General features: G+C 40.0%; 2 protein-coding genes and 1 non-coding gene across 4 annotated transcripts; 2 read left to right on the forward strand and 1 right to left on the reverse strand.

The window, feature by feature from the left end:
* Window positions 1-30,093: 30,093 nt before the first annotated feature.
* RRP15 (ribosomal RNA processing 15 homolog) lies at window positions 30,094-76,347 on the forward strand. The gene is made up of 5 exons (XM_033197108.1): window positions 30,094-30,280; window positions 47,010-47,284; window positions 50,049-50,146; window positions 52,458-52,659; window positions 75,723-76,347. Exons 1-5 carry the CDS (start codon window positions 30,142-30,144, stop codon window positions 75,864-75,866), a joined length of 858 nt encoding a protein of 285 aa, XP_033052999.1. The 5' UTR covers window positions 30,094-30,141; the 3' UTR covers window positions 75,867-76,347.
* Window positions 76,348-90,083: 13,736 nt separating this feature from the next.
* TGFB2 (transforming growth factor beta 2) lies at window positions 90,084-188,459 on the forward strand. Of its 2 annotated transcripts, XM_033196633.1 has the most exons (8): window positions 90,084-91,932; window positions 107,762-107,845; window positions 149,777-149,940; window positions 177,562-177,694; window positions 177,818-177,928; window positions 179,453-179,630; window positions 181,140-181,293; window positions 185,039-188,459. In XM_033196633.1, the coding sequence occupies exons 1-8, from the start codon at window positions 91,587-91,589 to the stop codon at window positions 185,195-185,197; spliced, it is 1,329 nt and encodes a 442-aa protein (XP_033052524.1). In that variant the 5' UTR covers window positions 90,084-91,586; the 3' UTR covers window positions 185,198-188,459. The 2 variants fall into 2 exon arrangements, with proteins under 2 accessions (XP_033052524.1, XP_033052525.1); XM_033196634.1 differs by lacking the exon at window positions 107,762-107,845 and having other exon boundaries at window positions 185,039-188,442.
* A 99,343-nt stretch (window positions 188,460-287,802) lies between these two features.
* LOC117076911 lies at window positions 287,803-288,012 on the reverse strand. The gene has a single exon (XR_004434532.1). It is a non-coding gene; the product is annotated as a small nucleolar RNA U3 (small nucleolar RNA).
* Between the last annotated feature and the right edge of the window lie 346 nt (window positions 288,013-288,358).

Genomic DNA, 288,358 nt, shown 5'->3' on the forward strand with positions numbered 1-288,358 from the left:
AGCCGAGATCATGCCACTGCACTCCAGCCTGGCAAAAGAGCGAGACTCCGTCTCAAAAAGAAAAAAGAAAAAAAAAAAAAAGGATTTCCAAGAGCTCAGGAGCTTTAGGATGTGCTTTATAAATAGTGTGCAATATCTCACTGACCCCAAAGCCTGATTATCCTGGGAAGGAGGCTGCGAGGAAGGCCCAAATCTTGCAAGGATTTCAGTTCATGGTAATGCAGGTGGGAGAGAGTGGGAAGGAATAGCCAGGTTACCATAACAGAGATCCAATTTTTCCTTTTTTTTTTTTTTTTTGAGATGGGGGGTCTCACTCTGTCACTCAAGCTGGAGGGTAGTGGCACAATCTCGGCTCCCTGCAGCCTCTGCCTCCTGGGCTCGAGTGATCCTCCCACCTCAGCCTCTCAAGTAGCTGGGACTACAGGCATGCACCACCACGCTAGGCTAATTTTTGTATTTGGGTAGAGATGGAGTTTTACCCTGTTGCCCAGGCTGAGAGATCTAAATTTTAAATGGTATTTTCAGCCTATGCCTGTCTTAGGTTTTGGTTGTCATGTATATCAAGAGGTTTGCTATTTGACATACAATAATATAGACAGGAAAATTCCTTTAATCATTCATAGAAGTTGGTCTCAGCCTAGATATTATTTTGAATGTTACTGGAGCTATTGAGAATTGTATTCAAGTTGTTCAAATGATTATGTATATCTCCAGGGAAACCTACGAGTTAATTCATTATAAGAGAGGAAGAAATATTTCATCTCCTCCTGCCGCTCATGATGTTTCTGTTTCATATCAGATCTAGTATTGAAACACTGTAGGTAATAGTAATAACCACCATTCCCTGCCTACCCGCTCTGTGCACTGTGCATACCAGGGTTTCTCAGCTTCTACACTACCCACACTTGGACCAGATAACTCTCTGTCGTGGGGCCTGTCTTGTGTATTATAGGGTTTTAGCAGCATCCCTGGCCTCTACCCACCAATAACACTCCCTCCCTAGTTGTGATAACAAAAATATCACTAGATTTTGCCACTGTCCCCTGGCAGGAGGTAGGGAGGTAAAAATTATTCCAAGTTGAGAACCATAGGTGTATTTGACACTTTATTTGTTTACCTATCTATTCTCATTGCAATCTTGCATGGCAGGAATTATTATTCCTGTTTTTAAAATGAGAAAGTTGACATTCATAGAAGGACTTAAGATTTAAACCTGGGCTTTTTAATCTTTATTGTCTTCACTATACCTGTACTATATTGTCCCCACCTTTAAATGTTTATGTGCTCTGAATTTTCTAAAAGATTTAACACTAATTCCAGACACACGCTCATGATACAGATATAGAAGTGTATAATCACGCTGAGTTTGTGAAGGGCAGTGGGTCCAGTCCAGATTGTCTTGTGGGGTTGCTCTGCCCTCCCGGGGCTGCCACTAAGTTACTCTCCTACCTTGTGACAGCCTCGCGACCGTTTTTAGATAACAAGTGAAAAAAATCTGAATCATTGGCTGACTTTGGTTGTTTTCTGATTTTCAAGCAAAGGGAAGGGGCGTTCTTGAAAAATGCCCCTGCTTTTTCTTTGAATTAAGTAAAATTTTAATTGACACTTTAAAGTTTTAATTTGAGATCGTGAGCTGGGTCTTTATTTCGACATTTGGCTCCTGGGAGCACTATCACCATTACCAGAACATTGAGTGAGTTTTCTTTTTCTAAATCCACCCTGATGACATGTGTTGAGATTTCTGCCAGTTATAAGCAGGAGGCCTTGAGTTAGTTTCTTAACCTTTCTTTGCCTGTTTTCTCTTGTAGTAAACAAGTGCTTCAGCAATGATCTCTGAAATCTTTTCTGGCATTTCTTTTCTGCAGCTGCTATTGGATTTTCCTTCTATAAAACTCAGACTTCTTTTCTTAGCCTCAATATGGATGAGGGTTACAATCTATTTTAAAGATTTGTTTTTGGAAACTTTCTGTCCATTGAACTGCTATTTGAATGTCGAGAGAAAGTTTCTAGGAATATCCCTCTTGCAAATAACTTTTCAAGTGGACAGTTAGAATCCATAATGAACACAAGGAATAAAAGAATTCCACAATTTAAAAGAATTAGAGGCCAGGCGCTGTGGCTCATACCTGTAATCCCAGCACTTTGGGAGGCCAAGGCAGGCAGATCACTGATCTCAGGAGTTTGAGACCAGCCTGGCCAAAATTGCAAAACTCTGTCTCTACTAAAAATACAAAAAAATTTAAAAAATAGCCTGGCATAGTGGCAAGTGCCTGTAGTCCCAGCTGCTCAGGAGGCTGAGGTGGGAGGATTGTTTGAGCTTGGGCAGCAGAGGTTGCAGTAAGCCATGATTGCACCACTGCCCTCCAGCCTGGGTGACAGAATGAGAATCTGTCTCAAAAAAAAAAAAAAAATCAGGTCATGACCATCCTAACAAACATACCAGGAACACATTTCCCACTTAGGATACCACAAATAGTAAAAGTTTACTGGGTACTCACTGTTATGCTCAGTTCTCATTTCCCTTTACTTGATCTTCTTAGTGATCTCATCTACCACCATGTCTACCCTTGTTTTGTCACAGCAAATCTCTCTTCTGAGCCTCAGACCTATACAAACCATTGCATATTGGAAATCATTTTCACATTTGTTCCACCTTCTTGGTACCTAATGCAGTAAGTTCCAAACCGTTCTTTCCACCCACCCACTCTCTAATTCTAATCCTCTTCCAAGATTTTCTACCTAAGTGAAGAGCACTACAATTTCTCCAGTTTTCTGGAAGACTCTGAGGGCAGAAAAAGGACAATGAAATTTGAAAACAGGTGAACACCAGAGCTGGATGCAGTGGCACATGCATGTAATCCCAGCCACTAGGGAGCCTTCAGATGGGAGGATCCCTTGAGGTTAGGAGTTCAAGAACAGCCTGGGCAACAGAGTGAGACCCCATCTCTGAAAATGTAAAATAAACTAAGAAATAAAAATAATGTAAAACTTTAAAAGATAAGAAAAGAGTAAATACAAAAGACAAAGAAACAGAGGGTAGGAAAATAAGCAAGAGGTTGTTATAATTGACCAGGCACAATGGGACAAACATTTGGAATAGGGAATGGGCATGACCACTTTATAAATAAATGAATGAATAGGTGGATGGCTGTGTAATTTGTATGCAGTGGTACATAGTTGTACATTATATGCTTGCATGTAACTTGTATGTGGTTCATTAACAAAAATAGGAAGAAGAGACTTTGAAGGGAATAACACTGATAGACTAACTCTGAAGTCACCTAAAATGCATGGCATCATTAATTCTTATTTTTTTGTTACCATGGTCATAGAAAGGGCATGCCCGCTTTTATTAAAAGGGTGTCAGGAGATGTAAAATCTGAAAGCTGTAAGTATTTCAAACTAATTGTGACTTGGCTCAATATGATCCCGGGCAAGGAATGACAGTGAAACGCCTAATTTTTCAGTGTAGGCTTTTCTTTCTTTCTTTCTTTTTTTTTTTTTTTGAGACGGAGTCTCGCTCTATCGCCCAGGCTGGAGTGCAGTGGCCGGATCTCAGCTCACTGCAAGCTCCGCCTCCCGGGTTTACGCCATTCTCCTGCCTCAGCCTCCCGAGTAGCTGGGACTACAGGCGCCCGCCACCTCGCCCGGCTAGTTTTTTGTATTTTTTAGTAGAGACGGGGTTTCACGGTGTTAGCCAGGATGGTCTCAATCTCCTGACCTTGTGATCCACCCGTCTCGGCCTCCCAAAGTGCTGGGATTACAGGCTTGAGCCACCGCGCCCGGCCCAGTGTAGGCTTTTCACTTGGTGTCATTCCTTGGAAAAGGCTAGTAACTTATTCTTCCCTTACAGCATTTGTAATGACTTTATCAACAGCCTTCACGCATCATTTTCAGTTCCTTTTCTGTACCAAGACATGTGATGACATTTCCAAAAAGGTGATGTCAACATGTTAATAATTTGCCTGATAAACACATATATTCTGTGTCAGTAAATCACTAGACATGAACTTTAATTACATGTGGTACTTAGTAGTGGTGGGACTAGAACTCAGTGCTCCTGACCCAACTTATTTCCACCATCTTTGCTGTTTCCCGAATGAGGTTTCCCAGACCTAGTAAAATTACCAGAAGCCTTTGTATCTCTCATATAAAATAGTTCTCGAGATCAATAAGAGTTCTGTGTCTAGAGCAGTCTCAGAGATAGATTATGGGTTTTAGTCCATCAATGGAAAAAACAGAAGTGTACCTGCACTACTCCTATTTTGATTTATTTGTTTTGTCTTTAGAAGAAAAAATGAGTATGAAAATATATGTTCTTTCTGAAAATTTTTCCCCTAGCATTTCCTTTTGTATTTCTCAGGCAAATTTGGCTGCCATCTTAATGGCAATATAAGGTACCATGACCTTTTTCCACCCACCCGTTACTCAGTTTTTCACCATCTAGAATTTAGTGCATCTTTGGTGAAACCTGACAGGTACATGGAGGGTGAGTAGGGAGAGATTGGAGGAAGGTAGGAGGGCTAAGAAAACAACTATATAATTTACAATCCTCATTCCCATAAAAGCACAGCAAGCAGGTAAGGTCGAGTGTGCTGTCAGAGTAGCACCAGCCAGGCCTCCAAAAGCTACAGGACGCTATTTCATTATCCCACAACCTGCACTGCAGTGCACCAATGTCCCATTCTAGGGCCATAGCTAATCTGCTATGACAGAAGAGGAAAACAATAACCAGGAACTCGAATGCAAATGATAGAACTAGCATTGCCTGGTAGCCAGCATTCATCTGGAGAACAGTAGTGACAAGTTAGGATAACTAGAACTTATGGCCAGACTCCGTAACTTCGTAGCTGTTACCACAGTGCTTCATCAGTGCTAAGTGCATGGACTTTGAGTCCAGATTCTGATTCTGTCATTTGTGAGCTAGATATCCTTAACCTTCCTAAGTTTCAGCTTCCTTGCCAGGTGATTAAAATGAAGCCAACCCCTTAGAGTTGTTGAGAGAAATGACAACAATAAAAAAAGTATTCACATCAAATGCATAATACAGAGTTTGGCACATGTTAAGCACACACTAAAAATTGGCTGTTATGATTATGACAGATACCTCATCAGTGTATCTGTGGTGCCAGGCTAATTTTTTGGATTTGCCTACATACCTTTTTGGCTATCTGCCTTTAGCTACTAGAGACTTTCCTCAACTTCTATAAGATAGTGTATTAGTCCACTTCATACTGCAGATAAAGATGTACCTGACACTGGGTAATTTATAAAGAAAAAGAAGTTAATGGACTCACGGTTCCACATAGCTGAGGAGGCCTCACAATTATGGCAGAAGGCGAAAGGCACGTCTTACCTGGTAGCAGGCAAGAGAGAGAAATGAGAGTCAAGTGAAAGGCGAAACCCCTGATCAAACCATCAAATCTCGTGAGACTTATTCACTACTATGACAACAGTATGGGGGAAACCGTCCCATGATTCAATTACCTCCCACCAGATCCCTCTCACAACACTTGGGAATTATGGGAGCTACAATTCAAGATAAGATTTGGGTTGGACACAGCAAAACCATATCAGACCGATCAACTTGGCAAGACACAATAATTAAAAACTCATGCCTTGATCACAACACCACAATTATCAGAATACCCGAGGAGACAATTACAAATGTGTTCTGGAAAAGAGAGATGAACAAAATGTTCCTACTGTGCATCACACAGCCTGTATCCATTTCTTATAGTTAGTTCTTATCCTTCCCTTGACATAGCTCACCACAGAATAGCATAAAAAGCACAATGAGAATACAACTATAGAAAAATAATCTCATGTGCTATTTTGCCATTTACAAAACACAATGCCACTTACAGCAGTTCACAAATGCTATCTTACAATAAAGAGTTCCATTAACATTAGGGAAACTGAATGTCTCATTCAGAAAGGCCTTTGTATCAATGACTCCTTTTGTTAGTGGACAGGGAAATGAAGCGGGAAGCAGTGAGCGCTTGCTCTTAACATTTTAGATTTGAAAAGAAAATGATCTATGGGGATGTTTTTGATCTACAGTGAAATGTAATATTCTGTTCAGGAGTCGACATAGTATCACTGCATTGAGCAGGGCAGGTGGGGACAGAGAGGCCCCTGCATATTTTTTGCTTGTTACTTCTCTCATCAACTGGAAATGTGACAGTGTTAGTAGCAAACCTTCTATCCAGTGTATAAAAACCAGGCACTTAGGCATTTTTGAGTGATAATTCAATAGGATTAAATTACACTCATGTGACAACTCAACCTCACTAATGAGGTACATTTCAGTAAACTGTTGACAGAACTGTCTGAAAGGTTCCTTTAATTTACCAACATGTAACAACATGGGAAAAGCATTAGTCAACTAGATGAAGATGAATAAGCAGTGAGGTCTAGGGGTATTTTACATTAATACCCGACAACCAGAAAGAGTTTTTGTCACCTGCTCTATTTAGCCCAAGGCAGGCAGAAAATAACTGGTACCTGTTAGTGTGATTGACTTACCAAAGCAATGAAAGGAATTAACCTGAAGAGGTCTGGGTGGAAAATATGTCAGAAAAATTTCTTTTCCTTTCAGTTAGCAGGAAGCATGTTTCTTGCAAAGTGGGTGATGGTTGCAATGAAGTTGAAAGAATGCTTCAAATCTTTCCAGATGGCAACACCAACACTTTCAAGTCTTTGAGTGTGTCCTGATAGATTTTAAAAATCTGTCTATATGTATGTCTACCATGTGTTGATTAAGACTAATGCAGAGTTACCCTTGCCCAACTAAACAATTTATTCCAAGCCAAAAAAAGAAAGAAAATATAAGGAAGGCAGAAGAGCAATAAATAGGAGACAAGGAAACCTGCCTCACTGAAGCACTGAATGCTTATTGAAAAGTAGCTCAAGCTAAGATTATACTGGCTAATAAGAAGAGGGCTATGAAAGTGTTTGCATGCTTTGAAAAGTGTTCTGAAACTAATGCTTCTATAATGTCTGGCAAGCAATATGGCTAAAGGAAAAAGCAGATTAACTCTATGTGGATGAATACGGTAATGGTTAGGGGGCACTATGGATTCCCAAATGGATATTTAGGTCCCAGGATTTACTGGTCTCAATAGTTATTTTCCATACCTAACTTTTCTAAAAAATGAGAATTTACAGATGTACTTGCAAGAGAAAGTGTGTCACAAAGAAAAGGTGGGGACAAAGCTGAGACTATTATCTTACTGCATCTGTTGGTCATAAATTACTCTAAACGACTGTGCATTTAAGAAGAATTAGCACTTTGAGTATCAAACATAGTAGAATGGAATGTTGGTTTAGCTAATCCAGACTATTAGCTAATTCATAAACCACATCTATGTGCCTTTGAAAGCAGAATAAGGTTTATAGGGTTTCTTTGCAACAAGTTACCTTTCTCATTTCACCTTAATATGGCTATTGTTCTAGTGAGTTTGCATATCCAGAACATACAGTGATTTGTTAGAGACCACTGGCAGACAGAGTAGCAGGGAGATGATGGGAAGACCTGGTGAGAAAGAAAAAGAACCTTTACAGTTTCAGTTGAGCCAGTTGAAACTGTGCATGGGAGCAAAGGAAAGAAAATTATTCAGTGCTATTTTCAACACATTCATGTATAAAATTCGCAGCTGGACCATGAGTAAGAGAAAAGTTCTGCCAACAGACAAGCTCTAGTAGGTCTGAAAATACTGACAAGTGCTTGCATAACAGAATGGGAAGTACTACAAGAGAGCCAGCTAATTTCAGAGATGAGAGAATGCTTCTCCAGCCCACCTGGCAGAGCTTTTTCTGTTACCAGCTCCCAGGTACTATAGTATCTCTGCCTCTCTGAACATTGTTTCCAATCTTGATGGGAATTATAATGACAATAATCACTAACATTTGTCCCATGCTCTATTATTCATAAAGAACTTTCATCATCTTATTTGTTCCTGAAGTAAGTAGGGACAGTAATTTTTAATAACACTTGACAGACATTTTCATAACACTTGACTTCAGTGACTGCCCTACTGAAGGTACAAAACACCCAAGTCTTCTAATTCCAAATCCAAGTGCTTTTTTTTCACTGTGCCAAATTATCTCTAAATGTCAATCCTTGGAACATCTAGAGGCAAAGTTGCAGACTTTGAGAAGGGCTGGTCCAATCCAAGTGAGAATCAAATATCCCAGAAAGCAATTGATTACAGTGGTCCTCACAGAGGATTCTAGGAGAGACTTCAGCTTTGTATAGTCAGGCTAGGCATCAGGGAGACAACTGATGTGAAACTTGATTGTATCTCTCCTTTACATTTGTTTAAAAAAATAAATAAAGGAAGGAAGAGGAAATCCCAAAGTATTAAAGGCCAAAAATCTTTTTTAATACATTCACTTTATGGGAAAATACAAAATTAATAATAAAGTAAACTGGCAACAGAGAAAGAAATAATTAGGAATTTATACCTTTAAAATATTTCAGTATAAGGTCTCATTTGAAAATACTCACTTGAACAATAATACTCTTTTCTCCTAACAATGTGTATACAGTAGTGGCTAACCTTTGTGTTAAATCTACTTATAAGACTATTCCAGTGTTAGGTCAAATTGATTGTTCTGGTTCTCACTATGACCAATTAACACTCAATTGTCAGGTAAGAGTTTGACGAGAATAATTTAAAAATTAGAAATAAACAAACGTTATCTAAGATTAACTCAGCTGTCTAATCAACTATTTGGACAGTTTTAATAACGTTAATAGCTGATACTAGTTAAGAATTGTTAACCGCTTACTATGAGACAGAAATTGCATTTACAAGCATTATGTAACTTCATCTCTCTATGAGTCTATGAATATCGGTGCTGTTATTAGCCACACAGAGATGAGAAAAGATGACTGAGAGCCTGGACAACTTGCCTGCTTCGCACGAGTTAGTAACTAGTAGAGCCAACATTTGAATCTAGATATGTTTTATTCCAGAGTCCTCACCACACTGGCTGGACTTTACCTTAGCTAGATCCTGTTTCTCAGCTAGTTTTCTAATGTTCTGCCCTATTCCTAATTTTCCTAATATTTCATTTGTTCTGCTCTGTTCTGGTGATCTAACCCAAACATAGCTTAGTTTAGAAAGATGGGATGAAGTTTAAGCAATAGGGAGCAAATGGAGTAGATATTAATAGAAAAGCCTACTTTCTTTTTGATACCGGAGGTTAGCACCAAGCTGAGTAGCCAGAGAATGGCTATGAATAAGATGAAGAGTGAATTTTTTAAAAAATAAGGAATTCATCTTCCTAATATACTTAAATTTGCATATAAAGATATATTACAAAGATTTTAATAATGTTTATAATATGAAAGGATAAAAAATATAAATGACTATCAAGAGGAGTATATAAACTATGACAAATACATAAAATGGAATGTTGTGTAACTATTAAAATAAATGAAATGGATGCATTTGTGCTAATATAAATCAATCACCAAGACATAGTGTTAAGTGAACAGAGTGCTGCGTAGGTTATGTCTAGTATGTTACCAAATAGTATTTTTTTTTTTTTTGAGACGGAGTCTCGCTCTGTCACCCAGGCTGTAGTGCAGCGGCCAGATCTTGGCTTACCGCAAGCTCCGCTTCCCGCGTTCACGCCATTCTCCTGCCTCAGCCTCCAGAGTAGCTAGGACCACAGGCACCCACCACCACGCACGGCTAGTTTTTTGTATTTTTGGTAGAGACGAGGTTTCACCGTGTTAGCCAGGATGGTCTTGATCTCCTGACCTCGTGATCCGCCAGCCTCGGCCTCCCAAAGTGCTGGGATTACAGGCATTAGCCACCGCGCCTGGCCCCCAAAATATTTTTTTAAAAGATAGACATATAAACTAATATAGAATAGACTATCAGTGTTATTAATTGTTTCTGGAAAGGGTAACTAAATCAAATAAAATAATTATTTGTGTTTTTCTAATGATTTTTTACCATATGCATGAATTACTTAAAAGTATTTTAACATTAATAAAAATTGATAGATGCTCAATCAACGTTCATTGACCTCAACAGTGATTAGAACACATGAGCCATGTGAATCTAGAAGCACTAGACTTGGAATCAGACGTCAATTTTAAATTTGACTCTGTCACCACTAGCTGGATTTCTTTGTATAAGATCTGAATCTTTTAGTTTCAATTTCTTCTTGAGGGAAATTGGCATACTAATATCTACCCCACAACTCACAAGTTATCAAGGATCGGATGAGGTAATATAAGGATTCTCTAAAGTGTAGAAATGTTATTGTTGTTATTTATTGGTGAGGCATGCTCTGGTTCATGAAGTCAGAAATGGAAGAGTCAACATATACAGTTAGATTTGATACATCAAGCAAATCAACCAAATTTATGTCAAATATCCACCTCACGTGAACCATATTCCTATTCTATTAACATCAGCTGTGAAGACATTTTTCATCTCCTAAAGGGGAAAATATTGATTTGAAAACATACTTACGTCAATCTTTGTGATAGAAGGTAAACCACACAGGGGCCCTGGGGAGAGAGAGAGAGAGAAACAGCATTGTTCCTCAGAAGAAGAAGAGAAAGAGGAGAGAAGAAAGGATGACAACTAGAGTAGTCAAAGATCAGGGGCTCAGCAATGTGACCCCACCACCTCACTTGTCAATAAAACCCCAAAAAGGTGGAGGTGGGTAGATTTTGAACAAAGCCAGTAAAAGGGCTAAGCACTACAGAGAGCCTCTCAAAAAAAAGGAGAATTCGAGTGAGATGAAGAGAAAAGCATAAGGAAGTAAAAATGCAGAGCCTTTGGGGAATAAAAGGAGGAGTTTTGTAATGCCACTGACAAGGATTGAGATCCAGGCCAGACTGACTTTAGAAGTCTAAGGGGCAGGGGCCCCAGCTGACTTCAGGGTGACATACTATTTCCCCAAATAGGTACTTGGCCATCAAAGTTCAATACACCATAATGTTGGTCTGCAGTTGCAGAATACAACTCCCGGATAGCCAGCCCAGTGGATTGATTATCCACAATCCGCAGGAATATTCGTAGGTGAAGTGCAAATTGCTTTCCTTGGTGCTTGACCCTTCCAAACCATAATGATAATTGCTCTTATGTTGCAAGCTGGGCTTATGAACAACTTCAGGGTTAGTGCCCTCCCCTCCAGTAAGGCTACCAAGTAGTGTGGACTGTATACATCTGATTGTGACAAATTACTAGTTTACGTGCTCATCAGTGCACAGTGGTAGGTATTTTGTAACGTCACCAAAGCAGAAAACAACACTCCTCTCTCCTCCAAATAATAAAATAAAATCTGCTTCTATATATTTTTGGTAGGAAATAAAATAGGTTCAATTTTAATCACATAAGCAGTAAATCAAATATCAAATTTAAAACAATGAACTACAAAGAGCCTCCTCGAAGTCATTTAGCATTGATAAATTAGTAATGTATTATTAAATTATTCATATCTTTTTTCCTTTGGACTATAATGATATACTCTACAGAGCACTGATAATTTACTTAGGCTGAGTCCATTCATTTAATTATGCTGCTAAACTTGGTAGGCCAATTGGTCATCATGAGAGTTTCCAGGCAAGCTAATCACAAATATATAGAACATGGCCCTTATTGTCCCCAGCGGCTAAGTGCTAAAATGCTATTTAGTGCTCAGAAGGTTAATGTCCTGCTTATGTAAATTGTCCAATTTAACATTCAGCAGCAGTATCATAAATTCTGGCTCCAGGATTTCATTAAACGTATGTTCAAACTAGTTGACCTTAAAGGTTAACAAGCACAAGTTAAACAGGACAATTATTTAACTCACTTCTTATCAAGAGACTGAAGCGTACTCGCCATTTAATAGCTCTGCATACTTCACAATTAGAATTCTTATAAGGCCTCTGATAAAACTGCAGGTCATGAATTTTCATAAGGATGTCAGATAATAACTATTTATCTGCACTTGTTTTTCTTTCTTATAAACTTAAACTTTGATCTTAACATTCAATTAGAAATAATTCCACAGAGAAAGACTAGGTGACTCAAAGAGCTAGTATTCACTTTCTTTTGGGGCTGCATGAAGATTTAAAACATGTTATCTGCATTGTCATTGATGGAAATTAATATAAAAGTCAGAGGCTCACTATCAAGTGCACGAGACTCAAGTGGGATATTTGAACCAACACTGAGTCACAACATTGCTTACTGTTTTTGGACATTAGACTAAACATTTGATTCTTTTCTTAAAAGTCTCCATGAGTTCCTATTGATCTGCTGGAGAAAATCTATTCTTCTTTGCATTTATTTTACTATGAGTTTTAATTTGATGTGAAAGAAAGATGATATGAGACATCCTTTTCCTCTCCAGTCTTGTTTTTTCTCCTTGTTCTCTTTGGGCATTGTGAAATATGAGCAAAATCTGGGAGTGATTGCCACAGCCTTGCTACCTACAGCTCAGGTGAGGCATTGAGAGAAATCTGGGGGCTGGCTGACATTTCCAGACACTTTTCACTGCAGCAGGATCAAGCAACAGCTTTGGGGATACATTAAATTGATAACCATGCATCAACGATATCAATAGTTGAAAGCCACTGAACACCAGGAAAGGCACAGGAAGCATTATCTCCTTGCAGGTTCAATTGTTCATAATACATGCTATTTGGAAGATAAAGCCGCAGATAAGAGCAAACAGGATTTTATTAATAAACCATGAGCTGAATTTCTGTTAGGAGCTGAAATTGAGCAAACTATGTCGTAATTGCCTATAGGTACATTTATTGGGTGCATAGTAACTTTTAAAATTTGGTAATGATTGTTAAAAATAATTAAATTTAATAAAAGGAAAAGAATAGTGGGGGGGAGAGAGAGAGAGAGAGAGAGAGAGAGAGAGAAAGGAGAGAGAGAGAGAGAGAGAGAGAGAGAGAGAGAGAGAGAGAGAGAGAGAAAGAATAATACCTATCCTTGGCCCAGTTCCTTATTCTGCACTCCTTATTGCCCCCAGAGGTTACTTATTGTTAGGAGCTGTTTAAAGAAATAATATAAGGAAGAAATATTTTCTAGCATGAAAAAATGTGACAGTGTTTTATACCATCTTGTGTTGCTCTTCATCCAAACTTCATCTTTTGAATATTGGCTTCAAATCCTGCCTGAAAGGGGACATAAATAAAGTGAAATGGCTAATGGACTAAAAACACTTATGATCAGGTTTTCATAACTAACATTATTGATAGCTTCTCTCACACATGTACTCGCACATAGTGCAATATCCATTTCTAAAATAAGATTTAGAGCCCTATTTGCAATAAAAAGGCTAGCGCATGCAAATAAAGAATGCCAAAGTGAGGCTTAGGGATGGTATTTCCCTAGAGAGGGAGAAAAGACCCTCCTTCTAAAGCAGAGCATCAGAGTTGACCACAGAGAAGGCACAGAATATTTTTTCAGATTTCAGACTTAGCTATGCTTTTTTGTATGTGCTCTGGAAGGGTCCTAAAGAGCGCAGAGTTGTTTCTTTCCTTTGGAAATTACTACTTTGTTTCTACTTAATAGCATTAGTTTTTGAATTTGCTAGTGTAAATAGATTCCTACTTCTGTGCATTAAATACAATAACAAATAGTGTCATGCAGGAAATGTGACACAATACAAATAAGGAGGCTGGCAAGATGGAAATATTTTCATGGGATCTAGTGTTTCCTATTACCAATTTGAATGTGGTTTTCCTTCTTCTGATCTCTATTATAGCAAAGACAGTAGAAGAAATGCTTTTTCAATGCCTAGAAATTCATTTGGGGAAAAAATAATTTTTATAAATTACTTTATCTTTAAAATATTTTAGCTGTAATTGCAATAAGAAGATGCTAACAAAGTAGAAAGCATTGCATCTGTTTTTTGCTATTTTAATATTTGGGGAAATAATTTTCTTTCATTTTAGGTTCTGTTTTTCCCATGTCAGCAGAAATTTTTTTCTTCAAAATCTGGACTTTAAAAAGTTATTCTATAAACAATTAAATGTAGATTACATGGTAAACAGTAAATTATGTTGTTACTAAATTAATTTCAAAGAGCATAGAATTTGTGGGATTGATATACATAGCCAGTCATGTTTATAGCTTCTATCACGGTAGGATACCCCCCTTCAATTATGATCAAAAAGTTCTAGCTCATCACTTAATAAGCTATAACCATTGGCCAGGAAGTTTACTCCTTTGTTCTACCAATAAATACTGACCATCCAGTACATTCTGGACTCTGCAGTGAAAAAAATTAAATAACTCAAACATGAAACCTTCACTCAAGAAATTTTATTCTACTTAACTAACTTCTCCAAAGCTCAGTTGCTCCTTCTATTAATATAGGGCTATAAAACATCTAATTTGTGAGGAGCATATGAGGTACGAGGAATGCATGAGATAATTCATGTGAAGGAATTGTAAGGTCCAATAAATTAGCTAATATTTCTACTGGATTATAAATTCTTTTAAGAGTTAGAGCAGTTTCCCATTTACTTTTGTATCCCCTGCACTTTGCACAATGCTCAGCATTTAGTAGACACTTCATAAATATTGGTTGCATAATTATGAACAACAAACATAGACCAAATTAGGCACTACCTCATCCTACTCTTCTTCTTACATTTGGTACAGTGCTTTTAACAATACCACACAATGTGAGAGCATATTCCTCTTCCCCTTACCTGACACAATCCCTACACATAGAGGCTACTTGAAATTTATTTGATTAAAAAGTCTGTTGGTTAATTATCATTGAAAATAGAAAACTTAAGCACTGAGGAGAAGTGCAGCAAGATGGCAGAGTAAGACCCTCCAGCAATAATCCTCCCACAGAAACATCAATTTGAAAGATTATTTACACACAAAAATGCCTCCATAAGAGCTAAGGAACACAGGTGAGAGATCAAAGTACCTTGTTATGATGCACTGAAGAGGATAGGAAAAGACAGGTTTATATTACCTGTTTCACCCTTTCCCTAACCCCAAGCAGCACAATGTAGAGAGAGATTCTGTATGCTTGGGGAAAAGAGAGGGAAGTTAGTAGAGGACTTGTCTCTGTACCCCACAGCTCCAGGGTTCAGGCTTGCATGGTGGACTTGATCTCTAGTCTGCATTGCTGCCAGGCTGATATCAGTGGCCCTGGGCTTCAGGCAGCCCTCAATGACAGGCACCCTTCAGTGGCTCTGGGCTTCTTGCAGCACCATGCTAGCCACAATTGCCTAGGGCTTCTAGTGTGCCCCAGTGCCACCCCTGCTATGGAGCTTTCCCAGACAAAGCCAGTCTGCAAAGACTAGAATAAATGGCTACTTCTTCAAACATGCAGATATTGATGCGTGACTACAAAGATTGAGAACAATCAGGGGTATATAACACCCAAGTGCTAAGTTTTACTGGCTTAAAAAATAATAATAAAAAGAACAATAATAAAAAGAAACATGCTATCACCAAATGGAAAAAAATAAGGTACAAATGACCAACCCTAAAGAAATGGAGATGTATAAACTACCTGACAAAGGATTCAAAATAACTGTTTTAAGGAAGCTGAGCAAACCTCAAGAAAATACAGAGAAACCCTAATACAGGTGCAGAATTGAATGTGAATTTAGAATGAGAAAATAAATCACAATTTATTGGACTCTTGGGGAAAAAAAAAAAGAAAATACATAGAAACAATTAACAAAATGAGGAAAACAATGTGACCAGAATTAGAAATGTAAAGAGAAATTAAAATAATACTTGTTAAAAATAAAACAGAAATCCTGGAGCTGAAAATACAATAAAGAAAATGAAAAATGCAATAGACAACGTAAACAAGATAATTGATCAGGCAGAAGAAAACTCAAGCACTTAACCAGGTCCACGTGGACCCCTTTGGAACTGGTCTACACTACAGCCTATTCCATTGGCTAGCTGCCAATACTGAAGATTTTAAATATGCAGTCTTAGTCCTACCCAGGATTTAAGACAATCCTAACAATGCGTGTAAGCATATAAGAGGCTAGTTGGACATTAGCAAAGATTTCCCTGAGGAAGGGACTTTTACGGTAGCATTTAGATGATGAGTAGGAAGAATTGTAGGGAGAAAGCACATCCTTCAAAGAAAATAACATGTACAAAGGATGATAAATGGAAGAGAAGATAACAAATTTGTGAAACTAAAATAAATCCAGCATGTCCAAAGTATAAGTTAGGAGGAGAGTGGTCTGGGTTTCTCAACTGCCTCACCATTGATAGTTGTGGCCAGATAATTTTTTGTTGTGGGGGTGGGGTCAGTCTCCTACTTTGTAGGGTGTTTTGCAGCATACCCACTAGGTGGCAATAACACACCTAATGTGACAATGAAAAATGTCTCAGATAATGACCCTCTGGAGGAAAACTCTGGGGTTGAAACACTGAGCTATTATTAGGCCATTGCAGAATCATGCAGGCCACATAGGGTTTGAAGAGGAATGTATAGGAGATTACTATGATCTGACTTGCATTAAAAATGATTCCCTATATCCCTGAGAGCATGCAGAGAGACAGCTTAGAGTTCATTCCAGAATCCACTGGAGGAATGAGGACGTTTGGACTGAGGTAGTGGTAGGAGGATGGAGAAAAGCTGATGGATTTGAGAGGTATTAGGTAGTAGAATGCAAGTAGCATTAATAATCTTTATGACCATTTTCACTGTTTTATCTGATCTGTTCTGCTGGGTCTTCCTCAAGCTTTGAGCTGGGCTTCAGGTTGTGCTATAACTTCTGATTTCAATTGATTACATCTTTTTTTTCAGACTCAGGAAACTTCTTTGCTTATTTCTTGCAGAGGATAATTTTTAACTCTGCACTTTTTATTAAGGTTGACCGTGGACTGTGTGTGATCTGAAAAACATTTTTTGCATTTTCTCTTGAAGTGAAACCCAGGCTAAATGTGTCCCTTTTGGTTATACCTATTTTTCCTGAGAGCAGGATTACCAGAAGCTTGTCAAAGCAGTTCCTATCATTCTGCTAATCTTTATTTGACAAGAAAAACTTAGGGAGGAATCTCAAATTTAAAGGAAAAATCATCATTGTTGAGTCTTCCAGAGTCTGAGCATCTGCTGAAGTTGAAAGAATAGTCTTTTGGTTATCTCACAGAAAAAATCAACAATAGTCAGAATATATGTATTGCTCTATTTAGTGGGTTGCAGTACAATTTTATTATGCCCACCCTCACACAGTACAAGGCCTTTTCCATTAGTAAAAGAAGGAACAAAAGGTCATAGCTTCCCTGCAACTTTTATCCACTAATTAGAGAGACCTTTTACTAGAGAACATAATTGGGCCATTACTAAATTTCTCAGTAAAGTAAAAAATACACTATTTCATTCTTGTTGGTTGTCTTGTGAGTGAGACACAGATCATCAATGGATGTTCAAAAATTAGTAAGAATATTACTGATGGGTTTTCTAAATGTGAGATTCCAGCCCCAGGGATTCTATTAGTATTCTTTGTATTTAAAAGTCTATTGGCTAGGTAAACATTTGGAAGCTGCTTCTTATCCAAAGCCATTCCAAATATATAATTTTACAATAGTGAATCATATTAAATGTCAAGTGCAGAAATAATATTGGCACTGAGACAAAAATCTTGCATTTAGCAAGAACACTGAGGTTTCCTTAAAGCCAACAATGTTTCATAAACAACATAAAGAGACTCCCTCATAAACAGATGTGAGTAGACACATATAGTAACAAAATCAGTGGTACCCATTACAACCAAGTCTTGTAGGTATATATCTGGATCAGCATATCCGAATCCAGCCTCTGAGAGCCAATTGCTTCACAGAGACATCTTCTTTGAGGTGAAGCTTGCTCTAAATTCTATTGCAAATGTCAACATTCTTCTTCCATTTTATCCTGTACAATGCCAAGGTCCTAGTGCAATGAGTTTCATGAAGTCAACACCCAATTGTGTCTAGTTTCTTTCTTAAGAAAATTAAATTTTAGGTTTTCTACTTTCATTTGAATAACTTTATCTTAAATGGCAAAATGACCAAAGATTTTTTTTTAAAAAATTAGGCAATGTGCTCTAGCTTACTTTGAAAGTATTTGTTGTATAATAGCTGGGCACAGTGACTCATGCCTGTAATCCCAGCACTTTGGGGGGTCAAGGTGAGAGAATCACTTGAGCCCAGGAGTTCGAGACCAGTCTGAGCAATATAGCAAGATACCATCTCTACAAAAAAATTAAAAATTAAAAAAGTATTTATTGTAATAATGCCCATTTTTCATGTGTTGTAATAATGCCTATAATGAGTCTTGATGAAACACATGACTATCGCCATTTTTCTTTTCTTTTTTTTTTGAGACAGAGTCTCACTCTTTTGCCCAGACTGGGGTGCAGTGGCATAATCTCTGTTCACTGCAACCTCTGCCTCCTGGGTTCAAATGATTCTCATGCCTCAGCCTCCCGAGTAACTGGGGTTACAGGAAGGCACCACCATGCCCGGCTAATTTTTATATTTTTAGTAGAGACGGGTTTTGCCATGTTGACCAGGCTGGTCTCGAACTCTCAGTCTCAGGTGGTCCACCCGCCTCGGCCTCCTAAAGTGCTGGGATTATAGGCATGAGCCACCTCATCCATCCTGTATTTTGCTTGAGGAAAGTTCTTCCTATCAATACCACAACAACTCCTCAAGGTAGTGAAGTTCAAGAAACTGGAAAGTTAATATGTCAGTAGAGGTTGGAAGAAAGTCTGAAAAGGCTAAACTTGTTAGCCACGAAGAGGCAACATGGTGCAGAGGAAAGAGCTCAGACATATGAGTTAGACATGTGAGTGCTGGACAGTTCCTCCTAGGTGGCCTTGGGCATATTTGTCTCAACCCACCTGAGTCTCTTATTAATATATAGCTAAAGACGTCTCAGACATTAAAATTCTATACTTATAAGAAAGAAATCCACAAGATTACATATTTTCTTTTGGTATTCTCTGACTTTAGTATGGTCATAAGAGGGAACAAAAAAATAAATTCCCTTGTTAAGAATAAACAAGTTTGTCTTTTGGTGATTAATTCCCTAATCTCTTTCTCACCTCAGGAGCTGCTTAACTAGATGCACTGCACGTTGTGATCCTTTTCTGTTCAGGTCCAGGATTATTCTGAAAATAGAAATGTTTTTCTCTTACTCCTAGGCAGCAAGTGTTCAGATCAAGCCTGGGAAGCTAAACAAATTTCTGAATTGTCAAAACTTCACATTTCCTGTCACTACCCATCTGTGAATCAGAAATTCCGCCAACAGAATACCTACTTTCTTAGACAAAGAAGGCTGAGGGCTGAGTGGTGCATTGTGCTTCTTGTTGAGTTCATATTTGATCCCATTAAGTGTAGCCAATACTCACAAATTAGGTAAGAAAAAAAACTGAAAAAAATCTGTAGGGTAATATAGCATTAGTCCTCTGTGCTTACCATCCTCTCCAGGTACTGAGAGAAAATCATACTTTAGTTTGGGCCATAGTGCAGTAAAAGGGAAGAAAATCTAATGACAGAAGTCCTCATCCTTATATCGTGGTATAATGGACATTGGAGACCCAGAAGCAGGGAGAAGAGCAGGCGTGATGGTTCATGCCTGTAATGCCAGCACTGTGGGATGCCAAGGGGGTAAACCACTTGAGCTCAGGAGTTCGAAACCAACCTGAGCAGCATAACAAAAGGCCTCCTATCTATTATTATTATTATTATTGTTGTTGTTGTTAGAAGAAGAAGAAGAGAAGCTGAGAGGGTGAGAGAGAGGTGAGGGATAAAAAAAAAATCACCTATTGGGTGAGGTCTGATGGCTCACACCTGTAATCCCAGCACTGTGGAGGCCGAGGTGGGCAGATTGCTTGAGCCCAGGAGTTCAGGACCAGCCTGGACAATATGGCAAAACTCTGTCTCCACAAAAAATATGAAGACATTAGCCAGGCATGGTGGCATGCACCTGTAGTCCCAGCTACTGGGGGGCTGAGATGAGAGGATGACTTGAGCCTGGGAAGCAGAGGTTGCAATGAGTCAAGATCATACTACTGCACTTCAGCCTGGGTGACAGTGTGAGACCCTGTCTCACATATTTTTTTTTGTCACCAAAAAAAGAGGAAAAAAAAGGAAAGAAAGAAAGAGTAAAAGATGAAAGAAAGAAAGAAAGAAAGAAGAAAGAGAGAGAAAGAAAGAAAGAGAGAGAAAGAAAGAAAGAAAAGGATCACTTGTTGGGTACAATGTTCACTATTGGGTTGACATTAAAAGCCCAAACTTCACCACTATATAATTCATCAGTGTAACAAAAAATTACTTGTACCCCTAAAGCTATTGAAACATAAAATAAAATAAAAATTCTCATGTCACAATATTTAGGATATAAGTAGTATACCACAATTATGATCCATGTTATATTTAAATATAAATAAATGTAAAGTTTTTTTCTCCATAAGCAACTTTTTCAAAATTCTTATAATGAAAATTTATTATTTTATTGTAAAAAAAAATAAATAAATAAAGTCCGGGAACCATAGCTCACACCTGTAATCCCAGCACTTCAGGAGGCTGAGGCAGGTGAATCACTTGAGGCCAGGAGTTCAAGACCAGCCTGCCCAACATAGCGACATCCTGTCTCTACTAAAAATACAAAAAAAAATTAGCCGAGCATGGTGGCACACACCTGTAATCCCAGTTACTCAGGGTCTGAGGCAGGAGAATCACTTGAATCCAGGAGGCAGAGGTTTCAATGAGCCAAGATTGTGCCACTGCACTCCAGCCTGGGTGACAGAGTGAGAAAAAGAAAACAATTATCTTAGTTTGTCTCAAGCTCATCTGTGGTTGGGCTCTGTGTCCTCACCTAGAATAGTGTCTGGCATATAAAAGGTACCCAACAATTTCTTTTTATTGAAAGATATTAACAAGTACATAAGATGATTTCAAATCCCAGTAATGCTGTAAAGATTCCTTATAATAACTATGGTTCTCAACACTTGCCTGAACTAAATATTTCCTGCAAGAGGAGTCTGGATAATAATTTGGAGATATGAATTTGTATTTTGCTCTCTAACCCCTCCATCCTTTTCAGTTTTAAGTAGATAACTAGGCCTTTGTATTTCCCTGACCTCGTGACTTGTGCAGAGTTGTAAATGAGCTGTCTGAAATCTGGTACTCTTCAAGTTTTTGTAAAATCATAAACTCACTGTAAGAGATTATGTGTTTGAGAGGTTTTGAAAGAGAGAAGAATGCCTTTAAGAGTGACAAAGGAGAGGAGAGAAATTTCCTGTGGACTGAGAACAGGGAGAGGGGGGTTACTCCAAGGCTGCAACACAGGGAGGCCAAGAATGTGTGGAAAAGTGCCACCCCCAAGTCATCACACCATCTTTCTCAGGTGAGATGGCCTGGCCCATAGGCTACCATAGGATTTCATAGTTGCTTCAAGACCTCATATCTCCCAAAGAAAGATGTTCAACTGTATCTGAATTTTGACCACGTTCCACTAACTGATGATGAGATGAACTCCATCATTATTGCATTGTATTAGTCAGGGTTCTCTAGAGGGACAGAACTACTGGAATAGATATATGTATATAAAGGGGAGTTTACTAAGTATTAACTCACATGATCACAAGGTCCCACAATAGGCCATCTGCAGACTGAGGAGCAAGGAGAGCCAGTCAGAGTTTCAAAACTGAAGCACTTGGAGTCTGATGTTCCAGGGCAGGAAGCACCCAGCACAGGAGAAAGATGTAGATTGGGAGGATAGGCCTGTCTCTCTTTTCACATTTTTCTGCCTGCTTATATTCTAGCCATGCTGGCAGCTGATTAGATAGTGCCTACTCACATTAAGGGTAAGTCTGTCTTTCCCAGCCCACTGACTCAAACGTTAATCCCCTTTGGCAACACCCTCACAGACACACCCAGGATCAATACTTTGTATCCTTCAATCCAATCAAGTTGACACTCAGTATTACCATCACATGCATCTCCCAGTTTCCGTAAATCACCACTTGAAGTCTCCTAGGTCATCCATTTTCACCTAGACACTTGTCCTCTGCTGCTTGGAAAAATCTCTAATGTGATCCAATATTTCTACTCTCTGTCCTTGCAAACTCATCTACTATTTCCTACATCAACCAAAATCTTCCATCGGCAAATTCCCAACCTCTTCTTTCAGAAATCCTTCCACATCCTTGTTCAACTGGAACTTGGTTGGCCTTAGAGCTCTTTCACAGGTAGGCTGTTTTTTCTTTTACTGCCACACCTAAGATAGATCAACTATTCTTCATGTTTCTCTTTGCCAATCTTCTCCTCTTTGAAAACCAAGGCTTCTCTGAAGTGTCTAATCCATATTTGTCTTATAGTATCATCCTTCAGTCTCAGCACCTATTCATTAGGAATACTAGCACCTGTTGTCCACTTCGAAGACTTCGGCATTCATGTAGACTTATGGTCCTCACCCTCACTGTACATTAGAATAAGCTGGGGTTTTTTGTTTTTTTGTTTGTTTTTGTTTTTTTAAATACCAGTGCTGATACTCTATCCTCAGAGATTTAGACGTGGTTATTCATGAATAGGACTTGACTCTCAGTAGGAAGCAGATCTTCTCCCTGACCCATCCCCATTCTGTTCCACAGAAGCACTCTAATTTCCCTGCCCAGAAGTATTCAGGGAGAATAGACAATTGATTTTCAATTCACTGCCTAATAGAAGCAGGTAGTGCTTTGATGCTTTGATTACCCTGCCAGGTGATGTAAAAGACTGAATGGGTAGCAGTCTTCCATGCCTTGCTCTGCCAGGTGGCGCTCTGATTCCCTCACCAAGATAGTGTCAGTAGAGCCCAGCAAATAGCTGAGCCTCCACCCCACCTGGCAGCAAAAAGGCTTAGTATCACTTGGGCCTTGCACAACAAAGCTTGTGTCAGATCACCATGTCTTTGCTCCTTGGAGTCAGTATGGTCCAATAGGAAGCTGAGCTTACCTCTCTACTCGGAAGCATTTGGTGGTATGAGTCAGTGTTCTAATTGCTAGGGTGGTATTAGCAAAGTCCAGTGGGTAAATGAGGACACACAGCTTCTTGGCTCCTATGTTACACCTTAACAGGGGGACTGTCTGCTAACGAAAGAAAATTAAATAGGATCCAGAATCTCATAATATGACATCCAAAATTTTTAACAGGGTTTAGAGTCATCATATCTAAGCAGTCCAAAATACAATTTAGAAAATCACCTGGCTGGGTGCAGTAGCTCACACCTGTAATCCTAGCAATTTGGGAGGCTGAAGCAGGAAGATAGTTTGAGCTCAGGAGTTTGACACCAGCCTGGGCAACATAGTGAGACCTTGTCTCTACAAAAAAATTTTAAAATTAGCCAAATGTGGTGGTATGAACCTGTGGTCACAGCTACTTGGGAGGCTGAGGTAGGAGGATCACTTGAGCCTAGGAGTTTGATGCTGCAGGTGACCTCTGATTGTACCACTGCACTCCAGCCTGAGCAACAGAGAGAGATCCTGTCTCAAAAAAAAAAAAAAAATTGTTTTAAATTACTCATTGTCTTAGTCTGTTTTGTTCTGTTTAACAGAATACCTGAGACTGGGGGATTTATAATAAACAGAAATTTATTGGCTCACAGTTTTGGAGACTGGGAAGTCCAAGATTCAGAGGCCAGCATCTGGCAATGGTCTTCTTGCTGTGTCATCACATAGCAGAAGGCAAGAGGGAAAGAAAGGGTGACAGAGAGCGCAAGAGGGAACTAAACTTATTCTTTTATAAGGATCTCATGCCCATGATAATGGCATTAATCCATTCGTGAGGGCAGTTTCCCCATGACTCGAAAACCTCCCGTCAGGCCCCTTCTCCCAACACTGCCACATTGAGGATCAAGTTTCCAAAACATGAACTTTGGTGGACACATTCAAACCATAAAACTTGTCATAGCACAAATGAGTGAAACCACAATTTGAATGAAAAGAGGCAGTCCATAGACTCCAACACCAAAAACCAGATGTTGGATCATCTGATAAAAACTTTTAAAAGAGGCATTATAAAAATGCTTAAACAAGTATTTATGATTTTTTGAAACAAATGAAAAAATAGAAAAATCTCAGCAAAGAAATAGAAGTTACAGAGAGAGAGAGAGAGAGAGAGAGAGAGAGAGAGAGAGAGAAATGGAAATTATAGAACTAAAAAATACAATAGCCAAATAAAATCCCAAGAAATTGCCTGGATGGGTTCAATAATAGAGTAGAAGTAACAGAAGATGAATCATTGAACTTGAAAAAAAAGGAGCGAAAGGGAAGGAGATTGAAAAAAATAATTCAAGAAAATAGTGGCTGAAAACTTTCCAAACGTGGTGAAAGACTTAGATCCGCAGATTCAAGAAGGTGAGCAAACCCTAGTAAGGATAAACCCATAGGAATCAACTCCAAGAGACATCACAGTTAAATTCGAAAAACTAAAGACAAAAAAATTGTTTAATCTTAAAATCAGCCAGAGAGAAATTACTCATTCTATATACAGGAACATCAATTCAAATAACAGCAAGTGTCTCATTTCAAACCATCAAGGCCAAAAGGTAATGGCACAACACTTTTTAATAACTGAAGAAAAAGAACTGTCAGCTGTAAATTCTGTTTCCGATGAAAACATCCTTTAGAAATGAGGGGGGAATAAAGACATTTTCAGAATAAAAACTTAGAGAAACTGTTTCTAGCAAGTCCTCTTTTAAAGAACGGCTAGAGGAAGTTCTCTAAACAGAAAGAAAATTGTAACACAAGAAAGCCTGAAATTTTAGAAAGGGAAGAACATTGGAATGGCTAAAATAGGAGTAAATATATTAGACTATCCTCAGGAGTTTCTTAAATCATATTTTATCATTGAAGTACAATTTTTTAAAATATTATATGATGTGGTACTCAATGAGTATAAAGGAAATACTTAAGACAATTATACTTAAAAAGTGTGGCAGGTAAAGAAACCTAAGTGGAAGTAAGGTTTCTACATTTCACTCCAAGTGGTAAAGCTTCAATATCAGTGGACAGGGAAGTTATGTGTGTCTGTTATAATACCTTGAGCAAGCACTAAGAAAACTATATAATATGATATATCCAAAGTACTATAAAAAAGTCAGGAGGGAATCCCAAAACATTTTAAAGTAACCCACAGAAAGGTAAGAAAAGAGAAACAGAAAAAAATAAGAAACAAAGAAAACAAATAATAAAATGGCAAATTTACACCTTTGCATATCAATAGTTATTTTTTAAATTTCTTTGAGACAGGATCTCACTCTGTTGCCCAAGCTGGAGTACAGTGGTATGATCATAATTCACTGCAACTTTGAATTCCTGTGCTCAGGCAATCCTTCTGCTTCAGCCTCTCAAGTAGCCAGGAATACAGGCATGTGCCTCAATACCTGGCTAATTTTTAAATTTTTTGTAGAGATGGGGTCTCACTATGTTGTCCAGATTGGAATCAAACTTCTGACCTCAAGTGATCCTCCTACTTTGGCCTCCCAAAGTGCTGGGATTACAGGCATAAGCCACGGCATCCAGTCAATAGTTACTTTAAATACAAATTGTCTAAATAAACCTATTTTAAAAACAGAGATTAAGTAGGTTTAAAAACGTGATTCAATAATATGCTGGCTACAAAAATCTCACTTCAAATACTTCATAGGCAGGTTGAAAATAAAAGGAAGGAAAGAGGTATACCATGTAAATATTTTTGAAAAAACCCAAAGGAGCTTTATTAATATCAGGTAAAGTGACTTCAGAACAAAGAAAATCACTAGATATAAAGAAAAGTATTATGTAATGATAAAATAATTAATTCACCTGGAAGATATAACAATCTTAAATGTGTCTACACCAAACAATAGAGACTCAAAATAAATAAAGGCTGGGTGCAGTGGCTCACACCTGCAATGCCAGCACTTTGGGAGACTGAAGGTGGCAGATCACTTGAGCTCAGGTGTTCGAGACCAGCCTGGGCAACATGAAGAAAACCCATCTCTACCAAATAATAATAATAATAATTAGCCGAGTGTGGTGGCACATGCCTGTAGTCCAAGCTATTTGGGAGACTGAGGTGGGAGGATCGCTTGAGCCTGGAAGGCGGAGGTTGCAGTGAACTGAGATTGCATCACTGCACTCCAGCCTAGGTGACAGAGTGAGACCCTGTTTCAAAAAAGAAGAAAGGAAGGAAGGAAGGAAGGAAAGAAGGAAGGAAGGAAGGAAGAAAGGAAGGAAAATAAATGAAGCAAAAACTGATAGAACTGAAATCATGGCTCAGGACATCTCACTCTTTCTGATCCAAAATATATCCTCATCTGTAAAATGAGGATATTAAGAATCTATATATATTTCCTGTATATAGTAAGTACTCAGTAAATGGAGCACTGACAATCTTAGCTTCTGATGGCTATTGAGAAGTGTTACAAAATGGTCTAGCCCACCCGATCTGCTTTACTCACGAAAAGCCTCTCCTCTCACCATTGCAGCAGCTAATGATTTAGGCTGCAGCTCATCAGAAAACTCAGGGCTGCTCTAGCCAGGAGCTTCGTGGGACTCCACAAAGTTGAGTTTCTGGTTCCTGGCATAGCCAAGCGAAAACAGGGCTCTATATACCCATCAGGAGATATAAGCGCCCAGCAGACTGCCAGGGTTAGCAGTGTAGTCTCTGATCATGACAACGTGGACTTCAGAGAGTATCATGTCTGCGAAATAAGGCCACCTACCACTCATAAGCTTCTGAGATAGATGAGGTCATCCCCCTGTTACAGGAGAAGAAACAGAGATTCAGAGAGATTCAAAGAATTACGTAATTCAGGAGAAGGGACTGAAAGCCTGATGCAACTCTAGGTCTGAGTTTTTAGCGAAACCATAGAGGTTGACAAAAAGAGAGGAGCTGGGCATTAGATGTTGTGCTTACTTCAGGACATCTGGCAAAGCCTGGAGCCATTCATTTTATTCAATACATGACTATTGAGCACCACCCCATCCCCTAAGAAAAGCTAGGCAACTATTTATAGGTGTCCCATATCAAGAGGCTTTTCTTTGCACATCTGGTTCATTATATTGTTGGAAACTGAAGTTTTTATTTATTGTTTAGCCCTTCTACCATAACTTTCTTTCCCATTATTCTACCAGACATGTGACAAATTCCCTAACAATCTTCACTTAAATAAAATCTCATGGACATACCCCTATCCTCACCTAGCTTGGTCTCACAATAGCATTTAACAAAATCTTTGCTTCCTTTTGAAACTTATTCTCTGGCTTCCCTCATTCCATAATTTTTTCTGCTCTTTATGTGCATTTTCATATATTGTCTCCTCTACTTCTAAATATTGGAGTTCCTACTAACTGGATTTTGGCTTCTTTTTCTTATTCTTCCTGTAAAACTTCATCCCTTTTCTCAGCTTTAAAAACCGCCAATATGGAAGTGTCATCTTTTATACCTATTATCTCTAGCCCTGGTCTCTCCCTTGGGATCCAATTACTTAATCAATATCTTTACTTAGATGTTTCTATAGACTATATGTTTATGTCCCTCCTAAATTCATATGTGGAAATCCTAACTCTCAATGTGATGGTATTTGGAGGTGGGGCTGTTGGTAGGCAGAGCCCTTACAACTTGAATAAGTGCCCTTATAAAAGAGACCCCAGAGAGCTTCCTCACCCCTTGTGTTATGTGAAGACACAGCAAGAAGACAGCTATCTATAAACCAGGAATTGAGCCCTCCCCAGACACTTTGATCTTAGACTTCTCAGCATTCAGAATCGTGGGAAAAACAAAAAATGGCTGTTGTTTATAAGCCACCTAGTCTATGGCATACAGAAAACCACATACTGCATATTCTCACTCATAAGTGGGAGCTGAACAATGAGAACATATGGACACAGGGAGGGGAACAGCACACACCAGGGGCAATTGGAGATGGGTGGGGGTGACAGGAGGGGGAGCATTAGGACAAATAGCTAATGCATGCAGTGCTTAAAACCTAGATGACGGGTTGAAAGGTGCTGCAAACAACCATGGCACATGTATACTTATGTAACAAACCTACACGTTCTGGACTTGTATCCCAGAATGTAAAGTAAAATTTTAAAAAAGAAAAAACAGAAAGAAAAAAGGAAATTTTTGTTGCCTATTCTGACTGTATGCTGAGCACTAAAGCACAACCCTCTGAATAGGCAGTGCAACTCAGTGGTTGAGCAGACTCTGCAGTGGAGTGCTTGGGTCTGAATGTGATTCTGCCATGTACTGGTTGTGTGATGGTCAGCAGTTATTTACTCTGTGCCTCTGTTTCCTCATCTATAAAATGGAAAAAATAATAGTACTTAACTCATTAGTTTATTGTGAAGACTAAATAAGCTAACATAGGTATCTCCAACTTAACAGCAGTAATAAATTTCTGAAAATCAGACTTCTAGATAAAAACCTGGATCCTATTTTATATTATTTTAAAGGAAGAAAAATGTGAATGTGTAACAAATCTGCCATTCCTCCCCTCCATGCAATTTCTTAAACTGCAACTAAACACACAAAAATTTCTATATATACATAAACTCACATTAACATGTTAAATGCACAAAACATCACTTCTTGATCACTAAATAACACTAGTATTAATGCAGGAACTTTGTGCTTAATATGCAGGAACACGTTTTCCATTGAATCACTGCAACCATTTTTTTTTTTTTTCACTTTGCTTCGCTCTCTACAACTTTCTCCAATGCATTCCCAACTTTATTTGGAACTCCTCGTTCCAATTTACATTTAGCCCTAGGCAAAAGCAAGCGTTAGCTATGAAAGACAGCAAAAAATAGGTTCCAGACCAGGACACAGTGGCAATGAAAGGATCACACTGAGCAGGAGGGTGAGTGCTTCTGGGCATCAGCAGCATCCTAAAGGGCATCTCTAAAGTGCACCCCTTTTCATTTTTTCAAGAGTCAGGGTCTCACTCTGTCACCCAGGCTGGAATGCAGTAGTGCAATCATGGCTCACTGCAGCCTCGAACTCCTAGACTCAAGCGATCTTCAGACTTAGAGAAGCCAGGATTACAGGCTGGAGCCACCATACCTGCCATCTCGGTTCACTGCAACCTTTGCCCCTCCTCGCACCCTCCCTGCCCCTCTAGGTTCAAGTGATTCTCACCTCAGCCTCCTGAGTAGCTGGGTAGCTGGGACTACAGATGCGCACCACCATGCCCGGCGAATTTTTGTATTTTTAGTAGAGACGAGGTTTCACCATGTTGTCCAGTCTGGTCTCTTAACTCCTGGCCTCAAGTGATCCTCCCGCCTCGGCTTCCCAAAGTGCTGTAATTACAGGCATGAGTCACCACGCCCGGTCAATAATTGCACTTTTTAAAGGTTTACGCCAGTAACTGGGACTATAGGCACTCGCCACTGCGTCCGACTAATTTTTGTATTTTTAGTAGAGATTGGGTTTCACCATGTTGGCCAGGCGGGTCTCAAACTCCTGAACTCGAGCGATCCGCTTATCTCAGCCTCCCAAAGTGCTGGGATTACAGGTGTGAGCCACTGCCCCGGCGAGATCCTCTCCCTCTTAGAAAACAAAAAAATTCAAAACCAAATTTTAAAATGTTGTATTGAGTTTTGAGGATGTGAATACATATTTATTTCCTACACAAACATCTACTGGAATATGCAGTGCGGCTGGATTCCTTAACACCCGCCCCAGGGAAAGAAAGTGAGTCTATTCGGTTTGCAAGAAAGGTCTCGCGTGTTATCTTGGGTGGGGGGATAGATCGTATTCTAATTATCACCCCCCAGTGGATCTGTCCCGCGTCCTAGCTGCTGCTGCGTTCAGGGGGCCCGTAAGAGACACCTGAGGAGGACACTAAACCAACATTAAGGCAGCAGACAAAGAAAGCGGCAGAGGCGAGGAAATCAAAGTGGACCGCGCGGGGCTGGCGGAGGAGTCGGCTGAGGTCATTCAGCCACTGATTTTCGTCCTGGAACCGACTTCGCGTAAACACACCGGGCTATTCAGAGCTCTCTCCAAGTCACATTCTGAGGCTCCGCCCCCGGAACTCCGGGCTAGACGACCCCGCCCCGGAACCTTGTGTCACCGGCACTGAATGCAGAAGTTCCTCTGGTTGCCACCGGACGCAACTGTCAGGTGACGCTTCCGGCGCGGAAAAATGGCAGCCGCCGCTGCGGACTCACGTGTGAGTGAGGAAGAAAATCCGAAAAAGACCCCAAAGAAGAAGATGAAAATGGTAACCGGAGCCGTAGCGTCAGTGCTGGAAGACGAGGTCACAGATACTTCTGATAGCGAAGGTAATGTGGTAGGGCTGAGCTTTGGTGTCCGGGAGGAAAGGCCTGGCTGAGTTCGTGTCAAGCAGCCCTTGCGACTGCATTTGCTGCTAGCCACCTGGGTTTTATCTTGGCATCACTTCAGAGGGGCGACTTTGGCTTAGTGAGGAGGCTTGGGGAAGTCGTGTTCAGAGAAGGAACGCTGTCAACTGTAATTTTGAGTTTCCACATTCTTTTACTAGGTATTTTCAGGGTCACCATTATTAATTATAATAAAACGGGTGGAACACCTGCAGCTACCGAGAAACTTAGAGTAGCAAAGGGTGAAAGGAAGAGGGTACTTGAAAACAGGAGAAGAATGGGTCTCATAGGGTGTAAGAAGCAAAAGGTTAAAAGAGGTAAGAGGAAGAAGGGGGTGTACTTGACTTTTCTTATGCGGTAGATGTGTGCGTATTTTAGAAACTAAATAATAGTGAATGAATGAAGAGTTTGGTGGTTAAGGTCGACTAAAAACTGGTAGCATTTGATAACTATGTCTCTCAGAGACGCTTGATAATGAAAGGAAGGAACGATGTGTTTTGAGGTTTTCAACCATGCTGTGTCTGTTGCTCCTCTTTACCATCATTCTTGGCACCAAGTTTTTAGGTGACAAGGAATTGCAGATAATCCCTGACTTCCTACTGCCCAGTTACTGCTCCTTTGTACTAGCTGGTACCCCAAAAACAGACAGAGCTATTCTTCTATAACGTATTTCTAATTACATCCGCTGTCTGCTTGAGATGATCCAGTGGCTTCCCATCTCACTATATAATATCCAAGATCCTTAGGCTGTATGATTTGGGCCAGGTTGTCTGTCATAGACCAATCTGCCCCTCACAAACCACTAATTGTAATCTTGCCATACCGGTATGCTTGTGTTTGTTTAACACCTTAAACATGCTCCCACACCCTGGTTTCTTCACTGGTTGGCTCCACTGCCTAGAATAGGTTTCAAATGCTTGGCATGTCTCTCCTTCACCAGCCTCTGATCCAGTGCCTTACCAGAGAGACTTGTCCCTGACTACCCTATCTAACGTACCACCACTACTCTTCTTCCTGTCTTCCTTTCTTCACTTTTTGACTTACTGCCCTGCTTTATTTTTTCTCAACCCTGCCCAAACCATTTGATGTATGTATTTGCTGTGTTATCTTTCCTAGTTGGAATGTAAGTTCCATAAAAGTAAAGACTACTGTATCCCCAGTTCCTATTGCCTTGTGGGTCCTTCACAGGTATTTAAGTAAATTAATGAATTAAGCTGGACTTCGAGGACCAAGAAGAAAGTGTCATATGCTACTGCAATTCCTAGGTAATTAGAGTCTTCATCTCCTGGCACACTGTTAAGGAAAACAAACTATTTGTTGAGCCGAAATTAGAACTTCTGGTTCTGATATTTTTTGAACTCATTAGACTGGTTCAAACAGTTTTGTTCAAGAAGGGAAGTACTATATTTGGAAAAAAATGTCAGTACTGCTTACAAATTGGATTTTTCTTTTTCTTTTTGTGACAGTGTCTTGCTTTGTCACCCAGGCTCACTGCAACCTTGACCTCCTCCCCCATCGCCCTCCAAAGCGATCCTCTTGCTTCAGCTCCCTAAGGTAGATAGGACTACAGGCGCATACCACTGTACCTGGCTAATTTTTTTGTAGAGATGGGGTTTTGCCGTGTTGCCCAGGCTGGCCTTGAACTCCTGGATTCAAGTGATCCACCCATCTCTGCCTCCCAAAGTGCTGAGATTACAGGTGTGAGCCAGCACACCTGGCCAAATTGGATTTTTCTGTTCAAGTACTGGATAATTCCAAGTTGGAACTGTTCTGTCTTTTCAGCATATTATTATAAATGCTGATTATGTTTTAAGGTTCTTTTGCTATTATAGATCATCTATGTTATGGGTTAAGAAGGTTTTTGACTAATATGGAAACCTAATTTATCCAATTCAATTCAATGAACAATTGCTGTGTTCCCTTAGGTTCCAATCACCCTCTAGGTGTTGAGGATACAAAGGATGAATACATTTCTGCATTAAAATTTCAGTTTTAGGAAAGACATTAAACACAGGACTGTAATATAGTGTATTAGGTATAATTAAAAGATAGTTTTCAAGATCATGGTTCAATTTTGGAAAGGTAAGGATGGAGACAGAGGAATCCATATCCTCTGGAACCCAGCCTAGGTGTTGCTTACTTGTATCTTACATGTATTACTGATAATATACTATGCTATCATTATGTTTTAACATATCTCTCTCGTTACAGAGATAAGTTCCCCAAATGTCAAAGTATGTCTTGTTTATTTTCACAGGGTCTTCTTTGCATATTTTAGTATTCGGTAAATTGTTTTGTTGAATAAATGTAAAAGGTGGCCTTCTATCTAGGCTTTAGAAGGATGAATAGTTTTCCTGGCCTGGGAGTATAGAGGGCAGTTTTCTCAGACATAAAAGCTTATACAGTGGCATGCGGTCTCTTAAAATTCATGGCCTATTTCAGACAAAGTAACATTCTGTTATGGCTCTAGCTGTTCAGAGAAGTGACTAGAAGTAAAATGGGTAGCAATAGTTAAAAGTAGATTATAAAGGGTCTTGTGTATTTGTAGGCAGCAGGGAGCTACTGAGAATTTTTAAGCAAGATGGTGACAGACATTTATAAATATTACTGCCAGATGTATGGTAACTGCCAAAGAGTGCCAGGACAGTTTGTAGGCAATGGCAAAACTCCATGTTAGGATCTGCACTAGGACAGGACAGTGAAGACAGAGAGGGCCCCACTTGAAATATTTTTCAGCAAGAGAGTATTCAATTTTTCAAACAGGCAACTTTCATATAAGCTTGTAGCACCATAAGTTTTGGTCATACTACACTGTTAGAGGAATTGGATAATAAGAATAGTTATACTTTTGGAGCTTTCCTATGTGCCTGGTTTTGTTCTGGGTTCCTTATATATATCAGCTCAGAGAATTCTGAAAACTGTATGAGATAGATGCTACTATTATCCTCATGTTACATTTAAAAACCTGAGGCAGAGAGGTTTATAACTTGCTCACTTCTGTACATAAGCAGATAAGCAAGTTGATAAATGATACAACAGTTATTGAAGTTTGACTGTACAGCTTATGCTCTTGACCACTACCTTAATATGTTTGAGGAACCAGGAGGACATAGATAATAAAAAAAAACTATTTGGAGAGTGAAAGGGCAGGGACTTTGAATCTAAAGAAAGAAAGGATTGGGAACAAGGAGATTTTGGTATAGAGACAAACTTTTCTCCCTCCCACTCAGGAAGATTTCATCACCAAGGGATATTTTTGTGTTCAGATTTCTATTGTACTTCCAGTGTTTATAACCAGAGTATTCTTTCCTTCCTTCCTTTCTCCTAAAGTTCATATGTTATTTCTGGAAACAAATTCCCATGTTCACTCAATTGTATCAGAGGCACCTATGTTGGTACTACCTTTCAGAGTAACTTTGTGCTAGTTATTTACTATTATCTGCCTCAATTTCCTCATCTACAAAACGAAGATAATAATAATATCTACTTTAGAATTGTTGTAATGATTAAATAAGTTTATATATGTTAAGCATTTAATATTTGGCACATGGTACCCACTCATAAATATTAGCGATGACGATGATGTCTCTTCTGACCTAAAAAAACTGCTAGTCCCATCTCTTTTTGCCAAATAAGTTTTCCCACCTTTGGTAACGTGGTATTTGTAAGCTGGAACTCTCCCAAGAAAAGAGGTTTGAATTACTCTAGTAACCCTGTAAGGTAGCTGATGGCATTTCTATTTTACAGACAAGAAAAGAAGCTTGGAAATAGTGCTTCCAGTATTTACCTCTATAGGTGCAGGATGTTATCTGTTAATCCACTGGTTTTACTCCATAGGCTAACCATTAGATCATATATTTTTGGTAAAATTCAAGATCAGTGATAATGATGTCGATAACAATTGATTGTGTCTGCTTGGTTGTGCCATAGACACATTTTCTTTGTCAAAGCTGCTTCTGTCTCTAAGAAAGATACTGCCATCTACTCCCATCCAAGCTGGAAACACAAGTGTCATCCTTTACTCTTCCTGTTGCTTCCATATCTATTTGGTTTAATTAATCCATTTATTCTGTTGCCATTACTTTAGTTCTTGCCTGCATCTCTGTCTCTCTCTCTTTATTTATTTATTTTTTTTGAGATGGAGTTTCGCTCTTATCGCTCAGGCTGGAGTGCAATGGTGTGATCTCAGCTCACCCCAACCTCCACGTCCCGGGTTCAAGCGATTCTCCTGCCTCACCCTCCACAGTAGCTGGGATTACAGGCATGCACCACCACACTCAGCTAATTTTGTATTTTTAGTAGAGATAGGGTTTCTCCATGTTGGTCAGGCTGGTCTTGAACTCCCGACCTCAGGTGATCCACCCACCTCGGCCTCCCAAAGGGCTGGGATTACAGGCGTAAGCCACTGTGCTCGGCCTTGCCTGCATCTCTTCTGTTTATGCTAGTTCATAGGGGACCTATTTGTTGGGCCTGTCACTGTAGCCCTACTCCCTTCAGTCTTTTAGGCAATTGCTTCTTAAACCATCAGTGTTGAAGGACCATTCTGGTTTTTGTTTTTTAATCTCCAATCTGTCATAGATAGGTGTTTAAAAAAAAAACAATGAAAAAGAATAACTGGAAACATGACCACATTGTTGCACATCATGGTAATATCAAATTACTATAAAAGTTTATAAATGCTTACTCTCAATTTATGAATTCACAGTTGATTCTAGTTACAATAATGTTCAGTAAAGTTGCAGGAAACCCTGAATCCCTGAATTAGTGAACCATTGCTTTTAGGGGAAGTACAGTTGTAGGCTCCTGTGAGTCTCTGGTCAGAACATTTTTGTCGTTTTTGTCAATACATAACCTTGTCTTATGTGGGGGTTTTTTCTTTTTTTTTTTTGAAATGAGATCTGGCTCTACTACCCAGGCTGCTGGAGTACAGTGGTGCAATCTTGGCTCACTGCAACCTCTGCGTCTTTGGCCCAAGCCATCCTCCCACCGCAGCCTCCAGATTAGCTGGGACTATAGGCGTGCACTACCCACACCTGTCTAATTTTTGTATTTTTGGAAGAGATGGGGTTTTGCCATATTGCCCAAGCTGATCTTGAACTCATGAGCTCAATTGATCTACCTGCCTTGGCCTCCCAAAGTGCTGGGAATACAGGTATGAGCCGCCACACACAGCCTTATGTGTGTTTTTGTTTAAAGACAAAGAAGAGCTCCACTTGGAATGTTTTTCAGAAAGAAAGCATTTGATTTTCCTTGGCCACACGTCGGGGCACACATCTGTAATCTCAGCACTTTGGAGGCTGAGGTGGGAGGACTGCTTGGGCCCAGGAGTCTGAGACCAGCCTAGGCAACATAGTGAGACCCTGTCGCTACAAAAAAATGGAAAAAACTAGCTGGATGTGGGCGGTATGTGCCTGTGGTCTCAGCTACATGAGAGGCTGAGGTGGGAGGGTTGCTTAAGCCTGGGAGTTCGAGACTGCAGTGAGCTGTGACTGTGCCACTGTACTCCAGCCTGGGTGACACAGCATGACCCTGTCTCAAAAAATAAAAACTTTAGACTAGGCTTGGTGGCTCACACCTGTAATCCCAGCACTTTGGGAGGCCAAGGTGATCAGATCACTTAAAGTCAGGAATTTGAGACCAGCCTGGCTAACATGGCAAAACCCCATCTCTACCAAAAAAAAAATATACAAAAAGTTAGCCCAATATGGTGGTGCATGCCTGTATTACCACCTACTTGTGAGGCTAAGGCATGAGAATCACTTGAACCTGGGAGGCAGAGGTTGCAGTGGGCCAAGATACTGACAGAGTGAGACTTTGTCTCAAAAATGAATAAATAAATTTTAGAAACAAAACTCTGAGATTAAAGAAAAAGGAAAAAAAAAAAAGAGAGAAATCATTGAATTTTCCTTTTTTTTTTTTCCCGAAGACGAAGTCTCACTCTTTCGCTAGGCTGGAGTGCAGTGGCGCCATCTCAGTTCACTGCAATCTCCGCCTCCCAGGTTCAAGAGATTCTCCTGCCTCAGCCTTCCGAGTAGCTGGGACTACAGGCACATGCCACCACACCCAGCTCATTTTTGTATTTGTAGTAGAGATGGGGTTTCAACATGTTGGCCAGGATATTCTCCATCTCTTGACCTCATGATCCACCCACCTTGGCCTCCCGAAGTACTAGGATTACAGGCGTGAGCCACCATGCCCGGCGCCCCCTCCCCTTTTTTTTTTTTTTAAGACAAAGTCTGGGTCTGTTGCCTAGGCTGGAGTGCAGTGGCATAATCAGGACTCACTGCAGTCTTGACCTCCCAGGCTCAAGCAATCCTCCCACTTCAGCCTCCCAAGTAGCTAGGACCACAAGTGTGTGCCATCATGCCCAGCTAATTTTTTATTTTTTGTAGAGATGGGTCTCACTATGTTGCCCAGGCTGTTCTCAAACTCCTGGGCTCAAGTGATCCTCCTGCCTTGGCCTCCCAAAGAGTAATAATTCCAATTCATGCCTTGGAATTATAGGCATGAGCCACTGCACCCAGCCTTCAGCTTTTCAAACAGCGAACTTTAATGTAAACTCATAGCACCATACATTTTGGGCATACTATACTGTTAGAGGAAGTGGATAATAATAATTATATTTAATGTACTTTGTTGATTCATTAACATTTGAACTCATGGCCAATAACGTGCCTGAACAAAGCTTATTCAACAAATATTTTCTCTGAAAGGCACATTGCATCCTTGTGCTTAGGGACACTGCACAACCCTTCAGCATTATGCTTGGGGGCCATTTTAAACATTGCTGTAGCCAAGAAAAAGCACAGAAATGGAAATATGTGGCACTAAATAGTCTATAGGAAGAACACCAGTTTACAATGAGAAAGTTGAAACAAGGCAGAGTGTCTCCTTCTTCAACCTCAGCTAGGAGTGTGCATGTAGGGAGACTCCAACCCTTCACTGCTCTAAGCATGTCTGTGAATGACTGCAAAAGTGCCATGAGTATTGACTTGGGGTTACAAATACATTTTACTGAGTTGGTGAATTCTCAAATACAGAATCCACAAATAACAGCGATTGGCTGACTGAATCTCCTTGTGAACTGGCAACAGTCTGCATACCCAACCTATGTGATCTGACCACTGCTTGCCTCTCAGGCTCACATCTTATCATTCCCTAGATGACTAGGGTCATAGCATTCTGAACTGGTTTCTGGAATACAGTCTGCTCTCTGTCTTTCTAGTTGTGCTTATGGTACTCTACTGGCATACTCTTTTTGTTCTTTACTTTCTCTTAACCAGCTTTTCTCTATCCTTTAGGTTTCAACTTAAATGTCTCTTCCACTTTGTCTTTTACAACTTATCCTATCTCTGCAATACAGATAAATAATAAAGGGTCATTTATTTTACTTATTATTTTAAAACCATTTTTTTCTTATTATTGTTTAGAGACAGGGTCTTGGTATGTTGCTCACGCTGGTGTCCAGTGTGGCATGATCATAGCTCGCTATAACCTCCAATTCCCATGCTCAAGCAATCCTCCTGCCTCAGCCTTCCAATAACTGGGACCATAGGTGCACACCACCACGCCTGGTTAAAGAGTTCTTTATTTAATAAATTTAGTAATATAGGTCTTTTGGTTAAAGATGGGACATTTCTTGTTTGGTTCAACTCAGAATTTGTTATTTAATATAAGAAATTTCTTTTTTCCTCTCATGAAATTAAATGTTTCTGTAAAGGTGATCCATGGAGATGGATTTTCTAGACAGGTAGTTATATACATGTGGTCTTGGTTAAACTATTCAGTTATCAAAAACTTTTAGATGATAGTACTGAGAAACTATAAAGGCAGAGGCTTCAGACCTATGAGGAATCAGTGTGTAAATTATAGATATATTTAAAGAGTACTGGCTTGTTTTATCAGCCAGTACTGAATCAGACACTTATCTTTGATTTTTACCTGGATTATAAAAATTGGTAAGAATGTGCCCTATATTGACATTTGAAAAACTTCCTTTAGTAAGATGCTACTTGAGTTTCATGGAGAACACACAGATATAACCCATATGTTGTTTGAATTTTATTTTTCTGGCTTTAATTTCTTTTGACATATTATATAAGAAAGATAGAATAGTGTGCTTTCATTAGAACAAAACTCAAAACTCAAGTATTGTTAGACTGCAGAAGTTTCTTAAGTTCTGTGGGGACAGAGACCTTGTCGCTGTGATGACAGCTATATCTCAATTTGGCATAGAGCCTGATTCATGGTGTAGTACTCGATATCCATTTATTCACTGAATAAATTGGAAATTTGTGTTAACATGTTTTTTTAATACTCTTCTCATATACTAGATTATCGTGGAGGTAAAATTAGCAGTTATGTATCAACTTGAATAATAGCAAAATGACTCAGATTGAATTTTTGTTGAATTGCAGTACTGTCAGTACAATTTGAAATTTGATCATAGTAAAATTGAAGGGGATCATGAGTTAGGGATATACAGCAGGTGAATGTGGAAAAAACACCACTCAGTGTGCTTTTCTCTGTTTTCTCACTCAACCACTCAGCAGCAACAATCATCACAGAAGACTTCTGTGATTAAATGTGTATGGATTCCTTCCCACACCCTAAGCAAGTAATCAGTTCTGCAGTGGATACCAGTTGTTTGCTCTCCAATTCATCTCAACATTATCTACCTGGAGGTAGTGTCAGACCCCACAGACTGAGGACTCAACTTCATAAGACTGCCCAGACCCTTCAGATACCAGTCCTAAATCCAGACCTCTGGAACCTCCGTCCAACTGACTTAAAATTGAGGTTCCCACAATCTTCCCGTTGGGTTTGATTAATTTTCTAGAGCAACTCACAGAACTCAGGGAAACACTTAAGTTTATGGGTTTATTGTAAAGCATATTACAAAGGATACAGATGAACAGATGCATAGGGTGAAGTATAGATTGAAGGAGTGTGGAGTTTCCATGCCCTCCCTGGGTGTGCTGCCCTGCAGGAACCTCCAGGAGTTCAGCTATCCAGAAGCTCTCTGAACCCTGTTTTCTTGAACATTTTATGGAGACCTCGTTACATAAGCATGGTTGATTAAATCATTGAGGTGATCCGTTTAACTTTCAGCTTCACTCCCTTCCCAGAGGTTGGAGAATGGAGCTGAAAGTCCCAAACCTCTAATCCTGTCTTGGTGCATCTGTCTTGGTGACCAACCCTGATCCTGAATCTGCTTTGGGACTACCAGCCCTCAATTATTAGCATACAAAAAGACACTCCTTTGGAGATTCCAAGGATTTTAGGAGTTGACCAAATATATATTTCACAGTATCACAGAAGGTAAAGTGCTACAGTCTGCATTTTAAGTAATATGTAAATGACAAGTGTTATAGAGGGGAGGGTGATGCCCCTACCTGAGTTATTCGTGAACTACTCAGATTTATTGACCTGATAACTTGTTGGAAGTTTAGATACAATATATACTTGGTTCTTAAGCTTGTAGTCTTTAAAAAAAAAAAAAACCCAAGACAGAAAAACAGCATCCCTAGTCAGTAAATCACCTCAGGTGAAAAAATGAGAACAGTGGTTGATGATACCAAGTATGATAAAGGGTGAGATGATAGCCTCTACCTCTGGTTATCCTTGAGCTACTCAGATTTATGGAAGTTCAGATGCAATTCTTACTAGATTCTTAAGCTTGTAGTCTTGGGACAGGGTGTGGCAGAAGCTTCTGTTGCCTGTAAATCAACCCAGGTTAAAAGAAAGAAGCCTTGATTGTTACTCGGGCCATGATCTAATTGACTCCTCCCTCATAGAATGTGCCCATATGGCCATAAAATAATAAGGAGGATCATTTCAGGTTTTCCAGGCAGCTAAAAAACCTGAATTGTTCTGGTTACGTATGTGAAAAACGGCCATCTACTTACAACACAAGACTTGATAACAATTCAGATTAGAAGGTCCTAGGAGATATCCCTTCATTTTTGATAAACTACAATGCTGTATTTAAGATATAATAACCTAGCAGATAAATGTGCTTTTCATCAAACTGTAGCTTATAGCCTCCTTTATCATTTAAGTTACTTAAAATAGCAAAGGAACATGCCTAAGAAATGAAGTATATCATAGTCCTACTTGAGTGGTTTAGCAATTTATAAGACAGGCTCAGGAAACAGACTACTTCCAGAGTCTATCTGTTTTGGCTTGCCCAATAGCACATGTAATCACATCTGACAGTGTTTCCCATGGTAGCACTATCATTTTATTTTTAGTTATTTTTATGGAAACCTGGGATGACTTCATTTTTTTCAAAGGTAGCTTTTTTTTTTTTTGAAGTTTTAAAGCATCAATTTTGAATATTCCAAATTTAGTAATTGGCAGGAAGGACCATGTGGCATGAGCAGAACAGATGATTTACAGCTGAATGGGGAGCAGTAGTTTTATAGAGCCTTGAATAAGTAGGGGGATATGTATACTTAGGTAAATCAGAAGGAGGACAGGGAGTAGACTGTTCACCTTTACTGAGGCTTAGATAGAAATTTTTTAAATTCAAACTTCATTAAACGATGTTTTAAAATATTTAATGAGTAGCTACATTAGTTCAGTACACATTAGTCCAAATTGAATCTCTGATACAAAACTTTGTAGTGTCTCACAAGTTGACAGCCCCGTTAGCTTTGCCTTTTTGGCTTTGGGCATGTTTTTAACTTTTCTAAGCTTCAGAATCATCACCTGTGTAAATACAATAATAAAAGCAACTCATAGAAATGTTGCAAAATGAGCTGGATGTGGTTGCTTACTCCTGAATCCCAGCACTTTGGAAAGCTGAGGTGGGATGATCATTTGAGCCCAGGAGTTTAAGACCAGCCTGGGCAATATAGTGAGACTTCATCTCTACAAAAAATTAGCTGAGCGTGGTGGTGTATGCCTATAGTCCCAGCTACTTGGGAGGCTGAAAGGAGAGGATTGCGTGAACCTGGGAGATAGGCTGCAGTGAGCTAAGACTGTGCCACTGTACTCCAGTCTGGGCTCCAAAGTGAGACCTTGTCTCAAAAAAAGAAAAGAAGTGTTGTGAAATGATAATACATAAAAAGTGCTTTATAAATAGTGCCTAGCTCTAACTACTTGTTAGCTAGTTAGTATTACCATTATTTTACAGTACTTTGAAAAGGTTGTAGCACAGAGACATTGGCCACTCGTGAAATAAGTGAAAGGTGGCCTGCATGATTCCCTGGCATACGAGTTATAAACTATAACAAGACTTAGGCAGCAGTTTTATAACTGAAGTCACATTTATTTTCCCTCTTTTCTTGACATCCAGTTTTAAGCTTTTGAGATCCTCTCTTCTCTGTGTGTCCTCTGATTACTGATTATCATTTATTTAGTGCCTACTATTGTGCCAGGTCTGTACTAAGCGCTTTTCATGAGTTATCTTGTTTAATCGTCATAGCAGCCCAGTGAAGTAGTTACTGTGTTTATCCCTATTTTACTGATAAAGAAACTGAGACACAGAAGGGTTAGGTCACTTGCCCAAAACTATGCTATTAGAAAGTACTGGAATCAGAACATCACACCCCAAGTCTAATTGGATAATCTGAGCTCTTAACCCCTATGCTATAACTCTCTAGTCATCTAAAGCTTCTCATTTAACACCTCACATGAATTCCAGATTCCCAATACCAGAGGCATTTCTTCCTTGTTTCTTTCTCCTTCTCCACCACAGCCACATAAAAATTCCCATTATGTGTGCCTGTGAGTGTATTTCTGCATGTGCGTGTGGTGTATAATCAGCATTTAAGGGGTGCTTACTAAGAGGTAGGCACTCAAAGAACTTTATATATTTTAATTATGAAAACCCAATGAAGTACCATTTTATTCCTATTTTTACAGATGAGGAAACTCAGGCAGAAGACTTAATGTCAGAAAAGCCACTTAGATTTGTGTCTGGAGTTGAAATTGAATCCTGGTAGCCTTACTTCATTGTCCCCTACTAACTGTCCTCAATCATGTTTTTACCAGGAGTTCTGTTTGACTTAGGGCAAATTTTAAAGGTGTGAAAGGTTGACCAATAGGCCTACCACTTTCAGATGGTATTTACATTTTAAAAGAAAAACTGTAATAGAGAATGTTTTTAAAAGTAGGGACTTAAGATAAGTGCTAAGAGAGAAAAAATTCCAGCTATTTGGCCTTTTATTGGAAGCACACACCTGGAGTATGAACTTTTAAACTACTTGGTTTTAATCTTGGAATTGATGTGTATTGCATTTCTTGGATCATACATCACATTTTTATGAAATCCCAATCTTTCTTTATGCCCAATTTTTTTTACCATCCAATTCTCAAATCTTTGTTTCAGCCAGTCTTAACTTCGTGTCATTTTGTAAATATTTCATCATCTTTCACATTCCCGTTCCTTTGAACATGCTGATTTCTTCTGTCTGGAGTGCCAATAATAATATGATTACAATAGTAATTTTAATTTTCATACAGAGCACTGACTCAAATCTAGGATGTGTTTGGTTCTAGGTTCAGTGATCTTGCTATCTGATCAACTGGCTTGGGTTATGGAATCTTACTTCCTTGGCTTCCTCCTTTCTTTTTTCATTCAAATTATTGCTTTGCTCTTTAAGAAACAACTTGAATATCATCTGTCATCTTTGTAAAACTTTCTGTAAGCCATCCCAGATATCCCTGATCACCCTTTCCTCATTGTTTTTCTTTTAGAACTCCTACAAATTCTATTGCAATTTAGCTATGTAATTTATCCACCCTGCTAAACTCCTGAGTTCTTCAAGGAGAGAAATCTAGATTTAGATTTTTCCTTTGTTCTTTCTTGCCCATCACTCATGAGTGCTCAGTGAATGTCGAGGGACTGTGAGTCTTCTTAAAACTTTATCCCAGGCTATGGAAAATGGCTCACTTTCCTGCCTGCAGCTAACCATTCATATCTGGGGTCAGGGAACAGATGGCAAGTTTGAAAGGGAGCTGCAGGTTTGGAGAAAAAGGCAGCAGGAGGTAAGAAATGCCTTATGACTACCTCAGTACGTCAGAGATTTAGCCCTGCTTTGTTCATTATGGTGGCCTCTAGCCACATGTGATTTAAATTTAAGGTAATTAAAGAAAATAAAAATTCAGTTCTTCAGTTGTGCTAGCCACATTTGAAGTGCTCAATAGGCTCTTGTGGCTAGTGGCTACTGAGCAGCTTTGATAGAGAACACTACCATGATTGGAACTTGTAGTCATTACTTCAATAAGCATCCTTCGTAGTCCTTTAATTTCTAGATTTTTATAGTAGAATGCAAAATTAATGTTTAAGGCAACACACAGGACTTCAAAGGCATTTTTTACTTGTCTGTTGATTTCTGTCTATGCCCTTAGATACCTGGATATATCTGCTTCTGCTGTTATAGATCAGTGCATGGAAAATTTTTTAAAAACCTCATTTGATTAGGATATAATAATATTTTGAGCCAGTTCTATTTTCTGATTTGCATAGTGATAATCTTTGAAATCCTAGAAGTAAATCCTGTTTTTTTAGTTGGGAGACCTCATTACTTTGCATTTTTAATTTGTTTATATTAAATGTCATCATTTTCGTTGTCAGTGAATACCTGATTAAAAACTTCTGAGATAGAGCTTCTTTAAGAAAATAATAAAATAAAAACCATGACTTAAGGGAATTCTTCTAGATTTTTTTTTTTTTAAATTGGTGGGGTGAGTGTAGGTTGTATAAAATGGTGCTATAAACTTTTCATGGATTTATTGTGTGTTCATATTATGCATGTTGTGGTAGTCAAGCTGGGAAAGAAATGCACCAAAGAACATAGCCATGGTTTTGAAGTGGAGAATGGGAGTGGGTTACATCATCAGAAAGTGTTTTGGCTTGCTTTGGCTGCCTTTACGGTACCATTGAAAAACATGAAATCTGCGGCAGTTTGTGTGTGAATACATCAGGACAAAACACTGGATGTCAAACACTAGATGTCAGTGTTGCAGTTTTGACATGTTCCCAGGAGTTTGTCATGATTTTTCTGCTTTTAATCACCAAGATATTTTTTATTGACCCAAACTTTTAAGCCATCTTGCCTCCTTACATTTAGTTGAATACTCACTACAGGAAGGACCTTTTCTAAGAATTATTTTGTTATTAGTTTCTGTGTAATGCTACTGACTCTGAAGAGTAAAACATATATAATATTAAAATAATATAGCTTTCAGCTAACTATATTCTCCAGACTTTATTTTCCAGTGTACTTTCCAGGGTACACTGGTCCTAGGAGATGCTTCTTGGGGAAAACTTTTGTGGCCCTGGAATAAAAAAATTCAGTCTTCTATTGAATTGGTTAATAGTACTGCCAGCTTTTAATTTAGATACCTTTTTTTTTTAGTGTTATGGGCAATAATAAGACTCTTATATATCAACTATATTTGTATGTTAAAGCCCAGAGTCACAAATGTGTTCATATTTCTTAAATTGACCCAGTGTATAAGATACAGAAAAAGCTTCAAATTAAATGTTTTCATTAATTTTTTTCTCTTTATTAAGAAATATGCAGCTCTATTAGCATAATAATTGCAAGTGATTTCTTGTTTTTAACATTTTCTTTTACACTGTTGGCACTTTATGTTTTAAGATCATGCTTTTAAAAATTGTGAAATGTTATTTTTCTTTGTTATGTAATGTTCAGTTAATTTTTTGAAGATACTTTTGTTTTACTCATGCTCGAGATTCGTTTTTATATAGGCATGTTTTTATTTCCTACTTTCTAATTTGTTATAAATTTTTACTTGAAATGTATTAATGTTTTACATCATTATTTGTTTCATGAATTTTCAGCACTGAAAAAATAAAGATATTATGCCAAAATAATGCACAAATTGCAAGTATTGTAATCACTTGCTAAAAGTCAGGTCTTTTTATGGCTTAAAGTCAAGAGAGTAGAGGGGATCACTCAGAAGGTAATACTTGACTATGCACTCTCTTCCATTTACTTTGGTCATAATAGTAAGCTGATATAAAAAGGCTGAGAGGATGTTTAAAGGCAAATTATGAACATTTTATTGAAATTATTTAAAGAAAAAATTAAGCCTCAGAGTTGAAGAATAGATAATTTTGAAGCAACAGCAAGACTCAATCAATAGACTTCTCAGAAGGTAGAAGCAGCAGTTATGGTTCTGATGCTTGGCTTTGGTAAGGGTAAATGGACCTAGGGCAGCCTCACTGAAATGCTGCAATGCTTCTGGCATATGGATTGCTTTCTAATCCTCTGCATTTAAGTGAAGGTTTTGATTTGGGTGGGTGAAACAGAATTGAGTAAAGTAAGGAGCAGCAGGAAACCTGCTTATGCCTTGGCCTTTTTCTTCTATTGTTACTTTAAATAGTATTTGATCTTAATGCAAGTATATCAATATTTTAAAAAGTAATTAAACTACTAATATTGTTACATTTGTAGAGGTACTTTGATAGGAAAAGTTTCAGGTAATGGCATTTTCCATAATAATCCTTTGAGATTCAACTAGTTTTGGAGTCATCCAAAGAAAGCGCAGTTGTTTACCCAAAGACGCTAAATGGCAGCTGTTTGCATATTACCGAGTTTTCTTTTGTCGACTTCTCAGACTTCTTTGTTAGTTCTTCTTCTGCTAATTAAAAACCACTCCAAGTTACTAACCTATTGGATGATTGTCTTCTTCGAAGTATTTCCTAGTAAGTTCTGTAGGTTTCTGAAGAACAGAAGCTTTCCGGAGGGCTCTGGATCATAGAGATGCATGCATGCTGTGTTGGGTGCTTGTGATCTTGCTGTTAAAGTGCATTTAATTTAAGAAATTGAGAAATGCTGAAAGTTTAAATTACCCAGAGCTGCTCAGCAAGTTGATCTGCAAGCCAAGCCACCTTCTGGACTATTGTTTCTGCTAATCCTCCTCATCCATTTGAATTTTAAATGATGAATTCATTTGCTGGTAACCTGTAGGTGCTTCTTTTTTTTGGTAGTTCTGCATGATAAAATTCAATGGTACATTTACACATTTGTATCTTCAACTCAGAACTTGGTATTTTCATTCAGTCACTCAGCGTTGCAGTTCAATCTAGTGTCTTGGGCATGTTGTTAGATAATTTTTTTCCCAAAAATGTTAAAATGCCCAGTTTTCTAATGTTATATGCAAATTCTTTCATATGAAGCTGATTTTAAGTTTTAGGCTTTTTTTTCTGCACACAAATTCAGAATTTTAAGTATCTGGGACAAATCTCTTAGAAGATTTATTCTGATAATACTGTACCATTTTCTTATTAAAGTTTTCTGTTATTTGTTTTAATAGCCTTCATTAGCCCCTTCCATTAGTTTAGTGACACAATTAGGGTTCATGTACTTGATATACCTTGCACCAGCTCCATGTCAGCAGTCACCATTTTGACAACAGGGATGTGGCAGAGGCTGTTGGATTTGTTCCTGCTGCGTGGGTCCTGGGTTTGGAAGCCGCTGTGATATCCCCTGTCTATGTGGCTGGGCTGGGTCTCTGGGAGCTGATGGCAATGGGAAAGATGGTCCTATTGCTCTTCATCATTACTGTAGCTGTGGGACTCAGAAAAGTACCCCCCTTGCAAAAATGGGGACAGGCAGAGCACCAGGAAGGGTTCCGGGGCCTTGGCAGCCTCTGCCTAGGATATTAAAATTTAATTTGCTTTTACTCTTAGGTTCTGTAGGAAGCTGTGGATCGGAAAAGGACCGCTTTTATTCTGATGATGATGCAGTAGAAGCTGACAGTGAGGGTGATGCTGAGCTCTGTGACAAACAAAATGAGAATGACGGAGAATCAAGTGTTGGGACTAATACGGGCTGGGCAGATGCCATGGCTAAAGTCCTCAACAAGAAAACTCCTGAAAGTAAACCTACTATTCTGGTCAAAAATAAGAAGCTGGAAAAGGAAAAAGAAAAGTTAAAGCAAGAAAGACTAGAGAAAATAAAACAGGTGTGTTTCACCAGTTGTCTTGTAGATTAGATTGTCTAGGCTAGCTCTAATCTTGACCGAACTGTTTCTTGCAGTGTTTGTCCAATTAACATTCCAGTTTTTAGCTTGCTTTTTATGTGAAGGTGGATAACTAAGGTTATGTTTAGGAATTTAGTCTAAATTATTCCATTGAGCATGTTCACTTTTTAATCATCTATGCAAAAGCAAAGTAATAGAAATGTAAATGCCGAGGAAACATCTTTTTAAAATCAAGTAATTATACACATGGTAGTGATTCCTGAGCCTATTTTATTTGTTTTAGCTGTCTGCATGCTAACTTTATTAGGTTATGAACTAAGAAGCATGTTAGTTACTTTTTTTTTTTTTTTGGCCAAAACTTTTTTTTTTGAGTCAGAGTCTTGCTCTGTCTCCCAGGCTGGATGGAGTGCAGTGGCCGGATCTCAGCTCACTGCAAGCTCCGCCTCCCGGGTTCATGCCATTCTCCTGCCTCAGCCTCCCGAGTGGCTGGGACTACAGGCGCCCGCCACCACGCCCGGCTAATTTTTTTTTTTTGTATTTTTAGTAGAGACGGGGTTTCACCGTGTTAGACAGGATGGTCTCGATGTCCTGACCTCGTGATCCACCCGTCTCGGCCTCCCAAAGTGCTGGGATTACAGGCTTGAGCCACCGCGCCCGGCCGCCAAAACTTATTTAACAATACGAATCTGTGAAGATGTCATAACTCAAGGATTGGTTGTAGTTCTGAAAATTGATTATTTCAGTGTTGTGATACAAATCAGTGTTGGATAAATTTGAATTTATTACGCTTTTGTTGAACTACTGATGACAGATGTTAGACTAGGTATAATCTATTAATTAAAGGTCAAAAGTTGTACATAAATTTGTTGTGTATTATAAAAGCTAAAAATCCATGATAAGGTTTTCATATCACCTGCACTTGATGATCTCCGTCTAAAATACTTGGTTACTAAAATAAGCATTTTTTTTTTTTAAATTAAAGAAGAATAACTTTCTACAAATGTACTGGCAACATAGAAGTACTAATTCCCAAAGTCACTTCATAGGTAAAAATGAAAGAAACGTAGGTTTGAATTGACACGTATTTCTTTTTATGTTTACCATATCCTTATCTTGTTTCAAGATGAATGTTTCTTTGTTCTTAATACGGGTTGCTCTGTGTGAAAGGTGGAAATTTTTAAGTATTGCTCTTAGAAACACGGCATATTCTATTATTAATTCAATATTCTTATTGTACTTTATTTAAGATAAGTTTTGTCTTTAAATCTTACAGCTAGCTTTTCAACTGAAAATTTGAGTCTTTGTTTATTATCTGGCAAATGCTAGAAGAGGCTTCAATAATATCAGAATCTTTAATTTCCTCTGGTCCCAGAGTTCTAGTGAGGGTAAGAACATTTTGAAGCCAAGAGGAATGAGTCTGTAACTCTGCTCTAGGCCAAAACTTTGAGTGCTAGAGATGATACTATTTCCATAATGCGTGAAAGCGCATGTGTTGATACCAGAAACAAGACTTGGCAGCTACAAATGCTCTTTGTGTATATTTCTTAGAAGAGTATACGTAATTATTATTTCCTAATTTAACTATTATGGTTTTCCAATATATCAGTTACTTATTTCTAATGATAAATACAAAAATAAATTTCAGAGTTAAAAGTATATCAGAATTAAGCATACATATTATCCTTTGAGTACTGAATATAATTAAGAATTGACTGTTTCAAACTTAAAAGCGAGATTTTAAAAATAAATTCCTCTCATAATCTGACAGTAAATTTCATGACCATTAAAATGAACTGTCTGGTTAGAAGAGGAATCTATTTCTTTAGAAAGCTATCAGGCTAATCTTTATATTGAGCACAAGAATTTGGTTTTACTGTGATTAGACACTTTCATTAATACAAAATGAGAAGTAGATGAGTAAAGGCAAGATAAAAAATTTTTAATAAAAACATTATTACTGGTTTTGGTGCTTGCCAGCTTCTTGGTGATTAATTCATTATATCATTATATTTGATATTTGGTTAAATGTTGGCCTGAGAAGGAGACATGAACAAGCAATGTTATCAAATCAGATTCCTGGGACCAGTATACTATCTAAAGACGAGTTCAAACTAAATTATGTTACCTAGGGGATTTTCTTATTTCCCACCTCCCCTTCTGCTGTTTGCTATAGCTTACAACCGATTAACCATATATGGCAAGAGTATTGGTCAGATATGCTACTAGAGGAGAAATGGATTTAAATGATTTTGTGCATAGAAAAATAGTCATTATATAAGTATCTGGATACGATGCTGTTCTTTTAAAAGCTGATACATTTTCTTAATAATAATGCTGATGACCGAGGAAGTCATTTTCTGAAAGTAAGGATAAACTTTTAATTTTCAAAGAGGATAGTTTGGAATCTTCCTTATGCTTCCTTCTGATGATCTGGTGATGGCAGAGCAGGCATGTGGCTCCCTCACACCCTATCTTGTACTGCCTGGCCGAATATGCTGGCAGCTCTCCAGGCCCCTGCTGTCAGAAGGCCTGACAGAAACTCACTTTGTGCCTCTCGCATGACACGCTGAGTGCTAACCACAGGCTTTCGAAGCTGAACCCCTAAAATTGTGTTTTTTTAAAAGTCCCTGACAAACTAAGCCAGAATGATTTATTACCTTCACCCTTTCACAGAGTATCATACCAATGTTTGCTGCACTTTCAGAAATATCTAATATTCTTTCACATAACAATATTTATAACGCAGCGTGATAAGAGGCTGGAGTGGGAAATGATGTGCAGAGTAAAGCCAGATGTTGTCCAAGACAAAGAGACAGAGAGAAATCTTCAGAGAATTGCAACGAGGTAAGGCAGTGTTTTTGCCCTTTAAAAAATAAGTAGACTAAAGCTTTGATAGTGATTCTATTTTTGACCTCATTTGATTCTTAAGCTCAGCCTTTCTCAGAGCCAAGTGATATATATCTAAGCCTGCCTGTTCAACACTGAATTCAACCAAAGATTTTCCAGGTCTCATGAGGCAAGAATATAATGTGCTAAGTGTATATTTGGTATGAACCTATTTCAGATCATCTTGTTTTTATAGTCACGAGAACTGTGTAATCAGACCTCTTACTGCATTTCTCTTATGATGCTTGTCTAAATTTATGGTACTCGATGATGATTTTTATCTTGCATTATATTTATGGCATAATACATTACACATTACAGCTATTTCAAGCTATCTTTTTACTCTGCTTATTTAATCATTGGCGCCAAACATTTACTCGATGCCCTCTGTGTCCAAAGACAAATAGGATATGGTGGCTGCTGGGTGGTCCTTGCCTGGTCATTTGTAGGAATTACAGTCTCTTTGAGAATAGAATTGTGTCTATGTGTTGGGAACATAGAACAGGAGATTGTCTGGGAGAGTTTGAGAAAGCATTACAGAGGAGATAACATTTGGGCTGCTGCTAAAGAATGTAGCAGTTATATTCAGCAGAATTACTTTTAAATTCTTGTTACCTAAATTATTTTGGTCATTTTCTAATCCATCTCAGTGTTACACAGTGTGATAGCGTGGTGTGGTGAATAAGAGCATCAGTGATAGAGCCAGACTGCTAGGTTCAAATCCTAGTACTGGCTCTTACTAGCAATGTGTCCCTGGGCATGCTACTTAATTTCTTTTTCTCTCAGTTTATCTGTAAATAGAGGATAATATACCTAGCCTATAGGGTTTCTTTGATAATTAAATGGATTAGTACATACACAGAGCTTAAAAAAGTATAGACTCAGTACATGAGAGTGAGTGCCTCCTAAATTTCATGTCCTGGACACCTCCCTTGCCTCACCCTGGTCCTGTCACTACTGTGAAGGGTCTGGAATTTTACTCTCCTTATAAGCTCATAAGCTAGCCTGTTTAAGTTTCCTGGATGCTGGTAGAAGACAAGACACTTTGGGTCAAAGACAAAAGACTTTATTACTGATGGCAAAAGCAGTAGCAGAGCTTCACGTTCTCACTGTTTTCCTTTGTCCCATAGAGGGAGTGCAGGTGTCCCAGATGGATGCCCGCACGTGCAGTATGTTGTGTTGTAAGAGCTGGAACACTGTGCTTGGGAATCTATCACTTTTATACTGATTGGTAACAAGCCTGCTCTTTGTCTAGGGGGAGACATTACCTCATTCCTCAAGGTCACTTCCTACAAACACAACCCTGAGAAATGGCCTGGATAAAGAGCAGTCAGGTGCATTCATTCTTGAAAAATCCAGCAACCATGTACAGGGATGCGCAAGGCCCAATAATTATTGGAAGAGGCAGATTGCCTCTTACTAGGGCAAGAAAATTCATAGATTGCAGAATTTTAGAGCTGGAAGGGATCTTAACGGTATAAATCAATGCTATCCAGGAGAAATGAATGTGAGCTACATTCATTTGTAATTGAATATGTAATTTAAAATGTTCTTATAGCCACAATGAGAAATGTAAAATGAAAGAGGTGAAATTAATTTCAATAATATTTTATTTAACTCTGTATTCAAAATATTCATCATGTAGTCACTATGAAGCAGTTATTAATGAGATTTAAGGATTCTATTTTTCATACTGAGTCTTTGAAATCTGCTGTGTGTTTTCATTTACAGCACATGGCAATTCATAACAGTCATATTTCAAGTGCTCACTAGCCACATGTGGCTTGTGGCTCCTGTATTGGATGTTGCAGGTCTTAATTTTCAGAATTTATCTTTGAATAAACTCAAATAAATGCAGAACATAGTTTTTAAAGTAAGTCTTTTTTAAAGTAGAATTTTAAAATAGTTTCATACATAACACAAGAGTTACAGATAATGTAGCTAAATACTTTTTAAGCTACTCAGGTATTATTTTTCCAATTTACAGATGAAATTGAGATCCAGAAAAATCTTTCCTGGAGTGAAGCACAAAGTTATGTACGAATCCACATTTGTTATCTGTTTAGAAATTTATATTCATTCACTGAAATGCATATTGATTTTTCAGATGTATTTATCAAATGTATTTAACCACTTATCCAGCTCTTTGAGTACTTGTTAAATGCTTGCCTCTTTACTAGACAGTAAAAATACATTTTTCCTATCCTCAGAGTTTGTATTCTAGTGTAATTATTTAACTACATTGTTCTGGTCATTTTATATTCTATAGGGGTGTGGTGCAATTATTTAATGCTGTTCAGAAACATCAAAAGAATGTTGATGAAAAGGTTAAGGAAGCTGGAAGTTCTATGAGAAAGCGTGCTAAGTTGATATCAACTGTTTCCAAGAAAGATTTCATCAGTGTTTTGAGAGGAATGGATAGAAGTACAAATGAGACTACTTCAAGCAAAAAGAAACCTAAAGCCAAACAGGTACAACTTTTACATAGGATTCAGTGTATCAGACTTCCAGCTCTAAAACTAGAGTCTTGAGATGGAAAAGCAGTCTATAGAATTACAGGGTTCTTTTGTTCCCCCAGATTTTATTAAAATTTCTCCGTGCCCACAGCCTTTAGAGATAGGGCTTGCCTCTCTCTTATCTGAAATCCTGCCATTTTGTGCATTTTGAAGAAGAGAAGCCTGTGTGAGCCACAGCTTTAATTTCAGACTTTACCCATAGAAGTAATTGTGATGGTGTGTAACTTATAAAATATGAAGAATCAGAGTTTTAGGAAATAATGGTAGAAAGTCATTCTTGGATTGAGGCATCTTTGGTTGAGAGATTAAGAGCATAAATACTTTCTATGACCTTTGGCATGAGAACTTTGCTTCTCCAGCCCTTTTGGCCTGTGGACCTCAGTAGTTTCTTTCTTTCTTTTTTTTTTTTTTTTGGAGACTGAGTCTTGCTCCCTGGCCCAGGCTGGAGTGCAGTGGCACGATGTTGGCTCACTGCAACCTCCACCTCCGAGGTTCAAGCAGTTCTCCTGCCTCAGCCTCCCAAGTAGCTGGGATTACAGGCGTGCACCATCACCTTCAGCTAATTTTTGTGTTTTTAGTAGCGATGGGGTTTCACCATGTTGACCAGGCTGGTCTTGAACTTCTGATCTCAGGTGATCCACCTGCCTCGGCCTCCCAAAGTGCTGGGATTCCAGGTATGAGCCACCATGCCCAGGCAGTAGTTTCTTTTTAATGAAAGTGAAAGGTTTTGAAATGTGCTTTAATTTTGCAAGGGGTGGGTTTCTATTGTTGTCGTTTTAAAAAGCAAAATATGTAGTTGTATTTTGATGGCTTGATTTCTGTTGCCAAAACCAAAGGTACTTTTAATCAGTCAGGAAATGAGAGTTTCTGTCATAAATTTTTTGTTTGTATTTTGGGAAAATAATTGAAACCCAGGCAAGAAGAGCAGTTAGGAATTTTATGCTAGCCTAGGGTTGGAACATTTTTTAAAGTTTCTTGATTAAGTTGATATTTTACCCACTTTCGACAAAAGTTTTTGAATCTACTTGTCTCTTAAAAATCAAAGGGCTCAAATTGTATATTTATATAATAATAGTTCTCACTAGTGCTGCTATTTTAAAGTGTTTATCAGAAGTACTTGTAAATACATGAACACTGTGTTTGGGGATTTATACTTTTTAGTTCAAAAGCCTTAATAGGCTGTATTCGCACTAGTAACATTTTACCGTAAGAGTTAGAAAGATTCAGCAGCATTGGATGGTAAAGAACTAGTGGAAAGATGAAGAGACTTATTTTTTTTCTTTTTCCTATTGGTTTCAAAATAACATTTTATAGAAGCGCATACTTTTGCTTTGGGATTATTTCTTTCATGAGTTATGAAAATGTACAACAGATTCTTTCCACTGGCATTGTATTTTTTTCTTAGCATTTACACTTGCCCTTGACTTTGTTTTTTTCTACTTCAGTGATCACAGTATTTGTAACTCTGGGACAAGGTCAAAAATTGCTTGAGACTTAAGCCAAAGTGGTTTTACTCTAAAAGTAATTTGTTTCTAGAACACCCTGCCCCATGCCACCAATACCCTGACATATCTTTTTCTTTTAAAAATATGTATTTTCATTTTGATTGCATATTTATGGAAAAACAGATTCCTTTTTAAAAAATTTTGCTTGAGTTTGCATCTGAATAACTATGAAAGTACCATACTATTTGAGATTGAATCAGTTGTTGATATAAAACATATTTATTGGCTGGATGCAGTGGCTCATGCGTGTAATCTCAGCACTTTGGGAGGCCTAGGCCGGCGGATCATGAAGTCAGGAGTTCGAGACCAGCCTGGCCAACGTGGTGACACCCCGTCTCTACTAAAAATACAAAAATTAGCCGGGCATGGTGGCGCCCACCTGTAATCCCAGCTACTCAGGAGGCTGAGGCAGGAGAATTGCTTAAACCTGGGAGGCAGAGGGTGCAGTGAGCCAAGATCGTGCCACTGCACTCCAGCCTGGGCGACAGAGCGAGACTCCATCTCAAACAAACAAACAAACAAACAAACAAAAAACCATATTTACTAAGGACCTGTTTCTACCAGGTGTTATTCTTGTGTCCTTTAAAATCTAACAATTAAGATGGACAATGGACAAATGACTTCAAGTAAATAAGTAAGCAAGATTAACTTGATAGTAGGCAAATTCTAAATTAGTATGTTGAGTACACGTTAACATTAGTTACACCAGTTCTAACACAATGTACATTAAGTGGCTACCCTTGTGTGTGGGGAATTGCAGAGTAACTGTGTACTAGTTATTTAGAGCATAGATCATCATATGAAATAGGTGAACTTTAAATGTAGTTCAAGGAAAGGCAGGGTGGCAAAAGTGAGCGTAGATTTGGTGTGCCAAGTGCTATTTAGAATTGAATCATTGATGAACGAACTAAATAAAGGAAGATATTAAGTAAGTAGAAAACAATATTTGCCATTTTTTTCTTATATTTAACTTTGTCCTAGCACCGTAGCTATTGTACTCTTTCCTCATAGATGTTCCTTCTCTCATCATAGAATGGAACAAAAGAAATCTTACTGTTGTCCCTTCCCTAGGCTGTAATGATATTTAGAGCACAGATTTTTAAATTCAGTATTCCTAATATTGTGAAGTCTCTAAAATTAGAGGTCACCCCCATATAAACTAGATTCACAGTCAGCTATCAGGATACCAGTTTGGAAACACCTTCATTTTAATGATTTCAATTCTTTTTCCCAGTTAAATGTGTTACTCAGTTTTGATGTTAAAGTCTTATGTTCAATAACCAAAAGAGGCAGGAGTTTTATATTAAATATGGATAGAATTGTAATAATATAACATAGGTTATATGGGTTGAGCCCATTATAGTTAACCATACTTTAGGAGTGGTTTTGGTGTTTGGTTTTGTTTTCTCCTAATGTACACATGACTTGGGAATTTATTTTAAAGAACACTTTTTAAAAAAATAATTTTTATAGAACTTTCATGTTTCTTCAAGGTATAAGAAACAGACATTGTGGCAAATGTTTTTTTAACTGTGATAGGGCCCAAACAAGTCATTTTTCTTTTTCTTTCTTTCTTTTTTTTTTTCTTTTGAGACAAAGTCTCTGTCTGTCGCCCAGGCAGGAGTGCAGTGGAGTGATTTCAGCTCACTGCAACCTCCGCCTCCTGGGTTCAAGCGGTTCTCTTGTCTCAGCCGCCTGAGTACCTGGGATTACAGGTGTGCATCACCATGCCCAGCTAATTTTTGTATTTTTAGTAGAGACAGGGTTTCACCATGTTGACCAGGCTAGTCACGAACTCCTGACCTCAGGTGATCCACCTGCCTTGTCCTCCCAAAGTGCTGGGATTACAGGCATGAGCCACCGTGCCTGGCCGAACAAGTCATTTTTCTTAGAATCTGTTCTGCATTAGAGTTTTATTATCAAAGAAATAGGAGCACAGTGTGAAAAGTGAATTTATGATTAAATAAAATAACCACTGCCCTTTTCCATTGTTCTCTACACCTAGGCAACTCTTAGTTCTTTCTTCCGATATTTACCTCCATATCTTAAATAATATTTACACTATTTCTTGATCAATACTAGATACTATCTTTTATGGAGGATGAAGTTGGTTTTTCTCACACCTCTCCATATTCTGTCCTTCCAACATAGTATATTAAAATTTCTTATACTAGATTGAATACTAGTATTCAATGTGAATATTGTTCACTGCTGAGCAAAATACTATACAATAATAATACTTACTTTCTTCAGCTTTGTTACAATTTTTATTTTCCTGGAGTTATCACTTGCCTTTGTTTTTCTTAGTTTTGTATTTGCCAAAATCCCTCCACACTCTTCAACAGAAGTGTTAAACCCTTCTCAGTAGTATATTTCTTGTGGTCATCCTGCTGCTGCTATCTAAACTGGTTGTTCTTTACCTACTGTGCACTGTCATTTTGCAACATTGCTTTATCCCCTTCTTGGGAATTCCATTTGCCTCTCTCCTATGCAGTATCCTCTGTTTTTTTGAACTAAATGTCTTCTTTTCTCTTGGCTTTCTCCTGCATTTTAGTGATGGCACAGTTACCAGCATTCTGGGAGAGAGTATAGGTGTCCTTATTTTTTATTGATATATTGGCCTGATAAATGGCTTCCAATATTCGAAGAAAGGGTTTTTGCGGATGCAATTAAGTTAATGATCTTGAGATGAAGACGTAATCCTGAATTATTCGGGTAGGCCCTAAGACCAGTGACAAGTGTTCTTAGACACATAGGAGAGATTTGACAGACAGAAGCGGAGCAGGCAGTGTGACCATGGAGGCATAGGTGGGAGTGATGTGACTGCATGTCAAAGAATGCCAAGAAACACCAGAAGCTGGAGGAGACAGAAAAGGATGGGTTCTCCCCTGAAGCCCCAAGAGGGAGTGAGGCTTTGCCAGATATGGGCATCTGGCCTCCAGAACTGTGAGAGAGTAAATTGCTCTTGTTTTCAGCTACCTAGTTTGTAGTAATGTGTTATGGCAGCCACAAGAAACTAGTAGAACATAGATGTCCATGTTGGAAAGTAATTTTCTCTCAGAAGTTTGAGAGAAATTTTTTCTTTCTATCTCCTTTCTTTCCCTTCCCCCTTCCTTCCTTCCTTCCTTCCTTCCTTCTTCCTTCCTTCCTTCCTTCCTTCCTTCTTTCCTTCCTTCTACTTTTTCTTTTCTTTGTTTTTTTTGCCATTGAGAGGTTCAGTGCTGTTCTGCTTTCTGATTCTTTTCTTTTTGGAACCTTTTAAGATCTTCTGTATCCCCATTCTTAAAACATTTGTGCTGTCTAATTGGTAGTCACTAATTTTATTTTATTTGTATTTTTGTGAGATAGGGCTATGGAAAAAGATACTGTTAGTGGATGTGAGAAGACATAAAAAAGAATGATTCTTAGCCAATAAATAGAACTTTGGGGTAAATTGTTGAATGTTAAATTCAGTAGAGATTTGGTTGTATGGAATGAATCAGATCACCACATATTTCATTTAGAAACAAGAAGAGAAATCCTTTGCCAAATAGTTTTAGTAGCTGTTCTGGGTGGTACATATATTGCTCATGAAATTAGAAAATCGTAAAGTTGGAAAAATTGTGATGTGGGGATATTCATAGGAAATGTGATTCTCAGGAGGAATGTACTTTAGAAGAATATAAGAAACTTAGCTTTGATTTTTAAAATGGCATGAAGTAAACATGGTAAGGGGGAAAAAGCCTGCCGGTTCTCTAGTTTTTCAGATTCCTTATAGTTTTCTTTCCTGTTTTCTTCCATGGAAGTTGGAATGTAGGATGTTTGCTAATGAGTGGGGAGTTAGAAAAAGAGATTCTGAGGAAGTAGGTTGGCATCAGATTTGAAGTCTTCTATCTTCTCTTGAGGAATCTGGACTTTATTCTTTACACATTGGAGGCTAATGCCATAAGGTAAGTGATCTGGTCAGATCTGATTTTTCTGTCTTTCTCTTTTGATTTCAGCTTTTATTTTAGACTAAGGAGGTACATGTAGAGGTAGGTTTGTTACAAGGGTAATATTGTGCAGTGCTGAGGTTTGGGGAATGATTTAATCTGTTGCTCAGATAGTGAAGATTTCATTATTTTTAAGGAAAAGAAAGGGCTGAAGGATAGAAAAGTCAGAAGACCAATTAGTGGAAGACAATTGCCATAATCAAAGCAAGAAGAGAGAACATGAACTAAGATTGTGAGGGGTAAAGTGAGTTGGGGTGAAGGGAAAAGAGGAATCAGATTGGGAAGCAATTTTAAGGTATAGATTGACTTGATGTGCGATTAACACATGTAGAGGGATATGGGAGAGGGAAGAGTTATTAATTAACTCAGAGGTTTACAACTTGAGAGACTCAGAAAGGGTGACAACTTTCACTAAAATAGAGAATATAAAATATGGAACATGTCTGAGAGGTAAAGATTTTTGGAGGCAGTGGCTGCTCCAGGTTATATTCAGAAATGAGAAGGATGACAGTAAAGATCAGGCTAACAGCAACAGTGCGGGAGAAGCGTTTGGTTAGTGCAGGAAATAGCATGGCTAGAAACAAGGAGGCAACCAAAATAGCAGAGTATGGTGAGGCCACCTGGGGCAGGAGCTGATGAGTCCTGTATGTCTTAGTAGGGTTCCTGAATCTTTAAGAGCGATTAGCTTGTTTACTGAGTCAGGGAAGATGAATAGTCTATTTTAGAGAGTTTTTCACATGGATAAATGTAATATCTTCTAGATTTAAAGAACTAATTTTCAGTTATCTGGAAGGAATGACCTAATCCAGAAGCTGTAATTCCTCTCTTGGATCAAATACAGGAAGCATCATGCCAGTTATATATCAGCACTTGGCAAGGCATATTGACCAATATCTTGATGTTGACCCTGAGTGATTTTTATTTTATTTTATTTTATTATTTTTAAAGAGATGGGATCTTGCTATGCTGCCCAGCCTGGTCTCGAACTCCTGGGTTCAAGCGATCCACCCACCTAGGCCTCCCAAAGTGCTGGGATTGCAGGCATGAGCCACCATGCCTGGTGACTTTGAGTGATTTTTTAAAATATTACATTGTATTTAGAACACTGTTTAAGGAAGCAACAAAAACATATTTTTTAGAAAAGTTTTATAAAAAATTTAAGCTTTAACTCTTAAAGGATTAATACTTCTGTTCCTCTATTCAAAACATGTTCCTATCTAGAGTGATTTATTTCTCAGTATGTTAATCAAGATTTTATTAATGTAGAGGCATTAATTTTTTTCCTTAGCTTTCAAAGTCATAATTATTCCTTTTGCCGTTTTCTTGAAAAGCCAACTGAAATTCAATCAGATTTCTTGGAATTTAATTCTGTTACTCTAAAGACTGGACAGAAGCATACGTAATGTTAAATCTATGAGTCTCTAAGGAGAATATATTGGCCACTGTTAGGAAAGCATTGGCTATATGGTACTTGTACTCTTGAATTATAGACTTTCTACAAGGTTTTCATTTACTTGAAAGTGCCAATATATCAATTTCAGGTTTTTTTTTTTTTTTTTTTGATAATGAAATTGAAATTATAATTTTATAGTAAGGGAAAATGCTAGTTGGTTTCTGTTAGAAAGTGATTTACTGGCCGGGTGCGGTGGCTTATATCTGTAATCTCAGCACTTTGGGAGGCCGAGACGGGCGGATCACGAGGTGAGGAGATCAGGACCATCCTGGCTAACACGGTGAAACCCTGTCTCTACTAAAAAATACAAAAAACTAGCCAGGCGAGGTGGCGGGCGCCTGTAGTCCCAGCTAGTCGGGAGGCTGAGGCAGGAGAATGGCGTGAACCTGAGAGGCGGAGCTTGCAGTGAGCTGAGATCAGGCCACTGCACTCTAGCCTGGGCGACAGAGCCAGACTCCGTCTCAAAAATAAATAAATAAATAAATAAATAAATAAATAAATAAATAAATAAAATAAAATACAAAAATTAGCTGGGTGTGGTGGTGGGGGTCTGTAATCCCAGCTACTTGGGAGGCTGAGGCAGGAGAATCACTTGAACCCAGAAGGCAGAGGTGGCAGTGAGCCAAGATTGCGCTACTGCACTCCAGCCTGGTAACAGAGCAAGACTCTGTCTCAACAGCAACAACAAAAAAAGAAAGTGATTTCCTTAGTGATTGCTGGACAATAGTTTTCAATAGAAGTCCCTAGGAAAAAGAGTTACCGGAAAAGTCCAGGTACTTACTTATTTTTTTCTGATTTTTGTGATATGAGCACTTTAAATGTCAACCATAGAGATAAGGTAGGGTACTCCTCTATTTCTCATTTATTTATCATAAATGGCAACCTCGTAATTTCTTCATAGGTGAATAGTTAGTGGTGAGAATGCTTTAGAAATAACTGGCCTCTTAGGTATCTTGCAACTTAGACCCAGACTCCAAATTGCTATGTACCTTTGAAAATGTGCATTTCTTCTGTTTCTTAGATCTGCTGAATTCTTGCTTCCAAAGACAGAAGCCTAGGAAAGGAGGAATTACTCACTCAGGTCCCTTCGTGGGCCTCCGGCAATTTTCAGGATTTACTTTTGGTTTTATTGAGGCAGGATCTCACTCTGTCACCCAGGCCGGAGTGCAGTGTCGTGATCTTGGCGTACTGCAACCTCTGCCTCCCATGTTCAAGCAATTCTCATGCCTCAGCCTCCTGAGTAGCTGAGATTACAGGCGCATGCCACCACGCCTGGCCTTTTTTGTTTTTTTTTTTTTCGCATTTTTAGTAGAGATGGGGTTTTACCATGTTGGCCAGGCTGGTCTCGAACTCCTGGCCTCAAGTGATCCTCCCACCTCTGCCTCCCAAAATGCTGGGATTACAGGCTTGAGCCACCGTGCCCAGCCAGGATTTAGCTTTTAAATCAAGTTGGGGTGTGGAAGGCAGGCGAGCGGGTAGAGAAAGAGGCTGTCCTTAGATTGCCCCTGTATTGCAGGACAACGGTGTTTTACTCTCACATAAAGCTGCTCTAATAGCTCTAATAGGAATGTGTGGAATCCTAATTTTGTAAATAATTCAGCTTAATGTTTGTTTACCGAAAATGCCTAAGTAGAGTTTAGGCAAAAGTGAGACTCCATGTTTGAAATGAGAATGAGCAGGATTGTACATATTACTCTTGATGGGAACGGTTTTAAGCCAGTTTCTCATTGTATTTATGTCTTTTAAAATATGCTATTTAGTTTTAATGTAGGGTGGTTTCTGATTTGAACAATTTTAATCAAAATGAACTTAGATTTGGCAATATGGCACATGCAGCATTTTGACTTATGGAAAATACAGATATTAGTGAAGAATAAGAACTGATTATTACAGAACAGCTGTAGAAATCTTTAGTTACTGTTAAATTAAAATTAATGGTGCCATGCATCTTTTTGCCCCTATATGAAGAAATGTGCTATTTGAAGTGGCTGAAGTGGCTGCCTGTATTCACTTTTCTTTAGTGAGGTTGAGGCTTTAAAAAAAAATTATCCTGCACAGATGAGTCTTATGCATCTGACTTTTTAAAATGCATTATATTAAGATATCAGTCTTATGTGTTAGCACCTATAATGCATTTTTAAAAATCAGAATAATATTTTATTGTGTCTTGGTAAAAATTAGCATTTTGAGTAGTAGGCAGTTGAGACCATTTGTGGGGATATATAACACATAGTACTAAAGCTACAGATTCTAGAACCAGACTGCCTGAGTTCAAAATGCCTGTTATGTATAGTAGTAATAACAGTCCCTACCTCATAGGGATGTTGTGAGAGTCAGTTGAATTAATATACATCAAGTGCTTAGAATGATGCTTAGTGCATAGTAAGTGCTATATAAAGGTTTGCAATAATTTTTGTTTTGCATTGCATGCCATTAAAACGAGTTCCTTATACTTAGTGCTTATTTTTTCTTTAAAAATTGTAGTCAAAGATGAATTCTAAAGTTGGAAACCAATTTGAAGGGGAACTATTACTACTTTTTGTCTGAATTATTGAATAATCCAAAAATCTTCCAGTAATTGGATTAAAATTATGTTTAGATTTGGACATTCTCAGTCACTTTAGGTGTGATGGTTCTAATAATGCATAATTCTTAGAAAATCTAAAACTAGATTTGAAGGAACTAGAAATGTGTCCACTTTCTCTTGTTCCTCATTTCAAGTTATGGTTGAACTAACTATATTACTTACAAGAATTTACTTACTAGGATGTTTGTTTTTTATGGGGGTGCTGTCATACTATTTGAATGTCCTCATCTTTGTGAATAATGTGCAGAACATCATGAGAAGATCATACGTGTCCCAAGTTGGGGATTATATGATGCACAATGACTTGGTATCAGCAACTAAGGATAGCAAGTAGAAGGACTGAGAGGGCACTTACTAGTGTGTGCTTTGTGCCAGATGCTATGGCAGATGTTTTTACCTAATTCCATTTCCAATAGGAAACTTTTCTTCCTTCTCTCACCCAGATGAGCCGGAAGAACTGTGGCTGGCTGATGAGCCACAGTACCAGCAAGACTAGGAAGAGAATGGTGAAGGAAGCAGCTTGCATTCTGCTTTTTCCTAGGTCTCACATGCCCCATGTAGAGCATAATGAAGACTGACACATTTTAAAATCTGATTTCTCAAAACTGTTATGTAAGATAAAATGTTAACCATAGTAAGACATTTTCAAGTTATGAAACTCATAAAACTTAGAAAATCCTTTATAAAGTTAGAATTTACTTTCTCTTGATTTGTCAAGGAATTAAAATTTACTAGAAATCAAATGCATCATGTATTTGATGATTGTGTGTTTAATACAGATTTTAGAATCTTCCCCCATGCTCCCCCTTTGTTTGTTTGTTTGTTTGTTTTTAATTAAAGACAGGGTCTTGCTGTGTCACTCAGGCTGGAGTATAGTGGTGTGATCATCACAGCTCACTGCAGCCTCAACCTCCTGGACTCAAACGATCCTCCCTCCTCAGCCTCCCGAGTAGCTAGAGCCACAGGCACCATTAGGCCCGGCTGATTGTAAAATTTTTTTTCTAGGGATGGGGGCCTCGTCATGTTGCCTAGGCTGATCTTGAATTCCTGGGTTCAAGTGATTCTTCTGCCTCAGCTTTCCAAAGTGCTAGGATTATAGGCGTGAACTCCCAGCTCTTTTATGAAAATTTTCACACAGGAAGAAAATTACAAAGAATAGTGGTATAAACACCTATATTTCTGTATTTCTACTTAGTTTTAAAAGTTGTTAACACTTACTGTGTTTGTTTTAATAGCTATCTGCCTTTCTCTCCATCTAGTTTTTGTTTGTTTAGGTTGATTATTTGAAAGTATTAACCACATGTGCCCCAAAGATTCTCTTTTTAAAAAAAAATCAGCTTTATTGAGGTATGACATTCATATACCATACAATTAAAAGATTTTTAAAAATAACTTTGAGAACCAGAATTCAATTAAGGCTCACCCATTACATTTGATTCTGTCTTGTTCTCTTGTATTCTAGACCAATCCCTTTCCTTTCTTTTTTTCTTGTAAAGACTAGCTTTTTAAAGAGACAAGCCAGTTGTCTTGAAGAATGAATAATGAATCTAGGTTTATGAGTTTGTCTGATTAATTCATTATGGTGTCATTTATCTTGTTTTATGCCTTTTTCCTGTAAGCTAGAAGTTAGGACTAAAGTCTTGCTGAGATTTAGGTTAAACTCTTTTTGCCATAATTATATCATATGTGTAATAGCTTATGCTATGTACTTGTTATTGTAACACATCAGGAAACACATTATCAGAATGTCTCATGCTAGTGATGCCAGTTTCCACTTGGTTAAAGTGATACTAAATACATTTTTTTTTAATATTAAAGCTGCACCCTCCCCATCCCCCAGTTAGAAAGTAATTTCTGGGGCAAATAGTTTCACAGAAGCAAGTATACCTGTCTCCATCTTTTGCCTTTTACCATCAGTTAGTGATCCTTGCCTAAACAGTTAAGTGACTTGAGGTTACAGAATGGTGATTTTCTCATTCGTTTTCTAATTTATTAGCTGACATTTTTCAGGAGATGAATTAAAGTTCCTAAAGATGGCGGTTGATGTTTCATCCCTTTTAATTACGGTTTTCCAGAGTAAGGAGTTTAATAGTCACCTCCAGTGCGGGCACTTGAGTTTTCCCCTCTTTTTTCTTCTTTTGTTTGTCTTTTTTTTTTTTTTTTTTTTTGAGATGGAGTCTCACTCTCGTTGCCCAGGCTGGAGTGCAATGGCGTGATCTTGGCTCACTGCAACCTCCACCTCCCGAGTTCAAGTGATTCTCCTGCCTCAGCCTTCTGAGTAGCTGGGATTACAGGCTCCCGCCACCATGCTCAGCTAATTTTTGTATTTTTAGTAGAGATGGGGTTTCACCATGTTGGCCAGGCTAGTCTGGAACTCCTGACCTCAGGTGATCTGCCCAACTCAGCCTCCCAAAGTGCTGGGATTACAGGCATGAGCCACCGTGCCTGGCTTGTTTCTCTTTTTAAAATGTCATGGACACAGGGATTTTTATTCATTCAGTGTTTACAGTCAGTGAGTATCATTGTACTTTTTGTTGCTTAAGTTTGCAGATGTGGCTGTGAGAGAACCTGTGTAAAAACGCTCATGTGTCCTTTTGGCATGACCTCATTTTCTTTGAGTGATTCCTTGCATTCTGGGACAAGGTGTCCGGCCCAAACTTTGTGCTTTCTGTGTCCCAGACCTAGAATCACCCATTTCTCCAAGGGGATCTGGTGGGACCAATCTATTGTTTGTTGAGTTCAGTAGTTGGATAGTGTGCATATTCCTTACTAGATGCAGCTTTATTTTGTTTATATAACATTTCATAGTTTTGCAAAACACTTTTACATATGTTTTCTTATTTAAGCTTTTTAGCAAATTTGTGATCAAGAAGACATTGGTATCTATTTTTCAGCTGAATTCACAGCTCTGCTAATTTGTTTATAAATCTGGATTTTCATTTATATGCTATATAATGTAGCAGATAAAATGTGCTTTAAGAGACTAATTGGCAGAGTGTATCTGAATATTTCAAACAACTAATTTACTATGAAAATGAATAGAGCACTGTCAAAAGGCTCCCTGAAGTGTTACATTTGACTTTTCAGGTAATTTAGTTAACTTTAGCTTACTTAGAGTTCTTAAGAGAGTTTAAATGTTTGGGAAAGTCAATGTTGAATTAAGAACTAAATGTATGGATAACAAGATGTATACTAATAGAAACCACCAAATAGAACCACTTTGAGCAAGGACATATGTATTGGGTACATAGTAAAACCAAGGGTAGTAAATGAAATTAAAACAAAGAAAATCAGTGGGTGAAAAAAATTGAATCCATAAAGTATGTTTTTAACTACAATTGCAAATATCTTACTGAAAATTTTTAACAACAAAGATATTAAGATGAATTTAGTCAATGTTAAGAACTTTTTAAAATTTAGGTGAAACTGAGTTAAAATGAAAACAGCTTTCTTGTTAGGGAAAGCAATGAAATCAACTATTGTTGATTACTAAATATATATGAGACTATACTGTTTCTTTCTTTATGGTTTGATTTTAATTATCCCCCACCCCAGCAAATGTAATGCAGGTAACTATCTCATTGGTGTTAGATGCATGTGTAATTCCAAACCTTGTTTTTCAGTGTTCAGTGGCTGCCAATGTATGTTTGCACTTTGAAATGAAAGCTGATTAACATTTTTAAGGGTTGTCTTCACCTTCAAAATGGACACAGACTCCTTCTGTATGGTTTTTATTCAATATTTGTGTAAAACTAGGCCAAGGAAGGTGGGGACTGTTGTTTCCTTGCATCATGAAGTTTTCATTAAGTTCTTGCATTTAGTCACTTTTACTTTTCATTTGATATAAGCAGAAAGAGTTATATAGGTTGCTTTAAGTCACTGAATCAGTGCTACCTTGCAGGAACACTGGAAAACTCTGTAAGTTGATAAAATTTGATTATTTCAGTTTATACTTTACGATTTATATTAGTTAGTTATATTTAATAGCTAACACAGCTTCCATCTAATGATAGTAAATACCTGGTCTAACATGTATAGTATGGTTAACTTTATCTTACATTATAGCTATTCCCAGTTAATAAAAAATAATAAATTTTTTATTTCTTCGAAGGGCTGGACCTCTAAAACTTCCTAATTTGCAGTATTGGAGTCAATGGCTTATCTAAGATTCAAATCCAGAACTCTGTTTTTATTCCTTTTGTGAAAAGAATACACCAAATTGCTACTACTTCTGTTTCAGAAACAAAACAAAAAACCCTCCATTCTCAGGATGTCTTAACATTTAATGAAATCTATTCAGGGATCACCCCAAGCAAGCTTTTCCAGTGAATGACACATTTAGAATTTGCCTCAGGCTTTTTCTTTCTTTTTTCTTATATTAATCTTTGATCTATTTTTTTTTTTTTTTTTTTTTGTGGGTACTGCAAGTTTTTATACTTAATGGTAAATCGTATTTATGGAAAGATACAGCAAATTGAAATTATGTCAATCCAGTGTGTAATGTAATTTACCCCAAATCTTTTATGGAAATTACCTTAAGCATATTCAGCATTTTGCATGTATTTTAGTACTCGTTCATAGGTTATAACAGGTTATATAAGAACAAAGTATATTACTGTATTGTGTGCATATCATCGGTTAAGTTTTAGAGAAGTTTAGTGTTGTGGAAAGAACGTGGGCTTTGGAATCAAATTGATCTGTGTTTGGGTATAGACTCAGCTCTTTATTAACTCTGCACTTGAATACTTACTTCACTTCTTTGAGCCTTATTTTTCTTATAAGGTAAGCATGATATACTTGCTATCTGGCCAGGAATCTTAAGAGAATTAAAAATAAGGCAATATTATATAAAGTGCTTGGCACACAATGACTTCATAGTATACTTATTGTGTTTGACCCTTTTTCATTTATTGTTAGAAAGTAAAGCAGAATCATCATTGTTAATAAAACCAGAAGGATTTCTTAGGATATTTTTGGGAAGATCTTGGTAGAAAAGAAGCTTGGGAAACTTAGGATTCGTAGAAATGGTTTAGGTGTTACTTTTTTTTTCTGTTTCTTGCTGCCCTTTTTTTTTTTTTTTTTAATTCTTATACATGTAGTTTTAAAAGCCACATTTTGCCATAAACGTTTATTATAAAATAAAGTTGTTTTCCACCCCATTCTGCCCACCCTTCATATCACCTATCTCAGGGGCAACTAATTCTTCTTTCTCTAGCTAGTCCTACTGGCATGTATACATCTCTGTATTCCTAATGCTACAGGAGCCTTGGGTGTCGCTTCACCAGCTGGAAACCTCTGTGCTCAGTGGTGCCTTTGCCTGTTTGGCTCGGTCCTATGGGCTCATTTTGCCCACTCAGCCTGGCAGTCTGCGCTTGGCTCGAGCTACGGGCCTGGATCCCATGCCTGCCAAAGGCGTGGGGTGTATGAGCGAGCATGGGGTCCTGCCACCGAACACAGCCAGGCACGCCAGCTGCAGCAGGGTGGAGAGCTCCAGGCACTGGCATGGGTGCCGGCTACTTGCGAGGCTGCGGCTGGGCCAGGTGTACTGTAAGCAGCTTCCATGACTGACACTGGGGAACGTTGTGGTGTTCTGGAAGCTTGGAGATGCCAGTAACTGCAGAGCCCTAAAGAGGTGTCACAGCCCTGGCTCAGGTAGCTCCTAGGTCTGGGCTTCCGGAAGGGCTACAGCTCTTCTCTCCTTCTCTCTTCTCTCCTTGTCACCTGCAACATGGTGGCAAGGGACATATTTCAGCCCTGTTTGTGTTACACCTCTGTTAGGCCGAGTTAGCGGGTCCCTAGTTCTTGTGCTGCATCCAGGAAGAATGAGGTACACAGACAAGTGGAGGATGAGCAAGATGAAGAGGAGCTTTACTGAGCAATAGAACAGGGGAGACCCTGCGGTGGATAGCTCCTCTCTGCAGCTGGTGGTCTTGTTGTCTCTGGGTCTGGCTGAGTCAGGAGCTTTTTATGGGCCTTAGAGGAGAGGAACTGAGTGCCAGTTGGTCCATGGGCTATGGCGGGTTGGCCCAGAAAAAGCACTACAAGTTCCCACTCTGGTCCGCAGGCTTTGGGCCCTCCCTGGCCTGAAGGTGGGGCCTCACCGGGGACCCTCCCCCTTCTACCCAGCAGCCTGTGTGCTTCCTGCCACTGCTCCTGGCGCCCAGACTGTCCTGGCCAAGGAGTGCCTGCAGGTCAATGCTGAGCTGCCCGTAGCCCCACCTTGGCCTCCCTGTCATGGTTGTTGGCACCCAAAGTCTGGAGGGGGCCCAGGGGGCCTGGCGTGTCAGCGCTACCCCGAGTGTGCATACACTCAGCCGGACTGCAACAGTTCTGGGTTCTGCTCCAACCGTGCTCTGAGATCGGAGCGGGCACTGGGAACTGGGAGAGGCCAGGCAGCGGGAGAAGATACTTCCGAGCCTGCAGGGGCAGGGGGCACCTTGCTGGCCCCCTCCACTCCAGAGTGCAGCCATACCTGGGTCTGCAGCCGGAACTTGGGTTGCTGCAGCTATGCCTGCGAGGGTGGGACTTCTACCTGCTCCTAGCTCCCACCAGCTCTATGGAGCCTGGCACCGTCCCAGGCCCAAGTCCTCCTCTTGGTCCCTCTCAGCCTGCCCTTCCGGGCCTGACTGTGCTGCTCTGCCGCTGGCGGGCGGCTTAGTCTGGCCCCATCGCTGTGGCTCCCTGGAGTGGGCCTGGGAACTGTTTGCCTACTGTATGTTTTCCCCTGCAGGTGGCACGGCCCCTGCCAACCCCGTACAAATGAACCCGACACTCTGGGGGCTGGCCCCTTAAGTCTTGGCTGCGCCTTTGGCCAGCTACTCCCGGGTTCCCAAAATGCGGCTGGCAGTGAGATTGAGGCCATGGCAGTGGCTCCCGGCCTGGGAGCGGATCCTGCCTGCCTGTGTGAGCGTGGGTGTGACACAATTGTCTGCCTCGGGACGCGGGGCACAAGGGTTCTAACGCCGCCACTGCTGCTTCCGCTCCTGCTACCACTGCCTGCACCTCCCTGCTGCAACTGGTATGATGGCAGCAGCCACTCCAGATGGTCGGCCGCTGCCATCACTAACTCGTGCATATATACAGTCGTATCTTTTGATTAATCGGTTTGAGGCATTATCTATCAGTTTTCTATTACAGTAGGCAAAGATTTAATTATCTTACACAATCTCTTCTCCTTTGTCCACTCAGTATAGTTAGATTACAATTATATGTTGTCAGTATTCAGCATTTATTATTCATGTGAAAAAATTATAGCTGAATGTTGTAATATTCCATATTTATGTTTCCTATTTGTTTTTCCTGAAGTTAATAATTGTCTTGACTTTTCATGTTTAATTTCCTTTATTTAGTTTTTCAAAGTCAAATGATCTCAAGTAATGTATCTATTGTAATTCTTTTCTCTGAGACTTCCTTTCCTAGAAACCTCTATTTTCCTTTGTATCCCCTGATTGCTTTCTTCACTGTTGTCATCTGGGACTTAAATTTTCTGTGATCCTTGGAATTTCTCCTGGATTGAATTCCCTATTTCTGGGTTCTTGGATCTCCTTTATTCTTGGTTTACTCTCACTCTTTTGGTAAAGCATATTATCCGGTGGTTTTGTCAAGTTAAAATAACATACAGTGACAGATGTCATGGTGATGACCACTTTCAGCATGCTGTCCCACGGAGTCACTTGGCCGCAGATTGTCCTTCATGCTTGATGTGTGTTGTTATTTCGGAATCTCCATTCATTCTCATCCTGGCCATTTATTTCTTTTTTCTTTGGTGGGGCTCTATTTTCTCTATCCCATGTTGTCTTCTTTTTGTTTTACTCCGTCTGTTTGTGGAGAACATCCTCAGTGTCCTGAGAAAGGCTGCATTGGAATAAACTTTTGGGGACCTCGTATGTCTGAAAATACCTCTGTTCAGTATTCACATTTCAATAATAATGTATTCCAGTATTGAATTTTAGGTTGGATATTATCTTCCTTTGACATTTTGAAAGTGTTTGTCTGTTGCTTCCTTGATTCTAGGATTGCTATTGGAAAATCTGAATCTTTTGATTTCTGATTATTGGTATGTATGTGACTTTTGTTTTTTTTTTTTTTTTTTTTGGTTGAGACGGAGTCTTGCTCTGTCGCCCAGGCTGGAGTGCAGTGGCCGGATCTCAGCTCACTGCAAGCTCCGCCTCCCGGGTTTACGCCATTCGTTTTCCTGGAAGCTTATGGGATATTCTTTTAGTTCCTGTTATCCTAAAATTTTACAGTAATGTTCTCATTGTGTTGTATTGGACACTCGAGGGCTGCTTTTAATCTGGAAATGTGTGTCCTTCACTTTGGGAAATTTTGTTAAAGTACTTCATTAATTTCCTCCTGTACATTTTTTCTCTGTCTGTAGAGCTCATATTATTTGCATCCTGGGCCACTTGGACTGGTTCTCTAGTTATCTTTTTCTTCTACTTTTCATCTCTTTTAGTCTATTTTCTGGGCAATTTCCTTACCGTTATCTTCTCACTTTTGTAATGTGGTTGTTTTGTTTTGTTTTACTTATTCCACTATATTTTAAATTTTAAGCTCTTTGTTATTCTCCTAATGTTTCTTTTAAAATAGCAACTGTTGGCCAGGCATGGTGGTTCAGGCCTGTAATCTTAGCTGGGAGGCCAAAGTGGGTGGATCACATGAGGTCAGGAGTTCGAGACCAGCTTGGCCAACATGGTGAAACCACATCTCTACTAAAAATACAAAAAATTAACTGGGCGTGGTGGCAGTTGCCTGTAATCCCAGCTACTCGGGAGGCTGAGGCAGGAGAATCGGTTGAACCCAAGAGGCGGAGGTTGCAGTGAGCCGAGATTGCGATTGCGCCATTGTTCTCCAACCTAGGCAACAAGAGTGAAACTTTGTCTCAAAAATAAATAAATAAAGTAAAATCAAGTAGCAACTGTTCGGATTTTATGGATGCAATATATTTTAACTCTTCAAGGATGTTGATGATATTTTTCCCTAAATTTTTTTCTCTTGAATTTTTTTTTCTGCAAGTCACTTTTTACATTTTGTGTTTGTGTTGTTCTCAGTCTTCTTTCTGATAATCCTTAGTTGTGTGTTCATGATTAGATCAAATAGACCGAAAAATTCAACTGGAAGCTATGAATATACGGATGTCATCCACCTTAAATTTCACTGTAGGGTTCTCTGGGTGAATTTATTAGCAACTGGTCAGATTTTCAATAAAGTAACTCTTCTGTTCTCCTACTTAGAAGAAAAAGGTCTGCCTACCAGCATTTTGGGAGCCCAGTGTGAGAGGAGAGCTGGGATTCAATATCTGGTTGCTGTGTGTGTGTGTATGTGTGTGTGTAACTTAATCCCATTTTCAGTTCTATACCTATGCCTTCATCTGTGTAAGCCCATTACCTCTTCAGAAGTTAAACCTCTAGGGTGTTATGCCAGGTTATTGTGGAATGGGATGGGGAAGTTTCTCAAAACATATCTTGCATCCCGGTTCTTTTTATTTTGGTTCTTCCACTTCAACCCTTAACTTCCAGAAATCCCTGATACTTACTGCCAGTTTCTGATTCTTTCACAGATTCTGCAGTGTAAATAGGGTTAGTTTTGTCAGTGCGACAGTTACAGTCTTAGGATTTAACTTTCCTGGTGTCTTCTGATCCATCTCCTTCACCTTCAAAATTGTGTTGATATTGTCTCTTCTGATCTTGTCCTTCTGAGTTGTGTCTTTAAAACAACAAATCACTTTTCTGAAGTTTGAGTATTGCAATTGAGCAAGACTAGTTGTTTATGTTCAAACTGCCACTTTAGCATGTGCCCTCTGCCTTTTTCTTTCTGCATAAGTCTTTAGCAAATGTAGGTGTTAGAATTTAAAAATTCATTCTGCTGCCTTTAAAACGAGGTTTTCTTTATTTTTTTTGAGATGGAGTCTCACTCTGTTGCCCAGGCTGGAGTGCAGTGGTGTGATCTCAGCTCACTGCAGCCTCCTCCTCCTCAGTTTAAGTGATTCTCCCGCCTTAGCTTCCCCAGTAGCTGGGATTATAAGCCTGTGCTACCACGCCTAGGCAAATTTTTGTATTTTCAATAGAAACGGGTTTCACCATGTTGGCCAGGCTGGTCTGAAACTCCTGACCTCAAGTGATCGGCCCACCTTGGCCTCCCAAACTCCTGGGATTATAGGTGTGAGCCACCACACCTGGCCTAAAACAAGGTTTTCTTGAGCTGCCATCTTGACAGATGCCATCTAACATATCTATTTTTAAAATGTATTAACCCTCACTTGTTTTTATAAATTTTCTGTCGTGTCTTTTTTTTGTTTCCAAATTGTTGCTTCACAGTGTAAAAATGCTAATGTAATGATAGCTTGAGTGATGTCCATATTTACGGCATACAATGCTGAATCTTATGTTAGATTTACAAAATCGAATATTGGATTTTCTAAAATCTTTCTCTCTCAGCCATAAAGTGTACTTGGTTTTATAGCAGTAAACAAAACTGTCACTAAGAAAAAATGTTTATTTAAAGCAAATAAATAATTGTCTCTAACACGTACCAGAATCACTGACTGACTTATAAAAACAGATTACTAGGCAGCAGCATGCCTAGAGTTTCTGATTTAATAGGGCTCGAGATTTTGAATTGCTAATAACATATTTTCAAGTTAGTGGATAATGCTGCTGGTCTAGAGATCACACTTTAAGAATCACTGATACAGACTATATTGATCCTTGAAACCAAGAAACAAAAACATCACCAAAATCCCCCTGTAAAGCTCTTCTTGTTATTCTTTACATTGGACAATTGAGCAAAACTTTGAGCTTACTCTGTTGCTGCTCTTCTTGCCTAAAATAGATGTTTACAGCACTCATCTTCCAAGACAAACATGATATAGCTAGTGTCACCATTTTAATTAGTGAATTCCTTCCTTTGGTCTACTATTGTTCCTTTCTTTCTGAAATACATGTTCAAAGTTTTGTCGGCTGGGCACGGTGGCTCACGCCTGCAATCCCAGCATTTTGGGAGGCTGAGGCAGGCGGACCATGAGGTCAGGAGATCAAGACCATCCTGGCTAACATGGTGAAACCCCATCTCTACTAAAAGTACAAAAAAATTAGCCAGGCGTGGTGGCATGTGCCTGTAGTCCCAGCTACTAGCGAGGCTGAGGCAGGAGAATGGTGTGAAACCGAGAGGTGGAGCTTGCAGTGAGCCGAGATGGTGTCACTTTACTCCAGCCTAGGCGACAGAGCAAGATTCCATCTCAAAAAAAATTAAAAAGTTTTGTCCATATTCCCTTTTCTTCTTTGTTCTTCTGTTGCCTGCAGGTTTTCTGGTGCTACCTCGGAGAGGAGTAGAGGAGTAGCTCAGTCCAGCTAGAGGTTGGTTGCCAGGGTGAACTCTCTTATAGAAACACTCTGTGTTGAGTCAGTCATGTGGCATCAGTGTGCTCTTTCGGTAACGTGTTGATGGCATTTTGGGTGTACTTGCCTAACATAGAGGCTTCACACTGAGATTGCACTTGTTCATATGTAAACTCAAATACCAAAGTCAGGATAGGTCTTTGCTAGTCAGCAATTTGGATATGGCTATACGCTTTTCTGAATTTAATTGAAAGCTTTGAATTCTTACTTTGACAGGAGAGATGTTATAATTGTTGGTTCTAAGTGGATTTTTGTTCATTGTGAACATCAGTTTTTTATTTAAAGAAAACCTGGGTTGACTGGGTGTGGTGGCTCTCACCTGTAATCCCAAGCACTTTGGGAGGCTAAGGCAGGTGGATTGCTTGAGCCCAGGAGCCCGAAACCAGCCTGGACAACATGGCAAAACCCTGTCCCCACAAAAAAAAAAAAAAAAAAAAAAGCCAGGCATGATGGTGTGCACCTGTAGTCCCAGCTACTCTGGAAGCTGAGGTGGGAGGATCACTTGAGCCTGGGAGGTCAAGGCTTCAGTGAGCCATGATAACGCCACTGCACTCCAGCCTGGGTGACAGAGTGAAATTCAGGGAAAATGGCCCTTTATCCAGCTAGCTAACTTAATCTAATAGAAGTAGAATTTCAGTTTTAAGAGTAGGTTTGATATTGTAGAAATAAGAAATGAAAAATTGTTAATATATTCGTTATCTTCCTACATTATTGTTCTCCTATCAGTGTGGCGTGAGAAGCAGTGGAACTGTTTTATGTTGGTTTTTAAATAGCACAGTTTTTTTATTTGTTTCTGTATGTTGGGTCAATTATAGTAAAAAGTGTGCTGATGTTTGACATACTAAGTCAGTTCTGAAATCTTTGCTCATATTTATATCCCATTCAGTCTTCAAGTTATATTTAAGCACAAGCTTTGCTTGATATTTTGACCTCAAGAAGACAAGAGTGAGCCAATAGGACAGTTTTCTTATTTGCTTGTAATAGTGTTCAATTTATTTTTTTTTTAATGGAATGAATGTTTCAGGGCTATCTTTTTTTAAATACAGGGAAACTTCGCCTGTTAGGTAAGTAATCTCTTGTAACCCAGCAAATACCTTTAATATATATATGTATATATTTTTAAACTGTTTTTTACGTAATGACTGCATAACGATAACACTGTTTTCGAACCAAATGTCATGGGTTCTTGTGCCTTAGGTTTTTACAAAATTTTGTATTTCTGTGATTGACATAAATAGATATGCATAGACTGTTAGCCCCCCCCAAAAACAGGGGCTTTGGTTTGTTTATCACTATGTTCCTAACATAGTGCTTGATACACAGCTAATTCTGAATAAATATTTGCGGAAGGAATGAAAAATTTTGAGTGCTGCATCTATTGTGTTACTTAATTGATACCACAAGGTGGTACTATTGTACCATGAAATGAAAGCCTGAAATTCTTAGTACCACATAAATCCTGTGACTAAATGAAATGAATTGACTACCTATTATGTTTATTCCCTGCTTCATTTATTTATAATTTCAACATACGATTAGTCTTTGATTACATGATTGGGTCAGTCAGTGAGCTCATAACCTAAATAAAGAACATTTGGTTCAAATTTTTATAAAAAGGTTAAGTGAGATAGCATCTTAAAAAACCTAGCGTAGTACCAAGGTAGTTTCTTTTTCTCACTTTTAATTTACTTTGGGTTAAAGGCCTTTGTTAAATTGTTATTTGTGGTGAAATAATTTGCCCCAAATTTTCTAGTAAATTATCACTGAAGATTAAATAGTATTGTAAGTCTGTTTTGGTTGTCAAAAGTGCTTAAAAAATTAATACCAAACCTAGATTTATATTTTTTTCCCTCACTTCAAAAAATTTTTTTGTTTTGCTTTCATGTTTCTTTTATGGAGTCCATGCAATATTTTATTAATGTTTAGTTCTTTATTATACATTTGTACATAATCATAGTGTATAAAGTAAGTCAATTTATAATTTCTCTTGGTATTACCCCTATTTTAAAAACTAAGCATTGAGAAGTTTGTTTTGTAGCTTGTACCTTTTTGTTTCCTTATGATGGAATTGACTTTGGAATATTTTGATTCTATAATTTTCCTCAGACTGAAGTGAAATCAGAAGAGGGCCCGGGTTGGACAATCCTACGTGATGATTTCATGATGGGAGCATCTATGAAAGACTGGGACAAGGAAAGTGATGGGCCAGATGACAGCAGACCAGAATCTGCAAGTGACTCTGATACATAAAGCATCATAGGAAATACAATTGCAGTCATTTTATTTTTTTCTAGAGAAATATGTCATCCTCTGATGGTGAATTATAAGGATACCATTTGTAAAAAAGTTAAAAGACTTTTGCCAGATTTCATATTTCCCTTTTTATGTACATTTTATATATACTTCATTAAAAATTATATTTTAAACCCTTGCATAATTTTAAGCATTGTTCCTCAGAACATTTGTAAAAGGATATATTTCTGCTTGACTAGTGAGATACGCATTTTGCCAGGATCATATTGGTCATGTCTATTGGTGTGTTATTTCAGTATCACCAATGTTTTCAGAAATACAGTACTAATTCATAATTAAACTCTTTGAAGTTAATATTTATTTGCCTTCTAACTTATAGACCCAACTATGTATCTGTAGTTTTTGGGAATGATTAGTGTCTTATGGTTTGTGTTGGGAAGTTATTGAGAAAACCTATATAATAAAATTTAAAATTATAGTTTTTCAGATTTTGGATGATGATTTTAGTTTTGGGTAATCTGGAAGATATGATTTAAGAAACAACAGATTTCAACTTGTTTTATTATTTATTATTATTATTATTATATTTGAGACGGAGTCTTGCTCTGTGGCCCCGGCTGGAGTGCAGTGGCATGATCTTGGCTCACTGCAAGCTCTGCCTCCCGGGTTCACACCATTCTCCCACCTCAACCTCTCGAGTAGCCTGGACTACAGGCGCCCACCACCACGCCCGGCTAATTTTTTGTTGTTGTATTTTTAGTAGAGATGAGGTTTCACTGTGTTAGCCAGGATGGTCTTGAGCTCCTGACCTCGTGATCCACCCGCCTCGGTCTCCCAAAGTGCTGGGATTACAGGCGTGAGCCACTGCGCCCGGCCCAGATTTCAGCTTTTATTTTCTTTCCTTTTATTTATTAAATAATATAAATAATGACAGATTTATTTTAGATGTTAGGCTATTTTTGCAGGAGAGATTTACAGAGGTGGAAATTCTCATGCTTATGCAATGAGACATAATTTCACAGGAAGCATATTTGACATGTTTTAGTCTCTCTCTTCTTTTTTTCCCTCCCAAATATTTGAGTTAGCTTAAATTCTTTTTATGGACTGCCCAGCCAGTGAAATGATGCAGTTAGACAACAAGTAATCTGCAGCAGAATATTGTATCCTATTTGAGACTTGATTCCATATTATTGCCTTAAAGGCTATTAAATTGGATGAGTTTTAGTATCCAGCTATTAAAAAGAGGAAAGACTGTTTAATATCATTCCAAAATTTTTGTGAAATGTGGCCCAAGATCTAAAGTTTTTAAGGGAATTATTTAATAAATATGATCTGTCCCTTTTTGAAAAGGATCCATCCCTTTTCATAATAAAAATAGTTCCCTTCTACCACCCAGTTGCACATACTTGCATCTGTTACATATTGAAGCATAATCTTCCCCCCAAAAAACTATGCAAGAGCAGAGATGTTTATATTTTGAAACCCATTTGAGTGTTACAGTATTATATGACTAAAGCTGAACCAGTCTGTGGCCTGGTATTTGTTATCATAAAGGAAGATGTACACCTAAGATATCAAGTGGTTAAAACAGCAAAGTACAAGACGCATTTTTGTATTTATTCTAACTTTTGAACATTAGTGTCTTTCAATATAAATAAATGTGAACAAATATGCCTCAATAGTAATACAGGAGAACTAAATATCCTGCTATAACTTAATACAGATAAATATTTCAATATGACCTAACAAACACATAATTTAAAAAATAAAAAATATGTGCAGCAACTTAAAGACATTTTTCTCCCCAGAACTAAGATTACACTTAATTTAATTTAATCTGTTTCTGGGTTATACTAGAGTTTTGCAGGAATTTTTCTGAATAGTACATTCACATGATAGATATGGATAAGTAGCTTATTTACTGTTTTGAAACATAATAGTCATATTTTATAGTCCCTCATTTAATTTGAAAAAATTTGACAAGATTTTCACATTGAAAGTAAGGAAAAGAATATTTGCAGATTTCCTTTGTTCAGAAATTATTTTATTCCAAAGCAAAATTGAGTTGCCACTATCAGGGAAAAAATTGTATCACTTCTGTTAGAAGGCTATGAAGTATATATGATTTATATGACATAATTTTTATCATATAGATTTGATATCTTCTATGTATTAGTATTTCTGCATCTTGGGTATTAAGCAAAATACCATTAAGTATAAATATGAACCCAGGAATGTGCATATTTTAGAAACTAATTGTATGTCTTAAGTGAATGTTTGAGTTTAGTTCTGTCACCTTTATTCTAAATATTTTACCTACAACATTTACATTATTCTGATATCAATCAGATAAATAATCCGAGTCTATTTCATCTTTCTACATTTTCTTTGTGGTTTTTGTTTGTTTGTTTGTTTTTGAGACGGTCTCACACTGTCACCCAGGCTGGAGTGCAGTGGTGCAATCTCAGCTCGCTGCAACTTCCGCCTCCCGGGTTCAAGCGATCGTCCCAAATCAGCCTCCCGAGTAGCTGGGACTACAGGCATGTGCCACCATGCCCAGCTAATTTTTTGTCTTTTTGCTGGAGATGGGATTTCACCATGTTGCCCAGGCTGGTGAGCTCCTGAGCTCAAGGGATCCTCCTGCCTCTTGCCTCCCAAAGTGCTCAGATTACAGGTGTGAGCCGCCATACCACCTGTCTTTGAATTTTTTAATGAGGGGGAAGAAAACCGCAATTCCTGCCTCCCCATTTATTTAAACGTAACACTTAGGATTTTATTTTTGGTAACTACTGAGAATAATATAGTAGGTTACTTTTCCTCGGTTAGAAAGAACTATGGAAAATAGGAACCAATAATTTGGAAGCATTAGTTCCTTATTTCATATATAGAAATAATTATCTTATTTCCTTATTTCATGTATAGAATGTTCTAGATACTTGGATGGCTGGGGTTAATGTTCTTAGTCTTTATCATAGTTTAGCATTGGTTGTTAATTATTTTTAAGCATCAGAATTTGAAAGCCAATGATAATACCTGATTAGGACTGAAAATAGAATTATCTTAGTAGTGTAGCACTTTTTATAGTGGAGTTGGAGCACTGAATTTATTTTCAAATTACCTAGAATTCTGCGTTGCTCAAATATTACTCAATTAATTGCAAAATATACCTTGGAAACCCTGTGGATAGAATAGTTCAGAGGGTTACCACTAGGTCATAGAGCCTAAAGTCACTCAGTAGGAGGTTCTGGAAGGTCTATTTGAAGGCAATCCAGTTTCTTTAAAATAAAATATTTTTTGTCTTTCAAAACAGACAGATGAAAAAGCAATGTATAAATTCTGGGAAACCTCTTATGGTTTCCTTCTATTTCCTTCCACATTTCCATTAATGTGCTAACTTGAAGGAATGTAACTTCGAGGAAAGTTGACTATTATAGTGAATATTATAATTTGTCAATACTTTATTGATAATTTAACTTTGTTTTTATTTGGAAACATTTTTTCCAGTTGACCAAAGCAGAATTCATTGTGTTCTTCCTTCAATTTCATCAATTAGGATCAATGTGATTGATATTTATCTCCACTCTGCATGTCAGTGATATGGCATAGACGCTGGTAAACCCTGTAGATATCATGAGTATGAAGACTATTTGAGGTGAATTGGCAGTGAGAGCAAATTTTGGAAACAGGAGAGAGAACTACTTCGTGCCTACAAAAAGCTCTCTCATTCCTTCCTCAAGAAAACAGGAGTCTGAATTTTGGCCAGCTGGGTGTTTGAATCTTACTGACTATTGCAGCATTGGTAGTCCTGGTAAATTTTTTCAGTGAGCGAGCTTTTCTGACATTTGATTACACATATTGCTCAAGGGAATCTGTGAGCAGATTTAGAAGTAGAATGTTTGAGGTGGTTGACAAGACATTTAAAATTGTGATTAATGTTTTAATAAAATGCTAAGTTAGAATGAATCTAATCATAGTTATATAGATGGAAGTTATATTATAACAGTTCTTAAATAATTTTAGATTCTCTAAATTTAGACTGTTTTCTAGCTTAGAGAGCTGTATTAATATTTTTTACCTAGTCTGCTGAACATAATTTCAGGGAGTTAGTATTTAAGACTTTTTACCTAGAGATGCAGTAAACCTTTTAAATTTAAGTTTGCTTTCTTAAAATACCTGTTCCAACATTGCTCACCTTTCTTCTCCCTCCTTTTTGCCCTCTCCTTCAGTGGGAGGAGCACATATTCAGCTTTCTGTTAAATGCTCTTTGGTTTTCAACTGAGTAAGGCAAGCAAGGATATATGTTAGAAGAGTGGGCATAATACCTTATAATAAAATTATAGGGTCTAAAAGTCTAAATCATTGCTGTCAATAGGACTTTTTGTGATGATGGAAGTAATTTACGTCTCTGCTGTTCAATATGGTAGCCACTAGCACAAGTGGCTATTGAGCATTTCACATGTGGCTAGTGATACGGAGGAACTAAACTGTTAATTTTAGTTTATTTAATTATGTTAAATTTTAAGTTACGTGTGGCTAGTGGGTCTATCCCAACTATGAAGAAAATAAAGCTACAGAGCATATATCTAGTCTAATAAAACAACAGTGAATTTGGGAATTGTGAGTTTGTCTTAAGCTTTTTCCATAAACTTTTATTGATACAATTTAGGCATATACAAATACTGGTGAAATTTTATTGATTGAATTATTGTTGACTTTTCTTTCAGTATTTATATTTTGAAAAAGATATGTTTCTTTATAATTAACTTGTATTGTAGGGTAACTATTGCCTTAAATGTTAAACCGCTTAGTTAATAACAAATAGCATTTGGTTTTTTAGCATTGTTTATCATCTGAGGCTTTCAGAATTAATACACCAGACCTTAAATCTTTTTGTTGTTCTCCAAAAGAATGGGTTTATGACGCATCAAAAGGACATCTTGAGAACTGCTGGAGCAACAGATACCATGTAAGGAGTGAATTCCCATGTTTTTCACTTACATCGAGGGGCCTACTTATTTAGGAGGTTTCCTAAGTAAGTGTATTTAGTTGTAGGACCCTAGAGTTGCCTAGGTCCATTCTATTCTAGCACGTACTCAACATACTGCCAGAGCAAATGTAGGTTGTAGATTCAGGCAAACACACACACACACACATACACACACACACATGCACACACAAAACCCTGAAGAGCACAATGAGCATTAGCACAGCCAATTTAAAATGATGAGGTGTTAACCACATTTGTATAAATAATAGTTTCTGTAACCCTGAATCATTATCCTGCATTTTTAATGCAATCGGTTCATAAACATCAAAGTGAAAACACCAAATTTGTAAGAGGTCAGGACCAACTGGGGCTCTAAATGGAGAGACAGCTGAGAGCTGTGTCCTTATGTGTGGGTGGCCTTGCAGCTGTTGATTCACCCTCAGGCTACCAGACAGTTGCCTCTTTGCACTTGCAGAACCAGACTTCAATCTTAGGTAAAAATGTATCCCTCCCATGGACAGGACATAAACAATAGATTGACATCAGCTTTGAAAACATCAGTGCAGCAGCCAGACTCAGCAGTTGCCCTGAAATACTGAGAAGTACCAAACATAACATCAAGACTGTTTCTACACAATAATATTTGTCTTTGTACAGCAACACTCGGTTCTCTTAAGTATATTATAAATATAAAAGCTCAAAGTCCAAAAGGTTCAATGTGATGATATCCTTGTCTCCAAATGACAGGAACACTAGGATAGATTGCATGAGACATGACTGCCGTATCTTGGTCCTTACTAGGATTCCCAAATATACTCCTTAACCAGTAAGATTATATTTACACTGAACATTTTAAGAAATACCAGTGTTTGTTGTTGGATGAGAGACAGCATAAGTTTGGAATCACAACTGAGTTCAGAGTTCTGTTTTAAGTCTTACTAGCTTTGTTTCCTTGCGTAAGTTTCTTAACCTTTGTAAGGCTAGCATGTAAATCAGATATAATAATATATAGTTCATGGTGTAAAGATTGGATTAATGTATACAGTGTCTATCTAGCACAGTGCCTGATATGTAGTAGAATGTCAAGAGATGTTCTCTCTCATGCATTTGGAGGATTAGGTGAGGTGCTGTGCCTATAGATTTCCATTCATTTCTCATCTATGTAATTGTGAGTGTTCCTTTTCTAGATAGAATTCCCCCCGACAAAAGTTTAAAGTCTAACAGGTGGTAGATGCTTATTGAGGCCCAGCAATTCTACTTCTGGAAACCTTCCTCAGGAAAAGATCCTGATGACAGAAAATGCTGTGTGAACAGTATTATATAGAATTGTTTTTAATAGCAAGAAATTTTTTAAAACTTACAAGTTCAGTGATTTGAGGACATTTACATAAACTATCATGAAGACTGATGAAAACACAGTGTCAATGATATGTTAACTGAAAAAGTAAGATTGAAGACTTTATGGATAGTATAAGTTTCTTAAATGCCAACAATGCATGAGGTGAATAGAATAATACTTTTTTTAAAGAATGTAATTTTTGACAGTCTGAAAAGACAGGCCTTATATTGAGAAAAATGATCCTGACATTTAATGAGACACTAAAACATTTTTTATTTTTTCCTTACTTATTTTGTTCTAGAATCCAAACTCTAAATACTGTTTAATAGAGTACTGTTGATACTAGCTATATTTGATGAATGTATCAAGAGTCCTATGTGCTAGAATCCTACTTTATCTTTTAAGTTTTGCTAATTACCCTGCAATGAATGTTGAACATAAAAAATTTGACTCCCTTTCCATGTGTCCACTGTTTCCTTGTGCCTCTTGATTAATAAAACTTTATTTTTAAGTGAGAGCCGCTGTTTTCTTGATTAAAAAAAAATCATTGCTATTTTGTTTTTAAGCTTCCTATTTTGCATAGTTCTATCATTTATTCAAGTAAAAGTTGGAACAGAACATGTGATAATAACAGCAAACATTTAAACAATATTGATTTTATGCCAGACAATATTTAAAGGTTTCATAATGAACCTTAATTCATACCATCTTCCTTATAACCCTGTTAAGTAGATGCTGTTATTGTCCCCATTATACAGATGAGGAAACAAGCATTAAGTTTTGGTAACCTGAACAGGGCCACACAGATAGTATAGTTCAATCCAGGCTCGAGTCACAGAGCTGCTGTACACAATAGTGATTCCTCACATTTTAGATGATGTTAATGTCTTACAGAAAATGAGATTCTAGAAATTGAACTCTTCCCTGGAAAGATAAATGGGCATTCAGTATTTTGCTCTCATTTAACGATGACATTAACCTATGGCCAATGGAAGGTAGTAGTAGATGCCATGCTCTTTTGGGGCCTCACTTCCAAGGTGACAAAACGAACAATGATCATGCCAAAAAGGGTGGTGGCCACATGTGTGCCCAAGGACGGGGCTATTAAGAAGTTCTTTATTCAAAATACAGTAGAGGCTGCAGCAAGTGTCTTCAATGCCTATGTGCTTCCCAAGCTGTATGTGACGCTACATTATTGTGTGAGTTGTGCCATTCACAGCAGGAAGCCTGTAAGAACTGGACAGCCCCACTCCTATTTAGACCAGCAGATGCTGGCACCAAACCTCATGTAAGGAGCTGAGTCTTTAAGGACTGAAGAAAACTATCCTCTGGAGGAAAGTAAAATGGAAATAGTACTTACAAAAAATGAGTAGATGCCATTAATCAGAAGGTGAAAATTTTCCTGGCTGTGTCAATTTAGAGTTAACATATCACCCCAGGCTGTTGCTGTCAGTTTATTCTGTAACTTGCTACTGGATAATCCATTATAGGTCTTGCCTGAGCGTGTCTGATAATTAAAACTTTACATTTGAATTATCTGGATGCTGCAGAGATGGAACTACTTTACTAACGTGGTATCCAATAATTTACTATATACAGCTATTGGTTCTTTATTCCTAAGATACAATATATTGACTATTTGCTGCTCTCTGTTACTTAATGACAGGTGACTCATAAAGGTGTAAGTGGTTGACATTTTTGCTATTAAGAATTTAAATATTCAAATTATGCTTTATAAATGAGGATTAGAATTTTAGCATGTTATTTCCTAGGAGATAGCAGGTAACTAAAACTTTATAATTAAGGATATTCCATTGCTGTTGTTCTAGCATCTTTTCTAAAAATGCATGTTTTACAATATTTATGTGAAACTAATTTTTATTTGATGTGCAGTAACAACAAATCAATGCAAAATTATAAATTAATGAATGTAACAGTACAAAGTTGTAAGACATACCACAGCTTTCCTCTAGGTGGCATGATTTCAGCTATCATTGAGTCAACTGATAAAAATGTTTTTTCCCTATAACCACATGTATGTAGTTTCTGAACAATCAGTATAAGTGTGACATTGATTAGATTTCATTGTTACAACTGGTTAAATAACCAGATTGACCTTATAATAGTCTACTGTTTAATGATCTTAAGTAACTTATAAGACAAAGTCCTCTTAAACAAATACAAAAAACTTGTTATCTCCAATAACTTAGCAGCCAAAATTATTTGTCTCTTCAGGTCACAATGACACACCCATTTCTGGATTTATTTCTTTGGCAGATATTTATTTATTATGGTAGATAGCTTGTTACATGCTTGAAACAGTAAAGATACTGCCTTTTTACTTAAAAGGACTCATATAGATATAACAAATCTAAAGAGAAACCACAAATTATAGGATTCTTGATTACAAAAATTTTCACGTTAACAGGAAACAGTCCCTTCAATTATGTGAAGGTAACTTTCCTGGTGTCCTGGTTTTATGAAGCAGTTACTGTGTGCTAAACAAGAAGGATCAACATGTGAAAAGTCATTATTATGTGACCTGCAAACACCAAACAACAAACAGAAACACTGTTCTTTTTTTTTCTTTACTGGCACTAAAATGGGAAAGGGGGCCAAACTCATTTTTACCTTTGAGATTATTTTTCTGTTGTTGATTTTCAAAAATTTAAAAATTAATTTCTCTGGCTATACACACAATACATAACATGCTTGTTAATCCCATTTTTGTTGTATTTATCTTCTTCCTTTCTTTGTGGAAGACTGCTTTCATGGAGCTCAAAAGAGCTTGACCAAGCACCTACTGGGGGTTCATTTTTGTGGCAGTGCAGGTTTGTATCAATGCTAAAATTGTGCAAGTAGCATTTTCAAAATGTATCTCTGATGGTGATTTTTAGAATATGCTGCATAGCAAAAGAGGAAAAAAAAGTCTTGGAAGTATGCAAAATACAGTATCACCACTGTAACCGAAAAAAGGTGAAAGACTAACAGATGTATTCTTACAGATTTAAAGCGGCTTCATTTTAAATAAGGTAATTATCTGGAACAGTCCTGGTTTACCCCTATTGTCTTAATGTAGAGCGTTAATAAGAGACTTTAATCATGAATGCTTAACTGAACTTCGATAGTCATTTAGCATTTTATTCACCAAAAGTGTATTTTCTTGTCATTTCCTCCTATAATTACTGGGGGCAAAATACCATAATATTTAAAATGTGCTCAATGAGTGGCATCCTCTTTAGCCCAAAAAATGTTTGGATTTGTGTGATAAATAATGTAGTTTCCCTAGTTATGATAACTTTATTTTCTACTAAGATTTAAAATAATCATCAATAAGAGTTTGTGGTCTGTAGTCTCCAGTTTTATGAATTATAACCATCTATGTAGCTGTGCTTTTAAAAATACTTATATACTTAGGCTTTTAAAAATATATATTTACTAATTTTTTCCACTATCATAAACTACACTGAGGTTTTCCTTTTTTATGCAATTACTATTGACCCTTGGTTTTTATTTATGTATTTATTTATTTTTTAATTGCAGGCTAATCAAGGCAGCAGAAGGGCAAAGTTGTTTGAAATGTAGGTTGGTAATTTTGGTAGTGGAAATTTAGACATTTGGAATTTTACCCAATCTGTGAAGCCCACTGAGATGATGACAGACACATAAATTCATTTAAAGACCATGTATCTTTTAAAAAAACACAAAAAACAAAAAACTTTTGTTATATCATACTCATTTTAATTATGAGAACACAGTCATATTTTTCTTTATCACTCACCTTCTCTTTTTCTTTCTCATCTTTTGTTTTTATTTTTAGTTGACTAAAACACTCTCTCCATTTCTCCCCAGCAACCTCATTCTGGCTTCTTGCTTTATGAAGTCTATCTGTAAACTTCTGTGGTGATAGAGTAAATGAAGTAGGAGTAGAGATTCTGTAAAGGTGAGTGTCAAGTACTGCCCTAAAAAATATGGAAAATTCTGCCGCTGGTTTCTTTTTGTCAACATTAGGATTTTGTTAAGCACTGATCCATAGTGTTATGCTGTGTGCCAACTATTACCATATGTTCTTTTATTTATATCAGTCACTAAATGCTATCTTACTGGATGAATTTCACCAGGGGCAGGAAACCAGAGGCTGCAGCTACAGGGATGACATAGCGCAGGCCACTTTGAGACCGCCTCCCCAAGAAAGACTTTCCTGGAGAGCTAAAATTGTAGAGATATGAGTGGCCCAAAAGCCACAAGCAGTAATCAATCAACTAATCATAATTCTAAAGGATGAGATAATGTTCCCATAGTGTATCATTAGTGTGATGAGTTTATCTCTTTAAGGCCTCACAACCTGCTGATATACTGTGGTTTTTCTTGGTCCTATCTCTTTATTTTTTATCACCTCTGATCTCTTTAAACCCACTCTGTTTCCATTTTCCTCTCTTCCCATTGTTCCCTCCTTTTTCCTTAACACTTCTTCCTTAGATTAATCTTTAAATACAAATGGAAATAATAATTGGATTATTTTTCATGAGGAAATCACCTTTCCATTTCATTATTCACAAATAGAATAATGAAATAAAGCTGTTTACAGAAATGCCTATAGAAGATCAGACAAAAATGATAGAGACCAAACATTGTTCTTGAATAGTGGTATCAAATATAAAATTATGAATAAAATCTTAAAGGACTTTTGGTGTATTTTCATATTAAAGGGTTATTTTGCATTTATCAAGTATCACTGTTTGGGGGAAAATGTAATCAATTACAGTCGTTCCATATATTTCTTTTTTCGCCTCCTGATTTTTCATGCTTGAAACCATCCTGGAAAGCTTCCAGAATTGTTACAAATGAAGTTATGCTTTGGTCAGTGTTAGTAAGGACCTATGATCCATAGGCGTAAAACTCCAGGACAGGGATGAGTAGTTTTGTTTTCTTCAGCCTCTTGTAGAAATTCCACATTACTTAACTGAATAGACCCATTGATGAGTGGAGAATGGCTAAGAGTGGAAACAGCTCCACTCTCTACCTCTGTAATTTCGAAACAAAAAATTCCATTTGAGGGCGTTAATAAGAGACTTTAATTGTGAATGCTTAACTGAACTTTGATAGTCATTTAGCATTTTATTCACCAAAAGTGAATTTTCTTGTCCTTTTCTCCTATAATTACTGGGGGCAAAATACCGTAATATTTAAAATGTGCTTACAGAAACTACTAGGAGGCAGAACTAGAAGCAAATTCTTCTTGGGTTCTTCCCTGGCTTTTGAGAGAGAGAGAGAGAAGGCCAGATATTTTTATTATAAATTCCGTGACAGAAATAAAGACATGATAGGATAAGAAACTCACAGAGTCAGTAACTTGTTCAGGATCACAAAGCCAGAAAGTGCCAGAAATCTGAACCCAAGAAACCATGACTGGAGCCTGCTCTTTAAACCACTGTACTCTCCTGCCTCCTTGAAGTAATCAAGATGGTGTATATCATTTAAATACCATTTTACCATGAAGACTGTAGAGACCCTGGCACATAAGACCTCCATAAATTTAGTAAATGTTTTGCCTCTTAAATATAGAGATGAAAAAACATTATAAGAGTTATTTAATAGAAGAAAGGATTCATTTACAGTTACCAGGGATACAGCTCTAGCAATCTTGCCTGTTAGGTCTTCAAAGAACTGATCATTTGAGAGGTGGAAAGGGGCTCCTCCTCTCCTGCTATACTCACTTACTGCACTTACCCATTCCAGAAGCTTTTACCAATACCTCCCGTCTTACCCTCCTGGGCTTTGGAGAAATTAAAGTAGCCTTTTATGAGTAAGTCAGGGGTCTCAGGTCTAAGGAGCTGTTAAGTGAGCAATAGGTACTCAATAGACTAAGTATTATGAACAAAAGTGTATATGTCTATGTAAGGAAGAGGGGTGGCCATCAGAATTTATAGCTTAGATGCCGTTTTCCTAGAAGTGATGTAAACGGACTCTTGCTACTCTATCTGCACTCTAATCTGAATCTACTTAAGGTGCATCAGCATCTGTACCAAGAAGGTTGTCTGTAAACATGAAAGATGCTCACTGGCTTGTGGGGAAGCTGAACCTATATCCTCAGCAAAATATGGTGATAGCTAACTCAGGTAATCAGCCATATTCCACAGCAGCATCTTCACTCAGTAGCTCTGGTTTGGAGCTCCTGCTCTGTGTCTATAATGGCCACAGGTGTAGGAATATTCACTTTTTGTACAATCTGTAGAGCTAGCCTACTGCAGTTCTCAAACTGATCTCAGAGGGAGGACTTAACTGGATGAAACTACTAGGCTGACAGTAGCACCTCTTGATTATCATTTCCTTGGGCTACTGGGATGGTAGCTGGTTTCTAACTCCTTTCAAGTTGCTTCAATTCAAAACTGGTCCCAAGGAAAGGAAACTGCTGGTGCTGATTTATACATAATTTTTAGAATTATTCAGAAATGGTAAGTTGGACCAATTATTTTATTCCAGAGTTTTTCAATGTGTGATAATGGAAAAAATTCTGTATTCAAGGGAGTTCGGAAAATGCTGGGTTAAAAGAGTGAAAAGGTCTTCTCTTCTACAAGAGTTTCAGAGCCTTTAACATGAAAATGTTCCAGAATGAGGAATCTAAGAGGACAGGAGAGTACCCAGTATCTCCCAAACTTGTTTGACCCCAGAATTCCTGTTTGTCAGAACATATTCTGGGACCACTGTTTCTTACAAGTACATAGTAGGTAAGAACATAGTGGATCCTGACTGCAAAAATCCAGCTCTACCACTTACTGTGGTCTCGAACAAAGAACTTAACTTCTTTGTAGCTGTCTCCTCATCTGCCAAATATGGATAATAAGACCTACTTTATAGGTTTATTGTGAAGATTAAATGACCATACACAACACACATCAAATTACTAAGCGTAGTATATGTTAGCTATTATTATTTTATTTATTCAGTGCTCTACTAATAATCTAGGCCCCATACACATCTGAAGTATAAATTTCAAAAGTGATAGAAAGTTCTTTGTGACTTTTCTGAACGAGGGAACATCTGAACTAGGGAATAATATAGAGATCTTGGGTTTGGGGGTAAATTCAACAGAGTTTCCAATTTAAATCATCTGTCTAGTCAGTATGGCTGCAGAGTCATGCCGAAATGAAAATGTTGACTTTGAGTAACTAAAGGTAAAAGAAAAGAAAAAGGAAAAGTGGAACAGTGGTAAGAGTTATTCTTGTATTCATCTAATTTAGACTTGGTTGAAATTGAAAATGTCAAGTTATGAGTAGTGTAGAACAGTAGACATCAAACACTAAAATTCCAGCTTCCTGGATTAATGCTGTGGAAAGAATGAAGTTGGTTGATAATGTTTAGCCTAGCAAGAAGGTGAAGAGAAAGCCATACAAGAAGTGGCTTAGGCAGCAAATTATAAAGGTGACCATTCATTCAAATCAGTGAAACAGACAAATATGCCTTATTCTTTAGATAAAATTGATGGATCTCTGTTTTCCAGCAGTTCATAAACAGAGGGCTATATTGTAAACAACAAACTAACAAAATAAACTCTAGGATAGCAACCTGTTAAGGTATCCCAGAAAATTAGAGGTAGGACATGAATTTAAAAGATTGGAAGGTATGTCTTCAGGACTGGCCTGGCCCTGAGTAGACTGGTGCTCCCTCCCACAGGGGTGTGTGTGCACACATAATACAGGAGGAAAGCCTTCCATTCTAGGGCAAGTGATTCACTTTGGGAGGCTGTGACAGAGTTACACTAAGTAAAAACGGGAAACGTGATTGTCCTTCAACAGACCTGTCCAAAATGACTAGAAAGTAAATACTGTAAATCACTATTGTCGGGGCGCACATTCCACCTCCTTCCTCCCTTCCCCACAGCGGTCCTCATTTCCACACCCCCTCAACGGTTAGGGGAGAGCTCGTGGTCTAAGTAACGAGAGGACTTCTGACTGTAATCCTAGCACGTCACTTTGTTGAAGGCAGACACGTGGTTCACAGAGAACTTATAAATCTCTCCTCCCCGGCAAGATCGTGATGTTATCTGCTGGCAGCAGAAGGTTCGCTCCGAGCGGAGCTCCAGAAGCTCCTGACAAGAGAGAGACAGATAGAGATAGAGACAGAAAGAGAAAGAGACAGCAGAGCGAGAGCGCAAGTGAAAGAGGCAGGGGAGCGGGATGGAGAATATTAGCCTAACGGTCTAGGGAGTCATCCAGGAACAAACTGAGGGGGCTGCTCGGCTGCAGACAGGAGGAGACAGAGAGGGTCTATTTTAGGGTGGCAAGTGCCTACCTACCCTAAGCAAGCAATTCCACGTTGGGGAGAAGCCAGGAGAGGTTGGGAAAGGGTGGAAGTCCAAGGGAGCCCCTGCGCAACCCCCTCAGGAATAAAACTCCCCAGCCAGGGTGTCGCAAGGGCTGCCGTTGTGATCCGCAGGGGGTGAACAGAACCGCGACGGCTGATCGTCTGTGGCTGGGTTGGCGTTTGGAGCAAGAGAAGGAGGAGCAGGAGAAGGAGGGAGCTGGAGGCTGGAAGCGTTTGCAAGCGGCGGCGGCAGCAACGTGGAGTAACCAAGGGGGTCAGCGCGCGCCCGCCCGGGTGTAGGCCACGGCGCGCAGCTCGCGGAGCAGGATCCGCGCCGCCTCTGCAGCCTCTGCGGCCCCTGCGGCACCCGACCGAGTCCCGAGCTCCGTGCGAAGCGCACCCTCCTCCCCGCGGCGCGCCGGGCTCGCCCCCAGCGCGCGCACACGCGCACACACACACACACGCACACACGTGTGCGCTTCTCTGCTCCGGAGCTGCTGCTGCTCCTGCTCTCAGCGCCGCAGTGGAAGGCAGGGCCGAACCGCTCCTTCTTTAAATATATAAATTTCAGCCCAGGTCAGCCTCGGCGGCCCCCCTCACCGCGCTCCCGGCGCCCCTCCCGTCAGTTCGCCAGCTGCCAGCCCCGGGACCTTTTTTCATCTCTTTCCTTTTGGCCGGAGGAGCCGAGTTCAGATCCGCCACTCCGCACCCGAGACTGACACACTGAACTCCATTTCCTCCTCTTAAATTTATTTCTACTTAATAGCCACTCGTCTCTTTTTTTACCCCATCTCGTTGCTCCAAGAATTTTTTTTTCTTACTCTCCAAAGTCAGGGTTCCCTCTGCCCGTCCCGTATTAGTATTTCCACTTTTGGAACTACTAGCATTTTTTTTTAAAGGAATTCAAGCAAGATACGTTTTTCTATTGGGCATTGACTAGATTGTTTGCAAAAGTGTCGCATCAAAAACAAAACAAAACAAAACAAAACAAAAAAAAACAACTCTCCTTGATCTATACTTTGAGAATTGTTGATTTTTTTTTTCTTCTGACTTTTAAAAACAACTTTTTTTTCCACCTTTTTAAAAAATGCACTACTGTGTGCTGAGCGCTTTTCTGATCCTGCATCTGGTCACGGTCGCGCTTAGCCTGTCTACCTGCAGCACACTCGATATGGACCAGTTCATGCGCAAGAGGATCGAGGCGATCCGCGGGCAGATCCTGAGCAAGCTGAAGCTCACCAGTCCCCCAGAAGACTATCCTGAGCCCGAGGAAGTCCCCCCGGAGGTGATTTCCATCTACAACAGCACCAGGGACTTGCTCCAGGAGAAGGCGAGCCGGAGGGCGGCCGCCTGCGAGCGCGAGAGGAGCGACGAGGAGTACTACGCCAAGGAGGTTTACAAAATAGACATGCCGCCCTTCTTCCCCTCCGAAAGTAAGTACTCATTTTGACTTCCATCCCCCGAGGCTTAGCGCTGCCCGGAACTCTCAAAAACGCAGCAGCTCCCGGGATCGCCCTTCCCTCTCACGGTTCCCGTTCGCTCTTTTCCCGTTCTCCTGTCCTTCGCCCCATCCACCTCCTTTCCAGTTGTATGCCTGAGGCCATTAGGCTTTAAAACGTTACTTTCTACTTTATTTTCTCCATCTTTCCCTCCCCCCTAACAATTCAGCGCTTTAAAAGGCGTTGTTCTCTTTTTCTCTTCACTGAAGTTCTTTAGTCGGCCACCAGCTAGGAGTCAGCCCCACTCTGTCAAACTGAGGTGCTCCCAGGGGCAGAGTTAAACTGGGGAATCTTGGTAGGTTTGTTTTCTTTGCTCCGATTGGCGTGGAGCGAGCCGAACGGGTGCACGAAGGGTTAAAAAAAAGTGTCTCAAAGCTAGCCTCTCCGGAAGGCGCCCCCTTTCCGTGCTGACCTATCAACTGGTCCCCCAAGTCTTCTCTATTGTCTCTAACTCCCCTAAAAATGTCAGCATCGCCGAGACAAAACCCGGTTTGGAGACTCCTCGAGAAACCTACCTGGAAACCCTCAGTCCTTGATGTGTCGTTTGCTATCACTAGGTGTTTCATTACCCAAAGGCAAAATTCTATAACCACGTTCCCTTTTCACTTCACCTGGAGTGTAGAAAGAACAACTCCGTTTCTGACTGTTTTAAAAGGTTTTAGTTCACGCTATTTTTCAGAATACACTCAAACCTGCCTTCTTCAGATCTCCAGTGTAGCCGATCATTTTTCTTACGGGTCTGTTATCCTGCTCCTGCCTTTTCGTAGGCTTCCTGCAGTTACTTCAATGCATTCCTAAAACTTAGAGTAGATGATAGCCGTCTTTTTTTTTTTTTTTTTCAAACTGGCTTCTCTGAGAACAGTGTCCTCAAAACCAGCTGGCATACGGTAGCAATAGGAGTGAAATGATTTATTGTAGAGGAAAGGAAGAGACAGTGTAGACTTATTTCAGAGTGAAATAGAGAGAGCGAGAGAGAGAGAGAAAAGAAAGAAAAGAAAAGAAAAGAGGCAGCATCATTCACTGATACCTGAGAGGGTTAAATACCAGGAAGAAGAAAAAGAAAAGTGGGGGCGGTGGGGGGTGGGGGGAACCTCTTCAACATTTGTGTATTCCAAATCGCAAGTCATAAACTTTTCATTGGTTGCTCATTTCTCTCCTCCCCTTTCCATGCTCTATATACTTGCTGGCTGCCTTTGCAAAGTCTCTGTGTCTTGCCTAAATAGATAATACAGCCATCTTGGTAATTTTATATTAAAGGTTCTAATTGCAGGGTGGTGCTTTTCTTTTTTAATATTTATTTTTAATTTGGCAAGTCCTAGCTATGTGACCTGCCATGTCTTGTACTTGATGGTCTCGGAAGTCAGCCCATGTATCTAACCCCAGTCTTCCTAGTGACCTTTATTTTGCTGCAACTTCTCCTGTTCTTGTTCAATAGCAGAACAGATGCAGAGAATTCTGGCAAGCAGAATGATTTTATTATTGTAATTATGGCGCTATCCATAACAGTGGTGATAAATACACTCCACCCCTGGTTATCCCCTTTGAGAAGTAAAGCTTTCTATCTGGGGTGGAGCCAAGGAGATATTAGGAAAGAAAGTTCATTAATTAGTCCAAAACCATTGAGACAAACAAGGAGTTGAGTCAGTTTGCTTTCTCTAGCACGTGCATTGGTTCTACTGGTATTTGGGCAGAGCGGAGAGTATGTTATGTAGAACCTGAATAGCTCATCTTTCAATGTTTATATGCAAGAGGTCTAATAAACTCCCAGTGCTTTTATAACACAGAAAGGAGCTCTGATCTCATTACTGAATAGGTGTGGAGAGAACAAGTAATACAAGAGGGCATTAGTTCTTTGTTCTCTCAAGCACACTTCAGTCTGAGGAGCTGAGATGGTCCAACCCGGGCTCATGGTCATCAACAAACCGGAAAAATTTCTAGATTATTAGGAGGATTTCAGATTATGACAGTTAACATCAATGTGTGGATTCTCCTCTCCATTTCACCCCAGCCACCAAATAAATGAAAACCTCCAATACATCCAGGATAAATAAAATACGCTGCCAGTTTTCATACAAAGAAAACAGGCTTTAAAAAGTCTATATTCTGTGTGGAAGTTTAGGAGCAGAAAGCCATATTAATAGCAGGTTCGATACTACTGTGCAAGGACTGGATAATTTTATAGAAAATAGGTTAACTGATTTTCCAGCACTTTCTAGTTATACTGGAATATAGCAAACCTTTCCAAAAAAGAAAAAAAAAAGTATTTTTAAAAAGCAAATTGAAAGTATAGTATTGGCTTATATACTAGCTTTCCCTCTTTAGGACTTTTCTGCCTAACTTTTAACTCAGCTGTCACTGAAGTGGCTGTGGGGAGGGAGTGTGCCTGCCATTCCTTGCAGTGAATCTGGCGAGGGTCATAAGCCCCAGAGATGAAGGCATGGGAAAGATCACTGGTTCATTTTTTACCACCAACTTATTAGCGTTCAGGGAGTGACTTCAGCTCAAGTATTACAAATATGCTCTAATTATACTCAATGAGCTATATATTATTACAGATTGCTGATAGCCTTTTGTGGGACATTTTATAAAGTTCAGACTACATATTTTTAGCAATGTGGAGATTTAAAAGTAAAAATATAAGAGATATTGTATATGCCCTCAGACATATTTTGTCTTAAATATTATCCTTGGCCAAGTGTACTATATAAATACAGTAAATATGAATAGAACTGGCCAGGTGCCAATCTCCTAGGATGAATTTTAGTCAAGAATGTATTTGTGGGCTATAAATAATACTGTGTCAACATTTAAAGAAGGGGTCTGATTAGTTTTGAATTTATTCGTATTGATCTTTTCACGTGCTGTTAGTTTAAGACTCAAAGTGGAGTTATGCTAAGGTTTACCGATAGTTTGCCCACTGGGAATTAGTGGACCTCTAGTAGTTTAACAATCCATTTGAAGTTCGAGGCACATCTATTCGAAAGATGCTGCACAAGGTTTTAGAAACTTAGGGTGATTCAGTTATACACAGGAAGAATTCAAATAATTGACATGTAAAAATCTGTAGACAGTTGGATAATCAGAAAGAGGAAGAGACACAAAGTTTCATTGTCTTTCTTTTCTCTCCCCTTTTCATTGTAACCAGTCAGCACATGTTGTGGTTCTAACCCTGGTAATTTTGTACTGCCCCTAATCCCCCCACCTCTACTCCCACTGGAACATTTGGCAATGTCCAAAGACACTTTGGGTTGCCATGACTGGAGGTAGAGGGGTGCTACTGGTATTTAGTGGGTCAGCCAGGGATGTTTCTAACCATCCTATAATGCACAGGGCAACACCCCTTCCCAACATCAAAGAATTATCCTGGCCACAATGTCAGTAATGCCCCTGTTGAGGAGCCCTGGTATTTGTTTGGGGTTACTGAATTCTGTTAACAGTACCATTTAGAAAATAATAACAAAAATAAAATATCTTTATGATCAAAGGATATTCAAATGAGAATACTGAATAGGAGGATAGTCAGACACTTATCTTAATTAAATGGAGTGTGGATTAGACCATTGTATATGGTATGTACTTTACTTTGTGGTCTTAAATTAGAGACATCAAAACTTCCCACTTATTTAGCTTAAATGATGGTGTTGAGCTATCCATTACTAGCTTCAGTCAGCAGCAGTGTGATGTTAGAACAGAGAAAAAAGAAGTGAGGAATTATCATGGATTCTCCTTGCAAGGGAAATAAGCAGTTTGTGTTAATAAAGAGTGGAATCTCCAAGCTAGGCAACAGAAGAAAGTAAATAATCATCTCGATTTATTCTACCATTTTGAAGTAGATACACTAAAAATATACAGCCTGAAAAATCACAATGAGATTTCCTTTGTAGTCGTTTCACATGAATGTTAAACATTTAACATGAAGCAATCTCCTTTTCTATTTCCTCTGTAATTTTCCAAGTTAAATTGTGGAATGTAGAATGAATACCAATGACACCATAGTTTTGGGGAATGTGACTTAGCATTCAATTCATGAATATGTCTTTCTATATACAAGTTGCTGGTCTGTTGGCCAGTTGCCCAATGAAGGGAAATGTTAGTTAGCCATTGCTGGAACATAGTGATATTTTTCTTTATGTAGTAAGTATTTTTACTGTTTTATTTTTTAGGATTCCCTGTGTGTGTGTTTGTATGTGGGTGTAAGAGAAACAGAAAGAAAAAGAGAGCATATCAAAGACAGACTTGAACTCCTTGACTTACAGAATGATTGAGTTATTAATACACAACAGACCAAACTTTAATTCTCCCTTTTTTATTGCATCGTTGCTTGTACTAACTCTAGTGCCTAATTGTGGTCACATTTAAGTTAGGCCACATGCTCCTCCTTCAGGATTTCCTCTTTTTTTACTTTTCGATGACTAGAAAAGCCTCTCAAAGAAGTATGCTATTTATAACTAAAGCAGTTGGGTTGTCTGTGTTGCCAAGTGAGGCCAGCCAGCTTTATGCCTCTCCTGAGAAGACCCCACCTGATGAAAGAGGGGCTTTGCAGAGGTTGAGGGGCAGGCGGGGACCTCTCCACCTCACAGAAGGAAGGGGTTGGGGGAGGCTACTGTGTCTCCACAGCAACCCCTGTGGTCTACTCGAGGAGTTGCACTTTTTGAATGAGGACTTCTCCCTGGAGAAAAGATGGTGATGTAACCTAGTCGCAGCATCTTTCATATAAAGATATGAAAGAATGACAGATCATTTTTCCTAGAGGAAACTGAGATGTGAAAAAAGGGCTAATGACTCACTGTTGAACCCACATCAAATCTGGGTTAGAACCAAGGAGGTCACTGACTTGTAGGCCTTTGCCCAGAGATTACAACACACTTTAGGCTGCATATTTAGAAGGTTCGAGAAATTAGAGTGGAGGCTCCTGGACCTGGGAGAAGTGTGCAGGGTCACCACTGGAGTGGGACTCTGGCCCACTGCCACTCCAGCCCGCCTCCCCCTGCCCCTCACCCACTGCACCCTGCCCTGTTATAGGTTCAGGAGTAAGGTGAGCAGCGAGCAAGAGACTGCATGAAAGAGCTCTGGAAATAGCCCTTTCCGCTATCTTGATGTAGCATTTCTGGTACTGATGGGCTCCCGGAGAGAGGATTTGGATTTGCCCTATATGATTGTTCTATTTAGGCAGCGCTTCTGCTCAAGGGTGTATTCCGTTTTGCAGATTCTGCACAGCTTGATGAAATGTGGCTCTGCAAGATAAACAAATGTCCATTGTCATTTTGAAGGCGTATGTGTGCTTTCATTTTAAAAAATATCCTTTAAACAAGGATAGTTTTTAACTGGGAATTCAACGTTCTCCAGGTATTTTATTTTAGATTTAATAATATTTTAGGGGATTCTTTGATGGGTTTGTTTAGACTGAAAAGTTTGCTTCTGTCATTTGTTAAGAATAAATTTGCATCATGCTACAACCACAAGCTGCTTTTGATGGTTGGTTGTTTTGTTTCTTTTCTTTTTTCTTTTTTTTTTTTTTTGATACGGAGTCTCGCTCTGTCGCCCGGGCTGGAGTGCAGTGGCCGGATCTCAGCTCACTGCAAGCTCCGCCTCTCGGGTTCCCGCCATTCTCCTGCCTCAGCCTCCCGAGTAGCTGGGACCACAGGCGCCCGCCACCTCACCCGGCTAGTTTTTTTTTTTTTTTTTTTTTTTTTTTTGTATTTTTAGTAGAGACGGGGTTTCACCGTGTTAGCCAGGATGGTATCGATTTCCTGACCTCGTGATCCGCCCGTCTCGGCCTCCCAAAGTGCTGGGATTACAGGCTTGAGCCACCGCGCCCGGCTAAGCGCTGATATCTAGAACCACTACCTTACTTCCTGAATTGGCTTGGTGGTCTTGACTCGGAATAAAACTGCACCTTGGCCTTTTCCCCACCATTTCTAAATTGCCTTCTTTTCCTTCACTGTGATGGAATGTCTGCATGGATGGGTGGTCGAGTGCTCACACATCATATCCCCTGAGTTTGTGGGAGATAGCACCCCCTTTACTTAACCAGGCCTCAGTTTCTTCCCTTGTAAAGATGAAGAAAGTAACACTCGCCTTCTAGGATTGTAAAGGATTGATGATGACATATGTGAAGAAACACCTAGTGCAGCTGCTTCTGGCATGGAGTAGGCCTTCTTTGCCTGGCAGCAATTCTCTGAATCTCCATTGCCTTTGACTTTAGGGTGTACTGTTACTTTATGTGCCGCTAAGAAAAAAATATCACTCCAGTGAACATGCCATTGATTTTAAGAGAGGGTCTGGATTTTAGAGAGATGAAAATGTGATTATAAGCAATGCCCCGGACACCACTTCCATTAACCTGGGATGTCTTCGAACCTCCAGCTCATTCTTTCCTTTGCGATAGTTTCACTCAGTGGATCTCTTTCCTTTGCTCACTCAGATTGTTCCTTAGGTGGCCTCTGCCACTTCAGGGCAGGGATGGGGTGGGGCTGGAAACACAGAACATAGGGTTGGTAATTCACCATGTCTGGCACTATCTAATTCTCCTATGAGAAGGCCTTCAAGTCTAACTTCCCTGTATTCTTATAGAACTTAGCATATTGTGTTTGATCAAGGAATGTTTGACCAATGAATGAGCATTTCCTTTAGAGAATAAGATTGAACTACAGGAAGAAGAAGAATCTGTGAGTTCAAAGAGGTGTCAGGGCCAGGAGATGTGGAGAGATGAAATGTTTTGACCTTCATTATCAGGGAAAATGTGTCTGATGGGTCATGTCACTATGCTGAAGAGCACAGGGCTTCTCATAACCATATCTTTTCTGTTTCCAACTCTCAGATAATAATGAAGGTGGTAATAATGATGATGAAAGCTAACCTTTATTGAGGACTTCTTATAGGCGAAGCATAGCTAACCTTTCTTAAAGACTTATAGGCCAAGCATAGTTTTAAATATTTTACATGTATGTACTCTTTAATACTCACAAGCAATCCTATGACGTTAATACTCATATTGTCCCTTTGACAGCTGAGGAAATGGAAATAGCTATTTCTATTAATGACGTGTTATGGAAATTAGACTTTCAGCCACCACAGGTAATAGAAGCCCTAATACAGAGCCCAGGAGATAGAGAATATGACCTTTCTTGCTGTCTTGATAAATGATGTAATACATACATGAGAGAATGGTGACTCTCCTCTGTTAACAAGAATTACATTCACAAGCTCTGAGAAAATATACCTGTGAAGCACACAACCTAGGCTTTTTTTTTTCTTGCCTCTAACACATTCAACTTTTATTTCTGCACTTAATTGATACAAAAAGTGTGATTTATTAAGCCTTTGGTTGTTTCTGTTTGTTTGTTTGTGAGACAGAGCCTTGCTCCGTCACCCAGGCTGGAGTGCAGTGACACGATCTCGGCTTACTGCAACCTCTGCCTCCTGGGTCCAAGCGATTCTCCTGCCTCAGCCTCCTGAGTAGCTGGGATTACAGGCATGCGCTACCATGCCCAGCTAATTTTTGTATTTTTAGTTAAGATGGGGTTTCACCATGTTGGCCAGGCTGGTCTCGAACTCCTGATCTCAAGTGATCCACCCGCCTCGGTTTCCCAAAGTGCTGGGATTATAGGCCTGAGCCACCACGCCCAGCCTTGGTTTTGTTTTTGAACTGCAATCATTTTCCTCACAAAAATTTTGATAAATTTTATTGATAGGGCATTCCTATTTATTGATAGGGCATTCCTATTTCAGAGAATTAATTTATTTGGGAAGGCAAGATGATGTACAATGAATGTGGACTTTGGAGCTAGACAGACCCATTAAATAAAGAAAGGAGAATAAATAAAAGGGAATTGTACCAAAGGAATCTCAGAGGCTGAAAGGGAAGCGGTAATATCAAAGACAAGAAATCCTACTCCAGGCCTGTGGCAATTGTTGAAGAGTGGTCCTGTTTTGGTTAGCAACTTGGCTCTCTCAGTGCAAGTTATTAAAATTGCCTCATTGATATTTAAGTTGCTTCCTACTGAATTCAGATCCTGGGTCTGCAGTTGTTGGCTTTGCAGCTGGATTTGCAACCCCTTCACTTAGCCCAGCCTCAGTTTCTTCATTTGTAAAGAAGAACATTGACTTTCTAGGGGTTGTAAAGGATGATGTGTGTGAAAAAGCATCTGGTGCAGCTGCTTCTGGCCTTCTTTGCACAGCAGCTAGTATTCATCGAATCTCATTGACTTTAAAATGCACCACTATTTCATGTGCCACTAACAAAGAAATATCACTGCCCATTTAACTATTAGTTATGACATTAACTAAATATCGCTGCCAATTAACTTGGCCATTGATTACAAGAGAGAATCTGGATTTTAGAGATAATAGAATATGAAAAATATATAGAATCAGTGAAATCGCATAAATGCTTGTGAAATGAAAGAATAGCAGTCTGTGTGCACATGGCATAGAGTGTTGTAGCAGAAGTACATGGAAAATGAAATTAAGTGGAGGCATGACATCTGCCCTCAGAAACGTTTTCTGGTTAATGAATGTTAGGAGCCCATCTGTGGAATCAAGAACAGGAGATGCACATAGTATATACTCCTCCCAGCCAGAGTCTTGGAAATCAAAATTTTTTAAATTTTTATTTCATTTTTGACATCTCAAGATTTGCCATTTGTTTCACAGGGTATATAAAATTTTAGGGGTTTTTTTTTTTTTTTTTTTGAGGCAGTCTCACTCTGTTGCCCAGGCTGGAGTAAGTGGCACAGACATAGCTCACTGAAGCCGCCATCTCCTGGGCTCTAGTGATCCTCCTGTCTCAGCCTCTAGAATAGATGGGACCACAGGCATGTACCACCATGCCTGGCTAATTTTTTCAATTTTTTGTAGTCAGAGTCTCCTCATGTTACTCAGGCTGGTCTTGAACTCTTGGCCTGAAGCAATCCTCCTGCCTCTGCCTCCTAAAGTGCTGGGATCACAGATGTAAGCCACCACACCCAACCGGGAAAAATTGTTTAAACTATTTGAACTGATCTCTGAAGGTGCCTATGAGTCACATAGTACTCGCCTGTTTGTTTTTCTGGATCCCAAAGTCCAAAATCAAAGAACAGAGGGGATGTTGCCTAAAAAAGGCTGACATGCAGACGGGACTTCTGTGTAATGCACTTCTGGGGCTGATTTCGCTTCTTCCCACAGGTGCCTTGCCTCTCATCACCTCCACCAGTTGAAAAGAAGCCAGGACATTTGAAGTGAAGGCTGAGGCAGCTCAGGCCCCTGTGGTTACACTCACGTAGACCTCATTTCACCTCTACGACCAAGAATTGGCCACAGCCGCCTCTTAGCTGTCAGGCAATTCATTTTAAAGGAGGCTTTAGCAATAGTATGACATTACAGTGTAGAAATCTAAAAAAGGAAGCCTGGTGCAGTGGCTCACACCTGTAATCCCAGCACTTTAGGAGGCTGAGATGGGTGGATCAGCTGGGGTCAGGAGTTTGAGACCAGTCTGGCCAATATGGTGAAACCCTATCTCTACTTAAAATACAAAAATTAGCCGGGCATGGTGGCAGGCACCTGTAATCCCAGCTACTCGGGAGGCTGAGGCAGGAGAATTGCTTGAACCTGGGAGGCAGAGGTTGCAGTGAGCCGAGATTGTGCCACTACACTCCAGCCTGAGAGACAAGAGCCAGACTTCATCTGAAAAAAAAAACAAATCTCAAAGAGAAAGCTGGATGAGAAGAAGGGGAGGGGCTGGCCAACAGTCACTGCAGAGGGTTTGGGGAGTAGAAATGATATCAGAGAGGGGAAGCCACACTAAGGCCTTGGATAGTTGTTCACAGTGCAACATGTTCACTCAGTGAGTTAGCATCCTGGCCTTCCTGGGGCAACCCAGTAACACCACTTCACTGGTGTGGAAAAACATTGCTGTCCAAGAGGAACTGAATTCACTGGCTTTAGTGTCTGTTAGGAGGGAAAGCCTCATGGTGCTGAGAAAGCGATCCTCCCTGGGCCGGGACCATCCCTTCATTCTCTCAAATGAAGGCTTGGATTTGTTACTGCCTGATAAGTCAGAAATGTTTGGCTTAGATGTTCTCTTAACCACAATGACTTGAGGAACTTAAGGCAAATGGAAAATGCTTCCTGGATATTGTGAAGTCCAAACCTTCTGGAAATAGTTTGAATGCATTTCCATCCCTCCACAGCAGCTGTTTTTCTCTCACACTAGCGTGTTCCACTAACGTGTCACTGTCCCTCAGGCCTTTCAAGCTACCTATATATCAGTAATTATGAAACAGGTTATTTCTGAAGAAGAGACGCTGCGTTTCTGAAGAAAAAGTCACAGAGGAGCTATTTAAGAATAATGCTGGTCTTTCAGAGATGTTGTTTCAGGAAGTACTGTAGCATCTTTTTGGTCTTCTGAAAGAAAAAGAAAAACGTTATGACTGTGACTTTGGCTTGGTTCATTTTCCTTTTCTTATCTAACCCACACCACACTGACAAATACCACATCTGTCTTGACAAACTAGTTTGCAAATAACTATTCATTCATAATTTTAGGCTGTTGTAAGAATCCTTATTTGTTACTTCATCTTGTGAGCAAGAATGCAAAATTTGGTTTTCAGAAAGATACTAAAATGACCGCAAGTCCACTGGTCTTTGCAAATCTCTCTATCTGAAAAAGATGACTGTGTACTTTTTAGTGGGTTTTCAGAGCACTAAAATATTTATTGTTGCCAAAACATAAATGGGAAGTTTCTGGGAAATATAATTTAATTTTAAAGTTTTGGATTCATTTCAGTGTTGGTAATGTCAATGCTTCTTAGACCAAGTTTATCAGGGATTTTTCTGTTTACACCAGATGTAGCAGTCACTGTGTCATTTCTTCTATTTCAGTTTTTAAAAAATATGATCATTTATTTCCCTATCTATTGACTTAATCTCATGTTCACTTATTTTCACTTTTGCTTTGACATCTTATGGCAATATGACTGAAGTTGTTTCTACTTCCTTTATAGTGAACTCTTTTTTTATTTTTTTTTTGAGACAGAGTCTCGCTCTGTCGCTCAGGCTGGAGTGCAGTGGTGCGATCTCAGCTCACTGCAAGCTCTGTCTCCTGGGTTCATGCCATTTTCCTGCCTCGGCCTCCTGAGTAGCTGGGATTACAGGCGCCCGCCACCATGCCCAGCTAATTTTTTTAGTAGAGACGGGGTTTCAACATGTTAGCCAGGATGGTCTCAGTCTCCTGACCTCGTGATCTGCCCACCTCGGCCTCCCAAAATGCTGGGATTACAGGCGTGAGCCACCACGCCCAGCAGTGACCTCTTTTAATAAAACTGCTGGCTTAGAAACTCCAAAAAAGTGTGAATGACTTATTCTGATTCTACTTTAGAAGGAGAAAGAAACAATAGCAGACCGAGGACTTTTCTGTGCAAAGGAAGGGTGGTTTGGTCAAGGGACAGTCCCCCCAGAGGTCAGTCAGGGCTTTCTGTGGGAAAACGTTTCTACATTCAAGTTCATCCTTGGCATTTTGGGCTCTGCAGGTTAAAGAGAGGGAGACAGAGAAAGGAGTGCTCCAAACCTCCTGACTCCTACCTGGAAGTAGCCAAGCAGAAGCAAAGTTGAATAATAGCCATGACCTCAGGCTCTGAAGCAGCAAGTTCCACCTTCAGATGTGTCTGTTAAACTTCACCACCCTGGGTTGCTTGTACCTGTCTTCACTGTTTTCTATCTGAGATATCTTGAGGCATTTTTAAAACATTAAGTTGTTTGGAATAGTAATTTAGTCACTCATTTGTACCTCTTCATAGTATTAAGCCGTAGGTTATTATGTGTGTTAACTACAGTCACTGATCAGATCTCTAAGTCCTGAACTGCCACGGTTCCACCTACTAAACTTACACTTTTCTTCTACGTAGAATGAGGTGACTGGTGCTAGTTTGTCCTGGAGAGAGAGGTATTTCAGAAGAATTCCACTGTCAGAAAATATCACCATCAATAATGAAACTATGTGTAAAGTCATGTCTAATTTATTAACTGTTTGTCACAAGTACTCAGATTATAGAAAGAGGGTCTTGATCCAAGCTGACCCTGAAGTGTTATACATTTGGATCAGTTTTCCCTTTCTCAGTAATATTTGCTGAGAATTCTCCAAGAAGAGTAGAAACTCATTGTAGTTCAGTGTTGGGAGGAATAATTGTACCTGCTTACAGAGTTGCTATATCACAAGAGAGATGCATTGTTTGTTTGTGTGGAGAGGCTTGGAGGGATTAGGGCAGGAGTTTATTTGATAGGGAGTTTACTTGTACATTTGTAAGACATCTAATTTTGCTTAAGATACCATTGCAGTAAGAATGGTTTATCTCTATCCTATAGACAGTCACACTACACAAAGCCACTACCTACTCAGAACAAATAGCCCTTATGAGGGAATAATTTTTCCTTGATTCACCTGATTGGATTGTTTTGAGGTCAAATGTGGTTTTTTGAAAAGCCTTGCTAACCTGTAAGGCACAATAACCTGTACCAGGGTTCTCAAATTTTACCATGCAGAATAATTACTGATGTACTTTTGTAAGTGTAGATTCCCAAACCTTTGTCACCCACCCCAATTCAGATTATAATTCAGTCATTTTAAGGTGGGCTCCAGAAACCTGCATCTTGATAAGAAGGCTAGGTAATTCTTGTGCAGTTAGTTCAGAAACATACTCTGGAAACATTATGTATTTTTGTTTTGTTGCTTTGTTTCTTAGCTGTGTCATCGCAGGCAAAAATAAACCCCAACATTTTTATAGTTAATTAACTTCATAGTCATTTAATTACATTGTAAATTACCCATGCAAAGTTTTAATTCTAGGACTGTTTCTATTTTATGATTTGTGTTACCTATAGTCCTCCATCATAAATTAGTGAGTGCCTGTGTTTTTCTAAAAATATTATGTTTCTCACATGGACACAGTGAGGGGAACAACACACACTGGGATCTGTCGGTGAGGAGCGGGGAGGGAGAGCATCAGGATTAATTGCTAATGCATGCAGGGCTTAATACCTAGGTGATGGGGTTGATAGGTGCAGCAAACCACCATGGCACACATTTACTTATGTTGCAAACCTGCACGTCCTGCACATGGATCCCAGAACTTAAAATAAAATAAAATTTAAAATAAAAAAGTTATGTTTGTAAGACTATACATGCCTCAGATTTTGATAATTGTTTACATTTCTTTGTTACAAAGCCTTTTTGCATATATCCAAAGCCTCACTGTTCTAAACAGAGTGTATCCATACCTCAGTGCTGCTTCAATGATGTAGATTATTGAAAACTGATTTTTTTTTTTTTTTTCTTTTTTTGAGATGGAATCTTACTCTGTCACCCAGGCTGGAGTGCAGTGGTGTGATCTCGGCTTACTGCAACCTCTGCCTCCCGGGTTCAAGCAATTCTTCTGTCTCAGTCTCCTGAGTAACTGGGACTACAGGCACATGGCACCACACCCAGTTCATTTTTGTATTTTTAGTAGAGAGGGAGTTTCACCATATAGGCCAGGCTGGTCTCGAACTCCTGACCTCGTGATCTGCCTGCCTCGGCCTCCCAAAGTGCAGGGATTACAGGCGTGAGCCACCATGCCCGGCCTGAAAACTGATTATTTTAAAACTAAGGTTTGCTTTCTGTGGACTGAACAATCATTAGCATCCTTACATCTCTATCTCATTCATGGTCTTAACCTCTAAGGCATTGGATCAGCTCCCTGTCCTCCCCCCTTGCTTAAAAACAAAAAAGAAAGGAAAGAAAAGAAGGGATTTTAGTACTGCTTTATAGCGAGCGAAAGTAAACCAAAGGTGCGTGCTTGAGAACTGCAGGCTGGAAACTGCAAGTGACAATAATTACCTCACGTTATTCCCACACAGACTTCCTATGACCTGGATGACCTTGGGATCTGAATTCTGTTTAATAGAATTGTCCCTCTTCTGCACCACGGCATACACTGGCCTGAAGAAGGTGCTGTTTCCCAGGAAAAGCACTTAAATCCCCCCAAGAAATGCATAGGGCCATAGTTTCGAAGAAAAAGTATTGCTAACCAAGTGACTTACTCTACATATTCTGCCTTTTTCTGGTTGTATTCTTTGAGATTTTTATTTAAGATAACTTTCAACATATCTTTTTAAAGGTCAGATATGAATGAGAAAACTTTGTTTGACTTGTTAATCTTGTGACAAACAGTTTATATGCAGTGTAGCTTCCTGTCTTTGCTGACTGGTTATTTGAGGGAATTTTCTTCCTGTAAGACTGTGGAGAAGCCTCTAAAAATAAACAGCCTGGTTTCTTATTGGTGGGAACATATGTGAGCAGATGTCAGCTGGAAGCAGCATATGGTGGCAACATGATAGCAGTATGTGCTTATAGAATCCCCACTGTTGGGTCTCCGTCTTCCATGCCACACTGGCCAGTCAGAGCCCCATATCTCAGTTCAAGAGTGTTCCACCTAGAAGGTGTAATCCACACATTTGTGAAAAATATGCCACTGGGATCTTGATAGTGGGCTGAATATTGGACATGGTAAGTTCCAGAGTATGGAAAAAGTCTCTGTTATCCATTTTAAAATTGAGTGAAGAGGCACACATATAGAAAAATCAAAATCAAAATCAAAATCAAGAGAAGAGTCCACAAAGCCTTTGTCTTGTGTTGAAAGAAGTTTTCAAGTCAGGTCTGAATAGTGGCAGTGTTACTTCTAGAAGACATGCCCTATAAAAATGGAAGGTGCAGGGACTCAATGCATGTAAGGAGCCAGGAAAGAATGACATTCATACCAGGCCCTAAAAGGCAGTCAGGGCTTCTTTTGTCACACAAGTTTGACAACTGCTCATATTCCTTGACCACTGTTTATTTGTCAGTCTGTTTTAAATATATCATCTCATTTCAAGTTTATAAAAACCCTCAGGGGTAGGGTTATGTCTGCCTCATCTTACAGACTTCCCCATGGATTCACAGGAAATCAGTGACAGAACAGGGGTTTGAATTCACATCTTCTTCTGCAAAAATTCTATATTTTTATTGACCCTACCACCAATAGAAAAACTTTTGAACACTCAGCAATATTTTCTCTTCAATTTGAGGTATTTTAGGGGGAGAGAGGATGTACTTTTTTTTCTAAGAATATGGTGGGCAAAATACAAATTGGGTTGCTCTTACTTTAAAGAAAGCGAAGTTCAAAATTTCCGGATGTAATAACTGTCGTGGAAGATGTGTTTAGTCCATTTCAGAGAGCTCTAGCTTTTTAAACTGTAGGTAAGTAGCCCCAAACCAATATTCACTTGTAGTTTTGACTGATTCAAGAAGGAGTTTTCACATGCAGCTTAGAAATGATGACAGGTGGTTTTAAGAACACTGAATCTAGGCCAGCCAAATGAAAACCAAAGTTTTATTCTTAATAGGTAGGCTGTCTTTTGTCAAAGGAGGTCAAAGCCTTTCTTATTCATCTTTAATATAAATCAAGGTATTTATTTTACTGTTTCAGTTATAAATTGTATGCTGTTATTTTAACATTAGAACATGCTAAAGGGAAAACTGAATTCAGGAGTCTGACTGCTAGTTAAGGGATGTCAGAAGATCTGGGACTAGAATCTGGAATCCTCCTTAGATCCTCAGTGTCTATTCCCCTGGCCCCAGGTAGCAGGGACCTTATATCTGGGGAAATGATAAGAACATTCAATGAGTCCCTCTTCTACTTGAATCTTTGTATAGTTCTGTGCCAGGCATCTCTTCAGTAAAATAGCTAATGACTGTGCTTTTTAAAACTCCTAGCTGTCTGCCCAGTTGTTACAACACCCTCTGGCTCAGTGGGCAGCTTGTGCTCCAGACAGTCCCAGGTGCTCTGTGGGTACCTTGGTGAGTACACTTGTCTGCTTTATTCCTCGTTTGACATAGTTATATCAAATCCATCTTTAGTGTTTGTCTTCTGTGGGGAACTTGCCAGGGGCAAGATGAGATTCTGAAATGCAGCCTTGTAGTTAAGCGATCACTAAGGTGCCTAGAATTTTTTTTAGTAAGAGTTTACATGAGAAAAACTGATGAATAACTTTGAAGTAGTACAATGACTATATTTCAGCATGTAAAAGAATGACTTGTGGGGATGAGATATGTGTTCCAGGGGTCACAGAGTGATTTGTCATACACCTTTCCTGATCCCCATGGAGGCCACTTTCTGGAGGGTTGGACAGCATAGCCTGAATGTCAAGAGGATGTTCTTTTTTAATATCTTATTTGTATCCGTGTTCTTGTTCTTGACACGTAGTAGTTGCTCAATTAATGTTTCTTGTCCTGAACCAAAGTTGAAAGGAGATTTTCTCTCCTTTAAGGTTCTAGAGCAAGCTTGTCCAACTCTCGGCCTGCATGCAGCCCAGGATGGCCTTGAATGCGGCCTAACACAAATTTGTAAACTTTCTTAAGAAATTATGAGGTTTTTTTTTTTGCAATTGTTTTAAAGCTTCTCAGCTATCGTTAGTGTTGGTCCATTTTATGTGTGGCCCAAGACAATTCTTCTTTCTCCAGTGTGACCCAGGGAAGCCGAAAGATTGGACGCCCCTGCTCTACAGGGAGACCTGTGGGGGAGTTACGCTGCTGATTATCTGTGGCCTTTGTACTGACATGCCTGGGTTGCATGAGGAAATGGATTGTCATGGGTAAGGCCCTCAGTTAACGGGACCTGTGAGCTTGCCACTTGCTCAAACTGCTTAACCCTGACCCTCAGAGCAGGTGCAGGCTCCCCAGAGCCAGCACCAGGTGTTAGTCTGAGGGGTACAAAAGCCAGAGGTCTTCACTCCTTTCCCATTGGGAACACTGATTAATTCAGCCATTTATTGAATGCTTACTATATACTGGACAATGAGTCCGCAGCAAATAATAGAGCTTGGGCGATCCCGACACTCAAGGAATTCAGTGGCTAAAGTTATCCCTGAACCATGCTCAGGAAAAAAGGAAACAGACTTGCAATCGTCGCATTGGTTCACTGCATATTTTTGAGGCCCTGAGAAGGTTTGGATTATGTTGATTCTAAATGTGGGTGGAGGTCCCGGCTAGAGACAAAAGAAATATTTTTATTATCCTAGGAAAAGCCTAGGTCACTGGATACCCTATTCTGCAATGTATCATGCCTACACATTGTTGCTTAGAAATCAGTATAGTTTATTTACAGTGGCCTAAGCTGGGGTTTCCTCAAAAAGAACTTATTCTGTTGAGAATATACATTGATTTTAGTACAGAAAGCCTCAAAGTGGCTAGAAGCTGCAATGTGAATAAAAAGAGTGAAAAGTTTAATCATGCCTTTAAAGCTCCCTTTTGTGAGTCATTATGTTTTGTTTTTATACTCTAAATTCTAATTTTATTTCACTAGCTAAACCAAGGAGTTAAACATCTGACTTCCCCCGTTCCCCCCTCCCCCCAACCCCCAGCCCCAGCTAACTGGCTATTTGGAAAGGAAAACGGGAGGGAATGAGAGAAGGAAAACATTTGTTGAATACCCACTATGTCCCTGGTACTTAAAACACATCATCCTAATTTTCCCCACATTGGTTGGTCAGGGAGGGCCAGAATGACGATCCCCATTTTTTAGGAAATTGTGGTTTGGAGAGGTAAACAGCTTGTCTTTGGTCGCAGAGCTGGCTAGTGACAGAGCCAAAATCTGAATTCAGGTCTGGCCTGGATGCCACCATACACAGAGACCCCAAACTTTTCCCCATTTCTTTGGCTTTTCCTTTGGAATCCTGTCCTGTTAATTTTGTAACTTTCTTGCCTACTACTTGGGATTCATTTCCTTTTCATCTTTTCCTCCCATAGTAAACAAAGTGAGAGGCCTACCCTGGTTTTTTGGGCGGTTTTTCTTCTCAGACACTCCTCACTTGGGGTTATTTTCGGTCACTTAATTTCTGCGAGCTTCTCTCTTCCTTTGGTGAAAAAACATTGGAAACCCACCCTGCTCCTCAGCGAGTCAGGGAAAATCAGGAGTGTCTGAGGGTGTGGAAGGGGAGACGGGGCGCAAGCTCCACATAGATTCCCATACAGTGGGAGGCTTTTCCACCTTGCCCAGCTCGCAGGCTCTGGAAAAACCCTGCAGACCCCTTTCAGACCTTCATGCAAGGCTGCTGAGCAGTGGGGCTCTGCATTTTTTTTGTCTCTGTTCTTAGAAATAGTAATTGAGTAAAAATGTAAGTGAGCGTATGCCAGGGGGCAGGCATCCAGGGTCAGGGTGAATTTCTCCATGCTGAGTGTGATTCTGAACACTCGTTAAGTGAAGTTGGCCGGTGCCAAGCAGCTCCAGGGCCATCCCTGTCACCTTGAGTGAACCGCCTCTCCATTCCAAGGAGATGTTGGGAGCGGCTGAAGGGAGCGTGAGGCCTGTGGCGCCTCTTGCTTTTCTCACTCTCTAACCTGGGTGTTGTTGATAACGACGTGTTCTGACACTGACAATTGGACTGGCAGCTCTGATGCTGCATCAGCTTTAAATTAAATACCCTGAAGGAGAAAATAGTCTATGCTCCTCACAGCCCATGTGACTGCGAAATCATTTTTCTCTTTTCAAGCTTATTATCCCCAATAATATTGGTTAAGATGCGGTTAGCTTGCCTAAAGGTTTTTTCCTATTAAGACATAAGAGTAGAGATAAGTTTCTCTATGAAGGAATGGATTAATAGTCATGAAGGCAAATATAAGCTTTTTAAAAAACGTATTTACTAAGAGGCTTTTAAGTAACTTGATTAAGATTTAAAGTGTTTCTCTCTCTCTCTCTCTTTTTTAGAGACAGAGACAAGGTCTTTCTCTCTGTAGTCCAGGCTGGAGTGTGATAGCATGATTATAGCGCACTGTAACCTCTAACTCCTGAGCTCAAGCAATCCTCCCACCCCAGTCTCCTGAGTAGCTAGGACTACAAGTGTGCACCACCGCACTGGCTAATTTAAAAAAAATTTTTTTTTTTTTTTTTTTCAGAGACGGGGTCTTACTATATTACCTAGGCTGGGCTCAAACTTCTGACCTCACACAGGGGGGTCTGTGAAGCCTTCTGAAGTGCAAGGATTATAAGACAGGAGCCACTGTGCCTGACCCGAGGTGGTGTTTCTTAAAGTGTGATCTGCATTTCTGTCTCCTGGGACATCCATTAGATTCCTTGGCCCCATTTCAGAGCTGCCGAGTCAGAATCACTGGGGTGGGTGGAGCTGAGGACTCTGCACATTTTAAACAGGCACTGCAGGTGCTTCTGACCTCACTAAAGTTTGCAGCTGCTCAAGTCAAAGGATGCTCTGATTATGCACATCTGTTTACTCAGTCCTACCACATGGACGGATTCAGATCCAGTGGACTCTCTGTTTGATCAGCTGGTCCTTCAAGTGTGACCCTGAACCTACAGCCCCTGTGGAGTTTTTGCCATGTGCTTTCCATTTTCCCAAATGCATGCAAATATTGAGGTAGTTATTAATAGTATCACACATACCCTCTGCTCACTGTTCTTCACAGAGGAACGAGTATGCAAAGAAGTAAAGTAATCATGTGGGTGGGTGTTGGATGCCTAGTTTGGAAGTTATGTATGGGAGTGAATTTCTGCACTCAGATGCCTTCAACTGGGCAACTGTGGAGTGGGGAAGGGACTTTCAAAGCTAGTGTTTAATGCATAAGTGACACATATCATGTATAAGGTAATGTGTAATTCCCTGAGGTAGCGTTTGGCCAGAGCACGGCTGACCTCTTGATGGCCTGAATCCTGTTCTGAGACATTCCATGGGGTAAGGACCTAGCAAACAATAGAATGTAAACTTTACTATCTCAGCCAAACTCAGCTTTGGGTAACTGCAGGGTTCTCTTTCCAAATGGTTTCGTTCAACCAGAGGCATTACAGCAGGCAAGAATCTTACCAACCTATTAAGAAGCAAAGTTAATGATAAATCACCTGGTATTTTCTTTGTGCAACCCTGTACCTCCTGGTATTCTGATGTTTTTGAACCACCTAATACTTTGAAGCCAACTGTACAGTATGGATATTCTATAACTACTGTAGATTTTTTGGCTACTGAACTATTTACAGAAATATCCAGTTCTCGTATGTGGTCTGCATCACTAAATAGCCCACATCGCTATTGAAGTGTGAGAAGAATGACTTGATAGTATTCATTTTACTTCCCGCATAAGTCTTCAGTTAAAAGAGCTGTACATTAACTACAAATATAGATATAATTTTAAGATAAATGTCAAATGCATATAGAGACCATTAGAAGAGAAAGGTGAAGAGAGGACATTCATTTTTTTCTCTTTTTGAGATGGAATCTCGCTCCTTACTCTGTCACCAGGCTAGAAGTCAGTGGCCCATCTCAGCTTTCTGCAACCTCCGCCTCCTGGGTTCAAGCAATTCTCTTGCCTCAGCCTCCTGAGTAGCTGGGACTACAGGTGCATGCCACCACGCCCAGCTAATTTTTGTATTTTTAGTAGCGACAGAGTTTCATCATCTTGGCCAGGATGGTCTCAATCTCTTGACTTTGTGATCCGCCCGCCTCTGCCTCCCAAAGTGCTGGAATCACAGGCATGAGCCACCATGCCTGGCTGAAGAGAGGACATTCTTATGATGTATTAGTTCATTCAACTGTATTTATTGTATTTTATTTTATTTTGAGATGGAGTTTCACTCTAGTTGCCCAGGCTGGAGTACAGTGGCGTGATCTCGGCTCACTGCGACCTCCACCACCTGGGTTCAAGCAATTCTCCCGCCTCAACCTCCCGAGTAGCTGGGATTACAGGCACACACCACCACACCCGGCTAATTTTTCTATTTTTAGTAGAGAGGGGGTTTCACCATTGTGGCCCCACTGGTCTCAAACTCCTAAACTCAGGTGATCCACCCTCTTTGGCCTCCCAAAATGCTGGGATTACAGTCATGAGCAACCGTGCCCAGCCTATTCAGCTGTATTTATTGAGTATTTACTTGTGTCAGACAGCAGTCTAGCTGCTAGTGAACTGAACAGCAAAAATCCTTGTCCTTGGGGAGCTTACATTCTGGTGGCATAAGATAGATAATTAATAATAAAGATGAAATAAGAATTTAGAATTGGATAAATGTTTTGCAGGGGAAGTAGAGGTTGGTCATGGGGATGAGGAGATGAGGTGCAATTTTATATAAGCTGGGCATGGATGCGTTTGTTAAGAAGGCAGTGTGTGTAAGCAGACACTTGAAGGAGGTTAAAGAGTAATCTGGGACTAGCTAGGGAAGGGCATTCTATTCTGTTCTATTCTGACAGACGGAATAGCTGGTTCTGTTGTGGCATGTTCAAGGATTGTGAAAAGGATCCTAGGAAGAGATTAGAGAGATAACGAGGGGTAAGTGATGTGGGGCCTTGTAGGCCATCATCAAGTATGTGGCTTTTCCTCTGACTAAAACGGAGAGAAGAGTGGTTTTAGCCAAAGGGCCATGTGGTTGTTAAGAATGTTATGTCAGGCCAGTTGCGGTGGCTCACGCCTGTAATCCCAGCACTTCAGGAGGCCGAGGCAGGAGGATCACGAGATCAAGAGATCGAGACCATCCTGGCCAACATGATGAAACCGTCTCTACTAAAAATACAAAAATTAGCTGGGTGTGGTGGCGTGCATCTATATTCCCAGCTACTCAGGAGGCTGAGACAGGAGAATCACTTGAACTCCGGAGGTGGAGGTTGCAGTAAGCCAAGATCATGCCACTTCACTCCAGCCAGGGCAACAGAGCAAGACTCCGTCTCAGAAAAAAAAAAAAAAGAAAAAGAATGGTATGTAGAATGGCCAAGGTGGAAGTAGGAAATTCAGTGAGGAGGTCTTTGTGATGCATTAGGATGGCACTTTGCAACTGCATTTCTATAGCAAGAATCTCAAACAGATGTGCCTTGTGCTGAGTTTTTTCTTTAGCAAATAGTTTGATAGGCAGGCTACAGTGGATTTTGTATTTAGGAAATATGTTTCTGTTTGATGGTTTTTAGTTAATAGTCCTTAGTTATTGGCAACTCACCCCCTTCCTTTCTGAGGAGAAATCAGTTCTGCAGCCTTCTGTGTGTGAAAATAATCCCTTGGGTCTCCCAACTTGTGCTCACTCATGTGGAATGGCAGCTACTGGAGTTCATACTTGCGGTGAGGCCTAGTCATGGCCTTCTTTGACATCATGGCCAGGGACATGTGACACTGTACCCATAGCTGACCATACTTTGGCCTAGGAGAAAGTCAAACTACCTTTTCTGGTGTGAAATAGAAAGTCAAGCTTGGAAGGATCCTTCTTTGGATCTGTCCAGCTGTGCTCTGTGCATGTAATAGAAGGGCTTTTACCTAAACTTTGAACTGAGGTCATAAGCCAAAGAATTTGTAAAACTATGTCTCTTATCAGTCAAAAAGAATTTCTGTTGGACTGAAGTTTGCTTTCTAATTCTTAAGTTTTGAACAGGAAGACTTCACACTGGGTTGTTGATTTTATTTCTTCATCCATCTGTACAAGAAGCATCAATTAAGCCTACTGTGTGCCAGGTGATAGATGTAAGAAAACTGCATAGATCCTGTCCTCAGGGAGCCTGCATTTAGTGAGGAAGTCAGGCGGACCAAACCAACCAAACAGAAACAAAAAGCCAACCCTGTGGTTAATTACAAGGAAAGCATCTTAGAGGCCAGAAAAAGAATTGTGCAACTTGGCCAAGTGGTGAAGGAAGCCTTATTGGGGGAGATGGTATTTACCTCTTGAAAGATGACCTTTGAGATTGTAGTTTGGTAGTCATCAAGCAGCAATAGAAAACGGTTTATGTTTTCTGGAAGGGGATTTGCCCCTTCATGTAATTTCTTTCTCTGTGAGTTTGCATGGCTACTGTCTTAATGAGTCATGAAAACCAAGAAATGCTTAGTGTGGTCTTTGAAAAAATTGATGTATTCTTACAAGGGAACAACTTTGAAATACTGAGACTAGAGAATGGGACAATATGGTTACATCAAGTATTTGTTATTCAAAGTTGATATATTAAGAAGACATAATGGACCTATCGTATGTAAACATCCATGTGATGATGTGGTATACTGGGACTCTGGAATTTGGCATTGTTTTATAAGCTCAGGGTCACTGTCTAGAGCTTTTCTCTCAATCTCAGTGAGTGATAAACAGCACAGGTTTCTCCCATGTTCATATAGATGGCCTTGTGGGATGGCTGTGGCTCTGTTCCATGAACTCTTTATTCCAGGACCAGGGCTTAGGGAGCAGCCCCTAACCCGGGCATGCTGACCTTATGGCAGAACCAGGAGATGTGGCAGTTGTCTTTACCCACATTCCATTGGCCAAAGCAGGTCACATGGCCACACGTGATTTCAGTAGAGTAGGAATTGGGTACAAGGGAGAGAGGCTGTGGGGATGGGCCCGGGGGAGAGGGACAGCCAGCATTTTGAACAAATGATACAGTCTACCACAGTATCTGTAGAGGTGGAGGAGTTGGGGAACAGAGAGATGTTTCGCCCACTAAAAAAAAAACTTTCTGACTGGGTGCGGTGGCTCACGCCTGTAATCCCAGCTCTTTGGGAGGCCCCGTGGGAGGAATACTTGAGCCCAGGAGTTTGAGACCGGCCTGGGCGACATGATGAAACCCCATCTTTACCAAAAATATAAAAAATAGCTGGGCCTACTGTGGCATGTGCCTGTGGTCCCAGCTATTCAGGAGACTGAGTTGGGAGGGTCACTTGATCCCGGGAGGTGGAAGTTGCAGTGAGCCAAGATCACACCACTGTATTCCAGCCTGGGCGACAGAGGGGAGACCCTGTCTCAATAAAATGAAATAAAATAAAAATTAATTAATTAATTAATTAAAAAACAGAAAAGAAAAACTTTCTATTTTTTGGATATGACATGATTGGATCCACACTATTGCTGTATCTGTGGGAATATGGAGCACTTTATTGAAATATGAATATGTACTGCATACTTGGTTGGTTTTATAAGACATGCATGTTATTTCCCTCAATTTTCATTAATGCCATTCTCCTCCAAGCAGGATAAGTTTATCTGTTTTAAAAGGCCCTGTTGGCAGTACCAGGTTTCTAAAGCAAGTCTTGATACATTATATGGAGTTTATGTATGTCCGACAAACTCGGAAACTCGGGCTTACCTCCAAAGCATGCAGGGATATCTTTTAGCCTTAGGTCCTAGATTGTCACTCTGGTCCTGGTATGTCTAACAGTGTCTAGTAGATGTTGTCCACAATAAGATTTCAGGCTGAGTTTCCATGAGGGTCTGTAGATGTTTAGCTGTTTGCCAGAAGGAGCGTGGCTTTCCTGTTTCTTATCTCTCTTGTGAGAGTTCCATGCCATCTTAAACATTGTATACCATGTAGTTCCCTAGAACCCCATCTATAACTTGAACCTGGCCGGGCGCAGTGGCTCAAGCCTGTAATCCCAGCACTTTGGGAGGCCGAGACGGGTGGATCGCGAGGTCAGGATATCGAGACCATCCTGGCTAACATGACGAAACCCCGTCTCTACTAAAAAATACAAAAAAAAAAACTAGCCGGGCGAGTTGGCGGGCGCCTGTAGTCCCAGCTACTCAGGAGGCTGAGGCAGGAGAATGGCGTGAACTCGGGAAGCGGAGCTTGCAGTGAGCTGAGATCCGGCCACTGCACTCCAGCCTGGGCGACAGAGCGAGACTCCGTCTCAAAAAAAAAAAAAAAAAAAAAAAACTTGAACCTTAGTCTCTTGAGAATGACCCACCAGGTTGATTGTTTAGAGTCATGCTCCTACCTGTTGTTTCCAGTGAGCAAACTGGAAAGTAACCCTGCCTGGCATGGGGCATCTGCTGTGGAACCCTCAGCACAGTGACAGTGATCTGCTCTGACCGCCCCTGAGCGTGCTAGGTAGCTCAGTGCTTGTAAGTTCATAAATAATTATCCCCACAGCCTATTCTTAGTAGCAACAGATGCTGAGCTTTTCCAGCCTGTTCTCGGGGTCAGTGGTGGGAAAGAGAAGAAAAAAAATGAAAGCATTGTTTTGCACATGGCTGGACATCTGTATTTCTGAATTGCCCTGTTGTGTGTATGATGCAACTGCTGGAGCTGTTTTGCTGAATGTGAACTTTGTCGACCGACTGGAGTCTAAATTGGTTTTGGATCCCTCTGAAATCTAAATGGTCAGACCATATTTTTCTAATATTCAGCTGGATTGTATCTTTGCTCTGAAGTGGAGCTGACTTCTTATGTGTTCACAGTGGCAGCAGGGGTTGCTTCTCTGTTTTCCTGGTCTGTGTCGCTTGTTTTCCCAAGACTGCTGCATACCTTGTCCATTGTCTATACTCAGGAGACCAGGAAGGTAACTCCCTGTGGAACTGTGGTCACTAAGACTTCAAGGATCATTAACTCTAGTGTTATTGTTAGGAAGAGAGCAGATTGTTTTTCAGAAATGAAACAGGTGAAGCACCAAGAATAGCTAACCTACTACATGGTGCACTGGTACCATGGCAAAGACTTGGACTTGGGATATCCAAGCACTTAGGTTGTTTGTTGGGACCTTCGACAGTCAAGGCTGATGTTTCTGTTTGGTAGCTGTAGTGCAGACATTCTCAACTTCACTATGTATCAGAATCACCTGGGGAGCACTTAATATATTACTTACATTACTCAGGCCAGAGTCCACCTCTAGAAATTCTGACTCCGTTGGTCTGGAGTGGGACTTGGTGTCTTTAGTTTTAAAAAGTTTCCCGTCTGGGCACAGTTGCTCATGCCTATAATCCCAGCACTTTGAGAGAATGAAGCGGGCGGATCACCTGAGGTCGGGAGTTCAAGACCAGCCTGACCACCATGGAGAAACCCCATCTCTACTAAAAATACAAAAAATCAGTTAGGCCTGGTGGCACATCCCTGTAGTCCCAGCTACTTGGGAGGCTGAGGTAGGAGAATCGCTTGAATGTGGGAGGCGGAGGTTGCAGTGAGCTGAGATCGCGCCACTGCCCTCCACCCTGGGCCATAATAGCAAAACTGTCTCAAAAAAAAGTTTCCAAGGAGATTCTAATGTGCAACTGGAGTTGAGAACCTGTATTTTGGGGGCTTACAAAGCTTTTAATAAAACTGTGTGGCTCTGTCTAGATATACATGTTATGTTTTGAATGAATTTCTGCATGAAGAAAAGACATCTATTTGGGTGGTGATGTTGATGGATGGGGGCAGTGGATCCTATCTCTTATAACAATGTGATTAGTAATAATAATACCTTTCAGTTATGGAATAGTTATATTAGGCTCCGGGCTAATCTCCATATTAGCACTATATATAAACACTATTATTATTCTAAGTTTTATAAATAAGGAAACTGAGGTTTAGTCACACCATGTTTAATTTCCTTATGATCACACAGCTGTCTGACTCCAAAGCTCATCTTATTCATCACTCCTCCAAGATGATAAATTTAGATTTAAATACGGAAAATGTGGATTAAAGAATGAGACGTCTAAAAAGGAGAATCCTCTGAGTGAGAACCATATGCATCTGTATGTGTCAGGGAATCATTCTCTTCTGATGAAAGGAAAAAAAGATATGTCTGGGTGTGTTTCTTTTTTTCTCTTAAATACAGTATTTTTTTCCTAAGAACCTGTGAAAGTTCAAGGCAGGCAGTGGAACCCAAGGGCTTGCATACTGGTATTGGAATTAAACAGTGGTCTCTGAACTTAGTTCATGCATGCCCTTCATGTTCCCCATTAGAAGAATGAAAATAGCTTATATGAATTTATATGAAGGATGAGTGTGTCCTTACACTTATTTTCTTGTCTAGGCTGGGTGATAATTAGAGTGGGCAACATAAACTCCAGTGTTTTCATTTTGTTCCCTGAATAGGACAACTGTTTTGTTGTTGCTTTTGTTGTTGGCAGAGTACATACATCTTACTTAAATGACTGTGTTAATTCTCTAATGCCTGTTAAAAGATTAGAATAGTACCAGCACCTATCAATAGGCAGGATCCTGGAAATTCCATAGCCAATTCCTGATAGGCCCCATACTTATGAAGGAATGTTACAGTTGAGGCATCCAATAAATATTTATTAACTGAGAGAGTGAATGAATTTTTGCATATGTGTACCATAACAGAAATAGCATCCTGCGTATAGCTAAGGACTTCTTGGGAAATGAGAGTGATTTTAGTCAACTGCTATGCTCCCAGTTTCTCCACAGGGCCCCTGTGTTCTGCTAACCAACTCCTAATTGCCTACCAGAAGCAGCTTTCTGTACACTAAACATAGCAATATTAGCAGGTTTTTTAAAAATCTTATCATCACAAGCTTCTGTTTATATCTCTCAGCCTTGATGAAAGGAAGCTGACTTTTGCTTTACTCGAAGTAGCATTCTTCATATTACAAGTTAGAAAAAGTTCTGTTGTCCCCAGGGCACATAAGGAACAGGAGAGAAGTTGCTTGCCAGCCCATGTGAAAGATGAGAAGCCCAACTTGGATGCATTCATGTCCCCTGCTACAGGGACACCTGGATGAGACCCTGCTCCCTCTGTGAGTTCAAACTGCTGTCACTGGAGTTATAAAGGGACATTTAGGCTTGTGTTCTTGGGTCTGTAGCCAGACAGCACAAGTATTTTTAGGGCTCTTTTTGTCTCAATCTGATTTCTGCTTGAAACTTTAACACACGCAGACTTCACTGAAATACTTTTAAACTACTCTCTGGGTAGTGTAGGAGGGGTTGGATTAGTACTACAGCCTTTAAACAGTTCAAAAAAAAATTTTTTTTATTGCTAAATATCCAACAGGCTGAACGGAGGAAATTCAAGTCTAACCCTGGAGGGACCCCTGTTTAGTCATCTGTCTAGACAGACGAGTTCATATAATGGGCCTCTCTGTTTCTTTCGCTTTGTATAACAGACGGTGGTCCCTTCCTTTAAACTTTGTGAAGATGTCAACCTTTGGTTCTTTTTATCCCAACCTGCTGTTGATAAGGCAAGAAAGTGACTCACACATGAGCCAACAGTGACTCTTGAGTGTGACAGTTAGTCTTACAACCGAGTAGAAATAAAACATACGCTTTGCATACAGGGGACCTGGGTTAAATCCTGACTGTAACATCGGGAAAGTCAGTTACCCTTTTTGAACTTTATTTCTTCTTCTTTTTTTTTTTTTTCCTAAAATGAGAGTTAATTAAAAAAAAAGACAAAAAACTCAACATTACTTCTTAATGATTCTTCAAAAGAAGAAATTATCTAACATATAAAAATGTTTTTCACATGGTAGAGGCTGAGTAAATGGTCATTCTTTGATTCATTCAGTCAGTCATTTTAAGGTGATCATTGAAGCTTTTAACATTTTTGCTTTCTTATTCTGAAAACCGTAGAAAAAATAGAAATTCTAGCCCATATTTTAAATTTCATGTCAGCATACATTGAGAACAGCCAGTGCTTTTTTTTCAAAGTCTAGAAAAGAAGAAAAGTGGTACCAATTCCTGTGAGAGGAAGATAATATTAGAGATAGTATTTCAAAATATGTGATATCAGGAGAGGAGGGAGAGCATCAGGAAGAATAGCTAATGGATACTGGCCTTAATACCTAGGTGATGGGATGATCTGTGCAACAAACCACCATGGCACACGTTTACCTATGTAACAAACCTGCACATCCTGCACATGTACCCCTGAACGTAAGAAGTTGAAGAAAAAATATGGGATATCAATAATTTATATTCATAAGTTGAATGTATAGAATCAAAGGGAGGAATGGTGGTTGCCAGGGGCTGCAGCAAGGGGGAAATGAGGAGTTACTAATAAATGGGGTAAACTTTCAGTTGAGCAAGATGAATAAGATCTAGAGAGCTGCTGCACAACGTTGTACCCACAGTCAACAATAATAGATTGTACACTTAAAAATGTGTTAGGTGCGTACATCTTCCATTAAGTGTTCTTACACAATAGAATTAAAAATATTGTTAGAAGTGAATAAGGCAGAATGACATTCTTTATCTTGTTAGGAGGGCTGGAACATCAGACCTTGCATGAAAGGACAATGTGTGTTAGTAACTATTTCTACAACTAGGCGGAACGTCAGCCACCTCACTTCCTCGTCATCTCACTTTAAGCTCTGCCTGGATGGTTCCTGAAAACAATGACCTACAAAATTTTGTTTTATTCTATTTAATTCAGTTATAATTCACCAGGCATATACTGCCTTAAGAATTTGGTGCCTGAATCATGCAGATGAATAAAAAATGAGATAGGTAGGGATGAGGCCCTCTTGGAAGAGGCATCACCAATAGCTCAGAGAGTACTAGGACCATACAACCTAGGTTTAAGTGGAGGCGTTACTGTTTCTAGTTCCATAGCACCGGGCAAGTTCCCTCTTTAAGCCTCAGTTTCTTATCCCCCACCTAAGTGGGATAAATCCAGGTGTGTACCTGATAGCTGGTGTGTTCCCAATAGCTAGCAACATTGTTTCTGCTGTTATGCTTATTCTTTTTATTGTTATTACTATATTATCCCTGCCCTCAAGTAGCTTATAGCCTATTTGTGGAGAGCCATTTGTACACACTACCCTGCACAAAGCAAAAAATTTAAAAACTGCGGAATGGCATTTACAAGCAAAGTTCAATCTGAACACATAGGAAGATGGTTGGTTAATGAAACCAGCTTTGTTTATTTTGAGACACAGTCTTGCTCTGTTGCCCAGGCTGGAGTGCAGTGGTATAATTATAGCTCACTGTAGCCTTGACCTCCTGGGTTCAAGTGACTCTCCCACCTCAGCCTAGGAGGTTAGCTGGGACTACAGATGATGCCACCACACCTGGCTAATTAAAAGAAATTTTTTTTATAGAGATGAGGTCTCGCTTTGTTGCCTGGGCTGGTCTCAAACTCCTGGGCTCAAGGGATCCTCCTAAAGTGCTGGGATTGCAGGCGTGAGCCACTGTGCCCAGTTGAAACCAATTTTTAGGAGAAGCAGTCCCTACCATGCCTAGAACAATGTGTATTTCTTAAGTGCTTAGCCAAAGCCTTAACATGAAAGGGAAAGAGAAAAATCAGCCTCCTCTTCAGCTGGTAGAGGACAGAAGCAAAACATAGATATCTATGTTGATAGCCTAACTTTTCACATTTTGTAGTATAGTTCATGACATTCTCAGACACTGAAATTCCATTAGAACCCAGTGCTTTACGTGGCTTTGAATATGGTATGTGTGAGTCATGTCTCTTTCAATACAACTGCAATCAATAAAAACCCCAGTAAAATGTGGTTAACCACAAGGGCATCCCTCCCCACCAGCTCTACCCCCAAATCAGCACTATGATTCATTCAGTTTAGTCCTTCTCTCCCTAATATACTTTACATTGGGAGATACTTATGTTTCCTCAAGCACAAAAAACAGAAATCCTACTCTTCTGCTGGTCGCCTGCCCCTCTGTTGTGCCACCTTGTCGCACCCCCAACCCCTAGGAAGCCCCGTCATGGCCTATACTCTGGGTAGCTGTGGCTGGGGGGAAACTCAGCCCAGTTTCACGGGGAAGCAGGACAGATGCTTCCAAAGGATTCAGTCTGAGGTCCCAGAATGCCTTACTGAGAAAAAAGTCTTTTCTTCTCTCTTACTAATATAACCCCGGCATCTTCCTGTATTTTCCTTAAAATGAATCCTGAGATAAGGCTTCCCATTTGCCACCACCTCCTTCGTTTTAATTCATTATATATGTTATAGTGTTTTTGTTTGTTTGTTTGTTTTTGAGACAGAGTCTTGCTCTGTTTCCCAGGCTGGAGTGCAGTGGCGCCATCTTGACTCTCTGCAACCGCTGCCTCCCGGGTTCAAGCAATTCTCCTGCCTCAGTCTCTCGAGTAGCTGGGATTATAGGCACCCGCCACCATGCCTGGCTAATTTTGTATTATTATTATTATTATTTTGAGATGGAGTCTCACTCTGTCGCCCGGGCCGGAGTGCAATGGTGTGATCTTAGCTCATTGCAACCTCTGCCTCCTGGGTTCATGTGATTCTCTTGCCTCAGCCTCTCGAGTGGCTGGGATTACAGGCGCCCACCACTGCGCCCAGGTAATTTTTGTATTTTCAGTAGAGACAGGGTTTCGCTATGTTGGCCAGGCTGGTTTCAAAGTCCTGACCCCAGGTGATCCGCCCCCTCTTGGCCTCCCAAAGTGCTGGGATTACAGGCGTGAGCCACGCGCCCGGCCATTTTTTTTTTTTTTTTTTTTTTTTTTTGGTATTTTTAGTAGAGACGAGGTTTCACCATGTTGGCCAGGCTGGTCTCAAACTCCTGACCTCAAGTGCTCCTCCCCCCTCGGCCTCCCAAAGTGCTGTGATTATAGGTGTGAGCCACCGTGCCCAGCCTGTTCCTTTTGCTGTTGAGACAGAGTCTCACTCTGCCACCCAGGCTGGAGTGCAGTGATCATAGCTCACTGAAGCCTGGAACTTCTGGCAGCAAAGGATCCTTCTGCCTCAGCCTCCCAGAGCGCTGGGATCACAGGGGTGCTACACCACACCTGGCCTGTTTTTTCTCTTATACAGAAGGGACCTGAGGCAACAGTATGCATTGTGGGTGCACACCAGAGGGATGGAGAAAGGCAGACAAGGAAAGGCGGGTAATGGAAGAAGAGGTGTGGCAAGGGCAGCAGCCTTCACATTGCTTCCTTGCTCTGCCTGTGGCTGTTACCCTCCTTAGTAGCACCTTCTCAGGGCAGCTCGGCCTAGAAAGCTGTCTGCCAGCAGATTCTAGTTGTCATCCCAGCAGTCCTTAAAATATGACCTTCTGCCACCAGCAAGGGAAATCTGGTCTCATTAGTACCTTTACTTATAAAAGCAGACCAAGAAAACATGGTACCTTTAATTTTTTTTTTTTTTTTTTTTTTTGAGACTCGTTCTGTATCCCAGGCTGGAGTGCAGTGGTGCGATCTCGGCTCACTGCAAGCTCAGCCTCCTGGGTTCACGCCATTCTCCTGCCTCAGCCTCCCAGGCAGCTGGGACTACAGGCGCCTGACACCATGACCGGCTAATTTTTTTGTATTTTAGTAGAGACGGGGTTTCACCGTTTAGCCAGGATGGCCTGGATCCCCTGACCTCGTGATCTGCCGACTTCGGCCTCCCAAAGTGCTGGGATTATAGGCGTGAGCCACCATGCCCGGGCAGTACCTTTTATTTTTTAATTTTATTTATTTATTTATTTATTTATTTATTTATTTACTTCTCTTCTGTGAGCCTGGAGCATCTTTTCTTTAACATGATGAAAATGTTGCACCTGTCTTTGTTCCTCTGTAATGCTCAAATCTAGCTTTCGTATTTTTTCTCAAGGTTGCCAATTTGGCAGGAGGTTTTATTTAAAAGTTCTGAGGTTAAATACCTGGAAGATAAGATGAAGCCAGTTGAAAACAGTGTTCTTTTTCTGTTCTCATGCCTGAGAGAAGTTCAGTCAGTCCTTATTTTTGATTTGGGGAAGACCAAAATTTAAGTCAGCTGGCTGTGATACAATCTCATTTTACCATTTTCTTTCACATGCTTCTAGTTAATGGAGGAAGCTGGGTCTTAAAATGTCCAGTTGCATTTAACTTCTTTTACTTACTTAAGGAACCAGTTACCCTTTGATAAGTACCTATGTCTAGTTCTTTTTATCCACAGTTGGTATTTAGTCAATAATAACAATAACAGCAATAATAATACTGATGTAGTGCTTCATATACTGCAGGCATTCTTCTAAACACTTTTAGAGACATTGATATTCATTTGATCCTGGCAGTAATAGGTATTATTACTCTCTTCGTTTTGCATGTGGGGAAACCAAGGCAGAAATTGACTAAATAACTTGTCCAAGCCGTGAAGTGGTAGATTTATACCCATCAAAGTTGCCACCATCATCATCACTCGCATTCATTGGAAGCTCAAGTCAGTTACCAATCACGTGTCCCTAAAGCAGCAGTATAGTGTAATGATTAAGGGCACAAACTCTGGAATGAAAATGGCCTAGGTTTGTATGTTTGGGGAAGGACATTCCACTCTAGAAGTATTCCAGATTCCACCTGGCCTAAAATATATAAATAATTGTGCTATCACACCAAGTTAGAAACTTACATGGTGCACACACATGCTATGCTCCTTACGGTCTGAAACTGGCAAGAGTAATCAGCATGCAAAGTTCTCTTTAGATGGCTTTTTTTTTTTCCCAGCTAACTCCTTTGATTAGCAAATAGTACAAATGTTTATAGAGTTGGAAGATTTTTAATATCTTTATTTGAATTGCACAAAGCAGCCAAATGTAGTTTGGCCCTAGGCTGCAGAGTATATGTGTCCGGGTGCCAAGAAGCAAACTGCACTCCGCCTGGGATGCCAAGCATTCCAGACCTGTTACCTTGTAAGTGTAATATTTACCAGATTTTTGCTTCATCTGGAGATGAAGAGCAGAGATGAATAGAGTGGGGGTGGGTCAGGCTGCTGGGAAGGGAGCTCAGTGTTGAGAGGAATCCCTGAATGAGTAGGTAGCTGGGAAGGCAGCAGAGATTTGCCAGAAAAAGCCCTTTTGCTGGCAACTTGGAATCTAGGAAAAAATAACAGAGGCTAACATGCTGGGGTGCTTACCATGTGCCAGGCACAGTGCCAAATGTTCTGCTTTCACCATCCTGTCTCATCCTTACAATTCTATGAGACAGATGCTATTATTATCCCTACTTTGTAGATGGGAAAAGTGCAGCTTAGAGAGTTAATTACCCAAGATCAATTCTATTCTGTTCCAATGTCTCTTTGTTACTTTACTAAAACTAGTACAGAGCAAGGAATGACAGTGCATCAAGCTGAACCCCAACAAGTCAAGGCACTTACTGTATCTTCTCTTGGTTCTTACTTTCTCTAACCTTCACAACTGCCCTGAAGATTAGGTGTTGTTAACATTCTATAGACGAGGAAACTGAGGCCTTAGAGCTTAAGACATTTGCCAAAGGCCACATTCTTTTTTTTTTTTTTGAGACGGAGTCTCGCTCTGTCGCCCAGGCTGGAGTGCAGTGGCGCAATCTCGGCCCACTGCAAGCTCTGCCTCCTAGGTTCACGCCATTCTCCTGCCTCAGCCTCTCGAGTAGCTGGGACTACAGGCATGCACCACCACACCTGGCTAATTTTTGTATTTTTAGTAGAGGCGGGGTTTCACCATGTTAGCCAGGATGGTCTTGATCTACTGACCTCATGATCCACCTGCTGTGGCCTCCCAAAGTGCTAGGATTACAGGCGTGAGCCACTGTGCCCAGCTGAAAGGCCACATTTTTAAGTGGTAAATCCAGGAGTAGAATATGGGTCTGCTGAATCCCACATCTTAAATATCTTTGTGTTCAAACATGACATCTTCATTAGGCACCAGTGACAAGATCACAAACAAAACAAAACTCTAACTCTGGACAAGCTCAATTTTCTGTGATGGTCGTAAAAGGGAAGGGAATTAAGGCAGAGCTCTAGATAACTTGTACTGAATACTGTGTGTGAATAAACAGAGCTAGTAAATGAGATAGTGCTACCAGGGGTGTGTGTGTGTGTGTGTGCACACGCATATGCACACAGTGGGGCAGTTGCAGGCTGGAGCAGGGAAGGTTTATTTTTAAATTGAAGAAATTAGCAGTTGCCAGAGAAGCACATGTGCAATGTCCTATGTTTTACTTTCATCGTCACCTCATCTGATGAATAAATTTTAAGGAGATTCCTGCGGGTCAGCAAAAAGAGAGGGTGAAATCTAGCTCTAGTTCTTTTCTGACCTTACCAGATGGAGGCTGCCATTAAAACCCTCAACTCAACTGAAAAAAAAAGTTATGAAGTATTTTTGTGAAAATTAAGCTATAGCATTGGAAACCACTCTTTATGTCCCCCTCCCCACCTCCTGGAGTGCTCAAGGCTGTCTTCCAAGGAAGCTGGAAATATAAATAGAAAAGATGTCTTGCCCAGAGGCCCCTGGCAAGAGCCCTTATTCAGCTACTGGTACCTTTGCTCTTGGGGACTATGCTTTGGTTGAGTCTCACCCAAAAATCAATATTTTTAGTTGAAGGCAGAAAATTATAAAAGCAAAGGTATGAAGTGAAGCTCTTTGGTTAGCGTTGTCAGTGGAAGAACAGTCACCTCGTTGGAGTAATTGGTGCCCCAAGACACATACACACGCTTGAGCAGGACCACCGATTCATCCAGGCGCTCGCTGATGTGATACTGATAAAGTGACTAGTTTTAAGCAGTTGATCATACTTCTGAATTAAAGTATTCATAGTTTATTCAGAAATAATAAATTTGTTTTGTGGATAGTGAGATCTTTTTCTCTGCTTACTTCACGGCACCACCATGTCCCATTGGACATTTGGGCACAGGAATTGAATCCAAGGGATGATTTTCTATCACTTGGAAATCTTAAAGTAGAAGACAGGTGGAGTAATTTGCTTGTGATGAATCAGCCAGTCTTTGGGTGAAAAAGTCAGGACTAGGAAAACAAGGACTAAAGTCACCAACTTCTGCTCCCAACACAATCACTAAGATCTTCTTCAAATGCAACCTCTACTTTCCATAGGAGTTCCAGTCTTTCATGAGTGTTCAATTTTAAGCACTGGTAGTGTCTATGAAGGTATGAGGTGGTGTTTGTCTTTTGGCTACTCATCTGAAATTTTGAAAATAAATGTTCATGGGAGTAAGAAGATTGTTTTATGACATAAGCCTACTGTAAATTCTTTTTGGAATCTTCTTGAAAATATTTGAGTTTTTAAATTAAAAACTAGGTGATAAGGAAAGGTTTCAAGGGAGGATAAAGTTAAAAAGAAAGGCAATTCCCAACCAAGAGGAAAGAAACCTGTGTGATGGAGTCTTAAGCTTTTGTATTCTGCCCTTGGATATTACAGCAAGGCCCTAGGACTGGATTGATGATGCAACCAGGGGTTTAATTAGAAGACTGTAAGCATGCATGGAGCCACATTTAGACAGAATCTGAAACCTCTGTTTTGTCAATGCATAATTCTACAGGAATTTGCAAGTGACCTTTAGGAGGGTTCAGAATTCAAGTCTGGAAAGCATGTGTCCTTTTTAATGTATAGTTCTATTGCAAATATGAATCTGCCTTAAGAAAAACACAAGACCATTTTAAAATGCAATAATAGGGCTGCTAATTTGCCCTTCAGAAGTCATTTTTCCTTTTCTTTGTTGGGAAAGTAGGTACGTGAGAAGTGTGTGTATCTGGGGGATGTAGGGGAGAAGGAGAGTTTCCTCAGGCCTTCAGTGTCACACAGCCCTCAAGTGGCTTCACAGGCAGATAGAAAGTATTAGCAAGAAGTGGCGGTCCTTGCAGAAGCCCTTTGTCCCTTCCATAATGTTTTTCAGTTTTTTTACTAAAGGATTTTAACACAGCTATGTGTTGAAGGACTTGCAAGATTTGATTATATATCCCATGAGTCAAGTTTCAAGGGGTTACAAATTGCAACAAAATCAACCACAGGCTTTGGAAAAACTTTTCATGAAAGACATTTTAGACTAAGAAATATTGGCTTTGGATTTCCCCATCTAGAAAGGTAGAGAGTAAACATGTACTGACAAAAAAGCACCACATTTGGGATCCCGAAAATAATTGTGAAACAACACAAGAATGCTTTTCCTCCTCCCTTTCCTTCCTTTCCACGTCACAGAGTTTGTCATTTATGACGATTTTGTGGTTGTTGTAACAGTTCTGTGAAAATGAGATACAGAGAAAGTATTTTTAAGGTTTATTTAAATAGTATAAAGTCACAGATTCCCCTCCCCCCTGTGTCTAGAACATCTTGATTCATTAAAAAGAAAAAAGAAAAAAGGAATTAAATAGCATAAGTATTTTGAATGCATTGGTTGTGTGTTTTCTTTTTAATAACTATATCTTGTCACTCATTATTTTATTGGGTTAAAAGTTACAATCATTTTCAGATAGATAATTAAAGTAGCTATGTATGTTGGAATGGAGTTAGAATAATTTGGAATATTGTGGTAGAAAAAGCGTTAGCAGGTATGTGGGATATTTGAAAGCCTTAGAAAAACAAACATGTTAAATGCTTCCTATACTATTAGGTGTCATAAGAAAGATTATGTATAATAAAAGTCTATCTTACCTTTTAAAATAAAGTACTAAAAGTGGTTCATTACAAGTCACTTCCACTCTGGCTCTACCACCTATTAGCTGTGTGACCTTAGATAAATTATTTAATCCTCATAAGCCTTAGTCTCCTCATCTGCAAAATGGAAACGAAAATAGTATCTACCTCACAGAGTTCTTGTGAGGCTTACACGAGATAATCCAGGTCCGACCCAGGTGCTGTTATTCTTGGCCCTGTACATATTGAGAGAGGCTGGCTTTCCAGGCAGTGGATTTAACATACGTTTGCTTCATCTCATTTTTCCTTAAACTCAGGGGCTATGGACAGTCCATTCACACCCCTAGAGTCTTACCAGAAAAGGACAGAAGGCAGAACTCAAATCTGCTGAAAATGGATGGTTAATATGAAACGTGGGGGATGACTCATGGCGGGAGGAGGTTCAGTGAAGCCCGAATGTCTCTGACAGTTGAGGACAAAGTGGCTGCAGATGCTTCAGAGGCTGTCCCAGGACACATTGCAGCCTGTGCAGTTATTATTCATAAGGCTGATGCCGCCGTGATGTCACATAATCACCCAGAGGATGGCTCGTGTTATTATATGCATTGAAACCAGAGTGAACCCTTCCCATGTTTGGGATGGATGTGGTGAGTGGGAGGAACACCTGTTAGGAGGTAGGATCTGGGATTGATTCTATTTTTTCCCCTCTCTCTTACTAGTACTCTCTGGTTGGTAGCTGTGAGCCTCAGTTTCCTTATCTGCAAAGGGCAGATGTACCTCAAAAGTTGGGTAGAAGGGTAGAGTAGAATTAGATAAGATAATGTAAGCAAATTCTTGTTATTTCTGAATGATCTCTGGGAATATGTGGACAGCATATTGTTATTCAATGATAATTAAGAATAAGTTGAAGTACAGTGATGCCGCCTTGCACTTATCATTTCATATTTAACAAAAGGACGTGGACATGCATTATCGTATTTGAGCTTGATGAGAGCCCTGTGATCACCAGTTCACAGAGCACAGAGGTTTTGGGCCTTCCCCAAAGTAACACGACTTCAGAGGAAAATGGGAATTCCTGCTAAGAAGTGGCCATCCTTGGTGTATAAGCCCCTTTATCCTTTTAACCATGATATTCGGGATATTTTTGCTAAGAGTTTTAACATGACCCCATGTCAAGACTAAGAGCAAGGTCTTCTCACATAGCTACAGAAGATCACACACAGAGAGTGTCTTTGGCTGGTGAGAGGCTCATGAGAAGGAGCATAGCAGGGGCCTCCTAGTGTCTCCTTCAAAACCTAAATTAGGCTTTTCATAAGCTCAGTCTCTGAACTCAGTTCTGTCTGGCTCTTTCCCCATCTTTCCCCTTGGAGGAAAATTGAAGATTTAAACTGTTAGAACTAGACTTCTCTAATAAGCCTCAGTGTCACAGGTTGTCACAGTGGTTGCATTTTATTTTGTTTTATTTTTATTTTTTTTAATTGGGCACCCTCTCCCGCAACCTTTTCCCCCAAACCAGAATAAGTTCAGAGAGACTCTAATGGTTGCATTTTAAAGGTCATCTAGTTCTGTCACTCCTCCTTGAATCTTGTCATAAGATCCTGGCTACTCGCAGGGATGTTGCTTGATCCTTTTGTAGGTAACTCTGTCTGAAGGCTCTTCATTGTACTGAGCTTGGGCTGTTCTGGGATTTATCACTGCCCACCTCATCCTTTAGGTACTACAGAACAAATCTTTATCAGGAGAAGTGGGGACATAGGACAGTGGAAAGAGTGTGGACTTGGGATCAGACAGACTTGGTTTGCAATTTCCAGCTACCTTTCTGTGTCAGCTGTATGCTGTTGCACAAGTGACTTGTCTGCTGGAAACCTCAGTCTCTTCATTTATACAGTGAGAGTGGTGGGAATTGGAAATTATCTAGCCAACCTAGTAGGCACTGTCAATAAGATAGCATTTATATGAGATTCCAGGTATCATTAAAAATGATATTATGTCCAAGAAAGCCCTTTGTAAGTTGTTTTCAAATGTAGGCACTGCTCCTAGAAAATCACTGGAAGTCTCTTTGTATAGCTGATTTATCAAGTAATCTAATGGGACAACAAAACTAATGACTCCAAGAATGACTTTCTAAGATGTGTCCTACTGAATCAGGCTCAAGCCTGCCCACAGGTTCCTGATGCTAATAGTTACAAACTGAGGAGTTAGAGGCAGACCACAGGGCCACTCTCGTTTGCTGGATTCTGGATGGCAGAGAAAGGGAGGGCTTCCATCCACAAACTTTTTGATACTGCTCCTCTCTTCAGATTTGTGACCTTTTCTATATTCCTGCCTGGAAAAGTCTTATAGACATCAGATTCTGAAAGTAGATGCACCCTTTCCTCTTTGGCTTCCAGTGTTCTGTTAATAATATAAGCTGGCCGGGCGCGGTGGCTCAAGCCTGTAATCCCAGCACTTTGGGAGGCTGAGATGGGCGGATCACGAGGTCAGGAGATCGAGACCATCCTAGCTATCCCGGTGAAACCCCGTCTCTACTAAAAAAATACAGAAAAACTAGCCAGGCGAGGTGGCGGGCGCCTGTAGTCCCAGCTACTCGGGAGGCTGAGGCAGGAGAATGGCGTAAACCCGGGAGGTGGAGCTTGCGGTGAGCCAAGATCCAGTCACTGCACTCCAGCCTGGGTGACAGAGTGAGACTCCATCTCAAAAAATAAATAAATAAATAAAAATAATAATATAAGCTTATGTTTATTGAGTACTTACTGTGTTCATATTTATTGCCTTATTTAATCCTTATGGCAATTCTTACAGGCAAGTGCTAGTATTATCATATTTTAAAGATACAGAAATAAAGTGAGTCCCTGCTCTTTTGCTGTTCCCATCTATCAAGATAAACACCTAAAGAGGCCACTATAATACACAGTATGATAAGTGTCAGGATGCAAAGAAGAGAGAATTCATTGTGCTCTGGAAGACCCAGAGACACTTCTAAAAAGAGGTGACACTAGGCTGGACCTTCAAGGATGAATAGAATTTGCCAAATGTGAAGGTTTCTAGGTGAAAGACTGACATGGTATGGGTGTGGTGGTGCTTGGCATATTTGGAGATTGGAAGTGATGTGGTGCACTTAGGGTCTGGGGCAGAGTCCAGTATGGCAGGGGTGGGAGGGGAGTGGAGGGGAGACAGCAGGGTGCCCATTAAGCTGGAAAGGGAGTTTGGGGTCAGAAGATACAAAAATTGACATGCCATGAAGTTGTCTCTTTGGGATATTTGAAATTTATCAAGACTGTGCACTTGTTAGAGGTCAAGAGAGAGGAATGGATGGTTAAGAATGGAAGTAGGCTTCCTTGGTACCATGCTGTCTATATTCCCGGAAAAGGCATGTCCAGCTACAGAGGGTAGTGCTTTCTTACCTTGAACCCCAGTAACCTCAAGGACGGGTAGTGTCTCTCCTACCCTTGGATGGAAGAGTCCCATCCAGGCCCATTATTCTTTTGGACATGAGGGAACCGAGGCCTGGGAAGTTGATAATACCCTGTTTGAGATCTACAGAGAAATCAGTTGTACTACTACTACCTTCTCTTAATGCTCACTTCTGAAAAACCCCTCCCATGGTGCACATCTTAAATCCCTTGACAGCTCAAGTGGTTACTGTACAAGGCCTGTTCCCACCTGACCTTTTTGTTTCTTCTGCCCAAGCCAGACTTGTAAGAAAAGGTGGTCTGATTGAAGGCTGGGAAATTAGGATTGATGACTCTATGTTGCCTGGCTATTAGACTTACAAAATCATTTTAGGATTCTGGGATCCTTCTCTGAGATATTTTAAAGGTTCACCATACCATGAAGATCATGTCTTTTTCTATGTCTCCCCACCCCCACTGGCATTATTCTACATGGAAATGACTGTGATCTGGAAGGCCCATAGACAGCAAGAACACATCTGTATCCTCTGCAAGAATAGAAGCTATAGTTAAAGGACCTGTGCACCCACAGAGGAATGGACGTGGAATTAGGCATAGTATATAATTAGAGTAGAGCTATGGAGAAGGCACATTTTGGATCCTAGAGCTCCCCAGCTTCCTTCTGACAATAAAAAAGGGTAATGTGCAGTCAGTTGCTTTCAATAAAAGGAAGCAAAGGGATCAGCTGGAGTTCTTAAAAGTCTGTCTGCGTTTAGACTGCACCTATTGCCTGTCCAAGGCAGACTGATCTGCGTCAGGCCATCCTGAGGGAAGGGAGGTCACAGTTGGTCCCCCCACATCCAGAGGGAAATTTTAAAAGTTCCATAAACTACTGGGCAATTATGGATTGCTTGGAACACCAAAAAGTGTTTTTGTCTTTGAGGTTGATGATCAAACAACATCTCTGAGTCTCTGCTGTGCCCACTGAGGTGGATAAGTGGCCCCCTCGCCCACCATGAAAGAAAGAGCAGGCTGTTCTGAAGACGTCTTTATTCCTGCTGAAATATGGGAGACCTGGTCCTCTCCCTGCTTGTCCCTCTCTCGATCTTATCCCTAGGTCATTCCCAAAGTACCGTTTCTAAAGAAGGTCACCGTATGTCGGGAGCCGCTGAATAGCTGATCCCTGAGTTGGCTGCCGGAACACTAATAACTTTCTCCATCCTGGTCCCTTCCAGACATTGTATCCTCTAAGGCTGCTGTGCATTTAGAGGAAGATACTTCTGCTCTCAGCACTAGTAATAACTATTCACAATCATAATGAAGAGAAAAACCGCTCTTGTCAGAGTATCAGTGCCAGTTGAAAAGGCAGCTTGTTATATATGTACCACTCCACTATGGTGCTGTTTTAATGTTGCTGTATCTCTTCAAATTGGAATATGATGGCAGTCTCCGAATTGGCCTTCTCAGCTGACTGTGCTTCCCTTTTAGAAGGCACTTTATATGGGGTTGGTTGTTCTACTGGCTACTTGATAGCCTACAGGGGAGCCTATTCTTGAGCCTGATGTCAGAAGATGAGCGTTGAATTAGCACTGAGAAGTCTGGGGAAGTCACTTACATCGAATCATTTGGCCTCTGAATTGTGGTTTTCTCAACAGCAAAATGGGGATAATCCTACCTGGCTTACAGGGTTATCATACTAGCAAGAAATAGTATGTGGAGGTGCTTGGTGAAACACTATGAAGACCTAAAGGATTGGGATTAACATTCATCATTGTTATGTGACTTAGCTGTTTGAAAGCAATTAATTTCCTTTTGCTTTGTGATACGTGTTGAACACCTATTGTGTACTAAGAGACCTTGTCCTGGGCCTGGAGCTAGGACACAGGAGTGGGAAGATGACAGATTCAGTGTCTGTGCTCTTGAAACTTACAAAGGCACCCTTGCCCAACACAGAGACTGTTCTTCCTGTACCAGTCCCATTTGCACCTGCTTACAAGTAAAGCAGACCTCTTCCTGGCCTTCGGTGATCTCTAATCCAGTGCTACAGTCAGGCAACAGCACAGCTTGCTCCTGGCTAAAGAGCATTCTTGAGTGTTTAAGAGCACTGAAAAGAATTGAGAGGAGTTATCAATTTTCCCTGATCAAAACCCCCCTGGCCAATGAATGTACTCAGATAGTATCTCATAGGTGCTCTGTGGTACAGTGCATATGGGTGCTAATCAACTATTCAAGGAACATATGTTCTTTCTTGGTAACCTTTCAGGCACTACATACAGAAGCTGAATTTGTTTATTCAGATGCGATTGTGGAACTCACTATTTTTTCACTTTTCTGACATAAGGAAATTTTTCAGATACGTTGTCTAACCTTTAATTTTTCAGATATGTTGTCTAATGAAACCAATGTAGTATGTGAGAAATAAATATCTTAAGTGACATCACTGAGGTACCCTGACATACGAAAAGTGATTCCACTGACTTTAGGATATACTTGAGTACACATAGGTAAGCCTCATGCAGACTTTATGTAAAATTCCCATCTCTACACCTTCATTTGCTATTTGTTTAATTCTTGTTATATATGTACCACTCCACTATGGTGTTCTGTTTACTTTCATCCTCGCATATTTATAAACCACTGACTTTAATCAAGAAACACTTCTTTAAAGAGGACTTAGTAAATGCTTTTTAGTAAGCACAGGACAGCCATTGACTTGGGACTAACTAAAAGCATTTGTCCTGCCCCCTGGTCTACACAACCACCAGTGAGAAAAGAAAGCAGGAAAGCTTTGAAAACCGTCTGAGTTTTCTTGCACCTCCATTGTAATGGCTTCTCGAAGGTTCCTAAAGAAAACAGAATGAGCTATATGACAGATCTTAAGCTTCCCCAAAGGAAAAAAAAAAAAGTACTTTTTTCTTAAGAATTCTCCTTCCATTCTCAAAACTACTGTGCTTTCCAATAAAGTGGGACTGGTTGGATTAACTCTTTGGAGACCCTAGCTGCCCTTCTTCCATCAGTTTTCTCTCCCAGTGTCCCTAGAGCAGGTTAAAATTCGGACATTTCATAGCCTCTGTGCACAAAAATAATGAGATTGAAGGTAAACTATAGGGGCTTACTCTCAGCTAGTTCAATTGAATTGAAATAACACACACTTAAACATTTTAAAGTACTTAGCCAGGGTCTACTTCTGCAGTGGAGACTCTTAAAGGCTGTTTTTCTTCCTCTCACAAACAGTGGCCCAACCTTGTAGAACAGAAAGCTGCTTAGCACCCAAATGTACATGATTCCTTAAAACAAGTATAACACCCCTGGCTCCATTCCAGAACTCGTTCATGCCACAGTTCATCTGGATTCCTATAATTCCTGTATGTTCCCATATCTTAATTGCCCATAGCTGTGTTGCCAGTACAAACAGGATGAGGGAAGAGTGCACACCCTTAATGAATACATCTACCAACCCTAAGAAAGCACCATCATTTGAAACTCTTAATATTCTTTCTGGCACTAAATGGCCATCTACTGAAGTGCTAATAGGGATATCTGGTAACTTAACGTTTCTTCCAAGCAATGCTTACTCCCTACTATCTTTATATTCTACATAGAGGGCTACCATTTGGCATAAAGAAAAATTCAGACTTTCCATTCAGCTTTTCAAGGAAGTATATTTTGAAACAAATCCCTCAGAGTGCTCATTAATAGAGGATGGGCATTCTGGGCCAAGATGGGTTCCAGAACCTTCCTGAGTTCTGTCCCACTGGCTGTTTTCCTTGATGATTTGCAGTAGGACACCACTGGCCTACTGGTCCCCCCTGAAGAAGATATGCCACTGGGCAGACTGGAAGACTCACTGTGGTGGTGGTGTGTGCCTGTACAGGTCCAGAGCCTCCTGCCCGTAGACTTGGCTGTGTCCCTGGTGTTGAGCAGCACAGTGGAAAGTGCCTGGTGCAGAGGAAGCACCTCAGAAGGAGTAAGTTCTAGTGTGAATTCAGGTCCTTTTCCACCTAAACAAACTTGACTTGAGGACCTTTGTTCCTTATCTGTGAGTTTTGGGGATCGAATGAAATAGCATCAAGGATCCTTCATTTTACTGTACAACACTGTGCCCTGCAGTATCATTTAACACATGAATTCACAGGTTCACCAAATCAGACTTCAAATCCTTCTCAGCATATTTAAAATGAGGACTCACATCAAATAAGTATACACTGAACAGGAGTATATTGTAAATATTGCACAGGGTGTAAGCATAAGATGATGACATCTGCAAAATTGTTTGTGTGGAAAAGACCAAAGACTTGTAATTTATTAGACATTCAGAATACAGAGAATATGTGATGTGAGTGCAAAGGTCAAAAAATAAAGAGAAAGAGTAATTCAGTGTTGGGATGCATTCAGAAAAGCATAAGTTCCACACTAAAGAAGGTGATAGATAGTTCTACTTCATTCTGCCTTGAGAATTATGTTCAGATGTAATGGTTCAGGTTTAAGATTGGGGCAAAGTAGAGAACAACTAGAATAAGTGAATGGCTTTCATGACAAAATGTGAAAGGAAAGAGGGGATGTTTGCTTTCAGAAGAAAGGAGATGAAGAAGAGAAGATGCAAAAACTGGCTTCAAAAGCTGGCTTGACCGGCCAGGCGTGGTGGCTCACACCTGTAATCCCAGCATTTTGGTAGGCCAAGGCAGGCGGATCACAAGATCAGATCGAGAACATCCTGGCTAACACAGTGAAACCCCGTCTCTACTAGAAAAAAAAAAAATTAGCCAGGTATGGTGGTGGGCACCTGTCGTCCGAGCTACTCAGGAGGCTGAGGCAAGAGAATGGAGTGAACCTGGGAGGCGGAGCTTGCAGTGAGCTGAGATCATGCCACTGCACTCCAGCCTGGATGACAGACTCTGTCTCAAACAAACAAACAAACAAAAAACTGGCTTGGTATAAGTAGGATTGAGTGGAAAGGGAATAGATCATCTTATGTGGCAGAATTAGACCCACTGTGGTGTAGCTCTTATAGAAAGCAGCTGTCAGCCCAAGATAGGGAAGAACTCTTGTACCATTGGAACAATGGTCAGAGGCTGAAGTGGACCACCTATGTGGGTTCTAAGATCTCTGTCACTGAAGGGTTCTAAGAGAAACTGTCTTGTCTTGTCTTATAAAGAAAATTGCAGTAAGAAGAGTTAGATGCTTATAAAAGAGAGCACCTAATAGGTGCTAGGCAATCCCTTTGTGTGCTATCATTTCTAATTTCAATAAAGACTTGCAGAGAGACTGAACATCAGCTGTATTTGCTTTCCACTTCTCTAAAACTGGATAGTCCAGACCATGTATTCCTCTTCATATTTATTCACTCTCAAGCCATTAATTTAATATGCTAGTAATAACAGCCCATGCCACTTGGTTAAGTTGGTAAACAGCTTGTAATCCTAGCAGGGTGTGCCCTGCCACTTATTAGCTTAAGCTTTAGGGCAGAGCAACAAATCAGCACAGTGCCTCAAAGTAATTAGGCAATTGCCTTACAGAAAAATTAGGCCACAAGCAAGAAGATTACAGAAAACACAAAGAAAATCTCACAGTACAAGACATGCATTGGCCATTACATGCATCACTGCTATAATTTTGAAAAGATTAGAGAAAGATTTTTGGGCTAATAAGGACCCGCTCGCTACACCATTAAGCATGTCAAAAGTCCATACTAGTTATTGCAGAGCTGCAGGGGAAAGTGCATTTGTTTCTGGAAAGGGGAATGTTGGCGTTTATTTGTTGTGGGATAAGAATGCTTTCTTTGCAGGGATTAGCAAGAATGTCTAATGTTGAGCAAGAATGTCCAGAGCTGTAGAGTTTAAGTCCTATTTTGCAAATGCTTGGTGTCATCCTGCAAAGATTTCACCTTCAGTTTCTTAATCCGTAAAAGGGATCAAAATAACATGTGCTTCTAATGTATTAAAAGGTTAAGGATGAGATCCTAAATTTCCAAGTTTTGTTCATTAAAGGAATCAATACAGGCTGGCTTCCTTCTACTGATCTTGTTTGAAGCCTTTGCTGCATTCTAGAATAGTATATTGTTATCTGTGTCATGGGGTCATTGGCCTCATTAAAAGCCACGAAAGGACCAAAAAGATGATCATTTTGCTCCCTGGATATCACAGCAAACGAAAGCACAGATTGAAGGGAAGTGAGAAAAAGAGGAGAGAAAGAAAATGGAGCAAAGGAAGGAGAAAAGACAAGAAGAGAGAAAGAAAAAGAAAAAGATAAATTTATGTGCTTTAAGGGATGAGATTATGGCAGAGAAGAGCTGCTTCAGTGGCCTGTTCCAAGTGTGAGAACTGCCTTCCCCATTGAGGCCATTGGGAAGGGACACATGACATTCACGTTTTACCTGCCCACAAACGTGGATCCAGCCATACTCTTCATGCTCATGGGCTCTGAGACTCCTCTAGGTTAGGCACTGGCCTCTTAATAGCAATAGTCAGCCTGCCCTTTCAGCACTCAATGCTTTTACTGCTAACACCCAGTACACCCTACACAAACTGCCTGCACAGCCCTGAGCCTGATGAGAAATGTAGAGAAACTGAAGTGAAATAGGTGTCTCTGTGTAGGTGGGGTTTTATGAGGATGATGGAAACTTTGGAACAGAAACTGGAAACCCCATGTCTGACACAGTTCAAGAAAACTAAACACCATGGGCCGGCACCACTGTTATTTTACTTTTTTTGCAGTGTAAGAAGGAGCCCAAACACTCATGCTGACAGTACGCACAGTCTCAAATAGCAGTTAGATGAAGGCCAAGTCACATAAGCTGATGCTGACACAATTAGACTCACCATTGCCAACAGCTCGTCAAGTCTGATACCATCCCCCTCTCAGAGACTCTGTCTTTACAAAGCAGATGCTCTGGTGCTGTGTTACATTTAATAGGTGGGATGGCCGGAGAGAAAATCAGAAACCACCACTGATGTGCTGTTTATTTCTCAGTCATTTTATGTTAAATTGCTGTGACTTGAATGTCAGCAGTGTTTGGGATGTGGTAGTGAAATAAAATCCATATCCAGTATGCCAAGACAAATTTCAGAAAACCCCAAAACACAATTGTCTTGGTTTCTTGCTGGCTGTGTCTGTGCACACACAAATAGTAGCTAGTTTATTGCCCTCCAACCACTCGGTGGGTTGCTTGTCTTGTCACATTCTGGGGAATGGCTAATGAACCCCAAACAACTTCCTTCAAAGCTAGGGATGTCAGGAATGAGGGGCCACTACACACTCATTAAGTATGTCAGAAGTCCACACCAGTCACTGCTGAGCTGCAGGAAAAGTACAGTCATTTCTGGAAAGGGAAATGGGGGGTTTGTTCTGTTCATTCTAGGGGCTTGAGAATAAGAGCCAGGGGATACTACTGAGAACAGCAGCACTAGGCACCAATGTATGGGGATCTGAAAGACCCTGGGCAATGCTGGTATTAATAAGGTGCCTCTCACTGGGAAACTTTCACGCTGGGTGAGCCCCCAGGTCTCCACATCAGGTTCATTCTCTTAGGGAGTATCCATGAAAATACTGTGGGCTTGCATTAAAGTTTTTCAAGCTGTATTGCAAGGTCAAACTTATCTCTAGCGGAGGAGGAACTGCTGCCTTGTTGTTTTATTTGTATTTTTGTTGCCACCACGCTCCACTGCATGTGTTGGTGTTTCTGCCTGGCGTGGTAGTCATGCCTTCAACTCAGGGCTCCTTTGCACAGAAGGCAGGATATTGTGCTGAAAGCTTTTGATTCAAAGGCCAGCCTCACTTTGACTTTGGCCCAAAGTTTTACTTTCCTCACTCTTGATTTCTTTATCTGTGAAATGGGTGTTAAAAAAGGCCTTTGCAGTGATGAAGTTAGTAAAGCTATTATAAAATGAGAAGGGGACATAAAATAGAATTCTGAGTCTGCAGTAAGATCAGGTCATTCTTTCTGGAGTAGGGAAGGTAGGATGGACATTTTTTATTCCTCTCTAGCTAGTTCATGACACTGAGTAACCAGAAGGGAAGCCTGGTCAAGTGCATTGTGGTTAGACCATCATAGTCTAGGGCAGAAGTTCTCAAACTTGAGTATAAAAAAGAATAGCCTACTATTCACCCAGTAGGTCTAGGATGGAACCAAGTAACAAGCATATTTATAAGCCCATCAGGTGATTCTGATGCAGGGGGTGAGTGAACAAATATCTAACATAGTGGGATTTAGGGGAGAAAAACAATTTTTGGAGGCTCCATCAGTGGAGAGCGTGATGTAATGGCAGAGCTGGAAGTGGGCTGTGAGGCCATCTAGCTCACCCTGCCACCACATTCAGGAAGCCCCACTGCATCTTTTGGGACAGAATGCGTCTTGTGAGTACACAGGTTCTTCCGGTGAGACCAGTGAGGTGTGATCTCTCACAACCTTGAAAGAGAGTGAGTTGTTGGTTTCTTTCTTTTTTTTTTTAAATCTTCTAAATTATTAGAAAATTATTTTTATATTGAGTCGAACTGTGGCTCCTTAGCTATATAGAAAGTTAAGTCCCTGAAATATTTGAAATCCCTTGACATTTGATATCCCTAAGTCTTCCCTTCTTCAATTTGAGTACTACCAGTTTCCTTCAGTGAGGAGTGCTGATCCTGGCTGCACATTAAAATCATCTGAGGAACTTAGAACTAAGTCCACCCCAGTCAATTAACTAGACTCTTAAGGACTTCAACCCAGGCATCAGGATTTTCAGAGTTACTCAGTTGATTAAAACGTGCAGTCAAGGCAGACTACTACTGCAAATCATAGAGGAATCCTATTTTTCCAGTTTAAGAGCTTTAGAACTCTTCTTCTTTTATCTGTCTTACTCTTTTTTTCTAGGTATAAAGCCTGATCAAAAGTTTAGGTGCTTGAGCCTGGTGTAGTGGCTCAAGCCTGTAATCCCAGCACTTTGGGAGGCCGAGGCGGTGGGTCACCTGAGGTCAGGAGTTTGAGACCAGCCTGGCCAACATGGTGAAACTCTGTCTCTACTAAAAATACAAAAAATTAGTCAGGCATGGTGGTTGGCGCCTGTAATCCCAGCTACTCAGGAGGCTGAGACAGATGAATTGCATGAACCCAGGAAGGGGAGGTTGCAGTGAGGCGAGATTGCGCCATTGCACTGTAGCCTGGGCGACAGAGCGAGACTCCATCTTAAAAAAAAAAAAAAAAAACATCGGACGCAGTGGTTCACGCCTGTAATCCCAACACTTTGGGAGGCGGAGGCCGGTGAATCACAAGGTCAGGAGATTGAGACCATCCTGGCCAACACAGTGAAACCCTGTCTCTACTAAAAAATAAAAAAATTAGCCAGGTGTGGTGGTGGGTGCCTGTAGTCCCAGCTACTCAGGAGGCTGAGGCAGGAGAATGGTGCAAACTGGGAGGTGGAACTTTCAGTGAACCGAGATCGTGCCACTGCCCTCCAGCCTGGGTGACAGAGCAAGACTCCATCTCAAAAAAAAAAAAAAAAAAAAAAAGTTTAGGTGCTCCTTTGTCTTTCTGTATTTCTTTGTAGACTTCTTTTCTTCTGTCCTATATTTCAGCAGTTCTCAAATGTGAGGGTACATAGGAATTGCTCAAGGAGTTTGCTAAAATGCAGACCACCTGCTGAGAAATACTGTTAATCAGCAGGAACCTGTGCTGCTTTGTAAGCCTCATTTAGCTTTTCCCCTAGGAGGGGGACTAGCTTGGACTTGATGTTCAGGTAATTGGTGAGTACCTCAGGCAGGAGGATAAACAAAACCTCCAGGCCACTACCAATTCCGTTCATACCCACACCTTCTGTGTTTCACTTTGAACTACTGACCTTTCTGGCTTATCTTGGAAAATCTCCCACAAGGACACTGAGACCAGTGCTCATCTGTCCTTGAGGATTGTGGTCAGTGCTGACTCCAGGAAAGCTGGTGTTAAACACTAAGGCCTCCTTCTTTTCCCCTGGACTTTACCAATCTGCTTTTTTTTTTTTTTTTTTTTTTTTGAGATGGAGTTTCGCTCTGCCGCCCGGGCTGGAGTGCAGTGGCCGGATCTCAGCTCACTGCAAGCTCCACCTCCTGGGTTCACGCCATTCTCCTGCCTCAGCCTCCCGAGTAGCTGGGACTACAGGCACCCGCCACCACGCCCCGCTAGTTTTTTGTATTTTTTAGTAGAGACGGGGTTTCACCATGTTAGCCAGGATAGTCTCGATCTCCTGACCTCGTGATCCACCCGTCTCGGCCTCCCAAAGTGCTGGGATTAAAGGCTTGAGCCACCGTGCCCGGCCTCCAATCTGCTTTTAATTGTTAGCTAGGACTGGTTTCACCAGCTAGGAGTCAACCAATATATAGTCACCCATTGGTTCTCAAACTTTGATGAGATGGTGCATCAGACTTTCCTGGATAATTCACATTTATCACGGATTCCTAGTCAAGGCTGATGCCGTGGGTTGGGAACCTTACTTTAAGAACCACTGCTTTAGCAAATACAATGAATACCTGTAGGTTCTTGACCCAAGCACCTACAAGCAAGTTTAGAGACACACACTTTCTCTCTGCCAGTTTTGTGGTGTGACCAATCTAAGAGGGAATAAACAATAGATAGATAGCTGAAGCATTGCCCTCCTGAAGGGCTGAACCTTAGACACCATTGGGGGACTTCTTGCAAGCCTCAAATCTACATTCTGTTTCAGAGCTCATCATGTATGAGTGACGTTGTAAGACCTTTATTCAGTTTTGTTTTTTATTAACCTTTTCTTTAACTTTATTTTGAAATTATTTTATTTTAGTTTTTAAGACGGAGTCTTCCTCCGTCACCAGGCTGGAGTGCAGTGGTGCAGTCTTGGCTCACTGCAACCTCTGCCTCTCGGGTTCAACGGATTCTCCTACCTCAGCCTCCCAAGTAGCTGGGACTACAGGTGCCTGCCACCATGCCCAGCTAATTTTTGTATTTTTAGTAGACACAGGGTTTCACTATGTGGCCAGGATGGTCTTGATCTCTTGACCTCATGATCTGTCTGCCTCTGCCTCCCAAAGTGGTGGGATTACAGGCATGAGCCACTGTGCATGGCTTATTTTAATTTTTTTTAGAGACAGATCTCACTCTGTTGCCCAGGCTTCAGTGCAGTGACTCAATCATGGCCCACTGTAGTCTCACCCTCTCAGGCTCAAGTGATCCCCCCACCTCAGCCTCCCAAGTAGGTAGGAGTACAGGCACTTGCCACATTACACAACTAATTTTTTATTTTTTAATGTAGATGGGGTCTTGTCTTGCTTTGTTGCCCAGGCTGGTCTCAAACTCCTAGCCTTAACCAGTCCTCTCACTTCGGCCTCCCAGAGTGCTGGGATTATAGGCATGAGCCACTGTGCCAGGTCTGAAACAATTTTAGACTCACAAGAAATTGCAAAAATAGTGCAGAGAGTTCCTGTGTACCCTTCAACAGCTTCTCCCAATGATAATCACAACTATAGTACGTTTTCAAAGGGGATGGATACCCCATTTACCATGATGTGATTATTAGGCATTGCATGCCTGTATTGAAGTATTTCATGTACCACATAAATATATACACCCTTACTAGCTAGGCACAAAAATTAAAAAAGTAGAACATATAAAAACTGAAGAAATCCAAGCCTAGTTAATAGTATTGTACCAATGTCGATTAACCTTTTTAATAAAAATAGTCCTAATATGAACATTGTAGTGAGAGGTGAAATTGCTTGATGCAGAGCTGTTTAGTGGAAAGTTAGGATTCTCTTGTCACCTTTTCTGATGGTCAGGCTTATAGTAAATCAGGTGAAATGTTAAAGGATAGTCGTGGGGAGTCTGTGAGAACTTTGGTGACTAGAATTTCTCCCTATTCAGTGGAAAGGAATTAGAGTATATAGTGTCATTTATAAACTGCCCCAGGACACTTAGCTCCTCCTGTTCTTTCTCTCCTCTTCTAATTAAGTCTGTCAGTTAGTAAGAGCATCCTCTCTCGGGGGCATTCACGAAAGGCCCACTGACCACTTGGCAGCTTTGTTGCAGGATGGGAAGGGAGGCAGGGAGGAAACTGTGTGGAAATTTGTGCTAGACCCAGTGCTCCAACATTCCATCTGCTTACTTATATAATCCTGACAATATGATCCATTACATATGAGATAGAAAATTATTTACTTCATTATATAGATGAAGAAACAGGCTCAGAAAAGCCAGATAATATCCCTGTTGCCACAGAGCTGGGAACTGGTTGATTCAGTTCAACCAGTTCATTCTTAACTGGATTAGAATTCAGGTAGCCTTGAAGGTCCTTCAGTACATAAGAATCCTGTAACTATATGAGGCTTTGGCAGGGCTAGCTACAAAACTTGCAGAATCCTTCTTCAATATTAAAATATGGGGTCTCTTGTTCAAAAAAAGGGAAAAAGAGTACTATTGAAGATGTTAAAATATAAAACTTTTTCCTTTGTTCCATGGTCTCCCTCTCTCTATCTCTCTCTCTCTCTCTCCAACTGTCGCGGTGTTTTTTTATGTGCTGTTTGATATTGTGCTCGCTTGGGCATGGGGATGCTCCTAGAGTGACAGGAGACTCTCACAGGGACTTGAGACCCTTGCCCTAAAACTTGGAACGTGTAGCCCAGCAGCTGCTGGGGTCCCCCTGCCACAAACCCACAAGGTTGATGACATATTGAGCCAGGTATCTCCCTTCCCATGGGACTGACACTTCAACCCATAGGGTTGCAAACTCTGCACTGGGATGTGGTTGGTACCTGAATTAAGAACATGCACAAAAATCTCAGAAATCACCCACTAAAGAACTATTCCATGTCACCAAAAAGCACCTGTACCCCAAAAAGTATTGAAAAAAATTTTTAAAAAGGAGTGGGTGAGAGACATGCTTCTACTGGGTTGTTCCCTGAACATATTGTGGCACTACCAGCTTGTGGTAAGGACAGCTGCCACCAGGCCCTGCCCTGAAATGGCATGGGTTGTGTGCCTAACCCCAACTCTCACTGGGTGGAGGAAAACGGTGGCCACTGGGTGGGGCAGGGAAGGCAGGGTGAGACTGGGGACACCAGAGGGCAAGGGGTAAGAGGCAGAGAGTCCTGGGCAAGTGGACAGGTGACAGGAGGTGGGATGGCCCGGGGCTGAGGTCCCCAGCCCTCTGTGCATGCTCCACTGTCCCATAAGACCTCATTTACAAAGCATCAATTCAAAGATGAAATGATTGAGGATTTCAAGATGATGACTAGAGAGGCCACAGAGCACTAAATTCAGGTATGAGACCTTTCTGAGGATGGAGACCCTGTGCACTTGTGCTGGCCACACTCTCATGAAGTCCACCCTGGACTGTGGAGAAAAACTATAAGGAAAGATTTGTGAGTTCAAAGTGCTTACATACAATAAGTTGGTAAATTTTTTTGAGCAGATATAAGTCAACATATAATGTATATACAGTAGTATGTGGTTAAGTGCTATATTTAAGTTTTTTGTATACTGTTACTTTGGAAATTAGTGACTAGTTAGATTTGCTCAGGTTTTTTTTCTCTCTCTTCCTTCTGCAAAATATGATTTGGCATGTGTGGCCAAGGCTGAGGTGAGGGGGACACCACTTGATGACATACTGGAATCTTCTATGTGCAAAATTTTCCCTGGGAGGAAGGCCCATGAGAAAGCCTGGGAGGAGGACCAGAATCAGCCTCCTGGTGTGAAATCCAAAGGGTTGAAGGAAAATCGATTTGATTGAACTGAAAAAGTAGGTCAGAAATTGAGAGAAGGGAGCAGGCCAGGCAGGATGTGAGTGTGGATAAGTTGGCAAAGGTCAAGCACAAGTACCTGACCACCTGGCAATGGAATAGGAACTGGGATGTGTATTACAGAGGACTTTAGCAAGAACTCCCATTCCAAAGGGGGAAATTAGTTCTTGGAGGAAGCAGAGGAAAAAGCTCCATCCCTCCAAGACTAAGTGGGTGGATCAGAGCTGCACAAGCCATTAAGCCCCTACCCCGAGCTCCCTCAGTGGAGGGCGGGAGCCTGCTGCGTCCCGACTGGGCATTGAGAGGCCTTTTTGGGTCTCCCTGCCCCGTGTATAGGGTGTTTATGAAGTAAAGGCAGGGTCAAAGACTGCTAGTGCAATTTACAGCAATTTTGTTTTTTCCAAATGAGGAAACATTTGGCCAGTTGCTCACGTTCCTCAGCCAGCCAGGGGGCTTGTGACCCAGGGCAGATGACAGCACAGGACAGCTGGCATCGACCCCTGGAAGGGGTAGTCGGTTCTTCAGTTGACAGTTTTTACCACACTCTCACACACTGGAGCAGGAGTACAGGCAGGGAAGGCTGCCGGCTCCTCCTGGCCTGGTCACTTCGCTGTGGTTACAAGACCAAAGCAGAGTGGCTGATGGAGGCTGCTCAGCAGTGCTTTCACTGTGTGTGTTAAGCTACTTCTACTTATAAAACAAGGACCAAAAATGCAAATTTGTGTTATTAGACAGTTGAAATATAAACAGCCTAAATGCTTGTAAGAGCCAGAGGGGAGGAGGGCTGTTTGCCAATGTATAGGAAGCCCAGCTGAACAACTGTACTTAACTAGCAAGCTACTCCTGTAAATATTTGCAAACGCCCCTTCAAAGCTCAAAAGCCTAGGACAGGATCATTGGATGATTTGCTTAGAAGAAGAAGAAACAAAATTGACCTCATGGTCTGAGGCAGCCATAAAAAGAAAGAGTGTGGATGGGCAGAGGACCAGGAAAGGGGGAGGGGGAAATGGTCCAAAGTTTAATAAACACAAAAGAGATAAAAATAAATCTCAAGAGCACTTATTTACAAACTTGATGGAAGGATAAGATTGAGGCGGGCGGGTGTGAAAGATGGGTGCTTGTGAAAGTGGAAGAGGCCTGCAGGGATTCCACTGAAAGGGCAGAGGGCGGGGGGGGGGGGTGCGGGGTGCACAAATTCAGTGAGATGTTTACTCTTCCTAATGACAGGAAACACGCTGAATTAGCTTCGCTCTTCCAGGATGCTCCTTCAAAGAATGTTTGAAGCTTCTGCTGTCTAATGCGGAGGCTATGCGAAGATGAATGCAGCCATCAGCCTGTGGAAGGTTTTGGCCAAGAGGGTGGGCAAAGCCAGAAAGCCTGGCCCCAGACCGGCCTAGCCTTCTCTGGGTGTCTGGCCTGTTTTCAGCTGAGCTGGTCAAGCATAGGACCAGCTGTTCCAATCATGGGAGCGGGCATATTCCAGAGGAGAAAAAGTATTTGTTCTCAGCAATTACCTTGTCAAAATGCTGTGCTAGGGGACTCCAAAAGCCTTTCTGCGTGTACCAGTGCTCCCTGGCCTGGAAGCCACCCATCAGCTAATTCGCAGTGGTGATGCAGTGGATCATCACCATGTCTGCATGAATACTTTTTTTCTTTGAAACCTGGATACTTTGGATTTTTGGGGGTTTTTTTTGTTTGTTTGTTTCTGAGACTTCTGACTCATGGGTTATAAAGCCTCAATTTACACAGTCATTTTATGAACCAGTATGGAGCAGACTAGTGTAGAAATTCCCTGCTTCTCCATGAGCCTGTGTGCTGAGAGACACACATATATATAGGGGAAGGAGATGGGTTAGGAGAAAGTTCCTATGAAGGTAAAAATTCAGAGGTCTTAAGATGAGAAAATGTTGGTGTGTTCCTAGCATCTTTTTTTCTTCAGCATAATCGTCAGGGCATGGATTTCCCAATAAATCATGGAAGGTATTTATGTCTATTTTAAGATCGGCAAGATGGCTCATTTATTTAAAAAGAAGTTAGTGTTGCCAACAGTCAGATGCCTGAGTCTTTCAAGAGACTCCTGTTGATGACCAAGTATGCCAACAGGGTATTTGGTGAACTCCATGTATACAGAACCCTGACCCAGCTACGTGGGAAAGAAGAAAGACCTGGAAAATCCAGTCTCTGCCCTCAAGATTCTTAAAATTTCACAGGGGAAACAAAATAAACAAACACAATGCAGAAGTAATAAAAGCATTTTTAAAGAAACATGAACAACTGTGGATGATTATTTCTAATGAAGTCAGATAATTGAAGAGTGGGTAGAAAGAAATGGAGACACTAGAGTTGGATGAAACACTCTGGAAAGGGGAAAGAAAGTGTATAGGAGATTTTGGAAGAAGATTGTAGAAACATACCTGTAACAAGTGGTCTGCACAGTGTATGTGCTTAATAAATGGATATTGTATTTGAAAGCATGGAGTTAGAATAGGACCTGCTCTGGTCTTGGTTTAGCCTCAATTGCACATTCAAAGACATTGGCAGATTCCAAAAAAAGAAAAAAGAAAAAAAAAAAAACAGCACAACTCTAAAGCAACCCAGGAGCTTAATTGATTGATTGACTGATTTTTGAGATGGAGCCTCACCCTGTTGCCCAGGCTAGAGTGTAGTGTTGCGATTTCGGCTCACTGCAGCCTCCACTCCCAGGGTTCAAACAATTCTCCAGCCTCAGCCTCTGGAGTAAATGGGATTACAGGTGCATGCCACCACGCCTGGCCAATTTTTGTATTTTTAGCAGAAACAGGGTTTCACCATGTTGGCCAGGGCTGGTCTCAAACTCCTGACCTTAAGTGGTCTGCCCACCTCAGCCTCCCAAAGTGCTGGGATTACAGACATGACCCACTGTGTCCGGTCTTCCCAGGAGCTTTAAATTGTCATGTGCCATCAGCAACTCTGTATTTTACATGGTTTAGAATTGAAGGAATTTGTGCCAATTCTTTTTCTTCATTAGCTAGGATGACCTCCCGCCAACAGAGATTATCCTGCATAAAGAATTCTAATACTGGATCTGGTATAAGTTAGTATGTGGATTATACTTTTGTTTATTCAGATTTCCTCATCATAACTTGATTAGAGAATGTGTTAAGTCATATGTGTGTGAAAAACTAAAATATTGAAGTCAAAGGAGATTCGATATATGAGCCTGGTTAAAAAAAAAATTATTTGGATGCCAAACTTTCAAGGAAAAAAAAAAGTACATGGGCAAACTGCTGGCCACTAGGAACTGTTTTCTTGGCGTATCTGATTAAAGTGTATGCAGGCCTGTCAGCTCTCTCCAGACATCAACTGTCATAAACTTGTCCCAATTCAAAACCATCTATGATTTTCCACCACTCTGTTAGCCTTCAAAGGATGGGGTTAACTGCATGCTTTCAAATGGAATTGGAAGTGGTTTGTTAATCTCTATTAATTTGCTACTCCTATAACTAAATGCACATGTTTATTTTATTTCTTTTTTTTTCTGGTTAAGTTGTTAATGATATTAAATTGGCTTTCGGAAACTAAATTACTCTGTAGATATTTTCCTTATGGCTTCTTGGGATTATCTCATGCTATAGTCTTTTCTGAAAGCACAATGGATTTTATCATTTTCAATGATTGCCCTAACTTTTTACAGATGCCATCCCGCCCACTTTCTACAGACCCTACTTCCGAATTGTTCGGTTTGACGTCTCAGCAATGGAGAAGAATGCTTCCAATTTGGTGAAAGCAGAGTTCAGAGTCTTTCGTTTGCAGAATCCAAAAGCCAGAGTGCCTGAACAACGGATTGAGCTGTATCAGGTAATGTTCATTTTTTTTTTTTTTAAGACAGAGTCTCTCTCTCTCTGTCACAGGCTGGAGCACAGTGGCATGGTCACAGCTCACTGCAACCTTGAACTCCTGGGTTCAAACAATCCTCTTGCCTCAACCTCCCAAGTCACTGGGACTGCAGTAGTGCACCATCACACCCGATTATCTTTTTAAAAAACTTTTTGTAGATATGGGGTCTCACCATGTTGCCCTAGCTGATCTGGAACTCCTGGCCTCAAGCAATCTTCCCACCTTGGCTTCAGAAAGTTTAGGGATTACAGACATGAGCCACCATACCTGGCTCATTTAGGTTGTTGTAATTGGCAATCAGTTTGAGGTCTTAGCACAAAAGAATTCTAGTGTCTTAGATTTTCTTAGCTGATATAAGCCATTCTATGTAGTCACAATCATGATATAGGCCCTCATTTGCTATTACTGTTATAGTAATAACTTGTTCCTAATCACTCAGGAGGGAAGAACCCTTTAGAATGTAGTATTGAAGTTCTGAGCGCACTTCCTCAGTTGCATGAACAGCTGGAGTATGTACTCTTGAGAGGGATTGGTTCCAGAATTCAACCCCTTAAACTGTAAAGTCAGATAATATAGGTCCGATTCCTTCCTGGGAAGCAGTCAGCTGACCTTCCTTTACTCATCCTATGGCTGTTTCTTTCTCCTTTTCTATGATTTTCTCTTTGTTCTCTTATTGTCTTCTCTCTTCCTGTCTTTTTCACTTTTTTCCTCCTCTCTTTGCAACCTCCTGTGTCTTTATTAACCTTATCCCGTTTCCTTTTCCTTTCTAATTCTACCCACAGTCTCCAATCCACCTACCCAATACAATGCCCCCGCCCCCCACACACACAGTCCTGAAGTCTCCTATTCTCATCTTTCTAGTAGAATTGGAGTTGGTGGGCAGCAGCATCAAAATATAATGATGATGATGATAATGATGAAATGCCAACTTGCTGAGATTTTCAGAGATGTTCTTAAAAGCTTGTTACCGGAGTGTAGTCTACAGGGCATTTGCATCGGCATCACCTAGGGGCTGTGAGAAATGTAGAATCTCAGGCCCCACTCTAGACTTTACACAGTCAGAATCCCCATTCTAACAAGATACGCAGGTGCTTCTTGTGCACATTAAAGAGCCACTAGAAAAATCCTGAGTCTGGTGCAGCCTTATAAACAGGCAATTTAAGTACATCCTGATGCCATATGAATAGTGGTACTCGCATATAGGGTATAGGTGGGGAAATTTCACCAGGGAGCCGACATTTTGGTGAGGCCTTGAGAAGTATCTATTAAAACGCGACGGGGGATCATCATTCTTGGCAGGAAGGGCAGTCACTGCAAAGACAGTCTTGAATGGGCTTGCTGAGGGTACCTGGTACATAGTGCTCAGTGCCTGGAGCTGAGGAGAGACTGGGGAGAAGGTGACCCTCCAGAGATAGTGTGTAGAGTGACACTACAGAGGATTAAGAACAAACCCCTTGGGATCCCCGTGATAAGGGGTATATATATATGACAATATGATTAAAACATGAGATTACTTGACAAAAAGAAATTGGCATCTATGTGCAGAAACCTCTGGTTTTTCTGGAGTCTAATCATTTGGAATTTGTGATCATTAGGATCAAAATTTTCTTTGTATTCGTTATGAAAATGGAGAACTACCATACAAATGAATATGAGACTTGAAGAATAGTTTAAAATACTCAAAGCAGTCATTTTGTTTTCTTTTTCTGTTTTTTGAGACAGCATCATGCTCTGTCGCCCAGGCTACAATGCGGTGGTGCAATCATAGCTCACTGCACCCTCAACTTCCAGGGCTCATGTGATCCTACAGGTGTGCATCCCCATGCCTAGCTAATTTTTTTTTTTAATTTTTAGTACAGATGAGGTCTTGCTTTGTTGCCCAGGCTGGTCTCTAACTCCTGAGCTGAAGCAATCATCCCACCTCAGCTTCCCAGTGTGCTGGAATTACAGGCATGAGCCACTGTGCCTGGCCCCAGTTTTAGAGTAGTAGTTCACATGTGTGTTCATGAAGAATAATTCTTACTTATTTAAATAGGCCCTCGAGAACCTATTTTTGGAGACTTTTAAATCCTAACTCGCATTCTGGGTAGCACCAATGGGCCAGCCATTGCTCGTCACCCCAAGGTCAGAGAACATGCTTGTGTGACCAGACACTATGCTGAGCAAAGAGTTGGAAGTATTGTTTCCAGTGATACTCACAGCTATACTATGGAGTTCGTAAAATGAAATATTCTTTCTGCTATTCTATTCTCTTTCCATTTCACAGAGAATGATGCTAAATCCCAGAGAAATTAAGTAACTTGGCCAGGGTCACACAGGTAGGAAATGGCAGGGCTGGGATACAAATCCACCTCTGACTCCCAAGTCCTTCCATCTCCTCACCACATACTATGCTATTCCTAGCAAACTTTTCCCTTTCTCTTACTCTTGGGGTAAGCCAGAATAGAAGAATAATAAGACAAACGAGGCTAGAGGATGAAGTAATATTTGGAGGGAAAGCAAAAATTGGTTCCTATGAAAAAAAGCCAGATTAGGGGTAGCCAGATAAATTACAAGATGATTTAAGCAAACAAACAAAAAATATGATTGTATCTCCTTTTTCCTTTCTTTTTTTACCAATTAAATCACTCTTAAACTTCCTTCTGTGCTGACGATAGCATTATAGGTTGCTCTCTTTGGCCCTACTTTAGTTAGCTTCAGTAAATTGAAGGCAGGGTCACCTAGGTCCTGTTACCTGTAATGGAAGCTGCTAAGTCACTATTTTTCTGTGGCCGCTTGACCCTGTCCTCTGAGGAGTAGCCTCTGCCAACAGGCTTGCCAATGACTTTTTTCCTCCCAGGGCCCAACCCTTCTCCAGGAAAGGGTGTTTCTCTTGAGGCTAGCAACTTAGAGGACCTTAGTGAGTTCTTGGTAGATGTGTCTCAGAGGTTTCTGCAGCACTGGCTGCTCCATGACACAAGCGACATGATCTGCATGGCTTAGAGTCCCATGCTTGAAAGAGGAACGGCCCAAGATGGAAGGTTTTAGTTTGGAGAAGCATGGGCACGTTCACTGTCACTATACATGGGCATCTGGAAGGAGAAAGTTCTAGCAGAAAAACATAAAATAATGGCAATTTTTTATCTTTCTGGGGCTTAGCTATACACCTCCTGAAACACAGACAAGGTCCAGAGAGCAAGTCAAAGAGATCCTTGAACACCCGAAGAGAAGACTACGCACACACACTTTTGATGGATCAGAAAGGCAGCCTCTTGCCTTTTATTGCTTCAATTGGGTTGACTCTCTGTAGGAACACAAGAAATTAGAAGCACTAAATTAAAAGAGGAGAGCTAGAGGAGGACACCGTGACATCAGCAACAGGTCCTTTAGACCAGCAGTCCCCAACCTTTTTGGCACCAGGGACCAGTTTCATGGAATACAATTTTTCCACAGAGCGTTACTTGTGCAGTTTATTTCATTGCAATATACAATGAAATAATTATACAACTCATCATAATGTAGAATCAGTGGGAACCCTGAGCTTGTTTTCCTGTAACTATATGGTTCCATCTGGCAGTTATGGGAGACAGTGTCAGATCATCAGGCATTTGATTATCATAAGGAGTGTGCAACCTAGATCCCTAGCATGTGCAGTTCATAATAGGGTTCTTGCTCCTTTGAAAATCTAATGCCTCCGCTGATCTGACAGGAGGTGGAGCTTAGGCAGTACTGCAAGCAATGGGGAGTGGCTGTAAACACAGATGAATCTTTGCTTGCTTGCCTGCTGCTCACCTCCTGCTGTGCGGCCCGGGCCCCTAATGGGCCATGGACCGGTACCATCCAGGTTGAGGACCTCTGCTTTAGACTAAAGATTTTTACCAGTGTATCACAGTAATGCTCAGATAATCAGACCACAGAAGCAATGCCTGTTGTGGACAAGTTTTCTAAATCTTACCCTGTTTATAGTTAACCCACTGTTTATCTGTTTGGCTTCCTGTCTGGCTTCTGACTTTTGCTTCTGACCTCTTTATTTGGAGTCCCATTTTTAGCATGGTGTTCTCCAACTTTCCTTTTGTCTTCAGCTGCCATTTGGAGGTCTTTGTAGTCTTTGGTAATAAACTCCCATCTCTAGTCCCATTATAGGAATTGATGCCTATGGTAATAGCCTTGAATTATGAAGACGAGGCTAAATTATAGTCAGGAAACTGAACACATGCAATAAATTTTACAGAGTTTAACATCCAAAATTGCTGAAATATTATTTTGGAAAAAAAAAAGATCTGGTGCTTAAGTGGGCAGATCTTCAGCTATTTGGAAAGCTCAGCTCTTCAGAAGAACAAAGCTTCTGAAGTTCTTGAATACCCTTTGATTACTGTATTACTTGACACACAGTTGGCATCCTACTCCCTAGAAGAAGACAGGGTGACCATGAAAAGTTTCTCAGGTCATTTACATAGTTGTTTGGATGATTTATTAGGACGCTTCAGGACACTGATATTCAGCGGGAGGAGAGTATGTATGTGTGTACATGTGTGCACACGTGCCTGTGAACTTACATGTGAGCATAGGCACTCCACCAGGTTTGGAATCCCTGGGGGAGATTTTACAAAGACTAACCACAGTTTCCTTCAAGGAGATTCTGATTTTCTCTGGAAAGGAAAATGAGAATTGCCTCGGCACAGATGTTTGTTTCAAAGAACTCTCCTGGTGATTCACATGTGATTGTTCAGATTTGGATCTTCCAGTTGGAATTCACAGATTTAAAATATAGCCCAAATTTTTAGGTCATTCTGTCTCATAAAAATACCTCCAGGTATTTGTTTTAGAGTCACAATATGAGGCTGGATGGACCTAGGATAGCAATTCTGTACATGAATTCAGGATTTGTCTTGTCCAGAGCCGTAAAGGTTTATTTCTCTCCACCTGGGATAGTTAGGAAACGCATGCTTCTGTTGAAGTCACTCTGAGCTTGTTTAAACCTAAAAGCTTGTGAACTTAAGATTTTCATTACCCTGCTCTCTTTACAGAACAGTCTGTCAGAACATTAATGAATGATAGTAAAATAAAAGCTTTCTTTCCTGCTTTCTTTAACCTCTTTCAAGTTAACAAACTCTAAATAGCATCTACTGGTGTGATCAAGATAAGCTTCCCATGTATAACAATAATGGAGGGAATATGAGAGGGATAAAGTGTCTGACAGATGAAGGGAAAGAGGAGGAAACAAAGATGAAACACAACTGTTATTAGATAGTAATGATCCTTGCCATATTTTTAAAGCTTTATGCCAAAGGCAGCCTTTATTGTGATATGTTCAGACAAAACTCCAGTGCTCTAGGAATACCTTCAAACCTATGATAGCTGTTATAGCTCTCAGCCCATTTATAAATTTGAACACACCTTTCTTTGATTACATTTCCCCTCTATGTATGATTAAAATCATGACCAGAATTATGAGGTAGAGGGAGAGAAAATAGGAAGGAGAATTCCCTTCAAGTTGAACATCTCCTATATGGGCAAGAACACCTGTTATCTTGGAGTTGGATAAATCCCCATTTTACACATGAAGAAATGCCTGGGGCACTTAATGACTTATCTAAGGGTATCCATAACTTCGTGGCCCTAAATAATCCTTTGGTACCACCAAAGAATACTTATATTTAAATTTGCTAACCTCAGAGGACTTGGAGCTCTCCAGTATTTCTAGTTTCTTCTCACCAACTCACATCCTTTCAATACTCATTTCTCGTTTAAAACCTTACCACCTCCAGAATAGTAAGATTCATACCACTGTTTGGGTTATCTATGTGCTGCATAACAAGCTTCAAAATTTTGTGGCCTCAAATAATAATCATTTTGTTGTACTTCACAAGTTTTTATGGGTCAGAAATTTGATCAGAGCTTGGCTGGATGTTCTCTTGCTCCATGTGGCTTTGGCTGGGGTCACTTGCTGGCATTTAGATGACAGTTGTGTTGGTCTGGAGGATTGATGATGGCGTTGTGCCTATGCTTGGAACTTTAGTAGGATGACTGGAAGGCCGGGCTCAGCTGGGCTCCTCCCCCTAGATAGTCTCAGATGTCTCCATGTGGTCTTCCCAGAAGCGTAGTCTGGATTCTTACATGGGGACTCAAGTGTGCAAATGTCTAAGGTAGAAACTGCAAGTCCTCTTAAAAACTAAGCCCACAGACTGGGCGTGGTGGCTCACGCCTGTAATCCCAGCACTTTGGGAGGCTGAGGCAGGTGAATTGCTTGAGCCCAGGAGTTCAAGCCTGGGCAACATGGTGAAACCCCATCTCTACTAAAAATACAAAAATTACCCAGGCATGGTGGCACACCTGTAATCCTAGCTACTCAGGAGGCTCAGGCAGGAGAATCGCTTGAGCCCAAGAGGTAGAGGTTGCAGTGAGCAGAGATTGCACCACTGCACTCCAGCCTGGGCGACAAAGTCAAACTTGGTCTCAAAAAAAAAAAAAAAATAGTAGGCCCAGAAATGACACAGCATCACTTTTGCCTTAATCTATTGATCAAATCAACTGCAGGGCAGCCCAGATTCAAAGGGAAAGGAAATAGATCCCATATATCATGGGAAATGTGTCAAAGAAGTTGCAGCCATCTTTAATCTTCGAACACTAACCCATTGTGTAAAGTAAAGTAATAGTCAGCAGACTGTGAGTGTACACCTCCTGGCATCAGCATCATACCTCGTGCCAGCCATCTAGAGATAAATTAGCCTCCACCGTCTGGTTGCTCAGGGTCTTGTGAAGAAATGTACATGGAAGTGGTGTCTGTATATGAATAAAGATATACCCAAGGTACTTTTAGAGCAAAAGCTGGAGAATCCAGAGAAATGCCTCAGAACTCATTCCTGCCAGAAAGGGAGTTGTGAGAATTTGTGGGCAACTTGCCATCTTGGTTGGGCTCCTTTCGTGGGCAGACACATAATTCCAAGGAACTGAGCCATATGCCTGAATCAAGAGATTCCTTTGAACCCAACAATATTTGTTGCAGAGATATCAGAATAGACTAGATTGAAATACGAGTGGGTTTGGTTAATTGGTATGCATAGTATTTTGTCAGAACGACCTTCCTCATGTTTCAGTGTGCACACTCATGTCCCAGGATTTGATGACTACGTCTGGCCTCCCCATTTACCTTATTGAGGCAGCATGGCATAGTATGCAATGGTATGGGCATTGTGACCTAACTTTCTTAGTAATTCCCAATTAGCTTGGGGTTTATTGTGAGGGTGAAATGAAATAATGTCTGTGACTGCCAGGTGGGGAGTGCATGTTCCACATGTGTTAGTTCCCTTCCTTTGCTGTCACTGCTTAGATTTTGACTTCTATGTCTTTGACTCGTGCAGTGGGAAGAGCTCTCTCCCGAGTTACCTGTGAAAGTCAGTTGCCAGATTGTTTTTAAGACTGATTTATTAGCTTCAGACCACTGAATAAAATCATGCAAAAATAACTCCCTGGGGGAAGAAGAGTGATGTATTGGGTTCCTACATCTTACAGTATCAGGAGAAAAAATCACTAAAATGTTGCCTTTTCCCATGGGGCTGATAGTCCCAGTTGTCTCCATGTGGTCTTCCCAGAAGAGTAGTCTGACTTCTTAGATGGAGACTCAAGTGTGAAAATGTCCAAGGCAGAAGCTGCAAGTCCTCTTAAAAACTAGATCCAGAGGCTGGGCACGGTGGCTCACACCTATAATCCCAGCACTTTTGGAGGCTGAGGCAGGTGGATCGCTTGAGCCCAAGAGTTCAAGACCAGCCTAGACAACATGGTGAGAACTCATCTCGGCTGGGCATGGTGGCTCACGCCTGTAATCCCAGCACTTTGGGAGGCTGAGGCGGGTGGATCATGAGGTCAGGAGATCAAGACCATCCTAGCTAACACAGTGAAACCCCATCTCTACTAAAAATACAAAAAATTAGCTGGGCATGGTAGCGGGCACCTGTAGATACTCAGGAGGATGAGGCAGGAGAATGGCGTGAACCCAGGAGGTAAGCTTGCAGTGAGCCAAGATTGCGCCACTGAACTCCAGCTTCAGTTGAAGCCACCCCTAGGATGGTAAAGGAACCCCCCTCTCTACAGAAAACTCATAAGACTTTGGCAAGTGAAAAGTAGAGATGATTCCCTACTTTTGATTTTTGCAACTTTATGATGGTGTAAAAGTGACTCAACTTACTTTTGTTCATATGTATGATATCAGGACACAATCCCATTGTAAGTTGAGGAGCATCTGTAAAATAAAATCTGTTCTCCTATTTGCTCTGACCTCTTTCCTTAGGATTTTAATGCCTCATTGAATCTGCATTTAAACAGTAACCAGCTTGTCAAATGTGATGAAATGTCATTTCTAGAGGCTATCAGTTGCAAGGATATATAAAACAGTGGTGAAATCCTAAGTCATTTACATCCATTTAGTTTTGGCTTCAAGTTGTATAGTAAATATTAAATGATTTTTCAGACTTGAGGATGATAGGGTGAATTGATGTTTGTGGAGCAAAATAAGTAAGCAAAGATTGTGGTGGGGGGAATGAATCATCAGCTACCTTTAATGGACATTACATATGTAACATCTCTGCAACAGATTTTAAAATGCACATTCTTAAGGCTTCATAGTGAAAGTTCAGGGTAGATGGCCTAGGTAGGCCTACCGTTTAAGGGATCCTAATGCTGCAAAATTGAAAGGTGGGGTTTTTATCATACCAGGGAGCACAGCACTAATGGGATTAATGAAAATTATCCCTGTCTCCTAACCCTAAACACATGCATGTGCTTGTGGTTGTGCGTGTGTGCGCGCGCGCGCACACACACACACACACACACACACACAGTTCAGCTTTCATTTCTCATATTGCCCAAGGGGGTATAAAATAAAAAGAGGTCAGCCAAAAAAACTCTGTTAAATTAGACTTGCAAAAGTGCTACTGAAAAAAGAATACCAACCAAACAAACAAAAAGCCATACTGTGCTCCTGTTGTACATAATTTTACAGCATACAATCTTCTTAATACTACTACTAGCCCCGGCGCCACATTGGAGACATACATAGCACAGTAACCCACCTAAAAAAAAAAACCATGAGGTATAATAAACACTTTGTTTGCACAAGGCTATTAATATCTCCATTTTTTTTTCAAACTGATCAAATGGCATGCGTGCCTCATAAGGAAACTGGATTGTTATCATTTGTACTAGATTATAACATTAGCACAAGTGTGTTAACCTTGTCAGCAGACAAGACCCCCCAAAAAGTAGAATGAACAGCAGCCCTTCTCCACTGTATTCAAATAAATGTTAATGAATATCCATACTAACTAATAATCTTATTCTTTTATCATAATGTGACTCAGTAACAATATTGATAATTATCGCTAATACATGCAGTGCGTACTGTGTGCTAAGGTAGGTACTGGTCTCATCCTTATTTTACAAGTGGGGAAACTGGGACACAGTGACGTTAAGTAGCTTGCCCAGGCCAGGCAGGTAGGAAGAAACAGAGCCAGGATTTGAACCCAGGCAGTCTGACCCCAGGGGTCATGCTCTTGACCATGATTCCATACTAGCAGAAAGAACACAGACTTTGAAGTTGATCAGGGTGGGTTCAAGGCATAGCTTTGGTCCTTTGGGGAGTCTGAGGAAGTCATGTCACTAACACTATTTCCACACCAATAAAATGCAGATAAATGCACCTACTTGGCAAAGATTTTGTAAGGCATAGAGATAATGCATGGAAACTTCTAGCACAGTATCTGTATCCTCAACGGTTACTATTATTATCATTACAGTTTCCGAGCATTGAGTTTGAACTTTTGTAAGAAACAGTGTGAAATTTATGATCTGCTCAGAATCTGCTAAAAATGAACGACTTCCCCTAGCCCTTCTTGCTGTAGGGTCTGAGTTCTTGGTTGCTGTCCCAGGAGTTTGCGTCAGGGTCTCCTTCAAGAATATTTTCCACTCACTCAGCTTGTGGTCGTCTCATTAAGTTGCAGATGAGCAGGCCGGGCTCAGTGGCTCACACCTGTAATTCCAGCACTTTGGGAGGCCGAGGCGGGTGGAACACTTGAGGTCAGGAGTTTGAGACCAGCCTGGCCAACATGGTGAAACCGCATTTCTACTATAAATATAAAAATTAGCCAGGTGGGGTGGCGGGTGCTTGTAATCCCAGCTACTCAGGAGGCTGAGGCAGGAGAATCGCTTGAACCCAGTAGGCGGAGGGTGCAGTGAGCCCAAATTGCACCACTGTCCTCCAGCCTGGGTGATAGAGCAAGACTGTGTCTCAAAAAAAAAAAAAAAAAAAGAAAAGGGTGCAGATGAGCATCTCAGGCTGGGAAAGGAGAAGACCTTGGTAGCCAGTCAACCCTTTCTCTGAACCTCAGTTTTTCATCTGAAAACGGAGATAACAGCTCTTGCCTAATGAGTTCCTATGAGGAGAACACCTAGGTTAAGTGTCTGGCACATAAGATGCAGAAAGCGTAGGTTACTGTCAGGATTTTTTTTGTCATCTTGAACATGGTTCATATTTCCCCCTAAGGTTGGCTTGTGATTCTAAAACCACTCCACCACAGTGGTGTCAGTCATCACTGCTTGGATAAGGTCTGATCTGTTTTCTGTTAAAAGTGGGACAGAGCAGGGTTTTGGGGAACAGCCATTGTTTTATCACTGTGTACATTCGCTTTATCAAGATGCTAAGAGCTGCAGTGCTGAGCTGGGGGCTGTGCTCTGTCTTGCTTCTCTTTTTGAAGAATGATTACAATGACTAACTCCAATAGGGGCGTCTTTTTATCTCATCTCCTGTCCTGTTACTACGTCTCCCTGCTCCACCACCACACAAATAGGCTTGATATATGCTTCCCAATTGATTTTTAATAAGATTCCTTTTCTTTTCATGTTGTAAATGTTCAGTATGCCAACTCTTCTGTAACCTCCTTTAGGGCAAAAGCTGTTTCAAGGGAGCATGTATGTTTATTTCTCAATGCCAACAGTACCCAGGATATTTTTTGGAACCCCTGTTCTAGAACTGTGGCAGAGCCTAGCATACATACTTGAGAATTCCCTCAAAGGGGACAAATCCAGATTTGCGAAAGGTAGTGTTGATTTTTGAAGACTGCCAAAGTTCTATGGAAGAGGAAAATGATAAGTCATTCAACTGATTTTACTGGTTCTTATATCTCTGAAAGCCAGCCACCTCCCATGTCTCTGCTGTTACTATGCTTGTCCAAGCAGTTCTTGTCTGTCACCTGGGCCATGGCAGTGGCCTCCTGGCTGGTCCCCTGTTTCCACCCTGGCCCCTTGATATGGTTTGGCTGTGTCTCCACTCAAATGTCATCTTGAATTCCAATGTGTTGTGGGAGGGACCAGGTGGAAGGTAGTTGAATCATGGGAGCAAGTCTTTCCCATGCTGCTCTTGTGACAGTAAATAGGTTTCATGAGATCTGATGGCTTTAAATAGAGGCGTTCCCGTGCACAAGCTCTATTCTCTTGATTGCCACCATGTGAGATGTGCCTTTCACCTTCTGCCATGACTGTGAGGCCTCCCCAGCCACATGGAACTGTAAGTCCAATAACCCTTTTTCTTTTGTAAATTGCCCAGTCTTGCAGCAGTGCGAAAATGGGCTAATACAATAAACTGGTATCAGTAGAGTGGGTTGCTGCTGAAAAGATACCCAAAATGTGGAAGTGACTTTGGAACTGGGTAACAAGCAGAGTTTAGAACAGTTTTGAGGGCTCAGAAGAAGACAGGAAAATGTGGGAGAGTTTGGAACTTCCTAGAGACCTGTTGAATTGCTGATGGTGATATGAACAATAAGGTCCAGGCTGAGGTGGTCTCAGATGGAGATGAGGAACTTGTTGGGAACTGGAGCAAAGATGACTCTATGCTATGTTTTAGCAGACTGATGGCATTTTGCCCCTGCCTCAGAGATTTGTGGAACTTTGAACTTGAGACAGCTGATTTAGGGTATCTGGTGAAAGAAACTTCTAAGCAGCAAAGCATTCAAGATGTGACTTGGATGCTTTTAAAGGCATTCAGTTTTAAAAGGGAAACAGAGAATAAAAGTTTGGAAAATTTGCAGCCTGACAATGTAATGGAAAAGAAAATCTCGTTTTCTGAGGTGAAATTGAAGCTGGCTGTAAAAATTTGCTTAAGGAATGAGGAGCCAAATGGCAACCAAGACAATGGGAAAAAAATGTCTCCAGGTATGCCAGGGGTCTTCACGGCAGCCCTTCCCATCACAGGTCTGGAGGCCTAGAAGGAAAATGTGGTTTCGTGGGCCCGACCCAGGGTCCCTGTGCTGTGTGCAGCCTAGGGACTTGGTGCCCTGCATCCCAGCCACTCCAGCTATGGCTGAAAAGGGCCAACACAGAGCTCGGGCCATGGCTTCAGAGGGTGCAAGCCGCAAGCCTTGGCAGCTTCCACATGGTGTTGAGCCTGTGAGTGCACAGAAGTAAAGAACTGGGGTTTGGAAACCTATGTCTAGATTTCAGAGGATGTATGGAGATGCCTGGATGCCCAGGCAGAAGTTTGTTGTAGGGGCAGGGTCCTCATGGAGAACCTCTGCTAGGGCAGTGCAGAAGGGAAATATGGGGTTGGAGCCCCCACACAGAGTTTCTACTGGGGCACCACCTAGTAGAGCTGTGAAAAGAGGGCCACCATCCTCCAGACCCCAGAATGGTAGATCCACCAACAGCTTGCACCACATACCTGGGAAAATCACACTCAACACTAGCCCATAAAAGCAGCCAAGAGGGGTGCTATTCCTTGAAAAGTCATGGGGGCAGAGCTGCCCAAGGCCATGGGAGCCCACTTCTTGCATCAGCGTGACCTGGATGTGAGACATGGAGTCAAAGGAGATAATTTTGGAGCTTTAAGATTTTACTGCCCTGCTGGATTTCAGACTTTCATGCGGCCTATAGCCCCTTTGTTTTGGCCAATTTCTCCCATTTGGAATGACTATATTTATCCAGTGCCTGTACCCCCATTGTATCTAAGAAGTAACTAACTTGTTTTTGATTTTACAGGCTCATAGGCAGAAGGGACTTGCCTTGTCTCAGATGAAACTTTGGACTGTGTACTTTTGAGTTAATGCTGAAATGAGTTAAGATTTTGGAGGACTGTTGAGAAGGCGTAATTGGTTTTGAAATGTGAGGACATGAGATTTGGGAGGGGCCAGGGCAGAATGGTATGGTTTGGCTGTGTCACCACCCAGATCTCATCTTGAATTTCCATGTGTTGTGGGAGGGACCTAGTGGGAGGTAATTGAGTCATGGGGACAAGTCTTTCCCATGCTGTTCTTGTGATCGTGAATAAGTCTCATGATATCTGATGATTTTAGAAAGAGGCATTCCCCTATACAAGCTCTCTCTTTGACTGCTGCCATCCATGTAAGATGTGACTTTCTCCTCCTTGCCTTTCATCATGATTGTGAGGCCTCCTCAGCCATGTGGAACCGTAAGTCCAATAAACTTTCTTTTGTAAATTGCTCAGTCTCGGGTGTGTCTTCATCAGCAGCATAAAAATGGACTAATACACCCCCTCAGCAGCTGTTTACAGCATAGCAGTCAAAGTGATTCCTGATAAAATGTTGGTCAGATCAAAATCCTCTCTTTAAAGCCCTGCAGTGACTTCGTATCTCACCCTGAGTAGAAGCCAAGTCCTTACCATGACTTAGGAGGCTGGCTCTGACCTGTTCCTTAGTCACCTGCCCCTCAGCCATAACTTTCCCCTCATTCCTAGGGCTCCCCTGTGTGTCAATGACCTCTTTGCTCTTCCTCAAACACTGCACTCACTCCTTCCTGTGGCTTGTGGCCACTGTTCCCTCCACCCACAGTGCTTTTCCCAACTACCCATATGGTTGGTTCCCTTTATTCCTTCAGGTCTTTCCTTAGAGATCACCTGCTCAGGGAGACCTTCTTTGGCCACCATTACCTAAGATATCAGAGTCACTTTTCCCAACACATCCTAGCCCCAGTGTCTACTGTGCTTTTCTCTTTGATAATCTTCATTGTCTGCCATATTTGATCTATTCCATCTTTATGTTGTTTATAATCTTATCTCCACCTCTAGCCATAAACTCCTGGAGATATGTCTGGTCCCACAGTGGGTGTTCAATAAATGTTTTTGAATGAATTTAACTAAAATGTCAAAATAAGACTCAACTACAAGGAACATCCTTCAAATAAGTCTGTAACTTTATGCAGGGATTCTATTGCGAAACATCACTCATTTTTTCGGATTTGGAAATTCTGCTCCATTTGTTTTAAAGATATCTAAATATTGATGAAGAAAGAAATGTACATAAGTATGCTTCTTCTATGACTTATTCAGAGCTAATGCTGATAAAGTATTTAATATGAATAGATAATAACCATGTAGGTGAAAAATAAAATAAAGTGATGTAACCAATTAATGAAACTGATATTCTTGGGTACCCTATAAACTTGATGTTTTTAGAAAAAACAGACTCTTTACTTACTTATCTGGGCTTGTTGATTTATAGTCACATGCCCTAAATTAAAGTGCTCACTTAAATTATAGTACAGACCACATGTGTTATTGGTGCCAGGAGGTAGAAATCGAGTGTTAGAAGTCTGTTCCCCAAGTGCACATATGTTAGTGTTAAAGTCAGAGTGGAATTGGAAGGGGGAGGTCAAATAAAAATTAGAAGATATGGCTCCAGAGAGCTTGAGGTCTTGTGGACAGTCTTTCCCTCAATGGCAGGAAACAGCTAGATCATTGTCATAGTGCTGGGCTGTGTGGTACAGCCTCAACGACTGTAGGAATTCAGCTAAGAAAAAGTCAGTACGGTCTTGATTTAATTCTCCTTCAAATTCTGCCATTACATATTGTACTGCACCCCTCTCTCTCCTGGTCTATACTGATGTGGCTTTAGTCCAGTTGAATCCTTTTCTCTTTTGTGTGATTTGTGCCTGATGGTCTCATGAATGCTACTGAGCTGCAGCATCCAAGAGACTTTCTATTCACACAAAGAACTCCTTCATCCCTTCGACCTGGAGAAATGTATTTACTTGCTATGTACATGTGCACTTAGCACAGAGGTTCATCTGTAAAGATTTTTTTTTTTAATGAAGGAAACAATAGGGAATTATAAGGTGTTTTCATCACAGAGGAGAGACTTTCCTGTGTGTGTGTGCATGTGTGTGAGCATGTGTATATATGTGTGTAACTTGAAAGCACATCTACTGACATTTCCATAAAGGTCATCAAAGGTCTGCGTATGCCATATTTTATCATAATTGCACGTGGGTATGTATAATACAGGTATATATCAATGTGCAATACTCTGTACTGTAAAGAGAAAGAGTTCACGTTGTGACATAGTAGTGTAGCTATCCGAGTTCCAAAGAGACTTGTATTCTCAGTCTTCTGAGGCTGATGTGTATTCCATGGGAGCTGACTGCAGGCCCTCATGAAGCTCTTACCAGGTATACATTACTTACGAGCTCTTAGACAGATGCAATTATAAAGGAGCCATGGCAATTACAGGACATGGTGATGGCAGAAGCAAGATAAGTACTGGGCGGGTTAAGCCACTTCTGAAGGATAATCATGCAGTGTGTCAGTGTGGTAGGCACCCCCAAAGTGACCCAACATAATCAAGGAGGCTACAGTTAGACAGAAAGAGAGAACTCCGTTTGTGCCTCTGTGAAATAAAAGCCACTTTACCCAGTTCTGATTCTCTATAAGCCTCCACTGGCTATTAGTTGGAAATTTTCTTTCTTGCTTTCTCTCCCTCATTTCATTCTCATAATGAAATAAACAGAAAGGGTAAAATACAGTATTAAGTTGCTTATTCTGTCTGATGATGCTTTCTGTCCTTGATATATATAATCTCTGTGGTGGGTTTCTGGGTGCGTATAAAATCCAAGAAGCAGTTTTCTGTTGTTGTTGTTTTTTGTTTGTTTGTTTTTATCACTAGAAAAGACTGTTTGGGGGCTTATTTGTCACTTGATCAAATGTGTCTTTCTAATGAAGTCTGTTAGTTAATAAGAATTTACCAAGCAGGGATTGTGTAAGCTGCCATGAAAAAGACTCTGTGGGGGTAATAAGAGAGAGAAAGAACATTTTTTGCTTTGAAGGAGCTCATAGATTTAGCATTATACTCCCCACAATATGATCTATGAATCCGTACTGTTGGAAGTGGGATTGTGTCCCCTCCCCTACACCTAAAAAAGATATGTTGAAGTCCTAATCCCCAGTACTTTGGAATGTGATCTGATTTGAAAATAGGGTCATTGCAGATATAATTAGTTGAGATGAGGTCATCTTGCAGGAGGGTGGGTCCCTAATCCAGTAAGACTGGTGTCCTTATAAAAAGACAGCCATGTGAAGACAGTCACAGGGAGCCTGCCATGTGAAGATGAAGGCAGAGATTGAAGCTATGCAACTATAGCCAAGGAACACCAAAAATTGCCAGCAAACCACCAGATGCTAGAAGAGGCAAAGAAGGATCCTCCCTTGAGGCTTCAGAGAGAGCATGGCCCAGCCAACACCCTGATTTCAGACTTCTAGCTCCCAGATCTGTGAGAGGATAAGTTTGTGTTAATTTTAGCGACACAGTTTATGGTACTTTGTTACTACAGTTCTAGGAAACCCATACACCTATCAAGCCAACTCTCCCTAAATCCTAGTATATATTGTTAGAAAAGATAAAAGTGGAGGATGCATTTATTTGTTCTCCTTTCTTTCTTTTTTTCTTTTTTCTTTTTTTTTTTTTTTTTTTTTTTTTTTTGAGACAGAGTCTCACTCTGTCACCCAGGCTGGAGTGCAATGGTACAATCTTGGCTCACTGCAGCCTCGACCTCCCAGGCTCAACGGATCCTCCTGCCCCAGCCTCTTGAGTATCTTGGACTAGAGATGTGCACCACCATGTCCAGCTAATTTTTAAAAATGTTTTCATAGAGATGAGGTCTCATTATGTTGCTCAGACTGGTCTCAAACTTCTGGGCTCAAACGATCCTCCCATCTCAGCATCCCATAGTGCTGAGATTACAGGAGTGAGGCACCACGCCTGGCCTTGTTCTCCTTTCTAATGAACCAGCACGTCCCTATTATCTGGACTGTGTTCTCTTAGTGCTAGTTTTTGGATGTTCATAGTCATCCTTTTACACTCTCCTCTCTCCAGGAAATCTTCCCTGACCCCATCTACCTGGCAGGGGTAGATGCCCTGCCTGTAACATTTCCTGGTAACCTATGAACATGTTGTTTTAAGTTTTTGCTGAGATGTCTATATTCCCTTACTATTCAATGCACTCCTTTGAGAACAGCGTCCATCTTATTGTCTCAGGGTGTACGTATAATGCAATGCTTTGCTTACAGCCAGTGCTTAATATTCGTTGAACTAAACTGGGGAAAGTGAGGTATAAAATAAAATCAAACAAATGAATAAATGAGGACTCAGGTGCATACAAGATGCTCGGCAATGAATGAATGACTGACCAAACAAATTAACTGATCATATTAAATATTTGAATATTATTAGTTATTATTATTATTATTACTTTGAATGAGGGTAAAAGGCTCCTCCAATGAAAGCTTTCCAGAGTATGGATGTGGGAATGATGTGTTGGAGAATCATTTGTTCCTGCTGTGGTTAAGCCAATACATGCTCACAGGAGTGTGTTCTCTGTGCCTGTCTGCCTGAGAGAAAATCTTGGTTTTTAATAACAGGGTTTTGACCTAGAGAGTCAGATTTCTCCAAAATTAATCAATGAATATGTATTCTTTAAGCTACCAGTGTCAGCAAACCAAAATATAAGGGTTTGTGGGGATTTAAATAAGTTTATGTTTCCCTCTATCTTTTACGGGCTTAATATTCTATTGGAGGAAATGGACATTTCCACACATCCAGGGTTACCCTTGAAGCCACTATGCACAAGGGACCAAATGCTCAGCAAACCCTGTAGCACTGAATGGGGAACTAGGAAAAGGGACCTGACTTTAGTTTAGAGTGAAAGTAAGCATGTCATTGAAAAACTGGACTTCAAGTTTGGATTTGAAGAGTGGAAAGGCTTGTTTTGTTTTGGTTTTTTAAGGGGAAAACTGGAGGAGAGAACGGCATTCTGATAGGGTTACTAGTCAGAAGCCAAAGTTTGGAGTACATAATCCATGTTTTAGAGATATTGTTTAGATTAGGCTTCTAGGGATGAAAGGCAAGTCTGGGATGATAAGTTGGTGGCCAGTTGTGTTATCAATACTAAACTAAGGAATCTGGAGTTTATTCACTAGGCATTAGAATCCTCTGAAAGTTTCTGACCAGGTAAGGAACATAATCGTAACAATAACTCACACTATTGAATACCAGACAATGTGACTGATGCTCTTCCTACTCTGTGACACTTGACTTTCTCAACAAGCATCCAAAGTGGATTTTATTATTCCTTTTCATTGATGAGAAAATTATAGATCCAGTAAGCCATAGTTTAGGCTTGTCTGACTCCAAAGCCTCTGGACCTTTTCACTATGCTAATGATTTTCAAAGGCACTTGGCACAGCCCTCATGGCTTCTTCAGAGGACTCTTAGGGACCCCTGAATAAATGGAATGGATTGATTGTCAGGTGGCCCAGATGGTCAGGACTCTTAGTCAATAAGCGAAATTCCACTTTTTTCTGCTGTATACAACATACCACAGAGTGTTGATTTCAGAAATGGCTACCAGGAAGGAGGTAACTAAGAAGCCAGCAACAGGTTCTGGTTTTGGCCTTATGATTTTGACATTGTTATCGCTAATGTGATGAAGACATTGGCTGCACTGTTGCTGATGCTCTGTGGCTGGGAAGAGTAGCTTATGCATTGAATAGCAAACTGAAAATTCAGAGAGATTCTAAGAGGCTAAAACTTGGGTCAGATAATAGAGTTCAGCATTAACAGATATGTATGTGTAATTTGCATTTACTTTTGAAAAATGAATTATATAAATACAGGCTACAGCAGTGGTTCTTAGAGTAATCACTGGTTAGCAGCTTCTGCATCACCTGGGAACTTGCTAGAAATGCAAATTCTTGGGCCTCCACCTCATCCTATTAAATCAGAAGCTCTGGGGATGGGGCTTAGCAATCTGTGTTAATGAGCACTCCAGATGTTTCTGAAGCAGGCTAACATTGGAGACCACTAGGCTAGAAAGACCAGCCCTCCCTCCCTTCTTGCTTTCCATTATTTCTTTCTCTTTGTTCCACCTCATTCCAGAAAGGATTTGGAGTGGAAAAATCTGACTTAACAACAGTTTGTGAATAAGAACAAAGGTTTTATTTTACAAAAAAATTTCTCTGACTGAATGGTGTGATGTGGCTGCTGCCAAAAGTAAATAGTTTGCATTAAAAGTAGTGACCAGAACAAGGGAAGCAATAGCTACTCCCCTCTTCACATTTGACAGGTTCTGTGTATCTCCATATTCTGTTAGACTATATCTGGAGTTTTTAAGAGGTTTTTTTTTTTTGTTGTTGTTGTTGTTTTTGAGACGGAGTCTCGCTCTATCGCCCAGGCTGGAGTGCAGTGGCCGGATCTCAGCTCACTGCAAGCTCCGCCTCCCGGGTTTACGCCATTCTCCTGCCTCAGCCTCCCAAGTAGCTCGGACTACAGGCGCCCGCCACCGCGCCCGGCTAGTTTTTTGTATTTTTTAGTAGAGACGGGGTTTCACGGTGTTAGCCAGGGTGGTCTCGATCTCATGACCTCGTGATCCACCCGTCTCGGCCTCCCAAAGTGCTGGGATTACAGGCTTGAGCCACTGCGCCCGGCCTTTAAGAAGTTTTTAAGAAGACATTGGAAAGGGGTTTAACAAGGATAGTGACACACCTTGAACTTTGCCTTAAAGGGATCAGTTGAGGGAAGCCACTTCTTGTGATTGGAGCCTGACATGGAAAAGAAAGAATTTTACATCTTGCTCCAGAGAGTGAAACACAATACTGGAAAGCCTTCTCCACTGGTATTAAGAGGGAAAGACATTAGTCCAGGCTCTTCCTGAAGGGTTTGTTAACACACCTGAGTGCTTCAGGCTTCTGCTGCTGCTGCTTCTTTTTTTTTTTTTTTTTTTTTGACGGGGTCTCACTCTGTCATCCAGGCTGGAGTGCAGTGGCGCGATCTCAGCTCACTGCAACCTCCGCCTCCCAGGTTCACTCCATTCTCTTGCCTCAGCCTCCCGAGTAGCTGGGGTTACAGACACCCGCCACCACGCCCAGCTAATTTTTTGTATTTTTAGTAGAGACGGGGTTTCACTGTGTTAGTCAGGATGGTCTTGATCTCCTGACCTCGTGATCCACCTGCCTTGGCCTCCCAAAGTGCTGGGATTACAGGTGTGAGCCACCGCGCCGGGCCTGGGCTTCTGTTTCTTTAAGAATGCAGATAATAAGGGCCATGATATTCATCCCACAGGCTTTCTGTGAAGGGCCAAAAACACGGCAAAGTGTTCGAATATTTGAAAAACTACAATGGTTGTACAAATATGAGGCAATGGCGCTAGTGTTAAGGAAGACTAGTTGATGGAAATTTTAAGTCCAAGGTAATGGAGAATCTCAACAATATGGATTGTCCAAAATGGGGATGACCTTTCTCGTTAAATAGTGAGTTCACGGTCATGAGAGGCCTTTAGACAAAGAGATGTTAGAGAATGAACTGTATTGGATTGAAGCAGATGGCCTCCAAGTGCCTTGCCAATGCTAGTATTTCATAACACTGAAGTGAATGACTTGAGGTCAGGCAGATCTGGGAGACTCATGCTCATAGCCAGCAGAGTGAATGTTTGATTCATCATTTGTTCATCACTCCTTGCAAGTCACTGCAAGCATTTAAAACATTTAAATACATTTAAACATTGAATACACTTAAAGATATTTAATGATTAAACATATGTAAAGTGTTAAAAACATTAAATGCATTTAAAAACAAGATAGACCCACACTAGTGAACCTGGTGTCAGTTTTTCTCTACAGTGCTATAGTTAATTCCCTTTGCATTAGAAGTCTGATTGAATTGCCCCATGGTCTCCTGTGGGTCTGTTGATGTATGAATATGGAAAGTAACATTGAATTCCCAATGCTTTCTTAATAACTCTTTGCAATGTCTCATAGATGTGTAAGAGATGTTGCCCTTAGTGTCTAACCCAAATCCTGAGTTGTTTTACAGCTTTTTTTTTTTTTTTAAGGTTAAGATTTCTTCTGGCTATAATTTTGCATCTAGACTTCTACTTGTTTTTTCCCCCTGAAACTATTGGGTAACATCAGTGAGTTTCACCTTTATCCACTCCCTGGTTGGCTGCTTTCCAATGGCAGAGAAATGAATGGATGCTTTTGTGTAGGGAGTTTGGTAATTCAATGAAGAGCTTAGAGCCTTGCTGAAGGCGATATGTGGGTATTTCGCACATATTATGTCTAATGAGTATATATCAGTAATGTAATGAAGGTGGCATTCAAACATCACTGTGGGTGGCAGCTAAGCCAGATACAGCTAAATCTCATTTTCAATACATGAGAAGCCCTCTTTTCTAATTCAGTCAGAAACAGTTGTTGGTCACTTAAAGATTAAAAAATCAGTTAAAGCAAGGGATTAGAAAAAACATAAGAGAGAGAAACAGAAAGAGAGAGATGCAAACCTTAACTTTTTAAAACTTAAAAGAAATATGTATATATGTACATATGGATGTGTACATACACATTCACATGCTGAGGCTGAGTTTTTTTATGAAAGGCCAAGGACTTTTCTTTGACATGGATGTGCCAATCCATGTCATTTTTTTTTTTTTTTATAAATCACATTCATAGTGTATCATCTACAATTTCTATCTTTAGTTTCTCTGAAGCAGAGAGAAATATTTAAGGACAATTGCTGAGCAACCTGAATGCAGGATTCTTCTAAATTTTGTCATATTATTTCTTTTATAGCTGTCTCTCTTGCACCTAAAATTTGAAAAAAAATATTGTGATAAAATATACATAATATAAACATCACAGTTCAACCATTTTTTAAGTATACAAGTCGGCAGCATTAAGTACATTCACAATATTGTAGCCATCACCACTATCCATTTCTAGAACTTTTTTTCATCCCCAGCAGAAACTCTGTACCCATTAAACAATACCTTCTAATTACCTTCTACACCCCTGCTAACCTCTATTCTGCTTCTTTTTTTTTGTTTTTCTTTTTTATTTTGAGACAGAGTCTTGCTCTTTCGGTCAGGCTGGAGTGCAGTGACATGATCTCGGCTCACTGCAACCTCCGCCTCCTGGGCTCAAGCAATTCTCCTGCCTCAGCCTCCTGAGTAGCTGGGATTACAGGCGTGTGCCACCACACCCAGCTAATTTTTGTTTTTGTTAGTAGAGATGGGGTTTCACGTGTTGGCCAGGCTGGTCTCAAACTTCTGACCTCAGGTAATCCGCCCACCTCGGCGTCCCAAAGTACTGGGATTACAGGCGTGGGCCACCATGCCTGGCCTAGTCTGCTTTTTATCTGTGTGAATTTACCTATTCATAGTACCTCTTGTAAGTGGAATCACAGTATTTGTTCTTCTGTGTCAGCTTATTTCACTTAGCATAATCCTCAGAGTTAATCCATGTCGTGTAGCATGTGTCTGAATTTCATTCTTTCTTATGGCTGAAAAATATCTTAGTGGATGAGTGTACTATGTTTCGTTTATGCATTCATCTCTTGATGAATACTTCAATTTTTTTTTCCCACCTTTTGACTATTGTGAGTAATGCTGCTGTGAACACTGATGTATAAGTACTGCTTGAGTGCCAGCTTTCAGTTCTTTTGGCTATATATGTAAGAGTGGAATTTCTGGATCATGGGATAATTCAATGTTTGCCTTTTTGAGGAACTACCAAACTGTTTTCCAAAAAACTTCTTTCCTACAGGAACTTGTCTTTATGAAGACTTTCCAAGACAGTCAACTTGACTTTCAGAGAAGAAACAGCTCTCTTTACTTTTGGTCCTGCATTTCATCAGTTTCTAGACCATTTAATTAACTTGCGTAATTACAATAACAAGTCCAAGTGTCATAAACAGGTTTAGAAATGTATATCATTTCATGCTTTCTAGGGAAAAAAAGAAATGTGTATAATTGATATTTGTTAAGCATACAACTCAACTGGTAAGAATGGAAGTTCTTGGAGAGTAACTTTCCCCAATGATCAGCAGTGTGCTTTGGGCATCAGCCAATACATATTGTAAAACATGAAATTAATGGAGAATGCTGGTTACTCTGGCCGGTTAAGGGGATGCCAGTTAAGAGAGCTTCTACTATTCAACTAAATTATCTTTGTCATGATAAGCTATATAAAGAGGCCAGGAGTGGTAGCTCAAGCCTGTAATCCTAGCACTTTGGGAGGCCAAGGCGGGTGGCTCGAGACCAGCCTGGGCAACATGGCAAAACCCTGTCTCTACTAAAAATACAAAAAATTAGCCAGGCATGGGTGGCGCGCACCTGTAGTCCCAGCTACTCTGGAGTCTGAGGCAAGAGAATCACTTGAACCTGGGAGGCGGAGGTTGCAGTGAGCCAAGATCATGCCACTGCACTCCAACCTGGGTGACAGAGTGAGACCCTGTGTCAAAAAAAAAAAAAAAGGATGAAGAAATTTAGAAGCAAATGACTCATGAATCTAGAAAAACAATTAACAGCTACATATCCACAACTGCTAACGTTCAATACTCTTGTTGTTCAGAGACCGGAGAAAGACAGACAGCAAAGGCTAAAATAGAATGGGAAGTTGACTGATCTGGTCACTTCTTGTATAAACTTTTGAATGTAAGCAGCAGGTTGATTTTCCATGCCTTCTTCTCTTACAGTTCAATTTAGTGTGGGTGATAAATGGGAGATAAACAGAGGCCAGTGAGGTCGTGCCTATTCTTAGGAAGAAGATACCTTTCAAGTTAAGATTCAAGACTTTACGATGTGATTAGAGGGTTTTCTAGACAGTTCTGAAGCAAAATCATGAAGCTGTAGGAGGAATACTTTTATATAGCATCATTCATCCTTGTTAGCAACCCAAATGATTAAAGGTTTGGGAAGTTACCCCTCTAAATATGGTCTAAAGGAATTGGGTTTATTTAGTTTAGAGAGAGCAAGCAAGCACACTGAGGGGGACTTAATCATAGTCTCCAAGAATATGAGGGATATTCTCTGAGTGATGGAAAGCAGCTGTTTCCTGTTTCCACCAAGGACTGGATAAGAAGAATGGAGTTAACATGCAACAAGTGGGTTAAGAACTCTTTGGCCATGAAATTCAAGACAACAAATCCACCAGACAAAAGTCGCCACTATGTTTGAGAATTATGTGGCTAACTAACTGTATTTCATGGGTGCTTCATATGTGGCCTGTTCTTGAATCTGGAGCTAGTGAAAAAGATCCAGAGGACCTTTCACTCAAGTGAGGGGATGAAGTTGTCCATTGTCTGAGCCTACCAGTGCTCTGTGGTTGAGGAAGCCCTTATCATAAGTCTCCTAGTGAGATTTAAAAGAGAAAAAGCTTCAGAGTCTCTTTGCTGCTCTTTGGACTCTTTCCAGGCAAGATAATCTAAATGTACTCCTTTTCTGTAAGGTGAAAGATTTCTATAGATTTGGCATTATGTGTCTTTTCTGCTTATTTGGTTGATATGGTCATAATTTTAAAAAATTCTGTGTCTTTAGTGACACTAGACATATATATAGACATATATATACACACACACACATATATACAATGTCATACACATTTGACATGTATATCATAAGTAATTAATTCAGCAATGGAGACAATGTTTAGTTCTAGGTAGTATGTCTAAGTGTGAGCTATAGGAATAAGATATACACTGTGCTAATTAGCAGTACAGAAATATGCAAAGCATTATGTAAAAATGCATTGTTGCAGATTAGCTACAGGAAGAATTTAAAGACAGAACGATGAGTTCTGTGAATGTTACCAGGTTTTAGTCAGTGAGGCAGATCAAAATGCCTGAAAACTTCTTCTCAACCATTGTTTTTATCATTGCTATTCCATAGTAGGTTAATTATACCACTTATTCAGAATTAGATAAGTGATGTTTTATTTTCCCAACTGGGAGTATTCTCAAGGCAAGATTTGATTCCCGAGGGATGGATTGCTATTAAGCTATATCTTTAAAGCTATAGCTTTTTGCCAACATTCATTGTGTATACATTCCACCATCTTATATTTTCATCTTGTACCAACATTCATTTTAATCTTATTTAAAAATCTTTGCCTCTATCATTGAATGTTTTCCTGACTAGATAACTTGTTTGGTCTTTAAAAATCCAGCACTGAAGTGGGAAAATGACTCAGGATTGAGTTGGATCCTCTCTTCACACTTGTTCACTGGGAGGTATTGGGCAAGTTAACTTCCTTGAATTTGTTTCCTTAATCTACCCTACAGGAATATTTTGAGAATTAAATAAAATAAAATAATGTGTGCCAAGCTCAGAGAGTAGTGTACTCAGCCTTCAAGTCATGTTTATCTGCTTTCTTTAATTCACAAAGAGCATGTCTTGCCTATCATAGAGTCATTATTGCCTCCACATTCTCTTCTCTTAGTGGAATTTTTGGACCACAGGGGCAGGTCTGTAGAATAGGACTTGTGTAAAATTCATGAGGGCACCCGAGGGTCTAATTGTATGAATCTCCTTCCTTTACTATACTTACTTAATCCAGAAAAAAAGTCTACCATTATGACAAGTATTTCAGGAAGCATTTGTTGCCAAAGTACCTGAAACAAATCATGTAAACACATGGAAGGAAAGTGCATTTTCAAATCAGTGGGAAAATGATGCATTTTTGTTTTATAAGGATTAAAGAAGAGTTAATAAATCTTCTAGATACTGAAATAAACATTTAATAGACATTGATTCAATTGAGTATTATGGTTTGAAATGACATCAAATTGAAGACATGATCCCTGACCTGAGAAGTTTTATGAACTTACTGGAGAGACGAAGCCCGTTGGTATGGAATGACCACAAAACAGTTAGAGTAGTACAAAAATCAGAAAGAGTAGTACAAAAATGAGAGAGCTTGAACCCCTAAGTACTGAGGAAAGGCATGATACAGGGTTTCAGTAGGGATTTACTATAGCTCTAGTAGACTTAGAATCATGATTTAGTTCCTAAAACACTATCATTTCAAAATAGAATTTTAAAAAAACCACCTAAAATATTCACTTCCTGTCGAAACCTAGGAACATACTGCAGTTGCGCTTTACTCATTTGAGATAAATACACCTTTCTCAAAATTTTAACTTTTTCTTTTCTTTGGCCAGGTGCTGTGGCTCACACCTGTAATCCCAGCACTTTGGGAGGCCTAGGCGGGCAGATCACAAGGTCAGGAGATCGAGACCATCCTATCTAACACGGTGAAACCCCATCTCTACTAAAAATACAAAAAATTAGCCAGGAGTGGTGATGGGTGCCTGTAGTCTCAGCTACTCTGGAGGCTGAGGCAGGAGGATGGTGTGAACCCGGGAGGCGGAGCTTGCAGTCAACCGAGATTGCACCACTGCACTCTAGCCTGGGCGACAGAGCGAGACTCTGTCTCAAAAAAAAAAAAACAAAAAACACTTTTTCTTTTCTTTTTTTCTTGCTTTTTTTTTTTTTTTTTTTTTTTTTTGAGAGGGAATCTCACTCTGTCCCCCAGGTTGGAGCACAGTGGTGCCACCTCAGCTCACTGCAACCTCCATCTCCTGGGTTCAAGTGATTCTTCTGCCTAAGCCTCCCGAGTAGCTGGGATTACAGGCACCCGCCACCATGCCTTGCTGATTTTTGTGTTTAGTAGAGACAGGGTTTTATCATGTTAGCCAGGCTGGTCTTGAACTCCTGACCTCAACTGATCCATCCAACTCAGCCTCCTAAAGTGCTGGGATTACAGTGAGCCACCTCACCCAGCCTGAGATAAATACATTTTTCTAAAGTCTCAGTGTTTAGGCTGATTTGCTTTTAGACATTCATCTATGCAGAATACTAAACAACTTCTGCTTAGATTCATTCTGAGTCTACAGGAGATGGAATATCTTTATAAATCATAACAAGTCACATTAAGAGTAAAACATCCTAGCCAGGGACTTACCTCAAAAGCTGAGGCATGACACATATTTTAATGGCAACGGATCCGGAAACCAAGGTTAGGACCGTTCTTTCTTTATTAGAAAGAGATTTATAATTCAGGGCCTTTGAGAGTGAGTCTGGGTCCTCTGAACTGGACTTCTCCTCTTGTCCCTTCCTGTACCCCAACTCCCCAAATTAAATAAGTAGGGAAGCAGAACAAGAAAACCATTAACTTAATAGCATAGAATTTATGGCTGAAACCTTGCAAAGCTTATGTCAGCAAAGTAAAATAATTACTGTCACTTTCTTTAAGACACTTGGCTTTATGGTTCCTGTCACCTTTATCATAACATGCAGCTGATTTAGAAGCTCTATTTTTCATGGCAAATAGCCTGGTGTTATGTTTTTATGCATGTGACCATGCTATTGAGATGACAATACATGGCTATACTATAGTAGAGCTAAATTTAGATAATGAATTAGAACACTGTTAATAGTTTTGGTTTAGTCATGCTGTCAGAATGCCAACTCAGCCTTTTCTCTTGCTCTTTTTCCCTCTAGATTCTCAAGTCCAAAGACTTAACATCTCCAACCCAGCGCTACATCGACAGCAAAGTTGTGAAAACAAGAGCAGAAGGCGAATGGCTTTCCTTCGATGTAACTGATGCTGTTCATGAATGGCTTCACCATAAAGGTTACAGGCCACTCTCTCTTTTCCTCCCAAGATGTTTGGTATCCCTAAGTTACTTTAAATTGATTGCAGATTTAAGGGTATAGACACACATAAAAATGACCTCCTTGACTTAATGTTTTCCAGACAGGAACCTGGGATTTAAAATAAGCTTACACTGTCCCTGCTGCACTTTTGTACCATCTAATAATTACATCATCCCAAATAAAAGCGAAGAACTAGAAGCAAGATTTGCAGGTAACCGAAACTTGGTCATATGAGGTGGGAGAGGGAAGGGTCTATATTGATAATCTCATGGGGGATAAAATCAGTTTGCATGTGAAAATGAGACTGGTGAGGCCTGGGGAATTTCATTCATTTGGACAACAATATGGTTGGACATACGTATGTGAAGGGAGAAAGGATTGGAAGAACGGGATAGGTTCCCCGTTTATAATTCTCAATGCCCAGTGATGACTTGGTCAATAATAACTGATTATTAACTCATTAACCCTCTGGTAGTAAGTTAAGACCTTTGTTCTTCATTGTAGCAAATCAACTTTCCATCTCTACTGATATTATAGAGAAAGATAGAATGTATTTAAGAAAATTCAATGATAATCCCCCAAGCCAAATGTCAGGAACTGACAACCATATTTCACAGAAGAAAGGAGTCTCCTCATGCTACAGCTCCCATAACTAACCTTCCATGTATAAGAATATTCCACCTTTTCTAGCCCATACCCAATATTTCAAATGGGTTCCTTATCAGAATTTTATATTAGTTTATAAACACATAAAAAGGTTTTGGCTTTCCCCATGCTCACCTTTAAGTAGGTTGGACAAAAGTCATGGAGAATGAGGAGATACCAAGGGTTCAAGTCACTTCTTGTATTAGATGATGAGTTGTTGGATGATGAGAGGTGAGCGGAAATCTGTGCCCATGTGCCAATGCAGCATCTGCCCACAATGCCAGGCCAGAGAATTGATTTCCCTGCCCTCCTAACATCACCCAGGACCTCCATCCACTTTTAGAAGACTACAGCAGTGCTCGCTCATGGAAAAATACTCCCAGAGGTCTAGAGATTTATTTCAGTCTCTAACCTAGTCATGATTCTCTGGAGTGTGGAGATTAAATGCTTAAACTGGCAGTCTCTTGAGCATGCTTTGGGGAGCTCATGTTTCTAAATCTTAGATGGAATCAGGAAAGTGTTGAGGATGCCATAAAATAAATGAAAAAGCCCTTTCTTCACAGCTTCCCAAAATAGCATTAGGTAAGGGTGACTTCTGTTTCACTTGAACCTAATTCACTCCAATTCAGTTAAGTCTCAGTTTATGTTCATTAGGAAAGTCTTTTGAGTTTAGTAGTCTTAGGAAGAGTGTTAACCAGCGGGTGACAAGGCATGTTCTATTGCCATGTGTTCAGTTGTTGAGGACTTGAAGACTGCCTAAACTGAGGATTGACTAAAATAAACTGCCTAGATTGCCCTTGGACTATAGGTCAAAGACTGCTTCTGTAGTGACTTTCATAACCAATAGCCCTGGCTTTGACACTGAACTGCCTTCTGACAAGAGCTCCATTTAGAAATGTTAATTGTCACGTGGGTTAGTCGAAGTCCTGTTGTGCCATATCTATTTCCATGGGGAATGACTGTTGCCAGCTGATGCTGCTTTGGTGGTCATCACTGCTATTTGTGACAATATACAAAGGAAAAAAATATGGCTGATTATATTTGATGAAGGTGAAGCTAAATGTTTATTACCCAAATGCATTTTTTCAAGGTATTGATGGCACCTCCACATATACCAGTGGTGATCAGAAAACTATAAAGTCCACTAGGAAAAAAAACAGTGGGAAGACCCCACATCTCCTGCTAATGTTATTGCCCTCCTACAGACTTGAGTCACAACAGACCAACCGGCGGAAGAAGCGTGCTTTGGATGCGGCCTATTGCTTTAGGTAAAGGAAATAAAAATAAAATCAAGTAATTGCATCTGTTAACTCTTACACTGCCTTTGCCCTTTCTTCTACTGTGTATTGACCCGAGTGGAACTCATTGCTAAGGCCAGATAGAGTGCAGTACAGCTCCTGTATCTCATACCACCATTCTTCCCAGAGGCTTATATTCATCAGGTCTTTAGCAGTGAACCAAATGTGAAGGGAGAAAACCAGCCCCCTGAATTTTTTCCCCAACATTCCTCTGAAGTTCTTTGGCACTGAAGAAGAAAAAAAGCTCTCTGCCACTCAGAACAAATAAAAGCTTATTGGAGGTGCGTGATGTCAACTCCTTAATCAAGGAAAACCCACCATCTGTATGATGCCTTCACCCTCACCAAGTTCGAGCGCTCATAGTCACACTTCTGTCATAGTAACAGAGATGAGACAGCTGAAGAATGCCATGTGTCACACCTTTAGCAACAGCATATGAGAGAAGCAAGACGAATTTATTTCCCATTCCCACATGAGTGCATGGAGGGAGAATGTGAATGTTCTTATGTGGTCTCCATAAGAGGAGGGCTCTTTCCTTATTTTGAGAGGTACAGGACAGGGAAGGGTCCTCACTGATGAAGGGCTCAAAATGTCAGATGCCAGGAGTAAAGTGGCACTTTTTGGTTGCCAGATCCAGTGGTTGCCCTCAGCAAGACTCTATGTTTCTTGATCTCTGGTTCATTCCTAGATTGGGGAACATGTGGTGAAATAAAGGATCGATTCTCAAAGGAAAATGCCTTAGACGGTTCTTTGAAAATTGCTGTTGTACTCCTTTCATTTTGTATTTGAAAGGGCAATAGAGGCTGGATGGCAGAACTGCCCAGTGTTGATTGGAAAGGGCTTCATCATGCCCAGCCACTCCCTGATTATATCTGGGCACTTGAAGGTAAAGGTATGATTTTCCAGGTCACAGACAAGGAAGTCAGGGTATAGAACTCATAAGGGCAAGTAGTCCAGCAGATCACCACACACAACACCGTATCATGAAAGTCACTTAAGATTACAATAAAGCGATTTAAACCTGGCCCATGGGCCGGCCACGGTGGCTCACGTCTGTAATCCCAGCACTTTGAGAGGCTGAGGTGGGCGGATCACGAGGTCAGGAGATCGAGATCATCCTGACTAACACAGTGAAACCCTGTCTCTACGAAAAATATGAAAAATCAGCCGGGCGTGGTGGCGGGCATCTGTAGTTCCAGCTACTTGGGAGGCTGAGGCAGGAGAATGGCGTGAACCCGGGAGGCGGAGGTTGTAGTGCGCTGCGATCATGCCATTGCACTCTAGCCTGGGCGACAGAGCGAGACTCTGTCTCAAACAAACAAACAAACAAAAAACACCTGGCCCATGGTATTTGCTCATTAGATGTTTGTTGAATAAATGAATGAGTCGTTTTTCTGGTTTGGGGTGAGGTGGTGGTAGAGTGAGGGTGGTGAATCAGCTTTAAAATCTCCATTGCTTTTTTTTTTTTTTTTTTAACAGAAATGTGCAGGATAATTGCTGCCTACGTCCACTTTACATTGATTTCAAGAGGGATCTAGGGTGGAAATGGATACACGAACCCAAAGGGTACAATGCCAACTTCTGTGCTGGAGCATGCCCGTATTTATGGAGTTCAGACACTCAGCACAGCAGGGTGAGTGTTCAGCTTACTTGTTGTCTCTATTCTTGGGTTACCATGTGCACCTACTGATAGTATTTCCAAATGAGTTGTAATTAACTTGATGCCCTTTTACCATCACACATGTATGGGTACTGGAGAAATTCTTTTATTAGGTTGGTGCAAAAGTAATCACGGTTTTTGCCATTACTTTCAATGGCAAAAACCGCGATTGCTTTCGCACTCCCCTAATAGATGAGGAGGAAGAATGTAGGCTGCAGATGAAATCAGAAAGTGACACTGATCAGTTTCAAACCACAGGTCTCACCTGCCCAGTTATAAACAACTGGAGGGAAGTTTTGCTTAATTTTTTCTTTATTTTATATTCTTTTTTCAAAAGTAATTTTTGTTCATACATACTTGCATATATTAATGAGGTACATGTGATATTTTGATACATGTATACAATGTGTAATGATGAAATCGGGGTAATTAGGATATCCATCACCTCAAAAATTTATCATTTCCTCATTTGGGGAACATTCCAGATCATCTCTTCTACTTATTTAAAAATATACAATAAATTATCATTAACTACAGTAACCCTACCGTGCTATAAAACATTAGAATTTGTTCCTTCTATCTAACTGTATTTTGGTATCTATTAATCAACTTCTCTTCACTCTTACCCTGTTCCCAGCCTCTGGTAACCATCATTCTACTCTCTGCTTCCATGAGTTTTATATTTTTAACAGCTATAAGCATAAATAGCCAAAAAAAAGCACACCCTTTTTAGAATCAATATGTCACATAGTATCATTTATAGATAAAGTGTGACAGGACCCAGGTCTCCGTCTAAAAACAATCTGCTGTCATCAGGGACTGTTATATTAGAAAGAACACTGGGGATTTCAGTTAATGCCAGTGAGTGTAGATTATTAGTAAATACACTAGCAATTTACTAATGTATGACAGTCAGAATGTAGTTTAACATCTCTAAACCTCAGTTTCTTGTCAGTAAGAAGGAATGTCTGTATTAAAAGTCACCTTTAAAATAATAATGCCAAATGCAAGAGTTGATATGAAGTACAAAAGATAATATATGTAAAAATGACTTGAAATTAGTTTCTCTACTCTTTTAAAATGTAACACAAAGTAAATGAGAATCTGAGTATTTTATCAAGTTGTTTCAGTGAAGATAGAGTTAATTCAGAAGGTAATTCCCAGATTGGATGGTATGGGTTTCCAGCAAGATTAGAGAAGAGTTTTTCTATCTAATAATGATATTTGTTCACATGCTTCCTCCTGATGGCTCATCAGGATTTTAGAGATAGAAAGGACATCTTATCCAACTCTTTCATTTTCTTAAAGAAATTAGGGGCCAGGCACAGTGACTCATGCCTGTAATCCCAGCACTTTGGGAGGCCGAGACAGGTGGATCATGAGGTCAGGAGTTCAAGACCAGCCTGGTCAAGATGGTGAAACCCCATCTCTCCTAAAAATACAAAAATATTAGCCAGGCATGGTGGCAGGCGCCTGCAATCCCAGCTACTTGGGAGATTTAGGCAGAGAATTGCTTGAACCCGGGAGGCAGAGGTTGCAGTGAGCCGACATCGTGCCACTGCACTCCAGCTTGGGTGACAGAGTGAGACCCCATCTCAAAAAAAAAAAAAAAAAAAAAAGAAAGAAAAGAAAAAAGAAAATAAATTGAGGTCTAGATCATGTAGTCTAGATGATACCCAAGACCAAAGAGAAAATTAGTGACAAACCAAGGCTTGGCACATAGGCCTCCTTGTTTTATAACCAGGCTTCCATTTGCCCTGTCTTACTGGGTTTAATTCCTAAAATATGGTTAAACGTTAGGGTTTCTATTCTCCTCTTTATGCCTCTGTAAATCTCCCTATTAAAGAGGCATTAGAAAAATTGCCTTCACTGCAGGGTAGGAAAATGGATCAGTTGCCAGAAAGATCACATACTACATTCAGCTGAATTCATGAGTTTGGGGGTTATCAATTATTTTAGACAATCTGTATTATAAAAATTTCTCTTTAGTTCATATGAAAAATCATGTGTTCATGGAGCATAAAGTATATTTATTTATAAATGCCTGCATATGCTGGAATTTAAATTGACAAATATGGCTCCCCTTCCTTCAGCTGTTTTCCCAGCTCCCCTGTAGACTTTGGCACTCGGGGGCGACCGTGTGCTTGGCCATGTGAGGGAAGCTTGCTCATGCCTGTCCCTTTGTCTGAGCTCTCTGGCCAGGCTGCCTCCTCTGGGCTGCGGCAGCAGTAGCTGTAATGTGGGCAAGGCCCTGTTGCCAAGTAGAAACATAATTCTCCTCTCTGATACACAGAGGGAGTGTGTGAAGGCTGAGACCACGCTTGTTTTTCAAGGAGAGAGGAAGAATAACTGTCATGGTCACAAATATGTGGTTTGGACAGTTACCCAAGAAGCCAGAGGTAGCTTAATAAAGTAGTCAGTGTTGCTGTGCTGAACGGATCTTCTGTCTTAGGCTGAAAAAATTGCAGTGAATCTCGAGGAAAAGGTCACTTGCTGTTTGACTAACACATTAATGGCATCCTTGGAAATGTCTCTGTATCATCAGTGGGGAAGCTACATACTTCCATTAGTAAAAGTCGCACACCCCTCTGATACAGAATGGGGTTAAAGGTATAAGTCTAATTATAGAACCGCCTCTTCATCCTGTTTTCGGACTTGCCTTTAACTCCTCCAACTCAGCAACTACTATTTACCACATAGAAAGTTAATGGAGGGTTGATTATGATTGTGATTATGATTATGATCGTTTTAAGCAAAATGTAAGAAAGTGAATAATTCTTTCTCATAGGAGATCTTAGAGATTGCTTTTATGTCATTTCTAGCATCCTTGTGTCTATAAAGCAATGGTAAATAAAAAGACTTTTATTTTTTTAATGAAAATTGAGGATACCTTAAATTGGCCTGAGGAGACACTTAACATAGAAAGATTTCATTTCCTTCCTTCCTTATTTATTTATTTAAAGAAACAAGGTCTAAGTGTGTTGTCCAAGCTAGTCCTGAACTCCTAGACTCGAGTGATTCTTCAAAGTGTTGGGATTACAGGTGTGAGCCACTGTGCCCGGTCTGTAGAAAGATTTCACGTTGCTTACAGGTGTCTTTTTCTCTACCCAAGGGTAGATTAAAGCTCTTATGAGAGCTTTGATAAAACTTTTTATTCTTCTACTTATTCATGTATTCATTTCTTCACTTAGTACATGAATCTCATTTTGTCCGGAGAAGACTTATTGGGGCTATAAGATAAAAGCAGAGTCTATAGAGTTCCTGACCTGAAGTGAGCTCTTAATCTAGATGGAATTGAAACGTATACTCAAGAAACAACTTCATTTACAGAGTAGTGTAGAATAAAGACCAAATGCTACAAGGATCAAGTTTTGTGGGGACCTAGGAAGTATGTGCAGCCAAGCACTGATCAGAGGAAAGACTTATTGGAAAAACTGGGAAAACCTGTTGAATGAGCAGTTTTTTCCAATCTGACTCTTACAGAATCATTTGCTTAAGATGTGTAAAAAACGAGTTCTGTGTGGGAAAATAATTACTTTGATGATTGCGAAGGTCACATACCAGTTTGACTGTAGTTTAGGAAATTAGCGACAGAAAATAATTCAAATTACCTACTCAGTGCTGTGACTGATAACAATGCAGAATTGTTTTTTAAAAACTAATTGAGTTCATTTTCCATCTTTCCCTATGATATCTCTCCTCTCCTGTGTCCTTTCAGGTCCTGAGCTTATATAATACCATAAATCCAGAAGCATCTGCTTCTCCTTGCTGCGTGTCCCAAGATTTAGAACCTCTAACCATTCTCTACTACATTGGCAAAACACCCAAGATTGAACAGCTTTCTAATATGATTGTAAAGTCTTGCAAATGCAGCTAAACTTCTTGGAAAAGTGGCAAGACCAAAATTACAATGATGATGATAATGATGATGACGACGACAATGATGATGCTTGTAACAAGAAAACGTAAGAAAGCCTTGGTTCGTCAGTGTTAAAAAAGTTTTGAAAAGGCGGTACTAGTTCAGACACTTAGGAATTTTGTGTTCTGTTTGTTAAAACTGGCATCTGACACAAAAAAAGTTGAAGGCCTTATTCTACATTTCACCTACTTTGTAAGTGAGAGAGACAAGAAGCAAATTTTTTTTTAAAGAAAAAATAAACACTGGAAGAATTTATTAGTGTTAATTATGTGAACAACGACAACAACAACAACAAAAAGAAAAAAAAAAACAGGAAAATCCCATTAAGTGGAGTTGCTGTACGTACCGTTCCTATCCCACGCCTCACTTGATTTTTCTGTATTGCTATGCAATAGGCACCCTTCCCATTCTTACTCTTAGAGTTAACAGTGAGTTATTTATTGTGTGTTACTATATAATGAACGTTTCATTGCCCTTGGAAAATAAAACAGGTGTATAAAGTGGAGACCAAATACTTTGCCAGAAACTCATGGATGGCTTAAGGAACTTGAACTCAAACGAGCCAGAAAAAAAGAGGTCATATTAATGGGATGAAAACCCAAGTGAGTTATTATATGACCGAGAAAGTCTGCATTAAGATAAAGACCCTGAAAACACATGTTATGTACCAGCTGCCTAAGGAAGCTTCTTGTAAGGTCCAAAAACTAAAAAGCCTGTTAATAAAAGAAACTTTCAGTCAGAATAAGTCTGTAAGATTTTTTTTTTTCTTTTTAATTGTAAATGGTTCTTTGTCAGTTTAGTAAACCAGTGAAATGTTGAAATGTTTTGACATGTACTGGTCAAACTTCAGACCTTAAAATATTGCTGTATAGCTATGCTATAGGTTTTTTCCTTTGTTTTGGTATATGTAACCATACCTATATTATTAAAATAGATGGATATAGAAGCCAGCATAATTGAAAACACATCTGCGGATCTCTTTTGCAAACTATTAAATCAAAACATTAACTACTTTATGTGTAATGTGTAAATTTTTACCATATTTTTTATATTCTGTAATAATGTCAACTACGATTTAGATTGACTTAAATTTGGGCTCTTTTTAATGATCACTCACAAATGTATGTTTCTTTTAGCTGGCCAGTACTTTTGAGTAAAGCCCCTGTATTTTGACTTGCACTACAGATGCATTTTTTATAACATTTGCCCTACTTGTGCTTTGTGTTTTGTTCATTATTATGACATAAGCTACCTGGATCTACTTGTCCTTTTTTTTTATTTTACAAAAAAGATGGATTCGAGTTCAATGGTCTTCCTTCATCTTCCAAGCATCATTACTAACCAAGTCAGACATTAACAAACTTTTATGTTAGGAAAAGGAGGAATGTTACAGATACATAGAAAATTGAGGTAAAATGTTTTAGTTTTAGCAAGGATTTAAGGTTCTAACTAAAACTCAGAATCTTGATTTCGTTAAGAAAAGTTTCTCTACCTTGGTTTAATCAATATTTTCATAAAATCCTATTGTTACTACAAAGTGGACACTTCATAGGAAACCTCTTTTTCTTTAGTCAGACTTTTAATATTCAGGGGGAAATGGAAAGATACACATTTTAGTCGACTTTTCAAACGGGGAAAAAAGTCCAGGTTAGCATAAGTCATTTTGTGTATTTCACTGAAGTTAAGGTTTTTATAAATGTTCTTTGAAGGTGAAAAGGTACAAGCCAATTTTTCCTATGATCAAAAAATTCTTTCTTTCCTCTGAGTGAGACTTATCTATATCTGAGGCTAAAGTTTACCTTGCTTTAATAAATAATTTGCCACATCATTGCAGAAGAGGTATCCTCATGTTGGGGTTTATAGAATATGTCAGTTTGTCACTTGTCACTTATTTAGCTTTACAATAAAAATTAATAGGTAAAGCAATGGAATATTTGCAGTTTCACCTAAAGAACAGCATAAGGAGGCGGGAATCCAAAGTGAAATTGTTTGATATGGTCTACTTCTTTTTTGGAATTTCCTGACCATTAATTAAAGTAAAGAATTGGATTTGCAAGTTTGAAAACTGGAAAAGCAAGAGATGGGATGCCATAATAGTAAACAGCCCTTGTGTTGGATGTAACCCAATCCCAGATTTGAGTGTGTGTTGATTATTTTTTTTGTCTTCCACTTTTCTATTAATTATGTGTAAATCACTTTTATTTCTGCAGGTATTTTCCTCTCAGATAGGATGACATTTTGTTTTGTATTATTTTGTCTTTCCTCATGAATGCACTGATAATATTTTAAATGCTCTATTTTAAGATCTCTTGAATCTTTTTTTTTTTTTAATTTGGGGGTTCTATAAGGTCTTTATTTCCCATAAGTAAATATTGCCATGGGAGGAGGGTGGAGGTGGGAAGGAAGGGGGGAAGTGCTAGTATGCAAGTGGGCAGCAATTATTTTTGTGTTAATCAGCAGTACAATTTGATCGTTGGCATGGTTAAAAAATGGAATATAAGATTAGCTGTTTTGTATTTTGATGACCAATTACGCTGTATTTTAACACGATGTATGTTTGTTTTTGTGGTGCTCTAGTGGTAAATAAATTATTTCAATGATACATGGATGTCTTTTTCCTATCAGTACCATCATCAAGTCTAGAAAACACCTGTGATGCAGTAAGACTATCTCAAGCTGGAAAAGTCATACCACCTTTCACATTGCCCTCTGCTTTCTCTCTTAAGGATAGTCACTTCAGAAGTCATGCTTTAAAGCACAAAATGGCCATATTCATCAAGGATGGAAGAAATCCCTGTGCAGTCTTTTTATTCCTTTATTTATTGGTATTTGGTAATTGTTTGAGATTTAGTTTCCATCCAGCTTGACTGCTGACCAGAAAAAATGCAGAGAGATGTTTGCACCATGCTTTGGCTTTCTGGTTCTATGTTCTGCCAACGCCAGGGCCAAAAGAACTGGTCTAGACAGTATCCCCTGTAGCCCCATAACTTGGATAGTTGCTTAGCCAGCCAGATATAACAAGAGCCACGTGCTCTTTGGGGTTAGTTGTTTGGGATCAGCTACTCGCCTGTCAGTTTCACTGGTACCACTGCACCACAAACAAAAAATCCCACCCTATTTCCTCCAAGTTTTTTGGCTGTTACCTACAAGACCAGACTCCTCAAATGAGTTGCCAATCTCTTAATAAACAGGACTAATAAAAATAGTAATTGTGACTCAATCTGGTTGTCTTGCTTTTTGTCTAGTGAAAGAACTAGTGTGTGCCTGTTATGTTGTCTAAACACCATCTAGAAACAAACCATCAATTCGAGTATTGAGGGAGAAGAGAAAATGGTTCCCTTGTCTGCCATCTCATCTGTGTTTGATCTTTCATAGTAAACTCATAGAGAGAGGAAGTTTGTCACCCAACTCATTCATTCATGCTTCTGTGCAGCCTGGCTAGTCCCAGACCTATCACTGCAACATTATATTTAATTGATGAGTAAGAATGGAAGGTATCATAGAATCAGAGAGATGAAAAGAGCCACCTAACAGCCTTACAAACTTTGGCAAATTTGTCAGCAACTCTGGGCCTCTATTTAGCTTTAAAATGAAGATGAGAATACTTGATCTATAGTATTTTGTCTGTGTGTTTTAGTGCCCTTGTCGTTGTTAAGTGAATGGACACGCGAAAAGGTTCCTTGCTTAGTGTTTTTTCTGTAATTGGCTGAGTAAATGGCAGGCAGGCTGACAATATTTCCAAGCCTGTTCTGTTTTTGGTTTCTTGGCAATCTTGTAATGAACTTTTAACCTCCAGACTATAACCTGGGCTCATATTTCTCCACCTTGATACTAAATGTGTAAAATCTCCAGACCCTTATCTCATAAATTGATCAGGACATCAGTAATTCCTGAGAATATTCTATAACTCTATATGTTAACCTTTTGGTTACAGGACTGACAGAAGTTATTTACAGGGAAAATGTTCATTTTAAGCTTTGCTGAAGTCCACCAACTAAAATTCAAAGTAAAAGAGAACAGTGGCTAGTTTGATGACCCACTCCCTAACATGATAATGCAGTATTGATAACTATAGTATTCTAAGTATCTACCAGACACTGCTCTCTTTTAATTTATTTAATCTCATATTTAATCCTAGGATGTAGTTTTTTTAAAAAAATATGACTCCATTTTAAAAGGAAGTGAGCAGACTCAGAATGCTTAAATTACTTGTCCAAGACCACTCAGTTTGTTAGTGAAGGGTCCAGAACTTCATTGTCTGTTATATTAGCCACTAGCCACATGTGGCCATCGAGCAATTGAAACATAGCTAATGTGAATTGAGATATGACAGATGTGTAAAATATACACCACATTTTGAAGACTTAGTACAAAAAAGAATGTAATTTTTTTTTGTATTTTTATATTGATTTCTATATTGATTACATGTCTAAATAATACTATTTTGAATATGTGGGATTAAATAAAGTATATTATTAGTTTTACCTGTTTTTTTTTTCACTTATTTGATACAGTTACCAGAAATTTAAAATTACATATGTGGCTCACATTTGCGTCTTGTATTCTTGTGTTTCTAGTAGACACCTCTGGCGAAGAATTTGAAAGCAGCTCTGTTTATAAACAATGACTACATGATTCCTGTTATCTATAATATTACCAGTCTTTGTTTTTGTAATTTACATATGATTGAACTATATTAGGTCGTACCTTATGAAAATGCAGTTTTTGTAGGTCAAAATTTGCTGAATATTCACATTCTATAGAATTCAACATAAAAGGTGGTGCTGACTGAAAAATGTGGTAATGAAAGTACAAATATTACCTAAGCCCCACTGGCAAAGCCCTTGATGAAACTGATGGTTATGTACAAGCAAAGCACCACTAAGTGGAACAGCACAACCTACTCCTAAGCAAGATGGGCTGTTGTATGAAATGATTTCAGCCCTTAGAAATCTTCATTAATGTACCTGTGACAACATTTTCTACCATTTTTAGGGGAGAATAAAAAGAAAAAGCCAAAAACTCGCTGTTCCTTGTAGTCACTAGTCTTGAGATGACATTACTTTTCTATCTGGGAATAAGCTGAGCTGTGCTCCTTTTGCTTAGACTTAAGCCTTAGACTATGGATAGACCTATGCTTTGTAAACTCCCTGAAACACATATAATGTGTGTGGGAGAGGGATTGCTTTAAAAAAAAAAATGAAGCAAAATTTCAAATACAAAATTAGATTCAAAGTCTTAGAAAGGGCCCATAAAACAAAAGACTAGGAATTCAAGCACATCATGGCAAACCTGTCTCTGAACTTTAGCTAATACATGCCTTTGTTCTATCAAAGACTATTACCTTGTAATTCTAGCAAAAACTAGATTGCATCTCTTTTTGCTAATCTACTAAATCATCACTCTATTCTCTAGTCCTTCCTTTGTCTCTGTAACCATATCCTCTGTGCTGAACAAAGAAAACTAGGACCCTGATTTTACTAACATGCCAGGTCAGGTCAGAGATAGTAGAGGAAATGTTATTTTTGTGCCTCTTTTGGAGCATAATAACTAGATCTGATGAGATTAGAGAAATAATATAAATATTAGGTAATTATATCAACATATACAAATAATTTTACTTAACATTGCAAATGTAATGCTTTTTAATTGGCTTTTCTAAATGAAAGGGTTGCTTTAGGTTTTTCCCTGATTGAGTCTTTATTTCCCTGAAATACTTTGTAGTTAGTTTCTTTATTTCAGCAAGTAATGGTTGTTTGGAGAAGAGATGAGTGTGTTCCTGTAATTGGGCAGAGACCTTGTAAAAGGAACAGAATGTACTGAGAGAGACTTTGTGCTGTGTGATCAGAACTAGGAAAATCATTCAGCCTAAGAGAACAGACATAATTAAACAGAAACACAAAAAATTAGTGGTAAGGAAAGAGGCCCAATATAATCTCTTAGGCTTTCCCTCCAACATGGGATTTTCTCTCCTATAGATGCCAACCCAACTGAAAGAACACAGATGTGTTCCTCAGGTGACATCACCAAGGTCTGGCCAGCCCTGGAGTTGGAAACCCTCTCCTCAGGCCCAAATCTCAATTCTGAAAATCCTGAATCTCAGGCTGCTGGGAGCAAACAAGCTAAGAAGTTATGTAATTTAATACTGCTCTAAAAGCGATGTGAAGTCATGCAGTTTGGCTTGTCCTCAAGCATGGGTGTAACACTAATTTCTTCATTTGAACCAAATTAAACTCTACAGAAAACTGGGAGAATGTTAAATCAAGTGGCAGTTGTTCATTTAGTAAAGTATCAAATTTCACATCACCGTGTGTGCACATCTTCCCCTTGTCCATAACCTGGCCTTCCAAGAAATCACTGGCTCCACTCAAATTTCTGAAAGTTGAAATTTCAGAAGAAACTGGTGGGAGAGGCACCAAGGAGCTCCAAGGAAGTCCAGCAACCCCCTGAATATTACCCCTTTGTTACAAGCTCTGAGAGTTTTCCATGAGGAATTATTCTTGTAAGATTTTTCCACAAGAATATACATACATTCATGTATACAGTTTAAAATATGAATATCCTCAATGGGGCAGCACAGGAAACAATTTCAACCGAAACATGCTAGAATAGATTTTGATTTAATCTCCATCCGGGACCCAGAATAGTGAGACCACCATTGAATACCTCAGGGCAAGATAGAAGTGGAAAGGCCGGAGGGACAAATGGAGTTGAGCCAGAAAGGGAGCTGGGGACCCTGAGCACTGACATTATGTGTGCCACACATTTAGTCAAGTTTGATGTCCTGTATATACCATCACAGCAATAAACAAATGTAGAGATAAAAACGGAACAAATTGGTCAACTGGGCTTAACTTCAAGCAAAAGATTCAGTCAAGAACTCTCATTGTGCCGTTGTCTTTCAATAGGAGTCTTTAAAAGCCAAAGTGCTATTTGCAGAAGTGATGTGACAGGAAAAAGTCGCTCCTTGTTCTCAGTATCTGCCCTGTTGTGCTGGATTTCTGAAATTGTCGGACCCCACTCCCAGGGGCCTCCCTAAAATCACTGAGTGTTCCCAGTCCTATGCTTCTTATTTGAGACCATTCCTGATATGATTTGGCTCTGTGTTCCCATCCAAATCTCATCTTGAATTGTAATCCCATAATCCCCATGTGTTGTTGGAAGGATGCCATGTGAGGTAACTAAATCATGTGGGCGATATTCCCCATGCTGTTCTCATGATAGTGAGCGTTCTCACGAGATCCAATGGTTTATAAGCGTCTGGCATTTCCCCTACTGGCACTCATTTTCTCTCCTGCTGCCCTGTGAAGAGGTGCCTTCCACCATGATTGTACGTTTTCTGAGGCCTCCCCAGCCATATGAAACTGTGCCAATTAAACTTTTTTCCTTTATAAATTACCAAGTCTCAGGTATTTCTTCATAGCAGTGTGAGAACAAACTAATACAACTCCTTATTTATCCTATTTCCAGCCTCTAGTACACAATTGAGCTTATGGCAATTTGACAAATGTTTGCTAAATTGAAAAAGGGCATGGATAGGACTATAGCTCCAACTCTGCTACTAACATACTGTGGAACTCATTAAAATCACCTAACTTTCTCAGTGCTTTCTTTGTCAATAAGACAAAAGCATTGGATTGGTTGACCTGTAAAGTCCTGTTTTATTTATTTGGTAAACCTAGAACCTAAAATCTAAAACAAAATCTGACATATAGAATATGTTCAATAATTATTTGTTGAATTAATGAATAGATGCTTGCTTCCTGTTCATTGGTACAATCACAGAAAAACACACCAGGGCAACCAAAGAATCAGAAACAAAAATTACAAATGACTTTACAGGTATTGAGAATACAGTCATTCTGCGAAGACAGACACATGTAAATTATACTATTAGGTTGTAACATATGCGTGAGGTGCATTGGAAATATTGAGATTACTAGTAACAAAAAAAAAATGACTCTGGCTAAACCATATGAACTGGGGTTTTGGGGGTTTTCTTTGGTGGGCCAAAACTGAAAAAATAAAAAACTGACTATTGATTATTTCACATGAAGTTCACAGAATGAATAGGACACAGGGAAAACAGACTTGGGGATTAGCAGAGATCAAGGAAGCCCTGGAGGGACTAGAGGCAGAAAAGAGGAAATCCAATTGACTGTTGTAGGAATAGAGGGATGTCTTGGTACATTCAGGCTGCTATCATATAGACTGGGTGGCTTATAAACAATATAAACTTATTTCTCACAGTTCTGAAGACTATGAAGTCTAAGACTAAGGAACCAGCAGGTTCAGTATCTGATAAGACCCTGCTTTCCGGTTCATGGATGGTCATCTTTTCACTGCATCTTCACATGGTAGAAGGGCCACGGAGCGTGTCATAGGCCACTATTATAAGGGCATTAATGCCATCCATAAAGGTTCTGCCTCCAAGAACTAATTACTTCCCAAAGGCCCCACCTCCTACCACCATTACCTTGGGGTTTAGTATCTCAACATAAGAATTTTGTAGGGACAAGTATTCAGACCATAGCCTCAGGGGAGTCACTGCTGAGAGAGACACCACCGCTCTGTGGAGGCTATGGGCATGGTCTCCTAATACTCCCTTACTCAGTACTTCCCTCAGTCAAGATGGAAAGTTCCAAAAGAAGGAAATCAATTGGCTGAACTTAGGTCATGGGCCAGTTCCTTTGCTAGAACGTGGGATTTTAGGGAAAGAATCTGAGTCCCTTGGCTTCTGTGGTAGGAAGAGCAACAGGGAGTAGCTACTCTCCCAGGAAGACTGCCTACATAAAGAAAAAACGATTACACAGGAGAAAAGTTAAGTTTATTAGGAAGAAATATGGAGGCTGGACCACTAATGTTTAGGTATTAGTTTGCAGGGACTGCTGTAACAAAGTACCACAAACTAGGTGGTTTAAATAACAAGGTTTTATTGTCTCAGTTCTGGAGGCTAGAAGTCTAAAATTAAGATGTTGACATAGTTGGTGTCATCTGAGGGCTGTGAGGGAGGATCTGTTTCAGGACCTCTTTTCTTGGTTTGTAGATGGCCATCTTTTCCCTGCATTTCTTCACACTGTCTTCCCTCAATATGTGTCTGTTGTTGTGCCCAAATTTCCCTTTTATAAAGACATCAGTCATATTGGATTAGGGGCCACCCTAATAACTGCATTTTCATTGAATCTCTTCTATAAAGACCCTATTTCCAAATAAGGTCATATTCTGAGGTACTAGGGGTTAGGACTCCAATCTATCCTTTCTAGAGAGGACACAATTCAACCTATAACAATTTAACTCTGAAATGCAGAAGAGAGTGACTATTAATAGTTATTTCTGAGGAAACTCAAGGAATAATAAACTGAATGAAAAATGGGTTTTACCAACCCACTAAAGGCCAGATGTTTCTGCCATTAATAGGGAAAAATTTGAGTCAATTAGATCAATCTCTGTAACCCGGTCTTCTTTGTAAGACACTTTGAAAATGTCTAGAGTTGTAGACTTTCAGAGCAAAGCTCGCACATTTCTGTATGGATGGGTACTTCCTCCTCTCCTTGCTGATCCCAAACCAGGGCACACAACAGTCACCTGGACAGCTTCTAAAATTACAGATTTTCAGGTGTATTCCAAACCCACTGGGTCAGGCCATTTGGGAGAATAGAAAGGGAATTTTATAGTAAAGAAGAAATATATTCCAGGTAAATCTAATGCAGTACAATGCTAGCATTTGTCAATTACTGTCTAACAAAGTGGGATATAAGTGTACGAGGAAGTCTTCACAAAAATGAGACCATTTCAATGAAAGATATTTTCATGATAACTGCAAATATTTGAACTACTATCAGAAGATAAGAATCTGTGATATGGTCTGGTAACAGATTCATACTCACTTCTCCAGGAATCTCAATCATATCAGCTCCATGCTCTGTTAGGAGATGGTTGTATATCTGCCCAGTTCTCTAAAGGCAATGTTGCCCATCTCTAAAAAAAGAAGCATCCTTCTCCCCATTCTATTGCATGGCAAGGTCAGGGTTGGAAGTCTTGGGAAAATGTCAGATATCAAACATGAAATGTTTAGAAGATCACGGTTTGTCATTTCCCAAAAAAGACGTATCCTAGGACAAAAAGGAGAATTGTTCCTTCACATGATGGTGCCTGCAAAAGGTTGCCATGGAAGTCTGGCGACTGGGGCAGTCTGTGATCCATCATCTCAACTAGACATTTCCTGTGGGCCTGAAGTTTTCTATGGGAACTTTTTTGAATGTTTCTCTTGTAGAGAGCCCATCCCTGGTGGCAGCTTTTGGTTATCCTTCCCCAGCTGATAGTTTTGGCTTTGCTAGTAGTCCCCAGCCAACTCAGTCTCTCCAGATAAAAAGAGCAATTCAATTCCACATTTTTTTTCCAAAAATTAAATTAACGAGTTGATTAGTTTTAGGTAGCCAAAATAATAATTATTATTTTTCTATATTCAACAACTGTTTTGGTAACTGCATATGCACCTTTAATGAGGAATATTTCTGAGGTAAGAGGAACATTATCTGAGCTTACTACATTTGAAATGAATGTTTTCCCTACTATGTTGTAGTGTTTGGTTCAAGCATCTGTTTTCCTCCCCAGCACCTGTCTGCCTGGTGCAGAGGAAAGGAGAATGAATAAGCAAAGAACTGATTCGTCTGCCTAGCCCAGTCTACTACTTAATTGGTGGCCAGGGACCAGGTTGCCACAATTTATTTCTAAAGAAAACAGACATTGCAATGAGAATGTAAGTAATATGGAGTCCTGCAATAAAATATGTGAAAATGTCAACTCATAGTGCCTAGCACACAATAGGTGCTCCACAGATATTTGTGTCCACTCTTCTTCTCCCTAATCATATTATATGCTTACCTCATGGCATCCTTCTTAAAAACAAATCTCCCCCTACAGATAGCTTCTATGCTTCCCTCAAACCCATTCCAATGGAGCTTGCTTGACAGCTATTACCTGGCCATCAGGCAACACTTGCGTAAGTTACTCATCAATTAGGAAGCACTCACCAAAGCCAGCCCAGGTTCATAGATCCCTCATCTGTCCTCACAACTCACCAATTACCCACTTCTTTTGGAAAGCTGCCCTGACTACAACTGTGCCACAGTACCCCAGAGGGCAATTGGCCATTGTCTGATGTCCTTGGAGTAAGGAAGGCATCTCCATTTTTAAGGGAAGGGGAAGAGAGCAGTGTCCTGACACCTGTTGAAACTTTGGCATCCTGGGAGTTCACTCAGCTGGTTCTTAAAGGTTGTGTGCCTCTTACTATGGCAGAACACAATTGCTTTTAAGGAATGTTTGGATAAAACATTTTCCAGGCCACATTTATCCCCCTGCAGGACTATGTTATATGTGACAACATTCCAATTTTGAGGCATGACTTGTGCCAATCCACACAGGCAATCAGAGCTGACACATTCCATGAGTTATTGGTCAAGTCCCCAAGAGACCAGAAAGAAAACCGACAAAAGGAAAACTTTACCAATAAAGGGAACCAATTGAAGTTGTACATGAAGCCTTCAAACAGAAGTTTCTTCCTCAGCTTGTCTTGTCTTGTACTGTCTTACTATGTCTTCTCCCTAAAACCTCCACAAGTCTAGGTGGGACATGTGGTGTATTGGATGCTGTGCAGTGTGGCTAAATGAGGTTGATCGTAGTGGTACAATACTTGAACATGGACCATCTGAGGTTGAACTTGCAAAACTCAGGGACCATTTCAGACAAATATAGTTTAAAACCTCAAGTCACCTCCAGTGACATCACAGCCTGAAAGCAGCCCTTACACTATAAAGTGCAACAGAGGTGCATGGAAAAAATCTGTCTGCCCCCACCTCCACGACAATCGATTAACCATCAGATATACTACATGCACAAATTATGTAGTGAACCAAAATCCCTTCTGGAGAAGGTGCTGTGACATCATTTTCTAATTACAAATACCATTAACTCTTACCTAAGTCTCTCACACAAACAAAATGCTATTTCAAGGTTTTTATGATCTTTGGAAAAAATCAACCAGGAGTTCAAAAGAGAAGTCTATTCCATGGATGGTTGTGGAAATTTCCATAGTTCTAAAGGCCTGATTCTCTGATCACTGACCTATTTTTATCCCCTGATTATCTAGGCAAGTATAATTATAGGACGTATTCATTGAACCATTTGAATTAATAGAAAGTCTAAATGCAAGCTATGATTTAAGAATGCAATGTTAATATTTTCAAGTATTCAGTATGCAGTGACTCTAGAACAAAGTGTTATATAATAGAGGCTTTGGGAAATCACACAAATGATGTAGATAAGACACAGAAGAACTATTTTTAATGGTCAGCTTTTGGTATGTAAACAGCTTTTGAAGAGTTTTAAATTATTATCACGTATGTTTAATAAGTTCAGTGCAATCTTTTCAAGCTTTGTTAAAAAAAATTCTTTCTGATACCACTGTCAACATGCTGTCTTGGCACTATTTTAAAAATTCATGTTCTCTCCTTAAGCAGAATGAAGTTATACATTCTCTCTATCAAGAAACAGTACACATTGTTGGGCCAGGCACGATGGCTCACGCCTGTAACCCCAGCACTTTGGGAGGCCGAGGCGGGTGGATCACTTGAGGTCGGGAGTTCGAGACCAGCGTGGCCAACATGGCAAAATTCCATCTCTACTAAAAATACAAAAATTAGCTGGGTATGGTGACACACACCTGTATTCCCAGCTACTTGGGAGACTGAGGCAGGAGAACCACTTGAACCTGGGCGGTTTCAGTGAGCTCAGATCGTGCCTCTGCACTTCAGCCTGGGGAACAGAGCAAGACTCCATCTCAAAACAAACAAACAAACAAGCCGGGCGTGGTGGCTCACACCTTTAATCCCAGCACTTTGGGAGGCCAAGGCAGGCAGATCACAAGGTCAGGAGATCGAGATCATCCTGGCTAACACAGTGAAATCCCGTCTCCACTAAAAATACAAAAAATTAGCCTGGTGTGGTGGCGGGCACCTGTAGTCCCAGCTACTTGGCAGGCTGAGGCAGGAGAATGGTGTGAACCAGTGAGGCAGAGCTTGCAGTGAGCCAAGATCATGCCACTGCACTCCTGCTTGGGTGACAGAGCAAGACTCCATCTCAACAAACAAACAAACAAGAAACAGCATACATCGTAATTATATATAGTAGCAAAATAAAATACTACATTAAACCACGTAGACTATCCACAGAAATTTAAAATATAAAACCAAAAACCCACATAGACTTATGATAAAGCAATAATAGATTACTAAATTAAGGATGATCTATTGTATGTGGGGGTGATTTAAATTTGTTTTTACAAATATTATTCAATTTTAAAAGCAAATCATTATGCACTTGGACAGCATTGAGAGAAGATGAGAAATGGTTGCCAAAGAAACATCTGCTTTGGGTAAAAATTTAAAATGTAATCTCTATTATGTTCCTTATGGTCCCACACATAAAATACCACATAATAATTTCTGTATTACTATAAGAGTCAACTGTTAATAAAATACAAATCTTTCCTGATGTCACAGGAAACTTTCTTTAATGAGATTATAAGAATACAATGCAAGCTGGGCTCAGTGGCTCACGCCTGTAATCCCAGCACTTTGGGAGGCCAAGGCACGCAGATCACGAGGTCGGGAGATCGAGACCATCCTGGCTAACACGGGGAAACCCCGTCTCTACTAAAAATACAAAAAAATTAGCCGGGAGTGGTGGCGGGCGCCTGTAGTCCCAACTACTTGGCAGGCTGAGGCAGGAGAATGGCATAACCTGGGGGACGGAGCTTGCTGTGAGCCGAGATTGCGCCACTGCACTCCAGTCTGGGGGACAGAGTGAGACTCCGTCTAAAAAAAAAAAAAAAGAATACAATGCATGGATTATATTTTATCTTGGCTGCCAGTGAACTCAGAGCTAAATTATAGCTTACCACAGGCGAATTTCCTTAGCCCAGCCTAGGTTGCCAGGTAGAATTTTCTCCTTCTTCCTCCTTTGCTGTCTGTTACTTAAACCCCATTCTGTTACCTCTCTTCTTGTTGCAACTCATTTTTTTTTCTGGAGATAGGCAAGGCATGGGTAATACCAATAAAAGGAAAAATTAACATTAATGAAAATGAAAACCGTGCCAAGCTCAGTCTCCATATGAAAAATCACAATTTCTAAATTAGTGTGTTCTTATTAATAGAGTTTTGCTTCATTTTTACATATTTGTACGTTTTTCTTGTATTTTATCTGTATTTCCTGTTTTCATAATGTAATTTTTTCCCCCTTGAGATCATGGTCCGTGAGTAACACAATCATAGAAATCAGCAATTTGAGGGCTGTGAGATAGTTTCTTTATGTAGAAAGGCAACATTGAACTTCTTTTTCCTTCAGCTGTAAAATAAGGAAAAGAGAACATATCTTTTTTTTTTTTTTTTGGAGACGGAGTCTTGCTCTGTTATCCAGGCTGGAGTGCAGTGGCATGATCTCAGCTCACTGCAACCTCTGCCTCCTGGGTTCAAACAATTCTCTTGCCTCAGCCTCCCGAGTAGCTGGGACTACAGGTGTGTGCCACCACGCTTGGCTAATTTTTTGGTTTTTTTTAGTAGAGACAGGGTTTTACCATGTTAGCCAGGAAGGTATCCATCTCCTGACCTCGTGATTCGCCCACCTTGGCCTCCCAAAGTGCTGGATTACAGGCGTGAGCCACTCCCGGCCAGGAGAACATATCTTTAAGAATTACAGATTGTGTCTATAAAATAGCTAAGACAGTTTCTGGCAAGTGGCAGAAAAGCATTTCAATAAATAGTAGCTTTTATACAAAGAAAGTGCTATAACTTTCTTCCAGTGATAAAGTAGGAAAATTATGGACTCAACGCTGTAAGACATTATTAGCCCGGTTTTTGTTTTGCTGTTCACCAGATACATAAATACTGGAGATACATCATTTAATCTTAGAGAAAGTACTCTCCACTAGGAGTAGAATGAAAACTGCATATATAGTTTAAATATTCTAGAATCCTGCTATGGTTTGAACGTGTCCTCCAGATTTCATGTGTTGGAAACTTAATTTCCAAATTTACTTATGGATGGCGTTTGGAGGTGGGCATTTTGGGAGCTAATTCGGATTAGATAGAGTGATCAAAGTGGTGTCCCATGATGGGACTGCTAGCTTTATAAGAAGAAGAAGTGAAACCTGAGCTGGCATGCTCTTGCCATCACACCATGTGATGCCATCTGCCATGTTACAGTGCAGCAAGAAAGCCCCACCCAGGTGCTAGCACCTTGATCTTAGACTTCTCAGCCTCCAGATCTGTAAGAAACAAAATTTATTTTCACTATAAATTACTCAGTCTGTGGTATTCAAGTATAGCAATGGAAAATGAACTGAGACCAATTTATATTAAAAATGTAAAAAGAAACAAGTGAATTTATTTATTTATTATTTATTTATTTATTTGAGACAGAGTCTTGCTCTGTTGCCCAGGCAGGAGTGCAGTGATGCGATCTCGGCTCACTGCAAGCTCCACCTCCTGTGTTCACGCCATTCTCCTATCGGCCTCCCGAGTAGCTGGGACTACAGGCACCTGCCACCACACCCGACTAATTTTTTGTATTTTTAGTAGAGATGGAGTTTCACTGTGTTAACCAGGATGATCTTGATCTCCTGACCTCATGATCTGCCTGCCTCAGCCTCCCAAAGTGCTGGGATTGCAGGTGTGAGCCACCGTGCCTGGTGAAATTATTTTCACAATATATTTTAACACAGTACAGCCAAAATATTATCATTCCAATGTGTAATTAATATATAACTTTATTAGTAATACATTTTATATTATTATGTTTTCATCAAAAGTCTTCAGGATCTAGTGTGTATCTTACACTTACCACACATCTCAATTTGAATAAGCCACACTTTATGTGGCTAGTCGCTACAGTACTAGATAGCACAGAACTAAACTTTCTCTTTCCTCTATTAAGAAACAGAAATAATTGTTAACACTCAGTACTGGTGAAGATGTGTGAAATGAACATCTTTCTGCAATGAAGTTAATTCATAAACATGCTTAACCCTTTTAGAACCAATTTTGACTATCAAGATTGTTGTAAACCCATCTGACAAGGGATTAATAACCAGAATACGTAAGGAGCTCAAACAACTCTACAGAAAAAAAAAAACCTAATAATCCCATCAAAAAATAGGCAAAATATTTGAATAGACATTTCTCAAAAGAATACATACAAATGGCAAACAAGCATGTGAAAAGGTGCTCAACATCATTGTTCATCAGAGAAATGCAAATCAAAACTACAATGAGATACACCATCCCAGTTAAAATGGCTTATATCCAAAAGACAGACAGTAACAAATACTGGCGAGGATGTGGAGAAAAGAGAACCCTCGTACAATGTTGGTTAGAATGTAAATTAGTACAATCACTATAGAAAACAGTTTGGAGGTTCCTCAAAAAGTTAAAAATTGAACTAACATATGATCTAGCAATCACACTGCTGAGTATATACCCAAAAGAAAGGAAATCAGTATATCAAAGAGATATCTGCACTCCTATGTTTATTGCAGCACTGTTTACAATAGCTAAGATTTGGAAGGAAACTAAGTGTCTATCAACAGATGAATTGATAAACAAAATGTGGTGGTACATATACACAATGGAGTACTATTCAGTCGTAAAAAGAATGAGATCTAGTCATCTGCAACAACATGGATGGAACTGGAGATTGTTATGTTAAATGAAATAAGCAAGGCACAGAAAGACAAGCATTGCATGTTTTCACTTATATGTGGGATCTAAAAGTCAAAACAACTCAACTCATGGACATAAAGAGTAGAAGGATGGTTACCAAAGACTGAGAAGGATAGTGGGAGGATGAGGGGCAGGTGGGGATGGTTAATGGCTACAAAAAAAGTAGTTAGAAAGAATGAATAAGACCTACTGTTTGATAGTACAAGATGGTAACTATAACTTAATTGTATATTTTGAAATAACCTAAAGAGTGGATTGGATTGTTCATAACTCAAAGGGTAAATGCATAATCTCCATAATGTGCTTATTTAATGCCTGTGTTAAAACATCTCATGTACCCCATAAATATATACACCTATTATGTATTCACAAAAAGTAAAATTAGAAAAAGATGATTATACATAGTTATACACATCCAGTAATGCTGTTTGTGAGAAATTATCTTAATAAAATAATCACAATAACTCCAGGCATAAATTACAGTATTATAGTTACAGAAAATTAAAATAATCCAGAGGCCCAACAATATGGATTTAATTAGATGAATTACTTATGTAATATATATAACACAGTATAACCCTATAGGGTAATATTACATAGTGGTTAAAATCACATTGCATTAGAGAGATGGAAGGGTTTTCAAGCTGTGTTTTGGTGATGGTTGCACAGCAGAATAAATATGTTAAAATTTGTCAAACTATAGACTTATGGTTGAGTGAATGTTATAGTATGTAAACTATATGCCTCAATCGAGCTATTAAAGTGCTAAAGCAGAATATTTAGTAAAATGTAAAATGCTCACAATTGTTGGTTAAATTTTGCCAAAATCTCTATATACAAAAATAATGAGACACATAGAAAATTTTTAACAGTTGTTACCTAAGGGCAGTAAGATTTGGTGACATTGTCATTTTCTTTTTTGTGCTTTTCAATACTTTCTAAGTTTTCTACACGAATATTTAATAGTTTATCATTAGAAAGCAGAAATATTACAAAATTATGTTTATGAAGAATTGCTGATATACAAAAAATATATCTGGTTCGATTTGAAGTGGCAAGCAGGATAGAAAAGTGCATGCAGAGAACAGCTGAACCTTGAGAAGAGCAAACACTTCTATACTGCTTACTTTATCAGGCACTGTTATTAAGTGCTTTGCATTTATTAATATGCATAGTCTTTACAACAATCCTATGAGATAGAGTTTATTACAGTTCCCATTTTTCAGGTGAGTACTGTGAGATAACCAGAGAGGTAGATGGGCCAAAGTCATACAGGTCTTAAAACGAGGAGCTAAGAATACAAAAGCAGGCAATGAGCTCCAGAGCCTATGCGCTGACCTGCTGCTATGCAATACAGCAGAGAAATGGACCAAAAGGCTCATCATTCCTATCTCTGTGTGATGCGAGACTAGTTTTTATCTCTTTGGGTTATTATTTTTTGCTTTATTATCTTCACATAGTAAACATACATTATTATACTGACAAATAAACTTTATTCAAAAGATAGAGTCATTAAACCACATCAGTAACCCAAAGCTAATAAGCACTGCGTATGTCAAGGGGTTTGGTAAGGATTCCATATAAACTGAAAGGCCCTCTCTGTGTAAGCTAACGTGACAATTTTGCTAGCATTGTTTCAGCACAGTGCGGGCCCTTGATTGTTCTTGCTGACTTTCTGAAGAGCCAGGGGGTGGAGGGGATGAGGCCTGAAAGGGAAGTGCGTGGAGCTTACTTAGGCAGGCGGCCAAAATGGCGGCTTGGCGGCTGCAGCAGCAAAGACACCGGGCAAAAGTGCATCTAGGATGTTTGGGAATAAGACTCAATTGTCTCAAGTCCATTGCCTTGAACCCTGGGTCTATTTCTCTTTTGTCTGTAGTCTGTCATCTGAAAAATGTCGTGTTCCAAAAACATTTTATTCATTAAATTTAGCCCCTGCCTTCGTCTCCTGAAAGTGTATCTGTGTCGTCCAGGTTTCTGACGCTCCCCTTCCTCTCCTGGAAGTCCCCTGGGCAAGACAGGAGTAAGTGCAGTGTGCGAGATCATGGCAGCAAAGGTGACCTTGTCTGCAAATTGCACATGTCCTTCCTTGCCACAGAGATGGGATTCCAAAACAGACCCAGTAAAAGCCAGTTGAGGAGTTTCACAGAGTCACAGCAGGGTGTTCAGCTTTATACATAGTTGTGGGATGACTCACTACCAAATGCTTCCTAAAAGAGACTCCTTAAGTTACGGTAACATTTTAGAATGGTATTTATAGTGCCAATAGAAAATAGGAGGGGCAAGTTATTTGGAGCATTGCCTTTTTCTGCACACTCTCCTCCCTGCCAGCTATTTCTCTTTTTCAGTTTTCACATCTTCTTTGCCTAAAGGCAAAGCCTGCAAGAGACAGCCTTCTGATGGCCAAGGGGCTGTGCAACTGACCCCATGTACTGGCAATAAACAACCTTTCAAGTGTTCCCGTTATATCCCCCTCTGTCCCAAATCCCCACCCTAGCCCCTCTAGCTAGACCCTCCACTCTGCTATGCTCCTTCCAACAGTTCTGTTCTCTGTTTATTAACAATTCAGATGTAGTGTCTTGAAATGAGTGGAAATGCCAGAGGTTATTTGTTCTGGTTTCCTTCCACTGTGTATGCTCCGTTTCCGTGGTTGTCTGTTGGTTACCTAGGATATGGCCAGAGGAGGCAAAGGATTGGCCAGGAGCTTGGATTGATTCCCTGGGAGACTGTGGAACAGGGCTTAGTGGTCAGTAGGATGCCCTAATTGAGTGCCTGATTAACCACTCAGTGACCCCTTCTGGGCTGGCTCACAGTGTCCTCTCTAGGACTCCGGGAGTTCCACATCCACACCCCTGTTTTGGCTCTTCTTCACTGGTGTATAAATTTGTGTATCTGTCCACCACGAGGCTATAGGATTCTCTAAAACAATGATTATATATTATTCTGTGTTGAGCCTGGCACAGTTCAAAGCACACAAATGGTGCTTAATATATGTAGGTCAAATTCATACCTAAATAAGCACTTACTCTGGTTTTTTTTTTTTTTAGTTTGAAATAATTTTGCTTTTTAACATTCTAATAATGATTTTGATGGAAAAAACACCTCATATTTATTAATCACCAATTGCATCAAGACTCTTTTAGTTCTATTAACTTCTTTACCCTTCACAACAACTTTATGATAAAGTAGATATTATTATCATCATCATCAAATTACCTGTAAAACCACCATGTTAAGGGAGTGTAAGTAATTTTGCCTGGGATCTCTGTTAGGAAGTGGCGAAGCCGGGATTTGGGTCTCTGGGTGTCTTATTGCTTACACTGCTTCAAAAAGCCCCCAAACTAGATTTCTACCTATATGTATGCTTTGATTATGTGAATTAAACTGGAAAAATGTGCTTTTTTGAAAGTCACTCAAAGAGTTAATATTGGAAATAAATGAATGGCTATGTGGAAATTTTAAAAGTGTATTATCATGGACAATTTCAAACATACACAAAAGTAACAAGAAGAGTACAGAAGCCTCATGTATCCTTTATTCAACTGCAACTGCTTTATTTGCATTATTCTTCACTTTCCCTTTTCCTCCACTGGATTATTTGGAAAGAAATCCCAGATAGTGACTCAGTTGACTAAGATCTTTAAAGTTGTTAACACAATGATATTTCTGCTCCTGGAACATAAACATGCTTAGAACAATTTTGGTAAAACCATCCAGAGAAATTAGAAATTGATTCCTTCTGGGTGTTAGAACTATTCAGCTGCTGTATATATATATGGCTAACAGTTCACATTATCCTCAGACACTATTAGTTCTTTAGAGTACAAAATATACCCTACATAAGTGGAAAGAAAGAGATCCACTAAAGTGTACTCCATATTTTAGACAGACTCACATTTGGGGAATAAACATGTAATTTTGCATGTCCCAAGTGGAACCTCAACAGAGTGCTCTAGATCAGCATAAATGAATTAAACTTTCAGGTGTTATTACTTTCTTTTCCATTGCAGATTTTATATGCAATATCACATAAGTGAGCTTTTTCCATTCTTTTCAATGGAGTCTCTGTCCATTTTTTCAGAGGCTGGTTGTTGGTAGTAACAGCAGGAAGGATAACATCGCCAGCATTTTCCCATGATGCCCTCAAGAGATCAAGACTGGTTTGGAGAAACATCCAACATTTAAATGTGTATAGAAAAACTTGCAACCATCCCAGATATTTTTACAAAGGTTTTAGGAGAAAGGCTTATCAAGAATGGTCTTTTATCTGGGGGAAACTGTTACAGTTCTACTCTTCAGCATGATTTGGGTTTTGATCAAAACTAGAGATTGTGACAGTGGGATTTTATGCAGAGGTCTGAGGTGTATGTGCACATGTGTGTTTATGTTTGTGCACATGCACGAACATACCAGACCAAGCGGGTGGGTGGAGAGTGATTTCTAAAAGTGACAGGAGGGGCACATGAGTGAGAGCCATTTTGGTGTCTGTAGCTTTATATACTTGGGGATGTCAGGTCTAAAAATAACTCTCCTTTGGAATCATTGTTGTTTATCTGTATCCTGGGTTTTCCCATTCTTAAAAATACCCTGACATACATAAAAAGACTGTATTCCAAAGGTTAATGTCCATTAATCCTGAAGGGAGTGGTGAGTAAATTCCTTATATATCAGTCTAAGAATAGGTCTTGGAGGTATTCAAGTGTGTGCCATCATGTGAGCAGTTTCTTCTTTTTTTAAAGGAAACAAATGGTAATGGTTGGGGAAGAAAAGGAATAAATGGTGAAAAATGGATAAAAGGGTTTGGATAAAATAAAATTTACCCTAAACATTTCTCTGTGGCTTGAAAGAATCACCGCATAGAAAAGGTTTTATCTGGGGCGGGGTTGTTGGGGGGAGAAATTGTCTGAGAATATTTTCCCCACTGTGGCATTTCCCATTGGAGCCTAACCCAAAACTGAAAATCCAAGGAAAGTGAGCACTTTTATTTTATTTTTTTCTTTTTTAAGTCTGCTTTGCACTGTGATTTTTTTTGACTCAAGGGATTCTGATTCTTTCCTCTGCATGCAAGGATAGCAGGCCCTAGCCATGTCCAGCTTGCCCCCTCAACACAGGTCAGAATCCCTTTCGGATTCCTGTTTCCAACAGAATGTCTGGCAACCAGACTTTCTGAATCAGCGTTGTTTCTGCACCGCTGCTCCTGACACGCTGGAGGCCAGGCAAAGAGCAAAATAAAAAGAATTGAAACTAATTCCGCAAGGCTGGTAAAGGTTTCAGATAGAGCCCAGTTTCCTCTCTGAATCCGTTGTTCTCCTCTGTGCCCCTTTATGCTTCTGGGCACCACCCTCTAGGCAAAAGAATATCCTAGGACCAACACCTAACCGGGTTTCCTCACAGTACCTGTTTGTATGGTGAGTTAAAAACAAGCAAAATCTAAAAACGGTGTACATCTGGACAAGTTGGAAAGGTCAACTGGATTTTTTCTTTTTAAGGATGTATTTCTGCATGACTCATTGGGCCTTCTCACTTCCTGCTAGAATTATTACAAAATATATCTGGGAGACAGTGAGCCTGCTGATGACTTCCCTTCACGGACTACACACAGGCCTGCTGTGGGATCAGGGTCCCCTTGGCTAGCTGCCCTCTTTCTTGGTCCCCTTTCCAGGGTCACTAGCAAAGACACAGACTGGCCACAGATAACAATTACTTCTCCCGAGCTGGCTTGTTTCATTAGGCATTTTGGGAAAACCAAATGGCTATTGATGATTGGGATTTTGCTCATGCGCAGCCCTAATGCGGGGGAGAAACACCACTCTGGAAAGGTATTGGATGATAGCTGTAAATGACATTTCTTATGACGACTGCTATTTTGAAATGTGCTTTGTAATAATATTTCAGGCACTCAGTTTAGATTTCAAGTTCTCAAGCAAAATTATACATAGTAAGGAGGAAACTCTCTGCTCCCCTTGCAAATTTTTGTTGGTAGCATTCTTATAATCCATTTTTTTCTTATAGTACAAATTTACGTGTCTTCTGAGATATTATTATTATTATTATTATTATTATTAGAGGGAGTCTCGCTCTGTCCCTCAGGCTGGAGTGCAATGGCGCTATCTTGGCTCATTGCAACCTCCACCTCCCAGTTTCAAGCAGTTCTCCTGTTGCAGCCTTGCGAGTAGCTGGGATTACAGGCAAGAGCCACCAAACCCAGCTAATTTTGTAATTTAGTAGAGATAGGGTTTCACCATGTTGGCCAGGCCACGTTGGAACTCCTGACCTCAAGTGATCCGCCCACCTTGGCCTCCCAAAGTGCTAGGATTACAGGGGTGAGCCACTGCACCTGGCCCTGAGATATTATTTTGATGTCTTCTGAGATAATCTCCACCCCTCCCCTTTATTTGTAGTGTTTTCAAAGAAAACTCTATTTTAAAATGTCACCAATTTAGAATAAAGATGGGAACTTTTAAGCACTTATAAAACATTAGTATTCATGCAAAAAATAAATGTCATAACGACAATTATGCTATATCCAGTCCCAGGCCCACCTCTTCTTTAGATCCTCCTCTTGCCCAGTCCTTGGAATTATTTATTTGCATCCTTGTGTTGCCAACTCACCACTCTGAATCTTTAAAGCCCTAACCTCTCCCCTGAGCACTGTTCACCCATCTGTAAGGGTCAGTTGAATAATTCACTTACATCACCGTTCACCTAAACCTTATGATTCTCACCTGGGGTGATTTTGCCCCTCAGGAGATATTTGACAATTTCTGGAGATTTTTTGGTTGTTGAAACTTAAGGGGAAGATGCTATTGGCATGGTGGGTAGAGGTCAGGGATGTTGCTAGGTATCCTAGAATGCATGAGAAAGGCCCCCACGACAAGGAATTCTCTGACTCACAATATCCATAGTGCCTAGATTGTGAAAACTTGCCTTAATCTAAGAAGAAATTTATTCAGTTTTTCTCCTAAATTCCACTTTTTCCATTAAACATTTTTTCTGAATGGGGGGCAGTGGTTCATGCCTGTCATCCCAGCACTTTGGGAGGCTGAGGTGGGTGGGTTGTTTGAGCCCAGGACTTCAAGATTATCTGGGCAACATGGTGAAACACTGTCTCTATTAATTAATTAATTAATTTAATTAATTAGCCTTCTGTGGTGGTGCCCGCCTGTAGACCCAGCTATGCAGGAGGCTGAGGTGAGGTGGGAGGGTCACTGGAGGCAGGGAAGTCAAGCCTGCTGGGAGCAATGATTGTACCACTGCACTCCAGCCTGGGTGACAGAGAGAGACCCTGTCTCAAAACAAAACAAAAACTTTCTCTGAACAATTCTAGTTCTCCCTTCCTTTGAACTTGACTACGTTATTTGTCACTAAGTGATGTACTGCACTATATTATTTTTTTGAATGCATGTGTGTATAGTTCATCTCCCTAAATGAATTTGAGGTTTCCTGATAGTAGGACTTATCTCCTCTTTTCTTTTTATGCCTTTGTGCCCAACCCAGTGCTCTGCACTTAGCATGTACTCAATATGTTTCAGATAAGTGAATATATCTTTAGTGAATGGCTGAATCCTAAAGATGATACAACCATTTGACCCAGCCATCCCATTACTGGGGATATACCCAAAGGATTATAAGTCATGCTGCTATAAAGACACATGCACACGTATGTTTATTGTGGCACTAGTCACAATAGCAAAGACTTGGAATCAACCCAAATGTCCATCAGTGACAGACTGGATTAAGAAAATGTGGCACATATACACCATGGAATACTATGCAGCCATAAAAAAGGATGAGTTTGTGTCCTTTGTAGGGACATGGATGCAGCTGGAAACCATCATTCTCAGCAAACTATCGCAAGAACAGAAAACCAAATATCGCATGTTCTCACTCATAGGTGGGAATTGAAAAATGAGATCACTCGGACACACAAAGGGGAACATCACACACCGGGTCCTATTGTGGGAAGGGTGGAGCGGGGAGAGATAGTATTAGGAGATATACCTAATATAAATGACGAGTTAATGGGTGCAGCACACCAACATGACACATGTATACGTATGTAACAAACCTGCACATTGTGCACATGTATCCTAGAACTTAAAGTATAATAATAAAAAAAAACAACTCTCACTCTGAAGAGTTCATATATATGTAGATTCTCTGTTAGACGGTAAGTTAGTTAGCAATTATTGACTGTCCTTCATCAAATACTCAAGAGGAAAAATAAATTCAGAATTTAGATTTAAAAAAAAGATGATACATTGGGATGATGGCAACTTTCCCAAGAAACTTAGACATAGGGTAAAAAAGGTTGCTCTTAGAAATTTAAAGAAATTAAATAAGCGTATGACAGAAATAGATAGCATGTCTTCTGGGGTTTATAGAAATATTAATTGGATGTTAATTAACAATAATCTTAAACTTTTAAATAAAGACATGCAGCACAAGAAGAAAGGAATAACAGAATTAATAATTTGCCTTCAATCTTAAGAGGATTGAAATTGCTGAATTTGGGGGACACATATGTGTAGAGGATTGCTCCCTGTGATATGATGGAAATTTTATTGAACCCTATCTTCACTTAGATGACATGATCTTTGAGATATTTCCCTTCCATTTGTTTCAGTTCCATGCCAACCAAACAACATTCAGATTAATAAGCCAGTTTCCCAGCTGGGAAGATGGGAATGTTTCCATCAGCGTGCGCAAGGGGATGCCTTAGCTAGGAGGGGCAAACATTCAAGACTCTGGACAGAGATACCACCCATAATAAATTAGTAAATTGATCTTTTGGCTTATACATTAATCTCCTGTGGACTAGGGTGTGAGTGGCTCCCCAAGATGCTGACTTTGTCTGGGATTATTGATAAGGTCCGTTTGCTGGGCTGCAAAGTCTGAGGGCCGGATCCTGGCTTGTGACTCATTCACTAAAGCAATGTCACGTTGAACAGTGCTTGACCAATAGCTAACTGGCTGTTCCTCTGTGACATCCCGATTTTGCCCCAAGCCATTCTTCTTGAGCTTCAACAAATCTTAATGATTTCATCCCAGATCCTGATATTATCACTTTGTTTCTTAATCTCCGAAGTACTTTGAAAATTCCATTCATACTTGATCTGGAAATATTCTATCAGAAAAAAACCAAAATGCCCACATGCAGCTTCTTTTTAATAAAGGAAACAAAATGGGAAGGTCAAATTGCTTTTAGAACTTTTTATAGGCCTGGCAGCACTGGAGACATTTCATCATTGAAGAACATGTGACAAGTAACTGGGACCATTTGCTGAGGGTTTCTCAGGGACAGACCAAGAATAGCGAAAGAGATCTTTTCTAAAGGACTCCATGATTCGATTCGGTTTTCCTGAGAACAGCTAGGACTAATTAGAAATAACTTACAGCTTGTATTACTTACATGTGAGCATTTGTTACAAGCTCTCATATGCAAAACAAAGATTGAGTTCAACTTGATTCATCACTCTAGTTCTCTTTCCACGTTCTGCTCACATCTTTTCATTTAATTGCAAGAGTTTCTTGTTTAATGTCATTAATTAACAGAGGAAGTTGCGATGAAAATATCTCAAGTGCTCCACCTAATTTTATCCCAGTCATGAATGCTGGAGAAAATGTGGCTTCTTACTAAAAGGAAAACAGTCTAGAACAATATTATGCAGTTTATAAATTCCACTGAACCGCTGAACAAATAAACAATGCTACTGAATCACACAACAAATCATCTCACAATTAGGCCACACAAGACCAGCTGCTTTATAAAGGAGCCTGTGAGCCAAAGAGAAGGACTTTGAAGATAAATATTGCCATATGTGAAAAGAGAAAAAATTCCCAACAAACCTTAATTGCACGGAGCTTCATTTTCAAATGCTATTTGCCATGGGAATAAAGGATTTCGTGTTGTGACCGTGACTATTGTAAGCATCATCTAAAGTGTGGGAGATAGAATTACGGATCTGATTGGAGGCCCTGTAGGCCTGGCTACATGTGAAATGTGCCTCCTTGCTTCATCTCTTCTTCCCTTTTCTCATCCCACTGGCATTTCTCAACACTCAACCTATACAATTGATTTTCCATTAATTTATGTGGATTGTCCACTTTGTACCTCAACTGAAGAAAAATGTGAAATGCAGGCTGGCCTCTCAGAACTATAAGTTGGTGGATATCCCCAGGGCACAGACTTATTTTAGTATTTGTTAGAGTTCAGCAAGAAAGCTATCTAAATTTGATGATCCATTCCAAAGCCAAGCATTAATGCTCTGGCTTAACTGCAGTTCTTAGATTCTCCTTGCATTTGACAGTAACTGCAGTTCTTGGATTATGCTTGTTACCACTTCCTTCTTTTTTTTATACCCTTGACAGTGACTGCATTTTTAACTTCATTTCTCATTTATGTCAACTAGTAGCCAGAGTAGGACAATCATACAAGAAAAGTGAAAAAAAAAAAAAAAAAAAAACCTAGAGAAATTCCAAGATACCAGAAACTAAGGGAATAGAGCCAAGATTTGCAGGTCACAGCCACCATCGTGAAGCCCAGAGAGTAAAAGTCACCTAGAAGACTAGACGGAAAATTCAAGGGATAGCTGACTCCATTTTTAATATTTTAATCTTTATAAATGCAATACTAGAACTTTTTAGAAGAAAATTACTTCTTGTTATTCATATGTGTCCAATGTTGATGAGGCTAGTGTCTCTTAATTCATAGGTGCACAAACTTTCCACTTAGACGGAGCCTTCCTTTGGTCCATGATGGGTGAAGCAGCAACATTGACATCACAGCCGTGCTTTTCCAATGTCATCTTTGCACTCTGTTTCCTGCAACGTGGTTTCTTTTTTGTGCTTCATGAAGGAATTGCTTCTCTCTTTTTTTATTTTCTCTATATAAATTCAGGGATCAAACCTGCCTGAAACAAATTAGAACCTCCCAAAAGGACAACCAAGGTTACCAAATACCTATAGTTTATAACGTGTCAAAATATGATGCAGAACGTTTTGAGGTTGGTGATGGAATAAATGTTATGTTTTTTGAGCAATTACCATAATCTGTATAAAGTTTTATTTTAGAAAGACTGAGAAGAAAATTAAAGAGTGAAGAAGAGACCAAATCCTTTATTCTTCTCCAATGGGAATGCGTTGTTAACAGAAAAATATATTGTGAGACACTTATTTACTTTAAAAGATATTTAGAATTTAAATTATATATAATCTGAGAGATCTTTTCTCCTGTGTAGTTAGTTATTAGTCACAGGTCATTATCTCCAAGAGTGTAAGTCAGACATCCTCCATTGTTATTTTCTCAGAAGCTGCTTAAGTCATAGCTCTTCCTTTAATTCTGCTTTATACTCGTAATTACAAGTACTAACATGATAAATGTCTACAGTAATGTTGAAAAGAATGATGGTCACCTGACCTTTCCTTCTATGTTAAATATATTAATTCTCGTTTGTTATGACAGAAGTGTAGCACAATAGTTAAGATTATGGAGTTATGGAGACACACATATTTGTCTCATAAAGTCGTGTGTGTGTGTCTGGGCACACTGGCTCACACCTGTAACCCCAACTTTTTGGGAGGTTGAGGCTGGAGGATTGCTTGAGGCTAGGAGTCTGAGATCAGCCTGGGCAATACAGGAAGACCTCGACTCTACAAAAACCAAAAATAAAAATTTAGCCAGGCTTGGTGGCACATGCCTATAGTTCTAGTTACTCACTACTTGGGAGAGGCTGGAGCAGGAGGATCACTTGAGTTCAGGAGTTTGAGGTTATAGTGAGCTGTGATTGTACCACTGAACTCCAGCCTGGGCTGGGCAACAGAATGAGATTCCATCTCTTAAAAAGAAAAGTCATATGTGTATAGAAGTGCCCCGTTATTAAAGGAAAGTGGTATAAATGAGATCAGATTGAAGCAGGTATTGAAGGCAAAGGTAAATTGCACATGCAAAGGCACAGATGTTGACTAAAGAAGAAACAATTTCAGCCTGGTTTATAGATCGTTCTTGATGATGTGCGGTCAGTGCCCAAAAGTAGATAGCTACATCCCTGTAGCCCCACTCTGGGGTGGCCCTAAATATGGTGGTAAGGAAAAAACCTACCAGTAGGCAGAACTTCAAGAAGTGCACATGGTTGCTCATTTTGCTTGAAAGGAGAAGGGCAAAAAGTATGGATGTACAGTGACTCATTGACTGTATCTATTAGTATACCTGGATCGTTAGGGACTTCGAAGAAGCCCTATTAGAAAATTAGTGACAAAGAGGTCTGGGGAAAAGATTTGTCGATGGGCCTCTTTGAATTTGCACCAAAGAGCAATCTAAGCAGAGGAGGATTTTAGTGATCAGGTGGATGAGATGACTTATCTTATGGACTTCAGTCAGTTTCTTTCTCCAGCTACACCCATCCTTGCCCAAGGGGCTCTATGAAGAAAGTAGGCATAAAAGAAAGGGTAAAAGTTATGCATGGGCTCAGCAACATAGATTTCTACTCATTAAGCCTGACTTGGCTTCAGCCACTGCTAAGGGTCTGTCCTACCAACAGCAAGAACAACACTTGTATGACACCACTTGCTGGTGGGTTTAACAAGGCACCTGGTTGGAGGCTGATTACATTGGATCAATTCCATCAGGTTAGAGACAGCAGCAGCACTTTGTTATTACTAGAACAGACATTTACTCTAGATTTAGATTTGCCTTAACTTCCTGTAGTGCTTGTGCCAATACTACCATCTATGAACTCACAGAATGCTGTTATCACTACACATTGCTGCTGACAAAGCAATTCAGTTTACAGCAAATTAGGTGCAACATGGGGCTCATACTCATGGAATTCACTGGTCTATGTTCCCAATCACTGTAAAGCAGTTGGTCTTGTAGAACAGTGAGATGGCCTTTTGAAGACTGGGATACAGTGCCAACTGGATGTAAATAACTTGGAAGACAAGAGTAATATCCTCTAGGATGTTTTATTTGCTCTAATCACTGACCAATATATAATGCTCTTTCTGCCAAAGATAAGATTTACCTATTTATGGCTGGGCGTGATGACTCACGCCTGTCATCCCAGCACTTTGGGAGGCCGAGGTCAGGATATCAAGACCATCCTGGCTAACATGATGAAGCCCAGTTTCTACCAAAAATACAAAAAAATAGCTGGGCGTGGTGGTGGGTGCCTGTAGTCCCAGCTACTTGGCAGGCTGAGGCAGGAGAATGGCGTGAACCCAGGAGGCGGAGCTTGCAGTGAGCTGAGATCGCGCCATTGCACTCCACCCAGCCTGGGCGACAGAACGAGACTCCGTGTAAAAAAAAAAAAAAAAAATTATAGAAAAAAATTAAATAAATAAAATTCACCTATTTATGCAAATGCACCTTCGAATCCTTCGAATCCTAGAATGGCAAATCCTATCTATGGGAATAATAGTTATTCTCCTAGAGATAAACTAGTGGAATTTTTGCTTCCTGTTCCTGCTCTGCTGGTCTAGAAGTTTGAGTTTCCAAAGGAGTGAGCACAGTAATGATTTCATTAAACTGGAAGTTGAGAATGCTACCTGATCAGTATCATATGGAGCATTGTGGCAAAGTAAGCCAGTTCTTCTGCAGGTTATATACATATCATTGATTGAGGTTTAGAGGTGAGAGGATAACACAGGTTCCAGTTCATCCTCATAGATTCCAGCTTATTCTCATGAATTTAGTTTGTCTTTGCTCTTCTCTACTTTATGTCTATCTTTCTTTCCTGTCAGCCTGCTCTGTTGACTTTAAACCCAGCACCAAATGCAAAAGCAATTAGTAAATAGTCTAGACCATTCCTGTAACTGTATGATGTCAAATATATATCACTAAATAATTTTCTCTGATTTAATCCTAACTAACCAATCAACTGGGAATCCAATATCTGTCTCTAACTATACATGTGAACTTAGGCGAACATCTCTAAGCCTAGGTTTCCTCATTTATAAGATGGGAATAATATTAACTACCATATAGGATTGTTGTGAAGATTTTATGAGCTCAGGGCTGAGAACTTTACAAGGCATGTAGGAAGCACTCAGTAAATAGTTATCACTACTTACAAAGCTTGGGTTTGACTCCAGCTGATCTTACATAGTATCACTGAGGTTTTGACTGTAAGAGATTTTGGGAATTCATCTGAACCGGTAGTTTGGCCTAAAAAGTCCAAACTTCCCAGATCTTACCCTTCCTGGTTTAAAGTCACTATACACAATGTAATTTACAAGATGTGTACTGGAGAGCAATTCACTATTGTTTATTACCATTGAGAGAAAGGTTTTAAAACAAACATTAGATTTCACAATTTGAATATTGTTCTTCAAAGTAACTTTTCTAAATTTGTTTCCTTCTTCTTCTATAAATAAGAAAATTGGAAACATTTATTTTCAAAGTTCCTAAATTGTAAATTCTAAAATTCTATAACAATCAATTAACTGAAAGGCTATTTATTCATCTAATAAAGATGTCTTTGCTTTAAAGATATTTTGGGGGGTGTTTCTGCTTAAACATTGTCTTCAGAATTGGTTTTTGAGGCCCATCCAGAAGAAATATCTCATTACATTATCGCTAAATCTTGTTTGTGACTCAAATGAAGTTTACATTATGAGATGGCATGAGAAGATTTGGGGCCATTTCCAAACATCTAAGGATGAAGATAGACTACCATTAAAAATATTCTGGTAAACATTACCAAAAATGAGGTTCCAAAAATCTTTTGGGTGATATCAATACTTGAAATATCATTAGAGTTTAATTTAATATTTACCTTGGCAAATCAGAGGAAGAAGAGACTTAATATATTCCCTAAATTGGAATCTACTTAACAGCTAAGAAGTCCAAATTCAAGTCCTGGTTCCAACATTTACTTGGTGTATATTCCCTCAGGAAGCCACTTCATTTGTGGAAGTTTTAGGAACTTCATCCATAGGGTGGGAATAAGGTATCTAGCCAGGCTTCTCATGGAATTATGGTGAGACATAACTGACATAGTAAATGTAAGAACACTTTGCTCTTTTGAAAGCACTCAAGACTCTAAAACAGGAGTTGGCAAACTATGGCCCATAGACCAAATCCAGCCTGTCACTGACCTTTGTATAACCGCTGAGCTAAGAATGATGCAGATGAACATGTGCACCAGTTTGCTAATGGGAAACATTACATTTGAACCCCAACTATAAAAAATATCACTTCCTCCAGGCCCCCTTTAAAGAATTTCTTTCTTTTCATCAGTAGATTGGTGTTACAAAAAACTGTGCTAAATTACTAACATTATATTTTGCATTTCATTAGTAAAAATTTTGTAGATATTTGTATTCTCCCTTGTATAAGCTTTTATTTATCATCCTCTATTTTACCTCTTAGTTCACAAAGCCCAAAATATTTACTATCTTTTACAGAAAAAAAATGTGTTGATCTCTGCTATAAAGTGTTGTGCTTAAAAGGAATTTGTATTATTAGTAATAAATATAGTCATTGTTCAGAAGCAAAGGTTGCTGTAAACTATTTGTTTGCTTTTCCTCCTAGTTATATTAAATCTGTTTGTTTACACTTTTAATGAGTATAATATGATATTTTTTCTTACAAATAGTAAAAAAAAAAAAAAAAAAATGAGAGAGAGAAATCTGTTACTTGCCTAATTATAACCTGAATTTTGTAATCTTTGTTTTCATAAACTGAATTGCAAAATTCTAGATTTGTCTAAATGTGAAGGAAAAAATTCAGTTAAATTAAAACATAAAAAGAATCTGAATAACTAAACCTAGAGTAGAGATGCTGGTGTGCCCCATGCTCTGAAAGACCATCTGAGGGCTTCTGAGACTGGTACACCCTGGGGAGTTCTCAGAAAGTGAGGGATGTTTACATCACGCACTAGAGGGCCTCATGCAAGCAGGTACAGATATAAAAGGTACCTCACCCATCTCTGGTGGTAGATATGGCAGTAATAACAATCTGATGGGTAGTACAATCTTAAACACGAGACAAAATTAGTTTTGTGTGAAAATGGTTTCAAATGTGGGTGTCTTTATTGGAAATCCAAAATATCAAAGTAATTTTCAGGGGCCACAGTTTCTCTTGTGTCATTTCATGATGTATGCCGATGTCTTCACGTAGGAAAAGAAAAAAGAATAGGGATCAAAAAAGAGGAAAGGTACAAGGAAAGGAATAAGCGATTTTCAAATGCATGCCACCTGTTTTTAATGTTGTTTCAAATATGTGTCTTACAGTATGCCTGGTGTGCCTTTGTTAGAGATTAATTAGACAAATTTGATTTTATAGATGATATGAGCCAGAATTGCAAAGGTGGTGTTTCTCCTCTCATGTGAAGAGGAAGTCAGGGGGAGATGAAAGGGAGAATAACCTTTACCTCATAATTTCCTTTCCCCTCCTCTCTGTGAAAGCCACATTAGTCTCTCAGTAAAGGTACTTGGAGAAACTTGCTAAAATTTTCCCTCATGCTTGAAATTTACTTACCCTGGGTAACAGGAAATGTGGAGTCTTGTGATGTAGATTGTTATACCAGATGGTAATCTTAGCACATGCTATTTATGTAGATCGGCCATGTGTGTGAGTCATCCATGTGAGGCTGACCTCAGCCACTGTGAAATCGGGTTCCATACCGCTGTTATTAATAAATAATAGTAATGGTACTGATTAGGCATCTTTTTGATGCACACCTAATAAGGCCATTACCTTTATATGATATTAAATCTGGAATTGTTTCTTTTTCTAAATACTACTTTATTAACAACTGGCCGCATGTTAGATTGCTATTTTTCACTGGCAAGGGCAGGCACACAATTTAACTCAGCTAAGATTAGGTAATTAAGACATCTGCCACTTGCATTGTGCTATTCATTGAATGCCCTAACTACTTTGTTCTTTCTTTGAAGCAAAGGCCTATCCTTATTTAAATCATCCTCTTCTGAGTCCTGTGGTTTGAATTATTATTTTACTGATGATAAATTTGAGTGGGTAATCCACATTCTTTCATCTTGTCTCCCTTTTAACCATTAGCTAATTTAGCGATGGAGAACAGTTTTGCTTTTATTAGAGCTTTGATTATCAGGTGGTTGCAAATAATTCAGAGAGTGAAGCCTGTGCAAATATAAAGGCTTTAAAAGCAGGAAGTACGTTTTGTTTCCTTTCAACTAGCCATATGTTCCACCCTCTTGCCTTTAATCCTTCCCTATTTTCTTTCCGCCTTCTTTTCTTGCACTTTCCCATCATAGTGCCTAGAACTGTGCTCTGCACAAAACAGTCAATATCTTTTTGGCTTCGTAACAACTGCAGAGATTTTCTGATATGACCCACTTTTCTAGAATATTTCCTGCTTGACTCTTTGAGAGACATGCCATCACTTTTTTTTTCTGTTCTCTTACCCAAAGATAACATTTCTTACCCAACATCATTAGTGTAAAGATTCTAAGGTTTTAATGGTAATGAATTACATGCATTTGTTTTCTCTTGGCTTGTGATTGGGACTGGAGTCCTTCATTTTCTGACTGAATTCAGATCAGAAAACAAAGATAGCAAGTTCATTAAGGGTTTTAATTTGCACACAGTTCCACTGGAACAGCAAAATGATTAAGGGTACAAAAGAGACAGATTTCAATGAAAAATAAGAGACATTGATTTACCTCTTTCTAGTGGGAGTTAGGGAGTGAATTATTACTGCAATTGTGCTGCCAATAATACTTAGCTCAAATTTTAGGTAATTTTTTTTCTTAGTTGCTGTCCTGAGCGAGGTGTACAGCTATGAGACGTATGGAATTCTTTGGAGCAATGTCCTGTATCATCAAGAACTTGCTAGGCATAGATTTCCCTGAGGGCCTACAGTGGGACCCAGGAGCACATCCAGCTCTGTCTTAGCAGTTCACCCTCTCTCTCTCCTGCTCTATAGCAGGAAAAAGTGAAAAGCACCCATTTTTCCTTCAGAGGAAACAACTCTTACAAGTTTATCCAGATCTAAGCAGGGGCTCATCTGAGACAATCTCATCTCAGCACTAGTTAAGTGGTTAAGAAATGAGGCTTTGGAACCAGATCAATGTGGGACTGAGTTCCAGCCCCAGCGACTGTAACCTTTGACAAGTAGCAAAACCTCTCCTTGCCTTGGATTCCTCATGTCTTACATAGGAGTAATGTAGCACCCATCTCATAAATTGGCTGTGAGTATTCAATGAGAGAATCATGAAAAGTACCTGGCACCAGCAGATGGCAGCTATTTTTATCTATGATCCACTAGGTAGAACATTTCTGTGCTTTCCCCGGTCTGAAATGGAGATGCCTTTACATCATCCTTCATGGCTATTCTTAATTACTCCTGTCATTTGACTTTTAAGTGCCCATCATTAGCTTTCTATCAAGCCAAATGCCTATGAAACAATAGGGATAACAATTATATAAGCAGTCTTTGCAGAGCTTTGGAATATTGACATTTTTTCAGAATTTCTGGATCCCTGATTAAGATAAGTAAAAAGCAGAACACTTCTGGTTGAGGATTGTTATCAAAATTAATCACTACTTCTGTTCCTGACCTTCTCCCCGTCCCATAAAATACTAAACTATAATTACACGAGATGCCTAGGTAGTAACAAACGCAAGTAGAACTTAAGAGATCAAGACTGGAGTCAGAGGAATTTTCAGAGCTGGCTTATTCAGCCCTAATATCCCATGATATGTGACTGTGAACTTTTTAGCTAGATTATAAACTCCTTGAAGGGCTTGTTGATTTCTGGAGGGAGGAAGGTGGGGTTAGAATTTGCAGTGATCTGAACCAGGATAACTTCCCATATGTCTTCCAGGGCTTATCTGAAAATTCCACTCCTCACTGAAAATGAACTTCTTATTCCCAAATACTTAATTATTATAATCTCTATACATAGCAAGCATCTGTCTGGTGCCTAACAGATCTGTTACTGTACAAAGCTCACATTTCACATATGAAGAACTTACCCACTAAGTTTAAGGTGATTATAATAACCTGGTTAAGGAGATAAACAATTCAATCTTGAAATGTGAAGAACACCCATTATAGAGATTTTAGGAATGTAGACTGTACTTGCCTCCTCAATTTTCCTTAACACATAGAATAAATATTTGAGGTTGAGTTATTTTGGTCTTTTCTGCAACTTTTAAAATTCATTTATCAAACTCCTAAATATCATCTTTATAAAATACTGTAGGAAACAAAAATTAGAAAATTCTTGAATACGATTATCATTGGTGTCTATTTTAAAGGCTAATCGTTTGTTAGTTTGACATTCTGTGTCAACGGATATCAACGTGACGGCTAATCAACATGATGATCCTGTTAGAAAATGCCATGAGTCCAGAGACACTTTTGTAATGAGTCATTGCTATTTAGCTTCTTCCACAAATGGTCTTAACTTGAGCACGACTCTTAAACCAACAAATGTTAGTTGCTAGAAAGGCATTTGTATTTAACAATGAAGATATTAATTGTTTTGCAGTTTCTATTAGCAGCTCTTTAACCTACACCGTAAAATTTGAAATCTGAAGGGGACTTAGAGACTGAGCCAAGTCCTTATCCAGCATGTGACTCCCATCCCAAACTATCTAGAATCGTCTAGCCTCTTTTACTAACTGTTCACTAGAGATAGACTGTGAGCCAAAAAAGCAAACCACATATGTAATTTTAAATTTTCTAGTAGTCATGTTAAAAAAGTAATCAGACATAGGTGAAATTGATTTTAACACTATATTTACCTCAATATGTTCAAACGATTACTACTTCAACATGTAATCATTATAAGAATTAATGCTTGTATTATTTTGTCCTCACATTGCTATAAAGAACTACCTGAGACTGGGTAATTTATGAAGAAAAGAGGTTTACTTGACTGGCATTTCTGCAGGCTTAATAGGAAGCATGGTTGGAAGGCCTCAGGAAACATAATCATAGCAGAAGGTGAAGGGGAAGCAAACAGTTATTTACTATGGCAGAGCAGGAGAGAGAGACAGAGAGGGCGGAAGCACTGCATACTTTTAAATTATCAGATCTCCTGAGAACTCACTCACTGTCAGAAGAATAGCATGGGGGAAACTGCCCCCATAATCCAATCACCTCCCACCAGGTCTCGCTCCTGACACATGGGGATTGCAATTCCAGATGAGATTTGGTTGGGGACACAGAGCCAAACCATATCAGCAAGATACTTTTTTTTTTTTTTTTTTTTGGAGATGGAGTCTCAACTCTATCACCAGACTGGAGTGCAGTGGCACGGTCTCAGCTCACTGCAACCTCCACCTACTGGGTTCAAGTGATTCTCCTGCCTCAGCCTTCTGAGTAGCTGGGATTACAGGCACATACCGCCACACGCAGCTAATATTTGTATTTTTAGTAGAGATGGGGTTTCACCATGTTGGCCAGGATGGTCTTGATCTCCTGACGTTGTGATCTGCCCACCTTGGCCTCCCAAAGTGCTGAGATTACAGGCATAAGCCACGGTGCCCAGCCATCATTGAGATACTTTGTATTTCTCTTTTTCATACCAAGTCTTCAAAATTCAGAGTGTTTTTTTACAACTAAAGTACATCTCAATTTGGACCAGCATACTTCAGGTGTTATCTATCCATATGTGGTTAGTGGATACTGTACTGGACAAGACAATTTTATATAGTCACAGAGGAATAATTCACTGATGTACCCTCTGACTTTCCTCCAGAAATCCATTATGGTATTAAACACTTCTCGATATCAGAAAGTTCTTCCTTGTGTTGCACTAAAATCTGCATACTTTCCATTTCTACCTTAGTCTTTGTTCTACCTTCCCAATCATATTTTTAATACTACTGAAAATTTCATATTATAATAGTTTTCAGTAGTGGCAGTATATTGTGGTATAACTCTCATTACTTTCAAGTAGTCTCTTCTTGAATCTCATTTCACCCTGGTTTACTTTGGAAATTGGAATTTTTAGATCAGCTACAGAATTTTCTACTCAGAGCTATTATACCCATTGCTCCAGAGTGACAAAACTTCTTTTGGAACAGAATTCTTTCAAAGAACTAATCAGGTATCCCTCTCAGCTTATTGTTATCTATGTATGTAGTCAACACACTGTCAGGATTCTCATTTAATTCAGTGGTAAACATGTTGACTGAGATAAGGCATAAGACAGAGGAAGAGCCATTCATGGCTCACTCTGAGAGTTCTTCTAGGTTAAATGCCCTCCATAGTCATCCCACTTAGGTTACAGTCATTCAACCAGTTACAAAGTCACCAATGGACTGGTCATCTCAGCCCATATTACTTCATCTTCCCCACAAGGACATCATGACTCACCTTGTCAACTGTCCTTCCCAGGCAGTCAAAGTTCTTAGTTGTCAGAGCAGGAAATAAGTTCCTATTTCTTTATTAATTCGTGAACTTCATGGTGGGCTTGGTCTGGAACCGCATTTTTTCTTCTCCAATGTTCTGCCACCCTTCGAATTCTTCATACTTCCTCAAAACAATTGCTAATGGTTCATGGGTCTCAGCTTTTGGTTTTTTATATCAGGGATCTTATATAAAATAAATGGTTTTCATTCTATTTCAGCATAAATTCTTTTCTCTTGATATTTATTCTATGTTTTGGGTATAAAAATTATTTTCATACATTCTGGTATAGGTTATATGACTATCAGTTTTCAAACAGTTTCCATGGTTAGTTTATGGAAACAGGCTTGTGTGTGTGTGTGTGTGTGTGTGTGTGTGTGTGAATTTTCCTGTCATTGCAAATTTCTATAGTTTCAAGTATCTTGTAATTAGGGTCATGAGAAAATGTTTACTTCCTGGGTCAGAGGCAGAGAGAAAGCAAACTTTTTTTCATGGAAACCATGATTTCTAAGAGTCTACCAATACCACTTTCTTTTTTATTTATCTTTTCCTCCCCTACCAATTCACTTTTGTTTGGCAGCACTGCTTGTTCTACTGTTATCTTTCTATTATTCCAACTTGCTGATTCTCTTCAAGTTAAAGGAGTGGGCATCAATTTCTACTAACATGACCAATGGGTCTGAAGCTCTGTCTTTTTGGAAGCACAGAAAATCAACCACTCAAAAGCCCAGTGGAAGAATACAGTCTATTTCTCCAGCTCCTTTTGAAATCAGGTCTTATGTGTGTCCCAAAGCTGGGTCATTTTGTTAGCTTATTACTGACTATATTGTTTTAATGTTCTGCTTTGGTGTGTGTCTCATCCACTGTTCTGTGAACTCCTGGATGTTAGGGGCTACATTTTATCAATCACTGCATTCTCTGTACCCTATGATTACTTAAAAGCACTTCATAAATAATGTGTTATGGGCGAATAAATTAATAAATGAATTGCTTATATGACACACACAGTTTCCACTGGAAAGCTTCCTGTTGTGAAATACTTGCTACTTTGCTTCTCAACCCTATCCAAGTATGTTGGATAGCTCTAATGATAGAAAGCTTTTATTTTGTATTTACCTAAATCTTACCCTCAGAACTTCCATTTTCCCATAGAAAACATCTTCTGTTTCCCAAGTATTTATTTTATGTATTAAACTGAAGGCTTCAGGCCTGACAAAGATAGCAATTTTGTTTTCAACAGGAAGTACTGTGCTTATTCCTTTGCTTGTTCAACCATCTTCATTCCAGTGGCATTCCAGTGGCAAGCTTCTGGCATGCCCACCATGCAGGTCATTTAGGGAGAAATCCAAATTCCACTTAGACACATTTTGAACTCCTCTAAATATTGTACTTTCTCAGGCTTCCAGGGAGCCAGTGTTTATCACTGGGTGAATACAGTTACAGAGAGATCAAGGACTTAGTTTATTCTGGGTCACATCCATTATAATGGCATAGTTTAGGCCAAGGAATCCTCTTGTCCCCAACAACTTTCCCAGGTCTAAGATTTACATTTTCTGCCATGTTGCCCTCCTTTGAGAGATAAACCCATGTGGCCAGGCTGGGACTGCTCTTTCTTTATTCTAGAGCAGCAGGACTGCTTTGCATAGCTCTTCCTCTCTCCTACACCCATTGCCAGACAATACAGTATGCAGAACCCAGCATCTGACACTCATACTTGGCTCAGGGCTGCTTTGTGAATCACATGTCAGAGCAGGACTTCAAATCTCATGTCCAACACAAAGAAAGATGACGCCAGTGCTTTGAAATGTCTTTAAACACAAAACATGTCAACTTAGTGACCCCTCAACTCAGTCCCCTCTCTTTCCCTTGCACATTTTTTCAAGATGTTTAGAAACTGTGTCATCTTTGTTTGTGAAATATTATTTTGTTTTAGGATGAATGTTTGTCAATATCGTGAATCTGCACTAAAAATACTGCAAGGAGCATGAGACCATAATTATATCAGCTTTGATCACACTGATTCCACTAATTAAAAATTCCACTGAGGAGAGTGCTGTGGAATCATGTAAACCCTGTGAATTACCTAATAATGATAGAAATATTCAAAGCATTAGTGATTAATGAACAGATGTGAAGAGGCAATACAAGCTTATGGGAAACCATTTCTAATGGTGATGTCAGCAAGGAACAATTTGCAGACATAATTACTAAAAAATTATCAGAGACTTCCTTGTCAAGTATTTTGTATGTTTATAAAGCTGTTGGTGACTCATTTTAGAAGTCTGGGAGACTTATTTGATTTGGAATCAGGATTTTATTATAGCTTAGCTGTTATGTAATAGTTTACTCAGACTGATGGGGAGATATTCTTCCATGTCAACATAACTTGTATGGCTTGCAATGAGATTTCCTTGTAGTTATTTCAGCAATTCATATCTGAATGCTTTCCCATATTTTCAGTCCTGAAGTATATTCTCAGTTTGTAAAATGGAGTGCAAGACAGGCTGTGAGATAGATTAATTGTTCAATGGATTATCACGAACCCTAACAGTTTACTACATTGAGACAAAGTTGCTTTGGTTTTTATAAAGCTGGTAGTGTCATATGGAATGGCTATCTCTGGCATGCCATAAATTCAATATATGAGTGTTTTGCCATACATATGTGTGCTTTACTGTGGTCAGTATCATAATTAGCCAAGCTTTACCAACATACCCCAAAATTCCAATGCTTGAGAGCAAAGTCATCTGGGTACAGCCAGTTTTTATGTTGGCTGGAGAACTATTGTTTGATCAACATCTCTAGTTGCTAACTAGCAGTATTTCATCTGGAGTTTCCAAAACACTAATAGCAACCAGATAGATATTGTGTCTGTCCCTTCCCTCAAATTTTAATGATGTTGTTGTCTCCAGAACAATTCCAAAAGAAACATAGCCTGAAAAATGTGGTGCTTTCCAAGAAAGGTTGGGTGTTATCATTGCTCTGAAGGGGATAGTGTGGGGAAATAACAGGATAAGCAGGGAGGGCTACCGTATTCCTTTCCTGGCTTTTCAACTGCCTAGCTGCTACTGTACCATTGTTAGTTTTTCTGGTTTCTCTCTAAATAAGTTTCTTTATCTACTGACTAAAGGAAGAAGAATTTAACCATGAGACTACATAATTAGCTTGAGTATTTATCTACATGGGTTTATATGCAGATATGTGGATCTCATTTAAAAACTTTTAAATGAATTTTATTTATTTATTTATTTATTTTGAGATGGAGTCTTGCTCTGTCACCCAGGCTGAAGTGCAGTGGTGTGATCTCAGCTCACTGCAACCTCTGCCTCCAGGATTCAAGCGATTCCCCTTCCTCAGCCTCCCAAGTAGCTGGGATTACAGGCACGCACCACCATGCCCAGCTTTTTTTTTTTTTTTTTTTTTTTTTGTATTTTAGTAAAGATGGGGTTTCACTATGTTGGCCAAGATGGTCTCGATCTCCTGATCCTGTGATCTGCGCACCTCAGTCTCCCAAAGTGCTGGGATTACAGGTGGGAGCCACCGCATCCGGCCCCGAATTTATTTTATCAGTTTATACTCTATTTGATAGTCATTTCTGCCTATGCTGTACATATTAACATAGACAGGAGGAAGAGTGGAAATATGGGATAGTGGAAAGTAGAATTTAAAGCAGCAGAAAAAAGAAATGCATGTTTTCCATTGGATAAATGAAGGTCAATAATATATTTTGGATGACAGGTACATAATTCTTCAACACTAACAGCAGAAATGCTTCTGTTTTATAGCAATAAATAATGAAGAGTATTTTATGGTCCCGAAAAGTCACAGTACAAAGGTACTACTTCCTTTTGACTGGTTTTTAGTTTTCAATCAACAAAACTTCTATTTTAATTCCTGAAGTACATATTGTAACACAAGAAGTTCCCCGGAGGAAGAAATTCTGCTTCTTTTTGGCATCTTTTGGAAATTCTTTAATGCAGTGATGCAGCTCTATTATTTCATGGTGAACATCTGTAGATCCACATAATACTTTGTGGCACAAGGCTGAGTGAGAACAAGTGTCCAAGGACCACTAGTAAGTGTTCCATACATACAGTCAGAAATCAAATGTACTTTGTTGGCTGGGCACGGTGTCTCACTCCTGAAATCCTAGCGTTTTGGGATGCCAAGGTGGTCTCATTACTTGAGGTCAGGAGTCTGAGACCAGCCTGGCCAACATGGCAAAAACCTGTCTCCACTAACTATACAACAATTATCTGGGCATGGTGGCGCATGCTTGTAATCCCAGCTCCTCAGGAGGCTGAGGCAAGAGAAGTGCTTGAACTCAGGAGGTGGAGGTTGCAGTGAGCCACTGCACTCCAACCTGGACAACAGAGCAAGACTCTGTCTCAAAAAAAAAAAAAAAGGAATAAAGAAATAAAATGTACTTTGTAACTTAGGAGGATGGGCTGACGAGGTGGGTAACAGCATAATCAACAACTTTCAGGAGCTATTAGAGAACTGAAGTTCAGTCCAGAACAAAAGAGAATAGCTAAATTAGTGTTGCAGACAAGAAAGGAGGTTCAGATTATTGATTGTGTATGAATGCGACTCTGGCTCCCAGTGGTTTTTGTTATCCACTTGCATGGATATTGCCTCTTTCTCTCTGATGATCCCATTTTCACTTGATCTTTGTTTAGAGATGAACAAGACAAATAATAATAATAATAAAAATAGCAGTTAACCTTTTCTGAGTCTTTACTATGTGAGCAATATTTTACTAAATGATTTAATGTGTAACTTCATTCAGTCCTTTCAACAGCCTTATGAAGTTGTATTATCACTCCCATTTTAAAGATGAGAAAACTGAGGATTAGAGAATGACTTGCCCAAAGTCACCAAGCTAGCCAGTGGCAGAAAGGAATTCAAACTCATGCAGTCTGACTCCAGAGCTGATGCTCTTGAACACTATTCCTTAGAGCCCCTTGCATATGAATTTTGAAAGGTTTGATACCAGAGAAGATTGATGTTATTGGCCAAAATGGAGAAATAATTTGAATAATCTGTGGATTCCAGGCCTGGCATGGTTGGTTCATGTCTATAATCCCAACACTTTGGGAGGCCAAGGTGGATGTATCACTTGAGACCAGGAATTCGAGGTCAGTTTGGCTAACACGTTGAAACCACGTCTCTACTAAAAAATATAGAAATTATCCAGGAGTGATGGTACGCGCCTGTAATCTCAGCTACCTAGGAGGCTGAGGTCGGAGAATTGCTTGAACCTGGGAGGAGGAGGTTGCAGTAAGCCGAGATCGCACCATTGCACTCCCGCCTGGGTGACAGAGCGAGACTCCATCTCAATAAATAAATAACTATAAATAAATAATCTGTGGATTCCAAAAGCGTATCTTCCATATCACTTCGCTAAGTTTCTGCTTTTCATTCTTATTGCTAATACCAGAGCTCAGGTTGCTTCTCACTTCTTACTTCTTACTCAAACTTCCCTTGAAAAATGTTATTTCTTACTACTTAATATAATTGTATTTTGTCAAAATTATGGAAAATAAAGAAAAGTTGGCATCAAAAGAAACTTCACTTTCAAGTTCCCTAATTAGGAATAGCGGTTATATTTTCTTTTAGCTATTTTTCCAATTATAGTTTAGAGTTATACACGCACATATGTATAGTCATGCACCACTAATGGTGTTTCAGTCAGTAATGAACGGCATATATGATGGTGGTCTCATAAGATTATAATGGGGCTGAAAAATTTCTACTGCCTAGTTGTGTTATGACGACCCTGACGCTGTAGTGCAATGCATTATTCACGTTTGTTGTGATGTGGGTGTCAACAAACCTACTGCATTGCTACTCATAGAAAAGTATAGCACATATAATAATGTACAATGCATACTAGCTGATAATCATAATAAGCAACTGTGTTAGGGGTTTATGTATTTATTATGATTTCTTCTTATTATTATTATCGTTATTATTATTATTTTGAGACGGAGACTGGCTCTGTCGCCCAGGCTGGAGTGCAGTGGCCTGATCTCAGCTCACTGCAAGCTCCGCCTCACGGGTTCACACCATTCTCCTGCCTCAGCCTCCCGAGTAGCTGGGACTACAGGCGCCCGCGACCACACCCAGCTAAATTTTTGTATTTTTAGTAGAGGCGGGGTTTCACCGTATCAGCCAGGATGGTCTCGATCTCCCGACCTCGTGATGCGCCCGCCTCGGCCTCCCAAAGTGCTGGGATTACAGGCATGAGCCACCATGCCCAACCTCTTATCATTATTTTTTAGTGTACTCCTTCTACTTATAAAAAAATGTTAACCGCAAAACAGGCTCAGGCGGGTCCTTTAGGAGGTATCCAGATGAAGGCATTTTCATCATAGGAGATGACAGCTCCATGTGTGTTATTGTCCCTGAAGACCTTCCACTGGGACAAGATGTGGAGGTGGAAGACAGCGATAAGGATAGTCCTGTCCCAGTCACAGGTAGGCCTAGGCTAGTGTGTATGTTTGTGATTTGTTTTTTAACAAAAAAATTTAAAAAGTAAAAAAAAAAATTAAAAAACAGGAAAAAGCTTTTAGAACAAGGATATAAAGAAATTATTTTTGTATAGCAGTACAATGTGTGTTTTAAGCTCACGGATAATACTAAAGAATAAAAAAGCTAAAAAACTTAAAAAGTTTATAAAGTTAAAAAGTTGCAGTAAGCTAAGGTTAATTTATCATTAAACAAAGAAAATGCTAAAAGTAAATTTAGTGCTGCCTAAGTGTACAGTGTTCACGAAGCCTACAGTAGTGTACAGTAATGTCCTAGGCCTTCACATTCACTCACCCCTCACTCACTGACTCACCCAGAGCAACCTCCAGTTCTGCAAGCTCCAGTCATGGTAAGTGCACTATACAGGTGTACCAATTTTTATCTTTTATAACATATTTTTGCTGTACTTTTTCTATGCTTAGATAAGTTTAAATAAACAAATTTCATTGTGTTACATGTGTCTGCAATGTTCAGTACAGTAATGTCTTGTACAGATTTGTAGACTGGGAGCAATAGACTATACCCCGTATCCTAGCTGTGCAGCTAGGATAGCTGTAGCTGTAGCTGTGTAGATAGCTGTAGCTGTGTAGTAGGCTATACCTTCTAGGTTTGTGAAGTTTGTGTAGGAGTTTACACAGTGACAAAGTCACCTAACAATGCATTTCTCAGAGCATATTCTTGTCGTTAAATGATGCATGAATGTACATATAAATATACACACATATATATATGTCTCTGTGTGCATATATATATACACACAAATTATATATATATACGAATTATATATATATATAATTTGTCTCGCAAACTTTTAATTTAACTTTATGAAATAGTCATTTTTTCCATGTAATTACAAACTCCTGGTAATCATATTTTAATGGTTGTGTAATAATCCAACTTACTCTTATATCAGTCCTTACATTTTTTTTTTTTTTTGTATTTTTGTATTTTTTAGTAGAGACAGGGTTTTACCATGTTAGCCAGGATGGTCTCGATCTCCTGACCTTGTGATTCCCCTGCCTCGGCCTCCCAAAGTGCTGGGATTACAGGCGTGAGACACCACGCTCAGCAAGTAATTTCTTACTTTCTACTTAATATAAATAATTTAATAATAAGAATCTTTGTGCCAACATCCTCTTCACTCTTCCGGTTTTCTGTGTTTCCCTACTTACAAGCGTAATGGCAGCTACCGAGCAACTTTCCTAAAGCATGTGCCTTTCCTTGATGCAAATCCGCACATCAGCAAAACAGATTTAAATTCCTTAGCCTGGCATCCAACACACTTCATAGTCTGACTCGGTCTACCTTCCAAGTCTCACCTTTGACCTCTCTTATATTCTAAACTCCAGTCATACTCACAGCTTGGGAAAAGTCATTTTCTTTTTTCATTTCACTTGCAATTCTGCATAACTGTTCATGCCATTCCTTCTACCTAAAATGCTCTTCTCTCCATGCCTATCTGTGAAACTTCTGCCCAATGACCAATACTCCTTCCAAATTTCATTTTCTCTTTCAGCTCTTTCTAACCATATTAAGTTGCTGTGCCTCCCCACTCCTCTGTTCCTCTGAACTCAGACTGTCATGCTTGATTTTATCTGTTTCATTGTTGTATTTGTGTGTTGGCTCAAAATTTTATTATAGGGAAAACGGGCTAGCCATATGTAGAAAGCTGAAACTGGATCCCTTCCTTATACCTTACACAAAAATTAATTGAAGATGGATTAAAGACTTAAATGTTAGACCTAAAACCATAAAAACCCTAGAAGCAAACCTAGGCAATACCGTTCAGGACATAGGCATGGGCAAGGACTTCGTGTCTAAAACACCAAAAGCAATAGCAACAAAAGCCAAAATTGACAAATGGGATCTAATTAAACTAAAGAGCTTCTGCACATCCAAATAAACTACCATCAGCGTGAACAGACAACCTACAGAATGGGAGAAAATTTTTGCAATCTACCCATCTGACAAAGGGCTAATATCCAGAATCTACAAAGAATGTAAACAAATTTATAAGAAAAAATCAAACAACCCCATGAAAAAGTGGGCAAAGGATATGAACAAACACTTCTCAAAAGAAGACATTTATGCAGCCAACGGACACATGAAAAAATGCTCATCATCACAGGCCATCAGAGAAATGCAAATCAAAACCACAATGAGATATCATCTCATACCAGTTAGAATGGCAATCATTAAAAAGTCAGGAAGCAACAGGTGCTGGAAAGGATGGAAAGGATGTGGAGAAATAGGAACACTTTTACACTGTTGGTGGGACTGTAAACTAGTTCAACCATTGTGGAAGACAGTGTGGTGATTCCTCAAGGATCTAGAACTAGAAATACCATTTAACCCAGCCATCCCATTACTGGGTATATACCCAAAGGATTCTAAATCATGCTGCTGCATGTATACATGCACATGTATGTTTATTGTGGCACTAGTCACAATAGCAAAGACTTGGAACCAACCCAAATGCCCATCAATGATAGACTGGATTAAGAAAATGTGGCACATATACACTATGGAATACTATGCAGCCATAAGAAAGGATGAGTTCATGTCCTTCGCAGGGACATGGATGAAGCTGGAAACCATTATTCTCAGCAAACTACCACAAGGATAGAAAACCAAACACCGCATGTTCCCACACATAGGTGGGAACTGAACAATGAGAACACTTGGACACAGGAAGAGGAACATCACATACTAGGGCCTGTCACGAGGTGGGGGGAGGGGGAGGGATAGCATTAGGAGATATACCTAATGTAAATGATGAGTTAATGGGTGCAGCACACCAACATGGCACATGTATACATATGTAACAAACCTGCATGTTGTGCACATGTACCCTAGAACTTAAAGTATATATATAAAAAAAGAAGTCAACGAATTGTGTGTGTTTTATGTATGTACCTACCATATTATCTGAAGACAAGGTCTAAGATATATTTATCCCTGTCAGCTATAAGTGTCTACCAAGGTCCATGCATATAGTAGGTCCTTAATTATCAAATGAGTTAATCTGTGCTGCTTGGCTTGAGCCCAAGAAACTACAGGAATTTGTAGCAATATAGGCTGAAATTGGAATTACAAGTTCTTGGATTATTGACTAAGGTTGCTAAATTGATGCTATGAAGGACTTCTGAAATATTAGGATATTTACTGAAGTACATAACTAACTATGCTAATGTTACAGACTTCCTAAAACCATGTTATGATGGAACTGTGTGGGACCTTTGCAGTCTCTGGATTTGACAATTTAATTTTTTTGATAAGAAAACAGGGCCAGGGAGGTGCCTGATACCATCAGCCATCGCTGTTAGAGTGAGGCATGGGTCGAAAGCCTGTGCTTCTATTCCGGAGCTCAATTGCTGCAACTTACTGCCTCGATTTTCTCAGGGCAGTCCCTGTTTTGATCCTTTATAACTAAAAGAAACATCAGCTTCAAAAAAACAAAACTTATCTAACCAAATTTAAGTTATTGTTCGTGTCTGGCTTGACAAAATCAGTGGGGCCAATACTCAGAAAGTGTAGTTTCCTTTCAAGTTAATTGTGATTTTTCATGACTCTTAATTTTGTGTTACTCCTGTTAGACTAGGTATTTGCATTTGAAAGCAGGTCCCTGATTCTTTGGGAAACTTCAAAGGTCAAATTTCACTATTAAGCTACATTTCCTTCAAAATACATGTTTAGGCCGGGCACGGTGGCTCATGCTTGTAATCGCAGCACTTGGGGAGGCCGAGGCAGCGGATCACGAGGCCAGGAGATTGAGACCATCCTGGCCAACATGGCGAACGCCGTCTCTACTGAAAATACAAAAATTAGCTGGGTGTGGTGGTGCACACCTGTAGTCCAGCTACTCAGAAGGCTGCGTCAGGAGAATTGCTTGATCCCAGGAGGCAGAGGTTGCAGTGAGTTGAGATCACACCACTGCACTCCAGCCTGGGCGACAGAAAAAAAAAAAAAAAAAAGTTTAGGTGCCAGAAATTCCTTCTAGCTGAGTAATGAATGTTTCTGAGTATTAAATAATCACAGTCACTGGAAATTAGAAAGGATCTTAAGACTATTGATCTCCTTGATCTTGTTTTATATTCAGGGAATTGAATTTTAAAGAGGTAATGACTTTCTGAAGGCTCCTATAGCAGTCAGGAGCAGGAACAGAAGTCTTTCCAAGGTAACACTCAGTTATCGTCATCTCTGGGTAAGTCAGAGGAAAATGAAGGAAGGCTTTGCCCTCATGAGGGTTATATAACAATGTGATAGTTATTAGCCACCTTGTTAGTTAACAGGCATAGTAGAGATATTTCCAATGGAAAACAAGCCAGATTCAGACATTGATATGACCTGAATGATTCAAAGATGAATGTTAAGAGACATCAAGGAGGGTGCTGATGGAGAAGCGAGCTGTTATTAAAACAACCCCTTGCTTTGTCATGGCCACAGCCTCCAGTCAGTGAGCTCACAGAGGTCTGGCACTTTCTTTCATTTGGTATCTCCAGTATTTGGAACACTGTCTAGCTCACATTAGTGAATGTGTGTCGAATGAATGAAGGGTCTGATGAGAGAGAGGTGGCTAAACAAGTATAGCTTTGTAATTAAGAAAAGAAAGAGAGAGAGAGAAAAAATAAATAGCAAGAACCAAAACTCAAATATATTTTTGATACTGGGTTATAAACATGTAGTGTCTCATTAAGGCTTTGTTAAGTAAATCTGGCTTGAGAAATTGTACTTCAATCACTTAGATATGAAATACAAGGGAAAGATGAGTAAACTACACAGTATTGACCACACAATCAGTGAGTGAGAGACCAGATGTAATCTACCCAAAGCTGGACTTCTGGGTATGTATTTGTCCAATTATTTATTTATTCATTCATTCGTACAACACCTGCGTAAGTGCCATTTGGTGGGATACAAAACCTACAAAGTGATCACTTTTAAGGAGCTCACCATATATCTACTCCAAATATATTCAGCTACTTCCCTCTCCACCCCCACTCTAAATGTGTATGTTCTATAGCATAAAATAAAATGAGAAAATACTAAAAAAACATTTGAAGGGAGTTTGGCACTATTCTTTATGTGTTGTCAATAGGAATTTAAGGATGCCCACTTAATTTATGATTTTGTCCCCAGACCTGGGAATTCACAAATGATTCTGGAATTTCCTTCAAACAAGACACCTTTCCTCCAAAGGCACTTGTACATCTCAGGAATGTAGTTAGTGGCAGCTGCTCCCCGCCCCCCCACCCCCGCCGCCAACCAGGTCTAATGTCATAAACTCTGCAGGAATCCTGTCTGTGGTTCGGCACATTTAGGACTCACAATCAGTCCTTACATGGGCAAAAGCTTGTTTGCTCTGCACTTACATTAGCCTCAGATCAGTTAAGCAAAACACAAACACAATGGCTTGGGTATAAGGTATCATTCTACTTAGAGTGACCTAAGATTTCTAAAAATGCCCACAGCAAGCAACTCAGGATGACTACTCAAAATATAGATAGGGTAATAGAGACATGTTTTCTAGCTAAAATCAACCAATAACCAGAAAACTGGTAACCCATGTCTGATGTTCTAATCCAGTGGTTTATTTATTTCATTGTTGTTGGTGAATTCTATTGAAAAGCAAAGATTCTTTTCAATTTCAAGGAAATTTTATTACATTATACAGTGACTATGTGTAAAGATTAAGATTATATAAGAAGCACTCTGAGCAGGGATGATAAATAAAATATTTGACTAGAAATGCATTAAACAGTCAGAATAGATACCGACTATGGACAACTGCTATGTTTGTTCCGGTGCATATTAATACCAGCCCTGCTTTTGTGCTGAGCTCACTGGTCTGTGTTACATGAAAATCACACTATATATCTCTTACAGGTGAAGATCAACACATAAAACATCAAAATTACATTTAATGTCCATTATACAGGTGAATAGCAACATCAAACACAAGAGTATTTATTCGTTGTCTCAACTTCATCCATTTCATCTTCTGTACTAGATTATTTCTATTAATATAAAAGCATATTGTGTATTATGTCTTCCTAGTTAAACACACACACACACACACCCCAAAGCAAAATACTTACTTTATACTATACTATCCTCTGTCTACTCTGTTCTACTTCTTTTCCTTATAGCAGAATTTCTGGAAAGAATTTTTTCACACTCACTGTCTCCCTTTCTCTTTCTTTCACTTGCTCCTGAATCTCCTTTAACTGGGCTTTCTTCCCTCTTCTGAAAATGCTCTCATTAATGTTACCAGGGTCATGCTTATTGCCAAATCGATGGGCACCTCTCAGATCTCCTCCGTGTGAATGTTTGCAGTATTCAGTGCAGTTGCAGTTGGTTCACTCTCCTTACTGAAGCATTCTTCTTAGCCTTCTTTGCTGAATCCTTCACTTTTCAGTTTTGAATGGCAGGTATGCTCTTAGAGATCTCACCCAACTCCCAGACTTCAGTGACTACTTCTACAGAAACCTCCCCAACAGGGAGGCCTTCCTTGACCAGGCACCCTGTATAGCAACTACTGTCTGTCTTTGGCCTCTTGCTCTGCTTTGTTTTACTTCATAGCACTTATTACCACCTACTGTTCTATGATCTATCTAGCCTATCTCTGTTGTTTGCCTATTGTCTGTCTCCTCTACTAGAATATAGCTCCAGAGGATAGAAACTATCTGGTTTACTGATGTTATTTTAATACGTAAAAAAGTGCCTGTCCCAGAGTATGGACTCACTGTGTATTTGTTGAGTAAATAAATGAATGTTTACAAATGGGGAGTAAAGGGCTAACAAGCAAGATCTTTTTCACGCTATGTAAATTATGAAAAGTGACCTTATTTTAATTTGCAATGGCAAATTATGGAAGGGCTTGGTCAGGTCTGCCATGGGTCAAATCCAGCCACGTTTCTTTCTCTCTCTCTCTCTCTTTTTTTCTTTGTGTTTTTTTTTTTTTTTTTTTGACAGAGTTTCACTCTGTCACCCAGGCTGTAATGCAGTGGTTCGATCTCAGCTCATTGCAACCTCTGCCTCCTGGGTTCAAGCAATTGTCCTGCCTCAGCCTCCTGAGTAGCTGGGACTACAGGAGCATGCCACCATGCCTGGCTAAATTTTTGTATTTTTAGTAGAGATGGGATTTCACCGTGTTGGCCAGACTGGTCTTGAACTCCTGACCTCAAGTTATCCACCCACCTCGGCCTCTTGAAGTGCTGGGATTACAGGCATGAGCTACCGTGCCTGGCCTACATTTATTTCTTTTAAGTATTGTCTGTGACTGCTTTCCCATTGCAATGACACAATAGAGTAGTAAAAGCAGAGATAATGTATGGCCTGCAAAGCCAAACGTACTTACTACCTGGGACTTTCCAGAAAAAGTTTGTTGGCCTCTGTTTTATTATACACATTAGGTAGGCAGTATAATGTAAACAGCAAGAGTTTAGCTCTGGAGCCAGATGTCCTAGGTTCAAATGCCATTTCCTCCTTTGCCCTGCTGCGGCCTTAGTTAAGTCACGTCTCCTTATTCTGTCTCAGTTTTCTCAACCATTAAATGGAGATAACAGCAATACTAACCACATTGGGTGGTTGTGAAGATAAAATGAGTTAATACTTGTGAAATACTTAAAATCTTCCAGAAACATACTCATAAACATTACTGTATGGTGAGAAAGTAATTGAAACTGGTTTGAAAGAACTGAGGATAGGTATATCAAAATGTAGGGATGTGCATTAATTTATCCTGACAGACATATTACAAACGACTAAGTTCATTTCCCTCCTTCACTGGTTTATTATGTTGAATCTTGGGTTAGTTGGTATGAGCAGATACATTTTCCTTCTGTTGCAGATGGAAAAATTTACACGCAGACTGTGCTTTTCCTTAACTAATCTTTGCGGGATACATACAAAAAGCAAATAATCGGTGTGTCATCTACTCTCTGTTTTGATGGAATTTAGGAAAAAACTCAGTTGAAATCAGACAGACAGACACCGTGTCAGAGTTTCTATTACGATTTGTCTGGTGGTCCTCTTTTCACTGGATTTTACCCTGTTAGGTGGACAATGTCAAAGGTATCCTAGGATGACTCCCCAAGCATCCTAGCAAATTTCCTCCCCCGGTCTTGGTCTTCACACTTGGAATCTCTGGTGTGATTTGTCCTGTCTGCTCTTCAGTGTCCAGATCAAGTTCTTCCTCTTCTGGGATGGCTTCCAGTGAGCTCTCCATTCTGTCAATGCCTGTGACCCATTCATTTGGCCCCTAGCTGAAGGCACTTGTTAACTTTAATTTTTAATCATCTAAAAAACATCCTATTTTCACAAACTAGAGTTCTATTTGATTGAGGTGAGGGATTGAGCCTTACCTCCTTGGTATGCTCAGCACATAAGAAAAGTGCCCTACACAAAGCATCTGCTTGGAATTGGCTACTATTGATCTATCGACGGAAATTCTATTTTTTTTTTTTTTTTTGAGACATAGTCTCATTGTGTCACCTGGGGTGGAGTACAGGGGCATCATCATAGCGCATGACAGCCACGAACTCCTGGCCTCAAGGGATCCTCTAAAAGTGCTTGGTTTAACAGGTGTGAGCTACCATACTCAGCTAATTGATGGTAGTTCTTAATATGGTTTCTGGGATGCAGTACCTGCCGATGTCTCCTGCCTTGGGAATCTTGTTCTCACGTTCTGTGCTCTGGCTATCACGTCCAACCTTCCATGCTGACATCCGCCTCACGCTAGTCCCTATGTCTGAATTGCCCTTTCCTCATCATCACATTGTCAACTGCGAGTCATCTTTCAGATATGAGTTCAACAGTCATTGCTTCAAGGAAGCTTCTGGAACAGGCTTTCTCACTTTAGGCCAAGACCATTTTGGGGCCTCTCCTCAGACTGCTCTGCCTTTTCCTTCATGGTACCATCATATCAATAGTTATAGACTGAATTTTTATGTGGTTATCTGATGAATGTCTGTCTCTTCTACTAGAGTGAGCTCTCCATGACGAAGAACGTTTGATTAAATGACATTTTATCTCCAACATCTAGTGTAATGATTGATTCATAGTTTTTGAATGAATGAGCAGTGACTAGCTGACAAAGATAAGGGGATGATTACACTCTTGCATAGTGAGAAAATACATTCCATAAAATTTTGCTGACTCTCCTCCATGTGCCAGTTCAGCTCCATTGTATAGGAGTGCCAATATCTGAGAATAAAGTATCATAAGTCACAAAACCCCACAGTGACAAGATACCTGGGGACAATCTATCTAATTACCACATTTTGCAGATGAGAAAACAGAGATCCATTGAGATTAGATAACATGTCTTTTGAATCTGAGACAAAATCCCAGGTTCTCCTGATTCCCATTCCATGTGCTTTTTATATTTTATTCTAGTCTTTGTACTACTTTTCAAATCTTTATGAAGTGGCAGATTTCCCCTTGCTAGCAAGAGTAGACCTTTGACCAAAAAGCTGAAAAAGAGAAGTGCTGTTAAAACCTCCCTCTGTGCTTCTGTGCCACAGGCCTTTCTCATATCATTTGGAGAAAGGAGATTGCATTGCAGGTTGCTCCTTTTTGGCATTTAGGGATTTCTCTGTGGAACTGTTGATCATGTGGTATATGGTGATTGATGGATATCAATTTCCGCTTACATATCTCTGCTCTATGACATCATGCATTTGAAGACATGCCTCCAAACACACGAGGTTGGCCAAGGGAAAGAAAGACATTTCTCAGCCCAGCTTGTTGACTAAATAACCGTTATATTCTTGAAACCAAGATGATATTGTTTCTATGAGCTTTTTCTCAGATTGCTACCCTTAGCTTGGTCTGGAGGCACTAAGAATGCTTTTGCTATACTACTTAAACATGCCCAGTTGCAACTTCTGAGTTTCATTAGTGGCTTACCAACAACTTTCTGGCACAAAACAAAAGAACGCCTTCCTGAATGGTGAGTCGGGAAAGCCCAGCACCTGCTCTGCCTTTGTATTCTCCTCTCCAGCACCCTGGGGATAACCGCTTTGCAGAACAGGAGCTGGTCTGTGCTGGCTGCCAAATGGAGAACCCTGATTAGAATAATGCCCAGCAGGTTTCTGCTCTCTCTTCTCCTTTCCCACCCTTAAACAAACTAGAGGATGGCTGTTGCTAAGGGCCAAAATAACAAGACCTGCGTGCTTTTAATTGTTATTGTAACAATTAAATTAACGGCTTTTCAATTGTTATTTTAAAGTCCATGAACTGTCATCCATGGGAAGGAAAATTCAAGATACTGAAAAAGTTAAGGTAACCTCCTGAACTTAAGGAAAGAGAGCAATTTATTCAAAGAACGAACAAGGAATAAATACATTTATATCCGAGAAGAAACATTCTCTGTTTTAACTAATATCGGCCAGATCAGTGTGTGAATGTGGTCAGTAATCCAGTCAAAGTGGGTGATTTAAACACTGTTTTAAATTAGGATTTGAACTTGGGGCTAGGTGGGGCTTTGATTCTTTTAGTGTCTTTACTTTTGCTCATTATATAGATGAGGGAGCTGCTTCTCCGGCTTCTTCTTTCTTTCCTTTCCTTCCATTCCTCTCGCATCCTCTTCTTCTCCTAAAGCTTAAGCAGAGCCCGAGTTGGGGGATAAAAAGCAACTACTGAAGTGTCCATTGTCCCCCGACTTCAAGTCCTGCATAAATGTAATGATGGTAGTTCCTGAACAAAATACTTCCTCACTGACCAGACATGACCTATGTAGGGACAAAGGGCCCTCTGAAGGTTTGCTGAAAAATCAACCCTCGAAAGGCAGATTGATAGGAGAAAAGGTATACAAATTTATTTAACACGTATACAGTGAGTGTCTTCAGAATGAACACCCAAGGATACAGAGGAAATAGTCCATTTTTATGCTTAGGTTAAACAAAGTACGGACAGCCGTGTAGAAATATGATTGGGCAAAAGGGTTATGGTCTAATGCTAATAGACTGAGTGGGGTAACCCAGCAAGGCCTGTCTGCCTAGATTCTTCTTGGCCTCTCTGATCATCCCTTCTTTCTTTTTGAGTATGGGGTAGGGCCCTCTCCGGAATGGCGGTCTTATGACCTACAGTCAAACAAGGTAGGTCAGATCATTTCTTTATGACCAGTTTTTACACAGAAATACAGAGGGAAAATTAGAATAATATTTTTAGGTCTTATGGCTGGCTTTGGGGCAAAGGAGTTTTGTCCAGAAGACTCGCTAGAAAAGAGAGATTCCAGTTTCTGTGCTAGCCTTAGGAGAGAATGAGAGTGAGACAGGAGGGCAGAGGTCAGAGAAAAACTTTTGCTTTCTGAGGCTATTGCTGAGGCTGTCATTTTGGGGTATTCTTTCTTGAGGCCCAACATCTATACACATTGCAGTAGATAACATGTGTCAACTGAAAATGCTTTTCACGTGAAAATTCCAGTGACAGGGTGTTTAAGAATTCTAAAAATACTGTCTGTCTTCTCTTATGCATTCTTTCTTGGGGACACATTTTTGTAAGAAAATATGAACTCAATAGGAAAGTTATACACAAGTTAGAAGAGTTATATACATAACTCTAACTTATTTACATAAGTTAGAAGAGTTAGATATGTAATGAAGTCAAAGGAGAGGCAAAATACTATCTGTATTAGGATATTGGAAAACATTGCAAGACCCAGCAATTTTTAAAGCACTTTTTCCCCATCCTTATTAAAAAAAAAAAAGAGAGAGAGCGAGAGAGAGATGACCTCATTTGATCCTGTGAAGGACTGCTACTCAGTAAGGAAGAAGTCCTGGGCAGTGTGAATCAGTTCAAGTCAACATCAGTGATGACTTATGTTCTGAGCATTTAGGGGAGGGTGGAATTCCACCCTGTCCTGCTGGTAACCTCAGAGGCTTGTGCTCACAGTGACTGTATCCCTTAAGGCAGTTAGAGGCTGAGAATATAGATGGAGTAATGATGATACAAATGTTACTAAACTTTGTCCTCTGAAAGGAGCCTGGAGTGTTGCAGTATAGGAAGCTGTTGATTATCAAATGATTTTTCCCTCTTGGAACCTTAAGAAGAAAACATTGGTGTGTGTCTTCAATAAGTCCTCTGATTTATGGGGCACTGATAATTGATTCAAGAAAAAGAAAGTATAGATTTATATATATACACACATATAAAACCTATGCATGTATATCATATGTATATGCATGTTTATGTATGCTTTGTGTATGTGTAAACATCTTTTGGTAAAACTTATTAATGAAATATTAAATTGATGTAAATATCTTTGGGTTAAAAACAGTTCATATGTATATAACAATCAATAAGGGCATAATTTTTCACCTTGCAAAACTTTTTTTTCCTTCACAAAATGATTCCTCACAAGATTATAAGTGAATGAACTAGTAAACTTCCATAGGTCCCTTAAAATAGGATTTGCTATATGAGTATTTATAATAATAATAATACAATTAGCATTTATAAACCTTTTGTGCCAGGTACTGAGCTAAGGGCTTTATGTGAAATACCTCATTTCTGTGTCCCAATCATGCTAGGATGTAAGGTAACATCATTATCCTCTGTATTTTAAAACTTGAGGTTTACATCTGTTCCCAAAAATCTATTGAAATAAAATAAAAATTAAAATAATTTTTAAAAGATATTAAGTCTCGTTGAAAAAACGAACAAACAAACCAACCCTTGAGGTTTAGAAAATTCAGTGACTCTCCCAGAGTCACATCTTAATAAGAGATGTAGTTGGGATTCTGATCCTATAGCCTGTACCTCCCTCTTCTCAGCAGTATTTCTGTATTTTGGGGTTCCATGGCTCTTATGCAAAGCAGCTCATCTGTACAAATAGCTTAGGCAATCATCTATAACAAAGGTGTAAATAGAAATAAAAATATTAACCCTTGGCTTGGATCCAAATGTTACTCGTTTTAGCCAATGTTTTCCTTTCCATCATTAAGAATTCTGCTTTTTTTTTTTTTTTTAAGTTTTGGAAAATCTGATATCAAATAAATACACTGCATTCTTCCTGTGTAACCATGTGGCAAATGCTAGTCCTGGGCATTGAAAGACAGGCACAGTAAACAAAGACAGAATGAGGAAAAACTGTGAATCTAGATTTTTCCTCTGTGTAAGAAAGTATAGTTCCCTTGGTACAGAATGCAGAGACTAATGCCTTTGACTATTGGACCAGAAACTGTTGACATTGCTGTAGTGAATCACCCCTCATACACAGTTTTTGATGGGGATGGGACCAATTCCAGCATTTCATGATGTTGCCCGAAGATAATTCAGTCTAGCACCTGGATTGTTTGGAAATCCACTGGATCCCTCCCCGACTCCCACATACTCACCCTACATATACACTCCTGGGATAGCAACAAGCATGAGTGAGTGATAGAGTTGAACAAATGACCAATATTTATTCAGTTAATAAAATACAGAGTTGTTTTCCTAGAAACACCAGCAAGGCAAAAGGAAACAGAGAGAGGAATCCTGCTCCTACCAGAGAGATGAATGGGTGTGAGAAAATGTGAGGGAGACTTGATGCATAAACATAACTGAGGCTAAAGATCACTGCAGCCCCAGCCAGGCTGCAACATGGAGATTACTGTGCCAGGTTGGACAAGTGGGGTGCTATATCTATCGAGGAGTGGGTAGGACAAGGGGTCCAGGCCCCATGCTTATCTATTAGGTGAAGTTTTGATCTCAAGGCTGGGAAAGACATAGCCAGAAATAAATGTTTAGGACATAACATTCTTTCCATGTTAGGACACCACATTCTTGCTATTTGGTGACAAATGACTGAACCGGGAGCTTGGTCCCATTTATGATCTAATTCAATAAAAATGAAATCCTGGGCATCTGGTTCAGAGCATTACAGGAAAGAGTTAAAGCCTAATATTGCTGCCTCACTCTGTTCTTCCTTTTTGGTGAATGATAGGCTAGGACGTGAACTTGTTGCTTTCTGGAAGTGCTTTCTCTTTCTTTCTGTGGATTTTACTTTCTACCTTCTATGGGAGATAACAACTCCCTCGCCTTTCCTCTTCCCCTAGGCTTGAAAACACTCATAGTAGAAAGTATACCTTCTATCTGAAGACTACATATAGAAGGTAAAAGAAATGGAAAATCATCTGCATAAAAAAGAAAAACAGAAAGTGAGTGAGCATATGGGCGTGTCTGAGTGTGCGTGTTCAGTGTAGGAAGTGTTTGAAGAGAAGTCCAGCTACAAGAACTTGCTGCAATAATTCTCTAACAGCATGAACAAAGCCTCCAATAATAAATGGTGACATTTACACAAATATCTGTGGTTGTGCTTTCCATTTCTTCTTATAGGAAACAAGTAAGATTTTTAAATGCTTTAGTGATGTGATCAGTAAACAGTAGTGGGAAAGAATTTCCCTGAAACCTGACTTGCAATCAAAATAAGGAAGGAAGATCTGAGAGAATTGAGAATATTTCAGCTAATCAGGATATGGCACTTTCCGGCACCTGGGTGTCCAAACAAGTGTTTTGAATTCAATACTATTAACATGTGTCACTTTAATGAATATTTTCCTTTGAAGTTGATTGGATGGTTACACTTTTGGCAATAATCTTGTGGTCTGTTGCTTATATTACCTGACCCACAGTTCATTTTCCTTGTGTTGGCTGTGGGAAAGAAAAAGAGTGAAAAATATCTCGGAACCTGGGAAACAGCACTGAGAATGCGACTCATCTTTTAGTTAAACCACTTCAAATAGAAGCTCTTGAAGGATTGCCTCCTCACTGTCTGTGATACGTGTAATCAAAAACAAAGAAATAAGTTCCCTTGGTATCAAACAGATAAGGGGAAAAATCCACAAAATGAGATGAGGCTATTTTTTTCTTTTTTAAGCCTGAAATAGGAGGTCAGGCGTTTGTACTCTTCCTTTTGATTTCTAACAAAACCAGAGTCAAGCTACTCCCTTGAGTTAAAAAGTGTTTTCAGAGAGTCCATAAAAACATGTTCTAATTGATTATTGAAAAATCCCCACACAGGAACATCCCCTTGTGGTTTGAATGTCTTTTTAGCCCTCTGCTATCTGCAGAACCTTAAACAAAATGTAAGAGAGAGTCCTTGGCTAACTCCAAGGACCTTTATGAGGAGTGGGAGAGAAAAGGGAGGATGTGCATTGGATGCAGCAAAGTGCTCTCTCAAATCAGCACGAGGCCAGGCATGGCGGCTCATGCCTGTAATTCCAGCACTTTGGGAGGCTGAGGGAGGCGGATCACCTAAGGTAAGGAGTTTGAGACCTGCCTGGCCAACGTGGTGAAACCCCGTCTCCACTAAAAACACAAAAATTAGCCAGGAGTGGTGGCGGGGGCCTGTAATCCTAGCTACTCGGAAGGCTGAGGCAGGAGAATCCCTTGAACCAGGGAGGTAGAAGTTACAGTGAACTGAGATCTCACCATTGTACTCCAGCCTGGGCGACAGAGCAAGACTCTGTCTCAAAATAAAATAAAATAAAACAAAAATAATTAGCATACATTTGGAGAGTTTCCATGGATACGCAGCCCTAGTCATGTGTGTATATGTTTGTGTGCGTGTGAATATGTTATGCATGTGGGTATACGTGTGAATATGTGTATGTGAGTATATATGCATATATATGTGACTGTGTGTTTATGTGTATATGTACATGTGTATGTGTATGTGAGTATATGTGTGTGTATAAGTGTACCTCTATATGTGACTGCACTTTCTTTTAGACTCTAGGCTCTTTCAGGCGGTTTAACAGAATATTTAAAGGCATAGGCTTTGGAATCAGAAATCAAGGGTTAAATCGAGGTGCCATCATTCTCTAGCTGCATGACTCTCTGCAGACATGCTGCTTAATCTATCTATCTTGGCCTCATCGGCCAGGCATGGTGGCTCACGCCTGTAATCCCAGCACTTTGGGAGGCCGAGGTGGGTGGATCATGAGGTCAGAAGATAGAGACCATCCTGGCTCTATCCTGGTATATCTCTACTAAATATACAAAAAATTAGCCGGGCATGGTTGCACATTCATGTAGTCCCAGCTACTTGAGAGGCTGAGGCAGGAGAATAGCTTGAACCCAGCAGGTGGAGCTTACAGTGAGCCAAGATCACACCAGTGCACTCCAGCCTGGGCGACAGAGCGAGACTCCGCATCAATATAAATAAATAAATAAATAAATAAATAAATAAATAAATAAAAAGTGAAGTAGGCATAATCTGGGATTGTTCAGAGAAAAGAATAAAAGTTCTGGACCAGTCAGGAGTCCTGCCAAAGAGAAATGGAAATGAACCTACCATCCACAAAGGATCCAGACACTGGGGTGCTGCCGCTTTTACTGCTGTGTGTGCAGGGGAACTGTCCTTTATAAAACCATTCGATCTCATGAGACTTACTCACTATCACTAGAACAGCATGGGAAAAACCCGCCCCATGATTCAATTACCTCCCATCCAGTCGCTCTCATGACACATGGGGATTATGGAGATTTGGGTGGGGTCACAAACATGTAATTTTGTGTATATTTTTTGTATATTTAGTAGAGACCGGGTTTCACTGTGTTAGCCAGGATGATCTCGATCTCCTGACCTTGTGATCCACCCACCTCGGCCCCCCAAAGTGCTGTGATTACAAGCGTGAGCCACCACGCCCAGCTGGCAACTTCACTTTGTGCACACAATGAAGATCTTCCAGACATTGGGGTGCTGCCGCTTTTACTGCTGATTATTTTGATTATTCTTCTTTCTTTTCTTTCTTTCTTTTTTTTTTTTTTTTGAGATGGAGTCTCGCTCTGTCGCCCAGGCTGGCATGCGGTGGCGCGATCTCGGCTCAGTGCCAGCTCCGCCTCCCAGGTTCACGCCACTATCCTGCCTCAGCCTCCCAAGTAGCTGGGACTACAGGCCCCTGCCACGAGGCTCGGCTAATTTTTTTGTATTTTTAGTAGAGACGAGGTTTCACCATGTTAGCCAGGATGACCTCGATCTCCTGACCTTGTGATCCACCCACCTCGGCCTTCCAAAATACTGGGATTAGAGGCGTGAGCCACCGTGCCCGGTCCACTTTGATTATTCTTGTTTTAAGTTGTTGAGCCTTGTTTCTGATAGAAAAATGCATAGAACAATTAATAGTTTGCATAAAGGCATTGCTATCATTTGATCATTTTGCTTCCCCCAAATTCCTATGTTGAAAACAAATTATCAATGTAATGATACTATTAGGTGGTAGGGCCTTTGGGAAATTACTAGATCATGAAGGCAGAGCAGTAATGAATGGGATTAGCGTCTTTATAAAAGAGGACCCAGAGCACTGCCTTTCCCTTTCCACCATGTGAGGACACACTGAGAAGGTGCCACCTATGAACCAGGAAGCAGACCCTCACAAGACACCAAATCTGCTGGTGCCTGGATCTTGGACTTTCCAGTCTCCAGAACAGTGTGAAATAAATTTCTGTTGTTGATAAGCCACCCAGTTTATGGTATTTTCTTACAGCATTCCGAACAGACTAAGACAGGCAAAAAGTCAACTCTGGCCAGGCGCGGTGGCTCACGTCTGTAATCCCAACAGTTTGGGAGGCTGAGGTGGGAGGATCACAAGGTCAGGAGATCGAGACCATCTGGGCTAACATGGTGAAACCCCATCTCTACTAAAAATACAAAAATTAGCTGGGCATGGTGGTGGGTGCCTGTAGTCCCAACTACTCGGGAGGCTGAGGCAGGAGAATGGAGTGAACCTGGAAGGCAGAGCTTGCAGTGAGCTGAGATCGTGCCACTGCACTCCAGCCTGGGTGACAGGGTGAGACTCCATTAAAAAAAAAAAAAAAATTAACTGTATTTGTTATAACCCATCTAGAAACCTGCTGATTTGCAGATAGATGCACCTCAGCCTGAACAGCTATGTAAACCAAGCCCAAATTTAGAGCTACACTTGAGATCATTCAAGGAGAACTGAAGTTTCAACATGTATTGGAAGAAGACACGGTAATAAAAATACCAATTGTTTCATTCAATCATTAATAAATATTTTTTGAGGGCCTGCAACTTGTCTGGCACTATGTTAAATGCTGTTAATATAGGAGTGAATTAAATCTAAGTTCCTGCTCTCATAAACCTCCCATTATGGTGGGAGTGCGTCTGCAGTTGGTGGGTTCTTGGTCTCACTGACTTCAAGAATGAAGCTGTGGACCCTCGTGATGAGTGTTACAGTTCTTAAAGATGGTGTGTCCAGAGTTTGTTCCTTCAGACGTTCAGATGTGTCTGGAGCTTCTTCCTTCTGGTGGGCTCCTGGTCTCGCTGACAGGAGTGAAGCTGCAGACCTTCACATTGAGTGTTACAGCTCATAAAGGCAATATGAACCCAAAGAGTGAGCAGCAGCAAGATTTATTGCAAAGAGCGAAAGAACAAAGCTTCCACAGTGTGGAAAGGGACCAGAGTGGGTTGCCGCTGGCTGGCTCCGCCAGCCTGCTTTTATTCCCTTATCTGACCCCACCCACATCCTGCTGATTGGTCCATTTTACAGAGAGCTGATTGGTCCGTTTTGACAGGTGCGTTTGCAATCCTTGAGCTAGACACAGAGTGCTAGATGGAAAAGTTCTCCAAGTCCCCACTAGGTTAGCTAGATACAGAGTTAGCTAGATACAGAGTACCAATTGGTGTATTTATAAACCTTGAGCTAGATACAGAGTACTGATTGATGTATTTACAAACCTTGAGCTAGACACAGAGTGCTGATTGGTGGATTTACAATCCTCTAGCTAGACATGAAAGTTCTCCAAGTCCCCACCAGATTAACTAGATACAGAGTGCTGATTGATGCACATACAATCCTCTGGCTAGATATAGAAGTTCTCTAAGTCCTCATCCAGCTCAGGAGCCCCAGTTGGCTTCATCTAGTGGATCCTCCACCGGGGCTGCAGGCAAAGCTCCCTGCCAGTCCCCAATGGTGCCTGCCCTCCTCAGCCCTTGGACTGTCCATGGGACCAGGCGCCAGGGAACAGGGGGCAGCACTCATCGGAGAGGCTCAGGCTGCAGGGAGCCCACTGCAGCAGGGGAGCTCAGACATGGCGGGCTGCAGGTCCTGAGCCCTGCCCCACAGGGGGGCAGCTAAGGCCTGGCGAGAATTTGACTGTGGCACCTTGGTGGGCTGGCACTGCTGCGGACCCGGCACAACCTCGGCAGCTGCAGGCCCGGGTGCTAAGCCCCTTACTGCCCTGGGTTGGTGGTGCCAGCCGGCAGGCCGCTATGAGTGCGGGACCACCGAGCCCGTGCTGGTACCTGCCGGAACTCACACTGGCCCACAAGCACAGCCCAGGTTTCCGCCCGTGCCTCTCCCTCCACACCTCCCCGCAAGCTGAGGGAGGAGGCTCAGGCCTCAGCCAGCCCAGAGAGGGGCTCCCACAGTGCCATGGTAGGCTGAAGGGCTCCTCAAGCACCACCAGAGTGGACACCGAGGCGGCGCTGAAAGTGAGGGCTGCTAGCACATTGTCACCTCTCAATTGTGACTTGTCTGGCACTATGTTAAATGCTGTGAATATAGCAGTGAACAAAAACTAAGTCCCTGCTCTCATAAACCTTCCATTATGGTGAGAGGAGCCAGACAATTAGCAAATAAATAAATAAATAAGTAAATAGGCATGTACATAAACCCACACATGCAATCAGATAGTGCTAAGTATTTACAGGGAGGGTGCTATTTCAGATAGACTAGTTAGAAAAGGTCTGATAAGGGAACATCAGTGAGAGGTGACAACATGCTAGCAGCACTCACTGGCTCTGGGCACCTCCTCAGCCTGGGGTTCCACTTGAGGCACTCAAGGAACCCTTCAGCCCACCACTGCATTGTGGGAGCCCCTCTCTGGGCTGGCCGAGGCTGGAGCCAGCTCCCTCTGTTTGCAGTGGCCGTGTGGAAGGAGAGGTGCGGGTGGGAACCTGTGCAGGGCATGGTTCTTGCAGGCCAGCTCGAGTTCCAGGTGAGCATGGACTCAGGGGGCCCAACACTCAGAGCAGCAGGCTGATGCCGTGCACCGGGAAATGAGGGGCTTAGCACCCAGGCCAGAAGCTGCGGAGGGTGCACCGGGTCCCCCAGCACTGCTGACCTGCCCACTCTACACTTGAATTCTTGCCAGGTCTCAGTTGCCTCCAGGCAGAGCAAGGCTCAGGACCTGCAGCCCACCATGCCCGAGCCCCCCACCACACAGCCCGAGTCTCCCCTATGGGTGCCGCCCCCTGCTCCACAGTGCCCAGTCCCATCAACTGCCCAAGGGCTGAGGAGTGCGGGTATGCCACGTGGGACTGGCGGGCACATCCGCTGGCAGCCCCTGCATGAGATCCACTAGGTGAAGCCAGCTGGGCTCCTGAGTTGGGTGGGGAGAACTTTTATATCTAGCTAGAGGACTGTAAACGCACCAATCAGCACTCTGTCAAAATGGACCAATCAGCTCTCTGTAAAATGGACCAAACAGCAAGATGTGGGTGGGGTCAGATAAGGGAATAAAAGCAGGCTGCCCCAGCAGGAGTGGCAACCCACTCTGTGGAAGCTTGCTTTGTTCTTTTGCTCTTTGCAATAAATCTTGCTGCTGCTCACTCTTTGGGTCCATACTACCTTTATGAGCTGTAATACCATGAAGGTCTGCAGCTTCACTACTGAAGCCAGCCAGACCACGAACCCACCAGAAGGAAGAAACTCTGGACACATCTGAACATCTGAAGGAACAAACTGCAGACACACCATCTTTAAGAACTGTAACACTCACCGCGAGGGTCCGCGGCTTCATTCTTGAAGTCAGTGGGACCAAGAACCCACAAATTCTGGACACATTAGGACAGAAACCTGGAGATAAGGGAGTAAAACATGTGTCTCTCTGGAAAAAAGAAGCTTCTGTAGTAGCAGGAAAAAGAGACAGGAGCTGCATGGCTTATTTGAGAAACAGCATGTGAAAGATTCCGTGGATGACAAAATGAGACAGGGTAGCTCAGAGGCCTGGTGCGATAGTCCAGGTGTTGTACTTGAAACATTAGGGGTTTGGTTTAGGTCCTACTGCTGGCCTTGCCACACAGCCAATCACTGAGATGTCGATTATTGCCAAGGAAGAAGGCTTTAATTGGGTGCTGCAGCAGAGGAAATGAGAACTCAGTCTCAAATCCCTCTCCATGATGGACTAAAACTAGGGCTTTTAGCCGGGAAGAACTGTAACAATGTGCAAGAAAACAGGAACTATGGAAGGGCAAGAAGCAATTATGATGAATGAGGGGTCCAGCATCTCATTGTTTTCATGTGGTGATCTGGTGAGCTTCAGCTTTTTCATACTTTTTTAGAGAAACCTGAAGGCCCTTTCCCGAGGAAGGAACTCAGAGAAAACAAATATATTTAAAGCTTTAAGACCAGAAAGGTCAATTTCTTTCTTTTTTTTTTTTTTTTAACTTTTTTAAGTTTGGAGGTACCATTGCAGGTTTGTTACATAGGTAAACTTCTGTCATGGGGGTTGGTTGTGCAGATTAGCTCATCACCTAGGTATTAAGCCTAGTATGTATTAGTCGTTTTTTTTTAATCCTCTCCCTCCTCCCACCTTCTAACCGCCAAAAAACCCCAGTGTATGTTGTTCCCTTCTGCATCCTTCTGAGAACCCTCAGTATTTGATTTTCTGTTCCTGTTAGTTTGCTAAGGATAATGACCTCCAGGTCCATCCATGTCCCTGCAAAGGACATGATCTCATTCTTTTTTTTTTTTTTCCTTTCAGACGGAGTCTCGCTCTGTTGCCCAGGCTGGAGTGCAGTGGCGTGATCTCTGCTCACTGCAAGTTCCGCCTCCCAGGTTCACACCATTCTCCTGCCTCAGCCTCCCGAGTAGCTGGGACTACAGGCGCCCGCCACCATGTCCAGCTAATTTTTCATATTTTTAGTAGAGATGGGGTTTCACCATGTTCGCCAGGATGGTCTTGATCTCCTGACCTCATGATCTGCCCGCCTCGGCCTCCCAAAGTGCTGGGATTATAGGCATGAGCCACTGTGCCTGGCTGATCTCATTCTTTTTTTTATGGCTGCATAGTATTTCATGGTGTATATGTACCACATTTTTCTTTATGCAGTCTATTATTAACGGGTTTTTAGGTTGATTTCATGTCTTTGATATTGTAAATAGTGCTGTAATAAACATATGTGTATAATATGGTTTGGCTCTGTGTCCCCACTAAAGTCTCATCTTGAATTGTAATCCCCACATGTTGGGGAGGAATCTTGTGGGAGGTGATTAGGTCATAGGGGTGGTCCTCTCATGCTGTCCTCATGATAGTGAGTGAGCTCTCATGAGAGCTGATGGTTTTATCAGGGACTTTTTCCCCTTTTCTCAGTACTTCTGTCTCCTGCCACCATGTGAAGGAGGATGTGTTTGCTTCCCCTTCCACCATGATTGTAAGTTTCCCTGCAGAACTGTGAGTCAATTCAACCTCTTTCATTTATAAATTAAGCAGTCTTAGGAAGTTCTTTCTAGTAGTGTGGGAATGGACTAATACAGTAAACTGGTACCACAGAGAGTGGGGCACTGCTGTAAAGATACCCACAAATGTTGAGGTGACTATGGAACTGGGTAACAGACAGAGATTGGAACAGTTTGATGGGCTCAGAAGAAGACAGGTAAATGTGGGAAACTTTGGAACTTCCTAGAGACTTGTTGAATGGTGGTTTTGACCAAAATGCTGATAGTGATATGGACAATGAATTCCAGGCTGAGGAGTTCTCAGGTGGAGATGAGGAACTTGTTGGGAACTGGAGTAAATGTCACTCTTGTTATGCAAAGAGACTCGTGGCATTTTGCCCCTGCCCTAGAGACCTGTGGAACTTTGAACTTGAGAGAGATGATTTAGGGTATCAGGCAGAATAAATTTCGAAGCAGCAAAGTGTTCAAGAGGAAGTAGAGCAAAAAAAGTTTGGAAAATCTGCAGCCTGGGGATGTAATAGAAAAGAAAACCCCATTGTATGGGGAGAAATTCAAGCCAACTGGAGAAATTTGCATGAATAATGAGGAGGAGCCAAATGTTAATCACCAAGACAACGGGAAAATGTATCCAGGGCATGTCAGAGACCTTGATGGCAGCTCCTTCCATCACAGTCCAGAGGCCTAGGAGGAAAAAATGCCTTCCTGGGTCGGACCCAGGGACCCCTGCTGTATGCAGCCTTGGGACATGGTGCCCTGTGTCCCAGGTGCTTTAGCTTCAGCTGTGGCTACAAGGGGCCTAGGTACATCTCAGGCTATTGCTTCAGAGGGTGCAAGCCACAAGCCTGGGTGGTTTGCACAAGGGGTTGGGCCTGAAGGTACACAAAAATCAAGAATTGAGGTTTGGGAACTTCCACCTAAATTTCAGAGTATATATGGGATGTCCAGTCAGAAGTTTGCTGCAGAGGAGGAGCCCTCATGGAGAACCTCTGCTAGGACAGTGTGGCAGGGAAATGTGGGGTCACAGGTCCCACACAGAGTCCCCACTGGGGTACTGCCTAGTGGAGCTGTGAGAAGAGGACCCCCATCCTCCAGACCCCAGAACAGTAGGTCCACCAACAGCTTGCATCGTGAGCATGGAAAAACCACAGACAATGCCAGCCCATGAAAGCAGCCACGAGGGGGCTGTACCCTGCAAAGCCTTAGGACCAGAGCTGTGTAAGGCTGTGGGAACCCACTTCTTCCATAAGCATGACCTGGATGTGAGACATGGAGTCAAAGTAGATCGTTTTGGAACTTTGAGGTTTAATGACCGCTCTATTGGATTTTGGACTTGCATAGGACCTGTAGCCTCTTTGTTTTGGCCAACTTCTCCCATTTGGAATGGATGTACTTACCCAATGCCTGTACCCTCATTGTATCTAGGAAGTAACTAACTTGCTTTTGATTTTATAGGCTTATAGGCAGAAGGGACTTGCCTTGTCTCAATGAGACTGTGGACTTAGACTTTTGGGTTAATGCTGAAATCAGTTAAGACTTTGTGGAACTGTTGGCATAATTGTGTCTGTTCTCATGTTGCAATAAAGAACTGCCTGTGACTGGGTAATTTATAAAGGAAAAAAGTTTAATCGACTCCTAGTTCCACAGGAGCTCAGGAAACTTACAATCATGGCAGAAGGGGAAGCAAACATGTTCTTCTTCACATGGCGGTGAGAGAGAAGTGCCAAACAAAGGGGGAAAAGCCCTTGATAAAACCATAAGATCTTGTGAGAACTCACTCGCTATCATAAGAAGAGCATGAGGGAACCATCCCATAATCTAATTACTTCCCATGAGTTCCCTCCCCAACACGTGGGGATTACAATTTGGATTACAATTCAAGATGGGATTTCAGTGGGGACACAGAGCCAGACCATATCATTCTGCCTCTGGTCCCTCCCAAATCTCACCTTTCTCACATTACAAAACACAATTATGCCAACAGTTCCCCAGCATAATAAAGTGCACAATAAATGTAATGTGCTTGATTCATGCTGAAACCATCGCCTGCCGGCACTCCCTCCACCCACTCTCTACAGTTTGTGGAAAAATTCCACAAAACCAGTCCCTAGTGTCAAAAAGGTTGGGAGACTGCTGATCTATGGGACTATTGGGTTGGTTTCAGTGTGGGGTGCTGGTGACTGGCACCAGAGTGGGAGCAGTCAACACGCCAGGGTATTATCAGTGGTTGTCTCTGAGTGTTAAGATTATGGTCTATTTTTCTGCTTCTTTATATATTTTTAGTCTTTGCACATTTTCTACAAAGAATAAGTTACTTGTGTAATCACAGGAAACAAGTACTACCTCTTACCCTCTCCCCTACCCAAGTATGGCATAATTGAAAAATGAACGCTTAGAGAAAGGAGGTCACCCAAGATCAGACTTCAGAATTCAAATTTAATAAGATCTACTTGTGATTCATGATAGAGTTTATCAAACATTTTCACCAAATTTTAGCAACAAGTTTGAGTGCTGCAAGAGATAATGAAAAGTGAAAAGATGGTGAGGGAGACAAAACAAAACAAAATTGGCAAAGAAAAGATGACATTTTCAATAGCAACATGAACACTCTGCCTTAGGACTAACCAACTGTGCGATGAAATGATTTTTAATTGAAAAGTTCTTTTTGAGAAAAATTTTTAAAAGTCTTAATACAAAAATATGGAACATATAAGAATTTAACTAATGCCTTGCGTTTGAGGTGCATTATAACTGTATAAGGAATTTTTACACGAAAATTTGGGAGAACAAGAGAGAACATCCTGTAATAATGTGACTAAGCTTGCTACTGAGCCATTTTATAAATTCTGGAATAAAAAGGACAAGGTAGAGTATGTTCCAAGGCAGGCAGTGGTCACACACTGCTTGGCTTGTAGGCCCTATTAGGGATTTTGATGTTTCTCCTAAAAACCAGTGGAAAACCACTGAAGTATTTTAAGGAAGAAGTAGCTTGAATAGGCCTGAGTTTCAAAAGATTCCCCCTTTTTTTTTTTTTTTTTAAACAGGGGTCATATCAGAAATATATGTTTGATGAAATTAACTAGAGAACAAGAGGTATATACTCAAAAATGCAAATACTACAATATATAGGACAGCATAGTACATTTTCATTCGAAAATGAATTGTATGAGTCCCAGAAGTTACCAGATTACACTGGAAAGAATGAGTGATCATAAAGTAAAAATATTTACGATTGAACTGACCACTTATGAAACTAACCCATGCTGCACTCTCTCTTCCCCCCAGACTTACCCTGGTTTCTGTCTCTATCATCTCTCTCCCACCTCTGTCCATCTTATGCTGTCTGTCTCTCATTGACTGTTGGTGGTTGACAATACCATGCAAACACAGAGGGAAATTACATCTCTTACAAAATGTGAAGCATTTCATACAGACAATAAAGGTGATGTTGGAGAACTGCTTCACCAATCTTGGTCATTAACCATGAGGATCTGTGAGAGTTTAACTAGCGCAGTTATCTCTGTGGCTGACTCAGCAATTTTTTTCCACTACCAATGATTAACCTAAGCGGATGATGGTAGTCCTGTTCCTTTTACCACTTATTTATTTAAGAATGAGTTAAGTTAAGCAGACATTAAAAGCAGGCTATAACAGAGGGTCTCTTTTTGAGATTTTCAAGATTGGAAAATTCTGCTTTGATGCTGAGAGGCAGAATAAAACCCAGAAAGATTCATTCAATCTGACTTATTAATATTTGGGAGAGGTCAGTTTATTCTGCTCAGTTCAATTAAAATCAAATAACTTTAGTGGATAGGAATTATTCAAATGTTTGTAATACTAGGATCTATTACTCTAGGCAAGCCGTACCTAAGTAATCCATACAGTTAGGGGCAGGCTAATTTGGGGCAGCAGGAAATAGTCAACTAAAATAGAGCAGAGACGGAGGAAAATACCACTGGGAGGGCCACTCACATGTTTCAGGGCAGACATGAAAAAGTAGGCAAATGTTTCTCTTTCTTTTGGCAAGCATTTTCTAGGAAAAATTCTACAAAGCTAGGAGACTACCTGGTAAAGCTAAGCCCATTTAGAAGGGAAGGAAGGAAGAAAATAATGCAAAAAGTCAGAGCTCAGTATTGACAAGGAATCATTTCATTGCATGTGATTGATGACTGAAGGTTCGCCCCTGCTTTTTGATTCCTGTTTGCTGATTTCCCATTTTATTTACCCATAATCCACTCATTACCCTGATAAACCATGGAAGCAGTGGTCCACAAGTCTGTGTTAGTTACTCTGTTCTCTCTGCAGTCTCTCAGAGGTACCTGCTAACACAGCTTTAAAGATCCCCTGTAAATCAAAATTAGCCAGGCTTGGTGGCACATGCCTGTAGTCCCAGCTACTCAGGAGGCTGAGGCAGAAGAATTGCTTGAACCCAAGAGGTGAAGGTTGCAGTAAGCCGATATTGTGCCACTGCACTGCAGCCTGGGTGACAGAGCGAGACTCCATCTCAAAAAAAAAAAAAAAAAAAAAAAAAAAAATTCCCCTGTAAGTTAATAACTTTCACTTTCTATCTCTTGCCTTGAACGTCCACATTCCTTCTCCCTACAGATAATCTACCTTGAAAGAATTTGCCAGCAACTCACTGAATGGGTCAGTTTAATAAAATCATTGACTCCTAATAATCTTTGCGACTGCAGTGTTCCTGGGCACTAGGCTGGTGCCTCTTAACTCTGGCTGCATGGTAGAAATGTGTGAGGTGTGTGAGGAGTTTTTTTTAAAGGACCAATATCATGTCAGCTTGGAGAGACTAGAATTTAATTGGTCTGAGCTGGTTATTTGTTTGTTTTTTTTTATTTTTTTTGACAGAGTCTCGCTCTGTCGCCCAGGCTGGAGAGCAGTGGTGCAATCTCGGCTCACTGTAAGCTCCACCTTCTGGGTTCACACCATTCCCCTGACTCAGCCTCCAGAGTAGCTGGGACTACAGGTGCCTGCCACCATGCCCAGCTAGTTTTTTTTTTTTTTTTTTTTTTTCTATTTTTAGTAGAGACGGGGTTTCACTGTGTTAGCCAGGATGGTCTCAATCTCCTGACCTCACGATCCATCTGCCTCAGCCTCCCGAAGTGCTGGGATTACAGGCATGAGCCACTCTACCTGGACTGTTTTGTAATTTTATTGTACAGCTAGGGTTAAGACAACCTAACTAAGCCCTGGGTTTTGGCTGCTCTTCTACACGGCTTTGTTCACTGTTCTCTGTGCATTTCTTCAGTCCTCTCTCATTTGCTTCCACTCCACAACCACAAAGCAAGATGCTGATCCTCTTACTCTCAACTTTTGTGTAGAATCTTTTACAGAGTTAGGCTGTTTTTCTCCTATAGCTCTATCTAGTTGATACACAACAGGAAGTTGTCTTCAAGCATACTTTCTATCGAGGCATTATTCTATCCAGAATTCTGTATTGAATTCTGAATGTCTACTTTAAATAAATACAATTAAGATAACAGAACTCAAGGTTACCAACTCATTGACCTTTCCAGGTCCTTTCCCATTTCTCTTTAGAAATTGGTCTGTTTTCTGTAGATTTCAAGTAGATTGACACTCTCCATCTTCTTTTTTTTTTTTGAGGCAGAGTCTCATTCTGTCTTTCAGGCTGGAGCACACTGGCACGATCTCGGCTTACTGCAACCTCTGCCTCCCGGGTTCAAGTGATTCTCCCACCTCGGCATCTCCAGCAACTGGGATTTATAGGCGCCTGCCACCACACTGGTCTAATTTTCTTTTTTTTTTTTTTTGCATTTTTTTTTTTAGTAGAGATGGGGTTTCACCATGTTGGCCAGGCTGGCCTCGAACTTCTAATGTCAAGTGAACCACCCACCTGGGCCTCCCAAAGGACTGGGATTACAGATGTGAGCCACTGTGCCTAGCTTCTCCACATTCTTTATATCATTTGTTCCTCCTGTCTTCAGTCGTCATCCTTTCTATTTTCCTTTCCTTATTGTTAATTTTTTATATTTTATTTGCATTCTCCTTAACTAACATAATTTGTTTCTAGTCACTCCTTAGATAACTCTACTTAATTCAGAGAGTTATTCTGTACTCACATGTCTTTCTTTTTTACTTTTTTAATTGTTTATTTGTTGTTTTTGACATCTTAATGGCATTTTTGAGCTTCTCAAAAGTGAGTGCTGTTTTAACTACCTCTTATAACCAGTAAGTGTTCTGTATACATAAAGCACTTAATAAATGGCTAATTAATATCCAATTTTCTGTTGGTACAGTACTTAAATCTTTTCTGCCTGAGCCAAGTCCAAGATATAACTCTCTTATCTACTATAGTGACTGGCCTGCATAGCCATCTGTCTAAACCCTGAGACTGAAATTCTTTAATGTGGAGATCTCTATCTGCAGACAGGAGTATGACTTGATGATGATCAAAAATACTACCCTCACTGAACACACAAGCCTTTAGTTGGCAGCCAAAGGCAATTATGTGTAAAATTTGAAGCTATTTGTAATTCTGAGTTTCATGTCTTTAATGCTTTCTCCAAGAGCCACCCTATTTTCAAGGAATTAGCATCAGGACAGCCATTGGCTGCCAAAGATGTTTAGTGATTCATAGATCTTTCGCATTGTTTGAAAATATACATTTTCTGGCAGGGCTTGGTGGCTCAAGCCTGTAATCCCAGCACTTTGGGAGGCCAAAGTGGGCAGATTATCTGAGGTTAGGGCCAACCTGGCCAACATGGTGAAACCTTGTCTCTACTAAAAATACAAAAATTAGCTGGGCAATGGTGGCACGCATGTCATCCCAGCTACTCAGGAGGTTGAGGCAGGAGAATTGCTTGAGACAGAGGTAACAGTGAGCTGAGATCGTGCCACTGCACTCCAGACTGGCCGACAGAGTGAGATTCTGTTTCAATAAAAAAGAAAAAGAAAGAAAGAAAATATGCATTTTCCCTGCACACCTAAATTGGAATTGACTGATCTCCGCTAACCATATGTAATAGTCACATGGCTCTTTGTATGAGTCTGGCCTATACATAGTGCAGCATGGTATTATGTACTAACTTTTTAATTTTTTTTTTTTACTTGTTTTAAGTCTATATGCAACTTCTTGAGGATAGAGAAGATTCTATCTTCTAGAGATAGCGTGGTACAGGGAGAGATCTACCGCAACCTCTGCCTCCCGGGTTCAAGCGATTCTCCCACCTCAGCCTCTCCAGTAGCTGTGATTATAGGCACTGTACATAAGGATTTATGTACGCAAGACTGGTACAGCTGGTGATGGCTCAATTTTTGTGGCTTAGCTGATTGACTGGACCAATGAGAGCTGAAATTATCAAGGTACAGGAGGTGATGCTGAGTGGTCCTCAAGCTTTAATATGCTTAGAATCACCTGGAAAACTTTTGATTCAGTAGACCTGGGATTGGTGGGAGGATTTGCATTTCTTTTCTTTTCTCTCTTTTTTTTTTTTTTGAAACAGAGTCTTGCTCTGTTGCCAGGCTGGAGTGCAGTGGCGTGATCCTCAGCTCACTGCAATATCTGCCTCCCGGGTTGAAGTGATTCCCCTGACTCGGCCTCCCAAGTAGCTGGGACTACAGGTATGCCCCACCACACCCGGCTAATTTTTCGTATTTTAGTAGAAACGGGGTTTCACCATGTTGGCCAGGATGGCTTGATCTCCTGACCTCGTGATCTGCCCGCTTCGGCCTCCCAAAGTGCTGGGATTACAGGTGTGAGCCACCGTGCTTGGCCAGATTTGCATTCTAACAAGTTCTTAGGTTCTTCTGTTGCTTAGGTTCTTAGGTTCTTAAGTTTTGCTGCTGCTGCTCCAGGGATCACACTTTAAGAATCACTGCCCACAACTGTACCATGAATTTGGCTTGTCTTTTGGGAGATTGGTAGACAGAGCAGGATCTTGTTGAGTTGCAAGGGTCTGACAGCCTGACCATAATTTATGTCTAGAGAGTGGTGCTCCAACCTTCCTTTCATATGTCCATGGGAAGGAACAAGCTGCTTTGTCTGTTTCATAAGCACTTTTATTAGTTCGTCTCTGAGTCATGTTTAACATACTTGATTACAATGTTAGGACAGAAACATTATGCTCAAAGCTCTAGGGATACTTTCAAATATGTGACCACTGAAAAGTACCAACCCAGGCAACAGGGTTAGGATTGCCCATCTCCTTAGTACTTGGACTATTACCTGTGGATCTTGAACATTTTTGTAGGATATAAAGGCAGAGGAGAGGAGGATGTTATAGAAAGACTAAAGACTTCTGGAGTCAGCAGCCATGTGATCATGTTATTTAAACACTGTAAGACTCATTTTTCTCTTCTTAAAAGCAATATATCGGCCAGGCGCGGTGGCTCATGGCTGTAATCCCAGCACTTTGGGAGGCCAAGGCAGGTGGATCACGAGGTCAGGAGTTCGAGAGCAGTCTGGCCAACCTGGTGAAATCCCATCTCTACTAAAAATACAAAAAGTAGTCAGGTGTGGTGGCGTGCACCTGTAATCCCAGCGTACTCAGGAGGCTGAGGCAGGAGAATTGCTTGAACCTGGGAGGTGGAGGTTGCAGTGAGCCGAGATCGCACCACTGCACTCCAGCCTGGACGACAGAGCAAGACTCCATCTCGAAAAAAACAAAAAGCCGTATGTTAATGCTTCATGAAGAAGGTATAAGAATTAAAAGTGTATAAGATCTCTCCTTTTGTATGGAACATCCAATACTTCCTAATAAATGGTGACTAAGTTCCTGCATTTATAACTTTGTCATGGGGTCCCTATCTGCTCTGCAGAGACAGCTGGATAAGTTATGCATCTGAGAAGGCAGGGGTTACTGCAAACCTTGGATTTTGGCAGACCCACTTAAAAGCAGATATAGGGAGGCTAGTGATTTGAACAACTGGTATATAAGTACTAGATGAGAGTCTCCATGATACAGAAACTACGGGGCATGTAAGTGTTTTTTGCTTTTTACTGTTGACAGGGTAAGCCTTGGACAGGAATTGGGAGTCTTCCAAATTTGTCTTAATGCTCCTGACCTCTCCATTCTATGGCTCCTTTCTCCCAGTGTCTATCTCACTATCAAATCTTACTCTCTGAAAGCTCTTTGCTCTCCTAACCTCAACATGGTGAGATTGACTGTTACCATAAGCTCCTACTATGTGTGTCATATCCTTCAGGTGTACTGAGGTGGAAATAGACCAGGTGGAGAACCACTCTTTTTGCATTTTCAATGTTAACCCTTATTGCTAGCTGGGAATTGAAAGGCTCCTTCTTCTACTGAGGGAACCTCAGATAACAGCAAGCAGGGAAGAAAGTCTAAAGTGCCTTAGATAGCTGCCACATGTAGATAAGACTGACCCTGTGTTCAAACTGAAGCTAACTATGTTCCATCATTCTAATATGGACACGTAGCATCAGAAAAATCAAAATACATACATGCTACACACAACTTCCATTTGAAGCCAGTTTTTCTCATAGGAAGCTACTACAGGGGCAATCTCCAACCAGCTTCTTTTACTAAAACATAGCATTTTGTTAGAATAAAAATGCTCTTAGAGCCTCTGTTAAAGGAAATAACTCTTTTGTTTTCATGATTTGAACCTCAGAAACTGAGAACACCTCGGGAAAGAAAAAGGACCCCTTCAGCTCTGCTGTGATTTTGCAGTGTGGCTCCAGCATGTCTAGGGGTTTCAAACCTGATGCTAAGACCATCAGTCCTGCGATAACGAGGAAGCTTAAAACAGGAGGAACAAAGGAGAGCTTATACAGTCCATAGAATATGAAGTGATGACAAGCACAGCAAAACGAAGTTGAGAGTGAAAAGGAAATTGCACAAGAGGGCAGGATAAAGAGATCCTAAATATCCCTAGTTTCGGTTTCTAGGAAGGGAAAAGATTCAAAGAATATTCCTACCTTTCAAAGGTATTTGTTCAAATGCAATGGCCTCCACTTAGTCTACCAGAGTTCTTTATCTCAGTTATCTAACTCTTTGGATTGCTCACATGAGCTGAAAATCTCAGAGGCTTTCCTCATGAGGTTCTCAAAAGATCCTGTTGCAGGCTTGAGGGGAAGATCATAGTTTTTAGTTTCGTTACCACCAGAATGGGTGACCAGGTGCTATGCCATTTCTTTTAGCTTTACAATAAAAGGGAGCTTCTTATACACTCTTTTCTCAGCAGTACTATGGCAAGAGATCCCCAGAAGGAGAGACAGAGGGAGCTGAACTGTATTTAGTAAATCTGAACCACCTGGGATGTTTCTTTTAGATAACACACCCTCTCTTCAGAAAAAACAAAACAAAACAAAAGTTCCACACTATATGCCGATAACATCCTCTATTCTCTGCTTAGTTTGATCATTATGGGTACTTTGGGAAAGCATCTTACAGCTTGTAAGTGACAGAGCTACCAAGACCTATCTGTATCAGGTACCAAGCTAGATAGAAACTGTATATAATTCACTCATTACATTCCTGTAGAAACAGAATGTGATAGCTATTTTTGGGCCTGTTTTGAAGTGACAAAATTGAGGCAGAAAGAAGTTAATTTGTTTAGCCCATGCTCACAAATCCTGTAAGCAGCAGGATTCAGACTATGGTATGTAAGATTATAAATGCCTGCATTTCTCTGGTGGCCGTGAGACGTAGGCAACGTAATCAGCCGAGGAACAGAAAATTAGACACATGTTGAAATTTGGTAATGAATCATTCTCCTGTCTCCCTCTAAATTCTAAACCAGATAGACAGTGGGATAAGATAAATGAATATCAGTTTTTTTTTTTTTTTTTTTTTTTGTACTGGAAATAGCAGATTGGAAAACATGGCTTGGAAAAGAGGCTATAATTAGGTTTCCTAATTGCTTCCCCATGAGTTGAACCAATGTGCTCACCCAGCTGCAGACAGCACAGTAAAGAATACTGCAGGTTTTCCCCCTGCCCCACTTTGCTTGCCCTGGGAAGGAGTGAAATTGGGACATGTTGGAATCTGTTGGAAGGGGCTGGTTACACTCCCGTTTCCTCCATTCTTGCCAGTGTTCAGTTCCTTCTTCCATTCTTGCCAATCTGATAATTTACTCTTTTGCTCTTAGGAAGTAAAGAATGGATAGAAAGGACAAAACACCTTTTCCATTTTTTTCTTCTTTGGAATGAAATGGAATTTTTTTCCCTTCCAAGGAACTATGAAGAGGTAGAGTTTAAATGTCTCCCTAAAAGTAATGAAACTGTCTTTTCAGAAGTTTTTGTTTTGAATTCGCAGAAAAGATTTGAAATGATTTCTAGTTGAGCTGAATTGATTTTAAGGCCTATAAACTTTGTGATCAGAGACAGTCCTTTAGCTTCCAAATTGCAAAATTAATGTTGGCTCCTCTGCTTAAAGTCAGATAACTCTACCCTTTGGGTAAGCAAGTGAAACACCCAGTCATTTTAGTGGAGAAAAGCAGTGAAGCCAATTGTTTTACCGGATTGGCCAAAAAATAAATGAGGGGGATAGATTTCAGATGCAAGCCATATGCTTCTGTTCCAATGGGGAAAAAAGAAACCAGTCAGAACATTTGGTGGAGAAGGAGGGCCTGAATGCTAATTTAGGTGAACAAAGGAACAGCAAAGGAGAAAGACATAGAAAGATGATATAACAGCTGCAGACAAATACATAAGTTAAAGATGACGTTGATGCTGGTGAAGAATGTTGACTAATTTGGCCAAGGTTTTGATGCTGAGACAACATCAGAAGCAACTTTCACCTTGTTCAGGGATAAGGTCATGTGTTCAAGTTGCAAAGAACTTTGTGTGAGCCAGCAGCACCATCTTTACATTTAACACAAAGTTGCTTAATTGAGGGACAAGATGGTCAAGCTCCAGTTTGATGCTTTTTGAGGCCCATTGCGGCCAACATTTAGATTACATAATGTGTTTTTCCTCTTGGAGCTGTGGTTTCCACTAGAAGAAGGTCAAGAGTGTGACTTTGGTATATTGTGAATAGTTTGGTGATACATCCCAGATTCATCTAGTGAATTTTAACATTTTGTTGATTAATATTTACTGAGAGTTCTTCACCTGGTCCTAGTTATTCTGAACATTCTTTGACATGGTTATACTCTCTTTCATCTTGAAAACACATACATCAGTCAACCACATAAACAACTGGCCCTTTACTGGAATCAGATAAGAATTTTCATCCCAGGTCTGGCACTCACCTTTCTGTGAGCCTGGGGAAGTCACTTTATTCATTCTTTCAACAAATATTTATTAGGTACCTACATCTTTTCAGCACTGGAGATGATTTCTGCCTTCATGGACTCTAAGCTGAGTGGGGAAGACAGACCATTAAGCAGGTCATTAAAACCAAGTGCCGTAAGTGCTATTTTAGAGGACCTACAGGAAGGAGCCTATGGCAGTGCAGAGGAGATACATCTGTCTTAAAGGGTCAGAGAGAACTTTCCATGGTTTAAGCTGACTCTGAAGAGGTTAAATAAATATTCGAGAAACAAGTGTTTTGCAAGAAAGGAACAGCGTTTTAGACAGGGAGATCAAGAGAGCTGCAAGCAGGGAACTTGAATTCAGAGAATTTCAGTTTGCTGAAAATACGATGCATGAGGAAGGCCGGAGGGAGCCTGGAGAGGTTGGGGGGCAGAGATATGAGAAATGTGGTGGGAAATAAGCCGGAAGAAGTAGGTAAGAGCTTTGGTTTCTTTAAACACAAAATCGTAATAATAATGTCCACTACAGATACAAATTCTGAGAATCAAAGGAGAAAATGTTCACAGAACAGTTTTGTAATCTACAAAGCACTGGACAAAGGCAAGATATTCTGACTGGGGTGTTGGCTGTGAACTGTGGTTCACTTTTCCAGGAGCAGGAGCAGTTCTGCACAGAGTTATGCTCTGATGATCTTTTTGACCAAAGTTGCAATGTGACAGGAATTTTTTGTGAAAACATAAATTGCAATAATATGGTATATTTGTCTATTTGTTTTCTATTTCCTTATACATTTTTTATAGATGTCTCTATTACTTAATATTGGCAATACCTGGTATATATGGCCAAACAACATGAGAAACATTTCCCAGAACCCTAAAATCATATCATAGAGGCAGTGATCACACCTAGAGGTGTTTTAAGTACTCCCTAGACAATTGCTGTTTGCTCTGTCGCCATCAATTCTAGGCCCTCTCAGTTGATAGCTGAATCAAGCTTAAGTTTTTTTCTATGTCCCAATTCATGCCTTCTTTCTGGTTTTGTTCTCAAGAATGAATTTTAGCAATGCATTGTGAGTAATTTGCTTCAGAAGAGCCAGCCAGTATTTCTCCTCTGTTGGTTAAACCCAAAGCCTGGGTTTTTGCACCCAGCTTGTGGCTCAGGTCACTGTGTGAATCTAGGATTCGTTATTTTCATATTTTTTTCCTCTGATAAGAGAGACTCAGGACAGATAAGTGTTAAGCCTGTCTCAATGTTTTGCTCTGACTTCAAATGGATTTGCCATTTTCTAAGGAAAGGTATGTGTAGCTGGCGGATAGCTATAGTATGTGTGCACACTTATAGTATGTGTGAACGCTTATAACACTATAGCTTCTCATACTTTCAGTACCTGGTTTCCAAGCTGCCAAGTTTCTTGAACAGAGAAAGTGAATGAAGTTTGAAGCCAGAGGGGAGATGCAAAGAGATTATTCACTTTTCAACTCTGTTATTTACAATTCCTATATTTCTCTTAAGGATCCAGAAAGGGAAGTGTCTGACTAAAAGAACATTTTGCTTAGAACTGATACTTTGACATTTGGTAATAACTTACTTTTCTTGCTTTTTATTTTTTTAGATGGAGTCTCGCTCTGTTGCCCAGGATGGAGTGCAGTGGCGTGATCTTGGCTCACTGCAACTTCTGCCTCCTCGGTTCAAGTGATTCTCCTGAGTCAGCCTCTGGAGTAGCTGGGACTTCAGACATGGGACACCATGCTCGGCTAATTTTTGTATTTTCAGTAGAGATGGGTTTCTCCACGTTGGTCAGGCTAGTCTCAAACTCCTGACTTCAGGTGATCCACCTGCCTTGGCCTCCCAAAGTGCTGGGATTACAGGAGTGAGCCACTGTGTCTGGTCAGTAAGACTTATCTTAACACATTTTTTGTTGCTGTTATTTTTGGCACAGACCTTTTTTTTGTTTATTATTTTTATTTTATTTTTTATCATTTTTGGAATCACAAATGTTTCTTTAACTTTGAAGTGTTTTCCTTTATATCTGGAAGACGGGGGACTCAGTGAGGTATCTGTGTTGGTGGAGATGTCTACATTGGAAGGCAAGGTGGGAAGAGTAATGCAGAACATGGAGAAGGCTACTTTGGGAAGTTGTGGGGGTTCAAATGATATATTTTCTGTTGTTGAGAAGTCTGGTTAGCTTTGGCTTTTGAGAACGTCACTCTGGGAATGTGCGTGTGTCTTGTGTGGGAGCAAGAAGGAGGCCACACCAGTGGGATTAAAAAGAGGCTTTAAATTGTATCCCCACCACTCCACCAGAATTATTAGAAACTCAGTTCCCAGATATCCACTCAACCCTCGTTGGCAGGATCCCTGGGAGGCTCAGTTGTCCTTCTTGGAAGCCAGTAAAATTCTTTGTTGGTGGTTGTGGAGGCCAGCGTCTGATCAGCTGCTCAGTAGCGATAGCTGTTACTTCTGTTGCCCTGGCTGCTGGACTTGGAGGCTTCCTGATTGCTAGTGACCCGGCCTGCCTGGCTGCGCCCTGTCCCTGCTGGGGCTGGTTTATGTGGCTCTGATGGTTATACATGCCGATGTCACTCCTCTCCTATGTGTTCTTCAAGTGCTCTTCACAGTGGAGCCAGGAGAACCTTACTGTTCTTTCTTTAATTCCCAGAATGGCCTCACTCTGTTTCTTGCAGCGCCCCCTAGTGTTGGCACACTTTCATTCAATTGTCTTTTCCATCTGTCTCTTGGCTCAAGTTCCTACAGATCAAGAATCACAGAGGACTGCCCCATTTAGCAAATAAAAGTAGAGAATGTCCAGTTAAATTTGAGTTTCAGATGAATAATGAAGAATTTTTTAGCATAAGTATGTCTCAAATGTTGCATGGGACATACTTATACTAAAACATTCTTCATTGGTTATCTAAAATTCAAATTGAATTGGATGTCCTGTATTTTATCAATAAATACTAGATCCAAATTAGTGATCTTCTCATTTTCAAGCCCCTCGTTACACTCAGAATATAGCTAGTGTAACAGATCACATATGGAAAAGAAAGAAATTGGCTCCTTTTCTTAAGCAAATTTTAGTATACAAGTACTTTGAGCAATGCAGCTGTGGACCAGGGCTAAGTTAATATGCCATTTAAGAAGTATGGTTTCCTTAAAGTTTAATATCCAAAAGCTAGCTCCATAGTATTATAGTTTGAATTTCCAAAAGCATGGACGTTGAGTTTGGCTTGCGAATAAATCCTTAGGAATCGAATAACTCTTTATTTACATCAAATGAGTGACAGAATCTAATGATTCAGACACCTGAATTGTGAAAAGTCAAAATATTTGCATATTGATTGGGTCATACAAGGTCATTTTATGGGAAATGCAATGTGAGCAATTATTTCCCATTTTTATAATGTAAAAATGTAATTCATTTTAGAGGGAAGGGACACTATGGCTACATGGTGGCAACAGTTTAGTGAACAGATCCACAAACGTCTGTCAATAAAAACAAACAACTTCGCAAATGTCCATCAATGGGACAGTTTCGCATATGCAGATAGATAGATAGATACATAGATAGATAGACAGAATGAATAACATTCAGCCATCAAAAGAAAGGGGATTCTGATACATGCCATGACATGGATAAACCTTGAAGACATTATACGTGAAATAAACCAAATACAAAAGGACAAATATCACATGATTTCACTTATATATGTAAGATAAGGTATATTCTAGATAGGTACCTAGAATAGTTAAAGGTACCTAGAATAGTTAAATTCATAAAGACAGAAAGTAACATGGTGGTTGCCAGTGGCTAGGGGGATGGGAGAAATGAAAAGTTGTTTATTTATATGAGTTTTATTTATTTATTTATTTATTTATTTATTTATTTTTTAAGACAGAGTCTCGTTCTGTTGCCAAGCTGGAGTGCAATGGTGGGATTTTGGCTCACTGCAAACTCTGCCTCCTGGGGAGAAGCAATTGCTCCAGGAGCAATTCTTCTGCCTCAGCCTCCTAAGTAGCTGGGACTACAGGTGCCACCATGCCTGGCTATTTATTTTTTTTATTTTTTTTTATTTTTAGTAGAGATGGGGTTTCACCATGTTGGTCAGGATGGTCTCGATCCCCTGATCTCATGATCCACCCTCCTCGGCCTCCCAAAGTGCTGGGATTAAGGTGTGAGCCACTTTACTCAGCCGAGTTTTTATTTTTTTGCACAATATAATGCATATATTTAACACCACCAAACTGTATACTTAAAGAAGGTTATGATGGTAAACCTGTATGTGTATTTTACCACAATTGAAAAATGAAAAAAAAAAACAAACAAACAAACAAAAGAAAACCCAGCGTCTTGATTTTTTTCTTCTCTAAAGTTGTCTAAAAGTGTTATTAACTCATCCACTAAAAATTATTTGGCTGGGTAAATACATCAGATTGCTCAATTAGTTAGAAAATTAATAGGACATTTTGAAAACAGGAACTATTCTATCTCTTCTTATTGGGCATTTACCTCATCCTTCCCTTGGTTGTTGGATTTATCTCATCTCGGCTTCAATAACTACAAACATGTTGCTTTAATAATTTGATTACAGATCGAGAAAAAGGGTTTATTTTCTACTCACCCATCATTTTGACAAATTAAAGTAATAAGGGAGATGTGTGGATAGTGTGGATAAGGATTTCTGACAGCACTGGGGAAAACAAATGTGACTAGCTATCTTAGTAGGAGCTGCACAAAATGCAATTTTCTTTTGTGTTCCTTTTGTATTTCCTGATTTTACTTACATGTGTTGTTCTTGCTATACAAAGTCAGAAGAATATTTAACTTCTAAATGGGGTACAGAAATAAATGAGAAAAGTCAGACTCCAAATATAACCATTTAGAGCAATGATAAAATGATATTTAAATTAATGAATAAGTCATTTATTGTAATTGTTAAAGATCAATATGCTACTCCCTTAAGCAATGTCTTTAACATGATGTTAATGACTCCCTTTTAGTAAGTTGTTCTCCAGATAATTCTCACCTGATATTTTTCTCCAAGAGACAATTTTAGTCCCCAGGAAGAAGCCTACATTTTGACACTTTTGCAGCCATACGACTAGGCAGTTTTTTGGCTAACGCCATAATTTTAAGAAGTGGTTTTGCTTTTGTAAAAGTAACCTGGATTCTTCAAACAGCTGACAACTTTTGGTTTCTTGTGTAAAATATTTAGGGAAGAAATGTGAAATGTTCAGTATAAAATATCTCAGTTCATATGCTGAGGTGCTACTGGTTTAAGTAAAGTGGAGAATAAAATAGAGTCAGTGATTTACTCAGTTTACTCATTCATCCCATTCATTTATTCACTGGGCAAATATGAACCAAGGATTTACTATGTCAGGTAGTATTTTGAATTTGATTTTGGTAGATGAGCAGTCAGGGATGCCTTCTGAATGGAGATACTGTGAAGCTTTTGCTTCCGTGGTAGTTTTCTTTTTGGTATGAATTATCTAGATAATTGGGTAAACCTTCATATTAGCTTTGCCTGTATATTGAAGCAGATAGTCTGAGTCCTAACACTGAAATGATACTCCAGAACATTGAGAAGGAAGAAAGCAATGTTATCAATGCTTAAATGCCACGACATCCTGCCCACAAGAGGCTCTTGGGCATAGCTTACATTTTTCTGTCTCATTGCACACTCATATTCTCAAGCCCTCTCCATGTGCACTCTGCCTGAGTGCCAAACTCACTGCTGGTCACTGATGTGATCCCACAGCCAGCAGCCTGGTTATCCTCCCCTTCATTTGAGCAGAAGAAACTCTTCACCTTTTAGAACCCAGTATTCACTCCCAGCTTTCCTACTTAAAAATTCCTTTATTATCCTTCCCATATTTTTCCCTAAACAAACTTTCTCAGAATGCTGTTAAAATTCTGAAAGCAATGACAAAAACTGTTGGTACAAGAAGGAGACAGAGCAAGGATATGTCCAGTGGGAGAAAAGTCAAACCATTGCATGGCCAATAAACAAAGGTGAGCGCTGGGAAGCCAACTGACCTGCTCTGTGGTATGAATGAAAGAAACAAACTACTGTATTCAAGAAACAGGAAATAATGTCCATTAAGAAATAACTGTTTCCCGTTTTGTTCCATCAGTAATAAAATGTCAACACGTGAGTTGTGATCAGTCTGTAAGTCTATCCACATGATACTTCAGTTTTTTTGTTATCTCTTTTTCTTTTTGTCGGCCTGGTCTTTGCCTGGGAGGACTTTACGGTTCCACTGGGAGAGAAAGGGAGAAAAAGATCTTGGTACTATTAAGCTTTTAAAGGACATTTACTTTTTTTATTTTCCTACAGACCACAACCAATTGCTATTCCTTCCCGTTGAAAGAAACCCAGGCCGTACCTGCTCTTTCATCTCCTGTGTGGAAAACATCTATCGGCTGGAAGCGCTAAGACTTCATTTTCAAGGATTTTAGTTGTAAGTTATTCAAGGTATAAGCTAAAATTTCAGGCAGAAGTAATTTTAGTAGTTAAGTCTGATTTTTACTTCCACCCTCTGTCCTCCAGGGCTATATGGGAAGCTTTCTGTGAGTGGATAAGCTCTTTAGCTAAGAGTTATTGGCTCAAGCCTGTAATCCCAGCACTTTACGGCGGATCACGAGGTCAGGAGTCGCATCCTGGCTAAGCTGAAACCCCGTCTTACTTACAAAAACTAGCGGGCGAGCTGTATTAGCTACTCGGGAGGCTGAGGCAGGAGAATAAACCCAGGAGGCAGAGCTTGCAGTGAGCTGAGATCTGGCCACTGCACTCCAGTAGAGCGAGACTCCGTAAAAAGATGTAAACTTATGTTCCCTGTATCTGATAAAGGTTCCTGGAGACTGACACTAAAAAAAAAAAAAAAAAAAAAAAAAAAAAAAAAAAAAAAAAAAAAAAGGAAAAAAAAGAAAGTAAGTAAGAGGGGGAAAAAAGGAAAGGAGAAACTGAATCCAAAGGCTTACAAAGGGATTAGAAAACTGCACCCCAGATGGAAAATTTTATGGGCTCTGGAGAAAATGTATAAGTAGAATATCAGTATCATAAAATAACAGGAAATAGTGTAATCTACCTGATGGAGAAAATTGTCACTTTAAAAAAAACTATCCTAATTTCCTTCAAAATTGTTCTTGTTTTTGAGCCAATAAACTGCAGCTAAGCTCACCATGGATCTTTCTTCTGCCAAACTCCTACTTGCCAACAGAACCTTTGTGTGTTTACAATTGAAACTTTTCCATTCTATTTTTTTCTAATTAAAATAAAGCCACCCAGAGGCAGACAGAAATCATACAATACGGAAAGAAAATTGCTAATGATCTGGGTAAATTATGACCCAGAAGTTTAGAGGAAAATTAGAGTGCATGTTAGAGCAAAGAACTCAAAACAAATTTGGGGTCAACCCAAAGGAATGTATAAGGGGGAAATCCTATGTTTTCTTTTAATAAGTAATAATAATAATACAGTTAGTTTTAACTATGTGCATGGTAGAATATAAATCAGCAGATGAATGCCTAAGGTACTTACTTTGGGGAAATGTGATAGTCATGTAATTTTTGCTTTTTTTTTTTTTTTTTCTTCCCTTTCAACTGCTAGGATAGACTATATGACTTAGTAAACTATTGCTGAGCATATGAGGAAAAATTTGGTTGCTTACACCAAGTATTATTAGGATTAATTTCCTGTTATCTATGCAGATTATTCTGACTGTGATAATTATGGCATTCCCAAAGGTAATGGTTTGAATTGATTTCATAATCCATGGTCTAAACACACACGCGCATACAAACACACACACATACACGCACCCTATTCAACAACATGAAGGTTGGCCAGGCCTTGTGCTAAGTGCAATGGAGAATAGGAAAAAGATGAAATAGAATTCAAAGATATAAATACAAATGCAAAAAATAATTCAAGGTAGAAAGTGATAAATGTCGGCTGGGCGTGGTAGCTCACGCCTGTAATCCCAGCACTTTGGGAGGCCAAGGTGGGCAGATCACGAAGTCAGGAGATCAAGACCATCCTGGCTAACACAGTGAAAACCCATCTCTACTAAAAATACAAAAAAGTAGCCAAGCGTGGTGGCAGGCACCTGTAGTCCCAGCTACTCAGGAGGCTGAGGCAGGAGAAGGGTGTGAACCCAGGAGGTGGAGCTTGCAGTGAGCCAAGATCACACCACTGCACTCCAGCCTGGGTGATAGAATGAGACTCTCTCTCAAAAAAAAAAAAAAAAAAAAAAATAGAAAAAAAAAGGAAGTGATAAATGTCACAGATATGGGCAGATGAAATATTATGAGAGTTTGAAGGATGGAGGAATGATTTAGACAGGATGAGGTCCAATAGAGTCTTCTTAAAGAAATAGTATTTACAATGCACCATTAAGATTTGACAGGATTGAGACGTGATCTTGAATAGGTTTGCATAAATTTTCAATAGAACACTGAACATTTATTGACACATTTGCTCAATTAATAAATTTTTATGCCACTGCAGGTATTCTAGGTTCTAGGGGTGGAGCATAGAACCAAACAGTCAAATATTCTCCATCAAGTTGATATTTTGTTAGGGTGGAGTGGTGGTATTTGAACATTTTATTTTCTTCAAACATTTGTTTACTTTAGACTACTGGTATTTGCTGCAAATGGAGCAAGGTTGTTTTTCCAACTAATCAGTTTGAACTTCTTGGAAGATTTTAGAGTAGGTGTCAGGGAAAATGCTGAGATAAAGCTCAAATATGCACAAATAAAACTTCAAGCAAAAATTATAGAAGTATTTAAATTTCTTAAAGAAACAATTAGAAAAAAACCACATGAATTGTGTACAGTCTGTCAATAAATTGAGGAGAAAGGAAGATGATAGTGGTTAAGAACCCCTTAGCTTCTATCAGATGTAAAGAACAAGAATTAAAGCAATAGGAATGAAATGACTTGCATCACTTGTAGTACTTGATGCAAGGCAGAAGAAATATGAAGTGTATGGGGTTAGATTAGGAAGCAGAAGGTTAGATTTAGAAGAAAAATTATCCTAGTGGCCACTTGAGAATGTGCGAATTAGTCTCTTGATGCATTGCAAGTAACTTTCAAGTTTTTTGTCTTACACAACTCTTGAATCCACACAGGAAGATCAACTATGGAAGAAAAGATAAATAGCAACAGTATCTTATATAATCTGCAGAGCTAGGACGGGTCCATAAATACACCAAGAATAGACTAATCCCCCTTACCAGAAAATGGCTAAACATTTGCTCATTTGAGGTTGTGTAACCACTAACAAATAGTTTGTCTATATTTAAGTTATTTTTGCTTTAATATATAAATACGCAGACAAGATTTCAAAGAGGAATTAGTTTTCTTTCTTTTCTTTAACAATTTCTTTAAAATCAAAGTTGAAGAAGGATCACTGGATATTCTCAATTCCAGCTGTTATATTCTGGATCTTTTAGTAAACAAAGCCTGAGGCAATGATTTTTTGTTGCTTACATCAACAAGTTACTTTGGAGGTGCAAGCATAGGACAATAGGAGTGAGGAAGAATGGCACACTGAGAAAAAGGAAAGATGACAATCAATGTGATGTGATGGATAACTTTAGTGACCACTGCTTCACAACAAGTTGCAAACATATATAGCAGGTCACTCAAAATGTATGTTCACTCATCTCATGGAGAAGACATTTCTGGTAGGTTTGCAAGGAGAATACCTCAGAGCAGTTCATGGAGAGGGTAATGGAGAGAGAAATTGTGAGCTGTGTTCCCTCCAGTCTCTTGTTTCCCATTGGTCAAGGTTTAATCTCTGGGGAGTTAATTTTCCTGAAGTTTTAGCTGCAGCCTCTGCCTCCTTGCAGCCTCTCAGGAAGCCAGAGCCCATGCTCCACAATGTGGCATTCCAACCAAGTTTGGAAAGGGAGGAATAGCTTGGCATGCATTGGATACTGACAAAGAATGAATGAAGGAAACAGTGGAGCAACTGCAAAGACACACAAGGTTTGTACCCAATACACTAACCAAGGGATAGTAACGCAAACCCAACTCTATGAATTTGCTCCTTCTTTTTGCATCTCTTGGCACTTAGACTACATTTCACTTTAGTCTTAATTAGGCCATTCCAGTGAAACACTATGTCTATTTTTTCCACTATATGAATTGTTTATGCATGTAGATAGACAGATATTTGTTTTTCTAATTAGATCTTCATGAGCTCTGCAGTGTCAAGAACGAAGTAGGATTTCTCTCTCCATCTCCAGCACTCACCAGAGGTCTTGACATATAACATTCCTTCATGAAATATCAGAATGAACAGAAGGGTAGATGGAAAAAAAACAAAGAGCAGAGTTAGTTTGAATGACTGAGAAATATTCACTATTTCACTTATCTTCCTTTTCATCAAATGCATAAAAACCTCTACCAAGTCAGTATTTACTTGGCAATAAACCAGAGTTCCCATGGGGGGTGGGCAGGAAGTATAGAGGAAAAAGCAACATGCATTTGGAAAATTATCCAGGTAATTGTGAGATACCCTTCTTTTCTCCACACAAATCACAACCAATGTAACCCACCAAACCACCCCCAAAAGATTTGGATTCATATCCTAGTAAAGAGAATAGAATATCCAAAGGCGTGAAACTGAAGAAGTATAGCATTTTGGGAAAACAGATAAACTTCATCTTGAGAAAGCATATTATTTTGAGTGCCTAGATTTTCGACAGTTTTTCCTCCTGAACTCTTAGTTACATTCCTCAAATGGACTGTCAGAACAAGACAGAAAAAGTCTGCATGGCATCTAATTTTCTCTATCACCTGAAATTTCTTTAGAGTGGGTGTGTGCACTTCCATTATTCACCAAATGAAGAAGCTAGAGACAGTCTCCTTTCTGCCACATAATTTTAGAAAGAAAACATTCCTAAAAGGAACTATTAGCTCCCTAAATTGGAAATGGGAGTGGGGACACCATAAATGACTTCCCAAAAATACATGCTGCACTGATGCGGAAGTCAGGCTTACTCTTACATCACAGTCAAGCTGTGGACTTTCCTCCCTGACCTGGTCAGTGTTTTCAGCTTTCTTGGGGTTATACATAGCCCAGAAACACGTTGCTACAAAACAGAACGGAAAACACCAGGCCCTGTTTAACTCGATTTCTCTGGATCAGGGTGGGTCACTGTTATCCTGAAATAGCATGTGAACACCACAATTTTCTCAAACTCCTTCTACCATATTAAATTACTAAAATAAATAGCAGCTATATTTTATCTGCAGTATCAGCAAGATCATATAACACAACGTAGGCTGGTATCACTTAACAAGCTGAGTTAAAAAAAAAAAAAAAAAACAAACCCATGGCATAGTATTGGAAAGAGGTGCTAATGCATACCACTGCATGTCTAGCTCCTTACTGTATTATGATGAGTTAAAGCTTTAGATCTGACTAATTGACTCTGAATCCCTGGGCTCTGCAATGTGATGCCCTCTCTCATAAAACCAAACACGAAGACTGATTTCTGCAGCTTAATGCAGCAAAGTGGGCTGCCCTATGGAATGATTATACTCTTCTGGGTTGGCATGAGAGGTGTTCAGTACAGTCCTTTCTTTAGAACTTGGAAAACAGTGAAAGAAATATAGGTGTTACTTTATTAAGTGAACCAAGAGTGGAAAGGAGAGGGAACATAGCTAAAGGAAAGATGCAAATGTTTCATAATTTTGATCGAATCAACTGTATTTTTCAAATAAAGCCAACCCTCCATAACTAGACATTTTGAACTCTGTTGCAGACACATCTAGTACAGTGAAAATCTGTAGCTTCATTTAACATAAGTTTATTCCTTTTAAGAGCACATGTTACTTAAACTAAATGTCAGTGAAATGCTCCCAAATTCTAGCAGGCCTGCTAACTAGGCAATTCTTTCATTTCTGTTAGTCTGTTATTAAACTGTTTATGCTCTATAAAATGATTTACTTTAAAGTGTAATAACCATAGTAATCTTGTTTATAATATAATATAAACATACGCTAAGTTGACTAGATTTGAAAATGTAGTGAGTTTCAGTTTTTTGTGCTCAGACAAGAGTGAAACAAAACAAAACAAAACAAAAAAACCCCAAAACACAAACTTTCATAATCTTTTGATTAGGTGATATAAAAATGGTACTTTTAAAGGTATTTTTATTCTCATTTACATAGGAATTGACAGCAAATGAGTGAATAATAATGCATTTTTAAGAGAATTACTGTGAGCTCATGTTCATAGAAGCAAAGAATCACGGAATTTCCAGTGACGTTCAAAGTCATCCATCTAACCCAATTCAGAAAGCCCTTCTACAATTTCCACACAGTAGACCATTTATACTCTTGATCTCTTCCAGCGGTGGGAATCTCACTACATGAGGCAACCCGTTCCATGTTTGGCTAGCTGAGACAGTTAAAAAGTTCTTTCTTAAGATGAGCTAAAATCTGCCAACCAATAACTTTCCATCTGCTTGCCCTACTTTTTCCTCTTGGAAAAATATAAACTGAACATGATTTCTTTTCTATATGATAACTGTTCAAACATTTAAAAACAGTTATCACATTCCCTTTGCTTTTTTTTCTGTTAATTTTCCTTTTCATGTACCCTTCAGTTAAGCCAAGTTTCCCCATTTTACAGTTATATGATTGCTTTGGAAAACAAATGTAGAACTTCATATTTACGTTTGTTAAATTTCATTTTGTCAGGAGAAATACAAATAGCTGATACAATTTTTAAAATAATTCCATCTTAACAGCAATAAAAAGAGTAAGTTAAAACAATGAGGTATCATTTAGAACGTATACATGAGTAAAGACTAACAAAAGATGAAACCAAGAATTTTGGCAAAGGAGCAGGAAAACAAGGACCCTCACATACCACTGTGGGAGAGTAATATATATATGGCTTTTTTGGAAAGCAAGTTAGCAACATATATATACATGTCAACAATCATATTCCAAAAACTATCTTAAGGAATTAATGGTTATGGGCAAACATTCAGTTATAAGAATGTTCATGGCAACAATGTCCAAAAGAACAAAATTGAAACCAATCATGCAATGGTTAAATAAATTACAGAATGCCTACTGTGGTATTGAAAAGTGACATTATAGAAGAATATTTAATAACGTGGCATTAGTCAGAAAAAAATTAAGCTTTACAATTGCATGTGATGCTTATTCTCTAAAAAATAAAAGTGCATATTTGTCTTTCTATATATATACATATTTATAGAAGGGTAGAGAGAGAGATAAATATGAACAAAAAAATCTTGGAAGGATTTACACAAAAGCGGAGCCAGTGGTCATTTAAATGAAGCCCCTTTTTGCTTTTATGGAATCATTTTACGTCATCGTTGCAGATGATGGTGAATCATTTTTCTGGCACGCACTCTATTAGCTCCTCCCATACCTTTTGGCTTTGTATCACCTTTAAATTCAACAAACACATTCCCTTTGCTTCTATCCAAATCATTCTGTGAAAGGCACAACGGGACAGGGCCTAGGACTGAGTGTGTTTCATTCTATGCCAACAGGAGTGCACTGTTTCCTGCAATGGGCCAACGCATGCCAGTTTGACTGTGGGTTGACAAAAAGATGAAATTTCATTAATTTATTGATAATTCTTTTATCAATATTAATGAAACACCCAGTAAAATTCAGGCCTGTGCTAGATATTGGGCTTCCTAATTACCTATAAATCAATATCTCATCTTGCTTTAAGGGCATTTAAACCTGGGCCAGGGACTCTTCATCCATTCATTCATCTGTTATGAATCAGCTCATCTGGCCAGTGCTGTTTTTTCTTTTTTTTTTTGAGACAGAGTCTCGCTCTGTCACCCAGGCTGGAGTGCAGTGGTGTGATCTCGGCTCACTGCAAGTTCCGCCTCCTGGGTTCACGCCATTCTCCTGCCTCAGCCTCCTGAGTAGCTGGGACTACAGGTGCCCGCCACCACGCCCGGCTAATTTTTTGTAGAGACAAGGTTTCACCATAGCCAGGATGATCATCTCCTGACCTCGTGATCTGTCTGCCTGGGCCTTCTAAAGTGCTGGGATTACAGGTGTGAGCCACCGCACCCGGCCCTGGCTCCTGCTTTTGTGGAGCATACAGTCTTGTATGTGTGTTAAGATTGAGTAAGGGGAGTTGCATAACAAATTTTATTTAGTTCTTAAAATGTACCAAGCATCATCAGAAGTGATTTACATGTATTATTTTATTTAATCTCCTTTCCAGCTTCATGAGGTAGTGTAGTAATATTGTCATTCCCACTTTAGAAATGTGGCTGGTCTTGCTGGCAGTGGGAATTTAGACACTTCCTTCAGAAGTCCTGGCTAAAGAGTGGTCCAGTAGATACAATGTGCAGCTAAGTGACCCAAGAGCACCCTGCACCTACACTTTACACCATTCAATGTGAAGGTAAAACTGTGGAAGTTCAGGAGAGGTGCCTGGTGGTATGAGATGGGCACAGCCAACAGGTCAGGGTTTTCCTGTGGAAGCTGAGTTCTGAAGGCCAAATAGGAGTAATCTGATGCAATGGGGGAACTGAGAAGCACATTCACTCAGAGGGAAGAGGACAGACACCTGTGGTGGGAGGAAGATGAGTATAACGGACTAGGAGAAGCCAGGACAAGTGGAGTGGACAAGTAGGTAGGTGCCAGAACTGGGGTATCTTTGTAGACCATATTAAAGGATTTACCTAAACTTCAAGAGTAATTAGACTTTCCAAAGTCTAAGCCAAGGATGTTTGAATCACTAAAACAAGAAGTCATTCTGGCTATAATGTGAAGAATGTACTGCAGAGACAAAGTTGATGTTCAGAGATTAATTAGGAGGCTATTGAAGTAGTTTAGGCAAGAGCCCAGGATGGTGGCAGTGGAAGGAAAGGACAATGAATAGAACCCAGGAATATCCCTAGACAGGCAAGGAAGCCCTACCTGGCCCTTTCACTTCACAGGTCTCATTCTGGTCTATTTCTTCCTGTTGCCCCTCCCAACAGAATTAACACACAGAGAGCCGCCCTCCCCCACTGCTTCTAGATCACTCTCTGGTCCCCAGTATGTATTTTGCCCTAGCCTCCAGAGTTTCTGCTACGGTCTGAACGTCTGCATCCTCCAAAATCACATGTCAAAAACCTAATCACAATATAATATTATTAGGAAGTGGGGCCTTTGGGATATAATTAGATCACAGGGGTGGAGCCCTCATGAATGGGATTAGTGACTTTATAAAAAGAGGCCCCCAGAAAACTGTTTTGTCCCTTTCATCATGTGAAGACATAATGAGATACCTTGTAAGAACCAGAAAGCAGGTCTCGCCGGACACTGAATCTGCTGGCACCTTGATCTTAGACCTTTCAGTTTCCAGAACTATGAGGATTGCATTTCTGTTGTTATAACCCACTTATGGAATTGTATTATAGTAGTTTGAACGGACTTAGTAGGCAACAAGCAGCAGCTATGCACAGAGGTTGTGAAGAGAGCTTGCCGAACTTGGACATATATCCTGAGTGCCCATGTGTGTGTTCACAAGGTCCCTCACAGTAGGTCTCTTGGAGCTGGGATGGGACAATAAGGGGTAGCCTGTTGTCTGCCATCTATGACATGTGGTCTGGCAATCCCCAGTCACTAATTAAGGGCACAGAACTCCAAGGAGATGGAGAATTTTTTATTTGAACCCTGCTGTCCTCGTCATTATGAAGGTAAGGTGGAAACATAGAACTATCTTACCTAACAGCATGTTCACTTTATTTATACCTTTAAATTATTTCCACATATGTTATGTGTTCCCTTGCTCTGGACCCTGAAAATGTTAGGGGAAGACTATTTTAGAATTATGTAGGGGGCAAAGCCAACAGGATCTGGTGATGGAGTATGGGTTTTGAGGGAAAGGGAGATCTATATGATTGTGGCTTTCTCTCTCAAGGGGATAGAAGGGGGTCACATATTCTGGGATAGAAAACACTGGGAGAAAACTAGAATTTGGGATAGGATCAAGAGTTCATTTTTGATATATTGATTTTTGGTGCCTTTGCGAAATTTAAGTGATGTCAAGCAGAATTTATCCATCTGGATCTCTGTGTGGTTATATCCCCTAGCACTAAAAGACACAGAGGGCTATACCACCTTTCTGCTTGGTAAGCATGAAAAAAAGAGGCTATGCTAGGTGTTAGGAGAAAGATGAAGCCGCACCAATGGCCAGATCCATTTATGCCCTGTGGAGTGACACAGCACTAAATGAGAATAAGACTAATCCAAGGCAGTGGTAAAGGCAGCTGGGTGTGAGCAGTGGGTCTCCTGGGGCTTCATTCTATGACTGCTAGGACCTTTATGCTGTTGCTTGTGTATCAGAACTATTCTTTTGCAAGTTTGAGTGTTAGCTTCTCCTTGAAGTGGCATTCCATCCATAAACCCTTATTGAGCCTTATTATTATAGTTATGGAAATGTACCAGAAAACCATATAAGGGAGATAGAAATTGTTTTGCCTTTTGCCCCTTTATTTTTGAAACAGGGTCTCACTCTGTCACTCAGGCTGTAGTAAAGTGACGTGATCACGGCTCACAGCCAACACAACCTCCTGGGCTCAACTGAGTCTCCCACCCTCAACCCCCTAAGTAGCTGGAACTACAGGTGCATGCCACCAAGCCCGGCTAATTTTTGTATTTTTTGTAGAGATGGAGTATCACCATGTTTCCCAGACTGGTCTCAAACTCCTGGGCTCAAGTGAACCTCTTGCCTCAGCCTCCTAAAGTGCTAGGATTACAGGTGTGAGCCATCACACCTGGCCTTGCTCTTTTTAAAAAATGTTTATTTTCTCAGGGCCGGGCGCAGTGGCTCATGCCTGTAATCCCAGTGCTTTGGGAGGCTGAGGTGGGCAGATCATGATGTCAGGAGATCAAGACCATCCTGGCTAACATGGTGAACCCCCTCTCTACTAAAAATACAAAAAATTAGCCAGGCATGGTGGCAGGTGCCTGTAGTCCCAGCTACTCAGGAGGCTGAGGCAGGAGAATGGCATGAACCTGGGAGGCAGAGCTTGCAGTGAGCCAAGATTGCGCCACTACATTCTAGCCTGGGTGACAGAGCAAAAAAAAAAAAAAAAAGTGTATTTTCTCAATATGTATGTTAAAAAGATTAAGATGGAAGTATCTACATCATTCCTATGTGATTAAACAGGCTGAATCTCAGTAGATTGCTTCTTCAAAGTCGAATGGCTGCCTAGTAGAAGAGTCAGGAGAAGAACAGAGTCTCACTACTTTTAGACCAAATATATGGTTCCTGGCCTTGGATTAAGACACAGAAGACATGATGCCTTGGTCTTCAGTGGGGCTAAAGAGCATGAAACTAAGAGGCTGAACTCCTTCCTGCTAAATTAACTTGTTGTACAGCTGTAGCCCGAATATTTGCTATAATGACTCAAGGTCAATGGGAGGACACCTTCCCAGAGCCTGAATCACCTGTAGAATGAGCAGCCACACCTGGGAAAGAATCTTTTTTTTTCCTTTTTCCCCGTCAGAGATCAATACAAGAACTATTCATTTGAAAAATAAAAAGTAGTCTCTTCCACATCTAAATACATTTCTACATGTGTATATTGAATATTTATGTTTCCCATGTGGTGATTTAAGCACAAATGATTCTGAAACATATGGAATACATTTTCTTTAAAGTCAACAGAGATTGTTAATATTCAGGAAGAACCAATGGCAAAAGTGAATGTGAGCTCCTCTAAATCCCTAAGAGTTTGAGGAAGTTACCAACTGTAAGCTATAGAAGGAACTCCACCTTTCCTGTGATATAGTAATTTGAGAGCTAACAAAAGTTTGACCTCTGTTTAGGAGTGATGTGGGGTTTATTTCCAAGTCATTCACCGTCTTGGTGCATGGCTAGCAATGATTTAACTGTTTAAGAAAGTGTCTGTGATCTACACAAATATATTCCACCAAAAGCAAACTAAATTTATCTCAAACTTAATTTTTTATTAGGATCTCAGGTGACTATCACTACTTCATAGTCACCTGACGTACAGGAAGATTGAGTGAATCAAATATCTAAGTTTTACAAATTTTACAAAAATATTTGACCATGTTAATCACTTTGTTAGAGACTCTCACAGACATTGCAAGGGCCTTGTGCAAGTGAGAGATCTTGAAGTTTAAGCCTTACAAACTTCATCATAAATCATCTTTGTAGTAAGTAAGGCATAGGGGACAATGAAAAGCGTAGAACTCTCTCCTATGCAACAGGAGCTTGACACTTGCATACTTCTCCTATCTTTCTTTTGTTACTTTTGGAATTCAGGCTGAATCTATTTGCATGGCTTAAAAGATGAGAATAAAGACCTCTGCACTGGTGAAGGATTTTGCATTTGTTTCGAACCCACTGGGCAACAATTTGCTCTCCAGTTATAGATTAGCATGGAGGAAAATGGCCAACAGGTAGGCACTGGTGAGAGTAAAGTCCTTTAAATGTATTGTTTTTCAACACCAGGCCTAAGTATTTTTCTATATATGAAAACAATATCGAATGAGTGTTTTAAACCAGCATTTCAGAGCATGTTCATTACATTACTCAAGAATGAGTAAACAGAAAAATATGAGACATTGAAAATATGTTGCAACGAGAGAGAAGAGCAAAGCATTAGTTACTCAGAAGTCTGCTTCCTCCTAAATAGATTTATTTAATGAAGTATAAGAAGTATTTAGAAAACATCTTGTTCTCAATGAGGACATGTATTTTGAAATAGGCTGAGATAAGAATTTTTTCAAAACAAAAACTCTAATGAAAGTAAAATAGGTCTTAAAATAGGAAAAAAATAGACTCAATATTACAGAATATTGTATTTAAAATACAAAAAATTAGCCAGGCATGGTGGTAGGTGCCTGTAGTCCCAGCTACTCAGGAGGCTGAGGCAGGAGAATGGCATGAACCTGGGAGGCAGAGCTTGCAGTGAGCCAAGATTGCGCCACTACATTCTAGCCTGGGTGACAGAGCAAGACTCCATCTCAAAAAAAAAAAAAAAAAAGTTTATTTTCTCAATATGTATATTAAAAAGATTAAGATGGAAGTATCTACATCATTCCTATGTGATTAAACAGGCTGAATCTCAGTAGATTGCTTCTTCAATCAATTTATGTGCTTAATTAATTAAATAAATTAAATTTCCTTTAAAATAGGAAAAAATAGACTCAATATTACAGAAAATTTAAAGAATGAATTAAACAATAAACTTAGAAACAATCTCAGAATTCAGAATAAATTAGCATAAAGATAAAAATATGAGAGAACTGTTAGCACATATGAAGGACAATTCATGGAGATCTAACTCCTGAATAATAAGTATTTTCATTCACAAACAAAGAAACACAAAACCCAAAGAAACCTTCCCAGAGATAAAAGATTATGTGATACTAATAGGTTTGCCTTCTTGGTCTGCATTAGCAAACAGAGATTCACATAATAAAATGTGTGTGTAAATACATATTCAGAAGCTTCAAATATAAAGGAAGATTCTAACTGCCCTAAAGAGGAAACAATGCTTACCATTAAAAAATCTACAGTGGTCTTAGGTGACTGATATGATCTGAATGTGTTCCTCCAAAATTTACATATTGAAATCAAATCCCTAAAGTGTTGATATTAAAAGATGGGGCCTTTGGGAAGTGGGGCCCTTGGAAGGCTCTGCCCTCACGAATGAGATTAGTGCCCTTATAAAAGAGACCTGAAGGAACTTGTTTACTCCTTCGCAATGTAAGCACACAGAAGGCACCCCCTACGAGGAACAGGTCCTCTGCAGACATCGAATCTGCTGGCATCTTGCTCTTGATGTAGACTGCCCAGGGTACAGAATTGTGAGCAACACATTTCTGTTGCTTATAAATTACCTAGCTGGAGTATTTTGTTATAATAGCCTGAACAGACTGAGACAGAAGTGAGGTGCTGCTGTAACAAATACCTAAAAATGTGGAAGTGGCTTTGGAACTGGGTAATGGGAAGGGTTTGAAATAGTTTGGAGGTACATGCTAGAAACAACCTGCATTTCTGTGAATGGAGGATTAAGGACGGTTCTGGTGGAGGCTCAGAATAGGAGAGATGTAGAGACTTCAGTCCTCTTAGAAATTACCCAAGTGGTCATAAACAGCATGGACCCTAAAGGCCATTTTGATGAGGTCTCAAACAGAAATAAAGACCTTGTTACTGAAAACTGAAGGAAAGGTGATCCTTGGTATAAAGTGGCAATGAACTGGGCAAATTTTGTCCACGTCTTAGTGCTTTACGGAAGGTAAAACTTCCAAGTGATGAAATACAATATTTGGCAGAAGAAATATCTAAGCAAAGTGTTGAGGGTATAGCATGGCTTCGCTTGACAGTAAAATGTGAGAAGAGAGAAATGAATTACAGATGGAATTTATAATTAACAGGGAAGCAGAACTTAAAGCTTTGGAAAATTCTCAGCCTGTAAAAAATGATAAATGTGTTCAGGAGAGAACACCAAAGGTATGATCAAGCAGACATTTGATAAGAGGATTACTACAGATACAAGGAAGCCACATGTTATTCATCAGGACAATCAGAGTATAATCCCAAAGGCATTTCAGAGATTGTCAGAACTGCCCTGCTCATTACAAGTCTACAATGCCAAGGCCTTTGGAAAAGAACAATTTCAAAAGAGGGTCCCAGGGTATCTACGGACATTTGCGGTTCACTGTCTTGCACTGCCCCAAGGCTCTGCTCCCTGCATTTCTCCTCAGTCACCTCAGGTTCAACTGTAGTGGGTACAGGTGCAGCCTTGGCTGCTCCTCCAAGTGGTAATCTTGGTGGTGTCCATGCAGTGTCATCTCCACCAGTCATAGAGTGCACTGGTCGTGGGCGTGTGACTGTGGGCTTTGCTTAGCAAAGTCACGGAGGTGGGGCCACCTGGAGCCACCAAGATTTCAAAGAATGACCCAGAAGCTTGATGACCCAGGCAGAGAACTGCCACAGGAGTGTGGCCACCACAGACAGCCTTCACCAGGACAATGCCTAGTGGAGCCGTGGGGGTAGGGCCACAGCAGAGAGCCCTTACTAGAACAATGCCTAGTGGAACTGGGGATGTAGGGCCTCCTCCATAACCCCATTCTTATAAAGCCACAACCGTGCAATTCTAGCCTCAGAGAGCTGCAGGCACTGAACTCCAATCTGTGAGAGCTGCAGTGTGAGCTTTGCCTAGTAAAGTAATGGAGGTGGGACCACCTGGAGCCTTGAAGGCCCAACTCCTACCCAAATGTGTCCAGAAGGCAGGGCATGGAGTCAGAGAAGATGTTTTTCAAGACTTCAATATTTAATGTTGTTTGCCCTGTTGAGGTTTGAACTTGCTTAGGACCAGCTACCCCTTTCTTCATCCCTATTTGTCCCTTTAGGGAATGTCTATCCTATGCCAGTCATTGTATTTTGGAAGTACACGACTTGTTTAATTTCACATGTTCACAGCTGGAAAGCAATTTGCTTCAGAATGCATTGTACCTTGAGTCTCACACATATCATATTTAGATGATATTCAGATAAGACTCTGGACTTTAGACTTCCAAGGTGATGCTGGAACGAATTAAGACATTTAAGGCTATTGGGATGGAATTAATGTGTTTTGTATGTGAGAAGGACATACATTTTGGAGGGCCAGGGGTGGGATGCTGTGGTTTGAATGCTTGCGTCTCTTCAAAATTTGCATGTTCAAATCTACTGTACAACGTGTTGTTATTAAGAGGTGGAGGCTTTGAGAGGTGACTAGGTCATGAGCCCTCGTGAATGAAATTAATGCTCTTATAAAGAGGCCGGTGGGATCTTATTTACCCTTTTACCCTTCTGCCCTGTTGTTCTCCAACAAAGAGGAATGACTGCTCACCAGACACCAAATCTGCTGGTGCCATAATGTTGGACTTTACAGCTCCCAGAACTGTAAGCAACAAATTTATATTATTTATAAATTACCCAATCTAATATATTTTGTTATAGTAGTCCAAGCAAACTAAGAGAGTGAGTTCTGGAATCTTTTTGAAACAACCAATTATGGGGCAATAGCTACAGAGCCTTTTCAAAAAGTGAGCTGATCTAAAAATTCTAGAAATGGCTAAGTTGACATTCTGATATCTATGAAGTATTTTTTTCCTTTTCTTTTCTTTTCTTTTTTTTTTTTTTTTTTTGAGATGGAGTCTTGCTCTGTCGCCCAGGCTGGAGTGCAGTGGCACAATCTCGGCTCACTCTGCCTCCCTGGCTCATGCCATTCTCCTGCCTCAGCCTCCTGAGCAGCTGGAACTACAGGCGCCCGCCACCACACCTGGCTAATTTTTTGTGTTTTTAATAGAGACGGGTTTCACTGTGTTAGCCAGGATGGTCTCAATCTTCTGAACTAGTGATCCACCCACCTCAGTCTCCCAAAGTGCTGGAATTACAGGCATGAGCCACAGCACCTGGCCTATCTATGAAGTTTTATACAATTTATCAGTTGCCAACCACAAAAACTCCTCAAAAATATAGTCCAGAGAATGAAGGAATGCATTAAAATAAACAACAAGAAAACATGGTTAACTACTTCTTCTATACTTTATAGCACAAAATTCTGAGGTTTCAATATTTAAGCAGCTTTATAATAAATATAAATATTTACATATTCATGTAAATAAACATACCTATTTTCTTACTGTTTTCCTGCATATTTTGGAATGATATCTTGAGATTACTGCTTTATACCAAAACCTCACTTGATTAGGGAATATTGAGTATAAACCATTTACAAAGTAACATTCCCTTACTTGAGTTTTACTGATTGGTGTGTGTGAGGTGTGTGTGTGCATACATATGTGGATATGTGTATGTGTATTAAAGATATAGGTATGAACTTGTCAGTAGAACTCGATTTTCTATAAAGTAGACAAAAGCACATTTTTATTTCTTTACTAATTTAATTTTATTTTTAAAATGAGAACCACTCAAGTGGGGCGGGGTGGCTCATACTTGTAATCCCAACACTTTGGGAGACCGAGGCTGGCAGATCATGTGGTCAGGAGATCAAGACCATCCTGGCTAACACAGTGAAATCCCATCTCTACTAAAAACACAAAAAAATAGCCGGGCCTGGTGGCGGACGCCTGTAGTCCCAGCTACTCGGGAGGCTGAGGCAGGAAAATGGCATAAACCCGGGAGGCAGAGCTTGCGGTGAGCCGAGATCTCGCCACTGCATTCCAGCCTGGGTGAGAGAGCGAGACGCCATCTCAAAAAAAAAAAAAAAAAAAGAAAGAAAGAAAGAAAAAATGAGAACCACTCAGACTGTGTCATCTCTCCCTTACTCTCTCAGAGTAAGAGAATAATGATCATCAGTGGCTATGGTGGTTTCAGTGAGGTAGCACCAAGAGCCAGCCTCATACTCAGGAGAGAATGCTACACCCTCTTTTCATGGTTTCTGGTGCTCTACAGGTTCAGAAAAGCTCTAGAAGTTTATCTGAAATAATCCCTGAAAGTATAGTCTTAGCATAGTTTTATTGATTCCACAAAGACAGATAACTTATATTTGATCTGGTTGATAATTAAGATGTAACTAAAATGTAGGTAGATCCTAGGTATATCAGGATGGTTGTTTTAAGATTAATTTAAATATATATCATTTAAATGCTATTTTAATGTGATTAAAAATAAACTAGCTACTAGGCTGGACACAGTGGCTCACACCTGTAATCCCAGCACTTTGGGAGGCCGAGGCGGGAGGATAATAAGGTCAGGAGTTTGAGACCAGCCTGACCAACATGGTGAAACACCATCTCTACTAAAAATACAAGAATTAACCAGATATGGTGTTGGGCACCTGTAATCCCAGCT

Source organism: Trachypithecus francoisi, unplaced genomic scaffold, assembly GCF_009764315.1.
Source record: "Trachypithecus francoisi isolate TF-2019V2 unplaced genomic scaffold, Tfra_2.0 Lachesis_group5, whole genome shotgun sequence".
Lineage (NCBI taxonomy): Eukaryota > Metazoa > Chordata > Mammalia > Primates > Cercopithecidae > Trachypithecus > Trachypithecus francoisi.

What these genes read in the sequence shown, in the direction of transcription:
- RRP15 (XM_033197108.1), top strand. Translation starts at nt 30,142, where the DNA reads ATGGCAGCCGCCGCTGCGGACTCACGTGTGAGTGAGGAAGAAAATCCG. An exon ending in AGATACTTCTGATAGCGAAG is followed by an intron (nt 30,281 to 47,009) that starts GTAATGTGGTAG and finishes TTTTACTCTTAG; the next exon opens with GTTCTGTAGGAAGCTGTGGA. An exon ending in CTTCAGAGAATTGCAACGAG is followed by an intron (nt 50,147 to 52,457) that starts GTAAGGCAGTGT and finishes TATATTCTATAG; the next exon opens with GGGTGTGGTGCAATTATTTA.
- TGFB2 (XM_033196633.1), top strand. Translation starts at nt 91,587, where the DNA reads ATGCACTACTGTGTGCTGAGCGCTTTTCTGATCCTGCATCTGGTCACG. An exon ending in GCCCTTCTTCCCCTCCGAAA is followed by an intron (nt 91,933 to 107,761) that starts GTAAGTACTCAT and finishes TAAAACTCCTAG; the next exon opens with CTGTCTGCCCAGTTGTTACA. An exon ending in GGTGCTCTGTGGGTACCTTG is followed by an intron (nt 107,846 to 149,776) that starts GTGAGTACACTT and finishes AACTTTTTACAG; the next exon opens with ATGCCATCCCGCCCACTTTC.